This window comes from Protopterus annectens, chromosome 2.part1 (genome assembly GCF_019279795.1).
Source record: "Protopterus annectens isolate FY-2018-M chromosome 2.part1, PAN1.0, whole genome shotgun sequence".
In the NCBI taxonomy this organism is placed as follows: domain Eukaryota; kingdom Metazoa; phylum Chordata; order Ceratodontiformes; family Protopteridae; genus Protopterus; species Protopterus annectens.
This window is the reverse complement of record NC_056729.1, coordinates 1,538,525,856-1,538,814,213: the sequence shown is the minus strand read 5'-3', so window position 1 is coordinate 1,538,814,213 and position 288,358 is coordinate 1,538,525,856. Positions and strand designations below refer to the sequence as shown.

General features: G+C 40.5%; 1 protein-coding gene and 1 non-coding gene across 3 annotated transcripts; both read right to left on the bottom strand.

The window, feature by feature from the left end:
- Window positions 1-81,196: 81,196 nt before the first annotated feature.
- PEX10 (peroxisomal biogenesis factor 10) lies at window positions 81,197-240,817 on the bottom strand. Of its 2 annotated transcripts, none has more exons than XM_044062995.1 (7): window positions 240,740-240,817; window positions 234,813-234,941; window positions 215,387-215,467; window positions 200,130-200,536; window positions 150,261-150,436; window positions 125,542-125,677; window positions 81,197-81,487 (listed from the first exon to the last, which is right to left on the bottom strand). In XM_044062995.1, the coding sequence occupies exons 2-7, from the start codon at window positions 234,922-234,924 to the stop codon at window positions 81,419-81,421; spliced, it is 981 nt and encodes a 326-aa protein (XP_043918930.1). In that variant the 5' UTR covers window positions 234,925-234,941; window positions 240,740-240,817; the 3' UTR covers window positions 81,197-81,418. The 2 variants fall into 2 exon arrangements, with proteins under 2 accessions (XP_043918930.1, XP_043918928.1); XM_044062993.1 differs by lacking the exon at window positions 240,740-240,817 and adding an exon at window positions 240,177-240,602.
- A 6,895-nt stretch (window positions 240,818-247,712) lies between these two features.
- TRNAL-CAA lies at window positions 247,713-247,821 on the bottom strand. The gene is made up of 2 exons: window positions 247,784-247,821; window positions 247,713-247,758 (listed from the first exon to the last, which is right to left on the bottom strand). It is a non-coding gene; the product is annotated as a tRNA-Leu (tRNA).
- Between the last annotated feature and the right edge of the window lie 40,537 nt (window positions 247,822-288,358).

Here is a 288,358-nt window from a genome sequence, read left to right as displayed (position 1 = left end):
GATCTTTGGAGACATTTGTTTTGGCTTTTGCAACTTTCCACCTGGCTGGTAACTTTCCCTCTGCCTTCCCAAGAGCTTGAGAGAATCAGTGTTGGTGCTTTTGGCTCCACCTCTTTGCCCATCAATTCTGACAAGCCTATTAAGTTGATCTTACAGCTGGAAGTCTGACACTCCAGCAGGAACCCAGGAACACCAGAGACCCTTCCAAGATGGTGCAGCTAACTGTCTCCCTGAGAATCAGTTTCAGATCATCAGTTTGGCAGTAGATGCCAATTGGCAGTGGTTAGAGTGGTAAAAGAGCTGGCCACAAAAAGTTTAGAGGAAGTTCCTTAATAGAGAGTTTTGGGTGATGGCAAGTGAGACAGCTGAATGGGTAGGGCCAATGGGAAGGGGTGTGGCCAACTAGAAATGGCCAGGGCTATGCTAAAAACCACAAAAAAAGGACTTTAATTAAATATGCTGCCCTGGGTGCCAAACCATTATTATGAGAGTCCAATCAAGGCAAAATGAAGTGGAGAAGAAAAAAATATTCAATGCATTGGCTACATGACAGCTTACTTAATATCTAGACGGAAAGAAAAAGGTTGTGAGGCATGAAAATAAATTACTTTTTAAATACATTACTGGAATGCCAGTCAAAATCAAGTATAAAAAAACAAGCAGCACTCAACTCAAACCACTTCTCCTTGCACTGCAGTTCTAATTATAATTTATATTCAGAAATCAGCTTTATAAAAGTACCAAGTAACATACTGAAAGTAGCAATCTCTGTGATACCCCCACTTGGGAAAATGTTTCTTATCCAAAAAAGACCTGCTGCCTGAACTATCTACTTGTTTCATGGGGAAAACATGATCAAAGTAAAAAATGAACAGCAAACAAGAAACAAGCTCAAGGTAAATTGCTTAAAGGATTCCTGCACAGTTTATGGACCACACATGATAGACTGACATTCTGTTTAGTTTATGGTAAAACCTGCAAAGATGACTGCAAGTCTCCAAAAAATGTAATGAGCTTCTGAAAATACTGTAATCCTGTCCTTTATTACAAATACTGTCATATGCATTTCAATACCTAAGGCTTATACGTTATCTAGTTACATAAATATTCTCTGCATGGCAACAACAAAAATGCTTTCAATGTTGGCAATTCTTTAACAGTATACTTATTAAACTTACTTGCATCTTACAATCTCAGACAAGCTTACCTGATGATCATTAAAGCATTGCTACTTAAACACAAAGCTACAGGCACTGCAACAACATGCATTTTCTGAATAATAATAAGCATAAATATTCAGTATAAAAAAATGACAGAAAACCAGAACATTCTGCAAAATCAAGGACAGATAAAAAGTCACTGATGGGGGGATACTCTGCACACTTACACTGCATAACTGCTCATTGCCTTGCTTGGACACATCCAGAGTCACTACATGGGGGAGTGGGGTGCAACAAGTATGTCACAATTTGAAATGTCTCTGGCAAACTGTGACAGGCCTGACACATTTGTCATACCTGTCAACCTCAGAGCAAGAAATCTGGACAAAGCCATAAACAGAAGTGGGACAAAGGCCCCAAAATAAAGACAAATTTTAAATATTGCTCTTATAAACTTAGAAAGATAATAGAATAGTAGGTCTTGCATTAGTATGAATTTTCTGAAGGCTATGAACTCTGAAACTCAAATGTCTGTAATTATTTTCTAACTTCAAGTCTTTAATGATTTGCCACTAATTTGCTAGAAAACCACAATTTTGTAATAAACGGACCAAAAATGTAATCCAAAAATATAAAATAGCCACACAATACAGCTAGGAACCAATATTTACACACATGCACATACACACAGAGAGATCTGAACATCACTAATTTAGAACTTTGCTTTGCCATCTTAACACTCAAGACAGTTTTAATCTATTAATTTCTATAATAATGTAAGCAAGCCACCAAGTACAACTAAGAATTATATTATTGCAACAAAGCCAACATTAAAAAAAATCTTATTCTACAACTTTTTTGTATCCCCCTTTACCTTCACTAACCTGCTATTTACCAAGTACAGCTAATAATTATTGTAACAAAGCCAACAATAAAAAAAAAACTTATTCTACAACTTTTTTGTGTCCCCTTCACCTTCACTAACCTACTATTTACCAAGTACAACAACTAAGAATTAATAAAGCCAACAATAAAAGAACAATTTTTTCTACAAGTTACTTTTTTTTGTATCCCCTTCACTAACCTGCTATTTACCAAGTGCAACTACTAAAAATTAATAAAGCCAACAACAAAAAAAATCTTATTCTACAAGTTACAACTTTTTTGTATCCCCCTTCACCTTCACTAACCTGTTATTTACCAAATACTTTACAACAACGAAGAATTAATAAAGCCAAAAAAAAATCTTATTCTACAAGTTACATGTTACATCCACCTTCACTAACCTGCTATTTCAGTTCCTTTCCTCCTTCTGTTCTTTGAAGTGCTGCCTCTTCTTTCTTCTACACCAGCCAGGTCAAGGTGCACTGCTCAGCTGCCTGTGTACACTGTCCTCCAAGACTCCTCACTCCTCCAATTAAATGAACTCCAGGCCTCCAAAAAAACAAAAGTATACTGCTGCTGTTTCTTGGCTTGCTCTCTTTTTCCCAGCATGCAAAGTGTGGGAAGAGAGCAAGAGCCGAGAACCAATCAGTACCCATCCAGCCAGCCACATCACGTATGTGACTGGGTAGGTGGCAGTCCGAGCCCCTTCATTTTGCTATGGTTAAAAAACACATAGACTTATGTGCATGTGTATAGTAAACCTTCATTTATTAATCTGGACTGGTTTAACTGCAGTCTGGATTGACAGAAACTATTTTTTTTTAAAAAAACAGAATTCGCCGAGCACGCATGTGCAGTTCGAGTTCCGGGACTTAGCGAGTCAGTCGGACTCACATGCATCTAAGGTAGCCTGTACTCAAGCCAGTGAAGCCACTAAGCCAGTCAGTATTTTTTTAAATAAATTTTTTTAAATTATTTTTCTTTACTTTTAGCTGGAGGAGGTGCAGTCCTGCAGTCCAATAGCATGAGCCACCACTGTCAGGAATACAGATAATAGGCAAGAGGGGGATGGAATTTATTGGAGAAACCTGGCAAAGAAACCACGGTATTGGGAGCAAATAACTAGAAAGGGAAAGGTAATAGAATGGGAAGAGCCCAAGAATTTATTTGGACTGCAAGTCAGAGATTGCCTTACCTATCAAGGACTGGTATCAGAGTATAGGCAAAGAGAAAGAAATGGGGGGGAGGCTCCTAAATGAAAGACTAGCACTGGTAGAGCTTTTAATAGAATCTAGAACAGAAGCTGCCATTAAAAAAGGAATAGTTAGTAAAGCATATAAAATACTGCACGATAATTATAAGAATCAATCAGAGGAGCTTAGAAAGGATTGGGAAGACAGACTGGATAAGCAATTCACAAAGAGATAATGGGGGAATATATGTATATCTCCCAAATATGCAACAAAGTCAAGAAGATTTAGGATTTTTCCCTGGAAGTGTTACATAGGAATTTTTATACACCAAGTAGACTCCAAAGAATTTTTCCTTAGGTGAATAGCAAATGTTGGAGGTTTGACAGGCAAGACAGCTGGGGACTAATTTTTGGGAGTGTACTGAGCTGGCAGACCTTTGGGATTTCCTGCAGACCACTGTGTCAGAAATGCTGGATGAGCAGATTGGACTGACTTGGGAGATGATTTTTTTGAGTTTGCTGTAGAATTATAATTGCCTAGACATAGTCAAGCATTGCTGAGTCTAATTATGGTAGCTGACAAAAAAGCAATTACTTGAAAATGGAAATCAAAGTCTAGACCAACTTAACTAGAAGTAGTGAATATAGTAACAGAGATAAAACAACTGTAATTGGGATCTTTAGAAAAGAGAAAGAGCAAACTACATAGAAAAAAATGGAAATTGTTGGAACAATACATGCAGAGCAGGAACGAGGTTTAAGAGGCAAGATTTGAATGAGCCATATAATGCTTAACTGACAATGACTGGATGGTTTATAAGTGATATATAATGTTTACAACTACAGTTGTTTCAATGGTGTCTGTGATGTAAACTGTTTGCAACTAAAGTGATATTTTGTGTGTTTTTCATTTATATAAATGTAATATTGCCTTTGTCATATGTGTAAATTTAATAAAGATATTTGAAAAAAAAAAGACTGTTCAAGTCACTTGGTCTCCCTTAGAGGCCAACTTGCATATCAGTGTCTTGGAGCTAAGGGCAGTGCTTTTGCTATTGCAGGCCTTTCAAACTGCTCTCACCTCAGGAACAATTGCAATTTAAACAGGCAATATGTTGATAGTTTGGTACATCAACAAGCGGGGGGAACCAAGTCTTACCCTCTTCGTTGAGAAGCTCTCAGAGTTTGGCAGTGGGCAATCTCTTCCAACTGCTTTCTGATAGCAATGCATATTCTGGGCAGTTCCAATGTGATAGCAGACAAACTGAGCAGATACCTTCTTCTGCCTCATGAGTGGTGTTTCAGTCCCAAAGTGGCGGAAAATATTTTTCTTTGATGGGGCCAGCCTTACTGCGACCTACTTGCATCACCTCAGAACAACAAGTGCAGCAGCTACTTTGCCCTGTTCCCCCATCTGGGGGAGTCACCAAGAGATGCTCTCCTGCACAATTGGCCCTCTGGACTTCTATATGCCTTTCCCCCAATTCCATTAATTCCCCAATTTCTAAAGAAGGCGATCAAGTTAAAGAGCAAGGTAATCATTATTGCTCCCTTCTGGCCTCGACAGATTTGGTTCTCCTTCCTTTGGCCTTATCTGATTCAGCGACCGTGAACTCTGGACCCAAAGTCAGATCTCCTATCCCATCCAGAGGGATTAGTTCACCTGACCGTTCAAAACCTCAAGCTCACGGCTTGGTTTCTCCAATTCCATTGAATGTCAGGCGTAATAAACTTCCCCCAGTTCATAGAATTATTTTAGCTTCCCATAAGCTTTCCACCAGGAAACTCTATAAAAGCAAATGGAAACATTTCTCTTGCTGGACTCATGATAATAACATTGACGCCTTCTCTGCTCCTATCAATAGAGTCTTGGCATTTTTAGCTTTGTTTTTTGAAGCAGGGGGATCTTCATCTACTATCAAAGTGCAACTAGTGGCTATTTCAAATTTTCATAATGGGTTTGAAGAATATTCATTAATTTCTCATAAACTTTGCAAAGCATTTTTAAAAGGAACCTTGATGTTAAAACCTCAGCGCAAGGATCCATCTACACCTTGGGACCTAAACTTGATGTTACAGTCAATAATGCATTCCCCCTTTGAGTCTGCTGCCAACCGTGATTTGAAATTCTTATCTTGGAAGACTATATTTCTTGTAGCAATTACCTGTGCCAGAAGGATTTCAGAGATTCAGGCACTATCTCACAAACCACTATATTTGATATTTCATAAAGACTGGGTTTTCTTTGACATCAAACTCATCCTTTTTACCAAAGGTGATCTGGAAAACAAATATCAACCAGGCAATTGATTTACCAGTATTTTTTCCTAATTTTAAGGTCAAATACTGTCTACATTTATTAGACGTTCATATACAACTGTGTGTCTATCTTCATAGAACAAAAGACATAAGAAAGTCTGACCAGCTGTTTGTTTCATTTTCAAGTACAAGAATAGGCAAGCCAGTCACCAAGGTCACCTTATGTAGATGGCTGAAAGACTGTATTTCCTTCATTTACAAAAAGAGAAACGTTGACTTACTGGGGCCTGTTAAGGCACACTCTACTACAGCACTGGCTGCTTCATCAGTTTTTCATTCTAAGGCTTCCATGGACGATATTTGTGCAGCAGTGACATGGGCTACCCCTCATACCTTTATTACTCATTACAAATTGGATTTGGTCTCTAGGTGAACAGCATCATTTGGTTCTATGCTGCTCAGGAATATTCTTCCATGAGTCCTCCCAAGATCTAAGGTAGCTGGGGACTCTGTCCCATATGTCAAGGATAAAATGAAGATTGACAACATCAGATAAAGAAGTTATGTACTTACCATAATGTTCCATCTGTGTTGTCCATCTTCATTTATCCTTGACTCCCCCCCTGCCAATCAGGTTTTTGGTGGAACAAATAATGGCCCTAGTTATACATTTTTTCATATCTGACACCAAATATGGTCTCTATAAAGAGGGTTTTAGGATTGTGCTTTCTGTTCCTTTTTTGTATCTGCAAACTCGATCTAAGGTAATTTGGAAAGGAGCATTCTGGGTAGGACTTAAGCTCGAGAGTTTTTGGTTCTCTCGGGCTGTGGTAATGGCTGAGTTGGTTCCAGTGCTCGGAACCAAACCCATATGTCAAGGATAAGATGGACAACACAGATAAAACGTTATGGTAAGTACATAACTTATTTTTTCTACCTACAGAGAACAAAATAACCAGAAACTATAATGGTCTCCGGGTCTATATTACAAGCTTGAAACCTTAAAAGAGCGAACGCTCTTTTATCGAGCTGTAAACATCAACACCATTAAAGAGAGAAGACACGGCCCAGGGAAAAAAATCACTGGGCTGTTTTCAGGACTTTGCCATTTCCTCCACTGTGGTGTGATCTCGGAGTTGGTATATTTAAGTAGGGGGGTGTAGGGGCAAAGCTCCACACTTTATTTTGTGTTTGCATTTGGGAAAAATTGTTGTTCCTTCTCTTTGCTCTTTATTGGTGTCAATGTTTTCAGCTTTATAAAAGACCGTTTGCTCTTTTAAGCTTTCGAGCTTGTAAGATAGACCCTGGTCTCCTGGCTGCTAAACTATCCTTCATACCATGAATATATTTCCTTTATTAGATATGTCTCAACACAGCGATGCCCTTAGTTAATCTGAAGAGTTAGCAAAAAGCACTGCATTATGGGATAAAGGAGGAGCTTGAACTAGCCAGAGTTCTCATTGCTGTGGAGATGAGGCAACTTCGGCAACCTGTCCATCAGTTCCAATATCCAGAGATTAACTAAGTCTAACATTCTGGTGAGTACATAACTTGCATTTAAACTTCAAATGGACTCTCTTATTTCAAGTCAGGGACAAGACAGAAGAAATTAAACACAGAGCCCTGAGAAAAAAGGTGCGGAATCTTTGCAGCCTCTCTTCCATTGTTAGTAAGCACTATATGAAATGTGGCCATGATGCAGTAGATGCATCATGCAGGGCAACAGCAGTTGGGTCTGTTATGTGGAAAAGTGATTGGCTGTGAAAGCACAGCTTCTCACTTCCATATTATACAATAATCTGTTTGGACTCTGGTTGAAGAGGTAAAAACAACGAAAAGATCCTCCAAAGAACAATTTATTCCAAAATTAATTTTCCTCTGACGTCTCGGCCTGAGCCTTCAAGGAGTACAAAGAACTAAAACTCTGTTCACATATATATACATAATCACTAATTAGGTCAATTAATACAATTAATAGTAAAAACATCATTATTCAATTAACAAGCATTCTCCAATTAAAATCTTCATTAAGACCTTCAGGAAATAGTGTTCTAAACTTCAAAATAAAAATAGCTTCTTTTTGTTGCAACAAATATTTTGTATTTAAGCTATTATACTTATAAATTGGTATTTGTTCTAAAATAGTTGCACATAAATCATCAGGACTGCTGTTATGACACTGTAGAAAATGTGTTGCTACAGGACTTTCTACTTTTTTGTTAACAATATCTCTGACATGTTCTAAGAGCCTGATTTTAAAGGCTCTTTTTGTCTCTCCAATATAGAACTTTTTACACGGACAACTTAGGGCATAAATCACTCTTTCTGTGTGGCAATTAAAGGAGTGTTTTACTTGAAAGGCAATATTATTAATATGTTCAAAAAAAGGAACTATAAACTTACAAGCTTTGCATTTGCCACATTTCACTGTACCTCTGCTTGTAAGATTATACTGTACAGTCTCACTTGGAAAGTTGAACCTACTTTTTACCAACATATCTTTAATACTTTTGCCCCTACAGTACGAAAACTTTAAATCAGCATTTAGCCAAGTTTTAACATTATTCAACGAACATAAATAATTCCAAAATTGGGAGACTATTTTGACAAATTCACCAGAAAAACAACTATATTTGGTGACAAAATACATAACTTCTTTGTCTTCTGGACTATTATTAAAAATTCTTAAATTGTTATGCATCATATATTTATATTTGTCATCATTATTTCTAAAAAGTTTTTCATAAGCTTCCCTTAATAAAGCTTCACTATAACCTCTATGTAAAAATGAATTCGATAACAATTCTAATTCCCCATAAAATATATTTTTGTTGTTGCATAATCTATGAATCCGCAACATTTCACTATATGGAAGTGAATTAATAGTATGGGGGGGATGACCACTGGAACTATGTACATATTGCACAATACCCGTAAATTTCCTATTTACTGAGGTAATTAGTTCTTTACCATTCAAAATTTCTAGTTTAGCATCAAGGAAGGGAATACAAGTATTTATTTGTAAGCCATCAAATTCCAAGAAAAATCTATTAGAATTTAAATCAGTAAAAAATTGATGTGCCAAACCATGGTCTCCTTCCACTAAAAAAATTAAATCATCCACATATCGATAATACTTGATTACATGTTGGTGAAAAAATTTGTGTCTATATATATACTCAAATTCAAACAGCCCCATGGCTAAATTTGCATACATGGGGGCAAATGCAGCCCCCATGGCAGTCCCCTGTTTTTGACGATATAATTCATTATGAAATTCAAAAAAGTTGTTAGTTAAACAAAATTCAGTCAGCTCCACAATATATTCAGTGACAGGAGAATTACCTAAGAAAAACCTGACAGCTTCTATGCCAAACTTATGGCTAATGCTTGTATATAAGCTCTTGACATCGATGGTTACCCAATACATGTTTTGATTCCATTTTACATTTCTTATCTTGTCTAAAAAATCAAAAACATCCACCAAAAAAGAGGGTAATGCCATTACATAAGAAGAAAAGTAATGATGTAAAAATATACCCAAGTTGTGCAGGAAATATCTGCGACCTGAGACAATGGGTCTGCCAGATGGTTTCGATAAATTTTTGTGTATTTTAGGCAAGCAATAAAAGTAAGCCATGTCACAATCATCCACTTGAAATTTGTTCTTAACATCACTAGTAACAAAGTAACCTAATCTTAAACCTTTGGATATCAGAGCTTTATATTCCATAATAGCAAAATTATAACTCTCAATATTTGTTTTTTCATATGTATTAATATCATGGAGATGTTCCATACACATGTGAAAATAATCCTTCGGATCAAGGACTACCAACTTGTTACCTTTGTCAGCAGGTTTGAAAATTATATCATTTCTCTTGCTAAGTAAACATAAAGTCTGCCATTCTTTAAACGTCATATTATATTTAATATTGCTTTTGTTACGTATAAAAGAATTATATGTTGTATCAATAGTATGGTTAACCATTTTCACAAAATTAGAAACTTCATAATGTAGAACATGAGGTGTAAAATGACTGCTAGAAGGTATTTTCTCAGTATCTAATTTAGAGTAGGCATTGACTGACTCATCAGATGTACATGAATAGAAGCTGTCTAACGATGCACTAGAACTACTGTCAGAATTATCCTGAACCTGACTGACATTTTGACTAAAAAAATGTTTAAGATGTAGTTTTCTACCAAATCTATATACATCCGTCTTTAAATCATGTAACCCTGGCACCACCGTGGGGATGAATTTTAAACCAAGATTCAAAACTGAAATTTCCTCATCATTAAATGAATATTTAGATAAGTTTACAACATAGTCACTATGATGATTTTGAACTGGGTTACCATTTACCTCTCTTATGGCCACCCTGTCCGTTCTGTTCATATGCTGTGTATTGGGTAAATTCCCGTTGGCGTTTTTGTCCTTGCAAGTTCCTAGATGACTGAAACGTTTCGTTACGAAAAGTCTGTCGAAAACCTGCTGGTTGCTGAGCGGTCGGTAAACCGGGAAATTCTGAGTCTTCATATTCTTCTTCTCCCGAGGTAAATCCCCCTTCAGAAGCGGATGCTGACGAGTTTGGATGACGTTGATGGCTGGAATCAGCCTGGAATCTCACTCGTTTACGTCCCTTGTTCCGATTGGCTCTCGAGATGAAAGCCTTGTTCATCTCGTAATCACGCAGGTCTCTGACAAGCTTGCCTTTTTTACGTTCTATCAAATTGAGTTCAAACTCCTTTAATTTGTCTTGAGTTTGAACTAAAAAGTCATTTAAGGTGGAAACAGGAACGCATTTTGAAATATCATGACAAATTTTCTTTATATCTGTGCATAATTCAGTTTGTTTCAGTTGATCCCGCTCCACCAGGATGTGGAGCCATTCTGTGACACAATTATGCGCTGTGGCAACCCATCGTTTATGAAAGGAAACATCAGTTTCTATAGTTAGATCAAAGGGTGTTGTAGGATCTTTGTACACCCTTAAACCTCTCGGAGTGGTTTCTGTGTCAATATATCTTTGCAGTCCACAAATGTTAAAAAACGTTGATGTTTCCTTCCACATTTTCTTTTCCAAATTTTCAAATAATAATTTATGTTCAGCATTTGATGGTAAAGGAAGTTTCTTACCCACAGAAGAGAAGGGATTAGGAAAACGTTTTTTACGATCATGTTCCCATTGTTCCCAAATGGGTAGTTTTTTTTCGGTTGAGTTTCTAGTTAAAGGCAGACGCTCACCTCTCTCAGTTGAATTGGTGAGGAAGTTGTCCAAAGATAACTGGCTGCCATCCATGGTTTCACGAAATATTCGTGGCAGTTGTAGTTGAGGATCCGTAGACATGTATAAAACAACCAGGAACACACCAAGAAGAAAAAACAACGAAAAGATCCTCCAAAGAACAATTTATTCCAAAATTAATTTTCCTCTGATGTCTCGGCCTGAGCCTTCAAGGAGTACAAAGAACTAAAACTCTGTTCACATATATATACATAATCACTAATTAGGTCAATTAATACAATTAATAGTAAAAACATCATTATTCAATTAACAAGCATTCTCCAATTAAAATCTTCATTAAGACCTTCAGGAAATAGCGTTCTAAACTTCAAAATAAAAATAGCTTCTTTTTGTTGCAACAAATATTTTGTATTTAAGCTATTATACTTATAAATTGGTATTTGTTCTAAAATAGTTGCACATAAATCATCAGGACTGCTGTTGTGACACTGTAGAAAATGTGTTGCTACAGGACTTTCTACTTTTTTGTTAACAATATCTCTGACATGTTCTAAGAGCCTTATTTTAAAGGCTCTTTTTGTCTCTCCAATATAGAACTTTTTACACGGACAACTTAGGGCATAAATCACTCTTTCTGTGTGGCAATTGAAAGAGTGTTTTACTTGAAAAGCAATATTATTAATGTGTTCAAAAAAAGGAACTATAAACTTACAAGCTTTGCATTTGCCACATTTCACTGTACCTCTGCTTGCAAGATTATGCTGTACAGTCTCACTTGGAAAGTTGAACCTACTTTTTACCAACATATCTTTAATACTTTTGCCCCTGCAGTACGAAAACTTTAAATCAGCATTTAAGCACTATATGAAATGTGGCCATGATGCAGTAGATGCATCATGCAGGGCAACAGCAGTTGGGTCTGTTATGTGGAAAAGTGATTGGCTGTGAAAGCACAGCTTCTCACTTCCATATTATACAATAAGCTGTTTGGACTCTGGTTGAAGAGGTGCCTGAAAAGCTGGAGGAAAAGCAGAAAACTGGACAACAGTCAATGAAATATTTCCATTTCTGGCCACAACAGTAGAAAGTATCCCACAGAAATATGATCCTGTCACCACAGACAAGACAAAGACAAACAGACAAAGGGAAAGAGAGGGCAATTTAGGAAAAAAAATCTGATGAAGCAGTACAACCTGTGAAAGTGTTCATAACTTTGTGAATAAAGATATTTGAAGAACTGGAGCAGTCTGCCATTTTTGGGTTCACTTGTGTACTTGGAATTGTTTGCTTGTTTATTTTATGTAAGCCTGAAACTTGGAGAATCATGGTGGTTTGTGTTTTTACTACTTAGGAAAAAATGGCAAGTTTAGGGGGTCCTCTGTGCAATGACTCTACAAGGGAAGAGCTATGATTTGAGAAATCTCTTCTCTTTCCTTCACCGAACACAACTCCGTTGCCTATACCTCCCCACTAAAAATAGTGGTCATTGGGGTCTGTGTCTCAAAGAATAGGAGAAAATCACTCAGGATGCCTGTGTTCAAACTATGTTGAAATGAATACAGGTTATAGTTAATTAAAAAGATTCTCAGGCATTCCCAAAGTTCCCAGAAAAGAAAGGCATAATCAAGTGTGTACTTCAGAAACTCCTAAGGCATAGAGTCATAGATGTCTGCACACTGAGTAACAGCTTAACTCTAGCTCTCTGTGTGAAAACAGAAACTCAACAGAGAAAGCCAGTAGATATTTGTGTTTATGGGTAAATTTCAGTAACTGGCTAGTAAGTGCATTGCCTGGGTGCCAGGAAAAAAAGAAATACAGAACACCTGGAAAAAATCAGCCACAAAAAGTGAGGAAAACCCTGACTGAAGAAAGGTCTGGAGCTGTTCAGCAAAAAGCAATGCAACCTCTAGACATAACTTTCAGTAATCTACAGGAAGATATAAGACAACTGCACACAGACATGGTTAAAATAAACAAAACATTGATGGAGTATATCAACACAAACAACAAAAGGCTGGAAAAATGGATGAAACTATAAACAGGTATTCAGATGAGGTGATAAAGCTGCAAAAATCAGAGGTTGAAATGTGGAAAAGGCTGGCTGACTATGGTAATGCTCAGGAAGAGATGTGTCAAAAGTAATAGGATTAAAGGACACAGCATGTAGGGAAAACCTGAGATTTTCAGCTATACCAGAAATGCTGGAAGGAACAGACTGCATTAATTTTATGAAAGCACAAATAAGCAACTAGACTGGTATTCCACAGCAGGAGTTGTTAGTTGAAAGGACATATCATGTGTATGCTCCAAACCTGGCTGTGAGAAAGCAACCTAGACCTTTAATAATAAAAAATGCAATGCTATCAGCAGGAGTTGATTCTGACAAAACTGTGGCAGAAGGACAAATTACTAAAAGTGGGAGACAACAGAGTGTTTCTGGAGAATGATTACTCCTTGTACACCAGGCAGAAGTGGAGTAAATTCATTGCACTATTCGGGGGATGTTAGTACACAGGTGTGAGATTCAAATTGCTGTACCCAGCTGTCTTTAAGGTATTCTTCCATGGAGGGACAAAATAATTTTTTGATGAAGTATGCGCTAAGGAGGAAATACAAAAGTTTGTCCAACCAAAAGTGAACTGTGAAACAGAAGGAGATTCTGCTTCTTGTTCTTCTGGTAATAAAGACCACAGAGAGACTATACCTGTGACACCTTTTCCACTGTTTCAAGGGAAATGTTGGAGAGAAGGAAGGGTGCACAAGAGTTCAACAGAAGAATTAAGAGTACATTAAAATGAAGCAGAGACAGGATTTGGGAGATGAAGATGAACAGTAATAAAACCAGTAACTTAACATGAAATTAATATTTGTGAAATATGACAGAACAAGAAAATCTGGAAATATTGGACATTTTCTGAATTTGTTGGACTTGTGAGGGACTCTAAAGTTAATGCCCTACTTCATGTTATTAATGTTCAGAAAAATGCTTTGTGGGGGGGGGGTAGAAAGTTAACTGTAAGTAAACAAATTTTTTTAATAATGATATATTTGTGATGCATGGTTTACTTTGCATGCTATTCAGTAAAGTTTTCTCAGTTATTTTTAAGTGTAATGGGGATTATAAATAAGTGCTGCTGTTCTTTTTTCCCTTTATTTTTCCTTCTCTTTTTCTTCTTGTTCAGTTTTAAGAAATGTAGGCACTGAAATGTTAAAAAGCCTAGTTAAAACAGCATGTCAAAAGAAAAAATAATGTTTTTCTCATTCTTGCATGGGGGAATGACTGGCGTAAGGACCTTAGACTGATTTAGTAACAAGTTTTAAGAGAAAGCAAGCAGATGAAATAATACTAAGCATTATGAGTTTTTCCTAGCAAATGAATATATGCTTAGTGGCAATTCTGTATCTGACCATAATGTCTCCATGTCAACAGTCTGATAAGGAGAAATTGACTCTCTGGATCTCTTGTCTCCATGGAGAAAATCTGATAAAGAGAAATTGGTTACTGCACCATGCGTCTTAACATGGATAACCTTTGTTTTAGGTTAACTCATGGTCTATGAGTGTAGCTGTCAGTTTGGGACATTTGTTCCTATTAGGAGGGTAACGTTCCAATATTTGAGGATGTACACAGTTTTGTGTGTTAATATTAAATTAATAGATTTTTTATGGGGCTATTGTTTGAGGGCTTTCAAAAAACAAAAAGTTTTGTAAGATGTGACATAGGTTCAAATGGATATGACAAGCAACAACTATATAAAAGATCAGCCTGCCAAACAGTGTATTATGCAACACAAAAGCTGGAATTAGTCATTTAACAAAAAAAAGGTGTTATACATAAAATATGGGAATAATAACTTTTTAATTCAATGATGCTTTCTGTGATGTCTTTAAATGTCAATGGTCTTACAGATAAATATAAAAAATAAAGAACAGTGAAGAACAGTGCATTATATTAAAAATGTAGAGTCAAATAGTTGTGTTATAGGAGACAGACTTGGAAAGAACTGAACATGTGAATTTGATAAAGAAACGTTTTCAGGATGGTTATTAAGTGGAATATCTGGGGCAAATGAAAAAAGGAGTACTTATATTAATTGCAAGAATAGTATTAGAAGAGGATAAAAGAGATAATGATGGCAGATTTGTACTGCCAAGGGAGGAGGATTACACTGGCATGTATTTATATTTCACCTAAAACTACTATAATGGAGCTTAAGAACATTCTGGGAGAAATAATCAGTTATCAGAAAAGAATATTATTCATAGGCGGGGACTGGAATTTGATTTGTAGCAGTGAAGGTGTGTCTGGGGGCCAGAAGGGAAAGTATAACAAAGGAGGGTAGATTTTTGAAAACAATTATCAAAATATTTGGCATGGAAGATGTGAATTCAGTAATAAAAGTTTGGAATGAATTTACATATTATTCCTCAAAATATAAAAACTGGGCTAGACTAGACAGAATTTACATTTCACATGAACATATGCATTTAATTGAAGGTCTTGATATGCACCCAATAATTATTTCAGATCATGTGCCAATAATAACTAAAATAAAAACACAGGGTAAGGAAATATAAATGAGACACTGGGACATTCCCATCTATCTGTTGAAAAGAGAGGAATTTAAGGAATGTTTAGTGAAGATTATTCAGGAGTGATTCAAGAGGACAGAAATTACTTTTGAAAATACAGCTAGTGAGAAGGATAAAATGAAGGTGGAGTTTAAAAACATGGTGGAAATAAAAGGGAAATAAAAGAAAGGGAGCTATGGTTAAGAAGTAACAAGAATTATTTAGAGGGACTGACAAATGTTAAAGTATTGCAGAACAGGGGGAATCTCACAGAATAAGAAAAGGATCAACTGCAGAATGCTAAGCAGAAAATAAAGAATTACCTAATAATATAAACAAGCTTAGAAAGATTGCTGTTAAGCAACTGTTTTTTGACAATAACACTAGAGCACAAAAACTTTTAGCACAATGACTCAGGCCACCAAAAGTAGAAAGGGCTGTTGCCAGGCTTTGGGAGCATATAACAAGGAAGGTAACAAAATATCCTGTAGCGGTATTTGAAATATTTCAGAAATTCTATGAAACTCTGTATAAAGCAGAGAAATGTGGAAATCAAGAAAATACACAAATGGAAATTTTTATGGAAGAATTAAATATGGCAAGGTTAGAAGTAGCTGAAGCTCAAATTCTAACAGTTAGGATATGAGGAGATGATATAAAAATTGTGATGTATAACCAATCTACAGGAAAGTGCCCAGGAATAGATGGTATTCCTGTGGAAGTTTGAAAGCTAAGAGGGAAAACTGATAAAGTTCTGGAAGGTTTTCTTTAACAGTATTTTAAGAGGAAGAGAAGTACAAACATCCTGGAAGAAAACAGTGGTATCTATAATACTTAAAGAGGGTAAAGATCTGTCACATCCAGCTTCATACAGGCCAATTTCAATACTAAACCATGATTATAAAGTGTTTGTGTCTATAATGGTTAAAAGAATGGCAAAAGTAATGCCAAAATTGATAGATATGGATCAGCATGGTTTTGTGGAAGGCAGGCAAACATTTGACAATATTAACAGAGCACTGATGATCCAAAAGGAAGCAGAATGCAAGAAAATGCCATTGTTGTTGGGTCTTAATGCAGAGAATACATTTGACAGAGTAAGTTGGGATTTTATGAGCAGGGCAATGGAAGCATTTGCAATTCCTGAACACATTATAAGGCTGATTAGAAGGATATATGAGGGATTGGAGGCAAAAATTAAAGTGGGTGGGGTACTCTCTGATAATTTCTGCCTGAGTAGAGGAACCAGACAGGGGTGTCTTCTTTCCCCTTTATTTGCATTATATTTAGAACCACTGGCAATGAAAATAAGGGACTCCGAAAACAGCCACAGTTGAAAGGTTTAAACATATTTAATAATAAATAATAAAAACACAAGCCAATACTTCTTACTACACAGAGCTAGTCAAGAGTTCAGAGATCACAGAGAAATACTTAAAATAATACAGTAGAAAAGTTCTGACATCACAGAAAAACAAACTAGTCTAATCTTCCTATTTCCTAGCTTTATCTAAGAGAAAGCACAGTTCTAAAATCCTACTTATATATAGACACAGGCAGAGTGGTGAGTTGGATGCTCTCAAGACAAATTTTCTCATGCTCTCATTCTGTCTGCCCTTAAATTGATAACACAGTACCACTGATTCATTTCAGATTACATCATTTCTTTCTGGTTCCCAGGCTGACAGATTCTCAAAGGCTAATAGCCCTTGATCTTGCAGCTGGTCAGGAAGCCAGAACAATAAAAGAATTTATACATGCAAATTCTAGCAATTAATTCTAGTCTCAAGGCAATAGCCAGAATTCCTTCATTCAGACATATCGGCTCCATGTTTTGAATTGACTTATTAGCTTTGTTACAGCAGACTGCACTTTTGTTACATTTTTGCAGTTCTACATTTAACACCATTTTTTCTCATTTAAGAGAACAAGCCTGTGGCTTATATTAATATTTACAAATGACAGAATTATCTATAAAATTCTATCTGGCTAGGCTGGCAGGCTTTACTTATCATCACACATCCCCCCCCCCCCCGGAGAACTCAAGCTAATTTTTCAAGTGACCCTTGAGAAACATTGCTTGAGAGGGTTAGGTCTGAGTATATGTTACCCCATTCCCTGTCTTGAGAGCCCATTTGCATTGGCATTGCTAATCCCACTGTGGTGCTGCACTGATGTATCATATCCTTGCAACCCTAGGCTCCATCTTAGCAACTTGGCATTTTGCTGGCTGGCTTTGTTTTACCATGTTAGGGGGTTGTGATCTGTCACTACCATAAATTTTCCTCCATATAGATAAGGCTGAAGTTTCTGCAGTGCCCACAATATGGCTAGGCATTCCTTTTCTACAGCTGCATAGCATACCTCCCTGGGTTGGAGCCTATGACTGAGATAAACCACTTGGTGCTCTTCTCCCTCTGAAGAAATCTGGCTAAGCACAGCCCCCACCCCATGGTTTGAAGTATCCATCTGAACAACAAATGATTTGCTGTAATCTGGACTGGCTAACACAAGGGGCCTCCCAAAGCTTCTTTAAGCTTCTGGAATGCTTGCGCACATGCTGGGGTCCACACTACCTTATCTGACCTGTTCTTCCTTGTCAGGTCTGTGAGGGGAGCAACTATGGTACTATAACTGGGGACTAATTTTCTGTAGTACCCTGCTCTCCCTAAGAATGCCCTCACCTGCCTTTTGGTAACAGGTGCAGTATATACCTGAATGGCTTCTACTTTGGCAGGTTCTGGCCTGATCTTACCACTCTCCACTCTATGTCCCAGGTAGAAGACCTCTACCATACCCACCTGACATTTGCTGGGCTTAATGGTCAACCCTACCCTCTGTAGTCTGTCCAGCACCTCCCTGACATGTTGAAGGTGCTCTTTCCAGGAATGGGTGTAGATGGCAATATCATCCAGGTAAGCAAGGGCAAACACTCCTGCTCCTGCTAGGATATGATCTACCAGCCTCTGAAAAGTCACTGGGGCATATTTCATCCCAAAGGGCATCTTTCTGAACTCATACAAGCTGAAAGGAGTCACAAAGGCTGACTTCTCTCTAGCACAGGGAGTCAAGGGCACCTGCCAGCAACCCTTGGCAAAAATCAATGGTTGTAAGATACTTAGCCTCACCCAGCTGCTCTAGGGCCTCATCTGTCCTAGGCAAAGGGTAAGCATCTGACTCTGTGTGACTATTTAATTTCCTGTAGTCCACACAGAACCTGGTGCTGCGATCCTTCTTTGACACCAGCACCACTGGGAAGGCTGAGGGACTGTTGGTCTCTTGAATTACCCCTAGTTCCAACATTTCCTGTATCTCCTCCTGCAAAGTCTGTTTGACTCTCTCAGACACCCTATAAAGGGCCTGCCTAATAGGCCTTTGGGGTCTTGTATCCACCTGGTGCTGCACCAGGTGGGTGCACCCTGGTTTCCCAGTGAACATGTCCCCAAACTCGTGTAACACTGCTTAGATTTCTCGAACCTGGGTAGGAGATAGCTGCTGGGACATTGCTACCCCTTCCACTGAGGTGTCAGTCCAAGCCTCACTGAGGAGATCAGTCACCAGATCTCCCTCAGACTCCTAAAATCCACTGCAAATACTCAGCACAAGGGCCTCCCTATCATGGTAAGGTTTCATCATGTTAACATGGTACAGTTTGTGCCCCTGCATTCTGCCTAGCAGTTCCACCATGTAGTTAACATCACTTACCTTTCTCACCACCTTCTAGTGTCCTGCCCAAGCTGCTTGCAGCTTGTTGTGTCTGACAGAAATGAGAACCATTACCTGCTGCCCCACAGCATACTCTCTAGCTCGAGCATTCCTGTCATACCACATCTTTTTCTGTAGTTGGGCTTCTACCAGGTTCTCCTGGGCCAAGCCTGTGATTTCCCTGAGCCTTGTCCTGAGGTTTAGGACATATGCCACAACAGACTCCTTGTAAGATTCACAGTCACCCTCTCACTCATCACAAATTAAATCTAGAGGTCCCCTCACCCTATGCCCATACAATAACTCAAAGGGTGGAAACCCTGTGGATTCCTTGGGACCTCTCTGTAAGCAAACAACAGATGGGGCAAATATTTGTCCCACTCCCTCTTAAACTGGTCTGCAAATGCCCGTAGCATGGTCTTGATTGTAGAGTTTAACTTCTCAACAAGACCATTAGTCTGGGGATGGTAGGGGGTGGTCTTCATGTGCTTCACCCCCACAGTAGTTCCACAGACAAGCCAGCTGGTCTGACATGAAATTGGCACCTCTGTCAGTCAGTATTTCTTTTGGGAAACCTACCCTGCTGAAAATCTCTAACAAAGCATTTGCCACCTTTTCTGCCTCAATGGAGGACAGAGCCACTGACTCAGGCTATTCTGTAGTATAATCCACTACCACTATGATATACATTTTCCCTGTGGAACTTGGGGTACTCAGAGGCCCCACAATATCCATAGCTACCCTCTGAAATGGCTCCTGAATCACAGGCAAAGGCATCAAAGGAGCTCTCACCTTGTGTCCTGCCTTGCCTACCTTTTGGCACTGCTCACAGGTTCTGCAGTACCCTGTTACATCTCTGGAGATTCCAGGCCAATAGAAGCTCTGCATAATATGCCTCTTTGTATGTTTGATGCCCATATCACCTGCAAAGGGAATATCATGGGCTACGGCTAGAAGCGCCAGACTGTAGGCTCTAGGCACTACCAACTGCTGCATCCTCTCACTTTCTAGCCCTCCCCCAGGGGTCCACTCTCTATACAGTAACTCTTTGTCCCAGTATACAGATTCCCCCTTCCCTTGAGAATCATGTGCCTCACTAGCTACCTGCCTCAGGCCTTGCAATGTAGGGTCTGAGAGCTGAGCCTGTCTCAGCTCTCTCTTTGTAACCCTTCCCAGCTCCCCTTCCACAGGAAGTCTGGTATCCTTTGACAGTGGTGCCTCACTGACAGCCTGGGTACTACTACTCATCTCTACCTTTGCAATCCCTTTGTCCAAGGGAACATCAGTACCCACAAGCAGCTGTGACTCACCTTCAGATTCACTGCTACAGAGTAGCTCCCTCCCTGAAGTAACCACCTCACCAGTCCTGGCTGCAAGTATGCAGTCTGTCTGGGTCTCCCCTATGCTACCAGACCCACATGCTTGTCTCCTAGCCTGACTGAGTGTAACTGCATAAACACATGGTACTGCCTCATCCAAATCCTTCCCTATCAGGACATCTGCAGGATGGTAGTTCAGTACCCTGGTTGTCTCAAAACAACCTACTATTGGCATTTTGTCTTTCCCACTTACTGGCTCTCTCATCTTTTGTTCCCCACCTTGCCTCTGTAGACATCTGTATGCTAAATGGCCCCACTGGTTGCATTCAAAACATTTAACCCTAGGTCCTGAACATATACCTGGACTAGTGGCTTCCCCTGCTACTGGCAGATTCTCTTGGGGCTGTCTGTGCTGCCCACCATGGGTTCCTTTAGACCCATGAGCAGTACTGGGGGTCTCTTTCCTGTCCAGGGATGCCTTGCTTGCTAAGTATAGGTCTCCCTTCTTCCCCAACTCATCTGAAGTAGCACATTGTCTATGAGCTAACCAGATACTCATGTCCTCAGGCAAAGTGCTAAGGGCTTGTTCCCTCACCAAAAGGTCTGCCAGCCCTTCAAAAGTGGTGACCTGACATCCACTCACCCACCTATGAAAATAAGTGCTCAGTTCAGCAACATACTCACACACACTTTCATCTGCCTTGCGTCTATGCTCACAAAGCTTTTTCCTATTCATTTCAGGTGTTAGCTTAAAACATTCTAATAAGTGATTTTTAACAGTAGTATAATCAGAATATTCACAATCAGCAAATTTAGACAACACAGCTACAGCTTTACCATGGAGTAAGGGGCCACAAACCATACCCAGAGCCTTTGGTCAACATCATACTGTTTACATACCCTCTCAAACATATGAATGAAACTATCAAAATTATCCCCCTCTTTAAACTGTGGAAGAAATTTACTGACCTTTTGTGCTTCTGGGGTCCAGTTACTCCCTTTCCCATTACCTCCATGACTCTGGCAAAGAGTCAGCATCTCCTTCTCATGCTGCCTCTGCCTCTCCTTTTCCTCAGCTTCCAGGCGTAACAGTTTCTCATTCTCCTCAGCCTGCAAACGTCACAGTTTCTCCTTGTCCTCACTCTCTAGATGCCTCAGCCTCTCAGCTGCTTCTATTTCCAAATGCCTGGCCTCCAACTCAAGTCTCTGTAGCTCCAGATGGATTTTTAAATCCTCTGCAGAAAGGTTGAGCTGTCCATTATCTGAGTGTGGTACGTCTCCACTGCCAGTCTGATCATCCTCCTGGTTGCTGTTTTCAGATGCAGCTGTGACTATGGCTGCAATCAGTTCTGCCTTAGTCAGGATTCCATGCAGCAGTCCCCTAGCCTGGCACATCTCAGCCAGCTGGCTCCTTGTCAGCTTTCCATACTCCTCTGCTGACATGCTGCTTGCTCTCTCTGACTAACTAAGCCAAGAAAATAAAACAATTGTGATCTGAACTCTGAGTATTCACTGCGTGGTTGATTTAGAGTACAAAACACCTTCAGTGATCACTGTACACAAGCTACAGGAATTCACTCTACCCACACCACTACAAGCCAATTAGTATTTGCCAACCAATTAATATGTGGTGTGGATATCCCAACACTGCCAACAATTAATATGTAACACCCGTGCACTGGCCCAGCAATCAGGGAACCTCAATCCTCACCACTAACACCAGTGAGGGGCATCCATATAGGGAAAGGATAATAAATACACAGACACAGCAAAGTACAATTTCCCTTAAGAGCACAGAGAGATCACAGTCAGTCTTGTGCTGGTTTCTCCCTTTCTCTCCAGGTCCCCAATAAGACTCCCCACTGGCACAGCTATAGGGTCCAGATCTCAGCCTAGTGGGCAAGCTAAAACCTCCAGCACTCTCTCTGTCCAACCAGTGCTTCATGTTCCTGCCCAAGTAGCTGACACACACACTGTGAGATAAGAGTTTCTACAATCACACAGACACTCCTGGGAAAGGCTGGCACAGGTTCTGCAGCTGTGCCCCTTTTACCCAGACTATATGGTAGAAATCACTGCCACCACCCAGCTAATATTTATCAGCTACTCAAAGGCCATTATTGAAAGGGTGTCCAATTATACTGTGCAATATTATTATCCAAATGGTAAGTGCAACCAAACAGTCAAGACGTATTTGGAGTGACTTGGTTCAGTATTCCTATATACGTGCAATGTACTCTTAGAGCTTAAATTATCTCTACACAAAACAGCCACAGTTAAAAGGTTTAAAAATATTTAATAATAAATAATAAAAACACAAGACAATACTTCTTATTATACAGTGCTAAGCAAGAGTTCAGAGATCAGAGAAATAATTAAAATAATACAGTAGAAAAGTTCTGACATCACAGAAAGACAAACTAGTCTAATCTTCCTATTTCCTAGATATATCTAAGAGAAAACACAGTTCTAAAATCCTACTTATATATAGACACAGGCAGAGTGGTGAGTTGGATGTTCTCAAGACAAATGCTCTCATGCTGTCTGTCCTTAAATAAATAACACAGTACCACTAATTCATTTCAAATTACATAATTTCTTTCTATTTCCCAGGCTAACAGATCCTCAGAAGCTAATAGCCCTTTATCTTGCAGCTGGCCAGGAAGCCAGAACAATAAAAGAATTTATACATGCAAATTCTAGCAATTAACTCTGGTCTCAAGAAAATAGCCAAAATTCCTTCATCCAGACATATCGGCTCCAAGTTTTGACATCAAAGAATTAATTTATTAGCTTTGTTACAGCAGAGTGCACTGTTGTCTCATTTTTGCAGTTCCACATTTAACACCATTTTCCCATTTAAGAGAATAAGCCTGCGGCTTATATTAATATTTACAAATGTCAGAATTATCTACAAAATTCTATCTGGCTAGGCTGGCGGCCTTTACCTATCTTCAGACATAGCACAAGCAGAAAACTTTAATTCAAATTGGAAAGGGATGATGATGAAATGGGGGGGGGGGTCAAGAAACAAAGAGGGACTGGAATTTTGGATGTAGGCCTTTAAGGAGAGTAACAGTCATTCAGAATATTATATCTATAAAGTAGCAAAAAGTATCATAGGAACTAAGCCAACATGAGAATGGAGAAAGGAGATTCTGCCGATAAAGATGACTGGAATGAGGGGTATAGACAATAGGCAAGAGGGGGCTGGATTTTGTTGGAGAAAACTGGCAAAGGAACCAAGGTATTGGGACCAAATTAACTACAGAGGAAAAGTTGATAGAATGGGAAGATGCCAGGAATTTATTTGGACTGCAAGTCAGAGATTGTCTTCCCTATCAAGGACTGATATCAGAGTATAGGCAAAGAGAAAGAACTGGGGGGTCCTAAACAAAAGAGCAGCACTGATAGAGTTTTTAATAGAATCTAGAACAGAAGCTGCCATTAAAAAGAGGAATAATTAGAAAGCATATAAAATATTGCATGATAACTTTAAGAATCAAAGGAATCAGAGGAGGTTAGAAAGGATTGGAAAGAGAGATTGGATAAGCAATTCACAAAGAAACAATGGGAGGATATATATATGTCTCTTGAACATGCAACAAGATCTAGATTTATGATTTTTGCTTGGAAATGTTTACATAGATATTTTTATACCAGAAGTAGATTCCACAGAGAATTTTTCCTCAGGTAGACAGCAGATATTGGAGGCATAATGTGGAAGAGAGAGGTAATTGGGAAGATATTTTCTGGGGGTGCAGTGAGTTGGCAGATTTTAAGGATTCCCTGCTGGACGCACTTTTGGAGTGGGATGCTGGGTGAGCAGATTGGTGTGACGAGAGAGATGATTTTTCTGAGCTATGATATGTCATCAGAATTGCCTAGACATAGTAAGGTCTTGTTGTGTCTAATTTGGTGGCTGCCAAAAAAGCAATTACTAGAAAATGGAAATAGAAATCTAAACCAACTATACTAGAAGTAGAGAATATACTAACAGAGATAAAACAACTGGAGTTGAGATCTTTAGAAAAAGGTAGGAGCAAACTGCATAGGAAAACATGGGAATTCTGGGAACAATACATTCAGCGGAGGAATGAGGTTTAAAAGAAGGCAGGACATAAATGAGCTGTATAATGTTTGACTGAAAATTATTGGGTAGATTATAAGAGATGTATAATGTTTGAGACTGGGAGTGTGTCAGTATGGTTTGTGATGTAAAATGCTTGCAACTAGGACTGTGTCAGTGTAGTTTGTTGTAATTTATATAAATGTATGATTGCCTATGTTGTGATGAGTTAATAAAGATGTTTCTTGTTTTTAAAAAAAGGGCAGGAATTGAATAATATATGTAATGCTGCTTAGGTTATACAATATATAGCAATATATTTGAAGTATAATGTTTGTAAATATAAACTTCTTAATAGAGTTTGATTACTTTTATATTAATGTAAATTTACCTGTGTCACAAGTAATAATTCAGTAATGGTATAGAGCCATAGAGAGAGTACCAGGCCAGGAAGAAGACAGATGATTCTATTTGGGATGTTTCTAGTATCAAGAAAAGAAGGCCCAGTTAGGCCTGTCAAGGACAGACAAATACCTGTAAGTGTTAAATTTCAGAATGCTAACCTTATGAATCTTACCTCCTTTTTTCTTTCCTCAGACATATATTGTCACCACAGATTTGAAAGTTGTCTACTTCTACATATCCATATGCAAAAAACAACAAAAAGCAAAGGCAGTATCTGAGATTCAAAAGGAGTGCTAATTACCAATTTTCTTCCTTCCTCTTTTGTTTTATCTCCTGCATCCTGAATATTTATAACATGCCTGGCTCCATTAATTGTATACTGCTGAGCAAATTGCATTCATATTTACCGTTACTTAGACAACTGTCTAATTCAGTCACCTGCTGAAAAGGAAATGCTGACTGCTCTGCTGTTCACCATGGCCTGTTTCTAGACTCTGGGACTCCCCAAATCAAAGTTACTGTCCTCTCCATGAGCTTAGTTTCTGGTAGCCACATAATTAAAATGTCATAAGGTGAATACATGAGCTGAACATCAAGTCAAGAGGTACAGTTAAAGCCAGGTGCAGATACTGTGGCATTTGTCACAGATTTCTCATATGTAGCTTGGGTAAATAGAATTTAACTGATCTGGGACAAGACTTAGAGGAAAAAAAATCATTAACACTAAACAGAGGATAGTTGTAGTTTTAGCAAGAAAATCTTTCTGAGAGGCGTGGAAGCCAGAAACACTTATATACTTAACAGACAATGCAATAGTCACATGGTACTGCATGCAGCAAAATGGATCCCTCCTTTATCTCTTATGCAGACCAGCCATGGGATCATGGCATCTGGCCCAGGAGTCATGGGTGACCCTCAGGGGATCTTATATTTCATCCTAGGAAAACATCCTGGCAGAACAGAAGCAAACTATCATGAATGGATAATGAACAAAAACATGTTTCTGGATGTGAACAACAATTGGAGTGTCCTAGAAGTAGACCTTTTTACTTTTCCAGAAAACAGTTAAACATTTTTGCACCAGGATACCAACCACAGAAGACTGGGCAACATATGCCTTCTGAATTAGTTGGGTAGCAGGTCTGTTCTATAAACTCTTACTACCATCCCTGTCCAGAGAGTAATCCAGAAGACAGAGGAGGACAGGCCAAAAGCTATTTGTAACACTGTTTTGGTCAGGGTAGCACTGGGTTTGTTTCTTACCAAGCATGGTAAAGATGGAGCCAGTCCCACTGTCTCAGCATGTGACCCTTATCTCGCAAAGCAAGAGTTCACTCACACCTCATCCTGAAGTTCCTAAGGTTGTGACAGCAAGGATGATTTAGCACACATCTCTTATAGGTATGTATTTACCACTAATGTGTTTGGTATTATGAGGGAGGTTTGAAAACTTAACATAAGAAATGTATACTCACTCAACAAAATGAAAAAAATTCTCCATTTGGTATGAGAGGCCCTGGACCCTAACTAACTTAACATCATTGAAAGTGAATGTATCTGTATCTCTTCCTGCCTGAACCCCCCCCCCCCCTTAGTTCTTGTCAGTAAAACAATTCTTTATAGGGATACTACACCTAAGAAGAAAATCTCCCCTCCATATTATCTAAATTGCATGTCAAAAAAGTTAACTTTGCAATCACACAAGCCAGCACCTGCAGCACCCCTTAAATACTTGATTTGAAAGACTGTCTTCTTACTGGCTGTTACATCTGTCTTAATATCTGAATTAAAGGTGCTTATATGCAGGCAGACCTTTCTCATTTTCCACATGGACAGGTAACCCTACACACCAATTCAACCTTTGTGCATAAGCTGAAAAAAAGTCTCTCTAAATCAGACAGTTAACCTCCCAATGTTCTTCCTATTGTAAAGAACAATGCAAAACAATGAGTACCAAAGTCACACAGAACAACTAATCAGTAAAAAAAAAAAAATAAAAATCTAGCGAAGCTAGACTTTTCACTGTGTGATACCTTGAAACCTTTTGCTTTAGAGGCATCATGAAATATATGCAAATAACCCCATAAGGACAACAGGTATTTCAGCTATATGACAATTCTGAATGTCCATGACTTTTTCTTTTTAAGTCTGTTATGGAGAAATTCACACTAATATAGCTAAACCCCACAAACAAAAGATATGCATGTTTTTGACTTTTTACCTCATCAGCACAGCATAAGTTGAATGTTTGACCAACATTTGGAAACACAAGGTTGTCGTACCCAACTGATATCCATTATCATTAGGGTGACTACAAAATATCCCAACTAACAATCCAAAACAATGAATGCCAGGGTCACACAGAATAACTAATCAGTAAAAAAAAAAAAAAAAAGGAAAAATTTAGCCAAGATAGACTTTTCACTGTGTGATACCTTGAAACCTCTTGCATTAGAGGCATCATGGGATATATGCAAATAAACCCATAAGGACATCAGGTGTTTCAGCTATATGGCAATTTTGAATGTCTGAATGTCCATGACTTTTTCTTTTTACGTGTGTTATAGACAATTCAGGCCAATCAAGGCAAATCCCACTAGCTAGAACTCATGAGTTCATTCATGGCATCCATTTATTTACCTTGAGCATACACTTGCGTTTAACTTTTAGCATCCATTTTTTTACCTCGAACATACACTTACTGAGTTTAACTTTTGTCATTACAATTTCTACTGTTGACTGGATTTGTTTGAAACAGATGAAGACAAATTTCAAAGCTGTTAATCTTTCTGTAGTTACCTTAATTTTCATCTGCATTTGTATTTTGGGGAGACTTTTAATGCTGTTTTGACATTGCCTTTAATGACAGTTTTTCAGTAGTAACAAGTTTGTGCTTTTTACTGCAGTTTAGACTGTGAACTGTGTACATATCTCACTGGTGCTGGCTTTAATACTTTTGTTAACTGGGTAAGGCAACTGGATACAGCTGTCACTTTTATGGTTAATCCAGGAGCACTGATTGAACAATTGGTTTGTTCACTCACACAGTAGGCAAATGGAAATGGAAGGAATCAGTTCATTAATAGCTCAGAGCCCTAATCCATGGTGCTAACTGCCAGACTGCCCAAAACAATAAGCTGACCTGTCTTGAAAACTCAACTGTTTCTTTCAGCTTTTTCAGGAGTAGCAGAGGATGGTTTTCAACTACACAGTTTCACCTCTTCTTTATGAAAATAAGCCATATGAATGATGGAAAACTAAGGTTATGATCTGGACTCTAGCTGCTGATCTATAAAAATGAAGGCCCAAATGGAAAACTAAGGTTATGATCTGGATTCTAGCTGCTGAGCTATAAAAATGAAGGCACTTCCTTGCAGTTGCGATGTTGCTTCCTAAAAGTTATTGCACTGGCAGTTTTAGAACAGAATATGAAAACAGATGAAGGAATTTAATAGTGACATGAAGTTATGCAATAGAAATAGGATTTATGAGGCATAATGTAATTTCACGGCCACAGAGTCCCCAATAAGTGCTCGTTCACCACAAAATCGGTATTGTAAAGTAATGAATCCAACAATCCAACAGGCACTTCACGGATATAAAATATTTTATTTGCAATACGATAAAAAATAAAAACTGTTTGTTAAGCGCTTTCACCCATCCTAGTGGGCTTCTTCAGAACACTCCATTAATTACAAAGACGCCTTAAATAACTTGTTTGGCGCCAAAATGTGTTCAAACATTTAAAGGCATACTGCCCTTGAAACCAACTATCATCTGAGCTATTTACATTCCTTACTTTTCAAACAGACCTTCTAATACAATACTTTTCTATTTTTATATGAGTGTATAATTGCATATGATATCAGCAACATATATTAATTTTTATATTAGGTTGATATAGGACAATATATCCAAGATATACACAAATTTTATAAACAAAGAACGTATAAAGCGCTTAACAAACAGTTTTCATTTTGTATCATATTGCAAATAAAATATTTTATATCCGTGAAGTGCCTGTTGGATTGTTGGATTCGTTACTTTACAATATCGATTTTGTGGTGAACGAGCACTTATTGGGGACTCTGTGGCCGTAAGCTTCATAGTTATTCTTTGAAATCATAATGTAATTTCAATTACATTTCATTTTACTAATTTTTGAGCAGGTAAACCCACTGGATGCAACTGTCCCTTTTCAGGAGTGATTAGATTACTGTCTGATAATCCCCTGTCTGTGGAATAGACTCCCTCTCCATGTCAAGCAGAGTAACTCACTAGCCTTCTTTAAGAGGAACCTGGATGACTGGATGGGAAACAAGAAAATACACCCCTGGGATCTCAGCTGTGGCCCCGATAGAGAGGGGGGAAACAGGTGCTGACTTTGTGGGAACATGGGCAAAATTCTTGGTAAGGCTTATAAGAACCTCCAGGCCAATAGCCTAGTAACATCCTATGAACCTATGATTAAGTAACTTGCTCAATGTCACATAGCAGGTAGATGAATGTCGAAGGAATTAACCCCTGTGACTTATGCACAGGAAGAAGCTCCTTACTAGCATAGCACTTCTACTCCTCTGCACTACCAGACCAGTTAACAGAGACTGTACAGTTTCTGTGACAGATTACATAACTAATATTGTGCAAAGATGTAGTCATATGCTTGACAATAATGCAGTGTTTCCAAATGCAGTGTTTGTTTTCAGGCTGTTAGATACTGCAAGCTTAAATGTTACAAAAAAGCATTAATAGCATCTTATAAACTTACTTTTGCATCAAAAAAGTCAACCTTAAAATACAGTTTCAGGGAAAAGGCATCAGCTACTGAGGTAGGTATTAACATAAGTCAGGATATAGCATATCATAGAGCAGAAACAATGTGGGAAGTCAATTAGATGAAATAGCTTTGAGAGATTACTACTACTACCAGGTATAAATCAGCTAGGTAAGCAGGAGGTCCAAATGTGCATTGTCAGAGCACCTGTCACTGGTTAAAGACTGTCCAAACAGGCAGCCAAGTTAAATAAAGGAGTAAGGCAAAATATCTGAAGATTATAACAGAACACAGCATGCCTTCATTCACAAGGGAACCAGATTCAGATGCAGAGATTTTTGGAGTGGAATCATTTGAGTCAGCTGTACTTAATACTACATGGATGTGCACCATTTGATGAGAAAATGGTTAAGAAAACTATGTCAGTAAACTGAGTCAGAGTTGGAAGACAAGGGTGTTAAAAATTGATAACATCTATTAGTAGGACTTTCAGGTTTGGATACAGTGAAGTCATGCATTTCACCAGAAGACAGAAAAGAGCATAATGGGTATACTAAAGTAAACAGGTGCCACTATTTTTTCCTTCTTTTCCCTTTCAACCTTGTTTAGTTTTAAGAACTGTAGACACTGCAATGTAAAAAAAAAGTTTGTTCAAAAAGAGTATGATACAAGAAAAAAACTATGTGCTTTTTCTCATTCTTGCATAGGGGAATGACTGGGTTAAGACTCTTGGCTTTCTCTAGTAACAAGTTTTAATTGAAAGCAAATAAATAAAAAATAACATTGAATATAATAAAGCACACCTCTAGCAAATACAAACAGAATACTTCTTTCTTTTAATGGCTTTCTTTCAATGGCTAGGAGATAATGTTTTCTGGAAGCATTCAAGTGATTTCTCATTCTGTGAGAGCAATAAAGATAAGACAAAACCAGACAGCACTTAGTAGAAGCACAGGCTGTACCACAAGTCTTATCATGGATAACCTTCATTTTAGGTTAACCCAAGTTTGTGAGTGTGGCAGTAGGCTGGGGCAATTGTTCCTATTAGGAAGGTAAAACTTTAATATTTGAAGATGCACATAGCTTTATATGTTAACATTAAGTTAATATTATTTTTGTAGTGTATTGGGTTTTTTTTTTTTGGGCTTTCAGTAAAACAAAATGCTTTGTAAGATGTGACATAAGCTCCAATGGATACGACAAGAAACTTGGGGAGAATGACGTCCCCGCAAATGATCACATTCATAATAATGTCCTAAGCACACAATCAGTCATGAGGGACTCTGGCACGCAGGTTGATAGCAAACTGACTTTTGACCACCATATTGCTTCCATTGTACGGAAGGCTTTCTACATGGCCCACCTCATTAGTAAGGGTATCTCATCCAGGGACAAGGTGGTCATAACATCCCTATATTTCTCCCTTATAAGACCCATTATTGACTACAATGCCCCCTTTGGCATGTACCTCACAATGCACATGCAGCAGCTGGAGAGACCACAGCGGTTCCTCACCAGGAGAATCCAGGGCCTCAAACATCTACCCTACACAGATAGGCTAAAGGCCTTGTCCCTCTACTCAGTCTCCTGCAGAATCCTCAGAGGTGACCTCTGCCTGGCATACAAAGCAATCCTAGACCCTTCCTTGATAGGACTGCTGCATATCCGCAAGTCAAGATTCATTCAAGTAACCCACATGCGCAACCTAAACCTAGTTTGTGACATCAATAGGACTTGTTGGCAGGCCAGATTTGTGTCCCAGAGACTCCCCCCTTTTTGTGGAATAGACTCCCTCTCCACATCAAGCAGAATGCCTCATTAACCCTTTTTAAGCGTAACCTGGACAACTGGAAGGGGAACAGATAATACACCCCTGGGATTCCACCTGTGTCCCTGCTGGACAGTGGCATAGGGTGCTGACTTGTTGGAACATGAGCTAAATTCTTGGCTTGGCTTGTAAGGGCCACAGGGCCAATAGCCTAGTAATGTTCTCTGATCCTATGATTCTATGATTCTATGGTCCTATGAACCTAGACAACTGTATAAAAGGTCAACCTGCCAAAAATTATTTTGCGCACATGTAACACAAAAGCTGGAACTAGATACTTAACAAAAAAGCTGTTACAAATAAAAGGTGGGAATAATAACTTTGTAACATAATGACCTTTTCAATATTATATTTAAATGTTAATGGTCTCACAATACATACAAAAAATAAAGAGCAGTGAACTATATTAAACAATGTAGAGTGCAAATAGTTATGTCTACAGGAGACACATTTAGAAAAAAATGAACGTGTGAATTTGATAAAGAAAGGTTTTCAGGATGGTTATTCAGCAGAATACCTGGGACAGAGGAAAATAGGAGTACTAACATTAATTTCAAGAGGAACTCCAGTAGTAATAGAAGAGAATAAAGATATAATAATGGTACATATGTAGTACTAATGGGCTACTAGCAAGGGAAGAGGATTACACTGACGTATTTATATTCCATCTAAAACTGCTACAATGAAGAATAAGAAAATTCTGGGAGAAATGATCAGTTTTCAGCAGGGAATATTACTTATAGGTGGGGACTGGAATTTGGTTTGTAGCAGGGAAGATGCATCTGGGGGGGGCACAGAAATGAAAATATAACAAAAAGAGGGTAGATTTTTGAAGAAATTCATGAAAATATTTGGTATGGAAGATGTGAATTCAGTAGTAGGAATTTGGAGTGAATTTACATATTATTCCCCAGGATACAAAAACTAGACTAGACTAGACAGAACTAACATTTCACAGGAACATGTGCATTTAATTAAATGTTTTGATACACACTGAATAACTATTTCGGATCATGGACCAATAATAAATAAAATAAAAAAAAACTTTTAGTGCAATGACTCAAGCAACAGAAAGCAGAAAGGGATGTTGGCAAGCTTAGGGAGTCTATAACAAGGAAGATAAGAGATCCTGTAGAGGTAATAGAAACATTTCAAAAGTTTTCTGAAAGTCTGTATAAAGCAGAGAAATATAGAGATCAAGAAAAAGTACAAATGAGAATGTTTATTGAATAATTAAATATGCCAAGGTAGGAGGTAGATGAGGCTCGATTACTAATAGGATAGGAGGAGATGAGATAAAAATGGTGATGTATAACCAATCAGCAGGAAAGTCCCCAGGAATAGATGATATTCTTGTGGAAGTTTGGAAGCTAGGAGGGAAAAAACTGATAAAGATCTGGAAGGTTTTGTTTAACAGTATTTTAAGAGGAGGAGAAGCACCAACCTATTGGAAGAAAGCAGTGGTGGGTGTAATACCTAAAGAGGGTAAGGACCCATCAGATCCAGCTTCATACAGACCCATGTCAATCCCAAATCATGATTACAAATTGTTTATGTATATAATGGCTAAAATAATAGCAAAGGTGATGCCAAAATTGATAGACATGAATCAAACATGAAAATGCACTCATTGCAAGCATTCTTAACCCTGGAAGATGCTGACATTTGTGCAGTCACAGAAACCTGGTTCAAAGCTGCGAAGCACACCCCAGCCTTACCTGGTTACTCATCCTATCATACATTCAGACCCCAAACTGTGGGCAGCAAAGCCAAAGGAGGTGGAGTTTTAATGTATATTATAAGACACACACACCTCCAAGCTGGTCAAACAGTATGACGCACAGGAGACACAACACGTGCAGTTAACTATTGACAATACCCCTATTCAAATCATAGCTAGCTACAGGCCCCCAAATTTGACTCAGGATGCCCACTCCACCTATCTGGACCTCTTTGACTCTATCAAGATTCAACCCTTTAACCTGATCCTGGGCGATAACTACCCAACCATACACTGGAAAAACTACTCATGCCAGAATGCAAATGCCCAGAGATTCCTTGATTTATCAATGCAAATGCCTTGGAGCAGCTAGTCGATACCCCCACATGAGGTGATAATATCTTGGACTTGGTATTAACCAACATGAGTAACCACTGCAGCACCCCTACAGTATCATCCTCCCTGGTAAGATCCGACCATAAAGCCGTCACTTTCGAAGTCAGCATCTCCCCTGACCTCCCTCTAGCTAGGGTCAAACAAAAACAACTTCTCCAAAGCTGATTACAACCTCCTGAGGGATGGTATAAACAGATTCACAACCCCCTCCCCTTTGTTGGAACTGGCACCAATGTCCAAATCTACACCAAAGTACTATACGAGCACTTATATAGATGCATGGAATCAGGAATACCTAACAGGACAAAATCATCCTCTGCAAGGAAGAGTAAACCTGTTTGGTGGACATCTGCAATAAATAAACTATATAACAAAAGGAAAAAATTGCTGTGCAGGACCAAGAACCAGCAGGTGCCCAATTGGAAGCAATATCTCCTTAGCTGGAACAAGCAAATAAGAACACTAGTGAAATCCTCCAAAGCCAACTTTGAGTCCAAATTGGCCACATCTACTAGAGACAAAAAAAAGGCCTTATTCACATATGTCTGCAATCTCAAAGGAAGCACCCAGATCTATTCAGAACTGGTGGTCAAGGACACCACATACACAAATGTTGTAGATATAGCCAACCTACTGGCTGACAGATTCAGTGAAATCCTCACCCCTCTGTCCCCCCATTAATAAATCAGGACATTCCCAGTACCTGCCCCCATCCCCTTATCTCTAGGGAACAGGTCATCGCTGCCCACTCAAAGGCAAAAAAATACAGCCTCCATGGGACCCAATAACATCCCAGGCTGAGTCCTACATGAACTCAGGCATGAACTTGCAGCACCATTAGGCACCCTATTCAACCAAACCTTGAGTACCAGCTTTGTCCCAGGCGAGTGGAGGATAGCCACTGTTATCCCTTTGCACAAAAGTGGAGCATCCACCAATCTGGGAAATTATAGACCCATCAGCCTAACTAGCCCAACCTGCAAGGCCATGGAATGGCTTACCATGGTTTCATTAACAAGGACATTGGCAACCTCCAAACACAGTTTGGCTTTGTCAAGGGGAGGTCATGTCTATTAAATCTGGTTGACTTCTTTGAGACAGTCACCAAAGCCATGGACAAAGGGAAGACAGTGCACACCACCTACCTTGACCTGGCCAAGGCCTTCGACACTATTCCCCACTTGGACATAGTAGACAAAGTCTCTCAACTAGGTATCAATCCATATGTTATCAGATGAGTAGCAAACTGGATCACTGATAGAACCCACCTAGTCAAAATAGGGAACCCACCTCAAGCATTAGACCTATAACAAGTGGCATACCCCAGGGATCTGTCTTGGGGCCTCTGTTATTTGAGATATACTTTTCTGAAGTGCAGGCCAAAGCCAGTGGGCTATGGCTGACAAAGTTTGCAGATGACTGCAAGCTGAGTTGGGTCATCAATTCCCCAAGTGATGTGGACGTCCTCCAAGAGGATCTCACCCAAACAAATGACTGGTGCCAGAAACATGGCCTTAAGCTGAATGCCAAAAAATGCATCATCATCTCCTTTGGGGAGAGTGATATCCTCACATATTATCACATTAATAACAATGTCCTAAGCATGCAATCAGTCATGAGAGATTTGGGCACCCAGGTTGATAGCAACCTGACTTTTGATCACCATGTTGCTTCCGTTGTATGGAAAGTTTTCTATATGGTGGACCTCATAAGTAAGGGTATCTCATCCAAGGACAAGGAGGTCATGACATCCCTGTATTCTTCCCTTATAAGGCCAATTATTGAGTACAATGCCCCCTTTGGCATGTACCTCACAAAACACATGCAGCAGCTGGAGAGACCACAGAGGTTCCTCACCAGAAGAAATCAAGGCATCAAACATCTACCCTACACAGATAGGCTAAAAGCCCTGTCCCTCTACTCAGTTTCATAAAGACTCCTCAGAGATGACCTCTGTCTGGTATGCAAAGCAATCTCAGACCATGCCTTGATGGGACTACTGCATATCTGCAAGTCAAGCTCCACTCGAGTAACCTGCATGCGCGACCTCAACCTGATCTGTGACATCAATAGGACTTGTTGGTGGGACAGATTTGTGTCCCAGAGACTTCCCATCAGTGGAATAGACTCCCTCTCCATGTCAAGCAGAGTACCTCATTGTTCCTTTTCAAGTGCAACTTGGATAACTGGATGGGAAACAGAAAATACACCCATGGGATTCCACCCTTGTCCTTGCTGGACATGGGCTTTGGGTGCTGACTTGTCTAAACACGGGATAAATTCTTGGCTAGGCTTATAAGGGTCTCAGGCCCAACAGCCTAGTAACTTCCTATGATCCTATGGTCCTATGAATGTGGTTTTGTGGAGGGGAGGCAAACATCTGACAACATTAACAGAACATTGATGATCCAGAGGGAAGCTGAGTGTAAGAAAATACCACTGCTGTTGGTGGGTCTTGATGCAGAGAAAGCATTTGACAGAGTAAGCAGGCCATTTATGAGTAGGGCAGTGTAAGCATTTGCATTCACTGATAAAATTATAAGGTTGATTTGGAGGATATATGAGGGATCAGTGGTGGAAATTAAAGTGGTGGGTTCTCTGATAATTTCTGATTGAGCAGAGGAAACAAGCAGGGGTGTTCTCTTTCCACTTTGTTACTTGCACTATATTTATAACCTCTGGCAAAGAAAATAAGAGACTTGATATGATAGTCATGAAAAGCTGGCTCTATTTGCAGATGATATTATTTTATACTTGATAAAATCAGAAAAGGACATTTCAGTGTTGTGGAAAATTTTGAGGCAGTTTCATATCTTTTGGGATACAAAATTAATGAAGGTAAAACAAAGGCAATAGCTGCAAATTATGTGCCAACAGATGAATTGGTTCACCAATATTCATATTTAGGGGGACACGACAAAATTAAGTACTTAGGAGTATGGATTAAAAATGATTCTGGTATGGCAGCTAAATATATGTGGGAAAAATAATACAAAAACTGAAAAATTGGAAGCTCTGTTATATGGATATGGATAGCAAGATACAAGCAGTTAAAGTGTTTTTAGTCCTGTTAGTTTTATACATAGGTCAGGCATATGTTTTATCAACTAGAGAAGTTGTGGATAGCAATTAATAAAAAGCTGAAGGATTTTATTTGGGAGGGGAAGACAACAAGAGTCAAGTGGAATAAGTTCTAACTGAACAAGGCAGTTTGGGATTACCTGCTTTGAAGGGATATTTCAGAGCTACAGTTATGGCTCCTATACATAGCTAAAGCAGAAATCTACAATTTAAAGTGGAAAGGGATGATGATGAAACAGGAGAGAAGCTTAAGAAGCAAGGAAAGGCTAGGATTTTTGATGCATATCCTTATGGAGAATAACAATAACCATGCAGAATGTTATATGATAATTTAAAACATATTTCTTGTTTAAAAAAAGACATAAAAGAGTATAAGCAGAACAAGTTTTGTGAATTTGAAACAGTAGTAGGTGTTCATCACTAGATCACTGTTGCAGTAGTCAAAGCTATGTGGGACATACCCTGCTAAGACCTGGATGACTGGGAGGACATATCTTGCCAAGGACTGGATGACCAGCAAGCTTCCTAAGCTTTATAGCACCTTTCATGTGCCTCAAACATTGCAAAGCACAAGGAGAGTGGTATAAAGTTAGTGATCGGGGCTGCAGACTGTCAGAACTTTTCTTGCTCTGTTAAAGAACTCTGCTACAGCTTTGAGAGATCTATGATTGGCTAATTCTGCTTCAAAGTTGAGCAGATAAGTACCCCATTGGGGAATACAGTCTATTTGTCTAAAGAAAAGTTTATCAAACCAAGACTCAGGATTACAACGAGGCAACCAGGCCTTTGGCTGAAAAATTCAAACAGCATATATTCTTCAAACAGAAGGATTTATCCAAGTAACAAGTCCAGTCTGTGTAAAATTCACAACTCACAGTTCATTTATTTGAGTGACATAAAAACGGTAAGCGCTTTGTCTAGATAGCTTCCTCAGACCTCCAAGAACAAACACACCTTTCCTTTCCTAATATACTAACTTCAAATATTTCAAAATGTGTCATTACCAATCAGAACACTTCTTACATGGTCATGTGTCTAATTTAAATATTTATACAAAAATGCAAAAATAAAAGTAAAGGTAAAAATGTAGAAGTAAAATGATAAAAGCACAGTAACAACTTGCTCAATATAAAATGTATAAAAGTTAAACAGCACAAATATAATGCATATAACATGCACTAATTTATACAGAAATAAAATAATAAATGCACAGCAACAGCTTGCTCAAAACACAATTCAAGAATACATTTCAAGAACACAATTCAAGAATATAGTTCAAAATATATAAGGGTTATGCAGCACAGCTATAACACATATAACCTGCACTAATTTATAATATAGCCATAATACAACCATAGAAGTCAGAAATCAAATATTTTGAGCTTCTGACTTCACTTTTTCATCTTCCTATTCTTTAGGTAAGGTTTAATAGAGGCTCTTTCATTGAGTCCTCTTCCTTTGTCTGCTCTAAAGGCTATTATTCATCGTGCCTCTCTATTTTCAGTAAAAATTCTGATGTCACCTTCTCTAATACTTAACCTCTATAACTCTGAATTTAAATTTTTGTGTCTCCCCTTCTTGCATAACATGCTTGGACAGAGCATTATGCTCACTTTTAGTATGAATATTATAAAGATGTTCCCTTACACCATCTTTAAAAACTCTGTCGGTTTTACCAACATAGAATGAGTGGCAACATTGGCAATCTGCTAAGTAGATCACATGGTTGAAAGCAGGCTGTCTTCTGGCAGAACAAACTCTCTAACCTTCTACCTAACACCCTTGGAGTACCACAAGGCTCTATACTAGGGCCCTTGCTGTTCTCCATCTTCATTAACGACCTTTATACTGTCATCCCAAAAGTCAGCTGTATCCAATATGCTGATGACTCTACTCTGATTTGCTCAGCCACATCTCCAATAAAGTTATGGTCAGCTACCCAGACCACCTTTAATACAATAGAAAACTGGCTTTCTGAACATCGTCTGATCCTAAATCCCCAAAAAACTAAAATGCTGTTATTTTCACCAACACGTAGGTCTACCGCTTTCACCTTTACCATAAATTCAAATGATGGCACAATAATCTCCCCTGACCCCTCTACAAAACTATTAGGTGTCATCACAGACAATAATCTAAAATTCAACCTACATGTTAACCAAACTATCAAAACCATCAATAAAAAACTAGGGTCACTTTAAAGAATAAAAGCCTTCATAACCCCTCCAGCTAAAATTGCCATAGCTCACTCTCACCTTCTTTCAACCCTTCTGTATGCATCCCCTCTACTCTCGAATTTGAACAAGACTGTCATTAACAAACTCTCAATTTGCTACAATCACATTGCCAGGTTTGCCACTGGGCTGCCTTTTAGGACACATCATTGCATCAATCTAAATCAGCTTGGGTGGCTTGAACTACCCAGCCTAATCCAGTATAACCAACTGATTATGGCCTATAAAATCCTCTATAATCCAGACAATACTCCTGCACTTAAAAATATTATCCCCCCCTATAACAATCCTAGACTGCTTCGATCTTCTAACAAACTACTAATTCAGACTAGCAAAATTAATAACACAGCCGGTGACTTGTTTCTTTGCAAACTCTGTAAGTAGATCCTGGAACTCTCTTCCAGCTGATATTACCTTACTTTCCACCTTAGGTCAATTTAAAACTAGACTCAAACAACATTTGTCACTTAACTGGCTATGTCAATGTATCAAGCCTGGCTAACTCTCTCTAGAATGTGTAAAAATCTGTTAACCAGTTTACTGTGTAATTTAATTTAATCCTGACTTGTGCTCAGGATTAACTCTAACCTGTGGAACTTGTTTAACTTGCTTACTTATGTAATCTCTGTAAACAGTCTGTTTGTAATATGTAATGCTGGTATTATGTAATGCTGTATCTGCTTACCCTTGAAGCTTTTCTCCCCGGGCCTCCGCTGAAAATGGACATGCATCCAGTCGGACTATCCCGGTCAACAAATGTAAAATAAAATAAAATAAAAATAAATGAGAAGTCAAGCAAGTAGCTGCTGAAGTAAATATGAATTCTTGACCTGTATCTGGATGTACAAATGTATTACTGGTACTAATATATGAACAAAAATTACATTTACCACAGGGCCGAGTAATGTATTCTTTATCTTTATGTGTTTCTGCATTTTTTCCATGACAAAGCAGTCTTTTTAAATTCTTCTTATTTTTATACAAGAAACTGGATTTTGTGCCTAGCAGACTATTTATATCAGAGTCCACTGTAAGTATGGACCAATTCTTCATAAACACTTCTCTCAACTCTTTTTTATCACGTGTATAAAACAAACGAATTTTCAATTGTTTATTTACTGAGGTATTGACAGACTCTAGTGTTTTTCTGTTGCGGTCCATAGTATGGTTGGGCCCTACTATCCCTAAGACAAGTGACATCACTTACATTTCTCTTAATTTCATTGGTGTGATAGGCCCTCTTTGTCAACCTCTTTTCTAAGCCAACAATTTCATTCTTGAAGCCTTCTCTTGTGGGGTTCAGCCTTGAGGCTCTCATCCCTTGTCCTTTTATTAAGTTTCTAAAGACAATCTGAATTATAGAGAGAGGGAAGCACTCAAAAGGCTACAAAGTATCTCAGAAATCACTATCAGACCGGCTGATAAAGGCGGTCCAATTGTCATTTTAGACATGAAACAATATATTGCACTCATGAGAGAAATGCTAAGTGATGAAACGTTTTACAAGTTAGTACCTACACAGTATGTTCATCAAGTGATGGACTCTATTTCTGCCACTTTACTGGATGATTTAAGAAATTGTGTTATTAATGGAGAACTTTATAAATATTTAAGAGTGGAGAATCCTTTGATCCCAATAATACAGGGCTTACCTAAAGTATACAAACATAGCAAAAAACCTCCAATGAGACCTATAGTGGCAGGTGCAGGATGGGCTACAAAGCCACTCTCTTTGTAGAAAAACATCTACGCCCAGTCATTGATAAAAATAAAATAGTTTTAAGAGACACTAAACAATTTCTCATTGATTTATATGAAAATACGAATTTAGAGAGAACTCAAGGAGAAACCATCTTTGTCACATTAGATGTCCAATCACTATTTACTATCATACCAAATGAGTTGGGCATACAATATATACATGAATATCTGGTTATGAATAGTGACTATAGTTTGATACAAATAGATCTTATATGTCATTTCCTCAAGATTATACTCCAGAATAACATCTTCACCTATGACGGGGACATGTATGTCCAGTGTGATGGCGTAGCTATGGGCACGTCAAGGTGTGGTGTGCAAGGAAAGAAGTTGTACATAGGGCTTTGGTCTTGACTACAGCTTCTTCTTTGCTTCAGTCTCTGGTGAGTGATTTTGGCCAAGGCCATATCAGGTTCCTCAGACCACTAATCAGTTTATCTTGGCCCTGCTGGTGCTATTCCTCAGGCAGCATCTAAGGACTGAGAGGCAGCTCCCCTGCAACTGTTAGTCTGTTCCCTTCAGGCAAGGGAGAACTACTCTTCAGCATCATAGGCAGGAGTGGATGTTGTTCCTTTATAGGTTTATAGGGTCATAGTACAATACTAGGCTACTGGCCTGGAGGCCCTCATAAGTATAGCTAAGAATTTCACCCATGTTCCTACAGAGTCAGCACCTGTTTTCCCTGTCCAGCAGCAACACAAGTGGGATCTCAGGGTTATATTTTCTGTTTTCCATCCAGTCGTCCAGGTTCCTTTTAAAGAGGGCTAGTGAGGTACTCTGCTTGACATGGAGAGGAATTCTATTCCACAGATGGGGGAGTCATTGGGACACAAATCTATCCCGCCAACAAGTTCTATTAATGTCACAGACCAGGTTGAGACCTTGCGTGCAGGTTGCACAAGTGGAGTTTGACTTACGGATATGCAGCAACTCCATCAAGGCTGAGTCTGGGAAGGCCTTGTATGTCAGACACAGGTCACCTCTGAGCAGTCTGTATGGGACTGAGTAGAGGGACAGGGCTTTTAGCCTATCTGTACAGGATAGGTGTTTGAGACCCTGGATTTTCCTGGTCAGGAACCTCTGTGGTCTCTCCAACTGCTGCATGTGCTTGGCAAAAAAGGGGGCATTGTACTCAATAATGGGTCTGATAAGGGAGGAGTACAGAGATGTTATGACCTCCTTGTCCCTGGATGAGATTGTTCCTGTAATCCTCCCTTATCAGTCCTTTGCAGAGACTCTCAGGGGAAAAGACTGTTCTTATGGGTGCTCTTTTTATGGGGGGGGGGGGGTATCCCAGGAAATGGAAACATATAATTGATGTACCTGTCACATAGGGCAGACAAGGAGGATTGGTTGGGTTTTACTAATCCTTTCAGTCTTTGCATTCTGAGTCTTCAATTCAATTAAAAAGGAAAATACTTTCCCATATACTGATTGTCAGAGGTACAGGGATTAGACTTCAGCTGTGTTTCTAAGTTTCTACACCATAGAATGGGTAGTCTGAATCTAAGAAAAGATTTTCTTCAGGTTTTCTACCTGAAGAGTTATCTTTTTCTGATACTATTGCTAGAATGAAGGAGTTATTTCAGTGGAAACAGAAATAACAGTCTGCAAATATATTACGATTTGATACAGGTGGGTTTTCCTCAACCTACAGCTGTTCCACCAGCTTTAGAGAAGGCTTTCCTTGTAGCCAGCTGTTTGCCTGACAGCCACTTACCCAAGTCTGACAAACTATATACAGTTTCAAAGACCACCAAATTTCTTTTTGCAAACTGTAGATCAGATCCTGCAGTATTTTATCTGACAAACCCCTCTTCTGTCAAACACCTAGCAGCTAACCCAATTCATACTGATAAAGATAGGCTTGGGAAGAAAGTTTATGCTTTTTTTTCACATTAGCCTTCATAATAGTGAATTGTAGGGCTCACACGTCTGAGTTTTTGCTTGCTTCCTTTGAAAACATGGGAAAGCTAACTGATGATTATCCTTCTTCAGAAAGTGACATCTTCACATTCTTTAATATCTTCTGTATCTCAGGTAACCAAACATTCCCTAAAATGTTCTTATGACACTGCTGATTCTGCTTCTAGTGATGAAAAGATTTGCCTGATAGCAAAGCTGAACTCCTGGATAAAGATGCAGTATTTGACCCTTCTTCTGCTGAGTTCCTTAAAAAGAGTTGATGAAAGGAGAAAGTTAATTCAGGGGGTTACCAAAAGTGTTCACCCCTCCATTCTAGAATCTTTCCTTTCCGTTCAGGTTCCTTTTATAGATAACAATACCAGCAAGGCACAGGCAAAAAAAATTTGAAAGCAGTGTCAGGAAGGCTCAAAAAAAGAAGGGACTGTTCTCCCAAAACCAAGTATAATCAAAAAAAAAAAAACAGACTGACTATATATATATATATATATATATATATATATATATATATATATATGTGTGTGTGTGTGTGTGTATAAATACTGAATGATGGAATTTGCCCTTTCTCCACAGTTGTGCGATCTTGGAGTTGGTATATATAGTTAGCAAGGGTGTGGGGGGCACAGCCCTCCACATGAGGGGTGCAGGGTGCTTGACCCCTGTATTAAAAATGTGTTCAGTATTTTGAATTTTCAGTCTTTTGGTTTGTCAGTCTTTTGAAGTAGACCCATACGTATATATACCGTCATGTTTTTCTCTGAATCCACTCCGTCATTCCAGTAAAGCTTTCCCAAAGTCCAGGTCTTCACCTCCCTTCCTGGCACCAGAAAACTCCAGACATATGAGTTCGAAGAAACTTTCTAAAAGGCTAAAACTGGCAGTGTTATTCTATTCATCCTTTTCAAGGGATTCCTCTGCATCCAATAAAACCTCTCTGTTCCCTTCTATCCTAGATAAAATATCTCAGAGAGTTATACAACTTGTTCGCCCAGATGAAGCAAAGAAATGGGATTTATTCAAGAAACTTTTCATTGCCAATGGAGGTAGGAAGGGACCTGTCCTACACCTTGCTTTCTAAACCTTCATGGCAAAATCTCCAAATTCAAAATGTTATCTCTGCAGTCTCTGTTATCACTCTTTATACAGCTCAGTTTTCTAGCAGCTATGGATTTAAAAGATGCCTACCATCACATTTCAATTCTCAAATATTATGATGTTTTCTACATCAACCACAAGTAATAAAATAGTATAGCTACACAATTTAACAAATACTTTACTGATTTCATAATATCATACTCTAAGGACAACAGCATCGCTTCTCTAACCATACCTTTAGCACCCAATAAAGCCAATGATACCTTCTCCTTTAAGCCTGTTCAAAGCAATACCATAAAAAATTGTTCAGCAAACTTTAAACATTCATCCTTAGCAGCTGGCAACTTACAACAAACATAAAAAACTTATACCTGCAAGTTGCAGGACATTCACATTTTCCATATTTAGACAACTGCATTATTTACGCAGATTTGTTTGCAACATGTCAAGAATCTCTCTTTTGGGTATAAACAAACAAAAATATTTTTATCAGTCTAGAATTTCAAGTGAACATAGAGAAATCTTCTCTCATTCCTTCTCACAGGTAGAGTTTCTAAGATGTCTCCTAGATACATTCCTCATTAATGCACTTCTTCCTCAGGACAAAGTGGAATTTAACAAGGAACTTTGGCATCTGCCAGGGAAATATCTTAGGATTTCCTAGGTTTTATGGCTCTACAATTCTAAAAATTCCTTTGGCAAGGCTTTGCATCAGAAAACTTCAGTAGTTTCTGAAACCAGTTTGGATTCAGCACTAGCATACCCTATCATTTCAGATCCCAATGTTGGGGTTTGTAAAGAGGGAGTTACTCTGGTGGGTGACTCACATGTCTCTCAGCCTAGGTCTTCCTTCATCCCATCCAGACCCTACTCAGTCTGTAACCACATGTGCCTCAAGTTTTGCCTGTGAGCTGTAAAATTCACAGTCTGTGGAACAAGTAGGACACATTAAACACATCAGAGTCAAATAAATGGCACTAATAAATGCTCTTCAATTTCTAAACCATCTTTGGATTTCAGGCCTTTTACTAGCAATCACAGACAACAGCACAGTGATGTGGCACATAAACAAACAAGGAACCATATCTTGCCCCTTAACAAAACAGCTGTGGTAGACAGAGAACTAGCAACTCAGTACAATCTGATCCACCAGGCTACTTGCATTCTGTCACAACAAAATGTTATTGAGGGCAAGCTGAACAGAACTAGGACAGACCCACATGAATGGAAGTTCCACCCAGGGGTCTTCCAGGAACTGATACAACTGTGGGGAATGCCTCAAGTAAGCTATTTGCCTCCATTAACAACAGACCTTTAAAGAAATATCCTTGCATGTCTCCTGGCACAATGTCCTGGAAGACAAATGCCTCTTCATTCCCATGGATGAGGATGTACCTCTATGCATTTCTACCCTTTCCAATGATAACCAGGGTTCTTCTAAAGATTCAGAAGGACTTTCTAAAGATAATACTGGCAACTCCTTTTTTGGCATAGGCAACACGGTTCTCATTTCTGAAAATGGCCAATGGTAATAACCACATACTTCCAAACACAAAATCTTCCTCACAGGATGGGCTTACAAAAGACAAGGGTTGTTTCCAGAGCCAGATCCAGCACTAGGCAAACTAGGCAGTTGCAAAGAGCATGCTGGGAGCTCCACAATATTTAATTTTAAATTAAAACCATTTCTCTTTAAGGACACACAGTACATGTGTCTTTAATATGACACATGCACAACGTGCAAAATTTAAGCAGACAGAACTTCTACAAGTGCAAATTGAACCATAGAATGAACTTCTGCTTGGCTATATATTGTAACTTCTCCATTCTCAAATACACATTGGACTGCTTACTACCAGCGCACATGTTGGACAGGAAAACTGCTTTCCTTTACACATGAAGTAATGCCATCAAGGTGGTAGAAAAGTGGTCCTTTAGAAAGTACCAAGTACTACAAGGTGGGTATGTGAGTGTGCCTGTGTGAAATGCCCTAGTTAGGAATGACAGGTTAGTTAATTAGCTTTCTCAGGCTGAAATTCTGTACTTTGGCAACAACAGCCAAACAGCCTTAATACACCAACTACCAGACTTGGATAATTGTTATCTTTTATTGGTTCATACATTTTTTGTTTCACTGCTTAATGGAAAAAATCTTCAAAAAAAACTACAGGGATGCATTTTCAAGGAATGTGAGTTTCAGTGCATTTTCAAGGAATGTGAGCTTCAAATGAAGAGAGGTTTATTGTTGCTCATGCTGTCTGTTTTCAATATGCAACTCTTTTGTTTCGCAAATGTCTGACAGTGTTTGTACTACAGAATTTCAAAAACAGTATTAGTAGCACAACATGTAGCTACTTGCCTTTGGTGCAGACGGCTGAGGGTTCTACTGCCACAACATACAAATGGGTTGCTGATATTGCACTGCCCTTTAAGGGAGGACTGTTGCACTCCTAAGCATGGTGTCCTTTGGCTGAGATGTTAAACCAAGACCCTATCTGTCCTTATTAATGATAAGTGCTGGGAGATCTTTTACATCCACCTGAGCTATCAAAAAGAGTAGTGGGGGTTTCCCCAATGCCATGGCCAAGTGTTTCCCCTACTAGTATAAATACTACCAAGGGTATCCCCTGGAAAGATGTTACTATCCTACTGGGACTAACCTGGTCAACAGAGGATATTTAAATTAAAAGTTTTAAATTAAATGCAAATCTCTGCTTTCATTTCAAAAGTAAAGAAAATAATATGCATGTTATAAAAAAACACAAGTTCAGTCCCAGCAAGACAGCAAAAAATAAAACTTACAAATTGAAATAAAAATAAAGCTTCAGTCAGATGAAGTGGTTACCAACCACGAAAGCACTTACCTTGTGTGATTAAACTTTATTTTTATTTCCATTTGGAAGTTTTATTTTTTGCTGCCTTGCTGGGACTGAACTTGTGTTTTTATACTTGGTTATTTTTGTATTTGTCCCATATCTTGGTCATTGGTTGTTTGCTTATTTAAAATAATAAGCATGTTGACAGTTCTGAGTAGTGTTTATGGTAACAGAGGAAGACAGACAAATAATGGGATACTAGATTGGCTACAGTGTTGGGGGGGGGGATGCTCCACTCCCCTTCCTAGGGCCCCATTTGACCACAATCCGACTAAGAATACACTCCAACCTTGAATTCTTTTTTAACTCACTGCCTGAATGATATAATTTTAATATGTTTTAGACACCTGCATTCTGAGGACTTGCAGCAGGTATTAAATGAGGCTAAGAAACCTGCAACTAGAAAATCATATTTTACTACGTGGAAAAGATTTTCTTGCTGGTCCCAAAGCAAGAACCAGAACCCTTTTAAGGCCTAGATGCCTTTGATTCTGCAATATTTTGTAAGTTATCCTCTGGCCTTTCTTTTACTCTATCAAGATTCACCTCTTGGCAATCTCTGCTTGTCTGCCCCTGGATCCTCCGTTTCACCCTGAAACAGTTTTTTTACACATCCATCCAAATAGGAGGCATGTGGTTCAATCTTCTTGTCTTAATTTTGTACAGCAGAAATATAATTTTTCTTCCTTTTGAATCTGATCATGAGGTTTATCTGAAGTTCTTGTCTAGGAAACCAGTTTTACAATTTACTATGACTTCTGCAAGAAGAGTCTCTGAGTTACATGCTCTTATGCTGATTCAGTCCTTTCTCATCTTTCACAAATATGGGGTAGTGCTGCAGTTCAGTGCTGTAGAACAAATCCTTCCTATATGCATAAGATGATTTCAGAGTTTACTTTTAGCCAGGCTATTCATCTGCCTGTTTTCTATCCAGTACCAAAAAATAGGGGAAATGAATTCTACACATGTTGGATGCCCCACAGGCAACTCAGATGCTACATTGATGGGACAAAATCCTTTAGGAATGCTCAACTGTTTATTTTCTGTGAAGGTAAAGGAAAGGTACAATTAGTGTCAAAACAATTTCTAAGTGGTTGTCTCATGCTACCGCTTTTGTTGCTCACACCATAACAAGACACTTCCAGACAAGGTCACTCTGCTAAGGCTTTAGATACTTCTATGGCTTTCTAGGAAGGGTGGACTATAGTTAAACATACTAGAGGCAGCAGCTAAGTCATTTGTGCACACTTATACTAAGTGCTACACACCAGATTCTTTCTCTAGATTGAGAGCAGGTTTTACTAGGGGTTCATATTACATTATCAAAAAATAACATAATCAAATGCTCAAAACATCAAAACGGCCGCATATCGAAGCTTTTATTGTGGGGGGGCTGTTCCCCCCCACACCCACTGCTAAATATATTCCAACCTCGAGATCGCACTACGGTGAGGAAAGGACAAATATCCCAATCTTGACTGTACTGTGATCCCACAATGCGATCTTCGAAATGCAGCCATTTCGAAGTTTTGAGCATTCGATTACATTATCTTTCGATAACGTAATCGGAACCCTTTTACAAGTACTATCCAGGAGCTCCCTGACTCTGATCTTTTTCCTCCATGATTTCATTCTAAGATCTGGTGTTTGTCCTATCTAGTTTAGGCTGCTGCAACAGTGATCTAATGGTGGACGTAGTACAGTTGTGTAAGTAAACATACCATAACAGTAATTGTTCAAATAGATCAATATTGCAATAGGAAGGCCCTCCTTTCTTGTTGGTTTTATTCCTGGGTGAAGATATTTTCCTTTCCCTTTCTCCTCTCACAAACACAGTTGGCAGGGCTCTAGCATCCTTTGCTCTAAGGCAAGACAGCTCTGACAGTTTGGCAACCTAACTACTGACTTTTTATGTCAACAATGTTCAGTGACAATTGAGACTTCAGTACTGTAGTTAGAGATATGGCAGAGACCTTCAGTGTTAAAATAATGACAATAGCAGCATATAGTCTTTGGAGAAGTAGACTCCTAGAAAGCCACAATATTAGAAATAATATGAAAAAAATGACTGAGAAACAGTAATAGATTATATGCTAAAAGAAAAAAATTACTATGCATAATGTCTATGGCCACAATCCATATCCTCTTGTATTTGGTTAAAACCAAGTCTCCCTTCTGATTAATAAATTGCCCACTCCAGAAGTGACACTAAGCTTGACAGTGGGAGAGCAAATTCCAGCATTAAGTGTCAAGGAGAGTATTTGCTGAGGCTGTTTTCAGAAACAGTTCACAGGGCACTACAGAAACTGTGTTGTACCACAAGTGAAAGGATAAAAATGGGAAACTACAAAGGTGCTGTTGTACGAAGTGGAAAAGTCACGAAGACATCACTGATCATGACATGATGCAGTTTTTGTATGTGTAAGAATGTATTAGGTTGCATAAAGTCTTCAATAAAATGGAGGAAGAATGTGACAATTCTAAGGAGAATGATGAGATGAGACTCTTAAGGAGAAAATACATCACAGAACTCAGAAAAGAGAAATGAAAATGAGATGGAGAATTCCAAAGCGAATAAGGAAGAATATGGTACTAATAAAGTGAACCAGCCCAGGAGCCTTAAATAAGTAAAACCACAAAATTTGTGTATAGAGAAAAAGAGGTGAAAGAGAAATCTTAGGGTGGGCTGGTAAAATATAGGAAGACACAAAACTGATATAACTTCATCGTTTTTTATCTGTCATATGTTGCAAGCATGAAAGGGTATATTGACATGTCATGTACAGAAGATAGTCACATTGAATTAAGAACTGTATCAGACACAACCCTCCAGAATCGCATATGGAATGTGTCCTTCTGACTGAGAAAATGTATCAGTTGAATCAGCAAAACAAGACACAACAGAAAGCTGTAAAGATGGTTTTGAAGAAGTTGATAAGGTTGCCCGAAAAAGCATCACTACTAGATGTGTGCACTCTTGAAGAAACTCTAAAAGGAATAAAACCTAAAGCATGCCTTGTGACAAGATTTTGAAGAACTTTACATAAAATAACTTCCAAAAGATTCAGCATCGTGTGCCTCAGTATCTTGTCGTAGCCTCTGGACCATATTTTGTCAAAAGCACTAGCATTCACTCCACTGCCTTTTTTTGTATGTCCCCCTCCTCAGGTAAGATATGTGCAGCGGTTGTGGGAACTCATACAAGTATGTTTTACGGACTGGCATTATTCTGAATTTAGTTAGAGAATCTCAGAGGCTGACTCTTCTGGTCAAAATGGAAAGATAACATCACTGGAATTCTGGCATATCATGTAGTTGACTATTTGCAAAGCTCTGCCACTTTTGCTACTCCAGACATAAAAGCTGATGTTGACTGTGAAGAACAAGACCACTTTTATATGGGACTGACTTGGCTACTGTTGATGGAATGGTGTTAGGACACACAGAGATTTGTTTTAAAAACATTCCTTCATTGTGTAATCATCAAGGACAGTTCACCTGGAAACCCCAATTGAAATGAACATACTAAAGATGAAAACAAGATAGTCTGTGGGTTGTCAAACAGTGTAGGCTAGACATTAATTTTGATGCTTGCTGTTAGACATACAATATAGAATATTCCAGTGTCGAGACCATTCATGAAATAGTAAAAAACAATAGGAAAATATGTTCTGTAAAACTACATACTTGTCATGTAGACAATCAGAAATAATTAGAGTAGTTATGCAGTACACTTAATATGAGAAACTCACTGTGAGATAGCTTTGAAGTTGTACTCTATGCTCTTCTGGACTTGTAGGTAGTAACGCAAGGTATGACACACTTCTGATAACCTGTATGGCAGATAATTATTCTTTGTTTGAAGCATAACTACAAATCTTGTCACAGAAAAAAATGCCTGAAAATCTTTGGAATAAAATAACTCATTCAAATTAGCAGAACTCACACTTATCTTGTTAGGTATAAAAAGGCATCTAGCATAATGCTTTAATAAGATGAGTGCTTCTTTCTACCCTTGACATGCTGACTACTGAATCTGTGTGCAAAATGTTTTTTTTTTTTCCCATTATGGGAGTTGTGGTTACTTCTCATCTGTGACTTTTGTGGGATACTTTTATTGCAGCATCAACATTGCACTTGCCTTATGACAATAGTGTCTGCATCTGTGGCAATGAGTATGTGCTTTTGCAGTAATTTAGACTATGAACTTGTGTAAGCATTTCTGTGTTGTCTTTGTAGTGTGGATGCTCAAAAATATAATATAATAATCCTTGAAAACTCAATTTATTTGTTCAACTATTTCAGAAGCCTCAACCTTACAAAAATCGAATATGTCTTGGGTCCTACATTGGGTGCTGTCTCCTCTTCCATGACATCAGGTCGTCAGGGGTATAAAACATGCAGCCAACGCCATTACATCAGTTTTTCTTGCCCCAGATGTCAGGTGCCCCCCTAATGGGAAGCAATTAAATCTGTAAATATACAAGGTTATGCCTCCAACAAAAAAGCAAATACACCAAAAAGCTTTTAAGCATTGTAAAGGAAAGAAGAGGTATAGCCAAAAGAAGTCAGGGGGCTGGAGGGAGGGTAACCAGGACTGCAACAGTGAATACACTCAAACATCTACATTTATGGTAAGTGTACACATCTCTACTATGTTCTTTGTGTTTCACTGTTGCAGTCATCGCATTTGGGTAGATTCCCAAAGCTAAGGATGGGAGGAGGAATTTAGATAGCATTAGGAGCAGCTATAAGGCCCTGCAAGACTGCAGTGGCAAAGCCAGCTCTGGATTTAGAGAAAATTGTCAAATGGTAATGCTTGGTGAAAGTATGTACAGAACTCCAGGTAGCAGCTTCTAGGATGTCCCTGGTAGGTACTCCTCTGAGAAAGGCTGTAGAGATAGATGCAGCCCTGGTTGAGTGGGGTCTGATCCCCTATGGGATAGATTTTCCATGGTGCTTATAGCAAAAATTAATGCAATGGCCTATCCGTTTAGAGATGGTTTGCTTAGAAATAGCCTTCCCCTCTGTCCCTGCAGCAAATGTCACCAGCAGTTGTTCAGATTTCCTCTCAGGTTTAGTCCTGTCCAAGTAGAATCTAAGTTGTCTGTGCACATCTAAGGAGTGCAGTACCCGTTCCCATTTGTTCTGTGGATTAGGAAAGAAGGTTGGCAAATGAATGGACTGATTAAGGGCCACATTGGATACCACCTTTGGCATGAAAGAGGGATTAGTCCTGAGGGACACCCTGTCCGCATGAAAGATGATGAAAGGCTCCACTGCCACAAGGACCTGTAATTCAGATACCCTTCTTGCTGAAGTGATTGCTAAAAGGAAAGCTGTTTTCCAAGAAAGGAATTTTAAATCTGCAGTAGCAGCTGGCTCGAAAGGAGGAAGGGTGAGTTTCTTCCAATACAAACTTAAGGTCCCAGGCTGGAGTTGGAGCTCTCCTGGGTGGTCTTAAATTTTTGGCCCCTCTGAGGAACTGCTTGAGCAGTGGATGAGAGAAGAGGGAAGGTTCTGTATTATAATGAGCTGAAATGGCTGAGGCGTGAATTTTTATTGAGGAAAAAGACAGGCCCTTGAGAAGCATCTCAGTTAAGTATTGTAAAATCTGAGGTAAATTGAGCACTGCTGTGCTCATCCCTTGAGATTGGTTCCAGGCACAGAATCTTTTCCATTTTTCAGCATAAGATTTTCTAGTACTAGGTTTCCTTGCCTCTAAAATGATATCCATCACTGGTTTACTGAGAGATGGTAAAGGAGAGATTAGGTAATTAGCCAGGCTGCTAGGTTCAGTGTTTGAAGCTGAAGGTGCAGAATCTGGTTCTCCTGCTGAGACAGCAGGGTAGGAGTCTGAGGCTGGTGCCATGGAGCCAACAGTGACACACTGCATAGGAGGGGGTGTACCAGTGTCGGCGTGGCCAGTCTGGTGCAATCAAAATCATCCTTGGTTTGTCTTGTTTGATCTATAGTAGTGCTTTGGAGAGCAGAAGCAAAGGAGGAAAGGCATAAACTGTTATGTTTTTCCAGCTGAAGGACAGAGCATCTACTTTCGAAGCTTGTCTGTGGGAAGTCCTTGTGCAAGATTTTTCCAATTGATAGTTCTGGGGGGAGGCAAACTGGTCTACATCTGGGCTCCCCCGTTTGCTTGTCAACATGTTGAAAATCCAAGGTTCCAGTTTCCACTTGTGTGGGTCCATGAGATTTCTGCTTAGTCCATCTGCCAGTGTATTTAGTTTCCCTGGCAGGAATTGAGCTTGTAGATGCACTTGATAGCTCAAGGCTGTGTTCCACAATGCCATGGCTAGTCTGCAGAGGGAGTAAGGATGTGTACCCCCCCCCCCCGCTTATGTACCACATAACAATGGTGTTGTCCGCCTTTACCATTCATTGTCCTGGAAGAATGTGGTCCCTGAAGGCTGTCAGAGCATTCTGTACAGCTAACATTTCTTTTAGATTGATGTGCAGGTGCATTTGACTTGGGTTCCATTTTCCCTGAATGCACTTCCCTGCCAGGTGCGCCCCCCCATGCATAGTCTGATGCATCTGTTGTTAGGGTTTGGGTGGCAGGGGGTAGTGTGAATGGTAGTCCCTTGTTTTGGTGGCAGGCCTCTGCCTACCAAAGGAACTCTAGGCGTAGGCAAGGTATGATGGAAATCATTGCTTCTAGATCCTGAGAGTGTTGACACCATAGGCTTTTTAGATACCATTGTAGTTTCCTCATATGTAGTCTTGCATATGGAATTAGAAGAATGCAGGAGGCCATGAACCCCAAGGCTTGTAGTATTTGCCTTGCAGATAGCAGGTTTTTGTGGCCACTTGTTTGAAGTAGGCTGTCAAGTGAATTTGTTTCTCTGGCGTTTGGAAAGCCATCTGGGAAGTTGTATTCAAGCTTGCTCCCAGGAATATAATTTGTTTACAGGGTACCAGGTGTGATTTCTTTTCGTTTATGGTGTACCCCAGACAAGTTAGCACCCTTTGTAAAAAGCCAGATGATTCAAAAGTATGTCCTGGTTTTCTGCCTGAATTAGACAATCATCCAGATATGGGTATATTTGAATATTTCTTCGCCTGCAAAATGCAATGACTGGAGCTAGGCGCTTTGTGAATATCCTGAGCACAGTAGTTAAGCCAAAGTGCAGTGCGAAGAACTGATAGTGAGTCTAGCCTGCTTTGAAGCATAGGTATCTTCTGCAAGATTCCCTGATTGGGATGTGCAGGTATACTTCCTTTTGAAGAATCAGCATCTTGAATTTTGGAATCACCAAAATGGTGTTTAGTGTAGACAGGTCCAGGATAAGACGCCATGAATTGTCTTTTCTGGGTACCAGGAAAAGTCTTGAGTAGAAACCTTGTCCCTTTTCCTCTTCTGGTACCAATTGAATAGCCCCTATGCTTAAGAGAGAGAGTACTTGCTTTTGGGCCTCTGCCCACTGATTTGGAGGTAGATCTGGCCAACCGCTTGTAGTTGGTAACGTGTGGAAGTGAAATTTGTATCCTTGGGACACTGTATTTAAAACCCATTTGTCCTGGGTAATGAGTCCCCAGTTCTTTGCATGAAGTGCAATCTTTCCCCCCAAAGGGGCAGTCAGTTGAGAAGTGCTTGGAAGTTTTAAAAAGAAGACAATGAGACAGTTCACCATAGGGGGGAGTTTTATTACTCCCACATTTGGAAGTGGAGGCCCTCCATTGCTTAGTCCTGTGTGTCCCCTGGGACTGAAGCCTGGATGCTCTGCTGGATCTGGGTTTGGACTGAAAAGGTCTGGAAAAGGCATGAAAGGACTAGTTCTTAGAAGGCCAATGCCTACTAAATCTCGGAGGTTGTACTAGTAAAAAAGTCTTTAATGGTTTACATAGATTTTGCTTTTTCTTCCATCTTTTTAAGAACTTCTTCTGCCTTGTTCCCAAACAGGCTGTTCAGAGTTAAGGGAGCATACAGTAATTTCTAACATAATCTGGCAAGGATTGCTCCTTAAACCAAGCATGCCTTCTAAGTACAGACCCAGTTACAGCAGCCCTGCAAGATGCCTCTAGTGAATCAAAACCATATTGCAACGTATGCTTACCACCTTGTTCAGCAGAATGCATTAAATCCTGTAAAGCCTTATTTTCAGCACAATCAGGAATCAACATAATTTTCTGTTTAAATAATCCAATAAAATGCTGCTGCTACTTTAACATATGAAAGTGGCAATTCAAGGCCCTAATGGCCAAAGTTGCAGAAGTGTATAACTTCTTACCCCATCTATCCAGTGCCCTGGAGTCTCTGTCAGAGGAGGTAGGATTTTTGGTAGTAGTAGCTTTAATGCCCTTGGGTCTCTGAAATGGTTTCAGAATCCACAGTAGGAGTTTTGAAAAGGAACTTGTGAGAGTCAGGAACCCTGTAATATCTATCAGGTTTACTGGGAGGAGGAGGTAAAGATTCAGGGGCCATGCTAGATTCCTAAAAAGGCATCATCAACAATGTCCAGTACAGGAGGTATAGCTAAAGGCCTGTGTTGGTGCAGGAGTAAGAAATCCCTAAGCCTTTTTTTTAGAATCAGAGAAATCCCAACTTTCCCAATGAAAATGCTCCCTGAGAGTATGCAAGGTTTCACCAAAAGAGAAATCCTCTGGGGGGTGGGGGGTGGGGGGATAGAGTCCTCAGCATCAGAATCCTCATAGGTAGATAAGGGTAAATCCTGGTCATCAGAGGAAACAGAAGTTTCAGAATCATGGTCAGAAGTATCATAAGCAAACTCAGTCCTACATCTCTTAGATGGGGAAGGTTGGCTTCCCCTGAATAAAGTAATAGTCCTCAGTCATTCTTATTTGTTTTTTAGGCTTAGAGGCCTGACCATGCAGCCTGGACGTCTGTTTTCTAGGCATGGTTCGAGTTTTAGGCCTTGAAGAAGAAGATGGCATCGGTTTAATATGCAAGTACATAGGCCTGAATACACCCTCAGAAGCCGGTGCCTGCCCAGCGGCTCCGGACCCATCCAAGGTAGAGGCATCCACAGGTTCCACAGATGAAGCATCTTGCTGCATAGCGGACTCTAAATGGGTCTCAGTAGAGACCAGCGAATCTGAAGTAGTGGGTATCAGGGGCTGCGAATGCCCCTCACTGAGCACCGGTGCTTCGGCGGCCTATCTCTGCCTTTATCTTTGTGTTTTTTTGGAATGTCGGTAGCCGGATGGCTTACTGAAGACATATTGGGATAATTAAACCGAGCACCAAAATATTTAGAAGCGAAAATATACCGGCGATGGATAGTTCATGGTTTAAATAAGGCAAAAAACCAACAGTGAGGTACATCGTGGTCAGGGCCTAGGCAAGGAATACAGTACGAAAGAAAATCTTTATGAGGCATATGCTTTCCACATAAAATGCAATAATTTACTTTTATTGACATCGGTTTAGAGCAAGAAAAAGTTTCCCCAATGGGGTACTTAGCTTTTAGTTGAAGACTTCGGTTCTGAAACTCAAACACAAAAATTTCAAGAGTCGACCGACCAGCACTTCTGAACTGCTTCTACTTCGGGCACCGCACGGCAAGAAAGACTGATGCAATGACATCAGCTGCATGTTTTATAACCCTGATGACCTGATGTCATGGAAGAGGAGACAGCAACTGATGTAGGACCCAAGACTTTGTTAATCAGGCTGACTGAGGGCTACTGTAAGTAGATAACAAAAATGTGATGACTGCAACAGTGAAACACGAAGAACATCCTTTTGTAATGAGGTGTGCCACATAGAAGGATTTCCTGACTACTGTGTTGATGTGATTATCAAAGGAGAGACTACTGTCCACCTGTGTCCCAAGGTCTCTTACCGCACTTTCGGTGTTAAGTAGACTACCACCTATGTGGTAGCTCATGGTTACACAGTTTTTACCAAAGGAGATGACAATGCACTTTTTGGCATTGAGCCTGAAGCCTTGGCTTTGACACCAGGCATCTATCTCAGTGAGACCCTTTTGTAGGATGTCCGCATCATTAGGAGTTTCGATTATGGCTCCTAGTTTGCAGTCATCTGCGAACTTCATTAGCCAAAGACATTCTGAGTTAGCCTGTACTTCAGAAAAGTAGATACCAAACAGGAGAGGACCCAGGACTGAACCCTGTGGTACTCCACTTGTCACTGGTCTGAAGTCAGACTTGGAGTCTGCTTCTTTCACAGTGTGGGTTCTGTCAGTGAGCCAGTTGGCAACCCATCTTGTGACATAGGGATGTATACCTAGTTTACTGAGTTTATCTATAACTCCAGAGTGGGGGATGGTGTCAAAAGCCTTGCCGAGATCTAGATAGGCTGTGTGAACCACCTTACCCTCGTATACAGCTTTGGTGACTGCTTCAAAGAAGCCTATCAGGTTTAGGAGACATGTTCTGCCTTTTACAAACCCGAACTGGGTGGGGTCCAGAATTTGGAGATTACCAATGTCTTTGTTTATAAGTTCCATAGCTTGCAGACCAGGCTCGTTAGGCTAATGAGGCGGTAGTTCCCGGCATCTGTGGTGACACCCCCTTTGTGGAGTGGGATAACCGTCGCTGTGTGCCATTCAGAGGGCACAAAGCCTGAGGTGAGGCTAAGATTGAACATGGTGCTTAGGTGGGGTGCTAGTTCATTCTGTAGTTTGTGTAGAACACAGTCTGGGATGTTGTCAGGTCCTATGGATGCTGTGTTTTTGGCTTTGGAGTGTGTGGTTTGTACCTGTGCAGCCATGATTACAGAAACTTTGCATTCGTCCGGTATAGAGATGGGCTTTTTAGGGGGTGAGAGAGTGGTAAAGTTAGCACTGAACCTATCTGCCAGGATGTTGGCAATATCAGTTGGTTCTGTATATTTAGTGCCATGTGCTGTAACTCAGGGCAGATCTGAGTGTTGCCATTGAGATTCTTGACATAGCTATAGAATGCTTTGTGGTTGTTTTTAGAATCAGTGGTGATTTTGTTTTCGTAACTAGCTTTTGAAGATTTTATGAGGGATCGCAGCTTCTTACTGAGGCTGACCAGGGAGTTCCTCCAATCATGGGATTTTACTCTTTTTTTGCAACAGTTTCTTGGGTTATCCTGCCAGGGGTAGCCCTCAGTTGGCCCAAATACCAGAGGCTTAGTATTTCTGCGTCGGTTGCTGTCGCTTCAGGACTGACGTCAAGTCGTCAGTAGTATAAAAACAGGCAGCCAATGCCATTACATCAGTTTTTCTTGCCCCAAGCCCCCAAATAGGGAGCTAAGTTATGGTGGAAAAACACCACCAGTAAAAAGTAAATACCAATAGTCCTGTAAAGAGTGAGGAAGAGAGACAGAGACAAGGGCCCTGAAGGGTGGGAAACCAGGACTGCAACAGTGAATACTCTCAAACATCTAAATTTATAGTAAGTGTACACAACTGTACTATGTTCTTTGTGTTTCACTGTTGCAGTCATCACAACTGGGATGATTCCCAAAGCTGAAGAAATGGGTGGAGGCAGTCAAGAAGAGTTGGGGCTGGCTAGTATGCCCTGCAGGACTGTGGTTGCAAAGCCCGCCCTGGATTTGGAAAAGATAGGCAGGTGGTAAGGCTTAGTGAAGGTGTAAACAGAACTCCAGGTTGGAGCTTCCAGAATATCCCTGGTAGGGACTCCTCTGAGAAAGGCTGTAGAGGTTGAAGTTGCCCTAGTGGAATGTGTTCTGGCCCCCAGAGGGGGTGGTTTCCCATGGTGTTTGTAACAGAAATGGATACAGTCTGCTATCCATATCGAGATGGTTTGCTTTGATATGGCCTTGCCCTCTGCCCCTGGGGCAAAGCTGACTAGTAACTGGTCAGATTTCCAAAAGGGCTTAGTCCTATCAATGTAGAATCTGAGCTGTCTGTGCACTTCTATAGAGTGCAGGATCCTTTCCCCCTTATTTTGAGGATTAGGGAAAAAGGTGGGCAAATGGATAGATTGGTTGAGAGCCACATTGGACACCACTTTATGCATGAAAATTGGGTTAGTCCTGAGGGAGACCCTGTCAGCATGAAAAATAATGAAGGGTTCCACAGCCATAAGTGCTTGTAGCTCAGACACTCTTCTAGCTGAAGTGATGGCCAGAAGCAAGGCTGTTTTCCAAGAGAGGAATTTTAACTCTGCTGATGCTGCAGGCTCAAACAGGAGTAGTGTGATCTTTTCCAACACAAAGTTAAAGTCCCAAGCAGGGGCAGGGGCTCTTCTTGGTGGCCTTGTTAGCCCCTCTCAGGAACTGCTTAATGAGAGGGTGTGAGAAGAGAGTTGGCTCAATGCTGTAATGAGCAGAGATGGCAGTGGCATGGATCTTAATGGAAGAGAAGGATAGGCCCCTGTGGAGTAGGTCTGCTAGGTAATCCACGATGAGAGGTAAGGAGGGCTGTGCTGGATCCGCTCCTTTAGTGTGGATCCAGGAACAATACCTTTTCCACTTGTCAGCATAGGATTTTCTTGTACTGGGTCATCTGGCTTCATGTATAACATCCAGTACCTACTTGCTTAGACTGTCCACTGGCGGAAAAGTCATAGTATAAGCCAGGCTGCAAGGTTCAGGGTCTGCAATTGTGGATGCAAGAACTGTACCTCCTGCTGAGTCAGGAGATTTGGTGTCTGTGGGGATTTTCCATGGAGGCAATGGTGACAGACTGTGCAGTAGTGGGTATCAGTGTTGGCATGGCCAGTCTGGGGCAATCAGGATTGCCCTTAGTCTTTCCTCCCTTATCTTGAATAATACTCTTGTAAGAAGAGGTAGAGGGGAAAATGCATAGACTGAGAGGTTTGCCCACTGCAAGGATAGGGCATCCACTTTCCAGGCCTTGCTATGAGGTTCCCTGGTGCAGAATTTGCTGAGCTGGTGGTTGTAGGGGAAGGCAAATAGGTCCACCTTTGAGGTACCCCATGTCTGGGTCACAAGGCTGAAGGTGTTGTGGTTTAATTGCCACTTGTGTGGGTCTAGGAGATTTCTGCTTAAGCTGTCTGCCAGAAAGTTTTGGTTGCCTGTCAGGAATTGAGTTTGCAGGTGAATATGCATGGCTGAGGCCTTGTTCAACGGGGTCATGGCTAGCCTGCAGAGTGTGTTACCCCCTGCTTGTTGATATACCATATCACTGTGGTGTTGTCGGTTTTGATTAGTAGAGACCCCGGAGAGAACAGGGATCTGAAAGCGGTCAGACCATGCTGAACAGCTAGCATCTCTTTTTGATTGATGTGCAGATGAATTTGGTTTGTGCTCCAGTGGCCCTGAATGCACCTGCTGTCCAGACGTGCCCCCAGGCATAGTCTGATGCGTTTGTGGTTAGGGTCTGGTCGGCATGGGGTTGTGTAAAGGGAAGCCCCTTGTTGTGGTTGCATGCTGCTGCCCACCAAAGGAACTCTTTCCTTAGACAAGGTATGATAGGAATGATAGTTTCCAGGTTCTGAGAATGTTGGCACCAAAGACTTTTTAAGTACCATTGAAGTTTTCTCATATGCAGTCTAGCATATGGAATTAGAATGCAGGAGGCCAGGAACCCTAGAGCTTACAGGATTTTCCTTGTGGATAACTGGGTTCTGGTGGCCATTTGAGAGAAGTAGCCTGTCAGATAGGCTTGTTTTTCTGGAGTAAGGAATGCCATCTGGGATGCTGTGTCCAAGCTTGCTCCCAGGAATAAATTTTTTTGATTGGGGACTAGTTTGGATTTCGTTTTGTTGATAATGTACCCCAGGGAGGTTAGAAGGTCCTTTACAAATGTCAGGTGCTGCAACAGCTTTTCCTGACTGTCTGCCTGAATCAGGCAATCATCTAAGTAGGGGTACATTTGAATATTTCTCTGTCTGCAGTAGGCAATGGCTGAAGCCAGACATTTTGTGAAAACTCTGGGAGCAGTGGATAAGCCAAAGGGAAGTGCAGAGAACTGATAATGCATAGATCCTGTCCTGAAACGTAGATATTTCCTGCAGGAGTCCCTGATTGGGATGTGCAGATAGGTCTCCTTTAGGTCTAGGATAGCTAACCAGGCATCTTTGGACAGCACAGGGAGAAGCTGCTGTAGGGTGAGCATTTTGAATTTTGGTACCACCAGGAAGGCGTTTAGAATGGATAGATCTAAGATTGGGCACCAGGTGCCCTCTTTTCTGGATACCAGGAAAAGTCTGGAATAAAAACCATGGCCTATCTGTTCTGCTAGAACAGGCTGAATTGCCCTTATGGAGAGCAGGGACTGAACTTGGTTTTGTGACTCTGCCCACTTGTTTGGAAGGTCTGGGAACCCTTTTGTGGTTGGCAGCATGTGGAAATAAAATCTGTATCCCTGGGATACTATGTTGAGGACCCATTGATTGTTGGTGAAGGAGGTCCAGTTTTTTGCATGGTGGGCAAGTTTTCCTCCTAGGGGCACGAGCAGTTGCGGGGAGGTGAGGGGAGGAATTGAGAAGTCATTGTGAATTCTTTCCATAAGGGGGTGGCTTAGCGCTCCCTGTTTTAGAAGTGGGGGCATTCCATTGCTTAGCTCTCTGCATACACTGAGACTGTAGTCTGGGGGGGGTCTGTTTCCCCTATGTCTAGTTTGAGGTGGCCTTGAGGGGCCTGGAAAGAACCAATGTTTTGAAGGGCAATGCCTACTGAATCTTGGGGGCTGCAGTTGCAAAAAATCTTTGACTGTCTGCATAGACTTAGCCTTTTCTTCCATCTTTTTTAAAAGCTCTTCTGCTTTGGTGCCAAACAGATTGTCTTTGTTCAGAGGTGCGTCCAATAATTTTGATTTGACATGGTCTGGCAAGATCTGTTCCTTAAGCCAGGCATACATTCTAAGTACAGAACCTGTCACTGCTGCCTGCAAGATGCTTCTAGGGTGTCAAACCTACATTGCAGGGTATGCTTGCTAACTTGTCTTGCAGAATGCATAAGCTCCTGTAATTTTCTGCACAGTCAGGGAAGGTAGATCATTTTTGCTTAATAAGTTCCATAGTATATTGCTGGAATTTCAGCATGTGGAACTGACAATTTAATGCTCTAATGGCAAGAGATGCAGAGGTGTATACTTTTTTACCCCATCTGTCTAAAGCTCGGGAATCCCTGTCTGAGGGGGTGGGATTCTTAGCTGTAGTTGCTTTTATTCCTTTAGGTCCCTGGGAGATGACCTCTGGGTCAGCAGTAGGATTTTTGAAGAGAAATTTGTGCGAGTCAGGGACTCTGTAGTACCTGTCAGGCTTCCTGGGAGTAGGGGGTAAAGTATCAGGAGTTAGACTGGATTCCATAAGAACATCATCCACAACATCCAGAACAGGAGGGATAGCTAAGGGTCTGTTCTGTGGTAATTCTAAAATTTCCAGAGTCTCTTTTTGGACTGAGGATAATCCTGGCATTCCCAATGGAAATGCTCTCTCAAAGTATGTAGGGTTTCACCAAAAGAAAAATCCTCTGGAGGGGAGGCAGAAGGAATGGATTCCTCTGCATCTAAATCCTCATAGGCAAACAAGGGCATGTTTTCATAAACATAAACCTCAGAGTCGTCAGACTCTTGGCTTCCCCTAATCAGCATGATAAGGTTTTCCACCATTTTAAGCATCTGAGATTGTGACAAGGAAGCAGGCGTTTGAGTTTGGGTCATTGGTTTTTTAGGCATAGCTTGTACTCTTGGCCTTAGAAACTCAGTAGTTTTAGAAAGAACTGAAGATGCAAAAGAAGTTGCTGGTTTGTGTCGAATATCGGTAGAACAAAGAACTTCCTCAGAAGCTGGTGCCTGCACAGCGGCTCTGGACCCATCCAAGGTAGAGACATCCGCAGGTTCCGTAGTCAAAGAAGAGTCTTGTTGCATACCGGACTCCAAACGGGTCTTGGTAGCGGCCTGTGAATCCATCGAAGTGGCATCAGGGGCTGCGAAAGTGCCTCACTGAGTACCGGCGAGCTGGCGACTAGCTTAATGGAAGCATCAACGGCAGTTTTGAACCTGTGTGGTCCATCTCTTGTCTTTATCCTTATGTTTTTTCATAAGATCGGTAGTCAGATGGCTTACCAAAGCCATTTCGGAATAAGATCAAGATCGAAAGTATTTAGCTACAATAAGGGTCCAACGACGAATAGTTTGGGCATTGAACAAAGCAAAAAAATGGCAGCGAGGTACGTCGTGGTCTTGGCCTTAACAGGTGACGCAGTAAGAATGGAAATCTCAGTGTGGCATTTGCTTTCCACAGGCGAGACAATTGTTAACTTTTTCTTACATTGGTTAGAGCAAGAAAAAAGGATCCCCAACGGGGTACTTAGCTTTAGAAGACTTCAACTTCAATTTCGGAAATGAAAAACTCAGGTAGCAGCCGACTGGCACTTGTGCGAACTGCTTCTGCTTCGGGCTCCTTGGCAAGAAAGACTGATGTAATGGTGTCTGCTGCCTGTTTTTATACCACTGACAACCTGAAGTGACAGCAACTGACGCAGAAATACTAAGTCTCTGGTATTCGGGCCGGCTGAGGGCTACCCCTGGCAGGATAACCCAATTGTGATGACTGCAACAGTGAAACACAAAGAACATGGCATGTTTCCTTCAAGAACTATTTAAAAAAATGAGGTCCATGTACTTGTACCATATGTCTGCCATGTCTTCTAGTGTTCCGTCAATCTCTTGTGCATGTCCCCCTTAGAGGAAGGAGAAGCACTTCAGACAGAATGATGTTAGAGAATCACGAGAGAGGTCTTCATGCCCTGAGGTCCCTATTCAGCTTAAGGATGTCAACCACATTGAGGTGATCTTGTTGCCCCCTGCTCTGATATCTGTATCACTAAAGGCCCTGTAAAGGCTTGCATAACTTAAAATCCATGCATGTTCTCCTGTTTCAAGAGCGTTCTGCAAGAAGCCAGTCCAAATGCCCCTCTCCAGGTGTCTGTCTTGAGTGCCCATTTTATTATTTTTAGGGAAGGGATACCCCCAATTGGAAGAGTGTCAGGGACAACCCTCCACAGATCCAGGCCTCTGAGTTCACCCCAAGTTCAAAAGGACTTCCTCAAATATAGGATTTCCGCTACTCTGAGCTCCCTGCAGTTGTCTGGATCTCTCATTTCCAACCCCTTATTAGTAGTAGTTCAGCCTACTCCAGGTCTTCTTATAATTCATGCTATTTTGATCTTCTGGATCTGGTGAACCCCAGCCTGCTGGCTATGCTTCCAATCCTTAAGGAATGCTTTACTTTCTGCCTTTCTAGAACCATATTCCCAGCAAGCATGACCACTTCTTTGGGATTCAGGAGCCCTAAAAATTGTTAATCAAGAACAGCACAGCTTATCCAGCAGTGGTGTCTCTGGATACAGGGAAGGATCCAAACTGTGGTTCCAGCCCTTGCTAATCTTCCCAATGACTAGCAAAGTACGGTTACTGACTACTTCAAGAAGGGATTATTTATGGCTGCCACCCTAACCTTCAGCTGTCAATCCCACATTAAATACCAAGGGTGAGCTCCTCAGCCACCTGTGGACAAAAGTAAAGGAGATGACCATCACCCAGAAGGCAAAAGTACTTGAACTCTGAGATTGTGCACATAAGTTGATGCATTTATCTGCTATTGCTGCTCAGTTCTAGGCATTCTTATGTTTAATTTTATGTTCCCCAGGTTCCTGGATCCCAAATATATGATACACTGGTTGCATTTGGAGTGGAACTGCACTTTTCATACATTTTCTATAGATATCTGGATCACTGAAAAACTCTTAATTTATGCCTGTTTGTTTTGAGCCTGACATGGGAAGCACATGGCACAGGTGGATGCTAGTATGGTAACTAAATCCAAACAAAAAAGGTGCTTTTTGGACGCATTAAGAGTGGTGTGGAATTATTAACACTGCAAGAAATTACAAAAAAAGTCCATAAAAAGTATTAGCAAGGACAAGACTAAACTACTGGTTAACAGTGAAAGGATGGAACATATGCAATCTGTTTCTCAAGGGCAGAAGGATATGCTTAAATGTCACTACAGCCAAAAAGAACTGTTTCATACAAGCTGAAAACTGATACTGAAAACAGTGACTGACTTAATTTACACTTAGCTGGCCTAACAGGAGTCAAAGGCCACATTGCGGGTGCTGCGAAGAGCACTTCTGGCTAACATCACAAATTAAACAATATTAATTTCATGAACTTTAATCATACTTTGACTTAGGAATGGGGTCCTTTCCCTGTCATGGTATTAGAAAAGTGCAGTTTTGTACCTACCATAAATGTAGATGTTCGAGTGTATACCCTGCTGCAGTCATCACACTTGGGTTATCCTGCCGTCAGGCGGTCCCGCAGTCAGCCCGAATTCCAAAGTCTTGGTCCGGGGTCGGTTGCTGTCGCTTCTTCCCTGACGTCAGTGCGCCAGGGGTATATAAGAGGCATCCAACGCCATTTTCTTCAGTTTTTCTTGCCCCAGATGTCAGGTGCCCCCAGTAGGAAGGCAAAATATATATATATAATAAAACAATACCCTTAGGCACAAGCAAATACACCACAGAGGTAGCATAGGATACAGTGGTAGAGATATGTTCAGCTAGTTCAGAGGGGATGGAGGGAGGGTAACCTGGACTGCAGCAGGGTACATTATGTCCGGCAGAAGGGTATTTTGGCCTTTAGCTTGGTTCCAGGTGCAAAAGCTTTTCCATTTGTCTGAGTAGGCTTTCCTGGTACTGGGCCTCCTGGCCTCCAGAATAACATCCATAACAGCTTGTGAAAGAGGAGCTGGCTGGTTGCTTAGGAGATTTGCCATGCAGCCAAATTTAAGGTTTTGAGCTGGCTGTGCAGAATCTGACTGTCTTGCTGTGTGAGCAGATGAGAAATTTGTAGTAAAATCCATGGCCTTGCTCCTGTGTAAGTACCAGTTGAATGGCTCTCATGTCCATGAGCTGTAATTTGTTTTTGTGCCTCTGCCCATTGATTTTGTGGCAGGTTTGGCATGCCTTTTATCCTTGGCAAGGTGTGGAAATGGAATCTGTATCCTTGTGAGATAATGTCTAGGACCCATTTGTCCTTTGTGACGATGAGCCAGTTGTCTGCAAAAAGTGCTAATTTTCCTCCCAAGGGAGCTGCCAAGAGAGTTTTGCTAGGCAGTTTGAGGTTTAAGTCATTGTGTTTGCCTTCTAGTAGTTTGGGACCTGTCTTCTCCTCCCTTCTGTGTTGCAGTGCCCCATTGGCGAGGTTTGTAAGGGATTTGTGCTTGTCCTCTGCCCCTTGGGTGCCTGTATTTACCCCTCTGTGGTCTGTCAGAAGCTGGAAAGGACCAATTTTTTGTTGGCCAATTTCTGCTGAAGCGTGGGGGCTGTACCTGTAAGAAATCTTTGACCGTCTGCATAGATTCTGCCTTATCCTCCATTTTCTTTAAAACCTCTTCTGCTTTAACTCCAAATAAGACATCCTGCTGTAAGGGTGCATCTAGTAACTTTGCTTTAACATGATCAGGCAGAGTTTGTTCCTTTAACCAAGCATGCCTACGTATAACAGACCCAGTAACAGCTGCTCTACAGGAAGCTTCCAAGGAATCAAATCCACATTGTAAAGTATGTTTGCCCACCTGCTCAGCTGCATGCAACAGATCCTGCATTTCCTTGAATTCAGACTGAGGGTGCGTGCTCATCTTTTGTTTTATTTGAGACATTAGGAATTGCTGGTATTTAAGCATGTGAAATTGACAATTTAGTGCTCTCATAACCAGAGTAGCTGAGGTGTAAACCTTCTTCCCTCATATCATGCGTTCCGGCCCCAAAACCTGGACAATACCAAGAAAGGAGGAGGGGTATCCATATTCATCAAGGACACCCACACCTCAAGATTGGTGGCATTGCACGATGCATCGGAAACCATCCAGGTGCAATTAACCATAGGCAAGACTGCTCTGCAATTTGTAGCATGTTACAGGCCACCCTCGCAAACTCAGGAACCTATTATGGCCTTCCTGAAAACACTGGAGGGGATAAATGTATCTCCGAACACCATCATACTAGGTGACTTCAACTACCCTAATATAGACTGGGAACACTACTCAAGCCCAAACACTCTAGCCCAAAAGTTCCTGGAATTCATAAACTCAAATGCCATGGAACAACTAGTCACCATCCCCACAAGAGGAGAAAACATACTTGATCTCATCATCACGAACATGGGAGCACAATGTTCAACGCCGGAAGTATACCCCTCACTGGTGAGATCTGATCACAAACTAATCTCGCTGGAGGTCCTCATCCCGCCCCACCTGAAATGAAAAAGACCACAGTAAAGAACTTCTCGAAGCCGACTTCACACTTCTAAAGACTAGTGTGGTCTCCTTTAAGGCCCCTGAGCGGCGGTTAACATTACTCAAACCGCTGAATCACTTACAAATGCCTTCTACCAGCACCTGCAGGCTGCATGGATCAGGCAATCCCAAGCAAAACAAAGACTCTTTGTACCAAAGGCAAGCGTCCAGTCTGGTGGACCCCAGCCATAAACAAACTCTACAACAAAAGGAGAAAGCTACTACAAGATAGAGCAAAATCCTTAAAAGGTAAGACACCGCTGATCACTATAAGTAAAAGCTAAGAGCTCTCATAAAATCATCCAAAGCTAATTTTGAGAAAAATAGCTAAGGACTCTAAAGACAACCATAAGGCATTCTTTAGCTATGTCAGAAACCTAGGAGGAAACTCCCAGATATGCTCAGAATTAGTTCAAAATGATGTGAAGATTACTGATCCTACAGACATTGCCAACATACTGGCTGAAAGGTTCAGTGCAAACTTCTCCCCTCCCCTAAAGGAGAGATATCTATACCAAATGATTGTAGCCCCCAAACATCTCTAACGCCCAGGTGAGAATTGCTCTCTCCAAGGCAAAGAACACAGCATCCATGGGACCTGATGGTGTCCCCGGCTGTGTGCTCCATGAACTCAACGAGGAATTAAACCCACAGTTAGGACAGCTGTTTAATCTTAGTCTCACCTCCGGATACGCACCCAGGAGTGGCGCAGTGACTGTGGTCCCACTCCACAAAGGCGGTGCCTCCACCGACCCTGGAAATTACCGTCCCATTAGCTTGACAAGCCTTATCTGCAAAGCCATGGAGAGGATCATAATGGATCTCATAAATAAAGACATAGGAACCTGCAGACTTTGGATCCAACCCAGTTTGGCTTTGTCAAAGGCAGATCATGCCTTCTAAACTTGGTTGACTTTTTCAAACAGTCACCAAGGCCATTGACGAGGAAAGGCAGTCCATACAGCCTACCTAGACCTGGCGAAGGCTTTTGATACAATACCTCACTCGGGTATCATTGAAAACTCATCAACTTAAATGTAAACCCATACATTACAAGATGGGTTGCAAACTGGCTGAGTGACAGAACCCACAGGGTCAGAGTTGCTGGCGCCATGTCAGACTCAAAGCCTGTCACAAGTGGTGTCCCACAGGGCTCAGTCCTGGGCCCACACTTGTTTGGCATCTACTTCTCTGAAGTACAAGCAAACACAGGAGGGTTATGGCTGACAAAGTTTGCAGATGACTGCAAACTGGGCGCCGTAGTTGAAAACACATCCGACACAGATATCCTTCAGAAGGGTCTCACAGAAACGGATAACTGGTGCCAGAGCCATGGCCTAAAGTTAAATGCCAAGAAATGAATAGTCATACCCTTCGGGAAAAATAAGGTTACCCATAGCTACCATATAGGTGGCAATCCCCTGAACACAGAAGTTATTAGGGACCTGGGAACCCAGGTTGACAGTAGCCTTTCATTCGACACTCATATTGCTAAAGTAGTTAGGAAGACCTTCTACATTGCCCACCTTATCATGAAGGGATTCACATCTAGATCAAGGGAAGTCATAGTCTCCCTATACTCATCACTCATCAGACCAATGATCGAGTACAATGCCCCATTCGGAATGTATCTGACCCGACACTTGCAGCAGTTGGAGAGGCCACAAAAGTTCCTCACCAAAAGGATAAAGGGTCTCAAAAATCTGTCTTATGCTGCCCGATTGAAAGAACTCCAGTTATATTCAGTTGCTTACCGCTTGCTCAGAGGTGACCTATGCCTGACATACAAGGCCATGTCAAACCCAGATTTGATGAACATGCTTCATTTCAAACAATCTAGATCCCTCAGAGCCACAAGGGCGGGAGACTTAAACCTCGACACGGTTATTAATAGGACATGCTGGAGGGATAGATTCATCACCCAAAGACTCCCTATGCTGTGGAACAAAACCCCGGTTTATGTGAGGCAGAGCACCTCGCTGGCCTTGTTCAAGAGGAATCTTGACCAATGGATGGGAGATCGCAGATACACCCCAGGGGTTACCTCAGTGTCACTGCTCGACAGAGGCACAGCAAAATAATGGGCATAGTTTCTCCAAACTAAAGGGGTGGCGTAAGCCACAAAACTATGGGCTAGGCTTATAAATGCCCTCGGGCAGATAGCCTAGTATGAACCTATGAACCACCTATCTAGTGCTCTGGAGTCCCTTTCAGAGGGTACAGGATTTTTGGCCATAGAAGCCTTAGCCCCTCTAGGACCCTGGGAGATTGTCTCTGGATCAGCAACAGGGCTCTTGAAAAGGAATTTGTGTGAGACAGGCACTCTATAGTATCTATCTGGTTTGGCTGGAGCAGGAGGCAGAGAATCTGGATTTAGACTAGATTCTAAATAAACATCATCTGCAATGTCTAAAACTGGGGGGATAGCAAGTGGTCTGTGCTGGGGGAGTAAAAGAAACTCTCGGAGCCTTTTCTTTGAGTCAGAGTAGTCCTGACCTTCCCAGTGGAAATGTTCCCTCATGGTATGTAAGGTTTCACCAACGGAATAGTCTTCAGGGGGAGAAGCTGAGGGAATGGAATCTTCAGCATCAGAATCTTCATAAGGGGGAAAGGAGTAATCCTGTTCCTCAGAGGAGCCTGAGGAAATAGACACTTGATCAGAGGAGGCATAATCCTTCTCTTGTCTAGGCCTTTTGTCGGGGGCGGGGTTGGGAACCCCTGATTAAAGAAATCAAATCTTCAGCCATTTTAAGCATCTGTTTCTTAGGCATGGGGCCTTGAACTGGAGACTGAAGTGCAGTCTTTTTTGGTTTTATAGGGGTCTTAAGCTTAGCATAAGATTTTATGGTGAGAGTAGTCGGTCTGAAGACACCTTCTGAAACCGAAGGTGTTTCTACAGCACCGGCTTCTCTTTCTGCAATGTCGTCAGTAGGGCCTAAAGAAAATGGCTACGTCGGCCTATAACTCTCTGCTAGAGAATCCGAAGCAGAGGCCTCGGAGTCTGGCTTGGATCTAGGCTGCCTGTCTTTATCTTTGTGTTTTTTATGCACGCCGGTAGTCGGTTGCTCCGACGGCATAGTGTAATTAAATTTCCTACCGAAGCAGTGTCGTGCGAAATCAAAGCCTCACTTTATAGTTCGCTTATTGAACCTAGCACAAAACCGACAACCAGTGATGTCATGGTCTGGGCCTAGGCAAGGTATACAATAAGAATGAAAGTCCTTATGAGGTATTTGCTTCCCACAAGAAATGCAATTGTTAACTTTTTCTGACATCGGACTAAGGCAAGAAAAGGTTCCCCAATGGGGTACTTAGCTTTGAAGACTTCGGACTGAAACTCGATTCGAAAATCTCAGGTGTCAGCCGACCGGCACTTGCGAACTGCTTCTGCTTCGGGCATCGCGCGGCAAGAAAGACTGAAGAAAATGGCGTTGGATGCCTCTTATATACCCCTGGCGCACTGACGTCAGGGAAGAAGGGTCAGCAACTGACGCCGGGCCAAGACTTTGGAATTCGGGCTGACGGCAGGATAACCCAAGTGTGATGACTGCAGCAGAGTAACACGATGAACATCCCAAAAGACTTGGGAGAAATTAAACAGAAAGATAAAAGCATGGATCCCACTGCATCTATCAGGAAAGAGCTAGGACTACTTGTGAAACCTGTTCCACCAGAGGTCAAAGTAACTGACCAGATTAATATCAAGGTTCCCATTAACCTTTTTAGACACTTCATGATATTATGAATTATGTTCTCTTTAAGCATCTCTTTTACATCACAAGGTTTACTATTGGAATTTTGAATCAGCTTCGGTCAACAGTTTAAAATGACCCGAAATGCTGAATTCGAAATTCCACAATGCAAACCAAAGCGAAAATGAATACATCGACCACCGTGGCTCAATGTATTTGACATAGCAGGAGGTGTCATCACTCACTCACCTCCTGCTATGCACATTAACGTACCATTGAACTTTGCAGTCAACAGTATGTTAATTCTACTAGCAAAAATCTGGGTGAGCAAATTTGCATATGTCTGAAGAAAATAGGTTCTGTAATTACAAATGTTTCTGACCAGTGCAATATGCATGGAGTCACCCCCCACATCCCCTGTACATTAAATATACCAACTCAGAGATCGCTCTACAGTGAGGAAATTAACCAATTCCCTTTTCTTCACTGAACCGTGACCTCCCAACCTCCCTGCACAATGTCAAACCCAAATTATTGACCTACACTACCCGTTCACTGTAGTGTAGTTGATGGATTTTGGATTGACATTCTGCCAACCTGGAAACTGCAAGTCGACCACATGCCAGTCGACTGATGCATTTTTTAAGTTCTGATAGTAAACCGCATCACAATTTACATAATAACATAGGTATATATATATTAATAGAAAAGAAAAACAAACATAATGACATCTTCATTATTTTCATGCAGTATATGTTATTTTTAAAGAACTGCCATTCACTCCATGACATAAATTGACACATTTCTGCCTTCCCTTAAAACTCATTAACCACTATTTCCATGCATTGTTTCCACAAATTCCATTTACTTGTATGGAATTTGCTCTTTCCCTTTTCGAAGGATTCCTCCTATAGTTCTATCCACTTTAAAATACTCAGTACAGTGGGTATAAAAATGTACACAACCCTGTTAAAATGCCATTTTTTTATATAAAAAATGAGACCACAATAAATAATTTCAAAACTTATCCCACCTTTAATATGACCTATAACCTGTACAATTCAATTAAAAAACAAATCTGCTAGGGGAAAAATATAAAAAATAAAAAACGTACAATAAACTGGTTGCGTAAGTGTGCATACCCTTAAACTAATACTTTGTTGAAGCACATTTTGATTTAATTACAACATTCAGTCTTCTTGGGTACACAGCTGCCATCAGTTAGAGAGACTCTGATTAACCCCAAATAAAGTTTAGCTGTCCTAGTAGGATTTTCCTGACATTTACGTTTTTTATTTTTTTAATTTTTCCCCTAACAGATTTGTTTTTCAATTGAGTTGTACAGGTTATAGGTCACATTAATAGTGGGAAAAGTTTTGAAATGATTTATTGTGGTCTCATTTTTTTATATTACAAAGACCTAGCATTTTAACAGGAGTGTGTACACTTTTTATATCCACTGTATGTCAGTTACAGTTGGTTTAGATTTTGATTTCCATTTTCTATTAATTGATTTTTTTGCCAGCTAATAGCATTGAAGTTAGTAAGGCCTTACTATGACTAGGCAATTTGGATCCTCTGTACCAGCTCAAAAGAATAATTTCATTACTTAAAACCATATGCTCTCCCAACATTTCTGAGAAGTACTCTGTAAGGAATTTTTAATATCTGCCAACTCAATGCACTCCCCCAAAAACATGTTAGCAGTCACTTTGCTATGTCTCATCTCACCTCCAGCATTTGCTGTCTACTTGAAAAATATATGAAATCTGTTGACGGTAGAAAAATACAAACACTTCAAAGAAAAAAAATCCTAAACCTTCTGGACTTTGTTACATACTTAGTAGCCATACGTACATACATCATCCAATTGTTCCTTTATAAACTGCCTTTCCAGTATCTTTTCCCAATCTTTTCTAACATCCTCTTGATTTCCATAGTTATCACGAAAAATATTTTATGAGTATGCCACATTATCCATTATTTTAGCAGCTGCTTCTGTGCTAGACTCAAGCAGAGCTGGCACTTCTTTTTGCTTGTTCTCAGATATCAGTCCCTGGTAGGCAAGACCGTCTGTAAACCTTCAGTCCAAACTTCTGCTTGGTCTCATCCCTCTCTATTACCTTTCCCTATCTTGGCATTTGCTCCCAATAATTTGGTTACTTTGTGAGTTTTCACCAGTAACTTTCAACCCCCTCTTGCTTATTTTCTATACCATCTACTTGCAGTCATCCCTACTGGCAAAATCTCCTTTCTCCTTCACCGTGTTGGTTTAGTTCTTAGAATGCTTTCTGTTATTTTATGAATATAATGTTCTGTAAAGTTATTATTGTCCTTAACTTGTATCCAAAATCATAATTTCTCATATTTTCTTGAACTTCCACTATTTCATTACACTTTGATTCATAACCTTCTGCTTGTGTTACTTATGTGAGCCTTAACTGTCTAACTCTAAAGTATCACTTCAGATCAGGTAATTCGTATCCACTATTTTAAGGGGAGGATCAATTTATTCAACTTAACATCTGCCCTCCTCAATAAATTATGTGAACTCTATTAATTACAATCCACAACACCTCCTCTGGTTGATAAAAATATATCTGTATATAAAACTAAAGGAAATATAAGCTTTTCACTGCTTGTATCTTACTATCCATATTCATAATTAAGAGATTCCAGTTTCTCAGTTTTTATATTATCTTTTCAAATAACCTTAGCTGCCATAACAGTACATTTTCAATGCATATACCTAAATATTTCATCTCATCATGTCCTCATAAATATGCGTATTGCTGAACAAATTTATGTATGGGTACACAGTTTACTGCTATAGCCTTTGTTTTATCTTCATTAGTTGTACATCCTGAAAAGACATGAAACTCTCGCGAAATGTCCCACAATACCAAACTGTCCTTTTCTGGATCTTTCAAATACAAAATAATAATCTGCAAATAAAGCTAACATTTGTGGTTACCATACAATTTTTATCCTTGAATTTGTGAATCCCTTATTTTCTCTGCCAATGTTTCTAAATCCAAAGGAAATAACAAAGGGAAAATGTGACACCTCTGCCTTGCTCCTATGTTTAAACATAGCTTGTTAAAGAGAAATCCATTCACTTAAATTCTTGCCTCTGCCCCTTCATATATCCTCCTAAATAACCCTATTATTCTGTCAGGAAATGCAAATAATACCATTGCCCTGCTCTTGAAAGCCCATCTGACACTACTGAATGTTTTCTCTGCATCAACAGTGATGTTTTATTACACTCAGGATCATTGTTGTTTGATTAATGTTGTAAAATATTTGCCTCTACCCTCCACAAAATCAAATTGATCTATTTATCTATCAATAAATCAGTTTTGGAAACACATTTGTCATGCTCTTAGCTGGTATAGACAAACTTTATAAATAAGGTTTAAAATTGAAATGGGTCTCTCTGAAGCTGTGATTGAAGGGCTTTGCTGGCACTCCCCTCCTCCCTTTAAAATACCACAAAAAAAGCTTCCAGATCTTTATTCCTTTACTTCCAACTTCCAGACTTCCACAGGAATATGGTGTGTTCCTGGAGAACATCCTGCTAAATTATACATTACCATTTTTAATTCATATTTTTCTAGCACAGCTAATAATTGTTGAACCTCTTCTTCGTCTAACATTGGCATAATTAAGTCTTCCATAAATATTTTCATTTGTGCATTTTTTGGTTTGCACATTACTTTGCTTTATACAGATTTTTCACAAATTTTCTAATATCTATTTATAGGATCTCTGGGGGTCCCCTTCAAACCATCTAAAACCCATAACATCGAATTTCATAACATCAAGACCAGAACATCTAAAACCCATAACACTGAATTTCATAACATCTAACAACACATCACATGAAAATAACATCCCCTCCACATATAATGACATATAATAACACCAAACTACCAAAAACACTTTTTACTACGTTTCTGCGAAGGGGGGGGGGGGCTTGATACAGTGGGGTTAGGAAATTAACTTTTTCCCACTGTAGTGCGATCTTGGAGTTGGTATATTTAATTTACGGGGGTGGGGGGCAGAGCCCCCCACATGGGGTAGGGGGGGGCTTGCCCCCCTGCAGAAATGTAGTAAAAAGTGTGTTTGGTAGTTTGGTGTTGTTATATGTGGAGGGGGTATTATTTTCTTGTGATTTGCAGTGTTAGATGTTATGAAATTCGATGTTATGGGTTTTAGATGTTCTGGTCTCAATGTTATAGGTTTTAGATGTTCGGGTCTCAATGTTATGAAATTAGATGTTATGGGTTTTAGATATTTCAAAGTAGACCTGATCTCTGGTTATTTTTCTTGTCATAGGCAACCTTAGTTTGGCAACAACCCTTTCTACTATCTGTTGCCTAAATTGGTGCGCTCTGGAGTTACCCAAAAATTAGTTTTATAGCAACCTTTCCAAACTCATGGGTATTTACCTCGGATGCCTGTCTTTTTCTTTGTCTTTGCATTTTTTATGAATTCCAGTTGCTGGTTGTTCCGATGTCATTATGTAGTTAAACCTTGGGCCAAAGTAATGTAAAGCAAAATCAAACCGATGCTTAATAGTGCGTTGGTTGAATCTAGCACAAAACCGACAACTAGCAATGTCGTGGTCAGGGACTAGGGCAAGGGATACAGTAAGAGTGAAAATCCTTATGAGGTATTTGCTTCCCACAAGAAATACAATTGTTAACTTTTACTGACATTGGTCTGGAGCAAGAAAAAGTTTCCCCAACGGGGTACTTAGCTTTATCGGTTCTGAAATTCAATTTCGAAAATCTCAGGAGTCGGCCGACCGGCACTTGCAAACTGCTTTTGCTTCGGGCACCGTGCGGCAAGAAAGACTTTAGAAAATGGCGTCGGCTGCATCTTATATACCCCTGGTGCACTGACATCAGGGAAGAGGCGACAGCAACAGACGCCAGGCCAGGACTTTGGAATTCAGGCCGATTGTGGGTAGCCTGCCAGGAGGATAACCCAAGTGTAATGACTGCAACAGTGAAACACGATGAACATCCTTAGTTTGGCAACAACCCTTTCTACTATCTGTTGCCTAAATTGGTGTGCTCTGGAGTTACCCAAAAATTAGTTTTATAGCAACCTTTCTAAACTCATGGGTATTATCAAAATACTGCCTTGTTTCCCTTTAAACACTGAGTTGCTCCTCTTATTGCTCTGTGAGATTTCCCCTTATTCTTTAACATTTTAATGTTTGTCAATTCCTCTAAATAATTAATTTCACTTCTTTATCTCTTTCTCTCTTACTTCTACAATTTTTAAACTTTATACTCATTTTATCACAGTAACTATCTATTCCTTTTGAAGGAATGTGCATCTGTTCTAATAATTCTCAAATCACATGCCATTCCTTATATTGCTCTCTTTTTAACAGTTAAGTAGGAAAGCAACAGTGTCAGATTTTTACTTCACTATCCTGCATCTTTATCTCAGTTTTCTATGATGCATGATCTGAAGCACTTAATGGAGGTGTGTCAGATTTCTCAATTAAATACAGTTTTCTGTGAAATATAATTTCTAGCCAGTCTACCCCAGTTATTGTACTTTGGGGAATAAGATGTAAATTCCACCATGAGCTCCTACTACTACTGAATTCACATCTTCCAAGCCAAATATGCTCATATTTTTCTTTAGAAATCTACCCTCTGTTGTTATATTTCCATTTTAGGTTATATTGATGCATCCTCACTATTGCAAGTCAAGTTTCTGTCTCCACATATAAATAATATTCCCTGCTGAAAACTGATTACCTTGCCCAATATTCTCTTAAGCTCCATAATAGTAGTTTTAGGTGCAATATCAGTACATGTTAGAGTAATCTGTCACCCCCGCTAATAACCCCTTACTACCTGAAACATATTATTATTGTTTTTTCCCTTCTCTGTCACTACTGGAGCCTGTCTAGCAATCAGTATTATTGCTTTTCTTTGTCCCTAATATTTTGCTGAACTGCCTGTGCTAAAATCCTTTGTCAAAATTCATATGCTCCTCTCTATCCAAATGTGTCTCCTGCAACACTATTTTTATCCTATACTTCTATTCTTTGCTCTTTGTTCATATATATAAGCCCATTTATCTTCCATGACAATATGGATAAAGTACCTTTTATGACCAAAAGCTATTACTTCCACATACTATACACGACAGTTCTTTTGAATGTGTACTTCCAACCTTTAGCTTACGTGCACTCACTAATGTTTGGAGTCTGAACTCTTATGAAGTTGCTTATCACTTCCTTTTGAACCTATATCACATTTCACTTCAATGAAAACACTCAAAGACTAAATATATTTTCAGAAGGCCTGTCCTCTTTTAACTTTCAACAAACACACACCACACACAACTATACACATTTAAAAAAAATAAGTTTCTCTCTCCAGATACGAGCAGTCACCCTAAATCAATGGCTGCACCCACAGGCATTACCAATTCTAAGATTAAGGTTTACCACACTAAGTGCATATTACAGCCTAAGTTTACTCTTACACCAATTGCTGTTTTATTATCTCTATTCCTCTCTCAGTTTTCATGCTTTTAGGAAACATTAACTTTTAGCCCTAAAAAAAGTGCACTGGTTACCTTTAAATAAACTGAGCACTGTTATAATAATTGTTATAATTATAATATCTGTTATATAATTAATGCATTAAATAAGTATTAAGGCTGTTGGGGAGGCAGCTACTTATACAACTTATTCACTGCACACATTTTCAAACTTTTTTTAATGAACTGCTTATCAATGTACATTCAAATGTTAATTACACTTTGCCTCATACAATTCTCTCAGCACAATGTTCAGAAGTCTTGTGACTAATTGCTTTCAGTTGCAGACAGGTCATCTCTGTGAGGAAAACTAGTAACTTTGGCAGATGCATGAAAGGATCTTTGTAAATTTTACTCAGAACAGACTTCTGATTAATTGTTTGCATCTATTGGCTTATCTCCCACTGAGAACATTTTAATGGAAAAATAACTAATGACTTTGTAAATACAAGAATACTGTTATTCCATGCCTTTCATTGTTTTGTCTTCTTTTTCAAACCTGTTTAACAAACCTTATCTGTTGCTAAAACCAATGATATTAATGTAAATATATATCCTTGTAAACAGAAGGGATCTTATTTTCTTAATTATACACATGTTCTTCAATGTCCAGCACTTTTCTTATCAAGCTCAAAGTCTGGTTAGGGCTTCAAAGAGTTTTCCACCTGTCTGAGTAGGAACACTGACTATATTACCCAACTAATTTTTATATCTTTCTTAAAGGCAGATAATATTTCTATTTTTTTTCTAATATGTAGTGGTAAAGCATTCCATCATAAACCTGCCCATCCACATACATGTTGTTATTCCTGGTTTCTAATGAGTTCCTTTTATGATGGATCCCAGTAGTAGCCCCATATCATCATATCATTGTGCATATATTTAAAGATCACAACAGGTATCTCCTTACAAATCTGCAATTAAAGGTGAACAGTGCCAGTTTCCCCACAAGTGCTTGACACAATTGGCCTGGTAAAACATCTGTGCATCCTTTCTAATCTAAGTATGAATGATTACTGCCACAGACTGAAAACAATATATTTAATTGTTGGTCTATTTACTGATTTACCCTGCTATTATATGGAAGATATTTTTGAAGTTACAGTAACACCTCCTAATAACTCATTACATTTTGACCAAAACACAAGTCAGAGTTAATGCCAAAGTCCCGGGTTGACTTCCTCCGTGTATTTTTTTTTTTTTTTTTTTTTGAGTATATGGGTAACCCAGATTTGAACTACCAAAATGATTTCCTTTTACATTAAATTTCATATGACATGATCTTGTCCAAGCTGTCCAAACAAACAGCAATGCATATTGTACTGGTCAGAAACATCTGTAACTACAGAACCTATTTTTGAGACATCTGCAAATTTGCTCACCTAGATCTTGCTAGATAAAGGGAAACTAAACGTAAATCTGGAAAATAACAGGGCTCAGGACAACCCTTGTAGAACATACATTGTCCTCACTTAATAGCAGAAGTAGATGTGCCAAATTTAACTCAACACTTTGTCACTCATCCAATTACTAACCCATCTCACTATATGGTAACTTATTTTCTTTTAAGCCACTTATCTCAAGCTCTTATTATGCTGGGTGTTATCAAGGACCCTTACTAAATCTAGATAAACCATATATACTTGAAGCCTTGTGTCCAATGCTTCCCATATTGACTGACAAAAACTGAATACATTTTTGTGACAGGGTCGACTAGCTGGTGTAAATCATACTCAGCTGCAGAAGGGCCAAAAACAGTGTATTTGCCTAATGGAGAACTTAAAATCTCAGATTTGACATCACCAGGAATATTTTGAAAATGAAGTCAAGCAAGTCTCTTCAAAACTGATCTATTAGCAGCAGCTCTGGAGGAAGAATTAGCATCATCATAATCAAATTTTAAAATGTGTTTAGAAACTTGAGAAACAGTTATCACAGAAGCAATTAATAAGTAATTTACCTTAAAAGAAGGAAGGTTAATTATCAACTTCTACATGCGTTCAAAAGTCAATAGTAAAAAGTTTAAGATATGAGCTTGTGAATTTAACATCCTAAATGTTAAGAGTACTAGAAGAATAAATTTTCCTCCCAAACATATCCATTGCTTCCTAGTCTTTGTCAGAAGGAATGGGTTTAGTAGTAGTAACCTGTTTAATGGCTGAAGATTTAGAAATAGAAATTACTGCTGCGTCTGCTTTAACATTACAAAACAAGTACAGGTACTTGTGTGTCTGGGATACTTTGTATAACCTGTCAGATCTAATGGGAGCAGGAGTTTGACCATCAAGAAGACAGAATGCTTTCAGAAAAACATTCTCTAAAGCAGGCAATACAGGTGAGATAGGTGCATACAGCTGTTACAATCATAATATATTTTCTGTGCCATATGAATCTCATTCTGGTGTCATTGAAACACCTCTTTCAAGAAAGTTGGATAAAATGTCAGTGAAAGAAATTTCTTCAGCAGGGATGTTTGAAGTTATGCTTTCCTCAGAACAAGACTGGTCAGTCTTATTAGAATCTCAGGAAGTATACCCTTCCCTGCAATGAATGCTCTTCTGACTAAAAAAAAAATCTGTAAGAAGACAACATAACTCTTCTTTTTTAATACTTGAAGAATCTGGGGGAGAGAAAAAGATGTAATCAGTTCCTTGCCAAATACAGTAAATATGCCCTGTCCATGGAAAAAGAAACAGGAGATTGTTTTTTTTTTTCTCACTAAGCATACTCTCCCTGTATAAAGCCACCCCTTAGGTACACTGACCTCCGCATCTACAACTCTAACTTGGCCAAATGAAGACCTTTCACTTGCCCTTCCCCAGATACCAACAACAGTGGTTCTTCCTTGCCCACCAAGGGCATCCCAACAGCAGAAGATGTGGCTACCCTCTGTTTTTTGGTGGCTTGAAAGTACATCAACAGGACCAGAGGAGAAAGATGGGTGGCCTGATAAATAACAGCTTTAGCAGTCTCAAACACCAGTGGGTGAGGAAAGCTAGGAGCTGGACCTACCCTTGAAGCTGCCTTACTAAGTTTTGTCTTTTTGTATGCTGTACAACTGAAGTGATAGACTGCTGCTTAACCAGTAAGCTGGAAAGATCGTCTGAAATGCAGTTCATAGATTAGTACTAGGCTAACTGCTCTTGTTGGCCATTTTAAGCCTAGCCAATTATTCCATGTGAGAATAAAACCCTGCACCTTGTGGCTGTAAGGTAAACACCTTAACCATTACACCAACCTCCAGTTCCTGAAGCCTTGAAGAGTTGTTAGTGTGAATGGCACAGAACAAGTAGTTCTGAGGTATGTAAACTACTGAAAGTCTCCCAGAAGCACAGCATTCTGTCACTTTCAGTAACAAGTAAGTTTTTAGTTAAAAATTAAACTTTTTCTAGCAAAGTGTTTATACAAGCACCAGCATGACAGGTCTATCAAAGTAAAATGACCGTTCCAATCACTCTATTTTCAATCAAAATGGGAAGGTTTTCAACAATGGGGACTTGTCCAACAGACAATATTATGAGGCCTGCAGAAGAGCTCACTTCAGCAGCAAAACGGCTCTAAAGTATTTTGACTGTAAAATTTCTTTTACATGGAGCTCATGTTTTCTGGAGTTGAAACACTTTGGAGGGCACCAAAAGCTTTAGGAAGCTGGCCAGTGCAGAATGTAGCAGTCAAATAGCTTACACTACTGCAACAGTGATCCTTATATTTACCATCTGGATATGATTTTTACTTGCATTATAGGAGACTGTATCTGTCTATCCTACCTGACAGTCACCATTTCTGAAATAAGCAATCTAGGAGAGTAGTAAAACTTTACTACTGTGTTATCTAGGTAAGCATATGAACAAGCACTTCTTTCCAAGGTAGACACAACAGCACTGTATATATGACTTGCTAATAGTGAGACAGTATGCAACCTGAAACAACTGAGGCCTTAACCATACTGCTAGACTCAGTCAACAGAAAAGCACTCTTGTCAAAATATTTGTTCTGGGTTACACAGTATGTGAGTGAAAAAAGATGGAATCAAACTGAAAAGTACAGGATGAAGACAGCAGCTCTCTTAGCTATTTTTGTCAGACTACCAATACAAATAAAAATTACATCCATTCCCAGGGCCCCACATTATTTTACATCTACCTGTACTCTGACTCAGATATACAGCTATAGACCTCTACTTTACATACCTGGGTTACCAGACAGTTTAGAGTAACAGACAGAAAAAAACATATTTATTCTTTTTTAGATAGGCACAAATCAGACTCCAAATTCTAAAAAATTATTACGATGGGGAGCACCAAGATGTGACAAGGACAACCTTTAAATATGATAAATCAAAGCAAGGATTGAAGACTGTATGCCTTTTTGTTGCAGTCTGACACTGCTGAAAGTGCCCAAACAATTCATAATACAGCCAACTGAAATGTAGGCTTCAAATTATCTGTAGTGCCTTAAGTAAACCAGTCTGTGAAGCTGAAATTTTTCTCTGCAGAGAGGGCATTCTGCCTGAAAAAGGAAGAAGAAAAAAATTGTTTAAAACGCAAAAATGGACTTTAGTGTGAAGAGAAAATGAAAATACATTTTAGTATATTTAAATAACTTAACCATGAGGCTATTCTTCTAAAATAGACAAAAAATATGCAAATTCATATTGTGCTTACATAAACAGGTTGAAAATGCATTTAAATATAAGAATACAATTTAAAATTGAACAACATCGTGATGAGTCAAGAAGTCTAAGTAGAAGAAATGTATGAAATTCACTTGTATTCTGTTATAATTTGTAACAGGATTATGAGCGGGTCTCCGATCACAGCCGGCTTATTTTTTAACATTTGTTAGCCATGAAAGTCAGACTTGGAACAAAGCCAATTTTCAGCAGAGGCCCAGGAAGAAATGCTCCAGATGCATGTCTTTGAAATGTGGGAGGAAACCGGAGCACCTGGAAGAAACAAACACGAATGCAGGGAGGACATGAAGACTCCACACAGAAGGCACTCCAGCTGAGAATCGAACTGGAGAACCTCTTGTTGTGAGGTGACCAAGCTACCACTGCATCATTATTAAAATGATACAGTCTACACTGGACTGACCTGCTCAACCTACTATTAATAGGAATTCCATGATTAAACTGACAGTGTCTTGAGCATGGGGGAAGGTCTATGGGTGGGGGCAAAAAAAAAATCCCTCTTCGACAGCAGTATGATGCTATATTCTGACACCTTGATCTCCCCATCAGCCATGATTATCAGCTACGTTTCAATGGAACATAACTGAGGTCAAGGAGATCAAGGAAGCATGCCATAAACCATGAACAGCTGATGGTCAGCTGTGGAGGAGGAGTATTAAAATGGCAACAAAAATCATCTCAGATGAGATGTGCATCAGACAGAAAATACATCAATATAACAAAATCGTTCAGTTCTTTGATAGTAATAAAACTGAGAGATTAACATGTCTCCCAGATATATGACCAAAATGTTACTCTCCATTCTATGTAGTTTCCAACCTCCCAAGTACTTCCCTCCTGGTCCCTCAGTACTGACCAGTCAAGCTCTTCATTCTCTTATTATAACAACACTGACAACTGTTAAAACTCCTAATACCAACCATCAAGTCAAAAATACATCATTACTTGTAAACATTCCTACACAATCTACGTGTTCTGCCTCTCACCTAAACTACTCTTCCTGTTGACTCAGGAAATAATCAATTCCCAGTTCCCTGATGCCAATTACCTCTGACTTAGAAACTGTCATTCTCCCAGCTTTTTGAAACAGAGGGAAAAAGCCCAGACTGAACCAGATGACACAAGTTCAGTTAGCTGTTTGGATGCAGGAAGGACCTAGTAGGGGAAGTTTCCCAGGGTGGGACTGAGTGGCAGAAAGCGGGAACACCTACTATGGAGAAAGGGATTAGTGCTCCAGTGGCTGTTCTAACAAAATGCAGTAGAGGCTTGCAGGTGATAACAGAAACAGCTGGAGATGTGTGCTAGGATTAACAAGCCAGTGATGGCAAGTCTCATTAACATGTGGATGGGAGCAGTCACATTTAGGAAAGTCATAGTAGGCTCTTACAGTGATGTGGTTGCCCATGTCAGCCATTGACAGTGGCACTAGGGCTTATACAGGAAAAAGTATCTGATGGATACCTGAATGACAGATGATGTTTGGACCCAGGTGCAACTTGCTCTGTTTGCCCACTATACTTGGGATCATTATGCTCTCCTACCCTACCCCCCCCCAATTTCCACCCATCCCCTCTTACTCTAAATTTAAATACTAAAGCCACTCCTCACAACACCCACAACTCACACCCACAACTAAAGTAATTCAATCACTTACTCATAACTTAATTTCCATCCAACTCACATCAACACACTAGTTAACCTCTAAATCCCAAGCCTTCACTTGTGTCATAAATATTGACCTTCACCCATGCCTCTAACTCACTTCTCTCACTCAACACACAAACTGTTCCTACAATATATGCTCATGGTAATATATCCCTTTATGCACTCTTACAATTAACTCAGTATCATTCCATTACCCCCATACACCAAGCATTACACACAATCCACTCACCGTCACAGAACCTAACCTATTACTTATACTACACAACCCCCACTATCTTCAACGTAAGGATCCCCCAATTCTACAAACACAGATATAAGCTCTGCAACTCCATATTTCAAACACTTAGCATCAAACTAAAATACAGACTCAAAACCCTGCCACATCAACATCATCTCTCAAATCTACTTATACTCAGTGAAGACATCCAAACCAATCCCAGTCTAAGTCACCGACATGAACTACCCTGTACAAAGCCAACCATCACAAAAATAAAAAGCTCACTCCTCTTTCACAACATAAATCTAAGAAGCATTAACAATAAACTCACTCACCTACATGCTCTCCTAGCCTTAAACTTCCTAGGCATACTAGAAGCCACAGAAACCTGTTTAAAGCCCATACCTAAAGACAGTGAAATACTAACCCAAGGATTTAACACTCTCAGACAAGATCTGTACCAGTCCAATAGAAGCACTTCTATTGGACTGATGCAGTTCCTTTCTGGAGATGGTCTTCACTTTACTGGATTTATTGTGGTTCTGAAGTGGATTTTATTTCCAGGTGATTCTCCCATTTATTTGGTGTTTGTTGGTTATCCTCAGACAAGACCAAGAAAATAAAAAGGAGGAGGAATAGTAGTAATAATATATCCTGATACTCTATACCTATCTCCCTGCCCCATACCCATTCCAAAATTTAATAATGCTGAATTAACAGTCACCTAACTAAAACTCGACAACCATAAATCCCTATGTATCATAGCCATCTACATACCTCTTGCTAATAACATCAGCACCACTGAAGACATTCTCACCTGCCCCACTGCTATACTACTTCCATTATCAAAAATTCTCGAAAAATGCATCATGCTCACTGAAACACATCCTAGATGATAATCTCCTCACTCTCATACAACACTGTTTCTGCCCCAGCGATAGTACCACCACAGCCCTCCTCACTTTCGCCAACACTACTAATGTCTATAGAAACAATGAGAACATACTATCCTCCATATTTCTACAGCTATCAAAGGCTTTTGACACTGTTTCTCATCAGAAACTACTAACAGAACTTACATCTTTTGGTCTATCCACCTGTACTTCTCAACTTCTTTGCGCAAGAAATCTGTTCAAAGCCTGATATAATGGGTGGGGGAGGCCCAAAAATAGGGGCACATTTTAAATATTTTTCTTATAAACTTAGAATGTTGACAGAACAACAAGATTTATGTTAGCATTCATTTTTCTGAAGGATAAGAAGTCTGAATCTCAAATGCATGTCATTAATTAGTGACTTTAATCATTAGCTCATCCCAGTGATCTGTCAAAAAAACAACTTTTATGAAGAGCAGACCAAAATATGAGGCAAAAATCTGGACATTCTGCAAAAACCTGTACAGTTGAGAGGTATAATCTGCCTCTTTCATATCCTGGTTTCACAGCTTCCTTACTGACAACAAACAGTAAAATGGCAAACAGAATTCTCATCATTTCCACCTGTCACTCAGGCATCCACAGATGGACCAATACTAACATTTTCAACAAACTACATACTTCAACCAAACATGCGTCCTTACTTCTGTATGCAGACGAGTCTACCCTCATCTGCTATGCCCCAACCTTAAACAAACAACTCACCCAAGAATCCTTCTCTATTTTAGAATCCTGGCTATTGAACTCTAACCTAATTCTAAGAAAGCAATGATCTTCTCCTGTGGCAAACAAACTAAATGACTTTTCAATCATGTCAGCCAACAATACACAAACAGAAATTGTCCCACATACAAAATTACTTGGCATCGCCATCGATAGCAACCTAAAATATCACCAACATGATGGGAATGGACCCAATTCCTACATCAAAGTATGATTCAAAGTTCATGAAATTAATACTGAGTCAGTCTTTGATGTTAGCCAGAAGTGCTCTTCGCAGCACCTGCAATGTGCCCAGTAATGACTCCTACTGCAATTCATACAGAGTTACATGTATTGATAACATATTGAAGCACGACTGTAAATTCTTTTTTATAAGACCCACTGCTCCAACTACTATTGGAATAGTGTGGGTATCTTTCTTCCACATTACCCTAGTTTCTACCTGAAAATCCTGGTATTTTATGACTTTGTGTTTCTCTGTATGAAAGACACTGTAGTCACTGGGTATAGCAATTTCAATGGTTGATGCTACTTTTGTCTTCTTTTCATGGACTACTATATCAGCTTTTCTCACATCTACTTTCTGAACTGCTGTTAATGCGAGTTCCCACGTGATATAAGCTTCATCATTTTCTATAATGCTTTGTGGCTTGTTTCCGGTGCTTTTCAGCTACTTTAATATTATAATGTTTACACAATCCCCAATGCAACAGTCTTAGCCACATTCTTTTGCCTTTCAGTATACAGTCCTTCTCCCATTAGTATATTACAACCAGCAACAAGATTTCCAAATGTTTCCAATTCTGTTTTACAAAACCTACATTTTTCTGTTTCTCCCACATATTCAATGGACTTTGTAAACCAACATGTACGTAGTCCACTATCTTGGGCAACCAATATTAACCTTTTGTATTTTGGATTAAATTCACCTCTCCTTAACCATTCATGTGTTCGATCCTGATCAACATAAGGTTGTTCCAAGAGTTTTCTATACTATCAACTGTACTTACGCATTTTCCACATTTCTTGCCTTCTCATTTGATACTTCACCTTATATTTTCTCTTTTGTTTTGTTACATTAAGTTGATGCCTGATTTTTTTATCTACTTATGGTTTGATCCCCATTCCCTCTTGACACCGATATGTTTCTGCTAAACTAATCTGGGAAGTCATCTTAGACTAACTCTCTATGTTTCAAAATGTTCACTATATTTAGGTCTTGTGAAGTCAGCAGATATGCATGTAGTCCCATGACAGCAGATCTATACATGTATCAAGGAGGCCCATACCTCCTTCAGAATGGGGAATATATATTCTTGGTATACACTGATTTTTATAAATCATTTGATGAGCATGAAGCATCCTTGTTTTCCTGTCCAACCGATCCAACACTTTTAGGGGCCAGTCCATCACTCCAAAACTGTAAGTTAGGACAGGAAGATCAAATTAGTTTATAGCTTGGACTTTACTAATAGATGTCAAAGCGGTTTTCAGTATTAATTTTAGACTTCTAAAATATTCCTAAGTTTTATTTGCATTTGTTTATGTTTTATTGTTCTTTTATATCACATTCCTGTCCCAAACTGATGTTTTCTTGGTGTTGCAGCTTTCCTGCATTAAAGACTGTAATCAAGACAAAAAGACAGTCATATCATCTGAAAAAGTTTTGACCACTTGCAGTTATGCTTTCAATTCCTCATCTGATGACAATAGAGTTTTAAATCATACACAAAAAGAAGATAAGTCTTTACAGTTCATTATTTTCTGGGAGCCAAATTGTAGCCATGACCTAATCTGTTAAGTAGACAGCTTAACGAATTAAAGGCAAGACAAAAGAGCAGCACTGACACACAGTTACTCCTGGAATATCTTCCGTCAAATTTTTATCCCAGGAATAACAATTTGTTCTTTATCATGGCTTAACTGCAAAGTGGTTTGCCACTGTTTCATGGTTGCTGTAATGCAATTGATCAGTGTAGGGTGTATATCATACATTTTTCAGCATTCTTATCTATGAATGCGGGATACTGTCAAATGCTTTTCTGTAGTCTAGCCATGCCATACTTAGATTCTTCCCATTTTTACAGTTCTCCATTATGACTTTATTTAACAACAAATGATCATTTGTTCCATATGACTTTCTTTTGTTACCCTTTTGTTCTATTACCATGACTGAGTTTTCTTCTAAATGACTATAAACTGTTAGCATCAATTCTAGTGCATAATTTACACATTGTTATTGGTCTATAGTTTTTAGGATATCTTGCATAGGTTCATAGATTATAGGTTCATAGATTAGTACTAAGCTAACTGCCCTTGCGAGCCATTTTTTTAAGCCTAGCCAATTATCCCTTGTGAGACTCAAACCCTGCACCTTGTGTTTGTAAGGCAAACACCTTAACCATTAGGCCACCCTGCAGATTCGCTCTTAAGTATGAGGATTGTTTTTCCTGTTGTTAACCAGACTGGTGTCTGTTCGGAGTGTGCATATACAGAGTGCCTACTCACGGCTAAATCTTCATATAAAGATGTTAATACTGTTAGCTAGATGTTGCATACTGCATCTAGGCCTGGGGTTTCCCAATTAGGAGCTTTTCTTAACTTTGTTTCAATCTCTCTGGCCATTACTTCATTCCGTTAAAATATTTTGTACATTTGAACTTCTTATTCTTTCTTTTATTTTCTAATATCCATTTAGCACCTTTGTCATGTTCCACAGGATCTTAGCCTAGTCGGCCCTGGGGCCTATACAAGCCCAGCCAACAAGGTACCCTGGCTTTTGCCACCCAAGAAAATTATTTTCCTGTGCCACTGTCGAGCAGAGCCATAGAGGTGATCCCCGGGGTGAATTTCCTATTTCCCATCCAATCATCAAGATTTTTCTTGAAGAGTGCTAATGAGGAGCTTTGTTTGATATAGACAGGTAGTTTATTCCAGAGTATGGGAAGTCTCTGGGACAGGAATCTATCCCACCGGCATGTTCTGTTAATTGTGGTGACAAGGTTTAGGTCCCTAGCGCGTGTAGCTCGGAGGGATTGGGATTTTTTTAAGTGGAGCATGTCCAACAGCTCTGGGTTTGACATAGCTTTGTATGTTAGGCAGAGATCACCTCTGAGTAGGCAATATGCTACAGAGTAAAGCTGGAGTTTTTTTTAGACGGTCTGCGTAGGGCATCTGTTTGGGGCTGGTAATCCTCTTTGTGAGGTATTTCTGCGGCCTTTCCAGTTGTTGTAGATGTCTTGTGAGGTACATACCAAAAGGGGCATTGTACTCTATTAAAGGGTCTAATGAGTGACGAGTAGAGGGGAACAATGACCTCTTTTTTTTCTGGATGAGAAACCTTTTGTGATGAGGTGTGCCACATAGAAGGATTTCCTGACTACTGTGGCGATGTGATTATCAAAGGAGAGACTACTGTCCACCTGTGTCCCAAGGTCTCATCACACTTTCGGTGTTAAGTATACTACCGCCTATGTTGTAGTTCATGGGTAGAGACTTTTTACCAAAGGGGAGGACAATGCACTTTTTGGCACTGAGCTTGAGGCCATGGCTTTGACACCAGGCATCTGTCCACATCGTTAGGAGTTTCGCTTATGGCTCCTAGTTTGCAGTCATCTGCGAACTTCGTTAGCCAAAGAACTTCTGTGTTAGCCTGTACTTCAGAGAAGTAGATACAAAACAGGAAAGGACCCAGGACTAAACCCTGTGGCACTCCACTTGTCACTGGTCTGAAGTCGGATTTGGAGTCTGCTACTTTCACAGTGTGGGTTCTGTCAGTGAGCCAGTTGGCAATCCATCTTGTGACATAGGGATTTATACCTAGTTTAGTGAGTTTATCTATAATTCCAGAGTGGGGGATGGTGTCGAAAGCCTTGGCAAGATCTAGATAGGCTGTGTGAACCACCTTACCCTTGTCTACGGCTTTGGTGACTGCTTCAAAGACGTCCATCAGGTTTAGGAGACATGATCTGCCTTTTACAAACCCGAACTGGGTGGGGTCCAGAGTTTGGAGATTACCAATGTCTTTGTTTATAAGTTCCATGATGATACGTTCCATGGCCTTGCAGACCAGGCTCGTCAGGCTAATGGGGTGGTAGTTCCTGGGGTCCGTGGTGGCTCCCTCCTTGTGGAGTGGGATAATCTTTGCGATGCACCATTCAGCAGGCACAAAGCCTGTGGTGAGGCTATGATTGAATATGGTACTTAGGTGGGGTGCCATTTCGTTCTGTAGTTCGTGTAGAATGCAGCCTGGGATTTTGCCTGGTCCCATGGATGCTGTGTTCTTGACTTTGGAGAGTGTGGTTTTTACCTGTACAGCCGTGATTACAGGAACTTTGCATTCTTTCGGTATAGAGATGGGCTCTTTAGGGGGTGAGAGGGGGTAAAGTTAGCACTAAACCTATCTGCCAGGATGATGGCAATATCAGTTGGGTCTGTATATTTAGTGCCACTGTGCTGTAACTCAGAACAGATCTGAGTGTTGCCATTGAGATTCTTGACGTAGCTATAGAATGCTTTTATGGTTGTCTTTAGAATCAGTGGCGATTTTGTTTTCGTAACTAGCTTTGGAGGATTTTATCAGGGATCACAGCTTCTTACGGAGGCTGACCAGGGAGTTCCTCCACTCATGGGATTTTACTTTCTTTTACAACAGTTTCTTCCTTCTGTTGTACAGTTTGTTTATGGCAGGGGACCACCAGATTGGCTTCCTTTTTTTGGAGGATAGCGTCTTGGTTCTGTTTGGGATAGCACAATCCATGCACTCATGCAAGTACTTATAAAGTGCAATTGTGTAGGATTCAGTAGTTGTAACTGTATTGTCCATCTGCATGGGTGTCATGAAGTTCACCACTTCTGTCTTAGAAGCATGAAGTTGGCTTTGGAGAAAATTTTTACCCTGGTTTCCTTAATGGGGGGTGGGGGCAGGATGTGGATATCTAGGGTAATTAGCTTATGGTCGGATCGGACCAATGAGACTGACTTCAGGTTTGGAACACCGGTCACTCATGCTGGTAATGACTAGATCTGGGATACTGTTGCCCCTGGTGGGGGTGTGGATAAGTTGATCCAGGGCATTGGAGTTTATGAATTCCAGAAAGCGTTGAGTAAAGGAGTTGTTACAGGAGTAGTTTTCCCAGTTAATGGTGGGTTAGTTGAAATCGCCCATTATTAGGGTGCTTGGTTGAACCCTAATATTTTCCAGTACATCAAGAAAAGAAAAGTGAGAATCCTAGGGCATGGTGGGTGATCTGTAGCAAGCTACAATTTGGATTGCAGTTTTGCCCAGAGTTAGTTGCACTTGATAACCTCGGCTGCATTATGCTGAGCAACTAGCCTGGAAGTGTGGATATCCTTAATGAATATGGACACACCTCTGCCTTTGGTGTTCCAGTCCAGGTTAGATGGCCGAAAAGTGTAGTATGAGTTATAGCCTGGTAGTGCAGGGGCCCTCTATGGAGCCTTGAATCAGGTCTCAGTCACTGCACAGATATCGATGTTCTCCATTTTAAGGAGTGCCTCGAGTGACTGCATTTTGAGATTTAGACTTCTATAGCATTGAGTAGCATCACTCTCAGTTTTTGCTTGCCTGTTCCTGTTATGGTGGTGAATTTGTCATTTGAACCTTGCCTAAAAAAGGCACTATAGGGGCGGCAAGAACCTTAGCCAGTATCTGAAATCCCAGGGGTAACAGGTGCAGGCCATCTCTGGCAAAGCATCGTAGTCTGTCGACCATGTCATCCCAGGCAGACAGATACTGGATCCCTTTAGACTGGCACCAGAAGCTTAGCCAATTGTTGAAGTCAATCATTTTGTCCTTGTACTGCGGCATCATTCTGGGTGATGGCAGAATGCTACTCAGGGCTAGGGTCATACCTGCCTGGGCTACAAGACTGGAGAGCCCTTCCATGTCTCTTTTCATGTAGTTCAGGGAGGTACATCTCAGGTCGTTCACACCAACATGGACAATGACAGAGTCATATTTGTACTTGTTGGGGAGTGACCTGAGTGAGTGGGTTATGTGGCGGATCCTGGCACCTGACAGGCAGCTGACAGTAACCTTCTCCTTGTTTAGCCTGGTGAGTGGGACATCAGTGTGCCTGACTATAGAGTCACCTATGACTAGTGTGTTGGGTACGTTGTTTTACCTTATTGGCTGTGGTTGAGTGGTACACTGAGTCTGCGGGCTATGTGTCATTTGGGTTGTGTTGGGGGGTGGAGGTTGCTTGCATTTCTGCTTTGGAGGTCTCTGTTGCTAGAGCAGATTATTATTGAGAGCCTCTGCGAATGTTTTTGTGTTTCTATGTGTGGATTTTGGTGGTGTAGATTTAATGAGACTATGTGATGAGTGTGGCGTGGTGCAAGTGTTTACCTTCTCCTCTCGACTGTCAAGTTCAGTCTTGATTGGAGAGAGCTTTGCCTCCAGTTTGGCTAGATAAGTGCATCTCTCACAGGTTGTAGTGTTGGGTGGTAGGAGGAGAGGGTTGTCTGTGTACATGAGGCAATTTCTACATTGCCCCAAGATGCCCAGATTAATCAGATAGATAGGAGAAAACACTGGGAGCTGACCCTTGGACATGTCTGAATAAAAAAAAAATTTCCTCTAGATAAGTGAGGGAAGTGAGTACAAGAGCTGTTTTTCTCAAAACAAATGAGGAAAGTAAGTACCCAAACTGTTTTCCCCTAGGTAATGAGAAAGGTTGAGTGCTGTAGTAATTAGTAGGCTATTTAGTGCTTACAAGTTCTGAACAAGTGCTGATCACGAATAAGCAAATTCAAGTGCTAAAACTAAGAATCTGTATCTGGACTAAACTAGTTACAGGAAAGGGGGAAAACAAGTGCAAATGTGGGCTTTTAAATCAGAAAGTTGAGAGAGATGGAAAAACTGCCCAAACGGCCAATAACTACAATTTCTGGGCCAGAACCACTCCTTATGTGGAAGATAGGTTACCTAGTGCTTACCACTCCCACTGATAAGCTAGAAGGCTTCCCTCCAACACAGAAAGCTTGGGGGGGGGGGCTCAGAAGCTTACATACAGTTCTGGATGCAGCAAATCTGAATCTGGACTACACTAGTTACAGGAAATGTATTTTTTTATATATACAGAAAAGAAGCTAAAACAGCAGTCAAAACAATTTAAATGTAGTGCAAGCTAGCACACTTGAGTATGTAGCAATGTTAGACCAAACAGTTTAAAAATGCAATTAAATTAAAAATGACTAAAAATGCAGAAGGAGTCTATTAGGTATAATGAGGTAAAGAGATGGGACTGGGGGGAATGTCCCAGATCAAATAGTACAGTTTTGTACCTACCATAAATGTAGATGTTCGAAGATCCACATTGCTGCAGTCCTTACACTTGGGTATAGCGCTGTCCTCGGTCGGCCCGAATACCAAAGTATATGGCTGACGCCGGTCATGGCGCATTAAACTGACGCCAGGACGTCAGGGTATAAATGCGCATGACCGGCGTCATATCCTCAGTCTTTTCTTGCCCCAGATGTCAGAAGACCCTAAACAGGGTAAAATCAAAAAATTACCAAACACTAAACACCCCCACACCCAAACTATGTACAACTTCTAACAATTATCTAATAAAGTACTAACCTAACCACACAACCACCCCTAAACACAGAGGGACGGAGGGCGGTAAATTGGACTGCAGCAATGTGGATCTTGAACATCTACATTTATTGTAGGTACAAAACTGTACTATGTTCTTCATCTCACATTGCTGCAGTCCTTACATTTGGGTAGATTCCCAAAGCAGAGGTAAGGGAGGATGGCAAATCAAATAGAAGCAGGAGCTGTCAAAATGCCCTGAAGAATAGCAGTGGCAAACCCAGCCCTAGATTTAGAGTAGAGAGGAAGGTGGTAGTGCTTAGAGAAAGTATGTACTGAACTCCAAGTAGCTGCCTCCAAAATGTCCTTAGTTGACACCCCTTAGAAAGGCTGTAGAGGTGGCAGTAGCCCTAGTGGAATGAGGTCTGATCCCTGTTGGGATCTGCTTGCCATGCTGAGAATAACAAAAGGAAATGCAAAACCCAATCCATTTAGAAAGAGTTTGCTTTGACACAGGCTTGCCCTGAGTACCTAAAGCAAAAGAAACAAACAACTGTTGCGACTGCCTGAAAGCCTTAGTCCTATCTAAGTAGTAGCGTAACTGTCTGTGCACGTCCAAAGTATGCAAGATCTTTTCCCCCTTGTTTTGGGGGTCTGCATAAAAGTAGGTAAATGAATAGACTGGTTTAAAGACACACTTGAGACCACCTTAGGCATAAAGGAAGGGTTAGTGCGTAAAGATACCCTATCCTTATGGAAGATCAAGAAAGGCTCAACAGCCATAAGGGCCTGCAATTCAGAAACCCTTCTTGCAGAGGTAATGGCCAACAAAAAAGCAGTCTTCCATGACAAATATTTTAACTCAGCCCGTAGCTGCAGGCTCAAAAGGTGGCAGAGTGAGCTTTTCCAACACGTAATTGAGGTCCCAAGCTGGAGTAGGAGCTCTTCGTGGAGGTCTTATGTTCTTTGCTCCTCTGAGAAATTGCTTGAACAAGGAATGAGAAAACAAAGGTGGATCACAGTCATAGTGAGCTGAAATTGCTGCAGCATGAATTTTAATGGAAGAGAAGGACAAACCCTTGTCCAATAGTTCAGTAAGATATAGAAGAGCCACACTTAAATCAGGCTCAGAAACATCCACACCCTTTGCTGCACTCCAAAGCAAAAATCTCTTCCACTTGTCCGCATACACTTTCCTTGTACTAGGTCTCCTAGCTTCCATAATCACATTCAAAACTTGTTGAGGAAGTTGAGCCCTGCTATGAGCTAAAACAGGATATGCCATGCTGTGAGATGAAGAGAGTGAAGCTTGACATTGAGTAAATGACCGTCCTTTTGAGACAACAGTTGAGGAATTAAAGGCAGGGGCCACGGTGGTTTCCTTATTAAATTTCTCAGTAGTGGGTACCAATGCTGTCTGGGCCAATCTGGAGCTATCAGGATCATTCTTGGTTTGTCCTGGCTTACCTTTAGCAGAACCTTTAGAAGTAGAGGAAGTGGTGGAAAGGCATATACATGAAGATTTTTCCAACTGAAAGAAAGAGCATCCGCTTTCCAAGCTGCCTGGTGTATCCTTTTTGTGCAAAACTTTGGCAGCTGGTGGTTTAGAGGAGAAGCGAACAGATCTATGTCTGGTGTTCCCCATGACACTGTTAATTGCTGAAATACCTGAGGATCCAGTTTCCACTCGTGGGGATCCATGATTTGCCTGCTTAACACATCTGCTAAGGAGTTCTGCACCCGGCAGAAACCTTGCCTGAAGATCCAGTTGTAGACTGAGAGCCGTTCCATAGAATCATTGCTTGTCTGCATAGAGGTAAGAATGTGTACCCCTTGCTTGTTGATGTACCACATGACAGTTGTGTTGTCTGTTAGAATCAACACCTGTCCCGAAGAAGTAATTCCTTGAAAGCTGTTAATGCAAACTGGACTGCTAACATCTCCTTTAGGTTGATATGTAGATGTTGTAGTCTGGCAGGCCACTTGTCCTGTATCCATTTTCCATTGAGATGAGCCCCCAAGCTTTGTCTGAGGCATCTGTTGTTAGAATCTGACTTGCCTCCGCCGGGTCACAGAAAGTCCCTTGTTTAGGTGACATTGCTGAGCCCACCACAAGAATTCCTTTTGGATGCAAGGTATTATTGGAATGACAGTGTCCAGATCGTGGCAGTGCTGTGTCCATAGATTCTTGAGATACCATTGTAGCTTCCTCATATGCAGTTTGGCATTGGGAAGCACCAGAATACAAGATGCCATGAACCCTAAGGCTTGAAGGACTGTCCTTGCAGTCAGCCGGACTGATGTGATAGTTGTTGGAAGTAAAGGGAAAGATTCTTTTGTTTGTCCGGGGTTAAGAAGGCCATCTGGGCTGCTGTATTCAGTCTCACACCCAGAAAGCACATGTCCTGAGAGGGTACTAGACTGGACTTTGTTTCGTTCACAGAATACCCTAGGCATCTTAGCACTGTTATCACATACTTTAAATGCTGTAGAAGTTCGTCCTTGCCCTGAGCCAGAATCAGGCAATCGTCCAAATAAGGGTAGATCTGTATTCCTTTCCGTCTGAAGAAAGCTATCACTGGAGCCAGGACCTTTGTGAATACTCTGGGTGCAGTGGATAAGCCAAAGGGCAATGCAGAGAATTGATAGTGTGAATCTCCAGCTCGAAACGCAGATACTTCCTGCAGCTTAGAGTGATAGGGACATGAAGGTAAGCCTCTTGGAGATCCAAAGTTACCATCCAGTGATCCTTGCCCAGGAGGGGTAAAAGCTGTTGCAATGTCAGCATCTTGAACTTGGGGATGTCCAGAAAGGTGTTGAGGATAGACAAATCCAGAATTGGTCTCCACGTGTTCCCCTTTTTGGTACTAGGAATAGGGGAGAGTAAAATCCTAGGCCCCTTTCTGCCATAGGCACGCGTTGTATGGCCCCTATCTGTGTCAATATGGATATTTGTCTGTGAGCTTCCAATTTGTGTTGGGGCGGAATATCTGGCATGCCCTTGAACGGTGGTAAGGTATGGAAATAAAACCTGTAACCGTGGTGAATGATATCCAATACCCATCTGTCTTGGGTAATTAAACTCCAGTTCTCTTTGAAAAGTGTCAGTCTTCCTCCCAAAGGTGCTGCAGACGTGGAGGTTCTGGCAGTTGAAAAGGTAGGTCATTGTGTCTGTCTACGAAAGGGCTGACCCCTGCCCTCCCCTGAAGACTGTGCAGGTGAGCCCCTGTCCTGGATCTAAAGGAACCCTGAGCTCTGCCCTAGCAGGCCTAGACCTACCCTAGACTGGGAATCATAAGAAGGGTATGTCCACGCCTTGCTTGGCCAGTTTCTGCTAAACTTTGGTGGTTGAACCTGTAAAAAATCTTTAACAGTGTGCATAGATTTAGCTTTGTCCTCCATTTTCTTTAAAACTGCTTCAACAGGCGAACCAAACAACACATCAGATTGTAAAGGGCATCCAAGATCCTTGACTTAACATGCTCAGCTAAATTCTGATCCCGTAACCAGGCGTGCCTGCGAAGGACAGTACCAGTGGCAGCCACCCTGGAAGAGGCCTGTACAGCATCAAAACCACATTGTAAGGAATGCTTACCCACCTGTTCAGACACATGTACCAGATCTTGTAACTCCTTACATTCAATACCTTCTGCCAGAGCATCTACCTTAGACTTTAACTGTGAAAGGAGATAGATTTGATATCTCAGCATGTGGAATTGACAATTTAAAGCCCTCATGGCTAAAGTTGAAGAAGTATACACTTTCTTACCCCATCTGTCTAAAGCTCTTGCCTCTTTGTCCTGAGGAACTGGATTTTTAGCCACAGAAGCCTTAACCCCTTAGGCCCTGAGTAACTGTCTCTGGATCTGCCCTAGGGCTTTTAAAAGATACTTGTGAGCTTCAGGCACCCTATAGTATCTGTCTGGTTTAACAGGAGCGGGAGGTAAAGAATCAGGGTTAGGGAAGCCTCTGCAAAAACATCTTCCACCACAGAAAGAACAGGGGTATAGCTAAAGGCCTATGCTGAGGTAGAAACAAAATTCCCTAAGTCTTTTCCTGGAATCAGAGAAATCCTGACCTTCCCATTTAAAATGCTCCCTCATGGAATGGAGAGTCTCTGAGAATGAAAAATCCTCAGGAGGAGAAGCAGAAGGGTGGAGTCATCCACATCAGAGTCAGAATAATGAGAAAACTCCTGTAAATCCTCAGCCGAAGACTCAGAAATATCAGAATCCTGTTCAAAATTCCCAAATTCAGGATCCACCCTAGGCCTTTTGTCAGGAGGGCATAGAACCCTAATCATAGTAATTAAATCTTCAGCCATCTTAAGCATATGTCTCTTGGGCACAGGGCCTGAAGTACTAGGAGGAGCACATGCTACAGCTGAACCTGGCCTACTCTTGGAAGAAGCCTTTGTAACAGTCGGTGAAGGCCTAACCACCTTAGGCAGAGAGGGAGAACAGCTATCTGAGAAGCCCCTTCAGCCTGGCCTACCTCCTGTGAAGACACATCCTGTAACAACAAAGTCTCCCCTGGGACTCTAGGGAAACTTCTGTTTGGGCCTCTGGCACAACCGCCCTCTAAAGAACCGACGTCCGGTCGGCTGGTGCCTCTAACCTAGGCCTAGGTGTTTTGTCCTTGCGCTTCTTCGAGTAGCGGGCCGGAGCATCCGGCGGCATTTTGTAATTGCACCGCTCCGAAGACTAACCTAGCGCAGTCTAATCTCCTCTTTATGGTGCGTTTGTTAAATCTAGCGCAAGAGGAACACCCAACAACGTCGTGCTCAGGCCCTAAACACGGTATACACAAGCTGTGGTAGTCCCTATGTGGTATCTGTTTCCCGCAAGAAATACAGTTATTTACTTTTTCTGACATCCGGTAAAATACTGAGGCAAGAAAAAACCAAAATATTCCCCAACGGGGTACTTAGCCAACTTGGATTCGGTCTGAAACTCCGGTTTCGGAAAATCTCAGGACGCCAACCTGCACTCGCAAATTTGCTTCTGCATCGGACCACGCGGCAAAAAAGACTGGGGATATGACGTCGGTCATGCGCATTTATACCCTGACGTCCTGGCGTCAGTTTAATGCGCCATGACCGGCGTCAGCCATATACTTTGGTATTCGGGCCGACCGAGGACAGCGCTATACCCAAGTGTAAGGACTGCAGCAATGTGAGATGAAGAACATCTACAGTGGGGACGGGCAATTGCAAAAGCCTCCAAATTTAAACAACACAGAAATAGGGAGGGTTTGGGAAAACCAACACCTTCAGCAGAGATCTGAAAAACTATACAGTGAAGCAAAAATAATAGTGCACAACTCTGAAGTCAGCCAGCAATGATATAAAATTAGTCAAACAACAATTACCAGTACACAACTCTGAAGTGCCAGAAAAATATACCCAGCTCTGTTTATCTCCAGATAGTTTGAAGAGCACTCTGTCAGGACACAGGAAGGCTCCAGCAATGATATGCTCTTCATAAGATATTTCTCCAAAATGTTACCTATTTCTTCTTGTTTTGGTTCAATTCCTATCACTTTGTTTTCCAATTCTCTATAAAACTTTTTTGGTTATCAATGAATTGCTTATTTTGTACTTTTCCTTTATATTTGTCTGGACATATTCTAAGTTTTTCTGCCTGTATGGTGCTGCGGTAGTATTGTCGCCTCACAGTAAGACGCTGTCTGATTCGATTCTCAGCTAGAGCGTCTTCGGCATGGAGACATGCGTGAATGGGCGTACCTTCGTTGAATGTTGTGCGTCAGGGCTGGTAACTCGGCACGTAAAAATCAACTACCAATCATTAGCAGACCGGAGTTCCACTGTGGCGACCCCTAACCGGGAAAAGCCGAAAGACACAACATTTGCAATAGTGCATGACAGATCCTGATCTGTTCTGATACTGTGCATTGATTTTATAATGTCTATCTTTCTGAGTAGTTTTTTTTTTTTACCTGTTCCCTCTTCTATACTCTTCGAACAGTGACACTTCTTGTCTTAATTGTTTTATGGTTTTCTCTATTCAATACTTCCATGATGGCATTTAAATTCTCACCTTCCTTTCCCTTACTACCCTGTGTTTTGGCAGTAAGACCATTCTGTTATTAATTTAAATGCACAGTAATATATCTTATTTACTTCTGTTATATTGTATGAATCTCTATGAACAGTCCTAATTACTGTGTTCATTTGTTTTATCAAACTTCTAACTTTCTGGGTTTTACTGTTTTTCTCTAATCTCTTTCATTGATTTTAATATGTCTGTCCATCTCTATTAAATCAAAGCAACTCTTCTCTTACATCATTTTCTTCTAAACTGAGGGCACATTCTTTGTTCTCCATTTCCTGTGGGCATTCTATAGAAAGTTCTAGAGCATCTTCCTGTGCCACATTCTCTTCAGTTTCATCCTGTGTCATCCATTGCTCTTTCATATGGGAACTCACTGACTTATCACTCCACATTGACTGCATCAGTGATGCCACAGTTCTCCGCTCCTTCCCTGCTGTGCAACTCCAACTGAACCTTTGTAATGGTTTCCTATGGGAGGCTCCAAAGTGTCTTCATATGGCAACTGGTCAGATGTTTTCTGCTCCACTGGTTTTTCGTTAATTTGGGGATTCATATGCATTGCCAAAAGAAAAGATCCGTAAGACAGCACTCACTCCCAAACTCTCACTGCCTCTCAGCATAGGGGATAGTCCCTGGTTTCCCCCTGCTTGTTGATGTACCAGGCAACCAACATACTGTCTTGTCTTAATGGCAATCATCCCTGGAGGGGCAACAACTTGAAATCTTTGCAACGATAATAGGACTGCTCTCATTTCCAGGACACTGATGTGAAGATTACCCTCCAACTGGGACCAAATGCCTTGGACCATCCTTTCCAAGTAGTGCCCACCCCCCCCCCCAGTTGGGAGATGTTCCTAGTTACTTTGACCTGTGAGTGGTGGAAGGAGAAAAGGGCAGCCCTGCGAAACTTCTCTTGCAATGATCCACCGGGTAATGTGTACTTTGCAAATGTGTACTTTGCAAATTCTTGTAATTCATACGCATCCACTGTAGTACTCTCATGTAATAATCTTGCTAGGGGGGTATTAGAGTTATGGAAGTGGCCATAGGTCCCAGGAGTTGTAAAACCAACCTTGCCAGCAGGGAAGGAAGAGAGAGTATGTCAGATCCTCTCCCTATAAAGCATATATTCTCGAGTGATGTATGCTTGTGATTTGGGTCACTGTGTTCAGATGAGCACCAATGAGCTTCAGGACTTCAGCTGGGGAGAGTTGAGACTTGGCACAGTTCACTGTAATGCCCAGTTGAAGACATAATCGGAGCAGGTAGTCCCTGGCTTGAATCAGTAGAGTTCGTGGGAGCAGACAGGAACTAATCATTGAGGTACAGAAAAGTACAGTTTTGTACCTACCATAAATGTAGATGTCCGAATTGGATAGCATCTGCAGTCATAACAACTGGGTTGTCCTGTCGTCAGGCAGCCCTTCAGTCGGCCGGATTCCAAAGTCCGGGTCCGGCTTCGGCTGATGTCGCACTTCACCCGACGTCATCTCTGTTGGTCTTCGGGTATATAAGCATCAGCCGACGCCATTTTCTTCAGTGTTTCTTGCCCCAGATGCCAGAAGCCCTCTAGAAGGCTAAAAATTTTTTGGATAGATGCCAATGTTTCCAAAAGATAGAGGTAAACACAAAAATAAGCATGTATGTACATAAATACAAACAAATACACCATGAAAGAAGTCCCCCCACTAGCTAGCTATTAGAAGGGTAAACACCCTAGGAGTACCACAGAGGGGAAGGAGGGTGGGTAATCCTGACTGCAGATGCTATCCAATTCGGACATCTACATTTATGGTAGGTACAAAACTGTACTATGTCCTTCATGGATGCATCTGCAGTCATAACAACTGGGTAGAATACCATAGCCAACTAGGGGAGGAGGATAAAGGTAGATTATGGTGTGTTTAGGATCCCTTGCAGAACAGCAGTGGCAAACCCTGCTCGGGATCTGGAATATAGAGGTAAATTATAATGCTTGGCAAATGTATGCACGGAGGTCCAAGTAGCCGCCTCAATAATGTCTTTGGTAGCCACTCCTCGTAAGAAGGCTGTGGTAGTGGCTGTTGCCCTTGTAGAATGAGGTCTTATGTTCTGTGGAATTTGCTTTCCATGGAAGGAGTAACAGAATCGTATGCAATTTCCTATCCATTTGGAGATTGTCTGTTTGGAAATAGCTTTTCCTTCCCTTCCTGTTGCATAGGCTACGAAAAGTTGGTCAGTCTTTCTGCTATTTTTGTTCTGTCCAAGTAGTAGCGTAGCTGTCTATGTACATCCAAGGTATGCAGTATTCTTTCCCTCTGTTTTGTGGGTTGGGAAAGAAGGTAGGTAGGTGGATTGCCTGGTTTAAGGACACTCTGGATACCACCTTAGGCATAAATGTAGGATTAGTCCTCATGGACACTCTATCTTGGTGGAAGATTAGAAAGGGTTGCACTGCCATTAAGGCCTGTAGTTCTGAAACCCTCCTTGCTGAAGTAATTGCCAGTAGGAAAGCAGTTTTCCATGACAGGTGTTGCAGGTCTGCTGTTGCTGCTGGTTCAAAAGGAGATAGAGTCAATTTTTCTAGCACAAAGTTCAAGTCCCAGGCTGGTAATGGTGGTTTCCTAGGAGGTTTTACATTCTTGATTCCTCTGAGGAACTGCCTGAGCAAAGGGTGTGAAAAACAGGTGGATCAAAGCTGTATTCTGCTGAAATAGCTGATGCATGAATCTTGATGGAGGAATAGGACAGGCCTGAATGAAGTAGTTCGCCAGATACTCCAGAATGTTGGGCATATCTATGTTTGATACATCTTTACCTCTTTCTGAGCTCCAAATGACAAACCTTTTCCATTTCCCAGCATAGTTTCTTCTTGTTGAAGGTCTGCGTGCTTCAAGAATAATGTCTTTAACTCTTTGTGAAAGCTGTGGATTAGCAGCTGCTATGTGATGTTCCATGCAGTCAGTTGCAACGTTTTAGGTTTGGATGCATGGTGCTGAAGTAGTTCTGAGTTAGCAACAAAGGCATCAGGGTATTGGCCACATATTGTTCGAGACATGCTCCTCAGCAGTGGGTACCAATGTTGTCTTGGCCAGTTTGGAGCTATCAGGATTATCCTTGGACGTTCCTCCTTGATTTTTAGTAATACTTTGTGTATCAAGGGAAGAGGTGGGAATGCATATGCTGTTAGTCCTTTCCAGCTGAAGGAGAGCGAGTCCACTTTCCATGCTAGTGGGTGGAATGTCCTTGTGCAGAATTTTTGAGCTGGTGATTGAGAGGTGATGCGAATAGATCTATCTGAGGCATTCCCCATTTCTTCGAGATGGTCTTGAAGATGTCCGGTGCAGCTGCCATTCGTGGACATCCGATGTAGTCCTGCTTAACATATCTGCTAGAGAGTTTTCTTTTCCTGGTACAAATATTGCCTGTAACTGGATGTTGTAGCTGAGTGCCAGGGACCACAGCTCCAAAGTCATTCTGCATAGGGGTAGGAATGAGTGCCTCCTGTTTGTTGATGTACCACATGACTGTGGTGTTGTCTGTCCTTATCATCAACTGGCCTTCCTTGAGAAATGGTCTGAACTTTTGGATTGCCAGTTTTACTGCCAGCATTTCTTTTAGGTTGATGTGCAGGTGAAGTTGGTCCTGTGTCCACAATCCTTGCACGCATTTGTCCAGCATATGTGCCCCATCCCAGGTCTGAAGCATCTGTTGTGATGGTCTGGCTTGCTTGACCTTTGCGAAAGGGCAGGCCTGGGTTTGACTGGCATGCGTGAGCCCACCATAGGAACTCCTGTTTTAAGCATGGTATTAGTGGAATTTCCGTTTCTAGGCTGTGTCTGTGTTGGGACCAAAAATTCTTTAGGTACCACTGAAGCTTTCTCATATGTAGTCTGGCAAATGGAATCAAGATTATGCATGATGCCATGAAACCCAAGGCCTGCAGTACCTTTCTTGCTGTTAACTTGTTCAGATTTGTTAGTGCCAAGAAGTAAAGAGGGAGTTCTTTTGTTTTTCTGTAGTTAGGAATGCCATTTGCCTTACTGTGTCCAATTCCGCTCCCAGGAAAGTCCTTGTCTGGGATGGTATCAGCCTTGACTTTTGTAAATTGACTGTGTATCCCAGTGCTTGAAGCAAGTAAATGACCCTTTGTAAATCTGTTGTCAGCTTGCTTTTGTTGTCCCCTTGTATCAGACAGTCGTCCAGGTATGGATAAATTTGAATTCCTGTAGTCTGCAATGGGCGATTACTGATGCCAGGCATTTTGTGAATACTCTGGGCGCAGTAGATAAGCCAAAGGGCAATGCTGAGAATTGATAGTGCTCTGATCCTGCAAGAAATCTGAGGTATCTTCTGCAGATAGGTCGAATGGGGACGTGCAGGTATGCCTCCTTGAGATCTAGAGTTACCAGCCAACACTCCTTGCCCAGCATGGGAAGAAGTTGCTGTAGGGTCAGCATTTTGAACTTTGGGACAATGATGTAAGTATTTAGGGTAGACAGGTCTAGAATTGGTCTCCAACTTTTTCCTTTCTTGGAACTAGGAATAGTCTGGAGTAGAACCCTTTCCTTGCTCTGCTGTTGGCACTTTTTCCACAGCTCTCATGTTTGCTAATTCCATTATCTGCTGTAGAGCCTCTGTTTTTTGATTTGGAGGTAGGTTTGGCATTCCTCTTTTGACTGGTAAAGTGTGGAAGTGGAACCGGTAACCTTGATCTATGGTTAAGTAAAATCCACTTGTCCTTTGTTATGTGGTGCCAGTTTTTTTTGAAAATAAGGTTAGCTTTCCGCCTAGAGGAGCTGCTATTTGTTCCCTGGTAGGCGGGTTTAGGTTTAAGTCACTGTGGCTGTGTTGATGTAGAGGCAGGTGTTGATTCTGTGCCTCTGTTGTTACCTTGCCACTGTCATCCTCTGTAGGCACCTCCTCTGGATTGGTTTCTGCCTCTGGAACGTCTATTCCTGCCCCTTTGAGGTCTTGTGGAGTCAGGAAAGGACCAATTTTTGGCAGGCCAGTTCCTGCTAAACCTTGGGGTTGAACCTGCAAGAATTCTTTAACTGTCTGGACTGATTTTGCCTTTTCTTCCATTTTCTTCATAACCTGCTGGGCAGGTGTACCAAACAAACTTGATTTATCCAGAGGAGCATCAAGCAATTTAGATTTAACATGATCCGGTAAAGCTTGCTCCTTTAGCCATGCATGCCTTCTAATTACTGTGCCAGTCATGGCTGATCTAAATGAAGCCTCCAGTGCATCATAGCCACATTTTAAAGAATGGTTACTAACCTGCTGTATGTTATTTACCATTTCTAATACATAATTCTTATCAAGAGATTCATCAGTGGTTAGCTTTTTAGTTAACTGATCAAGCATAAACTCTTGGTATTGTATCATGTGAAACTGACAATTTAAAGCTCTAGCTGAAAGAGTGGCTGAAGTGTAAACTTTTTTACCCCATCTGTCTAATGACCTTGCTTCCCTTTCAGAAGGAACAGGGTTTTTAGCTATAGTCGCGGCTACTGCCTTGGGACCCTGGGATATAGTTTCGGGGCTGCAAGAGGGGCCTTGTAGAGGTGGTGATGAGTATCTGGCACCCTGTAAAATCTGTCTGGTTTGGCAGGGGCTGGGGGTAAAGAATCTGGAGCTGAGCAGGCATCATTGAAAGCATCATCCACCACAGAGAAAACAGGAGGGATAGCTAAGGGCCTGTGCTGTGGTAGGTGCAAAAAGGTCCTAAGTCTTTTCCTGGAGTCTGAAAAATCCTGTTGCTGCCATTGGAACTGTTCTCGCATGGCATGCAAGGTTTCCCCAAAGGAGAATTCTTCTGGAGGGGAAGCAGCTGGAATGGATTCTTCAGCATCAGAATCTTCAAAATTGGAGAAAGGAGTCTCTGGCTGGTCAGTTATGTCTGATTCATCAGCAGAATCATCAGAGGACACTGGCTCAGGGGGCTCTGCCCTAGGTCTCTTTTCTGGGGGCTGAGAGGCCCTGTCTGGGTGAGAATGAGATCCTCTAATTAATGAAATTAAATCTTCTGCCAAGGTAAGCATTTGAGAACTGGCAGAGGACCTGGTGGAAGGGGGTTTAAGAGGCACTGTTTTAGTAGTCTTGGCTGCTTTAGCCCTGGCGAAGGCCTTAATGGACATGGCTGCTGGAGGCCTAGCAGCACCACGTGCTGGGGTAGAGACATCCAAGGGAATGGTGTCTGATAAGTCAGTGGTAAGCACCGTAGTGGGTAAAATTTCTGAGGCCGATTCAAGAGTGTTAGCAGGGACCTCAGTTGTAGTGATAGTTTCAGGTGTAGTTTGATCAGTTTTCTCGGTTTCGGCCGAAACCGAGACACTCGCGGTTTGCTTAACCATGGTTTCGGCCGAAACCGCGGACCGCGAGTGTCGGTCTTTTTCTTTGCGTTTTTGGCAGAATGCGAAGTCGGAGGGTCCGACGGCATAATGTACGCAAAGTCAGAACCGAAAAACTGTTCTGCAAACTCTGACCGGCGCCTAAGCGTTGTCGGTTGAAAGAAGCACAGGACGAACAAGCTGCTACGTCGTGGGCTGGGCCTAAACAGGGCAGGCAGTAAGAGTGGAAATCTTTATGAGGTATTTGTTTCCCACAAGTTAAACAATTATTAACTTTTTCTGACATCGGCTGAGGCAAGAAAGAGTCCCCAACGGGGTACTTAGCTTTAGAAGTCTTCGAAGTAGTATTCGGTAGAAGTAATCTCTGGATCCGACCGACCGGCACTTGCGAACAGCTTCTGCTTCGGGCGCCACGCGGCAAGAAAGACTGAAGAAAATGGCGTCGGCTGATGCTTATATACCCGAAGACCAACAGAGATGACGTCGGGTGAAGTGCGACATCAGCCGAAGCCGGACCCGGACTTTGGAATCCGGCCGACTGAAGGGCTGCCTGACGACAGGACAACCCAGTTGTTATGACTGCAGATGCATCCATGAAGGACATCCCCAGAATGCCAGCAGTCTCAGGTGAGCTGCAAACACTGCAATGCACTAGGTGAACACACTGAGATAACATACTTGATCTTATCCTCACCAACACAGTACCTATCTGCCTCCACCCATTTTCAACCCCTCACTAGTCAAATCAGATCACCTCATCACTTCACTTATATTATTCACCAAACAGTCCAACTACAGGTCAGCTTCCAACCTAACCATCTTTAGAGAGACTTTTTCAAGGCCAACTTCTTTGCACAGGCTGATGATTTGAGATGTTTCTGCAGTTCCCCAGCCCTTCAAGGACCTATTACCAATACCACTTCATACATGCAGAGCTTTTACACTCATCTCAACACTTACATAAAGGTTCATGCTCCTGCTCAATACAAATACAACACCAAGTTTAGAAACAAACATCTCTAGTTGAACTTAACTATAAACAAATTCTACAACAAAAGGAAAAAAATGAACAGTTCTAAAGAAAAGAACAAATTATCAGTGTGGTAAAATCTACCTCACAGTGTTAAAGAACTGAAGAGTAAGATCAGATCCTACAAAGGTAATTATGAAGTAAAATTGTTAAATCAGAAAAGGACAACCAAATGGCTTCTTTAATAATGTAAGGAATCTCAGAAATGATATCCAGCACTGCACCAAGCTCATCTCTAATGGCATCACACATTCAAACACACAGGATATATCTTATACTTCTGTATACAAATTAATCTCCAAATTCTCCCCCCAGTCAGTCACCTCCAAATTGTTCAATATAAAGTATTTGGTCCATAACCCCTCTGCCACAACTATTTATGCACAAACACTAATAGTACTCTCCAGGATGAAAAGCACCAGCACTAGAGGCTAAACAACATACCAAGCTGTTATCAAACCTTCTCCTGAAATTATTAAACTGCAGTCTCTCTAGTGGATGTATACCAGAAGTCTGTAGAATGGCTGTAGTAGTGTCTCCCCACAAGGAAGGCTCCACCATGGAGCCTGGCAACCACTAACCTCTTATATCAGCTTCACCAGCATAATCTGCAAGGTGATGAAACATGTCATCACAGACTTCATAGACAGGGACATACAATCTCTAGACTCAAACCACTTTGGCTTTGTACAAGATAAGAGCATGCTTATAAAACCTAGCTGACTACTTTGAGAGAGTCACAGAAGCAGCAGACATGGGTAGCGCCATCCACATAGCTTACCTCAAGTTAGCCAAGGCTTTTGACATCATACCCCAACTCTAGCATCAATGATAAACTGGTCAAACTCAGTATAAAGTCATATGTAACCAGCTGGATTGTCAAGTGGCTTACCGACCGAATAAACTCTATTAGAGTTGGTGGCACATTATCCTCCAAGACAGGACACTTGTCACCAGTGAATTACCACAGAACTTTGTTCTGGGACCTCTTCTACTTGACATTTACTTTTCTGAATTAAAATCCAGAACTAAAACTCTTGAGATGGTCAAGTTCACCAATGACTGCAAGCTTGGGGCCATCATGAACTCCTCTGAAGACACTTGTATCTTCCTTGTGGTGTCAAGGTCGTGGTCTAAAGCTGAGAGCCAAAATTTACATATTTGAGGAAACGGGAACTCTCACAGACTTGTACATAAACAACATCCCCCCTTAGAAGAAACTAGAGATAAATTAGAGACCTGGACACCTTTATGGATAATGAACATGCCTTTGACAACGACAGATCCACTGTGGACAGGAACACCTTCTACCTTTACCCAACTGATTGCTAAGGGCATCTCTTCTCTATCAGAAGTTGTTGTCATTTCTCTTTACTCATTTGCCATCAGGCCCAGACGACAATACAGAGAGACCTTGGCATGTACCCTTCCAAGCATACAACCCAATTAAAAAAAAAACATTGGTTCTTCACCCCTAAAAATCTTTATATGACTTCGTTACCCAGAGTGCCTAAAATCCTGTCTCTCTTCTTTGTTACCTACAGACTCCTATGTAGCAAACTATGCCTGGCCTAGAAAGCTGTAGACAACTCAATCCAGTATGATCTACTGCATATCTGCAAGACTGGTAGCAGCACAAGTACAAGACCAAGAGATCTAAATCTACAATGCAGCATAAAAAGGACTTGCTGCCATGACAAATATCTCCTCCAAAGCATTTCCCATCTCTGGAACAAACTCCTACTTTGTGTAAAGCAAAGCGGGCCCCCTCACAATCTTCAAATTTAACTTAGATGAATGGAAGGGAAACCACAAACTTACAGGCCTCAGGGATGGGGAAGAAATTAGGTGGGATTTACCAGAGGTAGTACAGTAGCTAGTATTCAAATGTCTACTGCCTAACAGCAACCTATGATCCTATGAATACAGATTTCCTATCCTTGAAGATCACCATGGTCTTTAATATGGCCTCAGAGGGGGGAAAAAGAATTTCCTGGATGTATGTTCTCAAAAAGGTACAGTCGTATGAGTAAACGTACACAAGAATAGATGTTCAAAATCACTGCTGCAGTAACCTAAGCTATATAGGAAGTATCCTTTCAAGGATCGGACATCCATCCAGCTTCCAAAGCTTTAGGACACCATTTACATTCCTATACACACAGTAGAGCTCAAGAGTGAACCAGTATAAAAGTAGATGTATAGATGCCTATAGTCAGAGCTTTCTTGCCCCAGAAACAAGAGAAGTTACAGCCCTCTCCACAAAGAATGTACTAAGAGAAGCGGGAAAGATAAAGACCCCCACCTTGGCAATAAACCTAACAAGTGGGAAAACAGGGAGGGTGTTTATACTGCAACAGTGATCTATTTCAACAGATTCTGTTGTGGTAAGTTTACTTACACAACTATATTATGTTGACCATTAAGTCACTGTTGGAGTAGCCTAAGCTACACGGGATGAATACCAAAACTTAGCAAAGAGGGAGATGGATCAGAGTTCAGGAGTTCTTGAAGAAGAATCCTACCAAACCCTGCCCTAGCCCTAGATAAACAGTCAGTTTTCTAGTCTTTGGTAAAACTGTACAGACATCCAAGTTGCTGCCTCTAGAATGTTTTAGTACACCCTTTTCCAAAAGGCAGCAGAAGGAGCCATAATCCTGCTAGACTGGGCTGTGACTTTGCCTGGAAGTAACTTGCCGTGACTGGAACAACAACACTGAATGGTAGAGATAGCCATTTGAAATACGTTGTTTTGATACTGGCCATCCCCTTTTCCTTACCTTTGTAAGAAATGAACAATTGTTAGAATTTCTAAAGTCTTTATTTCTGTCAATGTAGTATCTGAATTATCTTTACTAGAATATGTAGTATTTTCTCTCCCTTATTTTTTTTAGTTCTTAAAGGAATACAGGGACATTAATAGTTTGATTCAAAGTGAACTCTGAAATCACTTTTTGCCTTGTTCTCAAGGTTATCCAATCTTTATGAAAGGTGAGATAGGGCTGAGTCACCATAAATGCTTGCAACACGGATACACTTCTGGCTGAAGACAGATCAATGAGTAACACTGTTTTCCATGTTAAGAAGTTTAAATCAGCTTTATGAGTTGGTTCAAAAGTGAAAAGTGCAATTTTTTCCAGTATAAAGTTGCGATCCTAAGGAGGAGTCAACTGTTTCTTAATTGGATGCACATATAACACTCCTTTCAAAATCTTTTTTACTTGAGATAAAGAAAAAAGATATATCCACACATAAGCAGAAATGGACTAAAGAAGGAACAGTAAGAAAGGCCAGAGTTTTATAACTCACACAAATACTGCAGAAACAATGGGGTTGAATCTTAAAAGGCTCTTGGTTCATTCTATGGCACCAATTACAAAATCGTTTCCACTTGGCCAAACATTATTTTCTAGTATGCACATCCTCAAAAATAAATAAATAAATAAATCAAAGGAAAAAATGTGTCTTAAAGGTAATAAAATCCCATCATCAAGGCTGTAAGTTAAAGAATTTGTAAGTCAGTGTGTATCAGAGAGGCCCTGTCCTGTGTTAGCAAGTCCCTCCTGTGAGGAAGTTTGTGATAATTGTCCTTGACCATTTTCAAAAGAAGGGAGTACCACAGCCGCCTGGGCCAAAATGTCCTACCAGTACTATTGTTTGGGCAGTACGTTTAGATCTTTAAAAGACGTCTGGTTATCAGAGGAATGGCAAAAGGAACATTCCCATCCAAGGGAACAAAAAAGTGTCAGTCCTCCAGATCATGAAGCAGAACTGCTTTAACTGTCTCCTGTGAATGGAGGCAAACAGATCTGCTGGAGGAGTTCCCCACAGGTGGATAAGTCCCTAGATGTAGCTTCTGTTCGTGGTGGTCTGCCCTGGTCCTGCTCAGCTTACCTGACACAAAATTGTGTTCTGACATAATGTACAGTAGCCTGTAGAGACAGGTTCCCTCTTGTTAGGTACAGTGGATATAAAAAGTTTCCACACCCCTATTAAAATGCCAGGTTTTTGTGATATAAAAAATGAGACCACATAAATCATTTCAAAATACCTATAACCTGTCCAATTCAATTGAAAAACAAACAAATCTGTTAGGGGAAAACATATAAAAAAAATAAAAAAACATACAATAAGCTGGTTGCGTAAGTGCACACCCCCTAAACTAATACTTTGTTGAAGCACTTTTTGATTTAATTACAACATTCAGTTTTCTTGGGTCTTGGACCTATGCGGTTTGTCTCTGTCTTTATCCTTACGTTTTTTTCAGAAGATTGGTAGTTGGATGGCTTATCGAAGCCATTTCGGAATACGGAAAATAACAGTGAAAGAATTTGGCAACAAAGATAGCCCAATGACGAATAGTTTGGGTGTTTAACAAGGCACAAAACCAACAGCGAGGGACGTCGTGGTCTGGGCCTAAACAGGTGACGCAGTAAGAATGAAAATCTCTGTGGCGTATTTGCTTTCCACAGGCAAGACAACTGTTAACTTTTTCTGACATCGGTTAGAGCAAGAAAAAAGGATCCCCAATGGGGTACTTAGCTTTAGAAGACTTCAGGCTTGAAACTCGAAAAACGAAAATTTCAGGTAGCGGCTGACCGGCACTTGCGAACTGCTTCTGAATCGGGCTCCCACCTGGCAAGAAAAGCTGATGTAATGGCGTCGGCTGCATGTTTTATACCCCTGATGACCTGGAAGACGCGACAGCATCCAGCGAAGAAATCCCAAGACTCTGGTATTCAGGCCAACTGAGGGCTACCTGCAGGCAGATAACGCAAGTGTGATGACTGCAACAGTGAAACATGAAGAACATCCTTTAGCTTTCTCAAGTACTCCACCATCACTTCCAAATACCTGAAGCTGTTGACCTGTTCTACTACCTTCTCTTCTATCTCACTTCTCAGCTTCTTGTGATTTTACCCATTTGCTTCCATTACAACTGTCTTAACTGTATTCAGTTTCATCCCATGGGCCCTCAATTTTGCATTCCATTCCCCTATCCTTTGCTGAAGTTCTTGCTCAAAGTCTGTCTGTAATGCTCCAGTATCTGCATACAGCAACTTTGTTGATCTGTCCCCTCTGACCTGTTTGCTAATGACGTCCATCACCAATATGAACAGCAGTGGGCTCAGAGATGAATCCTAATGCACACCCACTCTCACTGGGAACCCCTTTATGAGACCAAACACTGTTCATACTTGAGTCATTGGGCCCTTGTACATAGCCTGTACTAATTCTACCAATTTTCAGGGGCTTTTAACAGGACTGTCCAAATTAGCTTTTATAGGACATTGTCATACGCGTTTTCCAAGTCTAGGAATGCCCAGTTGGACTCTTTCCTCATTTCTAGCTTCTTCTCAAGCATCTGTTTTCACTGCAAATGTTGGGTCAGTTGTGCTGCATCCTGATTTGATCTGAACTGCTCATCTCCCAACTTGGTCTGTACTACCTTGCACATTTGTTTGTCAAACAACCTCTCCAGAACTTTCATGCAGTGTGACAGGAGTAGGATACCTCTGTACTCCCCACAGTTGTAAATGTCCCCTTTGCTCTTGAACACTAGCACTAGTATGCTTATTCTCCAGTCATGTGGGATGCACCTTTATCTCCATATTGCTATACGAGTACCCTCAGGAGCCATTTCTCCCCTATTTCACTCAACATCTCAATCATATCGGCTATGACCTCATCTGAGATTCTTCTTTCCCTCACTTCATTTTCTTCAGTTCTGTTCTTACTTCTTGTAGGGTGGGCTCCTCCTCTTGTTTCACTGTAGGCTGTGCCTCAGGCAGTACTGCTTCTGCAGAGTTTTGCTCATTCAGAAGCTGATGAAAGTACTCCTTCTACCTGCCTTTGATTTACAGTGGGCTGGTGAACAGTTTGTTACTGGCATCCCTTATGAAGGGTGTCTGGCTATCTTCTTTAGTTTCAGCGGAGTGCCTCCAATGCCTTGTTTTTTGTTACAGCAACTCCTCTCTTTGCCTCTTTGTTAGCCAACCAGTATTCCTTCTTTGCCTGGTCTTTTTCTATCTCCCACCTTTTCCTGCACTTCTTTCTTTTCATGACTTCCTGGAGTTCTGGATTTCATCACCAGCTTTTCTTATGTATCTTATTTCCATACCTGGTTTGGCCACATACCTGTTCTGCAGTTCTAAGCTGCATGTTGGACACTCTTGTATGTAATCTTATGACTGTCTCTCTTACTGAACCATGTGTTGGCCCATCATCAAACCATTTGCCAGACAGAATTCTAGAATGGCCTCTCCTTCTTTATCCCTACTGCCCCACCCACGTGGACCCAAGCAGTCCTCATATCCTGTTCTATTAGTCCCAATATGTGTATTCAGGTCACCCATTATCAACACCAGTTCACATTGTCCTGCTTTATCTAGTAGGTCTTGCAACTGATGTCAAAATACACTCTTCTTCACTATCACAACCCAGCTGCAGGGCATAGGCTGAGATTAGGAATACTGCCCTGTCCTTACACTGGAGTCTGATTGCCATGACTATCACTAATTCTGATGGCATCCTTTGCGATCTTCTGAAGCCTCTCCCTCACCATAATTCTCACATCATTTCTAGTTTGTCATCCTACTTTGTAGTAGACCCTGGATCCCAAGCCAAGTGGCTTTGCTGCACTACCCTTTCATCTTGGATGACCTGGATATATAGGATGTTCAGACTCCTCCTTACCATCATGTCATCTCTTTTCCAAGCTGCACCCTGTCAGTGAACCTACATTGAGCATAGCAATTCTTACTTCATGTTTATGACAGGTTTTGACACAGAATTAAAAGATTCTCATGGTGGGGAAATGGAGGTGACTGCAGTGGTCAAAGACAATCAGTTTTTTGAACTGCCCTTGGACATGGGACGGTACTCCTTTTCTTTTTGGAACCACCCTGCTTCTTAAAAGTTTGTTTACCTAATGTCTGCTGCAATTGCTTGGAGGGCTTTCTATAAAAGGACCCCGGACTAGAAGGTGCATTTCCATTGCATTTAGGGACTGGGGACTGAAACATCCTTGTATTCATTTTCCCATTAAATAAAATCTCTTGAGAACCTCAGCACAGGAAGGTTCAAACAAAACCTTTCTATCCCGAGGAACATTCAAAAATTTTGCTTTGGCATTCTCTGGTGAATTGTGTGTGTATATCCAAGCAAATCTCCATATAACTGATCCAGAAGCAGAAGTTCTGGAAACAGCATGAGCAGTATCTTAAGAGCATCTAACAGAATGCTTTGCAACCTGTGACACTGAGGAAAGTAAAGAGCTAATGGATGCCTTAGTCTCAAAGAAGGAAGGTAAACAATTAAGTTTTTCATATTCAAAAGAAGCTAAGAGAAACTTTGATATATGTGACTTACAATTAACTGTATAAAAAGCTAAGATGGAAGAAGTGTAAACTTCTTCCAAATCTATCAAAGGCTCTGTTCATCCTTATCTGCAGGTATGGGGTTAGAAGCTATAAAATGTTTAGAATACGTTGGTTATGATTGAAAAAAAAACTGAAGGATCTGTCCTGGATTTCTAAACAGAAACTTCTGAGACTGAGGAAATTATAGTTGTGTAAGCAAGCCCACTATAACAGCAGATGTTCAAATTATCATTGTTACAGTAGTGTTAGCCATATGGATATCTTTATGGGGTATAACCCACATAGTTATGGCTACTGCAGCAGTGATAAGATAATGAAAATCATGCCTGTAGAAGCAAAGGTTTTAAATAAGCCTTTAGCAAAAGAAAAACATTCTTTAACATCATTCTATGAAGAAGTTCAAGGAGGTTATGTATGCCTAAGTTTGTGTGTCCTGTTTCTTGGAGTCTGTAAGAAAGAGTGCTCAGGCATACAGTCATCTCCTCAACTATCTAATTCCTCAAAGCAGCTCCATAAAGTTTGGATGCCCGCCCTTTCCTCCAGTTCCAGTAAAACTGGCTCTTCCTTGACTAAAGAGGATGCATGAATGGGCTTGGAGGATGTGCCTGTCTCTCAGCTCTTAATTTTGCAAGCGAGCTCCAAAGGACATATGGGTGCTCAGAATGTACCCTAAAGCTTTGGAAGTGGGCTGGATGTTTAAACTTTGGCAAGACACATCCCATATAGGTTTGTAGGCACATACTACAATAACCAACAGGGCCTTTATAAGCTTAGCCAAACTACTTAACCCAGTTGTGTCCCTATGTGTCACTGACATATATTAGGAGGGGGTATGTTAGGAAATTTCTAAAGGTTATGGTGAGGGGTATTTTAGTTTGGACATGGTTACTGTCTGCCTCTGTCTAGCAGACACAAAGTAAATTTCTGATTTTCCATCCATTGGTCAAGGTTATGGTTAACTAGGGTTAGGGATGGACTCTGCTTCACATGGATGTAAAGCTTGTTAGAGAGTATGTGGATCCTCTGTGACACACGTCTCACCTACATGTCCTATTTATGTTGCTAGCAAAACTTAAATCATTGGACCTAGTGGTTCTGATACTGTTCATTTTGCAGATGTGCAAAAGGTCCATCAGAACTGCATTCAATGATGCCTTGTACTTCAGGCATAGATTGCCTTTTAGTAACCTGTAGGACACCAAGTACAGAGATGGGGCTTCAAGGCAATCCATAAAGGATAATGTGTTTATACCCTGGATTAAACTGGTAAGGAACCTTTGTGGATGTTCCAACTGTTGCATATGTCTGGTCAGGTACATGCCAAAGTGATGCATCTGATAAGAGTTGAATAAAGTCGCGCTATGAATTCCTTGGACTTGAATGCCATGTCCTTTCTTATAAGATGGGCGACATTAAATGATTTCCTTACTACCTTGACCACATATTGGTCAAAGGCCAGATCACTACATATGTTCCAAGATCCATGGCTACCACGTCAACTCTTAGGGGTGTCTTATGAAAGGATTAATTAGCTTGGGGGTCAGTTTTCCCAAAAGTCACTATGATGCATTACTTGGTGTTGAGTTTGCATAGCTTCAGCTACTGCAGCAGTGAGCTAATGATAATGAACATCAGAATTTCCTAGGCTTTTCCTCCTGTTTACATTGAAATTCCCCATATACTTCATTTCAATGTGAGATGTTATACATAAATTAAAGTCCTTCTTGACACAAGTTCTTCCTTTCTTAACCCTTTGGGAAAATTTACTTTAAAATTATTCTAGGAAACCAGGTTTTATAAACTGTCAAAATTTCCAGTCCTTTTTGGTACAGCAATCTTTCTCTGTACCTTTTCTCACTCAGCTCTCAAAATGCAATAAGTTGAACTAATCAGTGGATCAACGGGTAGCACACTCACCTCTGGTGCAGAAGACTGTGTGCTCTATTCCCACACCAAGTAGTTGGACAGTTTCCCAATACTGACACTGCAGTGCAGCACAATTGGGCTGCTGCATACCTGAGTGTGACATTCTTTGGATAAGATGTTAAACAAACTCCCAATTTGTTTGAGTTGGTGGTACCACAGGGGGACGTAAAAGATTCCATGGCAGTTATCAAAAAGAATAGGGGGTCTTTTATTTATATGCAAAAATAACTTATTTTCAAAATATTTACATATGTACATATATATATATATATATATATATACACACACACACACACATAAAATCGCCAAATCTGTTTACACATATTCATAATTTCCTTTACAATCTGCTAAACGTTCATCCCTATTAGACCCTCACTCCTTTTTCCATAACCATCTGATTTTACTTAATATTGTTGCTAAAATCTATTTACTGTTGAACAATTTCATTTATTCTTTCATTCCATGTAATATAAAATAACATTGTATCTATTCTAACATTCTTTACGTCTATACTTATAACCACCATATTTAATCATATCTATGTTTATTTTATCCACTTATTTATATCTTCAAAACATCTTTACAGTTTTCCCCATAACTTTTACATTTCAAAACTGCATTACATCATTTCTTTTTCTTGATAATGTAAACATATTCTATCACTTTTTTTTTATACAGCATATTTCCTTTTACTGGCAGTTTATCCATTGCCAGTCTCGACAAAAAATCTTGACATTTTACTATCGGATTACTCCATTTGCTTCTTATTTTTGTACCTTTAATTTTTTCATCCGTTAGATTTTCCCATGGTTTTACATAGTAATATTTTATCATTACATTCTTATACCACACTTTATATCTTTTTCTATATCAGCAACTTTTACTTTCCACAAAAATTTTTCCTTGATAACATTTTATTTCTTCATTTATACACTTTTTTCACGATACACCAAATTTATTATGCTTATATATTAATACAGTTTTACTACTAATCTATCATCTTTTTCATTTATCCACTTTAACACTTTGTACAAATTTAATGAAGAAGCGTATACCATTGGGTTTATTAACCCTTAACCTCCTCCTTTATTTACAAACCAAACTCCTCTTTTTTTTACCAGGTTTCATCTAAAACCCCATACAATGAAAAAAAATACTTGCAATAATTCCTTTTCAAATACTGTTGGCAACATAAATACACTTGCTAAGTATTCTATTTTTCCCATCAGTACTAAATTTAATAGGCCTCTTTTCTGAATGACAATTTATATATTCTCCAGAAAAGATGTGTTTACTTTATTTCTTCTACTGTTTTTCCCACTGAATTCTACTTGTATCTTTATTCCCAAATTTTATACCCAACACAGAAACCTTTAATTTTTTCTTTATTTAAAGCCATCCCTATTATTTCTAGACACTCATTTCTGCAAATTACTACTCCTTTTATCCAAATTTAGTTTTTTTGCAATTATAATGCAATCTGCATATGTTAACTTCTTGACCCATCAGGTGTTATATATGCCACCTCCTTCATTTTGTAACTTATTTCACATACTATCACGTTCATAACTAATGTAAAGAGTATACACCTCACTAGACTCATTTGTACCTCTTGGCTTAACCAGCCATTTACAAATATTTTTACTTTATTACTACTATATACTGACATATATAACTTCTTAACTTTCTCAATTATTCTTTCATTATTACCCATAGTATTTCATGTCCACTTGTGTCAAATGCCTTATTAAGATCTCCTATCATAATTTTCACTTCTTTTCTGTTCATATCGTATACAATTTCTCTAGCATTAATTCTTGACAGCCCTTCCCCTTTATACCATATATGCTATCTTCCATAAGATTTTCCATTTTAGTTTCAAATCTCTTTTGTACTATTTTCATAAAGATCCTGTATCATTATTATTCAGTACTATTGAGCTCCATTTTTTCTCAATTCTCTTCAATCTTCCTTCTTCCACATGAATTTAAGTATTTCACTACATAAAACCCTCATTTAAACATTTATTCACAATCTTTAAGAAATAATTTTTGTCAATCCCTTAAATTTTTATGCATTTCATACCCTATTCCATCTGGGCCTGCAGCCAACTATATACTTACTTGTCCTAATATTTTATCTAGCTCATTAAAAGAAATCTTCTTTTCCAACTCTTTATTCCTTTTTATGTTAACTTTTTTACTTTCCAAGTTTTTCACTACCTTCGTTTTATCTTTAAACATTTCTTAAACATACTGTACTATACTATTCATAATTTTTTCCTGAATTCTTTCTATTTCTTCCTCTCATTACAATTCCATCTTCTTTACTAATCTAACTCAATACTACTCTTCTTTTTCCTTGTATAAAATATCTTTGCTTATATAACAATTCTTGTATTTTTTCTTATAATTCTTCTTCTGTGACAAACACTTTCCATCATTATATTCTAAATCTTCCAATGCATCATTATATATTCTTTTATATTTTTTCTCTCTCTACTTTTCTCACATCATATTGTCACTGTAAAAACATTTTTTATATTTTTTCCTTAAATATCAACCATTCAGACTATATTTTTTAATAAAATACTTTCATGGTAACATGATCTTTCCATGACTGTATTACTAATATCTTTCCTTCTTCATTCCATGCTTTCTCATTTTACCCTTTAGAAATACTTTGCCTATATTGATATATTCCTTACTTTCTTTTATCTCTAGCATATTGCAAAATGATCAGAAAATCTTGTTTCAACTACCTCCCTTTCTCCTATAACTAAACCTTCTGATATTATCAAATCTATTTCAGTTTTATACATACCCCTTTTGTAAGTCCATGAATTTTTTATCCCAATGTTTTAACTTACCACAGCTTATAACCCTTCTAACATTTTTCTTATATAATTTCCTTTCTTTTTCCACTTGCCTCTTAAATAACAATTAAAGTCTCCTGTTGTTATAATATTCATATTTATCATTACATAGTTTAAAATCTGATGAAATAAGTGTTTCCTTTCTTTACAGTTAATATTAAGTATATGATGGCATAATTCTATATACTTGTTCTTTCCAATTTAAATCTACAATGGTTAAGCTTCCCATGTTACATCTAATATCTTTACTGTATAATACAGCTATTCTAAGATATGTATCATTCCCAATTTCTAGACGATCTTTCCACCCATAGTTTCTCTGTTTGCAATCATTCTTTAGTTGCTAAAAATATTCTAATATAATTATATCTGCACCACTACAAAATTCCTATTATTCTTAATACTATTTACATTTACGGAAAGCACCCTAAAATGTTAATTTTCCCTTTTACTTAGATTCATGGTTTATTGAGTTCATAGCTAACTACTATGATAGATTTCTTTATAGGTCAGTCTAAGCCTAACCATTTTTTTCCCAAAGATAAGAATCAAACACCATACCTTGTGTCTGTGAGCCAAACACCTTAACTATTATACCAAGCCACAATCTTTACCTGTATATATTTTGTACTTACCCCTTTACAATTTCTTTATGCCTTTTACCAATATAATTTTGTTTTTCCCTTTTACTTCCCAGTTTATGTCTTCATCACTTATTTTAGATCCTTCTTCTATGTCTTTTTTATTATTTTTTCTCATCTCATTTTTTCTATTTCTACAACTTCTACAATTTCTTCTTTGTTGATTTTCTTCTCTTTCTTTTTTCTTACTGTTATTTTCATTTTTGCAGTCCATTCATAAATGTTCAATTTTATTACAGTTATAACATTTCAATTCACATTTTTGTATCATGTCCCATTTCCCCACAAATATAAAATTTTTGTCACAGTTACTTATCAAATGTTCTTTTCCATAAAAGAAACATGTTTTGGGTTGTCTCCAGTATTTTATAAAACCCATCTTCCTCTCCACACTTATGCTTGGTATATGTATAATTTTTTTTCTCTTTCTATTTTTAACACAATATTACAATCCCAGCCACCAGTCCATAACCCCCTTTTGCATATAAATTTGCAATGTCTAGTGCTTCTTTACATAAAGCTTTCAAATGTCCTTTCAAAGTTTCTCTTTCCAACTCTATTCAAAACTGTACATGACTCTTCTCATTTGTTTGCCAGTTAAATCCTTTTATCACAAATATTCCGTGGGTTACACACTTTCCTTTTTTTCATATTCTCTAAGAATTTAAGAATTTTTTTCATTGAAAAAACAGTCTCAAATATAATGCCACAAAATGTCTATTTGCTAACAAGAATAAATGCTCTTACCTCATATGTGCTTTTACAGTCAAAGGAGCCATTAAAATGTCCCAAACTTTATACCTGTCCATTTCTTTGTCTTCTTTACTTTGAATCCTTACCATGTACTTCCGTTCTTCACTTTTTCTGCCACACCACTTTTGCCTTTCTTTACTTTTTCTCCATACGTTTTCTTTTCCATCTCACCACTATTCTTCAGGATTGCCTCTGCATCCCCCTTCTGTATTTTCTCTATAATGTCTCCCCAGGAAATACCTCCATCGTTTTCTGGCTCACTCTGCACCATCATTGCTTTAAAAGTAAATCATCCTTCAACCTCCCGACTGGAGTGTTGTAATTATACATAATTTGCTGACTCATCTCCATCAAAAAGGTTTCTTTGAAACATTTCCTCCAAATCCTGCAGACATTCTCCAATCTCAATACTTGCTTTCTCCTTCATTTCATTCACTACTCGATAATCTCCTACTCTATCCATCTGCCTCCCTGTTTCTCTGGGCTGCCTCTTCTACTGGAATGGAAACAGGAAGTGCTCCTCCAAAATGGTTCCCACTCACAACAATGTTGAGTAGGGGATGTGCCCCAGTCTCCTTTCCACATTTCTCTTAGTGTGCACTCCACCTCGAGTCTCCCTTGAAAAGAGGCCATTGGCCTAGTGAGACTAACCCAGAGAAATGTAAATCTAACATAGTTCTCTGCCTAGTGTGTAGACTGTTTACTGACATTTCTTTACCAGGAAAATTTGACTGGGTCACAAGAATCCATTTTCAGTGGAGGCATGGGGAGAAAGCTCCATTTAACAGAGAAAATGTAAAAAATTCAAAGATATTACATAAAAAAAAGTTGAAAATTATACATTTAAACAATAATCAATATTGTAAGGCATAGAGATATACCAAAAATGTTACAAAGAGAGCAATAAGAAAAAGCAAAGTAAGACACTACATACAATTCTGGAGGGTGTCCTTTTGACAATTCACCATATTAATAAGTAAGAATCATGTGTTTAGTTAAATGTAACTATAAAGGTGGAGAAGAATTAGGATAGATTAGCATAAATGGGGAGGAGGTTATAGGAAGTGGTACAGACGGTAAGACAGACAGGTGAAGTTGAGGAAGTAGTGATGGATAGAGAAACTGTACAGATAGGGGTGGAAAAAAGTAGACTAGATTGATGTTCATCCAGGAGTACTGCATAAGCACAGCCATGAGCTGGGTTGGTGGTTTTTCAGAAGGTGTTTGAAGGAAGGATAAGTTACAGTTCTAATAGCCTGTGGAACAGAATTCCAATTTTTAGATACAGAATAGCAGTAAAGGCTATTTCCAATTGCATTTAGAGGTTTATAGATGGTGAAAAGTTGCTTATCATTTGAACAAAGGGGTCTGTTTCAGTGAAAGGAAGGAAGGAAGAACAGAGCTTGGTGCGGGACAGGCATGAAGTTTATAAATGTTACTGGGAGCAGAAGCTAAGTCCAGAAGCTAACTTTACAAAGTCCAGGTAGTAGTGTAGTTCAAGCCAGTTGAAACTTTTAAGGGCCTTGAAGTTAATGTACATAGTATTGTTAACTGGCAGCAACTTTAGCAACTCTGTTGTAGCATATTTCAAGTTTAGTTTTAACTGATACCTGCAGGTTTGTAAGGATAGGGGCACCATGTAAAAGTGAAGAAGGATGCAAGTGGTTGCTATGGTGGTTTTAGCAGAGTTAGTAGGAAAGTTTTTATGTCTAAAACATGCTAAGTTTATGGTGATTTTTTAATATTATTTTGAATGTGGAGTTCAAATACGAGGTTGTCACTGTCACATCAAGCAGTTTTTGCATGGGATACAGTTTCTATTTCTGTATTGTTAAGAAAGAAGATTTTGAATCTAGATTTGTTCTTCAGAAGTGCTTTGATGTGGAATAGGAGTAGTTTTGTTTTTTGGAGGTTGAGTAATAACTGGACATCATGAAGCTAGTTTTCAACACAGGTGAAGGCTTCTTGTATGATTTCAAGATGATGTGCTAGAGTGCCAGATCAGCATATTAGTGTCAAATCATCAGCATACTGTACAAGTGATCCTTGTCTAGAAGAGGTATACAGGTCATTAATGAAAATATTAAACAGAGGTGAACCAAGAATTGAGCCTTGTGGTACACATCTGCTTCGGGCGCCACGCGGCAAGAAAGACTGAGGAAAATGGCGTCGGCTGATGCCTTTATACCCGAAGAACTGCAGCTATGACGTCGGGTGAAGTGCGACACCAGCCGAAGCCAGACCCAGACTTTGGAATCCGGCCGACCGAAGGGCTGCCTGACGACAGGACAACCCATTTGTAAGGACTGCAGATGCATCCTTGAAGGACATCAGCTTGTTGCAAAAGACTGCTACAATTAACAGTGGACATTTAGGAAAGCTCTAAATGCATCTCTTATTGTAAACATCATTCTGGATTTCATCTCCCAGACCCCTGCTTGTAAATGCCCCCTGCTTACACTCATCAAGGGTACCAGATTCAGTATGCATGGCTAGGCTTAAAAAGACCCTAGTGGTCATTAGCTTAGTATACACCTATAAAACTATGACTGATTCCACTTTTATTTAATTGTTCTTCATGCTTTTTCTTATATCATCATAACTCTGAAACTCTTAGTGCCAAAAATTCTGAAGCCAAAAATAACGGTGGGGGACAAAGGCCCAAAATAGGGTCAGATTTTAAATATTGCTCTTATAAACTTCAAAATACCACTTCAGTTCATATGTTGGTTAGCACCTCAACAGTTAGCACATTTGCTTTTGGTGCAGAAGACTGTTCTATTCCCATACTAGGTACTTGGATTAGTTTTCCAATACTGACACTGTAGTGTCAGCATAAGTGGGGGTGGCTGCACTCCTGTGTGTGCCATTCTTTGGATAAGACTTTAAATCAAGGCCCATTCTGCCTTGTTCTGCCTAGAGTAACATTTTTGTGTTAACATGCATATCCTGAAGTATATGAAGTCAGATACTCAAATGCCTGCCATTATTTAGTGACTTCAGTCCTCAAGGATTTGACAGAAAATCATAAATTTTATGAGTAACAGACAAAAAATAGGAGGCAAAAATTTGGACAGCTGACAGATATGGCTTCTCCAGAAGTCATGAAACTTCAGTGACATATTGGGACTTTGTGTACATTTTGGTCCCTTCTGAATCATAGTGTAGCGCTGGGGTTCTGAAATCCTTTATCAAAAACAGAGGTTACTCCTTTTTACTTTTGTATCGTCCTGGTATCATTTTACCTCCCCACTACATACACTGGTCTGAATAATTTTCTGCACATCACCTTCTCTCTAAAAAACATGTTCACATCTAAAGCCAGCATTACTACTAGCTTCCACAGGTTTTTTACCATCCTATGTGGGAGTTTCCTGCTGTTCAACATAATGCAACTCTCTCACTCTGTTATACTCTCCCTAGCTGTTCCTCCCGTTTCCCCCACTTCTTTTGCTATTCTTCTCAAACCAACCTAAAATTGTTTTCTGATACAACTTCAGACCTGTCTTCTTCCTAAAATGTAGCAAAATTGAATTTAATTATGAAAATTAAAAAGAACCAAGAATCAAAATATTTGTTCAAAAAAATCATTTAGGTAACTACTAAATAAATAACTTAAGTGGTTTCCATTCTAAATACATTTTCACGGACATGAAACAACAGTTTTTCAAAGTGTTCGTTAGTTTTGTTATGATATCATGAAACTTGTGATGTACCTCAAAACAGAGAATGAAGGTAAACTACACTCAGCCTTACAAATGTAGCCAACAGTTAAGGCAAATAAAAGTTATTCTTGTAGAGGGGCACATCTGGATCAGTTATATTCCCCACAGCCTTTGTGGTCCCCAGAAAGAGTGGACTATTAACTTGGGAAGCATGGTTCCTCTGCACGATGTTTAGGTAGCTCAAATCCATACGTGGCGAGTGAACACAGGCAAAGCAAATACACAGCAGAAAGGTCCCAACCAAAATGTATTTTAATACAATTATTAACTTCACATATTACACAGGTGATATACGAGTACACATGCAGTTATATAACAGAAAAAGAAAACATTACAAATAGTTATCTCTTTCATTCACACTACACAGTTTCTTTTTTTAGAATTACTATTCAGTTTAACATTACAGACTACACGTCCTGCCTTCCCTGAATTCACTCTTCCTACCGAACATTATCCTGCATGCATTGCTCCCACAGATTCCATTATTACAATGTAGTTTTCTCCTTCCCTTTTCTAAAGATACCACCTCCAATTCTTTCATCTCCTCAACATCATTCAACAATTCTGTTATGGTTGGTTTAGATTTTGATTTCTATCTTCCAGTAATTGCTTTTTTGGGGCATACAACAGCATTAAACTTAGTAGGGCTTTGCTATATCTAAGTAATTTAGTTTCTATAACCCAGCTCAAAAGAATCAATTCCTTACTTACAATAACCTGCTCATTCAACATTTCTAACAAATTAAAATTTACCAACTCATTGCATCCTCCCCCCCAAAAAATTCCTAAGTTCCCCTCTTTTTCCCATCATACCTCCAGCAACTGCTGTCTACCTGTCGAAAAATTCTCTGAAGTCAAACGGGGGTATATAAATACCTAAGCAAACACTGATTTGCAAAAATCCTAAACCTTCCAAATTTTGTTGCATACTTAGGAACCATACAAGTATCCTCAAATTGTTTCTTAGTATATCCCATTTTCCATCCTCATTTCCCAGTCTAGTCTAATCTTTTCTGATTGTGTCTTATAGTTATACATTATTTTATATGTCTTGCCAATTATTTCTTTGACTGCAGCTTTTACTCTAGACTCAATTATAAACTCAACCAGAACTGGTCTTTCATTTAACACTCCCCTGTCCTTTTCTCTTTACCTATGCTCTACTACCAATAGTAAGGCAGTCTCAATCTCGCAGTCCAAACTTCTACTAGACCTTATCCCACTGTATGACTCTTGCATCCCTCATTATTTGCTCCCAGTACCTTGGTTCATTTACTAATTTTGTCCAATAAATTCCAGACCCAAATGTGCCTATGTTATGTTCCCCTACTTGCAGTTATCCCTATTGGTAAAAACCTCCTTTCTCCATTCCTGAGCTGGCTTAGATGTCAAAGTATGTTCTGCTGCTTTGCAAATACACTACTCTGTATGGCTGCCATTGTTCTCCTTAAGGGCCTGCATCCAAAATCCTACTCTCTCTCTCTCTCATTTTGTGAACCCTGCCTCCGCATTTTAATATCGCCTAAACTTTGATGGCACAACCAGCTGATGCAAAGAGGACTCAAGAGAGAATATCTGACGGAAAGGAGCATTTACCAGAACCAGCAGCTTTACCATTAATTAGGGTCTATCACACTTGTCTGATTCTTTCAAGTCCTCCTTTTATTCCTTTGGGGGTAATATGTCACACCATACATATAACACTAGGTAAGTATACTGATGAATTCACATATGGAAGGTATTTCAATTCCAAAATATCTTCAGAACTCCAGATCACTTTATATGGCTGTACAAATCACAAATGTCACAGTTGTTCAATGAATAGTATGTAAAAACATTTAGACAGTTTATATTAGTGTTTCAATGGCTAAGTAAATAAAAACGTGAAATGCAGCACAGCAGAATCCAGTAGTATCTAGCACACACATTTTAATAAGAAAGTCATACTGAGTTACAAGGAAACTGCCATGGCTTGCAGTAAAAAAGAAAAAAATGTAGTATCTTAAAACAACCAGACATTAAACTTACTTTGGTGTTACACCACTCAGTAATGCACTCCCAACAGAACAGGTGGCCACAAGGTGTTGCTGTTGAATGCCTACGTTCTTCCAAACATAAAATACACTTGGAATTATGACTGACTGAGAGACCTTGTGTCTGTCTCCTTGTTAAAATAAAGAAATGGAGATTAATTATGGGCTTTTATGTCCATCAAAAACAGTAAAATTACATTAGAATGAATACATGGCTGTAGAACATTTTAATGCAGGATAGAACATTTAAGAAATACAAGTTATGTACTTATCATAAAGATAGATCCGTGTTGTCTCATTTTCATCCACTTCAACAATTGTGTTGTCGGATCCAACATTGGAGCCTTCTCCCAGAACTTTAGACCTAAGACTCTGACTTCTCCTTTACCCACAACTTCCTCCTTCTGTCTTAATTACTTCAGACAGAGTTTGCCGTTTCTAATCATATAGAAACTATACTGATAAGAAAAAAATCCTCATGAAATAAAATAACTTATTAAGCATGCTAAGCTAGAAAAGGTGAACTCAGACAGGGTCTTAGTCAAGGTCTGTCCACCACTAGATGATTGTAGATGGAAATTTGAAAGGAGAAAGGAGGGAGGGATGTTGAACTGAATGAAAATGAGACAACACAGATTTACATAACTTCTGTATCCGAGGTTATCTGTTTTCATCCGATTCAACATTTGGGACAGATTCCCAAGCAGCCTAAAAAGAATCTAGGTGGTATCAACGAAGGACATTTCTGGGAATGGTAGAGCCAAAGGATGCAGTAGCTCTGGACTGCACATATAACTTGTAATGAGATCTAAAAGCATGAACCTGTTGACCAAGTTGCCGCTGCACAAATGTCATCAATGGGAACTCTTCAAGAATGCTGGAGAGGCAGCAATTGTTCTAGTGGAATGAGCTTTTGGTTTTGACTGTAGAGACCATCCTCAGGTTTTACAAACAAAGGAAATACAGTCTGCCTGTCACTTAGAAAGTGTAACTTTTGACACATGATGATATAATGTTGTTTTGGAAAAGCAGACAAATAATTGATCTGATTTTCTAATATCTTTGGTTGGTGTAAGTAAAATCTAAGCTGTGAATATCTAAAATATAAAGTATATGTTCTCTTGCAAGAGTAAATGTAAAAAAGTACTGGCAGATCAATGGATTGATTCAGGTTTGCTTCGGATAATACAGGTGGAGTTTGTTCTCAATGACACTCTACCTTTGTGTATGATGAGAAACAGCTTCTTGCCTGAAAGCACTTGTAATTCTGAAACTTGTCTAGCAGAGGTAATGTCAATCAAAAAGATAAGTTTTCCAAGAAGAAAACTTCAAGTCAGTTGATGCTGCAGGCTCAAAAGGTTTCTGAGTCAATAACTGGCCTAATAATGTGACATCCAGTGGATGAACTGGTTCTTGAATGGGAGGCCTCAGTAAAAAGATTCCTTTGAGGAAATAGAGATATCATAGGAGAAGCATATGGCCTATGTGAAAATTTGAAATGGCAGTCATTTGAACTTTGACAGTAGAAAAACTGGAACCCTGGTGAAAAAGGTCAGAAAGAAATTCCAGTAACGATGGGAGAGGAGCAGGAAAGGGTCCAGTCCTTTTGATGACGTTCGAACAGAAAATCTTCTCCATTTACTTTTATAAGTTTTTTGTTGATTACTTTTGAGAAGAAGGAATTATGTGAACTACTGAAGATAACAGCCTGGCATCTTTGACTATCATTAAAAATGGAGAAACCTTGCAGTTAGCTGTAGGGTTTGTAGGTCTGGTAAAGGTATCCCGGATGGGTGACTTGGAAGATCCAGCAACCAGACAGGATGTAGCAAATGAGGCCAAAGGAAGGGGATACAATCCTTCCATGGCCAGAATGGGGCAATGAAGATCACCTTGGTCGTGCACCTTAGACCCCAGGGCAAAGAGGTCACAGCAAGGTTGGCCTCAATAGCTGAAAATTTCCATTGCCACGGTTTGTTTGAAAAAACACTTGTGAGGCAATAGGATACACCTGCTCAACTTATCCGCTAGTACATCTGACATCCTGGGAATGTGTTTTTCTACAAGGAAGTGATGGGAAAACATCAGCCACTGCCAAACTCATGCAGCCTGCTGGCAAAGGGGATACGAGTGTGTTCCCCCTTGTTTGTTGATGTACCATACCACGGACATATTGTCCGTCTGGGGGAAATCACACCATTGGGTAGGCAGTCCTGGAAAGCCTGCAATGTTAGGTTAGGAGAATTGCTCTCATCTCCAAGACATTGATGTAAAGTTTGATCTCTGCAGGAGACCATGTCTCTTGAACTGCCTTCCACTCAAAGTTCCACCCCAACACCCTAGAAGGGAAGTGTCCATGGTTACTGTGGCCTTGTGAACAAAAGGTTCAACTTCTGACACTAATGGAGAGGTTATCCACAGACTTGTATGACTTCTGCTTACTTGAGTGAGACAGATTCTGGCAAGTAGGGAATGGAGGCTCTGTGATCACTGGCCCAACAGAGTTCATTGTAACACTCGCATGTGGTATTTTGCTAGTGGTACTAAAGTGATGGAAGAGGACGTCAGGCCTAACAGAAGTAGAATCAATCTTGCTTGTGGATATGGATGCTAAATAACCTGAACAGCTACTAATCTTAATGATAGAACTTGATGTGGAAAGTTTGGCAATCTGTTGAATTGTATTGATCTGACATCCTATGAAATCTATTTGTTGAGTAGTTGGCAGTTTGGTCTTTCCTTTAATGACAGTTATTCTAAACTGATCTATAGGTGAAGCAGGCAAGCTTGGTGCTTTAGTAGCAGTAGATCCTCAGAGGCAGTAGTTAGGAGCTAATCATCCAGCTGTAGGAAAACTTGGATCTCCTGCAGTCGCAGATGATCTGCTACAACTGCCATAATCTTGGTGAACACCTGGGGCTATGGTGAGACTGAATGGCAGTGCTTTGAATTGTTAATGATTGGCTTCCAGCCAGAAATGGGGAAATCTCCTGAATTGCCTTTGAATCTTTATACGGTAACAGGCATCTTGGATGTGTGCACAGCACAGCCAATCATCCTTCCTCAGTTGAGGTAGTATGGATTGTACAGTGACCATCTGGAATTTTGTCTGTTTGATAAATTGACTGAAGTAACTTAGGTCCAATATTGGTCTGAAGTCTCCTGTCTTCTTTGGAACTAAAAAGAACCTGGAACAGACTCTGCATTCTAACTGGTCTGGGGGGCACGTAGTGGATGACTCTTTCTCCAGCAACTTTGAAACTTCTGTTGTTGCAAATTCCAAATGATCAGGGGGAGTATCAGGAATCTTTACTCCTTTGTTTGGTGGATACAAAAAGGGTATGGTATAGCTTCTGTTGATTATCCTCAACACTCATGAGTGAGAATTAATGATTTGCTAGGCTTGTGGGTGCAAGGTTAAGCACCACCAACTGCCTCCAGAGTGTGGTAGTTGGGTAACCCTTCAGGGATGCTGGTAGGGTTTCTCAGTGAAGGGACCATGAAAACCCTGATTCTGCAGCCTGCTTCTGGGGCTATACCCATTCAAATTGCCTCCCCTTCTGCCCTGGGGGGGGGGGGGCATCTATCCCCAGGAATGCTGTGGTGAAAACCCTTTCAGCTCCTGAACTACATTTTCTTACCTCCTCTTTGATTCCTGAGATAGAATCTTTGTGGAGTGTAAAAACATATTCCTAAGGCAGACTGGATCTTACCATCATGTTCACTGTTGGTAAGCGTCTCTTTTACCTTGGGTCTAAATAATGTGGAACCATGGAAAGGGTCATTAAAGAAGTACACCTTGAAGCTTTCCAAAAAGTTGCAAAGCCACATCCAAGCAAGGCGATGCATGGTAATGCCTGCATCAGCTGCTTTTGCAGTGCCAACTGTTGCATTTGATAGCAGGCACACAGCAGCAACAGATGTGGATTATCAGGTAGACATTTGGGCATTCACTGCCTTTTGGACATCTGATAAATTACCCGAAAAACACTTAGACATCTCCTTGACCAAGTCCCCTTGGAAACAAGTCAAGTGAACAAGGTAATTCAGCACACTGAGTGTAAAGGTCACTGAAGCACAAGTCTGTTTCCCTACTGTTAGGAGGATGGAGAGAAGGACTCTCCACAGACAGTTCTTTCTTTGCAGTTGCTGCTACTACCATGGCATCTACTGCAGGTCCTTTATAGGTTCATAGGTAGGTACTAGGCTATCGGCCCGAGGGCCTATGTAAGCCTAGCCAACAAGGTTCCCTTGCTTACGCCACCCAAGAAAGTTATTTTCCTGTGCCACTGTCGAGCAGAGACACAGAAGTGATCACCAGGGTGTATTTCCTATTTCCCATCCACTCATCAAGATTTTGCTTGAAGAGTGCTAATGAAGAACTTTGCTTGACATAGATGGGTAGCCTGCTCCAGAAAATGGAAGTCTCTGGGACAGGAATCTATCCCTCCAGCACATCCTGTTTATTGTGGTGACAAGGTTTAGGTCCCTAGAGCATGTAGCTCGGAAGGATTGGGATTTCTTTAGGTGTAGCATGTTCAACAGCTCTGGGTTTGACATAGCTTTATATGTTAGGCAGAGATCACCTCGGAGTAGACGATACGCTACGGAGTAAAGCTGGAGTTTTTTGAGACTGTCAGTGTAGGGCATCTGTTTGAGGCCAGTAATCTTCTTTATGAGGTACTTCTGTGGCCTTTCCAGCTGCTGCAGATGTCTTGTTAGGTGCATCCCAGAAGGGGCGTTGTACTCTATAATGGGTCTAATGAGTGTCGAGTAGAGGGGAACGATGACCTCTTTTTTCCTGGATGAGAACCCTTTTATGATGAGGTGTTCCATGTAGAAGGACTTCCTGACTACTGTGGTGGTGTGACTATCAAAGGACAGACTACTGTCCACCTGGGTCCCAAGGTCTCATCACATATTCGGTGTTAAGTAGACTGCTCTCTATGTAGTAGTTCATGGATACAGAGTTTTTACCAAAGGGGATGACAATGCACTTTTTGGCACTGAGCTTGAGGCCATGGCTCTGACACCAGGCATCTATCTCAGTGAGGCCCTTCTGTAGGATTTCCACATCATCTGGGGACTCTACTATGGTTTCTAGTTTGCAGTCATCTGCGAACTTCGTTAGCCAGAGGCCTTTTGTGTGCTTTCTATCTTTTGGGGCTGCTAATATTCATATGTTTTTTAGGGATGGCTCTGTAATGTCAGGGTCCTACCATAACCTCTGTACCAAAAGACCTATAAGCGCATCAGGAGGGGGAACCACCTAGGATGCCAATGAGGCAGATCCAAATGCTTCAAAGAACACTGACTCATCCAGAAAAGGAGTTTCAGTGGACCATTCCACCTTTGGCTTGATCAATTCTAGGATGTCCCCAAATGTGACATCTTCTAGAGGGGCTCCGGAGAAGTCTTCTTCCTCACACAAATCAGTGTTCTTAATGACAGACTCAGGAGAGGAGTCTATGTGCTTCTGTTTGAATTTCTGCTTTCTTGGAACATGTCCCTGGAGCTCTGGTGGACACAGATCATAACTGGAGTGGGAGCTCGAGTGAGTATTGAGCTCTGTCAAAGCCCATAGGTTCTGACTATCCCATTGACCCAAATGAGAGGTATAAGGTATAGGTTTCCACTATAATTGGGAGGGATCTGAACTCTGCATGCACCTGTCTTTTACGACCAGCCAAAGCCCATTCCACAGCCTCAAAAGCCAACTACACCACTGCAGCCAAGGAAGTACTTCCTCTGTCAACAGAAATGTTAAGTTTTCCCATACCAGTGGAGATTGGCTCTCAGGAGGATTACAGACCCATGCTGTCAAATGCAGAGGCACTGAGGGGGAAAAATGGCTCAGAGAATTTAAAGGTTGACTCCACTGTCGGGTGCTCTGAAACCGATGCTTCTGCTCTGGAACTTGTTCCAACCTAATAACAGCGGAGTCGAAAGAGTAAGGGACATAGCCAAAGCCGAAATCTCTAGGAATGTCAAATCAGACTAAAGTGCACTGGGAGGGTTAAGGACCTATGGGAGCTGCATCCATACAGTGGGCCAGTATTGGAACAAAGTGCGATGGGATTGATAGGCCTGTTCCTGGACTTCCCTTGGGGGATGGTACTGGTAGCATTCCCAGATGGATTTTTATCCTCAAAAAATTTCTCATCATTCTGATGACATCCATTTCTGAGACTTCTGGTGGATTTTCTCAACCTCGATGTTGATACTACCAATGCAGGTCTAGATGGTAGTTTATGTTGCAGGATTGGTGAATGCAGCCAAGGTCTCACAGACCTCAGAGAAAAGGTAACTCTAGGGGAGGGGAGTTAGGACCAGACTGATGGGTGGATCTGACTGCCTTGAGGGTCTTGGCATTGGACCCAATAAGCTGGATGGATCGGGAGACCATTTTCTTGATTCTTCTATTCCCTTCTGATCTTCAGTCCTTTTTTCTACAGACTTCTTTTGGTGTTTTTCTTTAGAGCTGTCCTTATCATTCTCCTTCCTCTTTTCATTTCTTGAAGCAGATGGAGGTCTTGCTTCAGAAGACATAGTGAAGACCCTATCTGTGGGGGAAGCAAACCCTTGATTATTTGTCTTTCCTTCCTACCCTGAATGGCTCTAGACCCAACAGCAGCACACATGTCACAAATTGCCTGAAGAAGAGAGCCACTTAAACAAAAAACAAAAAGGGTCTTGAGGGATTTTTTGATCACAGGCTGAAATTTTTTTAAAGCCTGATGGCTTGTCTGACATCAGAAAAAAATGTATACACACTATTTGAAAAGTCATATATCAGTACATACATACATATATTTATCTATGTACAACTATCTAAAACAACACGTTTAATATAAAAAGACTACCCTGTCAACAATCTTACTGCAAAAAACTCAAGCACAAATGTTAATACTATTCTAAATTATGAAGAAATACTACAAAAATTTAGAAATATGCTGATCGTCTCAAGCCTAAATATGAAAAAAAAAAATACCTAACAACCTAATCTAACACTAAGCTACACTGTAAAACACACTAAAGAAATTTAAAGGGATGAAAAATCTTCACTTATTGTGACCAAAAAACGAGCTCTAGGAAACACGTCAAGATGGAAAAGACAACAAACAAGAACTGAGATAATTTACACAGGATGAGGGTATTGTGGTAAGGGAGTAATGACAGTCTTGTATCCAAAGCTCAGGGAGAACGTGCCAAGGTCGGATCCAACAACCCAAACACTGAAAGGTAAAAATTAAAAAATGCACCAAGATAACACACAGCAAATGTTTAATCACAGCAAAGTACAAAGTGGTAAGCGCTTTCACAACCGAAGTTGCTTCATCAGACACCACAGTAAAAAATGCACAGGTTTAAATAGAGATTCTAAAATGCCAATTAATCAATAAAAATCACACAATGATTAAGTAGCAGTGAAAAACAATTAAGCCTCATGCTCAAACTAAAAAAAGCATTGCTTAAAAACATTGTACAAGAAGGAATCAAATACTATACATGAGAAAGCACTTAAAAAACTTATAAAATCATTATAAAACATGGAAAAATACTAGGCAAGAAAAAGTTAAATAGAATACTTGGAAACTAATAGTTAAATACATTAGACTAATTTTCAAAGAACTTAGCTAATATTAATGCTTGAGATGTCTAGCCTTTAAAAAAAAAACACTGAATCGGACAAAAAAAAAGACATTGGAAATGCAGTTTCTCACAGACTGTTTTGTAAATCATTTAAGTTTTACTCTGTTACATATATTCATCCTCTGCAAATTACCTAAACCCTACTGCCATTACAACAGGTTTGCTTATATTTGTTCATTATTTTATTTTTGTATTTATAAACTTGCAACCCACTAGGGAAGTGCCTCTTTCAGGGCTGACTTAAGAATTCTGATTTGGTTAAATGGCTTGCTGACCATTATACATTACTTCAAGTGCGGACATAAACAATTCCAGAGCTTTAAGGCAAACCATATGACTGAATTGTTAGCTTAACTCTTTATGGTCCACTCTGAAATAACTTGTGAAAGTTTCCTGATGTAATAAATATTTTATGAACTGCTCAACGGGAGGGTCACAGGATTACATAATTTCAAAAAATACAATGCAGAGATCATTAACAGAACAGGACACAATTTTACTGCAGACTCCAACCATTCAGGCTTCTCTCCATGCTCCCCCCCTTTGGTTTGAACTGCGATTGGCAGTGCACTAGGATCTCAGGTGACTGCTTTGATGGCTTTCCCACCAAGTACAGGGCATGCATACTGGAGGCCGAAGTTTTGCATAACAGTTGGTATCTCAGTGTCCAGTTACCTCCATCTCAAAATCCTCTCTTCAGGAGGTCAAGGAAGTGCATTTGCAAGAGCAGTCATGCAGACTAACCAGCAGAGTTTCCCACCCTGGAGTCATATAGCCTAACCAGTCAGAGCGCATCCAAGAGGAAGTCATCCAGTCCTTTAAATTAACTTCATAGGTGGTCCACCCAAATGATAGGATGGAGAAAACCTAGATAATTGGTTGGGTGCTGTCAATTTTATTCTGGGACTGACTGGCCACTCCCTCCTTGAGAAGGGATATAAAGACTGAGGGTGGGTACTGGCAAGGAGTACAATGTCAGACTAAATGACCCATGAAACTTGCATGAAACCTATAAATCAACTAAAATCCTGAGAATTTCCTCCTGACTGCTGGTAAGGGAGGATCTGTTCATCCAGATCATAGATTTCAGTAAGCATTTGACATGTTTCTTCATTTTACAGGGATACAATCAACCATTCCAACCAGTGAAAAAGAAAACACCAGTAAGGCAGGCAGGAATCTGAATTTCACCTGGAGATGCAGGAAGTAGGAAGAAAAGGGTTGTATAACCAGCATGTAGATCTTTGGTGAGACTGCAGTTTTAATGTTAAACATAATTGTAAAATCATAACTTTGGATGCATGATTGAAAATTCAGTGTGTTCAACAGTCAGAAGTGCAAGCACAAATGTACACTTTTAAATAAAGCAGCAAGCCTCAAACCTTGCTGCAAAATTAAAAAGAGTTTCTTTGTAGAATAATGAAGCACTGCTGGACTCCACAATGTGAGCTGCTACTTATAACTTAGAGTAAGGGGAGTTCGCCAAGTTACTGCAGTCTCAAAAGAATTAGTATACAGCGGACTTACAAGATCGCTGCACACTGATCAACAGGTTAATTTCAGCTCTTTCAGTGTGAAAAAAGAAACTGAGGAATAAGAGCCAGTGATAAATGTCAGCTTCAGTAAAATTCAGTTACTGGCTAGCAGGTACACTGATTGGATGTTAGCAAAGAAGAAATTTAGAGAACCTGAAAGAAAATCAAACCAGAAAAGGTGAAGAGAAAACACTGGCTGGAAAGAATCCTGCAGCTGTTCAGCAAAAAGAACTTCAAGCTTCAGCTTTGGTACAAGAGATGATTTCCAGTAATTTAAAGGAAAAATAAATCAAATGTATCCAGAGGTGATTAAAAAAAACAAAACACAGAAGGAGTAGGTCAACTTAAAACACAAAATGCTGGAAACATTGAAGCTTTAACTAGCTATTTAGATGAACTGATAAAACTGCAAAACTCAGAGGATGAAATGAAGGAAAGGCTCTCTGAGTATGAAACATCTCAAGAAGAGTGGTTTCAAAAATGGAAAAGTTAGAAGACATCTCACACAGAAAACCTGAGATTTTCTGTTGTACCAGAGAAACTGAAAGGAACAAGCTGCGTTAAGTTTATGAAAGCACAAATAAGCAACTGGACCAGTATTCCACAGCAGGACATTTGTTAATGTAAAGGGCACATCAAGTGCATGCTCCAAACCTGCCAATCAGTAAGCAGAAAAGACCTGTATTAGTAAAGATACAGTCATACGAGCAAAAAGAGTTAATCCTGACAAAACTGTCGCAGAAGGGCAAAGTACTAAAAACTGCAGACAGCAGAGTGTTAGTGGAAAATGATTATTCATTATACATAAGGCAGAAAAGAAGCAAATTTATCCCAACAATCAGGAAAAAATGAGAGGCACGTGTAAAAATTCAAGCTGTTGTATCCAGCTGTCTTCAGAATATTTTTTCCTGGAGGATCAAAGACATTTTATGCAGACTACATTAGGGAGGAAATAAAGTTTATCCAACAAAAAGTGAGCCAGCAAACAGAAGGGGGTCCCTGCTTTTCATTCTTCTGACAACAAAACTCATACAGAGACTTTGCCAGTGAAACCTTTTCCAATGTTTTAAAGGAAATATTTGAGAGACAGGATTTGGCTAGAAGAATCAGGAGTACCTTGGACTTGAACCAAAGTTTGCTATTGGAAGATGGATATAAACAGGAAGACCAGCAACAGTGAAATTAGACGAGAGACTATAAAACATCAACCATATTTAAGAAATATGACTTTGCAAGAAAAAGTGGCAGAGAAAGACTATACTTTCATGGACTCTGTTAAACTTGTGGGTGGGCTGTAAAGCACTTTATATCATTAATGTTTTCAAGGACACTAAAAGGGGAAAAAGTAACCAAGGTAAAAAACATCCTTAGTATTTGTATAAAACATGTCATGATATAAACTGCATATTATAAGTAGTAAAGCTGTTCTGTGTAATGTGCATAGTCAGGGATAATTTAAATGTGGGTGGGGTCTTTTCAGTCACTGTTGTGTATGTTAAAGATATTAAAGTAAATAAGTACTTTTTTAGTTGTAAGAAATATAGGCTTTACAGTATAACAATAGAAGAAAGGCTGGACAAAGACAAGTTTAATGTTATGCTGTTATCTTGGGCTGCTGGTGTGAGCTGTAAAAGTGCACTGATTGTATTACATGTAGAATTAAGATATTTTCTCTTATTTTTATAAGGGTAAATGTCTAGATTAATCACCTTGGCTTAAAGTACAAAAATGTGCTTTTGTAAGCGGGTAGGACTGCAAAATAAGATAAAATAATGAAAGGTATGAAAAATACTAAGTTTCTTATATTTGCAAAGAGATTATCTATTTTCCATTAGCAAATGCTCAGTGAGAGTCAAGAAATCTACACCTGAAGGCAACTGTACATTCTGTTCTAAGTGAAATTTAAAAAAAAAATCATTGCTGACTACTTTTACATGGAGACGAGCTGTCTGCAGGTACAAACAACTTTTTTAAACAACTTTAGTAAATTATCACTTGTGAAATAGGGAAACTTACATTTATATAAAATAAAAACGTATTACACATTTACAAACATTATACATCACATATATTGTTCTATTTGCTTGCCCAGTATCCATATAGAGTATTCTGTGGGGAATTGTTTAAGTCTGCCAACTCATTATACTCAGAGCATGTGCTCCTAGGTGCCTGCTTCTTCTCCATTATACCTCCACCTTTTGCCATCTACCTGAGGAAAAATTCTTTGGAGACAGCTTGCAGTACAAAATACCTATGTAAACACTTCCGAGCAAAAATCCTAAATCTTTTAGACTTTGTTGCATATTTGGGAGCCGTGCATAATCTTCCCATTGCTTTTTTTTTTTTTTGTGAACTGCTTGTCAAATCTCTCTTCCCAATCGTTTCTGACCTCCTCTTATTCCTATAGTTATCATGCAATATTTTATATATCCTACTAATTATTCCTTTTTAACAACAGTTTCTGTTCTAGATTAAAAGAACTCAACCAGTTCAGGTCTTTAATTTAGAATTCCCATATCCTTTTCTCTTTGCCTATACTCTGATATCAATTCTTGATAGCAAAGGCAATATCTAGCCTGTAGTCCAAATGTCTGCTTAGCCTCTTCCCATTCTATTACCTTTTCCTCCCTAATTATCTGTTCCCAATACCTCCCTTTGACAAAGCCAAATTGGTTCTGGTCCAGTGTCTGGAGAGTTCCTATGTTGTTATTGATCAGGGCCATGATAATTCTCTCCATGGCCTTGCAGATAACACTGGTCAAGCTTATGGGTCTGTAGTTCCCTAGGTCAGTTGTATAGTCCTTCATTCCTCTGGGACAAAGTCCATCCGGAGGCTGTGGTTAAAGTGGGTTTCTAGTGGCTCTGATAGATTCTGTTTTAAGCTATTTAAGAAGCATTCTAGAATGTTGCTAGGACCCTTGGACACTACATTTTTGGCTTTAGCAAGTGCAGTAAGGACCTGTTCCCTCATAATGACCGGTAGGGGGATGGTTGTGGGTACTTCTTTCGGTATGGTAGGAGGGGATGGGGTGGTGAAGTTTGAACTGAACTTGTCAGCCAGCAGGTTTGGTAAAGTTATGTTGCTGTTCATGATTAACTCAGCACATTGCTGACTGCTTCCCTGAGGCTACGGACATAATTAAAATAAGCCTTACTGTTATCTTTCACCTGGGAGGCTAGCTTTGCCTCATAGTTTGTTCTGGCAGATTTGACCAGCTCTCTAACTTGTTTGTTTAGACTTGTGAGTGCCTTTTTGCATTGTTTTGTCTGTTCCTTTTTTGACTTTGTTTAGATTTTTTTTCCTTCTGTTGAATAGCCTATTTAAGCTAGGGGTCCATCACAGTGGCTTATTTTTGCCAGTAATCATAGGTTTGACTCAGACAGGTACTGTCTCCTCTATGCAGCTATGAATGTGGTTGCACGGTGCTTTTGTGTACAGCTCAGAGGTGACCTCAGTGAATCCAGGTTTTTGTCACAAAGTTTGAGGTAACTGGTCTTAGCAAAGCTCTTAACAGGTTTGGAGTTTGACAGGAGTTCTAGGTTAGTTTTAATACTAAAGGAGATCATTTTGTGGTCAAATCCTAGGGAGGAGTTAGTGCACGGGAGGGAACAGCATGTTCATGAGTGCTAGTTCTGGGATATTTGTACCTCTAGTTGGGGAGCTAACTCGTTTGCTCTAGGGTGTTTGCGTTAATGAAGTCGAAAAATCTCTGAGCAAGTGAATTATGGGTTATATAAGTCTCCTGGTTTATGGAGGAGTAGTTGAAGTTACTCATAAGTATTTTGTTAGGCTGAATGTTAAGAGAGTCCATTAGGTTTTGGTAGGAGGTGTGGTATTCCAGACTCATGCTAGGGGATATGTAGCTAGCAAGGATGTGACAGGGGGCTGCACCTATAGTTAGTTGGACATGGAGCAGCTCAAGCGAGTCATTTTGTTGGACCAGTCTAGCAGTGCACTTCTTTATGAACAGTGAGACACCTTCTCCCTTTGTTTTATCCTGAGCTGAGGGGGGGTCTAAATGTATGAAAGGCATTGCAATCTTTGATAGCTGGTTTACAGGATTGCATTTTTTATTGTGCTGCACTAATTTTTTTCCTACTGCATCGTTTAAGAAATGTTGGCATCTGTACCTCCACTACTCAGATGCAGCACTGGTTAAATTAATCATAGCATGTCTGCCCCCGCTGTTTATCCCTAAAATACCATTGTGCACTATTTACTGTATCTATCACACTATTTACTGCATGCAGCAGACTGCACCCATAACAATTATCCACTAATATGTCCTCAGTATAAATCATGATGCACTTATAATAATGATTATTGTATTCTTTGTTGTATATGCCATGTTCTTGCTGAGAGAGGTGCTGCAGCAAGTTCTGATCCTAACAAACTGGTTTAGCTTCAGAACTTATTAGTGAGTACTGTTGCTTGTATCATCACTTTGGCTGAGTAGTCACATTACCTTTAGACAACTTAAGTTACAAGTACTCTGTGACCTAATTCTGCAATAAAACATTACAGTCTTCAAACTTTACTAAGCATACTTCTACTTTGGTGAATATGGGATCACAGCTAGCTCTAACACCTTCTGTAGCCATTATGATAGCACTTCTTGCTTTGAGGCAGTAAGATACTGTCTCCTACTTACCAAAAACACAACTCCTACCATAATGCAAATTAGTTTGTGTGAGGTCTTAATCTGTAGGCCTTCCTGTCACAATGTAACTCATTCAGTAAGTACCACACTCACATTTCTATAGCACAAAGCACTTCCACTACACTACACTTATGTCAAGGTGCTCAGGATTCTTTAAGAATTTGAACTAAGAAATATCATTCTCCAAGTCACATCTCCACATTATCAACACAATTCTGTAGTTATTACAAACATATCTCTGAGCTACAAGGATGCATGCCACAAATTCTTAGGTCTACAATGGATGCATCCACTCTAGGAAATATTTGGTTAATTGCTGATTCTGTTCTGAGGCATACTGACTCTAACCTCTCAAGGGTGGGCAAGAGCAGCATGACAGCTCTCTTTTTGGAGCCAGGATTTGTGATGGCTACTTGGTACATCCACCCTGACAAACACAACTACAACCTGATGATAATCTACATGGGGTAAATACACAAGGATATGATCAACCTTGCTGTGCCTGCAGCAGATGCAGAAATGACACTGATTTTAAAGGGTATCTTGTCATCACCTAGAATGATGCCAGAATTCAAAGAGAAGATAATTGGCTTTGATAAATGATTTAGTAGCTGGTGCCACTCTGAAGCGATTCTGAATGTGCTTGCTTGGGAAGAGATGGCTGACATACCCTCAAGCTTTGGCAGGGATGGTCTACAACTTTCTTACAAAGGTGTTTGCATTCTGGCTAGTATTTGTTGACCCCCCCCCCTTTATAATTTCTTTTGTAGAATCCACCTACTTAACATTCCCACCTAGAAAATTCCAATTCAGACAAGAGAACAATGTTTTTAATCAGTGCCAAAAATCTTAACAAAAAGATACCGGGGACTGAGCCTCTCCTACAACTCAAACAAAAACATGTGTGTGTAGAATAAGAAGGGTTTCCGTACAGTGAAAACATCCTCTCTATTCCTTGATTTAAGACTTAGCACCTATAATGCATACAGACCTAAAAGCAACTGTAGGCACAGAGTCAGGCTGTGTTAGAGACCTCTCCCACACATCAAAGTAGATTCTTCATAACCACAATTCTGAAATTTTCAAAAGGAAAAAGAGCTACCACTTCTTCACCAGCCACAGATCTTACTCCATGTCCCCCTCTGATGATCACAACTACCTTAATTCCGTAACTGATATCTCTGTAAATCCAAATGCATTTATTCTAGGCTATTTTGATTGCCCATCTATACTACAAATATGTCACGAACTTCCATAACTACAAACATGCAAAGTAACTTGAGCAGTTGGTAAACATACCAACTAGAGGCCACAGTATTTTGGACCACAGGGATCACTTCAATGGCTCTGTTGGACAGAGGCATAGGAAACTAATCTAAGGGGGCGGCGAAAGCCAATACATTCTGGCTATGCTTATAAATGCCTTCGGGCAGATAGCCTACTACCTACCTATCTATCTTTATTAAAGTTGTCGCCTCTTGTACAGCTCCACGGATATTATTCTTCATTGTTAAGTCAGACCTCAAATTGGTGAATTTCACTTGTAAGGCTGGAGGTATTCCCCCCAAAGGAATACATCAGTGTTCAAAATAATTTCCACTACATTCCTACAAAGACTGACCTTATAACTAACACTAAAACCTATATCTCAGACTTCTGCTGGGTAGAGAAAGCAGTGCCTACCCATACCAAACATGGAGAGAAATTAAAAAACAAAATGACATGGTAAAATTGTCATATAAAAAAACTCTACCACAAAAGGAAGACCATGCAAAGTACTTACACCAGACTACATACTCCTCATTTTAACAGGGTAGTGAAACATGCTATTTCTTTGCCCTGCCCTCTGACCATCATACTCTGTCAATCAGCCCATTCATTACTTTCACTGGGTAACAGCCAACAGAGAAGGTTTGTCATTGAAGCAGTCATTAGAAGTGGTTCAAGGTTTTTAGTTTTTCTCCCTGTTCCTAGCCTTGTGAGGGGATGGTGAGTAGGTTACCTACAAAAGGCATCACCTCACTTCCATACAAGCCTTCTCCGAATCTTTCATAGTCTCCCAACACAGGGAACACGAATGGGTTCCCCTTGCTTTCTGACATACTGCACTACTACCAAGCCCTCTCTGTGGATGGCAACTGTATCTGGATGGACCGAGTCTTAGAATGCCTGCAAAGTGAGGACTGTCATCATTTTCAAAATATTTATGTACATCAAGGCCTGGCTATGACCAACTTCCCTGGACTGTCTGTTCTTGGAAATGCAGCCCCACCCTACAGCAAAAGCATCCCTAAGTAGCCGACATCGGTGGGGGGGGGGGTCAGAAAAAGTCAGTATAGGGACAAACTGTCATTGTAAATCCACCTTCAAAGAAGCTTCATGTAATTCAGTGAAATTTTTATCTGGAAACCCATAGGACCTTATTCCTCCCTGTCCTTTGCCTTCCACCTTACCTCCATGCCTATTTCTCCCTCTTTATCCACTTATGCTCCTCTACATCTCTGTTACAATTTCTACTTTTCTTTCTGTACCTGTATGATTTCTATTACTCCAACTGTACTATAAGGGATTAGATACTCCACAGAGTTTTAGCTGAACTGACAATGAAGAATGTATTTTCTCAAATGGATTTTTATGCTCTGTATTGTACCAGGTGTATTTACTAATCATTTACGATCTTAAGGTCTACTATTCTAACTTGTCTACTGTTACTCCTGGTAACTATTATGTTTGTAGCCAACTATGTTATGTAACTTTGTTATGATGTATGTTTATGTGGAGCTTTTCTCCCCGGGTCTCCACTGAAAAAGGGCATCGGCCCAGTTGGACTAACCCAGTCAACAAATGTCAAATAAATAAATAAATAAAATCTTGAAGATGATATCACTGAATCCCCAAAGTCTCTCACAGGTGTGGGTTACCATGCAAACTGAGAAGGCCTTTAAAACCTACAGCCCTGAGTAAAGACATGCTGGTACAATCTGATACTGAAGAATGTCGGCTACACACTGTTGGGATAAGATCCTGTCCTTAGGGACAAAGATTCATCAAGATGGAGTGCCCATGGTGCAACTGCTGAAAGTTATGATATGCCTTGGCACCGAGGCTTGACAGTGTTCAATAATATGCCCAAGTACTTCAACAGAGACAAAAGAGAGTTCCTAGCTAAAAGAAGATCCTACACAGTTACAATTGCCAGAAGCCAACTGTCCAAGCACAGAAAAGCCTTGGTTCTCTGAAGGCTGATATGAGCTGCCATGACCATCCCAGGGAAAGAAATAACAAATGAAGAGTATAAAAATGGTACTGATTGACTCCCATCTGAAAGTACAGGAACCACCACAATTCCCATGCTATTTTTATGTGCAGACGGATGTCTTGGAGGTCCAAAAAGCACATCCAGTATTCTTTTCTGCAGAGAGAAGAATCAGCTGTGCTGAGGATGTGAGTTCTAGTAGTTGCTCAACATCCTTTGCTTTTCTGGAAACTAAAAATAACCTGGCAGGACTTCCTGGATGGCTTTTTTTAAAAAAGGTTTAATGCCTCACTTCTGGCTACAGCTCTTTGCTGGAGTGCAGTGTTGGGGAGGACTAGGTTTGGGCAGTGACTGAAGAGTGGTTTTGTAGTTACTGTATGATAATGGAGTTTGTCATGAGGTAAGTATCAACATATGTTATACTGAAATTACGTTCTCAAAACGTTAAGAATTTATATACTGCTACAGTTATTTGTTCAAAGTGTCACGGAATATGATAGAAAAAACAAAACCCTTGCTACGAAGCAGCAAGTTACTGGTGAATGAAAACAGTCTCTGATCTGGGGAAAATTATAATGCTGCCTGTTTGTATAAGGAGACTATGAGGATGGGTAGAGTGTTGGGTCGTGGGTCAGAAGTAGCAGAGACAGAAGGTGAAGGGTGAGACAAAAATGGACTGCTTTTCCAGCTTTATATGTTATACTATAATGCTGCTTGGTTACAAGTACCTCCACAAAACTGAAGTTGAATTTTCTTTAATTAGAGAAAGAAAGTGGAAATCTGGATTGGGAAACACATACCAGTAGTTTGTCCTAAATACGTACAATAACGTACAATAAGGGTAATGAGTGAGGGTAGGAAGCAAAAGTGATGAAGGCCGAGGTATTTTTTTTAAAGTTAACCATTTGGAATGGCGAGTCCCAAAAAGTGGCGATCAAATGACCAAACATCCGGACTTACTTATACCAAATCAGAAACTGTAACAGGAATAAAGCATGCATCCTGGAGTAAAACCTCTTCAGTCACTATAAACAGTACAGACTGCTACATGGTACCATAAAGAGGGGCTTTACTAACAAAACAAGAGGTTTTACATTAAAAAAAATGACTTTTCATGTTCTTAAAAACAATGTTTAATCTCCATCCATTTGAATAACACAAATAGTATTGACCAATCACCCATCTCAGATATATTAAATAGCATATTTAAGTAAATGTAAATTAAAACATACATACCAGCATACATGAGCTACCTCTTAAAATCGGTCTTGAACTGCAACACCCATTTAACCCATACTTGGTTGTAGCATTTAATTTTTTTCAATTATACTCATTAATTTTAGTAAACATTTTTTTACTCCCTCCTCTCAAATTATCCATCATAACCTGCAGCATCATAAATCTAAAATAATTTGATTCCCCATTTTCAGTAATATGTTTCATTACAGTTATGCTTGTCGTTATTCCTGCAGTCATATTAATGATGACAAATCCTCTCTCTAAAATGCCTGTTTTCTCTACATAAAACATGTCACACAGCTCACATCAGACTAAATATTCATTATTACAGTCAGCATAATCACATACCGTATATTTAAATTGTGTATTTGGATGTAGAAAACATTTTACTTTAAGAGGTTCCTGCAATAATTACACTGTCTGCAGGGAACTGTACCTTTTTTCACTACACACTTCTCGTGAGTATTAACTCCTGTAACAGATTTCTTCTAAAATTTATTTTTTTTTAAATAAAAATTTAGGGTATTTACCTACTATGCGATTTATGCCTGATTCAACTACTAAAATTTGCTAATTCCATTTTATTATATCACAGAATGTGTTAACATCTCTAGCACGTGTTAAAGAGAATCCATCCTGAAGTGATGTACCATAAGCAAACCTACTTCTCCCTATGCAGTCTATAGCCCAAAGAATGCATCTTGCCTATTATTTATAGTCTGCTGCAGATTCAGCTCAATCTCCTGTTCAGAATAACCTCCATCTATAAAATCTGCTTTAATTTTTTTTACCAGTACTGTTTATGATGTTGTATTAATTGTTATTTAAATGGAAGGAGAATAAATGTTGTTTATAAGAACATGAAAAAAAGCATTACAGGTTCATACAAGAATATTAAGCTAACTGCCCTGAAGGATCATTTTAAGCCTAGCCAATAACCTGTTGTCAGAATCAAATATACCGTATGTCTATGAAATGAAGATCTTAATTATTATGCCAAACCCATCCCCTCTAAGGTAAGAATCAAACCTGGTAGCTTGTGTTTGTGAGATAAACACCTTAACCATTATGCGAACGCCCCTCTCCTAAAAAAGGACTTGCCCAATGTGGGGAACAAACCGATAACCTTGAGATCAAAAGTCTCATGTTCTACCAACTGAGCTAGCAGAGCTACTGTATTTGAATGTGAAAACAGTTTGGAGGAGGGAAGTTTAAAGGAGAATATTTTAATTTCTCTCTTCGCTCGTATTTTTTATTTTTAGTACATTCACACTCTGCAATTTGAGTACTGACCTTTCAATAGGGAGATAACGTTTACACTTTTGTAATGTGCACTACATTTCATTTTATTTTAGGATTACAGGTGTAGCTATCCAGATTATCAACAGCTAATAATGTGGGAAAGTAAATACTCTCAATGTCAGTGCTAATTTGTATGAAGGGCAGTAGGAGGAGTGGTAAAATGGAGTCAGTGGACTGGGATTTTTTTTTTTTTTTTAGCAGTGGGAACTGTGCAAAATGCAATGAAATGGGCCTAACACAATTCAGCTTTTCTGAAAAGGTATTCATGCTGTACTTTATTTTAGAACTGCAAGTGTGGTATGGAACACACAACTGGGTTTGGCAGTATATATAAGAAAGAGGTTGGGAAGTATGCTGGGTACAAGGGTATGTCTGTGTTAGTTACTTTGCATCTGCAAAGCAGTTTTATTAGTGGTCATTGTGACTACTAATAAAACTGCCATGAAGACTGATATACTCAGTTAAACAAGACTGGCAAGTACAGGACGTTATTGATGGCACACAGCTTACAGAGCATCTGTTGAACATCATTCGACAGAACTTAGTTCTGAGCTAAACCTGTTACTGGTCAACAGGAGTTTTAGTTCAGGACACAGAACAGCCTTTATGTTCACAGATACTTGCGCACAAGCACTAGGTGGTGAAAGTCAAATTGCTAATTGCACATGCAAGCAAGGCAACAAAAATGGTAAGGAAAACAAGGGATAAAAGAAACTATAGATACTTACCAGAAACCCAGAAATGAGCACCTAAAGTAGGAAACAGATGTAGAGAAAGAGGAAATCACAATTAACTATTCCTTATCCCTCCTAGTATCAAGCAGGCATAGCCTTCCCAATAAGCTGAAGAGTGAATTGTTGTTTTAATAGCACAACCCAGTGCAGAAGGAAGAAACTGTTGCAGAAAGGAAGAAAATCCCAGGATGCAAAAAACTTCCTTACCAGCCTCAGTAAGAAGCTGAGATCCCTCATAAAATCCTCCAAAGCTAGTTACGAAAATAAAATTGCCAAAGAATCCAAAGACAACCACAAGGCATTCTATAGTTATGTCAAGAAATGCTCAGATCTGCTCTGAGCTACAACAGGACGGCATTAAATATACTGATCCCAAGGATATTGCCAATATCCTGGGAGATTGATTTAGTGCCAACTTCACCCCCCTCTCACCCCCTAAAGGGCCGATCTCAATACCACAAGATTGCCAAATTCTGGTAATCACGGCCACACAGGTATAAACCGCACTCTCCAAAGCAAAGAATACAGCATCCATGAGACCAGATGACATCCAGGGCGGTGTACTACATGAACTACAAAATGAACTGGCACCTCACCTAAGTGTCATGTTTAATCATAGCCTCACCTCAGGCTTCGTGCCCACTGAGTGGTGCACAGCTACAGTTATCTCACTCCACAAGGGGGATCCACCTTGGATACCGGGAACTACCGTCCCATCAGTCTGACGAGCCTGATCTGCAACAGCATAGAACGCATTATCATGGAACTTATAAACAAAGACAATGGCAACCTTCAAACACTGGACCCCACCCAGTTTGGGTTCATGAAGGGCCGATCTTGTCTCCTGAACCTGACTGACTTCTTCAAATCAGTCTCTAGAGCTGTGGACGAGGGTAAGGCAGTCCACACAGCCTATCTGGACCTTGCCAAGGCCTTCGACACCATCCCCCACTCTGGAATCATAGATAAACTTACTACGCTGGGCATAAATCCCTATGTCACTCGATGGGTTGCCAACTGGCTTACTGACAGAACCCAGACCGTAAAAGTAGCCAACTCCAAATGCAGCACCAGACAAGTGGAGCACCTCAGGGTTCAGTCCTTGGACCGCTCTTGTTTGGCATCTACTTCTCTGAAGTACAGGCCAACACTAAGGGACTCTGGCTAACAAAGTTTGCAGATGACTGCAAACTGGGAGCCATTACTGAATCCCCAAATGATGTGGATATTCTACAAAAGGGCCTTACAGAAACAGATGCTTGGTGCCAGAGCCATGGGCTCAAGCTTAATGCCAAGAAATGTATAGTTATCCCCTCTGGGAAAAACCATGTATCCATGAATTACCACAAAGGTGGCAGTACACTAAACACCGAAAGTGTGATGAGAGACTTAGGGACACAGGTGGACAGTGGTCTCACCTTTGATAACCACATTGCCACAACGGTCAGGAAATCCCTCTATGTGGCACACATCATCACTAAGGGCTTTTCATCCAGAAAAAAGGAGGTCATTGTCCCACTGTACTCATCCCTCATTAGACCCATTATAGAGTACAACACCCCATTTGGTATGTACCTCACAAGACATCTGTGACAGCTGGAAAGGCCACAGAAATACCTCACTAAAAGAATCACAAGCCTAAAGCAGATGCCCTATGCTGACCGTCTAAAAAAAACTCCAACTAAACTCTGTGGCACATCGTCTCCTCAGAGGCGATCTCTGCTTAACATACAAGACCATGTCAAACCCTGAGCTGTTGGACATGCTCCACTTAAAGAAATCACAATCCCTCAGAGCCACATGCTCCAGGGATCTAAACCTTGTCATCACAATGAATAAAACATGCTGGAGGGATAGGTTCCTGACCCAGAGGCTCCCCATACTCTGGAACAGACTGCCCATACATATCAAGCACATTGCCTCCTTGGCCCACTTCAAAAGGAACCTTGACAATTGGATAGGACATAGGAAATTCAACCTGGAAACCACATCAGTCACCCGTGCTAGACAGAGGTCCAGGGAAGTAAATATTGTGGGAAGAAATATCCGGGGAATTGTTTGGCTAGGTTTGTATAGGCCCTAGGGCCGATAGACTACTACCAACTTATGAACTTAAACTATATATATATATATATATATATATATATATATATATATATATATATATATATATATAATATATGTGTATGTGTATATATGTGTGTGTATATATATATATATATATATATATATATATATATATATATATATATAAAATATATATCCCTCTGAGGCCTAACATTCAACTTACTACTCCCATACTATTGATGTTTTAATGCTATGTCCTTTTTCCATACATAATTCATTAACATCACATGTCAAGCACTGGATGAAACATTATTTTTTTTTTATTTTATTTATTTGACATTTGTTGACAGGATAGTCCGTCTGGGACAAAGCCATTTTTTAGCGGAGGCCCAGCGAGAAAAGCTCCAACAGTATAAATATAACAGAGATGCACGTTACAATAAGTATATAATATAATAAGAATAGCAGTATATGAGACAACAATAAAGAACGCTAGACTTGTATGCAATATAGTTAAGCAGATAAACATACTGAATACACAGGCATGTAGAAAATGGAACTAATTATATTGATCAGTTACAAACAGTAGACAACAGGAGGAGTGGATATTAGTAGCAGGTTAAGAGATAGTACAGTGGAGATCAGGAACAGAGAGGAGAAGTAGAAGAGGAGAGTCAGGTGCTTATTAGGTAGAAGAAGCAGGTTAATTGGATAAAGAAAACAGAGTAAAAGAAGGTAATTAGAGCAGGGAAGAAAAGAGGAATAAATAAGAGGAGGAGAGATGGAGAAACAACTGGATTCAGGTGGGCTGGTTACAGTGACATATCTGAGTGTGGTTTAGGTATTCCTTGAGCGATCTCTTGAATTTGTAGACCTGAGGTATGCTTCTCAGTGTCATGGGAAGTATATTCCATTGAATGGCGGGTGAGTAGCTGTATAGGTTCTGTCCTACATTTTGTTTAGGTTTATGAGTCTGTAACAAAAATTTATCAGACCTCCTTAGTGGTCGGGGAGGGATATAAAGTGAGACTAGTGAGGAAATACTAGGGCAGAAAGAGGGTTTCTTGATGGAGTGGATGATGAGTATTTAAGAAACTTTGAGTTGATTAGGAAACTCTAATCAACTGAATGACCTGAGGTCATGACAGTGGTGAGATCTGGATGGCAGATTAGCAACAAATCTAGCTACTGTATTATAGGTTGTTTCAAGTTTAGTGAGAAGAGAAGACTTAAGGTGTGTAAAGATTTGTGAGCTGTAGAAAAGGTAGGGAAGAAGGTAATAATTAGCTAGTGAGATTCTGGAGTCAGGGGTTAGGAACCTTTTGTTTCTATGTAGGAGGCCAAGCATTTGGTGGGTCTTCCTAACACAGAGATGTATGTGAAGGTCAAATTTCAGTTGGTCATCTATGATTACTCCAAGGAGCTTAGTCTGGTTGTCAGGGGTAATGTTAGTGTTACTAAATGAAAAGATGGTAAAAGATGATTTAATGTGGTAGAGGGATTTTGGGAGGAATAATATGAGTTTTGTCTTTTTGTGATTGAGTAATAGTTGGCTATTAGTAGGCCAAGTTTCTGTATGTTTGAATGATGTTTGCATGAGGGTGAGTAGTTCTGTTGGATTGTCGGCTACAGATATAATAGTAATATCATCAGCATACCGTATGAGGGAAGATTGGGGATACAGTCTGTGTAGTTAATTCGTGAAGATGTTAAAAAGGAGAGGTCCAACAATAGAGCCTTGTGGGACGTCAGTTTTGATGGGGAGAAAAGGAGAAAGAGCAAAGAGCCATTTGACAGCTTGCTGCCTATCAGACAGGCAGCTGTTAAACCAGGATAAAGTTGCTGAGGAAAGGTTGACTTGGGATAATTCTGAGAGGAGGATAGGGTGGGAGACAGTATCAAGGCATTTGACAGATCTAAGAAAAGACAGGACACAAGTTTATTATTATCTCCGGCAGGGGAAATAGTATTGGTAAAGGAAATTAGAACAGTAGAGGTGCTATGGTGTTGGCGGAAGCCATGTTGAGTAGGGGTGATACGATTCCCTTGAGTGAGGTGTGTCATAAGTTGTTTGTTTATGCAGTATTCAAGCATTTTTGAGAGGGGAGAAAGTATGGCAATAGTTCAAAAGTTAGAAAGTTCTGTGGAATTTCCACCTTTGTGGATGGGTATAGTAAAATTTTTTTTCCAAAGAGTAGGAACAGTTGATTCAGTGATTGGGTGGTTAATGAGAATGGAAACATTTGGTAGATAACAGAATACTATACCTCATGTAGGAAAGGTTACGGTGCTTCTTCCATTCCTGCCTTGCTCGATGTTTCTGCCGGATGCTATTAACCTGTACAGCAACAGTCAAGAGCAACTGCAAGACAGACACTGTTCCCAACAGGCGATAACTTGCTCGTACACCATGATCATCTCCAAGCACCCCACGTACTTGAAGCTACAAAAATGAGAAAAGAATAATTCAAAGTGATAGGACAAATACATGATGTTGACAAGTAATTGATGGTACTGCAAAATTCTAATTTTTTTGTCAAAACATTGTTGCATAATACTGTGCAAAGAATACAAAATAGTGCAAACAGTAATGAATTATAAAGGCCCATTGCAGCAATGAAATTAGCCTGAGACAAAAAAATTGAAGTTAAAAGATGTGTACACTTAAAACTACTATTCACAAGCAGATAAAGACATTATGACAGTACATCACTTGGGATGTTAACAAATGTCACAAACTGTAGTCGGTACAGCAGTAATGCACAAATCATATGTAGTAATTTTTATACTAAATTATGTAATCACATGTTACACGTATACATACAGACAGACACATTGAATTTTCAATATCTTAGAAAATTGAAGTCAAATAATTAGGGTCAAAGAAAAAAAATGAAAGATGAAAAGAGGACATTATTAAAGCAACTGCAATGTGAAATGTCTATTCATGCACATGGAATTTAAAGGAATAATGGCAACATTGCTAACCAGACTATTCTAAAATGCTGGGGATTTTAAAAAATCCTATTCAGCTGTAGAAAGTGCAAAAGTAGTCTTTTGAAAGTCGAAGAGCTTAGGCCACTTTAATAGAGGGGAGCAGTCACCTTATTTTTAGCTTGCTAAAGGTGGTCATTACCTGCAAGTAGCAGTTTAAATATAAGTGAGGCCAGGACTGGGGATATTCTTAGCCATCTGACAATCATCAATGTCAGGCAATGACAATGTCTGCTCTTTGCAGGCATGATGCTGATTCTAAACATTTCAGCTTCAATTTTTGCTGATGGTTACTATGGAATCACTTCAATCGACTGAATGTTTTGGTACAAACACTATTCATATGAGTAAAATTAAGTAAAAAAACACTAGCAATAAAAGAAAAAAGCACGACTTTCACGCAACTGGGTAAGCACCCTTGCACCCCTCCAATTTATATATACCATCTACACAAATGCACCACAATGAAGAAAAATGCAGTCTCAATGTTATTGCTTTTGGCAATATTTATTCATAATAAAGGCATTCTGCAGATCGACTGGCTCCCATTAGTATTATTAACAAAGACAGAGTGTAATCAGGGGTAGGCATATTCTGCTTTAGATATCTGAAGATTATCTGTAAATGAAGAATGAGATCTAGACTTATTAAGCTGGAAATTCTGTAATTCTGTTAATGTTAAACGGCCCTGAGCAACTATATTAAACAACAAGCACTATGACTTATACAGGCAGGAAGTTTGTCAGTGTGTGCAAGACTGAATGTGAATGTGGGGGGATTTGGGGTAGGGGGTCAGAAGAACCAGACCTGAAGGAGAGTGAGCCTTGGACCATAACAGAAAAGGAAGTGAAACATACATACATACATACATGTACTGAAATCCACTTATCAGTATAATGCAAGATGTAGATCACGAACAATTCATAATACATCAACATATGCATGAATCATAAAAATAGAAATCAAAAACAAGTGACCAGATGAATAATGTCCAATTTGTTTTAATAGTAACGAAGATAGAGTCAAGCACTTTCATTTCCTGAAGGCTTCATCAAAATATTCTGATTAAAATGTTTAGCAAACTGTAGTGCGGAAAGCTAGACTGATAACTGACATGGGACAGTTGTCAGCTTTATACAGAGAAAGTACTAAATTCCTTTGGGGAGGACATCTTCCAGTTCTGGAGGGGGAAGGACACTGAGCTCTGGAAGTCTGGCTAGATATCTGGTCATGCATGACTGAAGTCTTGAGTAGTAAGGACTGCAGCAACAGTGATCTATATGAAGAAGGTACAGATGGGTAAGTAAAATTACCATAATAGTAGATGTTTGAAAGCTCACTGCTGCAGCAGCCTAAGCTATATGGACTATATCCTGTTAAGGATATAACAGCGTATCAGCCCTCAAAGCTTCAGGGTACCTTGCATGCACCTAAACCATTAGATACCTAGAGCTGAGATGAATATAAGATAGGTTTTGACGCCAAGTTCTTCAGAGCTTTCATGTCAACTCAGACAAGGAGGCTAAGCCTTGAGGACTATGTGAGGAAAAGGAAAAACACATGCCCACACCCTAGCATAAAAAACACACCAAAAAAAAAACAGAGGTGATGAAAAGAGCATCTACAGCAGCAGTGATCATTCGGACATCTATTGTTATTCTAAGTTTACTTACACTACTGTACTATGCTCTTCATATTGATCACTGCCACAATTGCGTAAGATATATGGGTAGATTGTCATTGTTTAGAACATCTAGGAAGTGGAAGGGAAAGTGTCCAGTAGCCCCTCAAATACGGTCCTAGCAAAGCTTGACCTAGACCTGGAAAAGGAATCTAGCTTGCATTGCTTTGTAAAAGTACACAGTAGACCAAGTTGCTGCTTCTAGACTACTTCTAGCATTCAGTCCTTTCCAAAAAGCCATAGATGAAGCCAAGGCCCTGGTAGAGTGTGCTGTGACCCTGCCTGGGATACTTTTGTTCTGATGGGAGTAACAAACGGTAATAGCCTGAAACATCCATTTGGAAACAGTCTGCTTTGACAAAGGATGTCTCTTCTTCTTACCTTCACAAGAAATAAACAACTGATTGGAAATTTTGAAAGATTTTTTTCTGTCAAGATAGTACCAGAGTTGCCCGTGTACATCCAAGGTATGAAGTATCCCTTTCTCCCTCAGTTTGGTTTAAGGAAAGAACACAGGGGGATGGATAGTCTGGCTTAAAATAAACTCCGATACCACCTTTAGGCATAAAAGCAGGATTAGTTCTCAAAGAAAGCCTGTCTCTAAGGAATATGACAAAGGTAGACCCACTCATACCTCTCAACTGTACAGATTTTCTCAGAATGCCCTGATTTCTGCCTCATATTTTTGGCCCGTTTCTCATAAAATTAAAGTTTTCTGGCAAACCATTGGCAAATCATTGAGGGTTGAAGTCAGAAAATAATGACAGCCATTTGAGTTTCAGACGTCATGTCCTTCATAAAATTCAGACTAATGCAAAATGTGCTATTCTATCAACTTTCTAAGTCTATAATAGAAATATTTAAAAAGTGTCCCTATTTTTGGACCTTTGTCCCCCCATTATTTATGGCTTTGTCCAGATTTCTTGCTCTAAGAGGTTGAGAGGTATGCCCGTCATAAGAGCTCGGAACTTAGCTACTGCTCTGATCTATGCAAGAAGAATCAAACTGTTTTTCATGTTATGGATTTCAAGTTAGCCAGATGAGCTGGTTCAAATGGAGCAAGTGTTAGCTTTTCCAACACAAAATTAAGATCCCAAGGAAAATCCATCAGATTTCTTGGAGGTCTCTTACTGTAATACCACTTTCAAAAACATTTTGACATGAGAGTGCATTGAAAGAGGAGGATCCATGGGCAAACACTCTGAAGTGGCTGACAAACGAACCTTGAGGTAAGTAACTCGCACAAATACTGTAAAACAAAAGTAACACCAACCCTGAATGGGTGCTGGCTGTGTTGCTGGTACCGACTAGAAAACCTTTTCCATTTGCTTATATATATATGATTTTCTAGTATCAGGCTTTCTTGATTCCATTAACATATGCTCCACATACTCAGTAAACAGGTACCTAAAAGGTATTAAGACCTTATCATCTAGGCAGTTAGCTGAAGCTGTTTGGGGTTGTAACTTATCAAACAACCTTGTTCTTGTGGGAGTAGATCCAGTCTGTGAAGAAGCTTGAGGTAATTGCCCCAGCCAATTCCAAAAGAAGGGAGAACCACTATTGAGAGGACAAGAAGGGATTCACCACAATAATCCTGAGGATTCAGAAGGAATCCATCAAGAAGTACCCTGAATATCAGTGGAAAGGGTGGAAATGCATACAGGAATGTTCCGGTCCAATGAAATACAAGGCACCTGTCATCCAGGTCTTGCATGGAGTCCTGGAGCAAAATTTTGCCAGCTGATTATTCAGAGCGGAGGCAAAAAGGTCTAAATGAGGAACTCCCCATTGATAGACCAAATCTTGGAAGACCGCTCCATTCTAGTTTTCATTCATGGTAGGGTCTGTCTTTGTCCTTCTCAGCTTGTCTGTTGCACAACTTTGCTCTGATGGAATACATGTTGCCTGTAAAGGCAGACTGCACTTTAAGGCTATATCCATTACTAACATGGGTAGTCTGCACAGTGGGTAAGATCTGGTTGCTTGTTTATGTACCACATAAAAATGGTATTGCGTGTAACAACTTGAAGTGGCTCAAAATCATATAACTAGAATTTGAAAAGAGAGCAGACTTCAGACACCACTGTATCTTTTTCATGTGGAGTCTTGCTAGAGTTATGATCAGAATCATAGATACCAAGAGAGCAAAAATCCTAAGGTACTTCCTCACAGTGATCAAAGTCTGAGTGGAAAGCCCCCAGAATAGTCCTAAATATAGATCTATTTTTTTCTTGCGGAAGAAAAGCTCTGTGGACTGAGGTGTCTAGTGGACACCACAGAAGCACAATCTGGTGTGCTGGAGTCAAAAGACTTAAATGTTCTCTTGGAATCACAGTCTGTGTTGGAAATCTCTCACCTAACTTAGTAATTGCTGATAATTTGAAAAAGGCTCCGCAAAGATAAGCAAGTTATCTAAATATGGAAAAAATGTGGATACCCCGTAGCCTGCAATGGGCTAGGACAGCAGCTAGTTATTTTGTAACAGTTTTGGAGCAGTGGTTAGCTCAAAGCATAAAGCAGAGAACTGATATGTGATCCAAACACATAAAAACCTTAAGAAATGTCTGAAATCTGGATCAAATGGATCATCAAAGCATCTATTACATCTAAGGTTATTACAAAACTCAAAAACAGGAAGAAGGGGTAATACGTTTTGAAGTGACAGCATTTTGAACTTGGGCACCATCACATTCTGATTTAGATAAAAAAAGATCCCAAACTGGTCTCCAGGCGTTTTCTTTTTTCGGCACCAAAAACATTCTTGAATAAAATCCTTTTTCCAACTAGGAAGGGGAAACTGTTTCTATTACCCCCTGTGGCAGCATATACTATAAAACAAAAGGAAACAGATGGGTTTGGTCTAGTGAAGGTGGAAAAATTCCAATGTAAAGGAGGACTTTCTTTCCACGGTCTTCTGTAACTCTGCTGAATTCAGCTTCAAAAAACATGTCTGAAACAATCTGTTGCCAAAGACAGAAAAAAGAAGTTATGTTCTTACCATAACGTTCCATGTGAGTTGTTCATCTTGCCTTTGATCTTACACGTGGGTACAGAGCTAATCCATCGGCTCCGAGTCGGCCGCTTTCCAAGCTCTAGATCTCTGAGAAGCTCAAGACACAGTCCCTATCCCATGATGCTCTGCTGCCAAACCCCAGATCTAGTCTGCCGCTGCAACGAATCTCACGCTCTTCGCAAAAAGCTCGGGCCAGTACCTTTTTTTCTTGTCTTTTGACAGAAAATTGTCAATACTTGTGATAGTTTTTGCTATATAGTAGCAGTAGTCTAAATATTTCCTGTTTGGTTTTTTTTGAGATACTTAGCGTGTGCTTTGTGTGTTTTCTTACGAGCGGTTGCTCCTAGGCCTTTGGCCATTTCTTTAGTTGCATTTCTTGACAGGGCTCTGTCAGTTATTATACCTTTTTTTTTTGCTAATACTTGTTTTCTGTAAAATAGAGTTAGTGAATGTTCAGGGATCTGAACGTTTTGTGTGATTGTTAGTGTTCTTAATATCTGTAAAGTTCTGGGATCTGAACCTTTAGCAATTGTGCTGTTTACTCGTTTTTTTACATATGTCAGAGAAACAGAGATCAGGGTTCAAGCGGTGTGGCTGTGGACATTAAGTCCATCACTGACCACCACACCATGCGTTTATTGCTTAGGGCCTTTACACCTGCAAGAGGACTGTTCCATCTGCCACTCTTTTAGTGGCAGAGTTATGCAGGAAAGGCTTAGAAAGCTTATTGATAGAGGCCTCTTAAAGTCAGACTTCCTAGAGGCTTTAGATAAATCTGAACAGACCTCCAAATCTTCGAAGGGGGTCGAAGTCTTCCAAGGTGTCATTGGAGCCCAAGTCATTGGCTCTGAGCACCTCTGGGAAGCTTCGGTTGCCAGCTCCTCAGCCATCGGAGCTGAGCACCGAACCTTTGTCTCGGAGCCAAGTCCTGAGGTTGGAACCGGTACCGGAGGTTTTAACGTCTCCGATCCTTTGGTCAGTGGAGTCTTCAGCTCCTTCAACCCGTTCTTCCAGGACCTTCTCGGATGTCGATGTGGATCGTGTGGTGCAGAGACTCTTGGAGAACCCGGCCTTGGCCAAATTGCTTTTGGCTTCATCTCATCTGGGATCGAAGCCAGACACCCCCCGTCACGATTTCTGCTCCTCCTCCAAGACCACTCGAGCCTTCGGAGCCAGAAGGTGAGGACCTGATAGTTGTGGAACCCTCGGAGCCAAGGCCTATTCCGGTGCCCTCGGCCCCGTTGACCTTGCCATCTTCGGTTCCGATCGAAGGGTCTCTGAGCCGACACTCTCTTGCTGGTTCCGGGGGAGAGAGTCAAACCGAGGCTTCGGTACCGACTCTTCCTCTCGGGGCCTCGGCATAGTTGAGCTCGGCTCCATCCTCTAGTTCGGAGCCTGTGGCCTCGGCCCCGAGGAGACTGCCATCTTTTTCGGAACTGGTGGACTCCTTGGGCTGAGACACCGGTGCCATCAAAGCCATGAGGAAGGTCATGTCTGCTAAGACTTTTACCTCTTCAGATCCTTCCTCTTCCTCCCCTAAAGGGCCCTGTTCTGTCTCAGCATCAAAGGTTTCTACCAAGCGTCAAGACCCAGAGCCTCAAGTAACCTCATCGGGCGACCCCTGCTCTATGCAGACTTCACCAGATGCCCCCACTGATGAAGTCTCTAGGAAGAGACTGTGCAAGAGGAGGCACATGGATTCCCCTCAGGAATCCTTGACATCAGACACTGACTTAGAGGAATCAGAAGGGTCCCCACGGTCCCCCTCAGAGGATGTCTCATTTGCAGACATCCTAGAAATACTTAAGCAGAGGGGTGACTGGCAGTCCCTTACTCCTACTGAGGATCAGTCGCTGCTCCTGAAGGCCTTTGGGTCTCAACCTCCCACCTCCTGGGTTACTCCGCCTTTCGACGAATTAATGGACTTGATCGCTCAAAACGTGTGGGATTCTACTGATTACATGGAACCGGTCCCTCAGAGGCCCAACAAATTTATCACCTCCCCTCAGGATAAGTCCTTTCTTACAAAGGGAGTCCCCGTTGAAGCCAGGGTGGTGGTGGCAGCCACCAAGAAAGAGATGTCAGAGACCTCTTCTTCTGTCTATCCTCCTAATAAAGATTCCAGGACGATGGACAGATATGGGAAACGCATCTTTAGTTCTGCGACATTTGCAATGAGATCGCTTAACTATTTAACCCACTTTACCCGTCTTCAACGAGATCTCCTCAAAGAGCTTGGAGATACTCTACAGGACAACACAGATTATGCTGTCTCCGAGAAAGTGATGGCACAGCTTAACACCCTTAATTCTATTGAAAACTCGTCCATGCGGCTCATTTCTTATGCAGCCGAGGGATCGAGCAGGGCAGCAGGTTCAGCGATAGCTCTGCGGAGACAATCCTGGATGTGCTTATGCTCCTTTGCAGAAGCCTTCATCAAGTCTTTCTTTGTTAATACCCCATCTGATGGCTCTTCCTTGTTTGGGCCTAAAGTCAAGGAGACACTCACTAGGTGTGTGCAGGAAGGAAAGGCTATCTGCCGTAGGAGTCCGTTTTTCCACTCCCACTAGACCATACCCCAAAGGGCAGAAAGGTGGAAAAATGTGGTTCCGGAAGTCCCAAGGAGCTTTCCAGAACACAAGTGGTGAATCCCCCCTCCAGGGGCAGAGGAGGGAGGTATAATGGTAGACGCCCCCCAGGTGGCAGAGGGGGTCCGCAGAACCAGGGTGACAGGGAGCAGTTCCTTGGCAAGCCCTATCAGCGCTCCTGAGAGAGGCCCGACCGTCCTGCTCTAGAGGCAGTCGGGGGTCACTTAGCTTTATACCTAGACGCCTGGCTAGGAATTACATCAGATTCCTGGGTAAAAAACATAATTGTGTATAAAAAGAGAAACGGCTTCAGGTAAAACATAGGTGCACAAAACCAGAACTATATATAACCAAAAATACACCGAAGTACCACACAATAGCGTTTTTATTACACAAAAAATAAGAACAGTGATGAGCGCTTTCACAAAACTAATTGCTTCATCAGACAAGAAAATAAAACACTCCATTGCTTATATACAGATGGAACCATTGACTCAATCACTGATGTCATAGGTCAATTAAGGCATTAAAGCTATAAAACTTATAAATGTATAAATGTAGAAAAGGCTACATATAGAGAAAACTGCATATAAAAGACACATATAAAAAACTGCATGTAAATGCATATAAAAACTGCATACAAAAACTATATACAAAACTGTTGGTAAAAGACCTAAGCAATAGATATAAACTCCATAAATACTATAGCTATGAAAAATTAAAGGATAAAAATCTAGATCTAGTTATAAAATCTATCTACAATATGTATAGGTTCATAGGTTTATACTAGGCTATCTGCCCTAAGGCATTTATAAGCCTAGCCCAAAGTTTTGTGGCTTACGCCACCCCTTATATGAAAAAATATGGTGCCCATTAGTTTGTTGTGCCTCTGTCCAGCAGTGACACAGAGATGATTCCCGGGGTAAACCTACGATCTCCCATCCACAGGCCAAGACCTCTCTTGAACAGAGCCAGCGAGGTGCTCTGCCTCACATGGACTGGGATTTTATTCCACAGCATAGGGAGTCTCTGAGTGATAAATCTATCCCTCCAGCACGTCCTAATTATATCCGTGCTAAGGTTTAAGTCGCTTGATCTAGTGGTTTTGGTGGATTTGGATTTTTTGAGGTGGAGCATGTCCATTAATTCCGGGTTGGACATGGCCTTGTATGTCAGGCACATGTCACCTCTGAGCAGACGGTATGCGACTGAATAGAGCTTGAGTTTCTTCAATCTGGCAGCATATGACAGATTTTGGAGTCCCTTTATCCTTTTGGTGAGGAACTTTTGAGGTCTCTCCAATTGCTGCAGAGCCCAAACACTCTAGCCCAAAGGTTCCTGGAGTTCATAAACTCAAATGCCATGGAACAACTAGTCACCATCCCCACAAGAGGAGAAAACATACTTGATCTCATCATCACAAACATGGGATCACAATGTTCAACACCGGAAGTATACCCCTCACTGGTGAGATCAGATCATAAACTAATCTCGCCGGAGGTCCTCATCCCGCCCCCACCTGAAATAAAAAAGACCACAGTGAAAAACTTCTCAAAAGCCGACTTCACACTTCTAAAAACTAGTGTGGTCTCCTTTAAGGCCCCTGAGCCAGTGGTAAACATTACTCAAACCGCTGAATCACTTACAAATGCCTTCTACCAGCACCTACAGGACTGCATGGATCAGGCAATCCCAAACAAAAAGAAGACTCTTTGTACCAAAGGCAAGCGTCCAGTCTGGTGGACCCCAGCCATAAACAAGCTCTACAACAAAAGGAGGAAGCTACTACAAGATAGAGCAAAATCCTTGAAAGGTAAGACACCTTTGATCATTATAAGTAAAAACTAAGAGCTCTCATAAAATCATCCAAGGCAAATTTTGAGAGAAAAATCGCCAAGGACTCAAAGACAATCATAAGGCCTTCTTTAGCTATGTTAGAAACCTAGGAGGAAACTCCCAGATATGCTCAGAATTAGTTCAAAATGATGTGAAGATTACTGAACCTACACACATTGCCAACATACTGGCTGGCAGGTTCAGTGCAAACTCCCCAAAAGGAGAGATATCTATACCAGAGGAATGTAGCCTCCCAAACATCTCCAACGCCCAGGTGAGAACTGCTCTCTCCAAGGCAAAAAACACAGCATCCATGGGACCGGATGGTGTCCCCGGCTGTGTGCTCCACGAACTCAATGAGGAATTAAACCCGCAGTTAGGACAGCTGTTTAATCTTAGTCTCACCTCAGGATACGTACCCAAGGAGTGGCGCACGGCGACTGTGGTCCCACTTCACAAGGGCGGTGCCTCCACCAACCCTGGAAATTACCGTCCCATTAGCTTGACAAGCCTTATCTGCAAAGCCATGGAGAGGATCATAATGGAACTCATAAATAAAGACATAGGGAACTTGCAGACTTGGATCCAACCCAGTTTGGCTTTGTCAAAGGCAGATCATGCCTTTTAAACTTGGTTGACTTTTTCGAGACAGTCACCAAGGCCATTGATGAGGGAAAGGCAGTCCATACAGCCTACCTAGACCTGGCAAAGGCCTTCGACACAATACCCCACTCAGGTATCATCGAAAAACTCATCAGCTTGAATGTAAACCCATACATCACAAGATCAGGGGAACAATGACCTCACTAGATCTGGATGTGAATCCCTTCATGATCAGGTGGGCAATGTAGAAGGTCTTTCTAACCACTTTAGCAACGTGAGTGTCAAAAGAAAGGCCACTGTCAACCTGGGTCCCCAGGTCCCTGATAACCTCTTCTGTGCTTAGTGGATTGCCGCCTATATGGTAGCTTGGGGTTACCTTGTTTTTCTCGAAGGGTATGACTATACATTTTTTGGCGTTTAACTTCAGGCCATGGCTCTGGCACCAGCTATCTGTTTCCGTGAGTCCCTTCTGAAGGATATCCGTGTCCGATGCATTTTCCACTATGGCGCCCAGTTTGCAGTCGTCTGCAAACTTTGTCAGCCAAAGTCCTCCCATGTTGACCTGTACTTCTGAGAAGTAGATGCCGAACAATAGAGGGCCAAGGACCGAGCCCTGTGGGACACCACTTGTGACCGGCTTGGAGTCTGACATAGCGCCAGCAACTCTAACCCTGTGGGTTCTGTCCTTAAGCCAGTTTGCAACCCATCTTGTGACATATGGGTTTACATTTATGTTGGTAAGTTTTTCTACAATACCTGAGTGGGGTATTGTGTCGAAGCCTTTGCAAGGTCAAGGTAGGCTGTATGGACTGCCTTTCCCTCATCAATGGCCTTGGTGACTATTTCGAAGTCGTCGACCAAGTTCAAAAGGCATGATCTGCCCTTGACGAAGCCAAACTGGGTTGGGTCCAATGTCTGCAAGTCCCCTATATCTTTGTTTATGAGCTCCATTATGATCCTCTCCATAGCTTTGCAGACTAGACTTGTTAAGCTTATGGGGCGGTAATTACCAGGGTCCATAGAGGCACCGCCTTTGTGAAGTGGGACCACAGTTGCCGTATGCCACTCCTTGGGCACGTATCCTGTGGTAAGGCTGAGATTAAACAGCTGCCTTATGTGCGGGTTTAATTCCTCATTTAGCTCGTGTAGCACACAGCCGGGGACACCATCCGGTCCCATTGATGCTGTGTTTTTAGCTTTAGAGAGAGCAGCTTTCACCTGCGCATTTGAGATGTCTGGGAGGCTACACTCTGCTGGGATAGTTATCTCTCCTTTAGGGTGAAGTTTGCACTGAACCTGTCTGCCAGTATGTTGGCAATGTCTGTGGGTTCAGTGATTTTTGTATCATTTTGGACTAATTCTGAGCATATCTGGGAGTTTCCACCCAGGTTCCTAACATAGCTGAAAAGGCCTTATGATTGTCCTTTGAATCCATGGCAATTTTTCTCTCAAAATTGGCCTTAGTTGATTTTATGAGTGCTCGTATTTTTTTACTAATAATGATCAGGGGTGACTTCCCTTTTATGGATTTTGTTCTATCATGTAATAGCTTTCTCCTCTTACTGTAAAATTTGTTAATGGCTGGGGTCCACCAGACTGGACGTTTGCCCTTTGTGGAAAGAGTCTTGGTTTTATTTGTGATTGCCTGATCCATGCAGTCCTGGAGGTGTTCATAGAAGGCATTTGTAAGGGCTTCCGCAGCTTGGGTTGTGGTTTCCACAGGCTCAGGGGCCTTGAAGGATACCACACCAGTCTTGAGTAGTGTGAAGTTTGCTTTAGAGAAGTTCTTCACTGTGGTCTTTTTTGTTTGGGGTGGGGGCAGGATGTGGATTTCCAGTGAGATTAGTTTATGATCAGATCTCACCAATGAGGGATATACTTCCGGTGTGGAGCATTTTGTCCCCATGTTTGTGATAATGAGATCTAGTATATTTTCTCCTCTCGTGGGAACAGTGACTAGCTGTTCCATGGCATTTGAATTTATGAACTCCAGGAACCGTTGGGCTAGAAAGTTAGGGCTTGAGTAATGTTCCCAGTCTATATTCGGGTAGTTGAAGTCACCCAATATGATGGTGTTTGGAGATACATTTATACCCTCCAGTATCTTCAGGAAGGCTGTGTGGGGTTCCTGAATTTGAGAGGGTGGCCTGTAGCATGCTACAATTTGTAGAGCAGTTTTGCCTATGGTTAGTTGCACCTGGATGTAGGTATGTATAACTAAAAGTGGTCTATGTCTCTAAAATATGAAAAAATAAGGTGTAATAGGTGTATGAGATGCCTAAAATTAAACATGTTTGAGGCGTCTTGCTTTCAAGAAAGGAACCAAGGAAGTAGAGCCATTAAGGCCTGGATATTTATCTGCATTCAATTTAATGATCCATCTCTATTCACAGCTTTCAGTAAAATTTTCTATATCCCCTCCTCTAATGTTTTTGTGTATGCGCTGTAGCACAAAAAACTTAAAAGAATGTGAATTATCTGTATTAATAATATGCTGGGCAAGTGCATTAGTGGGTTTCTTATTTTTGACATCACGAAGATGTTCTAGAATTCTGTCTTTAAGAAATCTATTTGTTTTACCTACATAAAACACCGGACATTTCTGACAAAAACAATAGTAAACAACATCAGTGCTCTTGCAATCAGCATAAGTATTAAGCTGTAACTGAAAATGCTTGGTGGGGTGGACATACGTATTTACACTGTAAATATAGGGGCAGGCACTGCATGACCTGCAAGGAAAAGTGCCCTGACGTGAAGAAGGGATGGCTTTCTTAGGCATATCCTTGTTATATAACTGCTTCTTGAGTGACATATTGTTCTTGAAACTGAATAGTGGATCTTTACAGGTAATAACCTGCAACTGTGGTACCTCTTGTAATAAGTGCCAATGTTTCTTAATTACGTCAACATATTGGTTGATGTCACTCGCAAATTGCAACACTACTCTAAATTCATTATGTGGCCTAGAGTTTATGTTAGATGGATTATTACATGGAACTACCTCGTTGTTGTTAAAATAAGGTCTACATTTAGTTGATCTCATATGCCATGCATCAGATATAGTTTTATCAATTTCATCAGGTTGGTATCCTCTAGCTATAAACTCAAATTTTAAATTATTTAATGCTAGTAATGCCTCCTCATCATCATCATGTAATCTTAATGTCCTATAAATTTGCCCTTTTAATACATTTCTCGGGATGTGTCTGGGATGCATACTAGTTTTGTGTAGGTATGTGTTCTTTCTGGTTGGTTTGTGGAAGATGCTACTCTTGAAGCAGTTAAATTCAGCTTTAGCTAGATGTACATCAAGAAAATCAATCTCAGCTGCAGATAGCTGGTATGTGAATTTTAAAAAGTCAGTGGTGGTATGCAGATAATCAACAAAGGATGCAAAATCCGAACCATTGCCATTCCATAAAATAAAAACATCATCCACAAAACGTACCATAACACTTGATGTAAGAAAGTTACAGCTTTATAAATATCCAGGCCTTAATAGCTCTACTTCCTTGGTTCCTTTCTTGAAAGCAAGACGCCTCAAACATGTTTAATTTTAGGCACCTCATACACCTATTACACCTTATTTTTTCATATTTTAGAGACATAGACCACTTTTAGTTATACATACATATTGTAGATAGATTTTATAACTAGATCTAGATTTTTATCCTTTAATTTTTCATAGCTATAGTATTTATGGAGTTTATATCTATTACCTAGGTCTTTTACCAACAGTTTTGTATATAGATTTTGTATAAAGTTTTTGTATGCAGTTTTTATATGCATTTACATGCAGTTTTTTATATGTGTCTTTTATATGCAGTTTTCTCTATATGTAGCCTTTTCTACATTTATACATTTATAGGTTTTATAGCTTTAATGCCTTAATTGACCTATGACATCAGTGACTGAGTCAATGGTTCCATCTGTATATAAGCAATGGAGTGTTTTATTTTCTTGTCTGATGAAGCAATTAGTTTTGCGAAAGCGCTCACCACTGTTCTTATTTTTTGTGTAATAAAGACGCTATTGTGTGGTACCTCGGTGTACTTTTGGTTATATATAAAAAGCGTAATTACCAGAGGTTACATCATTCCCTTTTCAGAATCCCTTTGGGGTATGGTCTAGTGGGAGTGGAAAAATGGACTCCTAAGGCAGATAGAGTCTTTCCTTCCTGCTCACACCTAGCAAGTGTCTCCTTGACTTTAGGCCCAAACAAGGAAGAGCCATCAAATGGGGTATTAACAAAGGAAGACTTGAAGGCTTCCGCAAAGGAGAATAAACGCATCCAGGATCGTCTCTGCAGAGCTATCTCTGAACCTGCTGCCCAGCTCGATCCCTTGGCTGCATAAGAAATGAGCCACATGGACGAGTTTACAATGGAATTAAGGGTGTTAAGCTGTGCCATCACTTTCTCGGAGACAGCATCATCTGTATTGCCCTGTAGAGCATCTCCAAGCTCTTTGAGGAGATCTCGTTGAAGACAGGTAAAGTGGGTTAAATAGTTAAGCAATCTCATTGCAAATGTCGCAGAACTAAAGATGCGTTTCCCATATCTGTCCATCGTCCTGGAATCTTTATTAGGACAGAAGAAGAGATCTCTGACATCTCTTTCGTGGTGGCCGTCGCCACCACCATGGCATCAACGGGGACTCCCTTTGTAAGAAAGGACTTATCCTGAGGTGATAAATTTGTTGGGCCTCTGAGGGACTGGTTCCATGGAATCAGGAGACTCACACTCCTTTCGAGCGATCAAGTCCATTAATTCGTCGAAAGGCGGAGTAACCCAGGAGGTGGAAGGTTGAGACCCAAAGGCCTTCAGGAGCACCGACTGATCCTCAGTAGGGGTAAGGGACTGCCAGTCACCCCCCTGCTTAAGTATACTAGGATGTCTGCAAATGAGACATCCTCTGAGGGGGACCGTGGGGACCCTTCTGATTCCTCCAAGTCGGTGTCCGATGTCAAGGATTCCTGTGGGGAGTCTAAGTGCCTCCTCTTGCACAGTCTCTTCCTAGGGACTTCATCAGTGGGGGCGTCTGGTGAAGTCTCCGTAGAGCAGGGGTCGCCCGATGGGGTTACCTGAGGCTTTGGGTCTAGACACTTGGCAGGAACCTGTGATGCACAGACAGAACGGGGCCCTTTAGGGGAGGAAGAAGAAGGATATGAAGAGATAAATGGTAGCAGACATGACCTTCCTCATGGCGTTGAAGGCACCGGTGTCTCGGCCCAAGGAGTCCGCCGATTCCGATGAAGACGGCAGTCTCCTCGGGGCCGAGATCATGGGCTCCGAACAAGAGGACAGAGCCGAGCTCAACTGCTCCGAGGCCCCGAGAGGAAGAGTTGGAACCAAAGCCTCGGTTCGACTCTCTCCCCCAGAACCAGCGAGAGAGTGTCGGCTCCGAGACCCTTCGATCGGAACCGAAGATGTCACGGTCGATGGGGCCGAGGGCACCGGAATAGGCCTCAGCTCCGAGGGTTCCACAAATATCAGGTCCTCACCTTCCGGCTCCGAAGGCTCGAGTGGTCACGGAGGAGGAGCAGAAATCGTGACGGGGGAGGGGGGTGTTCAGGCTTCGATGCCAGATGAGATGAAGCCAAAAGCAATTTTGCCAAGGCCAGGTTCTCCAAGAGTCTCTGCACCACACGGTCCACATCGACATTCGAGAGGGTCCTGGAAGAACGGGTCAAAGGAGACGAAGAATCCACTGACCGAAGGATCGGAGACTTTAAAACCTCCAGTACCGGTTCCAACCTCGGGACTTGGCTCCGGGACAAAGGTTCGGTGCTCAGCTCCGAGGGCTGAGGAGCCGGTGACCGAATCTTCCCCGAGGTGCTCGGAGCCAATGACTTGGGTTCCGATGACACCTTGGAAGACTTCAGATTTGGAGGTCTGTTCAGATATATCTAAAGCCTCTAGGAAGTCTGACTTTAAGAGGCCTCTATCAATAAGCTTCCTACACCTTTCCAGCATAACTCTGCCACTAAAAGAGTGGCAGATGAACAGTCCTCTTGCACGTGTAAAGGCCCTAAGCAATAAACGCATGAAGTGTGGTGGTCGGTGATGGACATCTTCTGTCCACAGCCACACCGCTTGAACCCTGATCTCTGTTTCTCTGACATATGTAAACAAATGAGTAAACAGCACAATTGCTAAAGGTTCAGATCCCTGAAATTTACAGATATTAAGAACACTAACAATCACACAAAACGTTCAGATCCCTGAACACTCACTAACTCTATTTCACAAAAAACAACAAGTATTAGCAAAAAAAGTAGAATAACTGACAGAGCCTTGTCAAGAAATGCAACTAAAGAAACGGCCAAAGGCCAAGGAGCAACCTCTCCTAAGAAAACACACAAAGCACACACTAAGTATCTCAAAAAAAACAAACCGGAAATATTTAGACTACTATTACTATATATCAAAAACTATCACAAGTATTGACAATTTTCTGTCAAAAGACAAGAAAAAAAGGTACTGGCTCGAGCTTCTTGTGAAGAGTGTGACATCCATTGCAGCAGCAAACTAGATCTGGGGTTTGGCAGCAGAGCATCATGAGATAGGGACAGTGTCTCGAGCTTCTCAGAGATCTAGAGTTTGGAAAGCGGTAGACTCAGAGCCGATGGATCGTCTCCGTACCCACGTGTAAGAACAAATGGCGAGATTGAACACCTTCACATCCAGATATTAAGACTTTCTGGAAGGAATAAGGGACTACCAGTGTGGGACAGGCAAACTAGGTCCCTCATACTGTTATTCTGCCTTACTAAAATGTCCTTTGTTCTGAGGGGTAGAGTCCTGCTTTCTTTTTGGATCCTCCCTGCCATTTTTTAAATGTCTGCTTACCAGCATTTTTCATTTTGCCAAAACTGAATGAGAGAGCAGAAAACCCTTCGGAAAGTTTTGAGGAGGGATGAAAAATCTGAGATATTCCCTGTACCAGCTTACCTTTCATATCTCAAATTCCAAAAAGTAAATCTCTGTCCAAAGGGGAATTTAATTTTTTACATCTTTTGGGTGGTTCTGAGAATGCAGCCAGCTGAACTTTCTCAACACAATACCAATGACAACATCCCAATGGATGTAGTATCTTTAAACACACTTTAAACAATGAGTACTGACCTGAGAGATAGCAGAAACTAAACCACACAAAGCATATACTTCCTCACAAGGGGAATAACAGATGAAACAGACCTCATACTTTCACAGTTAGTAAGAATAAAGTTTAACATGAGACTGACAATTCATAACTTCAAAAATTAAAGCTGTGGAATCATATTTTTTTTCATAGGTGTACACTAGGCTAATGACTACAAGGATTTTTATAAGCCTAGACACGCAACATGAGTGCGTCCCACAAGTTATGTGCTTTGGACATTTATAAAGGGGTAATTGTTGGTTACAATAAGATTTACTGATTGCCCCAAACTTCTTAATTGTTTTACCACCTTTGTCAGAAGAGAAAGGATTAGAATTAAAATGTCTGGCAGCAGCTGGATTAACTAAAGCTATAGATTTTGGACAATTCTGGGATGAGTGCATACAAATTTGAAAGACTGAGGAACTTTGTACATTCTATCCTTTTTCTTAGGTGCAGTAGGCTGGCAGTCACGGAAATCGCATGCTGTGATCAACACATCCTCCAATGTTGACAGCCACTGAGAGTGAGGGGTAGGGGTGGGTGAAGGTCCTGAGAATTTCAGCTGTAATAACGCAATATTTTCTGAGGGACTGAGAATCCTTACTATTCTCAGAAATGAAAACACACTAAGATTCTGGAAATAGTGTTACAGAAAGAGAATCTCTCAACAAAGAGATTCTGACACCATGCTCTCCTCTGAGTCTGAATCAGAAATCCAAGGAGAAAAACCTGCGTCTGTCCCATTACATTCATCTACAGATTCAATTTTTGAATTAATTCAGGAGAAGAGAAATACCTTTTTATTTTACCAGAAACCACCTTATAAGAATTGTCAATAGCCTGTGAAGTCCCTGGGCCAGACCTAATCCGTCACTCCTGTTCAGTGGAACTGGTGCAGGAGATGTTAAATGATAAATTGTCTGTTTATGAATAGGAAATTTGGGGCAAACAGGTTTATTACTAGCAGCAACAACTTCCCCAAGGATGGACACAACATTCTGGCTAAACTGGGGCACCTTCCTTGATACTTCTCCATGGACCAACATGAATGGCTCTTCCTTGCCAAATCAGGGGACCACAACAACCGCAGAAGACATGGCTAACCCAAGCCCATAAAATGGTTGCATGGACAACATCAGAGGGATATGAGAAAAAGATGAGTGGTCTCAGGAACCAGCTTTAGCCACAACAGAGTTATCCACTTGTGACTGAGGCAAATTATTGGTCTGCTGTGGTGGCAAAGGCTGTCTGGATTAACTTTTTCATTTTATGGTTGGAAAGAGGCCTGACCATGGGGTCAGTAGTTTATTACAAGGTCAAGCCAAAATGGTGCTTCTTTCCTAGGGAAGATAAGCAGCAGAAACCGGTAAAATATAAAAAGTATAAAAGTAACTTTTCCCCGTTAAAATGCAGTAAACGGCACTCTAATACACTGTAACAGCCCCAAAAAAGTAATTTAACATAGCTTCTCCACAGAAAAGACAGTTTTAGAATGTTCAAAACAACTTTTTAAACTGTCAGACACAAAAATGCACACCCGTTTAAAAGTACAGTAAAGTCACATGATAGTCAACAAAAACACATATTCCTAGCTTAAAACACACTTTCCTAACCGATAAATATAATACATGGAAGTTTCTTCCCCAAAGTAAACTTATCTTCCCTATCAATGGAACAGCACAATCTAACAGTCGATCCTAGACAGCCCCCAGAGGAGCACTCCCTTCAGCAGCAGGAAGGCTCTGAAGGGCTTGGTGCCCAAACAGGTCTTATAGTCAGCTCTGCTTGAGCTGTCTGTTTGGGTGTGGGAAAGGTGCTCTGAAGCTTTGGAAGCCAACCACCTATTATATTCTTCACATGCTATTAGCCATATACAGATTAAGCTACTGCAGCAGTGATCAATATGCAGAACATCTGACTACAACTGCTTCCTTATCCCTTGCTTTACTCTATTTTATTAAAATAATAATTATAAAAAAAATGTATATTATACCGTGGACCATATCATTCAGCAAATTGGTAGCTGGATCTCTCACCATGACAACATTTCTTATATCACCTAATGAACAAAGCCCAACCATTGGAAAATCCAAAAAGAGAAATTCAAAGGATGTCCCACAAAAAAAAAAAAAAAAAGAAGTTATGTACTCACCATAATGTTCTATCTGAGTAGGTAACTTCCTTTGTCAGAAACCTGTGGGTATCGGATCCGACCTGGATCAGATCCGGCAGCTTTCCTAGCTAGAGATCCGAGCTCCAAGCTCCTCCCCCTTACCCATAATACCCTGAGACCTCCTTCCAATCCTCGGATCGCATTTGCCCACATATATAACCTCACAACAACAAACAACAACCTGAAGAATCCTAAACTAAGGATTAGCAAAGGACCTGATAAACCATCCTAGGGTCCATAAAAATCAAAGAACCAGGTTAGGGGGAAGGAGGGAGTGTTGGTTGCTGACAAATGAAGTTACCTACTCAGATGGAACGTTATGGTGAGTACATAACTTCTTTATCTGAAGTAGTTAACTTCATTTGGCCATCAACCTGTGGGACAGAGTCCCCAGCTACCAAAAAACTTGAGAGGTCCTCAAGGAAGGATATTCTGGAGCATTGCAGAGCCAAAAGCCGCCCTTCCTCTGGACACTAAATCCAATTTACAGTAAGAGATAAAAGTATGAGAGGATGCCCAAGTAGCCGCAGAGCAAATGTCATCCAAGGGAACTCTAGACCAGAATGCAGCAGATGTAGCCATAGAGCGAGTAGAATGAGCATGAACCCCTATAGGCTCTGGTAGGCCAGATAGTTTGTATGTGAGCAGAATGCAATTAGAAATCCATCTGGCCAGAGTCACCTTCGAAACTGGCTTACACAAGAAGGGTTTTGCAAAGGAAACAAAGAGCTGATCAGACTTGCAGAAGGCAGCTGTTCTGTGTAAATAAAAGCGTAACTGTCTATGAACATCTAACAAATGAAGTTTGTACTCCCCTTTGCTTTGATAGTTAGGGAAAAAACAGGGAGATTAATGGACTGATTGATGTTCGCCTCGGAGGTCACTTTGGGTAGGAAAGATGGGTTAGTCCCGAGAGAGACCCTGTCCTTATGGAATATGAGGTAAAGGGGCTTAACACAGAGGGCCTGAAGCTCAGACACCCTTCTAGCTGAGGTAATAGCTACCAAAAAGGCAGTTTTCCAGAACAAGAATTTCAAATTGACAGAAGCTGCAGGTTCAAAAGGTGGTCCAGTCAGAGCCTGAAGGACCAAAGTTAGATCCCATGGTGGGGCGGAATTCTTAATATGAGGTCTCAAGAGAAACGTACTTTTCAGAAAGGTTTTACAAATCTTGGTGGAAGCGAGGTGATTGAGATTGTCTCCAATGTGAAAATGGGAGATGGCAGCCATTTGAACCTTTACAGTAGAAGAACTGGCCCCTTGCTGAAAAATATGAGATAGAAAATCGAGCACTACTGGGATGGGAGCAGTGAACGGGTCCAAATTCCTATGAGATGCCCAAATGGAGAACCACTTCCATTTACTATTGTAAACCTTCCTGGTAGAAGGCTTATGCGCCGCTACCAGGATAGATCTAACAGCAGACGAGATACCGGGAGTCCTACCAGCTAATGGAACTGGATCAACCAAGCTGAGAGCTTGAGATCGACCAGATTCAGGGGTTTCAATCCCAAAGGATGAGTTATCAGATCTGGGATGGGATCCAAGATCCAGAGAGGAGCTAAAAGATGAGACCATAGGCACGGGAACCAGGCTTGATGAGGCCAGAATGGGCTATGAGGATAATCTTGTTCCCCAACAGACGAGCTTTCTGTAAGAATTTTGCCATCAACGGAAGAGGAGGATAAGCATAAAGAAGACCGGGTGGCCAAGCATGAACTAGAGCGTCTCTGGGGGTTTCCCCCGGAGGGGGAATTAGAGCGAAAAACTCGCTGCACTTCACATTGGAAGGCGATGCGAAGAGATCACAGCAAGGCTGACCCCACTTGCGGAAGATTTGTTTCGCTACTAAACGATTCAGAGACCACTCATAGGGCGAGAGGATAGTTCGACTCAGTTTGTCCGCTAGGATGTTGGACCGACCTGGAATATGCATTGCTAACAGAAAACGGTTGGTGGATATCGCCCAATCCCAAACTCTCATGGCTTCTTGGCAAAGAGGGTAAGACCTGGTTCCCCCCTGTTTGATGATGTACCAGACCACTGACATGTCTGACTGAATTGCAATAGTCCCTGGAGGGAGAAAGGCATGAAGGACTTGCAACACTAGAAGTACCGCCCTCATCTCCAGAACATTTATATGCAGAATGGTCTCTGCCTGAGTCCACATACCTTGGACAGTTCTGCCCGCGTAATGCCCCCCCACCCAAGGCGAGAAGTGTCCGTGGTCACCATGGCTTGGGGTTGCGGCATAACAAACGGTCGTCCTTCCCGAAGCTCCTGAGATTGGAGCCACCACATGAGCAAATTTCTGCAAACTCTGCTGACAGGAATCGCTAAGTCCAATGGGTGGTGAAGGATGGACCACTGAACCTGCAAAGTCCACTGGAGAGCCCTCATGTGCAAGCGAGCTAAGGGCGTGAGATTGATTGCTGCTACCATGGACCCTAAAGCTCTCAGGCCTAACTTCACTGATGGGGCAGGTGACTGAAGAAGGGCTAAAATGTGTAAGGTCAAACTGCGAAATCTGTCTGATGTCAAGAAGGCCTTGGTCTGAAGCGTGTCTATTTTGGCCCCTATGAACTCCAGGACTTCAACTGGTTGAAGGGATGACTTCTTGAAGTTTATGGTGATCCCCAAATGGGACGCTAGTAGCAGGAAGCAATCCCTGGCTAAGCAGAGTAGATGCCTGGTGGGGGCGGTAAGGAGCCAGTCGTCTAGGTAAGGAAAAGCCTGTATTCCCTGAAGTCTACAACTGTCATGACCTTGGTGAACACCCTGGGGGCTGTGGTGAGGCCGAAGGGTAGGACCCTGAACTGGTAATGACTGGCCCCTAGCCGAAAGCAGAGGAACCTACTGGATCGCCTGTCCATGAGAATGTGATAGTACGCATCCTTGAGGTCTATGGAGTACATCCAGTCCTTCTCTTGCAAAAGGGGCAGGATGGATTGAAGCGTGACATCCGGAATTTCTCCTTGGCAATGAAGAAGTTCATTGTTGAAAGGTTGGGAATTGGCCTTAAGTCCCCCGTTTTCTTTGGCACCAAAAAGAACCTGGAGTAATTGCCTAATCCAGACTGGCCTGGGGGGACGTGCTGGATGGCTCTTTTTCTAGCAGCTTTTTTACCTCTAAAGCTGTAGTCTCCCTCTGGCTGGTTGGTACATCGGGGAGGAGCCTCGACTGAAGAGGTAGGTTTATGAAAGGGATTGAGTAACCTCTGGACATTATTCGAAGCACCCAGCGATCTGCTGTGATGGACTCCCATTGAGCCAGGTGCTTCGAAAAATGCCCCCTGACTGCCTCCAGAGAGGAGCAGTCGGGCAACCCCTCAGGGCTGCTGCGTGGGTCTGTCAGAAAAAGGTTCCCGAGATCCAAAATTTTTTGGCCCCCCTCTGCCTCTGGGCCAGCGTCCACCTTGTCCCCCTCTGCCTCTGAAGGACGAAGGGTCCGAAGCATAATGGGGCTGCTGAGACTTCCGGAACCACATCTTCTTTTGTCCTCTTTGGTTCCTGGTAAAGGACCTTTGAGGAGCCGAGAAGTGGATTCAGACGGCAGACAGAGTCTTCCCGTCTTTCTTGCTCTGAACCAATGTGTCGCGGACAGTCTTCCCAAACAGGGTAGAACCGAAGGGTGCATTCGCGAAGGATGCCTTGAAAGGTTCCGAAAAGTCACAAAGTCGGAGCCAGGCGTGACGCCTTAAGGCAATGACGGACCCGCTGGCTCTAGCGGCCCCTTCCATGGCATGGGAAAGTAGCCGCATAGACGTGTTTGAAACAGATTTCAGAGTGGCCATGCGAGCTGAGAAAGTCCGTTTGTCCTCAGCCAACATGGACTCAGGGGGAGACTCAGCGTATTCTTTCACCAGATCCTGCTGAAGTCTAATAACATGGGCCAAATAATTCAGCGCCCTTATGGAAAAGGTAGCTGAAGCAAACATCCGCTTCCCGATACGATCCATCGTCCGAGACTCCTTATCAGGAGGATGGACCGAGGAACTATCCTGGGCAAGTTCCTTCTTGGTGGCTGCCGCCACCACCATGGCATCTACCGGGGAACCCTTAATCCAAGCCGATCTATCCACAGGGGGACTAAGAATCCTATCTGGCCTCCTGGGGATTGGCTCTACAATGTCCGGTTCCTTCCACACCCTGGTAGTGATGAGGTCAACCAGGGGATCGGCCGGAGGGGACACCCAAGAGGTAGACGGGCCTGTGAATGCCTCCAGGAACACTGACTCATCCAAGGAAGGTTTTTGGGCTGACCACCCCCCTTTTGGCAAAGCATTTACATAATGTCTCCAAAGGAGATGTCTTCGGGGGGGGGTGACCTGGGGGAACCTTCCCCTTCCTCCAAATTGGTGTCCTCCGTGAGGGACTCAGGGGAGTCCAAGTGCCTCCTCTTAAACTTACATTTGTGAGGGACCTCCTCGGTGGGGTTGTCTGAAGAGGGCTCACCAACAGGGTCATGTTCCGCCAGTGGAACGGGCTGGGGCGTCAACGCAGGCTGTCCCTGGGACTGGACGATGGAAGACAAGCCCAGCTGCAAGAAAGTGGGGGCGGATCCCGAAGAAAGAGTAGGGGGTCTCAAACCTCTCGATAGAACCCTCTCTACCACGTCGAAAGCCGAGGGTGAACCAATATCTCTGGGCTCCATGGTTAACAACCTCATATCCGGCGTGGGGATCGGCATCGAAGCCGAAGTGCTCGGACCCAAGAGGGAAGTGTGCTCTGACCGAAATGTAGCCAAAGACACACTGGCCCCCTTGGATCCGACACACAGCTCTCGGTCCCGAGAGCTTGGATCCAAAAAGGAATCCGACAAACTCGAGGGCATGGCCGGCGTCAAGGTAGCGATAACCATCGGCATCGACTCCCTGACTCCGAGACTCCTCGGATCTGAAGGCTCCAAAACCCGACAGTGGATCAGAGAAGGAGCTATCGGGGCAAAAAGTGGGGCTGAACTCCCCCCCTGGAGGGGGGGGGGACAGCAACACTCCCATCTGCAGTTGGGTTTGGAGAAAGTGACGCATCATCTGGTCCATATCAGTGTCAGAGAGGCTACGGGTCGACCTTGAAGAGGCTGCCGAAGCTGGCTGGTAGGGCAGCCGCGACGACCTTGAAGATGGTTGGGCCTCCTCCTCTGGCTCCAGGGAGAAGCATGGAGAACGAAGCTGAGGAGAGGAAGGCCCAGAGACCTTCTGGGGTGAAGAGAGCAGTTTGGCCAGCAGGGCCGACGGGGCTGAGTCGGCCCGCCACTTGTGGCTTCTATGCCTCTCTTTTTCTCTCTCTCTCTCTCTCTCTTATTTTTTGAGTCCCTCTCTCCCTAGGAAGAAGTGGGAGGTTGAGTCCCAGCCAGGGTAGGGGGGACAGAAGGCTGAGCAGCCGCGGCTGTAGCCACCGAGGGAGAGGCGGAAGAAGCCGACTCTGCAGGTAGACCTGGCAGACTCAGTTTTTTCCTCCTATCCCTCAGGGCCCGGGGATTAAAGGCTGTGCAAATCTGGCAGCCCGAGGTCAAATGTGGTACCCCCAGGCAGAGGACGCACTGAATGTGGCCATCAGCTGGGGATAGCTTATGGCCACACTCAGTGCACTTAGAAAAGATAGCCTTTGGGGCCTTGGCCATGATTTTTAAACAAAAACACACACATGCCCACACAAGCACCTAAGGGAAAGGAGGGGCCTACCAGGAATTAAACTACGAGGGAACGAGGGAGTAAACTCAGGGGTTTAAACTATAAAATTAAACTAATCACACACACTAACACTAAGATCATTTTTTATCAAAAAACCACTTACTAATCGCCTGAACACTAGGAGCTCGAAAACTCGTGCTTGACAAAGCCGTGGCAAACGAGATCTGAGGATTGGAAGGAGGTTGCAGGGTATTATGGGTAAGGGGAGGAGCTTGGAGCTCGGATCTCTAGCTTGGAAAGCTGCCGGCCCGGATCCAGGTCGGATCCGATACCCACAGGTTGATGACCAAATGAAGTTAACTACTTCAGATATGTTGTTACATGCAAAGGTAGTTATTAGCTGGTGTAAAAAATACAGTAGCGTTCCCAGGGTGGGGTGAGTGTGATCGGTCAATCGCTCTTTAATGCATACCAGCTTTTAAAATCCAGAATTGCATGCGCTGTAGCACTCCAAGATAAAAATGTATAAAGTTGCTAGAATAATTGGTTTTGTACTGGCATGCTTCTGAAGGATATGAAGTCATTATTTAGTGACTTCAACCCTCAAAATGATTTTCCAGAAAACCACAAACTTTATAATGAAAAGACCAAAAATATGAGATAAAAATAAGGACATTCTGCAAAAATCTGGCCAGTTGAGAGAGATGGTTGGAGGCAGTGGGCGGGTCTAGGGGTGCATCTGCCCAGGGCCTGGTATGGAACATGCTTCCTGGACCATGCCTCATTAGTCAGCCAGCTTTCGTGAATGCCACCATGCAAACTGAAGTAGCTCACCAAGCAAGTGAACTATCACAAGCGTAGCTGTGGTTCTCTGGTCTAGTCTGCTTTTCCATGCACTTTTTTTTGGATGTTCGAACCCACAGTCTGGCAGGGTATAAAATGCCAGAGTACCTTTCAACAATGGGGACAATACTAGAAGACGGCAGGGAAGCCTCACTGAATTGCCACATATCACCTTCCAGGCAAGATCTGTACAATAAGAGAGAGAGAGGAAGAAAGAAAAAAACTGAGGCTGGATATGGAACATAGACTGCAATGATAATCACAATCAGTAGTATTTATATTTTTGGCTACTGTGGTGGGGCATGGACTGGCATCTTGTTTTGCCATTGTAATTACTCATCCACCACTTCAAGATCCAGTCCTTTTATCAGTGAATAGGAGGTAGTTTTGTAAGTAGTAAGCAGGAAGCCAAGATATACATTTTAGCCAAGATTCGGTGATGACTAATATTTTAGGCTTGTACTATGTTATCTACATTTCAAGCAGTGATCACTTATTTCTTACGATGCAGATGTTCATGCAAGCAACAGAGGGAAATCTGGATCTAGCAGAAGTCATCACAGTCAATGTTTCCAGACAGGAGGAGGAAGGCTGAAATGACTGAAGTAATATGTTTTGGTGATTAGTAAAGATCTTTGAGTGGGACAGTTTTATGGAGTAGAGCAACTGAATTTAAGAAAGATTTTTTGAGAGAGGAAGAGCAAGGAGCTTGATGTGTGTTCACCATTCATGATAGGAGACTTGGACATACTGATTGTGAGCGGAAATATTTTTTGACTACAGTGAGCAATGGATTTATAATGTTAGGTGTGAAGAAAAGGAAGGAGAGAAAAAATATTTGGTAAATTAGTAGTTTAATATCTGTATGCTATGGAACTGATGCAGAGTATGCAAAGTAGAGGTAAACGGTGACAGTGGTGGTGTTGCACATGAGTTTAAAGAGGGGGCACTGGAACTTTATAATTTAAAAGGGCTGGAAGTGTTCAAGTAAGGGCCCTAAACAGTATATAGTAAAAGTACTGTGCTGACAATGGGTTGGGAGGGTGGCCTAATGGTTAAGGTGTTTGCCTTGCAAACACAAGATGCAAGGTTTATGTCTCACAAGGGATAATTGGCTAAGCTTAAAATGGCTTGCAAGGGCAGTTAGCTTAGCAAGAATCTATGAGTTGGTATGGAGAGGGGTTATGAAAAGATGATTATAAAGTTAAGTACAAAGGGGTGGCTGAGGAATTGGGGGGCAGAAGGGGAGCAATGCAGAACACCCCCCATTGCAGCAAGAGACTATTAGTCTGCATATGCAATGCAAGTTAAAATGCTTCATTTATTTTTATTTACCAAAGATGTTTTAGGTATTGTTGGTATTATGTTAGCTAGGCAAGAAAAAATGCAAAGTTAAGGACTGGCTAAGGCAGGTGCACTCTGCTGATATGTTACAGCTCCCAAGGAATCCCTGACTGGACAATAACAGAGGGTACAAATGGCTGACGCTGTGTGAGTAAATGTGGGAACTAACCTAGAGGCAATGATGATTTGACCATTGATTTTGTAATTATAATTTATGTGCTTCCTGGATCCTGTGACATATGGGTTTGTACCTAACTTCTAATTCTTTCCATGGCTTTGCATACAATACTAATGAGACTTATGGGTCTGTAGATGACTGCTAGGTGTACCTTGTAAAACAGTACAGACATTAAGAGGCTAGTAACTCACACCAGTAAGTCTCTGATGGGCCCCTGGTTATTAGCTAGGCATCAAATAGAAAATCTTTTCCACAACTAATAAGGATTTTCTAGCAGCAGAATTTATTGCCTCTTAGTACCTGCTGCACCTCTTCTAAAAAAGAGGTGCCTAAAAGGTCATAGAATTGAGTCATCCAGGCAGATATTTGAATATGTGTTACAAAGGGGATGTATCAAATTACCTCTGTCTTCTGCGAGTAGATCCAGATTGTGCAGAAGCTTGTGGTAATTGTCCTTGGCCAATTCCATAGAAAGGGAGAACTAGTGTCGTTCTGGGCCAAAAGGGTGTCACCACAATGATCTTTAGGGAATCCTTGTGAATCTTCATAATTACCCTGGATATCAGTAGAAAGGCATAAAGGAACCTTCCCACCACAAGAAAGAGAATTAATCTGTTTTCCTGGCTCATTTGCAAGGAGTCCTGTAGTAGACTTTGTTCAGTTGTCTGCTTTATAAGTAGTCAAACAGATATATCAGAGGTGCTTCCCACAACTAGATCAATTCCTAGAAGACCCCCTCATTCAATTTCCATTTCTGAAACTCTGTTTCAGTCTTGCTCAGCTTTTCTGCCACTAAATTTTGTTCTGACGGAATGTGAGGTGCTTGGAAAGTTAAGGAGTGCTGTAGGGATACCTTCCAAGCCAGCATAGCCAGTCTAAACAAAGGGTATGATCTGGTGCCCTGCTGCTTGTTTAGGTTCATAGATTAGTACTAAGCTAACTGCCCCTGTCATCCATTTTAAGCCTAACCAACCACCCTATGTGAGAAGCAAACCCTGCACCTTGTGTCTATAAGGTAAACAACTTAACCTGCCAACATCCCACCTGGTGCTGTCTGTAATCACCTGAAGAGGTCCTGAGGACCACAGATGATGAATTAATTTTAAGGCATGGATCACAGTCAACATCTGTTTGACATTTATGTATTTTGGTTAGTCTGAGGAATTCCACAGGCCTTGTACCTTTACCCCCTTAGAAACTGCTCCCAAGCAAAATCTGAGGCATTTGTAGTTACACTTTGACTTGGAACCCGAGAAAAGGGGACACCTGAATATAGAACCATTTGTTGTCTCTACAGTGCAGTTCCTTTTTGACAGTCCCTAAAACTGGAATGTGAAATTCTAGAGGATGAATATATTTGGTCCACATGTTCTTTACACACCACTGCTTTTTTCTCATATGTAACCTGATGAGAGGAATCATGAGAACCATCTAAACCATGAACCCTAGAATCATGAGAAATTTTCTTGCAGAAGTCTGAAACTGATTGCAGAAGTTCAGGAAAGTTTTCAGATAACAATCCACATTATTCAGAGTCAAAAAAGCTTTTTTTTTTTTGCTGAGAAGTGTCTAAAAGACAATCCAGTAAGATAATCCTGTGTGATGGGGTTAAGAAGAATTTCTAAACAATAAACCGGTATCCTAAACTGGTCAGAAGCAAAGAAACCCATTCTAAGGACTTTTGGCACCTGGAAAAAGACTCTTCAAAGATAAATCCTCTATATAAGAAAATATATGAATGCCATTGAGTTTGCAGTGAGCTATGGCTGGAGCAATACACTTTTTAACACCCTAAGAGCTGCAGAGGGTACTGCAAACCCAGACATGGAGACTCTGAGAAATTTCCTGAAACCTGTGACCATGGGAGTGTGATCATATGCATCCATTAGATCTAATGTTACCATAAAACTCCCTTGAGGGCTCAGGGTAAGATTCTGAAGGATCATTATCTTGAATTTTGGAATTTTCACATAGATTTATAAAGAAAAGAAAAGATCTAAATCTGGTCACCAAGAAGGCTCTTTTTTTGGTACCAGAAGCATTCTGGAATAGAAGTCTTTGCCTCCTAGATATAAAGGAACTGGTTTTGATTCCTAGGATGAGTAAATTCTGAAAAAACCTGAGGAAATAATATCCTGTTTGGTTCAGAGGAACTCTCCTGAAAGAAGGCATTTGTAAACATTGCCAGTTCTATCCCAGCTGAACTCCTTTTACACCCAAGAACCTGAAACAATCTGTTGCCAAAGGGGAATGTACATGGCCCGATTTCTGGTACTGATTTTGGGAGGTCAGGGCTGGAGGGATGGAGAAGGGAGAAAGAATGTGAGCATTCTAAAAAGGTCCTTGTTTAATGTTATTCCCCTCTTGCCATCTTTTTTTTTTGTTTATGTTTCCTGTTTTGCTAATGAAGGCAGGGATTGTTTTTTCAAATTTTTAAAAGGAAATGATGATTTGGGAGATTTATAAGAGGGGGGGGGTCTGAAAAATCTTAGAAACTCCCAGTATTAAAATTCCCTCTCATCAAATTGTTTAGGACCCAAGTAGTAGATGGGCTAAACAATCCAATCTTATCTAATGCTCAGTTTAAAATTTCAGACTTTATCTCATCAGCAAACTTCTGATGATGTACCGAGACATATCTCAATTCAGGGGAACATCTACCTGTTTCTATAAAAACATCTCATTCATCCTAGCTATTGTCTAAAAAAAGAAAATTAATGGGGGTTGTGAGGACTAAGTTTCGCCTGAATCTGAGAATTGGCTTGGAAATCTGCAGGAGAAGAAGCCATGACTCCATCTATGTCAGGATCGTCTGACTCATTTTCCTCAATAATTTCTCTGCTGACAGGATTTTCCTGTAAGGCCTTCTGACCACCAGGATTAACTAACTGCCTAGCTATGGTAAGAAAATAATCTTTAATGGATACCATGTCTTTAGGTGAACAGTGTTTAACCTTTCATTTCTTTCCTTTACATGACAAACTTTGGATGAAGACTGACTCAGAGAAGGCACTTCTGCCCTATCTAGAGGTGTCTCTCCCCAGCTACCCTGAGCAAAATCTCCTGAAGGTGTCTCCCTGATCCAGAAAAGATGGTTCTCCCATGCCCAAATTGGACACTAGAACACCAATGATGACGTGGATGACTCAGGAAGCCAGAGAGGTGAGTAAGTGGTCTATGGAGTGACAGAAGGCCACTACAGATTCACCCACTATTAGCTGAGGTGTAGGCTGAGTCCAATGTGTTAGCATGGGTTCTGTAGTAAGTTGTTTCTTCTTTCTGGGTACAGCAAGATATGTAACAGCAGGAGTGGGGTAAGTACCCACACTGCAACCAAGGACAAGGTTTTGTAGGGTAGTACTCATTGCTGGAACAAGTTGGATGGAAAGTAAGTTATTAAAACATGTTCACAAGCAGCACACTTACACTCAAGTACATAGTAGCCTTATTTTAGGATCAAATTCCCTCTGAATCATCGCTGTTCTAATATTGTCAAATGTCGGTCTCCCTTATTCAACCACACTGATCCAGGTCTGTCAATGCTGGCAGCACTTATGATACTTTTTTTTGCTAATATAGACTTTATAACCATGAAAGGTCTGTGGGTGTTACTTACTCTTATTACAATACTGCTATTTTCTCCAGGATGCTGGCACTCGTACTCCTTTCAATCCATTATTAAACACCTACCAAGTCTCTATCAATTTCTTCCCTCCACATTTTCAAACTTTCACAGAAATGCCACCTGTTCCTGGGGATTCCCTTGCAAATTTTGCAAACTGACAATCTATCATCTATTTGTTTTTTATTTCCTCTCTGTCTGTCCTGGCTATCAAGCCTTTTTTTTCTCTAGCCCTAGAGAATCTAAGGCTTCCGTAAATATTTCCGGTGACATCGTATACAGATTTCTCCATTCCTTAGCCTTACATAAATGTATATAAAATTTCCAAACTTTTTCTGTTATCTTTCTAGAATCTCTTCATATTTTTCTTGACATGCAGTACCAGAGTTTTACTACCTCTCTTTCCACTTCTTGCTGTCATTAAGCTAACAATTTCTGTACTCTGGGATTACTGTCAAGAAAAGATGTTTAACAGCAATTTTCTAAACTCGTGATAATTATTTAAATAGTTGTTTATTCTTCCCTATCACTCTGCACCTGTTCCTTCTCCTGTTCTAAAAAGTCTCCTTTTTCATTCTGCGGTTATTTAGATTTTGCAAGCACTTCAAAATACCTCCTATCTCCCTTCTCATTAGTTTGTCTATATTTTCCAAGGTAAGAATGGCTTGCAGGGAGTGCAGCTTTTTTTAAGACTCCTGGCTTTGAGCAGTAAAACCTAGAGTTTTAGTTGAACTGATTTTGCTATGGCGGTAGGTTTGTCAATTTGGAATTGGCTAAAAAAGGATCTATGGAGGAGGATAAAGTTTTAGTCAGTATTCAAAAGCCTAGACGGGACAGGTGCAGACCATCCTTGGCAAAAGAATGTGGTCTGTTAACCATATCTTCCCATACCAACAAATATTGGATCGCCATAGAATGACTGCTCACAAACACTTTTTACATGATGACAGCGCAAGAGGGGTTCGAATGACAACTGGAGCATGGAGTTTAATGAAAACGAATATGAGATATTGTATGGTGGCACAGCAATCTGTATGTGGAGTATGGAGATGAGCAATGTAGTTAAAATTCTTGTTACTGAAGTAGCAAAACAGTTTGGAAATTTTGGTACCTGGTGCTTTGAATAATCAAGAACAGTAGGACGTATTTTGAGGTGAGACTGTTAGGATACTAACACAATATGTTACTGTACACTGGTCAGGCTGCAGTTTAAGAACTGCATGCAGTTTTGGGGTCCTTTCAGGAAGCGGAGCATAAAGTCAGTGGAAGTGGTGCATAGAAAGGTAACAAGTATGGCAAAGAAGTTAGATAAAAATTCTGTGGAAAATTTTAATTTTTTAGATGCTGAAAGAGAATGTATGTTTTTGTTCAACACCAGGATAAACTGTATCCCTAAATGTGAACGTTTTCATACCTCACACCTCCTTACTCACCCTTCTTTAATCACTTCCTTACTTCTACCAATTTCTCTCCCATGACTTTCGCTCTAAATATACCATAAAAAGAAACTATGTTCTTACCATAACGTTTCATCTGTGTTGTTCATCTTCATTCATTCTTTACTGATGAGTGTTGCATTTGTCCTCGGAATCGAGTTGGCCTTGTAACAAGCTTGTGCCAGCCAAAAAAACTCTTGAGCTAAGCTTTACCCATAGTGCTCCTCTCCCTGTTACCTCAGATAGAGTTTGCCCATGACAAAGAAAGCAGAGGCTTTTTCTGAGCAGGTCCCCTAAAGCGAAATGTAGACCAAATCCGAACCTCCAGGAGCCCCTTGGAGGGGGAAGGAGAGTGGGATGTAATGAATGAATGAAGATGAACAACACAGATGGAACGTTATGGTAAGAACTTAACTTCTTTATCTGATGTTGTTCATCTTCATTCATTCATTACTGACACAGACCCGCTTGGATGACTCTTTTTTAGGTTCATAGGTAGGTACTAGGCTATCTGCCCGAAGGCATTTATAAGCCTGGCCAGAATGTGTTGGCTTTCGCAACCCCCTTAGATTAGTTCCCTGTGCCTCTGTCCAGCACAGCCACTGAAGTGATCCCCGCAGTAAACTTCGTCTCCCATCCACTCGTCGAGGTTTCTCTTGAAGAGTGTTAGCGAGGAGCTCTGCCTAATGTAGATTGGAATCTTGTTCCAAAGCATGGGAAGTTCCTGGGACAGGAATCTATCCCTCCAGCACGTCCTATTTATTGTTGTGGTGAGGTTTAGATCCCCAGAGCGTGTGGCTGGAGGGAATAAGGTTTTCTTTAGGTGGAGCATGTCCATCAATTCTGGGTTGGACATGGCCTTGTATGTCAGGCAGAGATCACCTCTGAGTAGGCGGTATGCAACCGAGTACAGCTGAAGTTTCTTCAGTCGAACTGCATAGGGCATCTGTTTGAGGCCAGTGATCCTCTTGGTGAGGTACTTCTGTGGTCTTTCCAGCTGTTGCAGGTGTCTTGTAAGGTACATCCCAAATGGGGCTATGTACTCTATGATGGGTCTGATGAGTGATGAGTAGAGGGGCACAATGACCTCTTTTGATCTGGACGTGAACCCTTTGTGATTAGGTGGGCCACATAGAAGGTTCATAGGTAGGTACTAGGCTATTGGCCCTAGGGCCTATACAAGCCTAGCCAAAAAGGTACCCTGGCTTTCACCACCCAAGAAAATTATTTTCCTGTGTCCCTGTCAAGCAGAACCACAGAAGTGATCCCCAGGGTGAATTTCCTATTACCCATCCAATCATCAAGATTTTTCTTGAAGAGTGCTAATGAGCGGCTCTGTTTGACATAGATAGGTAGTCTGTTCCAGAGTATGGGAAGTCTCTGGGACAGGAATCTATCCCTCCAGCATGTTCTGTTTATTGTGGTGACAAGGTTTAGGTCCCTAGGATTTTCTAACCACTTTGGCAATGTGATTATCAAAGGAGAGATTACTATCTACTTGGGTCCCCAGATCCTTTATTATGTTTTCCATATTTAGGGGACTACCACCTATGTGGTAGTTTATGGGTAACTTTGTTTTTTCCAAAGGGGATGACTATGCACTTTTTGGCATTTAGCTTGAGACCACGATTTTGACACCAGGTATCCGTCTCAGTGAGACCCTTTTGGAGAATGTCTGTGTGAGCCGAAGAGTCAATTATAGCCCCTAGTTTGCAGTCGTCTGCGAACTTGGTCAGCCATTGTCCTCCTGTGCTTGCCAGTACCTCTGAGAAGTATATGCCAAACAGGAGGGGTCCTAGGATTGAGCCCTGGGGAACGCCACTTGTAACCGGTTTAGAATCGGACCTAGCTCCCGCAACTCTCACCATGTGGGTTCTGTCAGTGAGCCAGTTGGCAACCCATCTTGTGACGTACGGGTTTATGTGTTCAGGTTGGTGAGCTTGTCTATAACACCAGAATGGGGAATGGTGTCAAAGGCCTTTGCGAGGTCTAGGTAGGCTGTGTGTACCACCTTCCCCTCGTCTATAGCCTTGGTAACTGTCTCAAAGAAGTCCACCAGGTTTAGGAGGCATAATCTGACCTTAAAGCTGAGCTGGGTAGGGTCCAGTGTTTGGAGGTTCGCAATGTCTCTGTTAATGAGTTCCATGATGATGTGCTTCATAGCCTTGCAGACCAAGCTAGTCAGGCTTATAGGGCGATAGTTCCCGGGGTCTGTTGTGGCTCCACCTTTTGAAACAGCTTTTGTATTTCTTGAGCTGCTGCTTCCCTTTGACAGGGTGGAACGTTGGGAATGTGCCTTAATGGCTTTGGGCAAATATTGAAAGGTATGTGGTAACCTCTGGGGATTATAGTCTGCACCCTCAAATCTGTGGTTATTGTTTGCCAGGCAGGGTGGTGCAGAGAGAAACATCTCCTGACTGCTTCCAGAGGAAAGCAATTGAGCTGCTCTTCAGGAGAGCTGGCAGGGCTGTGCAGAGAAATAATCCCTGGACCCCTGGTTATGCGGACCCCCTCTGCCTCTGTAAGGGGTGTCTTCCAGATGGGTTACCCCCTCTGCCCTGAGGGGGGGGGGGTAAATTCGCCATATGTGTCATGGAAATGACCCTGGGAATTCTTGTGCCACATTTTTCCACTCCTCTGATTCCTAGAGTAGGATCGTTGGGGGTGGAAAAACATATGCCCATGACAGACAGGGTCTTGCCATCCTTTTAACACCTAGCTAATGTGTCTTTCACTTTCAGGCCAAAGAGGGAAGAAGCTTCCACAGGAGTGTTAAGAAAGGAAGACTTAAAAGGGTCTGCAAAGTCACAAAGGCGCATCCAGGTATGATGTCTCATGACAACGCCTAAACCCGCAGCTCTAGCTGCCCCTTCTGTAGTGTGAGAGATCAACCGCATGGACGAGTTGGATATAGATACCAGGGTTGCAAGCTGTGAGGTAACTTTGTCATGTACCTAGTCAGAAACTGCTCCTGCCAAAGTTCCACAGAGTTCCGGCATTAGGTCTCTCTGGAGCCTGGTAAAGTGTGCCAAGTAATTCAAGGACCAAATGGCAAAGGTCGATGAGGCAAACACTCACTTCCCTAACATGTCCATCGCCTGAAACTCCCTGTTTGGGGGGTGGACAGTATGGCTCTCCTCAGCAAACTCTTTCTTAGTGGCCACCACCACAGCATCTACTGGTAGGCCTTTGGACCAATGTGGACCTTCTTCTGGCGGGGATAACATTTTGTTTGGTCTCAGGGGGATTGGTTAAACAGTATCAGGACTCTTCCATGCACGCTGCATGATGAGTTGGACTAGTTCGTCTGCAGGCGGGGTCACCCAGGAAGTAGAGGGTCGAGCACGAAAAGCCTGCAAGAATACGGACTCTTCAGAGGAGGAGTTGGTGGGTTTCCAGCCTCCCCGCTGTTTTAAGATTTCCAGTATGTCTCCACAGGAGATCTCCACAGGGGGCAACCATGAGGACACCTCCCCTTCATCACAGTCCACATCTTCGGTGTGGGACTCTTCAGGGGAGTCCACATGCTTCCTCTTGCATGATCTCTTACGTGGTATCTCTTCAGTGGGGGCTTCTGAAGAGGACTTCAAGGAGAGGGTGTCCTGTGGTAGGGTATCTTTAGGCTCTTGTGCTCGAGCTCCCGATATGGTGGGCTGTGCTAGCTGCGGTTCAGAGGGAGGATATAGATAGTACTCTGATGCCAAGGTTTGCCTACAGAGGCAAGGGCCCTCTCCATCACTTGGAAAGCTGCACCGCCTGAAGAGGAGTGGGAGCCTGGAATCGAGAAGGACAACCTCGGAAGCGGGGTCACACTCCGCTCCGATGAACCCACTTCCAAGGAAGGAGCCTCAAGAAGACTTGGTGATACCAAGACTCCCGGAACCATAGTAGACAGCGCCATATTAAGGGTCACAGTGCCAACAGCACAGTCACGATCCCGAGGATGGCTCGGCTCCGAATGAGTCGATGACCAAAGGGTCGGCTCCGGAACCATGGTGAGGCTCACCAGTGGAACCGAAGGGGTGGGAACTGAAATAGGCATTGGTGTCGGGTGCTTCGATACCCGCAAGGAGGTCAAAGGAGGAGAATATGCAGGAGTCCATGGAGGAAAAACTCCCAACTCCAGATGGGAGGCAAGTTTTGGAAGGTGTTGAAATCCCTCTGGCCATCAATACCTGATCTACGAATTCCGAGACACTCCTGGAGGAGTGGGTTGATATCCCAGACAGTGAATCGGGCCGTTCCAAGAAAGGGCTATATTGTTGCCCAAAGAATGGATCTGCCATAGGAGAGTATTGGGTCCAAGCAGTAGTTTCTCCTTTCGACACTGTGGTCTCAGGACCAGTAAGATGCATGGGAATGGGAGGGGGGGGGTGACCAGCATGAGGTAAACTATTTTTGGTGTCAAAAAGGAGATCGGAGTTGAAGTGGTAATCATAGGCATGGTCAGAGTGCAGTAGTCTTTATCTGTGCCAAGTGTGGCACCGAGGTAGGTAGTTTTAGTTCTGGAGCCAAGGACTGCACCGTTCAGGGGGGTTGAGACCCTAGTGCCGAAGTTGATGATGTCAATTTCGGAATTTTGGTCTTCAGTTCCGAAGGCTTTGAGTCAGTGCCATGGGATGAAGACAGAACCGAATGGCTCTTACGTTTTTGTTCTTTCTTGGGAGGGGGTGAACCCTCTGACCCAGAAATAGCCTCTGCAAAGGGGGGTTTTTAATAGACCCTTGAGTATCAGTTTGTTCTTCCTCTCGTTAATTGTGTGAGAACTAAAAACCTTACAAATTTCGCAAGGAGGATGTATAGATATGTGCGGAATACTCAAGACAGTAGACGCAAGAGGTATAGGCATTAGAATTCGCCATTTTGTGACCACACTGGTCACACTGTTTAAATCCAGTTGCTCCTTTCTTTTGCAATACAGCGGATAAGGACAATCCAAAAAATAACATACTCTAAACAGATTAATATACACTCTGAAAAATAACCAACATAGAAAGAAGGAAAGGTCTAAACACTCTCTCTTTTTTATAAACAGATAAAGGAGGGAAAGAAGAAAAAAAAGGGAGGGGAAATACCAGCAATGGTATTAGGGAGTTACCTCAGAGGGTAGAAGGAAAGGCCCGTACCAGCGATGGTACTAAAAATACCCAAAAATTGGTAAGAAAAGAGAAAGGGAGGCACTAAAGCAGATATATAAACTAGCGAATAACAAGTAAAGTAGTATATATAATAAATTTTAGTATTAAAGAACTATCAAAGGAAGTTTTAATAGAAAACCTCTAATCACTCAGCTGAGTGCTGGCTTGACATGTCTTGATAACTACATGGCAAACGAGATCTGAAGTAAGAGGGAGAGGGGGACTATGGGAAAAGCTTAGCTCGAGAGTTTTTTCGCTGGCTCGAGCTTGTTATAAGGCCGACTCGATTCCGAGCACAGAACTGACACCCATCAGTAAGGAATGAATGAAGATTAACAACATCAAATGCCTGCTTTTCTTTCACGTCATATAACAATTCCTGTTTGTATTATTGTAACTTACCTTTCATGTCTCTATAAACTGGCTAAAATTGCTCTAAATATTAATCGTCATATAACTTGTATCTATTTTTAACCAGTATTTTCATATTATGCCTAATTGGGTACCATTATTTAAAAAGTAGTTGTTTTGTATTATGTTTAAAGAATATAAAATTATTGTTCTAAAATGTTTTGTAATACTTTGAAGCTTTTTTCCTTGGTCGTCCGCTGAAAATGGGCTCCTACTCAGTTGAACTTTCCTAGTAATCAAATGTCAATAATAATTTGTCCCAGGTGTTAGCTAACCTTTCTAGGAAGTTTATGCCCTAGCAGCTCTCAAATGTTAACTATTTACATTTTTTAAATTCTTCTCATTTCAATAAGTACTTAAGAAAGTGGCAGTCTCTCTTTTACTCTATTTCCTTTCATCTGTATCCCAACCTATCCATAATCGGTTACAGTTGTTGAATGAGTCTTAGTATTTTTAATCAAATGATTGTGCTCCTGTAACATACAGATTCTATCTAAACTGTCTCAGTTGCTGTATCACTGAGAATAATATGAAACGACTATTTAGGCATCTACTGTAAAAATTATCCTCCATACCAAATCCTTTGATACGTTGCCTTAAAAATCTACCCTCTTTAATTATTCTTGCCACTCTAAGCCCACTCAGCATAAGATAAACCCCTCTCCTTGCTAACAATGCCTTACTGCACACAGCTACCATTAGTATATTTTGTGTCTACCATTACTGGAGTCCCTCTCCCTACCAATATAATTACTCTCCTCTTCTTTTGTCCTTGATATTATGTATGTACTCTGAAACCCTTGCCTTATCAAGTTTGCATGTTTGTTACTATCAAAGTACATTTCCTGTTGCATTACTATTTGCAATGGGGTTGGGAGGGTGGCCTAATGGTTAAGGTGTTTGCCTTACAAACACAAGGTACAGGGTTTGAGTCTCACAGGGGATAATTGGCTAGGCTTAAAATGGCTGCCAAGGGCAATTAGCCTAGTACTAATCTGTGAACCTATGAACCCTACATTTCTTAAAGAAGGTCATTAGCCTTTGTCTTGTATTTGTCCCAGTAAAACCATTTATATTCCATGTTAACAATGACAGTGCAGCCATTCTAACAAGTGAACATTACTATCAAAAATAATGCAAAGGATATTCCAGCTCACAACTTCTATAAACACGATGCTAGTTGTCATGTACTACTTTGATATGTACAAACAAATTGTTAACTCTCTTTAGAGCTTAAATTACCTTTTTTGCAAATATTGCAATTCATAACACACACCTCTTCTCTTTCTAACACACACAAGAAAACTTCCAGCTAGGAGCTAAAGTTCCAGTTCTAAGGCAGTTTATATTGGCCTTACCTGTCCAAAATATATGGTTATTCATGCTAAAGTGCATAATTTTGTTTGCAGTTATTCTAAAGCTAATGTTTCTGCTGTTGTCAAATGTCCATTTCCCTCCCCAGTATAGAAAACCAATTGCCTTCCGTTTAATGAAATATTAATTTATAACTTGCTCTATGAAAAAAGTCCTAATCCACCTTCAACTAATAAACTAAGGTTATAGTCGTTTATTCACCACTTTATCATACTGTAGTCACTGGGCCAATGTTTGTATTTAGAAACTAATAATTTCTTTCCTTTCTTAATAAGGCACATGACATTAACCTCATCTACTTATATCATCTCTCTCAAGGAGACAGTGAAAAGGTCACTTAGAAAATACTGACTTACTCAATTTCTGATTGATGTCTGCCTTAACTTAGGTGCAGCTACTCGCAGATGCCTTCTAAACTCACCATTTATCTCGGTTTCATAAATTTCTCTCACTGTATGCTTCTTAGCTTAGAAAAAACAGACTTCTACATACATATACATGTAATAATCTATTACCGTATCCGTAGATTTACTAAACTATAACTCTGATATCTTTAATACAAGTTATTCAACTTGTATCACCAAATCACAGTCCAGCTGCTACAGTACCACACAGTTTCATTTACACAGCACCTTTCTAGCCTTTCCTATTGATATAAAATTTAAATCTCACTTGCTGTGCATTTAAATTACCTTCTTATGCATTTACTGCTTATGTTTATGGAACAAACATTCAAGGTACCATTCCCAAACATACAGGACTATTACAATACTTACTAGATACTAATCCATTATATTTTTTTACACAAATATGCAATTTAAGCCAGAAAACCTTTTCAAAAATGCAAATCCCTCTCCTTAGTCATTTTTTGTCTTTCATTCTGTTTTCCTCAAGCAGTTTTCTCACAAATTGAATACAGTCAACATAGTTCAAACTGTTGCTTCTCATGTCTCAACACTCCAAACATTTAGCCATAATAAAATACCCTGCAGTTCTACTACTTTTTTATACAAAGTGTACCTTATCTCCCATCTTTCCCTTGATCTTCATCCTCTCTCTGCACCAGGATCTGGTCCAAATCCAAGTTTCTCTTCTGGTCAAATCATAGGTTTCTTTGTGCTCTTCAGATTTCTTTCTTGGAAACAGTGGTAATGGCTTTGTTAGAATGGTCTCTCGCTCTCTCTCTGAAAACCTGAATCCTCTTCAGTTTGCTGGCTTGTATTTTGTTACAGAAACATTTTTTTTATCTTCTCCAACATATGCTCTACTTCCATGTGTGTTTTCAACCCAAGAAAAACCACCCTGAAAGATGGCTGTATATAAAATCTTGAATCTCAGTCCATCCTCGAGACATCCTCTGACTGCTGGGATGAAGCTGCTTGTTTTGTGCCATGTGTACAAGCTGGGATGAAGCTGCTTGTTTTGTGCCTTGTGTACAATGAACAGTCATTTTCCACAAAATGTCTGATGTCATCAGTTTCATCATCTTTCTCCTTTGCCACATTTTACTAATGGAACATCTGCTGCTGGTATGTTTGCATCCTCATCAAAACAGGGTCTTTGCCTGTTTTCTTTTGGCAAGATTTGAGCTATATACATAAGTTTTTCAGTCAACAGTTCTTACTTTGGAACATCAGACCAGGTACTTATTTCTGTTCTCATAAATCAATACAGTCTTCTTCTTCTTTCGTCTTTTTCCCGGTTAGGGGTCGCCATAGTGGATCACCTGTCTGCTCATGATTGGCAGTGGAGTTTTACGGTGTTGAGTTGCCAGCCCGGCACCCAACCTTCCACAGAAGGTGCACACACACACCTGGGGCCAATTTAGAGTGTCCAATCCACCTACAGCATGTCTTTGGGATGTGGGAGGAAACCGGAGCACCCAGAAGAAACCCACGCAGCCACAGGGAGGACATGCAGACTCTGCACAGAAGGCACCCCAGCCGAGGATCGAACCAGAGAACATCAGAAAATCTTGCTGTGAGGTGGCAACGCTAACCGCTGTACCACCGTGGCCGCCCATACACTACGAAAACAAATACTAGTTCAAAACTTGTCTAAGCTATGTAAAGCTACAAATTGTTGCAGCAATTCCACAATTGAAACTTTGACGTCATAGTGACTCAAACACTAAATCTGTTCTTAAAAAAGTTCAACCACAGAGCAATACAAAAGCATGTGGTTTCAAATAATCAGTTGTAATAGTGCTCCATCAAAATGCTGCTATCTAGGAGCACTCTCTACTACTTCAATAATACTTCCAGACGTACCTTACTCCAGGTGTTCTAAAAACAGTGTGTGTGTGTGCACATACATATACATAAAGCCGTGTATGCATGTATATGTACAAGGTGCACTTTATAAATATATAAAGATTATAAAAATACATGTATTGCACGCACACACACACACACAAAGTTAAGCTACACACAATGACGGACAAAACCAACAAATACTAACCTAATCTGTACAGCAGGAAACATTTAAGGATAAAATTTCTGCTCTTCTCTTGCTACTGTACGATCCTTACCAGCTGGGAGAGCACACAAAACTATTACTGCTATAAATAGCCAATACTGCAAATAACTATGAAAAATATACTTTATGAAAAATATTTACGTGTTTTGACATTGGTATCTCTGTATGTTCCATTCAGTATTGCCAGTTCCATCAACTGCATTTTCTTCAAGTTATCTTCTCCTTCTGCTGCAGGCATCAATACAGTCTACTCCCACCAATTTCTCCAGACTGGAAAAGAACGGCAGATTCTCAGTGTTCTGTCTTCAAGTTCTACTATGTTCTCTAATAGTTCCTCCAGGGAAGCCATATTTTCTGCTATTCTTTCCTTAATATTAATCCAAGATTTATGGAAATTAATCAGTATGTCAGACATTTTATCAGTTGACTTTATATTTCTTGTAAAGCCCCACTTATTTTGAAGAATTCTGAATGTGTTTGGTTTATTTTTAATTCTAGGTGTTTGGAAGCCATCTCCTTCGGTGAGCTTACAAACTGGTCTACTTCCTTTTGATCAGCACAATGTTACTCTCAACCAAAAATTTTACGTCTCTTTTTTCATAGACCTTCCCTTAGATTTTCCATTTTTATTTTTTTTTTTACAACCAGCCACTGTAATCGCTGAGCATAAACCAAATTAATCCAAAATCAATAAAACTTTTATTGGCTTTTTGATGAATATTGTTTTTCACATAGGGACAGCACTAATTTATATGCTGCCCAATTGACTGCCATCTCAAAGCTGTGGTGGAAATACATTGGTCTTGTGAATAAGGTTGCATTTCAGATGGAATTTACTCTCGCTCTGACCTGCTGATACAAAATTGGAAATTTCCCAGCAATCACTGCATAGATCTTTACAATTATGTTTTCTTATAAAAATTTCCAAAAAATTCCAAACTAAGAAAAATATTCTGCAATAAAATATCACTAACCTTTAAATTAAGGGCATCAGATAAGTGGTTTGTTTTTAAAAGTTATAAGCCATTTTTTTAGGTATTCAAAATCTTTGTCATTTGCCTTGGGGTAAGAGGGGCATCAAACACAGAGTTCTTACAGAATCAGAAGATGATCTCTAATTTCACTGCAAAGCTAATCTTTTAGATTAACTAATAGGAAGATTGACAACAAGGTTGGACTGATAGCATCCTCAACCACAACTGCAATGCTGAACTAATTTCTCTGAATCAATGTAAAGAATTTGGCACTGACCTCCACTATGGGGGTGATAGTATCATTCTTGTACATCACACCAGGTTGAACTAGACATGCTTGTAGACATTTACTGAAGTCTGGGACTAACTCAGCCTCAAAATCAAGAGTACTGGACAACCATGCTCATGACTTTGCAAACAATGCAGAATTTAACAATGAAGATAGATCCTGAAGAGAGTCAAACATTTACTTCCCTTGCTTCACTCAAGCAGCATCCCCACAATAACTATTAGGTAATAAATGCCAACTCTTTGTTCTTGTGAAGGAACAGTCTCTTACTGAAATCACACCACTGACTTAACTATCTTAACCCCTTAGCTATGGGTAATAAGTTCAGTTGGCACACATGAACAAGGACAGAAACACAGCTGGAGAGGTAAGTTGGCTTTCTCACAGATATTTTTTTTTGTTGTTGTTGTTAAAACTGCAAAAATGAATGCAACCTTGGGATAAGTATCTTTTTTCATACATTCTCCCTAAATGTGCAACCTGAAAGTTGAGTACATTATGGCAGTTCAGCAGCAGTGAACCCATTATACAGCTCTTAAGGTCACTGCTTGACTTTTTTTTAAATGGATGACTGATTTACTCCTTCAGAGTCTCTACTACATCACAGTTATACTGAATAACATTACAAATGCACTGAAGCAATGCCAATAAAAATAAAATACAGCAGGTACATTTTTTACAACCTGACATTTTTGACTAAAATGGTACCCTATTACAAGCTACATTATCAATGGTTTCCTTGCATACTGCATATGTTATGCCATATACTGTGCCTTTTTCTGGATTCATATTTTAGAATATGAATGAGGCTGAGAGCTGCAGTCACAGATGGTGAAGGCAAACGTTTGTGGTTGGGGAACACAAGTTACTTATGCAGAAACCCCAGCATGGACATGTCAATGTTATGTCACTTATCTGAGTGTTCCTTCCTTCTCAAATAGTAACAGGTCACAACTATCTAATCTACGACTCGTTGCTATGTGAGGTAGGTATATACCATCAGTTGCAACCAGTGTTAATGCATACCTATTGTCTCTCTTCAAAGCACAGTCATATACAATAAATGCTTCAAACTTCAGTAACCATTTTCTGTTGAGGGCACCTAGGTATTAAAAAGAAAGCTGGGAGGAGTACAGATATGTTCATGAGCAGGGCTACATAGCACACATTGCCTACTGTGATGCATGATATTTTGATTTTATTTTATCAAATAGTGACTGAAATATGTGCTTGGAGTGCTAATAGCAAGCAGCACAGTAGACAACAGCCAAACATCTGATGGGTACACAGTCATAATGCACTCATTTTTAGGTGGGAGATGATAGGCTGTGTGTGTGTGAAAGTAAGAGAAAATCACTGTTAAAAATGTATCACTGTGGCTTGTCAGGGTGTGTGTGCTGGGGGAGGTCAATGCATCTACCCAGCATCAACAACTGGAAATATATAACTGTACAATCATTACTTCTTTCACTTTACTCACAGTCAAACATCCAAGTAAACAGAACATGGTTATTTTTCAGATGGCAGGTGGGACGGCAAAGTATTTGCAAAAATAAAGGGTGGACACTAGATCAATGCAAGACACTCATTGATATGTTTTGCCAAGGAGGGGCAATGTATCTGAAAGCAACAAGAAAAATATATTATGTCTTTCACTAAGAATCATGGTCAAACATTCATGGTGTCAACAGTTAAAACTAAGTTATTTATTTTTGGTGGGGGGTGGATAGGCAGACTATGAAAGTATAAATTACTTGATCAGACCAGCAGGTTGAAAATACAGTACTATGGTATATATTCTTTCACTCTGAACACAGTAAACCAGACAGGGCGCAAGCAGTCAAAGTGTGATAGTTTTGGGGGAGGGAGATGGGGAAGCAGTCTGCATTGAAAACAAAGGGCTATTACTTGATTAGTATCAAATGATAATCATCATTATGACTTGTTAGGGAAGGGATGTGCATCAACAAGCTGTAACACATTGTGATGGGTATTATTTCTTTTAATTTGATCAAAATTAAACATCAGAGGTCTATGGAATCAGATAATGAGTATCTCCGAAGAATGAGGAGGCAGGCTGTGTGTAAGACAAGAAATATTACATTTATTTGATCACAAACTTTCAGTGATATGGTTTGCTGGTAAGGAGCAGTGCATATATCTCACAGCAACAAGCTGAAATGATGTGCTTAGGCCATTACTTTTCACTTTCATCACAGATGTACAATGCCATAAGATGGTCAATCTCTGGTGATGGGAAGGCAGTCTGTGCATAAAAATTATTCAGCACTACTGTCACTTTATCATAGTTAAACAGTTACTGATCTGGCTTGTCAGGGGCACTGTGTTTGTGTGTACGCATGCAGATATCTGTGTATGAAAAGCAATCACCCCACATTTATTTGTGGACAACTTATGCAATACATGCACAATTAAAGGAAGCATAGCCAATTAGAAGATGCTATTCTATGAGTGCCTGCTGAAAAAAGGATTATAAATGGGATCACTGGAAAAGTTGAACTTCAACTGCAATTGAGGGAAAAATATACACTACATTAGTAGATCTATACAGTGGATATAAAAAGTGTACACACCCCTGTTAAAATGCCAGGTTTTTGTGATATAAAAAATTAGACCACAATAAATAATTTCAATATTATTCCCACCTTTAATGTGACCTATAATCTGTACAGTTCAATTGAAAAAACAAACAAATCTTTTAGGGGGGAAAAAAAAAGTACAATAAGCTGGTTGTATAAGTGTGCACACCCTTAAACTAATACTTTATTGAAGCACCTTTAGATTTAATTACAACAGTCAGTCTTCTTGGGTAGGAGTCTATCAGCACGGCACATCTTGACTTGGCAATATTTGCCCACTCTTCCTTGCAAAAGCGTTTCAAATCTGTCAGATTGCAAGGGCATCTCTTGTACACAGCCCTCTTCAGGTCACCCCACAGATTTTTCTATTGGATTTAGGTCTGGGCTTTGGCTGGCCCGTTCCAAAACTTTAATTTTCTTCTGGTGAATCCACTCTTTTGTTGATTTGGAAGTATGCTTGGGGTCACTGTCGTGTTGAAAGGTGAAATTCCTCTTCATCTTTATAGCAGATGCTTGAAGGTTTTGGGCCAAAAGTGACTGACATTTGGAACTCTTCATAATTCCCTCCATCTTGACTAAAGCCCCAGTTCCAGCTGAAGAAAAGCTTTGCCTATCCTGTCTTAATCCTTTTAAGTAGGTCAGTCCAGGAACTCAATATTTCCTCTGTCTGGAGAAAGTCACACATTATCCCTCTGCATAAAGGAGGAAATTCAATAGACATTTCTAACTTTAGACCTATGAGCAATCTTGTTCCCACTCCCCAAAATAAAACAATTGTTAAACTACCTTCTGCAGGATGAAAGCCTATCACCAACGCAACATGACTTCTGTCCTTCCCATAATACTTACACAGCACTTCTAACCTACACAGATACTGTCAATAAAGCTAAAGATAATGGCAAACTAATCTCCTCCTTATTTCTAGACTTGTCTAAAGCCTTTGACACAATTTATCACAGCAAACTTCTACTTCAAATATCCTCACTAGGTTTCTCTCAGTCCACCCTTATATGGTTCAAATGTTACCTTTCCAACAAGTATCAGTAAAATGGGACTCCACCCTCTCTCCATACCTCTGAGTCAATGCTGGTGTATCACAAGGCGCTAGCCTTGCTCCCCTCCTCCTTATCATTCTCACCAACACCCTCCACACAATCACACATCAGGACTCCCTAATATAGTATGCAGATGACTCCACTCTCATTCCCACATCTGATAACATTGTACACCTCCTAAAAGGACTTTGGAAGCTTTAACAGCCACTGAAATATGGCTTTGTAACTCGCAACTCATGCTCAACCCTAAAAAAAAACTACACTACTCCCCCCCCCAATCCCTCTCTTGTGGAAAAAAAATGTAAAGTCCCCTCTCCCAATAATACACCCATTGAAGTCATGTTTCATAGCAAATTATTAAGGATGATAGTGATATTTTTAAATTCGACCTACATAACACAATGTCATCAAAAACTAGGGATGCTTCACAGAGCCAAAAACCTTCTCACCAATACAACTAAAACTACACTTGCCACTACTTATCTCCTCATCACACTTCTTTATGGTGCTCCCATCCTCACTAACCTCCAGGCATCAAAAAATCAAAACATGAACAATGCTTTAACAAAGTTTCAGAACCCAGCACTACTTTATAGCACTAAAAAGATTACATTGTTTAAAACTACCCCATCAACTAACATATACACACCTATAAATGTATCCAGTATCCATCTGTTTGCCCGGCCCTAAATACCATTCGACACAACTATGTACCCAGTCAGTCATTACGATCCAGTGACCAAAAACTCCTATCTGTCCACAAACCTATCAAATCTGCTGGGCACTGCCTATATGTTTACCATGACGGTAAGGCCTAGAACTCTCTCTCTCTCTCTGTCCATCATGGCAACACCCTCCCTCCCCATCCTTCAAAACCATTCTGAAAGACTTCCTAGCCAAAAGCTAGCTCTGTTCTTGCTCAAAACCAAGATGAACTATATCCCTAAATGTGAACTAGTACCTATTCATACCTTACTATCCCTTTCTCAACTTTTTTTTTTTATTTAACATTTGTTTACCGAGAAAGTCAGACTGGGACAGAGCCCATTTTCAGCACAGGCCTGGGGAGAAACGCTCCAGATGCATGTCTTTGTAATGTGGGAGGAAACCGTAGCACCCACAGGAAACCCACACAAAAGCAGGGAGGACATGCAGACACCACACAGAAGGTACCCCAGCCGAGAATCAAACCGGAGAACCTCTTGCTGTGTGGCAACAATGTTAACTGCTGCACCACTGCATCGCTTTACTTCTATTTCTCTCCCCTGGTTTTCTCTTTAAATATACCATATGCCTGTTTTTCTCTCACTTAATATTGCAATTCCTGTTTGTATGGTACTAACTTACCTTACCTATCACAACAAAGACATTATAAACATTTTTCATAGGAATTGGAATATTCTTATGACTGACCCTGATGTGGGCACAGCTAGTGCATGAGAGGCCTCATTTTTATTACAAGAACTCCTTATCTCTCAAACAGATGTTGTGTTACCCTAGGAGTTCCTGTAGTTTTAATAAGTAACATTTATCCTTTGGCACATATCCCCGTGGAAGATGTAATTTCTGCCCTTTTACTGCTGGCTATAATAGCTTTTTACATCCCTGCTCAGGACAACTGTTCAAATTTAAAGCTACAGCAAACTGTAACATCTAACATTGTTTACCTGGCTCACTGCACTACATGTGCTGCATTTTGCATAGGAAAGATGAACAGACATCTTTGTGACAGAATCAGAGACCACCTATAATGCATTAGGAGGTCTACTGAGACCAACGTGTTAGCTAAGCATATTACACAAGCAGGTACTGTTCACACGTATATGATTATGGCTATTGACTCTACTGTTCCCACAGAGAGACTAGGTGATGTTACTAATAAAACAGACAAAGCAGAGCTGAAATGGATTCTTACTGTTGTGGTCAGATTGTGAACCTGGCCTGAATGAACATGTTTCTATTAAACCTATTTTAAAGTCTCGAAGATTACAGAAAATATAACTGATTTTAAATTTTTTTCTTTTATTTTATACATTTAGATGTTTTTTGTGTATATTGCTCTATAAATGCTTTGGCTTTTAGTTAGACATAATGCAGTCCATTCACTTACACTGCAGCACTTTTATTGGTTAGTTTGATCTATGTCTGCTTATGTCATATTATTTAAACATCAGAGTGTGTTGTGTGTTTTACTAAAGATCTGAAGAAGCTATATGTGAAACCGCTCATCTGTTTTTATTTTTTATATTAAAGGTTTGTTTTCCATACAGTTTCCAGCTCTTTGTGTTTGGATTTTGGATTACTTATTCCTATGCTGCCTATTTGGAAATGTGCAACTTTTGCTGCTGCTCTGCTTGCCTGTGTTGGAAAGTCAGCCTGTTTGATTTTTCTTGGTACATTTTTTGCTTGCTGACTCCATTTATTCCCTGTTGAGTTCTTCTTGGATGAAATAAAATTCTGTTAATGACTACTATTGAATAAGTAGGACTAAATTTAGAAAACAGTACTGAACATGAAAACACAAAGACTAACAATCCAATTTATTTCTGAAGGTACTAAATAATAATAAAATAAAATAAATAAATAAGGATACGAGATTCAAGTATGTTTTGGAAAATGTGTCTGTACAAGACAACAATTCTAAAACTGCTTAGCCGTTTCTCATTTGAGTTAATGTAGCCAACCAGCATCAAAACAGGTAAGAAGCAACTGACTAAAACTTACATGACTGATGCCACAGACCCTTTTGGCAAGGTGGTAAAAAACTCCATTGAGGTAAAATAAAGCAATGTGCAGCCGGTGCAGGAGAGTGATGGCATGTCTTGCTATAACAGATGCCTGCAGAAGAGACTTCTTTTGTTGTTCAGTCAAGGAGCAAACCTGCCTCCGTATCCAGTCTCGGAAAAAAGATCGCCCCTGCAACCATGAAGCATGGTTATTAGGAAGCCCTCTAGTTCCACTGTCCTCCACCTGTATTTCATGCTCCAGGTGCATTAACCCCTTGTCAACCAAATAAGGCACAAAACTATGAAGACAGATCAAAACCATCCGTCGAAGCACTGAAGGGACTCTCTGTTTCGATGGCTCTACCTGGATTATGTTAACATATTCTTCACCCAGTGTCTGATAGCCTAATGGGAAAAAATAGTTAGTATCCAAATGTCCTAAATAAAGCAAGCAAAGCACAGACAACATTCTAATACTTCATAAAAAGGAAGGCTCTGGTTTAGCTAAGATGCCCGAAGTGGGTAGAAAAACAACACAATACAGTAGACATGAATACAATGCATAACACCTGCATGGTAAGATCTAAGGAAATTGGAAAATGGCATTAAAAAGAAATTATCATGATACTGTTCTGTATACAATGTGCAAAACTGGCAATTCTGTTTTAGTTTTTGCATACTACTGATGCAGATCTTTGTACAGTTGCTGCTGCTCATGGCCAGAGTTGGGCCTGAAAGGGTTACTGACCAGCCCACTCACTTGGTCAACAAATTAATAAATATCACCACGACTGCATACAATAGTTGCCATCTGTCTGGTTCTCTCTCTCTCTCTGCCTTTATGGGCCTCCTTGAATTTGATTACATGTATAGATCTGCAATCGTGGGACTGCACACATCTGCTGACCTCACAAGACCCAAACGTAGTGAAAGTTTTGAAACATGAGGAGAATAAATCTAAGATGATTTCCCTGCTTAGTTTACGAGAGGCATATCAGCATCAAGCAGGAATGGAAATCAAACCAGAAGTTCATAAAAATCAGGCAGCAACTTAATGTGCCAAAAAACAAAAAGAATATAAGGTGACGGACCAGATGAGAAGGCAAGAAATGTGGAAAACGCATAAATATAGTTGCAAGTATAGAAAACGTCTGGGAGAACCTCATGTTGATCACGATCGAACGCAGAAATGGTTAATATGAGGCAAATTCAAACCAAAACATGAAAGGTTTATGTTGGCGGCCCAAGATAGTGGGCTACGTACACATTGAATATGTGGGAGAAACAGACAAATATAGGTTTTTGTAAAACAGAACAGAAAACAGTCACACACCTTATTGCTGTTTGCGACATACTAATGGCAGAAGGCTTGTATACTAAAAGGCATAATAATGTGGCAAGACTGTCGCACTGGGGATTGTGCAAACATTAGAATACTGACGTAGCTGAAAAACACTGGAAACATGAGCCACAAAGATTCATAGAAAATGATTAAGTCTACATCACATGGGATCACTCATTACCAACAGTTCAAAAGATAGATGCAAGAAAACCAGATATAGTGGTCCATGAAAAGAAGACAAAAGTAGCATTGATCATTGAAATTGCTACACCCAGTGATTACAGTGTCTTGCATACAGAGAGACACAAAGTCATAATTTGCAGGCAGAAATGAGAGCAATGTGGAAGAAAGACACCCAGACAATTCCAATAGTAGTAGGAGCAATTGGGTCTTATAAAAAAGAATCTACAATCATATTTAGATATGCTACCAATACATGTAACTCCATACGAATTGCAGTAGTCATTACTGGACACATGGCGGGTGCTGTAAAGAGCACTTCTGGCTGACAAGAAAGATTGAAACAATACTAATTTCATGAACTTTAATTGAACTTTGACTTAGGAATGGGGTCCATTCCCGTCATCATATTGGAAACCTAAAAGACTTGGAGAAATTAAAGCAAGAGTCCAAATGGAGAGATAATTAGGTGGTTCAAATGAAGAGATGATAATCAGTAAGCAAAGGAGATTAGTATTGCTGAAAATGAATTCATTCTCAAGTCTTAATGAGTACCTTCACAAGGTGGAACCTGTTTTTCACAAAATCTCAACAAGACAACACTGATATATAGACTGCATTTTTATTTTTTTTTTAAATTTATTTATCATTTGTTGACCGGGAAAAGTCCGACTAGGTTCCACAGAGCCTGTTTTCAATGGAGGCCCGGGGAGAAATGCTCCAGATGCATGTCTTTAGAATGTAGGAGGAAACCGGAGTACCCGGAGGAAACCCATGCAAACACAGGGAGAACATGCAAACTCCACACAGAAGGCACCCAAGCCAAGAAAAGAACCAGATAACCTCTTGCTATGAGGTGACAATGTTAACCACTGTGCCGCCCCTATAGCTGCATTATAGCTGCTGCATTTCATATAGCATATATCATGGACAGAATTAGGTTAAAAAATAATAAAGATAGCTGGGTGCACAAGACCCAGGATAAAAAAGTGCCCAATCCTGGTAGGTGCACTGGTGCCAGGACTAGGAAAAAATGACAGTGCAGAATTCTCAAGACAAGGAAAGATTCCTACAATGGGGCTAGGCCAGGCTCAGGGGAAGGATAACACCCCCCCCCCGTTGTAGAAGGAAGTAGTAGTCCACAAAAATCACAACTGATAGGCCAAAAAAACAGCCATAAGGATGACAGCGTGGACTACAGAGGATAAAGAAAGAAATTATGTACTGTTATTATTACGCAAGAAGCCCAGAATTTCCAGAAAGAAGATATACAAAAAGAATAGGAGAGAAATTAGAGGAAAGAAAGATACTCGCACAAGAAAAACTGTCAGAGGCTTCAAATAAAAATTTGTGTTCAGTAATACAACAGATTTATGAAAAACATTATACAGACCAAGAATCCTTGGGCCGTTTGCAAAAAGAAGTGACTGAGGAAGTGCGAAAATATAAAGAACAAAATCTAGGGATTTTTGAAAGGTATAATCTATTAAAAATATATATATATTCAAAGAGAAATACAGGCAAAGGCATGCAGACATGGAAAATTTCAAAATACAAAAATAAGATCTTAAAGCGGGAACGTAGAACAGAAGATTAGTAAAGTAGAAGTTAAAAAAAATAAAAGGTGAAGTTATGGAATACCTGTGAAGTGAAGGATTTAGTGTAGAAAGTCTAACATAAGTTATATCACAGCATGATGGAAGGAGTCCCCCAAGTAAGGAGAAACAGAAAGAGCAGGAGACATCCAAAGAAGAAACATGGACATGGGAAAGAAAAAGATTTAAAATGGTGCAATATTTACGCAAAGGAGAAAGTAAAACTAATCAATACAAAAAGAGCAGTACCAAAGATATTTGAAGAGAAATACAGGGAAAGGCATTCAGATATGGAAATTTTACACTACAAAAAAAAAAAAACAACAAAAAAACCCCAGAGGAAATGCAGAATAGATAATTGGTAATGGAGAAGTTAAAGAAATAGAAATTGAGGTTATGGATTACCTGCAAAGTTAAGGATTTAGTGAAGAAAATCTAACTCTAATAACATCACAGCAGGATAGAGCAATGGATCACCAAATTAAGGAGAAACCAGTGGAGCAGGAAACATCTGATCAGTTGCCATATGAAAATATTTTGGAGCCTTCCATAAGAAACCACTACAAAAGTTCAGTTGAAGTTGTACAGCAAGGGAAGGAAACTGTGGCAACTATAACACAGTCAATGTTGTGGAGTGATAGACCAGTAAGTTCCCATATGAAACAGAAATGGATGACACAGGATGAAACTGAAGAGAGTGTGTCACAGGAAGATGCTCTGGAACTTTCTGCAGAATGCCTGCAGGAAATGGAGAACAAAGGATGTGCCCTCACTTTAGAAGAAAATGATCTAAGAGAAGAATTGCTTGATTTAATAGAGATGGACAGATATACTAAGATCAATGAAAGAAACAGACTGCAGAAAGTCAATAAACCCCCAAAAGTTAGAAGTTTGATAAAATGAACACAGTAATTAGGACTGTTCATAGAAATTCATGTGATATAACAGAAGTAAATACAATATATTACTGTGCAACTAATTAATGACAGATGACGTCTTAGCACAAAAACACAGGGCAATACAGGATAGGAGATGGCGACATCAAATGTCATCATGGAAGTATTATTGAACAGAGAAAACTATAAAGCAATTAAGACAATGTGATAAAAGCAATGCACAATATCAGAACAGATCAGGATCTATCATGCGCTATAACAAACAATAAACTAAAAATATCAGCACTGGCAGAAAAACTTTGAAGATATGCAGATAAATATAAAGAAAAAGTACAAAATAAACAATTTATTGATGACCCGAAAAAGTTTTATACAGAAATGGGAAAGAGACAAAGGTAATTGAAACACTGCCAAAATAAAGAAGAAATAGATACATTTTCGAGAAAAACCTATGAAGATCCTCTGGAAAATTAACTAAGACGCTGAATGGACACAAGAATTAAAAGAAAGAATAAGTTCAGATGTATAGGATATGAAATGGAATGAAGTAACAGCCAGAGAGATTGAAATAAATTTAATAAAAGCTCCTAACTGGAAAACCATATGGCAGATGCAGTATCTAACTTCTGGATAAAAGTATTAAAATCTTTACAAGAAGATTTAGCCAGGAGTAACAGCTATTTAACTGCACATCCCGAACAGACACCAATCTGGTTTACAACAGGAAAGACAATACTCCTACATAAGAGCAAACCTAAAAGTTACCCTAAAAACTACAGACCAATAACTTGCCTTTCGATCACGTATAAATGATACACTGGAATTGATGCTGACAGAGTTTATATTCATTTAGAAGCAAACTCAATCAGGGGAACAGAACAAAACAGTAACAAAAGAAAGTCAAATGGGACAAAGGATCATTTGTTGTTAAATAAAGTCATAGAAAGTTCAGAGCATCTTCCTGTGCCACACTCTCTTCAGTTTCATCCTGTTTCACTCTGATGGATCTCCTGCATATCCACAAAAAAACAGCACCAGAATTACCCATTAAGACAAACCTTGCCTGTGATATAAACAGGACCTGCTGCAGAGATAGGTATGTATCCCAGATACTACCCCATCTATAGAACAGGCTCATCATCCATGTGAAGCAGAGCTCCTCCGTAGCCCAATTCAAGTGCAACTTGGACAACTGGATGGGAGACCGGAAATTCATCCCTGGTTTGGCACCTATGTTTCTAATGGACAGAGGTAACCTGTAAGTGGTTCATCTCCCAGGTCCATGCTTACACTTGGCAAGGGTATCAGAACTTGTCAGAGATTTGGGATGCATGGCTAGGCTTAAAAAGGTCCTTGTAGTTGTTAGCTTAGTAAACACCTATGAACCTATAATGGAGAAATGAAAAAAGGAAAAGTATCTAAGAATGGCATGCACAGACTATAAAAAAGCATTTGAGAGTACCCCATATTCATGGATAAAAAAATGCTTAAAAATGTAAAATACACCCTACACTGATCGTACATTACAGCGACCATGAAACAATGGCAAACTACTTTGCAGTTAAGTCATGATAAAGGACAAATTATTATTCCAGGGATAACAATTCAAAGGGAGACAGTCCAGGGTGGTTGTCACCACTGTTCTTTTTTTCTTGTCCTTAACCCATTAAGCTGTCTACTTAACAGATTAGCTCATGGCTACAATTTGGCTCCCAAAAAACAACAAAGTGTAAAGACTTCTCATCTTCTTTTTGTGGATGATTTAAAAGTATATAACTCATCAGATGAGGAACTGAAAGCACAACTGCAAGTGGTCAAAACTTTTTCAGATGATATAAGAATGTCATTTAGTCTTGATAAATGTGCAAAGCAAACTTTAAAGCAGGAAAGCTGCAGCACCAAAAAGTATCAGTCTGGGGCAGAATGTGACATAAAAGAACTTGACCAAAAGGGAGTGTATAAATATTTGGCAACTGATGAAGGATCAACAATAAAACATGATCAAATGCAAATAAAACTTAAAAAGGAATACTTTAGAAGAATAAGATTAATACTAAAAATAGTACTGACATCTAGGAACAAAGTCCAAGCTATAAACCAATTTGCTCTTCCTGTTCTAACTTACAGTTTTGGAGTGACTGACTGTCCCCAAAAGGTAAGGAAAACAAGGAGGATGCTTCATGCTTATCAGATGATTTATAAAAAAATCAGTATTTACCAAGACTATAATACTCATTCTGAAGGAGGTATGGGCCTTGGGCCTCCTTAAAATTGATTACATGTACAGATATGCATCTGGAGCGTTTCTTCCTGGGCCTCCGCTGAAAATGGGCTCTGTCCCAGTCAGACTTTCCCAGTAAACAGATGTTAAATAAAATAAATAACTAGATCTGCAATCATAGGACTGCATACATATCTGCGGACCTCACAAGACCCAAACATAGTGAAAGCTTTAAAACATGAGGAGAATAAGTTTAAGATGACTTCCCTGCTTAGTTTAGCAGAAGCATATCAATGTCAAGTGGGAATGGAAATCAAACCAGAATTAGATAAAAATCAGGCAACAACTTAATGTGCCAAAAGCAAAAGAAAGAATATAAGGTGAAGGATCAGATGAGAAAGCAAGAAATGTGGAAATACAGTTTTGAAAACTCTTAGGTTCATAGGTAGGTACTAGGCTATCTGCCCGACAGCATTTATAAGCCTAGCCAGAGTGTGTCGGCTTTTGCCGCCCCACTGATTAATTAACTGAGCCTCTGTCAAGCACAGCCAATGAAGTGATCCCAGGGGTGAATTTTCTCTTACCCATCTACTCGTCAAGGTTTCTCTTGAAGAGTGTTAGTGAGGGGCTCTGCCTAATGTAGTTAGGAATTTTGTTCAAAAGCATGGGGAGTCTCTGTGACAGGAGTCTATCCCTCCAGCATGTTCTATTTATTATTGTGGTGAGGTTTAGTTCACTAGAGCGAGTGGCTTGCAGTGACTTGGATTTCTTTAGGTGGAGCATGTCCATCAATTCTGAGTTGGACATGGCTTTGTAAGTCAGGCAGAGATCACCTCTGAGTAAGTAATATACCACTGAATACAGCTGGAGTTTTTCCAGTCGAACCTGCATAGGACATATGTTTGAGACCAGTAATCCTCTTGGTGAGGTACTTTTGTGGTCTTTCCAGTTGTTGGAAGTGTCTTGTGCGGTACATCCCAAACAGGGCATTGTACTCTATGATGGGTCTGATGAGTGACGAGTAGAGGGCACTATAACCTCTTTATTTCTAGATGCGAACCCTTTAGTAATTAGATGGGCTACATAAGAAGGATTTCCTAACTAGTTTGGCAATATGATTGTCAAAGGAGAGATTACTATCTACCTGGGTCCCCAGATCTCTTATTACCTCTTCTGTATTAAGGGGGCTGCCACCTATGTGGTAATTCATTGGTGTTTTGTTTTTCCCAAGCGGGATGACTATGCATTTTTTGGCATTTAGCTTGAGGCCATGACTTTGACACCAGGTGTCTGTCTCAGTAAGGCCTTTTTGAAGGATGTCCGTGTCAGCCGGAGAGTCAATTATGGCTCCCAGTTTGCAGTCATTGGCGAACTTGGTTAGCCATAGTCCTCCTGTGTTTGCCTGCACTTCTGAGAAATATATGCCGAACAGTAGGGGCCCCAGAACCGAGCCTTGCGGGACACCACTTGTGACTGCTTTGAGTTGGACCTGGAGCCCGCTATTCTTACCGTGTGAGTTCTGTCTGTAAGCCAGTTGGCAACCCATCTTGTGACGTTGGGGTTTATGTTCAATCTGGTGAGTTTTTCTATAATACCTGAGTGAGGAATGGTGTTGAACGCCTTGGCGAGATCAAGGTAGGCTGTGTGAACCACCTTTCCCTCGTCTATGGCCTCAGTGACCGTCTCGAAGAAGTCAACCAGGTTTAGTAGGCATGATCTGCTCTTAACAAAGCTGAACTGGGTCGGGTCAAGTGTTTGGAGGTTCCCACCGTCTTTGTTAATGAGTTCCATGATGATGCGCTCCATAGCCTTGCAGACCAGGCTAGTCAGGCTTATGGGGTGATAGTTACCAGGGTCAGTTGTGGCCCCTCCTTTGTGGAGCAGAATAACCGTTGTTGTGCGCCATTCTATGGGCACGTAGCCTGTGGAGAGGCTGAGGTTGAACAGCATGTTTAGGTGGTGGGTTAGTTTGTTCTGTAGTTCATGCAAGACGCAGCCTGGGACACCATCTGGCCCCATTAATGTTTTGTTTTTGGCTTTTGAAAGGGCTGTTTTCACCTGTGCTTCTGTGATTTCCGGGACACTACACTTTTCCAGTATTGTTGTGGGCCCTTTTGAAGGTGAGAGGGAGGTGAAGTTTGCACTGGATCTATCTGCCAGGATGTTGGCAATATCAGTAGGTTCAGTATATTTTGTGCTATTTTGCACTAGCTCAGGGAATATCTGCGAGTTGCCACTTAGATTCTTGACATAGCTAAAGAAGGCTTTGTGTTTATCTTTCGAATCCTTGGCTATTTTTTCTTTCGAAGTTAGCCTTGGATGATTTTATGAGGGACCTTAGTTTCTTACTGATACTGATCAGGGATGTCTTTCCTTCTTGGGATTTGCTTTCTTTATGAACTAGTTTCCGGAACAGCCTTACGTTGATCAGGATCAAATGCAAGAAAGTACAGTTGTGTACACTTACCATAAATGTAGATGTTCGAGTGTATTCACTGTTGCAGTCATTACATTTGGGTTATCTGCTTGCAGGTAGCCCTCAGTTGGCCTGATTAACAAAGTCTTGGGTCCTGCATCGGTTGCTGTCCCTTCTTCTATGACATCAGGTCATCAGGGGTATAAAACATGCAGCTGACGCCATTACATCAGTTTTTCTTGCCCCAGATGTCAGGTGCCCCCCTAATGGGAAGCAATTAAATATAAAAGCACAATGATATACCTCCAACAAAAAAGCAAATACACCAAAAAGGCTTTTAAGCATAGTAAAGGAAAGTAGAGGTATAGCCAAAAGAAGTTAGAGGGCTGGAGGGAGGGTAACCAGGACTGCAACAGTGAATACACTTGAACATCTACATTTATGGTAAGTGCACACAACTGTACTATGTTCTTTGTGTTTCACTGTTGTAGTCATTACATTTGGGTAGATTCCCAAAGCTATGGTTGGGAGGAGGAATTTAGATAGCATTAGGGCCAGCTATAAGGCCCTACAAGACTGCAGTGGCAAAGCCAGCTCTGGATTTAGAGAACACTGGCAAATTATAATGCTTGGTGAAAGTATGTATAGAACTCCAGGTAGCAGCTTCTAGGATGTCCCTGGTAGGGACACCTCTGCGAAAGGCTGTAGAGGTAGATACAGCCCTGGTGGAGTGAGGTCTGATCCCCGGGGGGGGGGGGGGGGGATAGGTTTTCCATGGTACTTACAGCAGAAATTAATGCAATGTCTTATCCATTTAGAAATGGTTTGCTTTGAAATAGCCTACCCAGCAGCAAATGCCACCAGCAGTTGTTTAGATTGCCTTCGAGGTTTATTCCTGTCCAAGTAGAATCTAAGTTGTTTGTGCACATCTAAGGAATGCAGTATCCGTTTCCCTTTATTCTGTGGATTGGGAAAGAAGGTTGGCAAATGAATGGACTGATTAAGAGCCACACTGGATACCACCTTGGGCATGAAGGATGGATTGGTTCTGAGGGACACCCTGTCCGCATGAAAGATGATGAAAGGCTCCACTGCCATAAAGGCCTGTAATTCAGATACCCGTCTAGCTGAAGTGATTGCTAAAAGGAAAGCTGTTTTCCAAGAAAGAAATTTTAAGTCTGCAGTAGCAGCTGGCTCGAAAGGAGGTAGAGTGAGTTTCTCCAAGACAAAGTTAAGGTCCCAGGCTGGGGTTGGAGCTCTCCTGGGTGGTCTCAAATTTCTGGCCCCACTGAGGAACTGCTTGAGCAATGGATGAGAGAAGAGGGGAGGATCTGTGTTATAATGAGCTGAAATGGCTGAGGCGTGGATTTTAATGGAGGAAAAAGACAGGCCCTTGTGAAGCATCTCAGTTAAGTATTGTAAATTCTGAGGTAAATTGGCCGCTGTTCTGCTCATCCCTTGAGACTGGTTCCAGGCACAGAATCTTTTCCATTTTTCAGTATAAGATTTTCTAGAACTAGGCCTCCTTGCCTCTAAAATTATATCCATCACAGGTTTGCTGAGGGATAGTAAAGCAGAGATTAAGAAATTAGCCAGGCTGCAAGGTTCAGTGTTAGAAGCTGAGGGTGCAGAATCTGGTTTTCCTGCTGAGACAGCAGGGAAAGAGTCTGAGGCAGGTGCCATGGAGATAACCATGACACACTGCGCAGGAGGGGGTACCAGTGTTGGCGTGGCCAGTCTGGAGCAATCAAAATCATCCTTGGTTTGTCCTGTTTGATTTTTAGTAGTACTTTGGAGAGCAGAGGCAGAGGGGGGAAGGCATAGACTGATAGGTTTTTCCAGCTGAAGGACAGAACATCCACTTTCCAGGCTTGTTTGTGGGGAGTCCTTGTGCAACAATTGGTAGTTCTGGGGAGAGGAAAACAAGTCTATATCTAGGCTCCCCCATTTGCTTGTCAACATGTTGAAAATCCTTGGTTCCAGTTTCCACTTGTGTGGGTCCATGAGGTTTCTGCTTAGTCCATCTGCTAGTGTATTTAATTTTCCTGGCAGGATCTGAGCTTGTAGGTGCACTTGGTAGCTTAAGGCTGTGTTCCACAATGCCATGGCTAGTCTGCAGAGGGGGTAAGAATGTGTACCCTCCTGCATGTTTATGTACCACATAACAGTCCATCTTTACCATTAGTTGTCCTGGAAGAATGTGGTCCTTGAAGGCTGTCGGAGCATTCTGTACAGCTAACATTTTTTTTTTATTGATATGCAGGTGCATTTGACTTGGTTTCCATTTGCCCTGAATGCACTTCCCCCTGCCAGGTGAGCCCCCCATGCATGGTCTGATGCTTCCGTTGCTAGGGTTTGGGCGGCAGGGGGTGGTGTGAAAGGTAGTCCCTTGTTTTGGTGGCAGGCCTCTGTCCACCAAAGGAACTCTAGGCGTAGGCAAGGTATGATAGGAATCATTGTTTCTAGGTCTTGAGAATGTTGACACCATAGGCTTTTTAGATACCACTGTAGTTTCCTCATATGCAGTCTTGCATATGGAATTAGAAGACTGCAGGAGGCCATGAACCCCAAGGCTTGCAGTATTTGTCTTGCAGAAAGCAGGGTTTTTGTGGCCACTTGTCTGAAGTAGGTTGTCAAATGAATTTGTTTATCTGGCGTGAGGTAAGCCATCTGGGAAGTTGTATTCAAGCTTGCTCCCAGGAATATAATTTATTGACAGGGTACCAGGTGTGATTTCTTTTCGTTTATGGTGTACCCCAGACAAGTTAGAATCCTTTGTACAAAGGCCAGATGATTCAAAAGTATGTCCTGGCTTTCTGCCTGAATTAGACAATCATCCAGGTATGGGTATATTTGAATATTTCTTTGCCTGCAAAATGCAATAACTGGAGTCAGGCACTTTGTGAATACCCTGGGTGCAGTAGATAAGCCAAAGGGCAGTGCAGAGAACTGAGAGTGTGTGTAGCCTGCTTTGAAGCGTAGGTATCTTCTGCAAGATTCCCTGATTGGGATGTGCAGGTATGCTTCTTTTAAATCTAGTGTTGCCAAGCAGGCATCTTTGCCTAGCATAGGAAGTAATTGGTGAAGAATCAGCATCTTGAATTTTGGAATCGCTAAAAAGGTGTTTAGAGTAGACAGGTCCGGGATAGGATGCCATGTATTGTCTTTCCTGGGTACCAGGAAAAGTCTCGAGTAGAAACCTTGTCCCTTTTTCTCTTCTGGTACCAGATGAATAGCTCCCATGCTTAGGAGAGAAAGTACTTGTTTTTGGGCCTCTGCCCACTGATTTGGGGGTAGGTCCGGCCACCCGTTTGGTGTTGGCAACGTATGAAAGTGAAATCTGTATCCCTGGGACACTATATTTAAAACCCATTTGTCCAGGGTAATGAGTTCCCAATTCTTTGCATGAAGAGCAATCTTTCCCCCCAAAAGGGGCAGTCAGTTGCTAAGTGCTTGGAAATTTTAAAAGGAAGTCATTGAGACAGTTTACCATAGGGGGGAGTCTTATTCCCAGATTTGGAAGTGGAGGCCCCCCACTGCTTAGTTCTGTGTGTTCCCTGGGACTGAAACCTGGGGTTTTTGCTGTGTTTGGGTTTGGCTTGAGAAGACCTAGAAAGGGCTGGAAAGGACCAATTCTTAGATGGCCAGTGCCTACTAAATCTAGGAGGCTGAACTTGTAAAAAATCTTTAACAGTTTGCATATATTTAGCCTTGTTGCCAAACAGGCGGTCCTGATTTAAAGAAGCTTCCAACAATTTAGCTTTAACATGATCAGGCAAACATTGCTCCTTATGCCAAGCATACCTTCTGAGCACAGACCCAGTAACAGCAGCCCTGCAAGAGGCCTCTAATGAATCAAAACCACACTGCAAAGTATGTTTTCCAACATGTTCAGCAGAATGCATTAAATCCTGTAATTCTTTATTTTCCACACAGTCAGAAATCAACATAATTTTCAGTTTAAGCAGTCCAATAACATGTTGCTGATACTTTAACATATGATATGAAACTGGCAGTTTAAAGCCCTAATGGCAGGTTGCAGAAGTGTAAACCTTCTTACCCCATCTATCCAGCACCCTGGAGTCTCTATCAGAAGGGGTAGGATTTTTAGCAGTAGAAGCCTTAATGCCCTTGGGCCCCTGTGAAATAGTCTCTGGATCTGTAATAGGATTTTTAAAAAGGAGCTTGTGGGACTCAGGGACCCTATCTGTCAGGTTTTCTGGGAGCAGGAGGCAGGGAATCAGGGCCCAAACTAGATTCCAAAAAAGCATCAACAACAATGTCTAGTACAGGAGGAATAGCTAAAGGCCTATGGTGAGGTAGGAAAAGGAAATCTCTAAGCCTCTTTTTTGAATCAGAAAAATCCTGGCTTTCCCACTGGAAATGCTCCCTTAGAGTATGTAAGGTTTCCCCAAAAGAAAAATCCTCAGGAGGGGGAGCAGAGGGAATGGAGTCCTCTGCATCAGAATCTTCATAAGTAGAGAAGGGCAAATCCAGATCATCAGAAGAATCAGAAAAAACAGAATCCTGATCAGAAGATTCATAATCAGCTTCAGTCCTAGGCCTCTTAGAAGGGGGGGGGGTTGGCTACCCCTGATTAGAGTTATTAGATCTTCAGCCATTCTTAACATTTGTTTTTTAGGCATAGAGGCCTGAGCATGTGGCCAGGATGTTTTTTTAGGCATGGATCGAGATTTAGGCCTAAGTAAAGAAGGAGGCGTCAGTTTAATATTCAGGTCCATAGGCCTAAATACACCCTCAGAAGCTGGTGCCTGCACAGTGGCTCTGGACCCATCCAAGGTAGAGACATCCGCGGGTTCCATAGTTGAAGCATCTTGCTGCATACCGGACTCCGAATGGGTCTCAGTAAAGGCCTGCAAATCAGAAGTAGCGGGTATCAGGGGCTGCAAAAGCACCTCACTGAGTACCGGTGAACTGGCGATTGGCTTAGGGGAAGCGTCGTCGGCAGTTTTGGATCTCGGCAGCCTATCTTTGTCTTTGTGTTTTTTCGGAATCCCGGAAGTCGGATGGCTAACCGACGACATTTCTGGATAAGTAACAGAGAACCGAAATATTTAGAGGCGAAAATATACAGACGACGGATAGTGCACTGATTAAATAAAGCACAAAACCGACAGCAAGGTACGTCATGGTCAGGGCCTAGGCAAGGAATACAGTACGAATGAAAATCTTTATGAGGTATTTGCTTTCCACAAGTAATGCAATTATTAACTTTTACTGACATCGGTAAGGAGCAAGAAAAAGTTTCCTCAACAGGGTACTTAGCTTTAGTTGAAGACTTCGGTTCTGAAACTCGAAAACGAAAATTTCAGGAGTCGGCCGACCGGCACTTGTGAACTACTTCTGTTTCGGGCACCACAAGGCAAGAAAGACTGATGTAATGGTGTCGGCTGCATGTTTTATACCTGACGACCTGATGTCATGGAAGAAGGGACAGCAACTGACGCTGGACCCAAGACTTTATTAATCAGGCTGAATGAGGGCTACCTGCAAGCAGATAACCCAAATGTAAAGACTGCAACAGTGAAACATGAAGAAACACGAAGAACATCAGTTCAAGAGAGATGAATTTAAATCAAAAGACGAAAGGACAATATTGGTGGCCCAAGATAGTGGACTACATACATGTTGGTTTACAAAGTCCATTGAACATGTAGGAAAACAGACAGATGTAGATTTTGTAAAACAGACGTGGAAACAGTCGCACATCTTGTTGCTGGTTGTGATATACTAATGGCAGAAGGACTGTATACTGAAAGGCTTAATAATGTGTCAAGACTGTTGCATTGGGGATTGTGCAAACATTATAATATTGAAGTAGTTGAAAAACATTGGAAACATCAGCCACAAAGCATTATTGAAAATGATGATATTTATATCACATTGGTCACCCATTACCAACAGTTCAAACAATAGATGTGAGAAAACCAGATATGGTAGTCCAAGAAAATTTGAAAATAAGACAGAAGTAGCATTGATCATTGAAACTACACCCAGTGACTACAATATGTACAGAGAGACACAAAATGGCAGAAACGAGGGCAATGTGGAAGAAGGATACCTAAACAGTTCCAATAGTATTAGGAGCAAAAGGTCTTATAAAAAAGAATTTGCAAGCGTATTAGATATGTTACCAATACGTATAAACTCCATATGAATTGCAGGAGAAGTCATTACTGGGCACATTGTGGGAGCTGCGAAGAGCACATCTGGCTATCAAAGACTGACACAATACTAATTTCATGAACTTTAATCATACTTTGACTCAGGAATGGGGTCCTTTCCATCATGGTATTAGAAACCCAAAAGATTTAGAGAAATTAATAAGGAAGAAAAAAATGTTTGGGTGTGGGAAGGGAGAAGGAAGGTGGTCAGCAGTATAGACAAGCACCAAGAAACGCAAAACAGTCACATATTTCATAAAATGAGATGGTTAGAACACATACCTCTATTTTATTCACTCGTCTACCGGACTGCATGCCTAGTAAAAATTTCAGATAATATTGTAATAAACTATAACAACATTTCATAGCTAGACAGGCAGATGTTTTGCCTACTGACACTAAAATATGACTCAATGTTACCTGACAAAGTGGTAAGGCAAAAGTACATCAGGTCAGCAAGAACTTCCACCTCCTTCCTCCACTCCAGCCATTTCCTTGCACCTAGTACAGCAGAGACAAAAATCAGCGTTGTGTATATAGTACCAAAAATATGGATAAAGTATAAAGAACTGCATTCAGTCTTTAAATTGTAATATAAATATGAAGACAACTGACATACTTTTTGAAAACAAACAGCTTTTATAAAAGTGTCAGACATAAAAACACACTGGAGGATTTCTTTTTTGGTACTGATTTTAATGAAAATGACTGCCTACCCAAAGACTTGCAATCAGTCTACATTTTCAACACAGCAATGTAGCTCACCAAATTGTCATTCCTTAAACTCCAGAAATGCTTAATGTTGTTATTGCTTGCTGTAGCTTCCATACATAAGCTAGCCATGCTCGTAACAACACTGCTCCAAAGAGAATATTTTTAAATAAAATAGGGGAATGCAACCTGCATGCTTATTATAGTATTCATTTAATCTCTCTCTGATTACTTGCTGAATCTAATTCAGCACCACAAACAAAATGAAGCCTATCCCAGTACTTAACAGGTGCAAAAAAGAGACACATATCCTGGATGAGGAAGCAGCCCTCTATAGGGTGCATGTTTGTATGCACGTGCGCGCGTATACACACACACACACACACACACACACACACACACACACACACACACACACACACACACACACACACACACACACACTCTGCATGCACATTTATGAGCAACACAGAATAAATACAATTCACCTACAGCATGTCTTTGGAATATGAGAGGAAACTGAACCATATCCCAAAACCCATATGGACACAGGAAAGACACACAAGCTCCTCAAAGAAAGCATTAAAGCCAAGAATGAAAATGGGACCCAAGTGATGACGGACAGCAACATTAACTACTCCACTAAACACAAAGCAAAATACTGTCAGTCACCACCACTCAAGAAAATAACAAAAGTATTTTTTTTAGTTGCAGTGTCCTGAAAGTATGCAAGAAATGAAGATTCCTTCACTTAATTTTGTGTGTGTGTGTGTATACACATATATGTATGAAATGCATCACGCAACTACCACCCAGTTACTGCCTTCTCTATTCTGCAACTTCCAACATCTGTGCCCTACATCATCTTAAAAAAAAAAAAAAAAAAAACAACTTGGTGGACTTAAAATGAATAACCCAATCAGAAAGTTCACTATATCACTTACCAACCACCCTTGCACTAAAAAGATCATGTTCAGCTAAAATGCACTTTCCCTTACTGTTCTTAACCTCATTCATAAATCAAAGTCTTTCAACATTATTGCTTTTTCTCCTCAATTTTATTTCTTTGCAAATTACTCCCACTGTCTTATAAACCCTTTTCTCTGCAACTGTATTCCCTTGCAAGCTATTCCCACTATCTTACAGACTTGTGTCACACCTATTCTCTCTCTCTTATCTAAAAAATTAAATTTTCTCTCATAATTTTTATCCAACTCATTTGCCATATTGGTTACCTTCCTATGCACCACCTCCACTGACTTTGTGCTCCAACTTTTTGAAAGGACCTTGAACTGCATGCAGTTCTTAAGCATAAACCTGACCAGTGTACAGTAAAATGGAATTATCTTAGTATCCTACCAGTCTCACCTCAGAATACGTCCTACTGTTCTTGATGATTCAGAACACCAGGTTCCAAAACTTCCAAATTATTTTTATACGTAGTATTAAGAATTGTAACCACTTCACCCATCTATGTACTCCACATACAGACTGCTGTGTCACCATACAATATCTCATATTCATTTTCTTAAACTTCATGTTCCAGTTATCAGTCCAACCCTTTCTTTCTCTCTCTCTCTCAACATCTAAAAATATTTGTCAGCAGGGGATTCAATATTTATCAGCATGGGAAAACATGGTTAACAGACCATGTTGCTTTGCCAAGGATGGTATGAACCTGTCCCCTGTAGGCATTTGAATACTGGCTAAAACTTTATCCTATCCCACAGAGCCTTTTTTAGGCAATGACAAATTGACAAACCTACAGACATACCAAAATCAACTCAACTATACCTCAAGGTGTTATTGCTCAATGCTAAGAACTTAAAGAGAAAACTAGCTTCCAAGCCATTCTCACCCAGAATACAGACATCTGTGCAGTTACTGGGACATGGTTTAAATCCGCCGAAAGTACCACAGCAGTGCAAGGTTTCAGTGTCTTTCCACACTTTTAGACCAAGAGATACATCTCCACCTTTAGTCCCTGTGTATCAATATGCATCAATAACAAAACATACATCTGGGGTGGTTAAGCAGATCACTACAGATAAAATCCTGTGCCATATCCTAGCAAGCTATAGGTCACCCTTTCTGTCCCACAAAACTCATAGCACAGTCTTAGACCTCTGGTTTGGTTAAACAGCATGACATCCTGGAGTTTCTCCACTTGCAGGTCACTCTAGATAAAATCCTGTACCATATGCTAGCAAGCTAGAGGTCACCCTTTATATCCCACAAAACTCATATTGTGTACGTAGACCTAGTGGAGACATTTAACATCCACCTAACAGCTTACTCATAGTGGATTTTAATTACTCTTCCGTAGACTGGGAATAATGCATGTCCCCAAATTTGCAGGCTCAGAGATTGCTGGATTTCCTAAATGCAAACACCTTTGACCAGTTAGTGCATACGCCCACTACAGGTTCCAAAATACTGGACCTCCTATTAACAAATATGGAAGAATGCTACCCCCCCCCCATGTCACATCCTCCCTGGTAGGGTCCGACAATAAAGCGGTCTCCTTCAAAATCAAAATTAATTCAGTAATCCCAGTAGACCCAGCAACACTATTCAAAGACAAATCAACTTTTATAAAGAGATAGTGTATCAAAATTCAATGCCCTCCAAACCAAGAAACACAGCAGCCCAATACACAATTGTTCACAGAAACTCTGTACAACCATGTCAATGGCTGCATATAGGCTGTTGTACCTACCAGAAGTAAACAAAAACTAACTCCAAAAACAAGCCACTTGGTGGCATCCCAAATTAAACAAGTTATACAACAAAAGGAAAAAAAAAATATCATGACTAAAATCAGGAAGTGTAATGCAATAAAGATAAGAACTCGCTCATCAATCTAAACAGGCAATCAAGAAGTCTAAATAAGCCCAACAAATCCAGTTTTGATATTAAGATAGCTTCCTAGGTAAAACACAACCAAAACAGAGAAACATATCATGGATAAAGAAGCCTTCATTCAGCTATGTAAGAAATCTAAAAGGCAGCACATAGCAGTGTGCTGAACTTGTGGTTAATGCTGCCACATTTACTGAGCTGGGCGATATAGCAAATCAGATGGCTGACATAGGTTCATAGGTAGGTACTAGGCTATTGGCCCTAGGGCCTATATAAGCCTAGCCAAACGGTACCCTGGCTTTTGCCACCCAAGAAAATTATTTTCCTGTGCCCCTGTCAAGCAGAGCCACAGAAGTGATCCCCAGGGTGAATTTCCTATCTCCCATCCAATCATCAAGATTTGGTATAGATAGGTAGTTTGTTCCAGAGTATGGTAAGTCTCTGGGACAGGAATCTATCCCTCCAGCATGTTGTGTTTATTGTGGTGACAAGGTTTAGGTCCCTAGATCGTGTAGCTTAGAGGGATTGGGATTTCTTTAAGTGGAGCATGTCCAACAGCTCTGGGTTTGACATAGCTTTGTATGTTAGGCAGAGATCGCCTCTGAGTAGGTGATATGCGACAGAGTAAAGCTGGAGTTTTTTGAGACGGTCAGCATAGGGCATCTGTTTGAGGCTGGTAATCCTCTTTGTGAGGTATTTCTGTGGCCTTTCCAGTTGTTGTAGATGTCTTGTGAGGTACATACCAAAAGGGGTGTTATACTCTACAATGGGTCTAATGACTGATGAGTAGAGGGGAACAATTATCCTACTGATTTCTCAAAAACAGAAATTGTCTGAGGAACAGATCAAACATAAGAGGCAAACCTCTGGGCATTCTGCAGACATCTAGACAATTGAGAGGTATGTCAGAGACATATCATTGTCAGACATCAGGTTCACACTGAAAATGCATGTCCAGACAAACCCTACTAATCTAGCAATCTTCTGTCTGTATAACAGCAATACTTACTATCAATCTGGACCCATTTTTGGAACTTTGTCCCCCATTTTGTTGTGCTGTCTTCACATTTCTTGTTCTTAGAGATACTTCCCCCTACCTTCCTTGAAGCTGTAGCCCCCACACCTCCATAACGTCCTCCTCACAGGCAAGGAAAAGGGGCAAGTCCAACATGAAGGGCATAATTATAGCACTGCATTGCTATGGCATTGGTTAATGGAAAGACAACACAGCTGCTTCGGATGCAAGTAGCAAGTGGGAGACACCAATTGGTGCACAGGTCATCACCTGTTCATGAGCATTGCCTACAAAAAGAAGCCTGCTGCCTATGGAAAACAAGTCTGAACTTGTCTACACAGAGACAGACTGCGACTACACAAACCTAAACATTAGCATTATTTTGCGGAAACACTTCAGCACTATAACAGGTATGTCAATCAATTAAGCATGTAATGGAATGCAAAAGGAGGGATGCAATAATGTGACATAGGAAGTTAAACACAAGGTCACAGTAAGACTTGCTGGACTCGTATGTATCTATGGCCATTCCTGCTGGCCTGTCTGCAGTGACACAGATCACAGCTCTGGCCCCTGAGTTACCCCAGCAAAGGTCAACTCACGTATGACTACTACTGGAGCGTCTGTTGTCCAATACTGACTGTGACACTGCTAGGCCAGCTACCTGGAATGTTGTAAATATTCACGTCACCTGTGACAAATTCAGTTCCAACTTTATTCCTGAATCACCCCAAGAAATACCTGCAAACATAACCCTTCCAGCTATAAATAAAGTGCATGTCAAGGCTGTGCTAACTAAGGCCAAGAACATAGCCTCAATAGGCCCCAATAATATCCCGGGATGCCTCCTGAATAATCTAAAATATAACCTATCAGGGCCACTGGAGTTACTATTTAACTACAGTTTCAAAACAGTCCATGCTACGAGAATGAAGGACTACAATGGTCATCCTTCTTCATAAGGATGGACCATCAACAGATCTCAGAAACTGCAGGCCCATTAGTCTGACTAGTCTTATATGCAAAGCAATGGAAATAATTATCATGGACATGATCAACAAAAGCACAGGAGATCTTCAGACACTGGATCCATCCCAGTCTGGCTTTGTCAAAAGAAGAAACTCACTGGTTTAAAAAAATCAAAACTATGACAATAAACAAAAACGGACTTCGTACAAGCAAACCTTCAGTCTTTATTACACCAATAATCCACCAGATTGAGCGCTTTCATCTGCCCTAAGCAGATTTCATCAGAATACTTCATTTACAGTGCCTCACAGTTTTATACTATTCTTAATAACATAATTGTTCAATAATCACTAATGAAATCAATCTTTCAATAATCACATACAAATAAAAATAAAACAATTAGTTTCAATGACTTGTCTAAGCCAATTTTAACCCTTTTGTACATTACTATTTCTTTTGTCAAAAAATTGTATTAAAGTGCTGCTGTGCATGTTGATGAATTAACATGTTTTGATTAAAATAACTTGTTTAAATAATATGATATAAATTGTGCAACGCATTTTAATAAAAATCAAAATAAACATAATTAAATTTCAGTTAAAATAATCCACCCCAAAGGTGTTCTTTATATATTAACTATACTTTAAATAACTGTGGTACTTTTGCTGTTATGTTTAAAATTAATAGTGAATGAATGAATAAATATTTAACAATATGAGGGGTCAATTAAAAAGAATATTTTAAAATGAGTGTTTGAAAATTACCAATTCATCTCCAAAAAAATTAAATAATAATCAAAATTATAATATATATATTGAACATTAAAATCTAATAAAATGTTATATAAATATATATATAAATAATTATGTGTGTATACATATTTCAAAATATAAATCTTTAAAAATATCCTAAAATTATTGTTGTATATATGTATACATTCATATAAAATGACAATTAATATTTATGTTATATTCATAAAAGTGGAAAAGTATTATATTCTTTATTATACTATTGTTACATGTATACCAATCTTATAATTATACTTGTTACAAATCTGGGATGACAAGTTTATTTATAGTTTATTTATTTTTTCGATAATGGATGTTTAAAGTGTAAAATTTTCCTATTGTAATTTCTTCTTGCAATTTTTTCTTGTTTTTTTCATTTTTCCCTTGGTTCAATTAATTATAAGATTGGTATACATGCAACAATAGTATAATAAAGAATATAATACTTTTCCACTTTTATGAATATAACATAAATATCAATTGTCATTTTATATGAATGTACACATATATACAACAATAATTTTAGGATATTTTTAAAGATTTACATTTTGGAATATGTATACACACATAATTATTTATATATATATATATTTATATAACATTTTATTAGATTTTAATGTTCAATATATATATTATAATTTTGATTATTATTTAATTTTTTTGGAGATAAATTGGTAATTTTCAAACACTCATTTTAAAATATTCTTTTTAATTGACCCCTCATATTGTTAAATATTTATTCATTCATTCACTATTAATTTTAAACATAACAGCAAAAGTACCACAGTTATTTAAAGTATAGTTAATATATAAAGAACACCTTTGGGGTGGATTATTTTAACTGAAATTTAATTATGTTTATTTTGATTTTTATTAAAATGCGTTGCACAATTTATATCATATTATTTAAACAAGTTATTTTAATCAAAACATGTTAATTCATCAACATGCACAGCAGCACTTTAATAGAATTTTCTGACAAAAGAAATAGTAATGTACAAAAGGGTTAAAATTGGCTTAGACAAGTCATTGAAACTAATTGTTTTATTTTTATTTGTATGTGATTATTGAAAGATTGATTTAATTAGTGATTATTGAACAATTATGTTATTAAGAATAGTATAAAACTGTGAGGCACTGTAAATGAAGTATTCTGATGAAATCTGCTTAGGGCAGATGAAAGCGCTCAATCTGGTGGATTATTGGTGTAATAAAGACTGAAGGTTTGCTTGTACGAAGTCCGTTTTTGTTTTTTGTCAAAAGAAGCACATGCTTACTGATTCTGCTGGATTTCTTTGAAAAGGTCACTAAGGCAATGGATAAGAGGAAAACCATGCATACTGCGTACCTAGATCTGGCTAAGGCAGTTGATAAGATACCCCACTCTTGTATTGTCAACAAACTTGCAGAACTAGGTATAATCCCATTTATATCATTCTGGATAGCTAGCTGTCTTACTGATAGAGCATAAAAGGTAGGAATCAATGAGGCCACCTCCTCAAATAGGTTGGTCACCAGTGGAGTCCCCAGGGCTCTGTGCTAGGACTATTCCTCTTTAGCATCTGCTTCCCTCTTTGGTATGTGCTTCTTAGATGTAAAAGCCAATGTCAAAGGCCTCTGGCTAACCAAGTTCACAGATGATTACAAACTGGGAGCAATCAGTGAATCAGCCTAAGATGAGAATACTCTTCAAAAAGGTCTAATACACACAAAAAGTTGGTTCCAAAGCCATAGCTTAAAACTGAATACCAAGAAATGCATTATAGTACTTTTTGGGAAGTCTGCCACCCCAGGTAACTACATCATCAATAACACAAAAAGTTGATTCACTAGTCAGGGACCTGGGAACTCATGTAGACAGTAACCTATCATTCGACCAACATATGTCCAAGGTAGTAAGAAAATCCTTCTATGTTTTTTAATGTATAAGCAAGGGCATGTTATCTAGGTCCAGAGAGGTCATCATACCACTGTACTTGGCTCTCATCACACCCATCACAGAGAGTGTAATATCCCCTTCGGTATGTATCTGACCAGACACATTAAGCAACTGGAACTTTATTAGTATCAATCCCTTTTCCTGGCCTCTCTTCCTGCTAGCACTCTCTCTTTCTCTCCTCATTTTTCCTCTCCACATTTTTTTCCTTCTACAGTTTCTTCTTCAACAAGTTCACCAATTCCCCCCAACCTCCTGACATCCTCTCTCGTGTATTTTTTCTTCCTTTTCCCCTTCTTTTTCATTATTTACTGTAAGCTCTTGACAATCCATCCAAAAGTACCCTCCCCCCTTTTTTTTAATACAACCTGCATTCAGGCACAAACCATCTTGCTGTATGTCTTTTCTTCCCACACTGGTTACACTGTACTTTGCCACAGTCATTAATTAAATGACAAAAGTCTCCACAAAAGAAACATGATTTAGGTTGGCCAGTATACTGTAATGTCCCTTTATGACCAGCACAAGAATAACACTTGGCAACTGTTTCACCTTTTTTTTTTTTTTTTTGCACATTTCAAAACAGCTTCCAGCCTCCCCTCTACTCCATTCCATAGGTTTCTCTCATCTATACTTTTCACAATATTATCAACAGTTTTATGCAGACCCTGCATGATGTTTTTATCATCTTCATCCAGTTCATTAGTTCTAAACTGCAAATTAACATGTTTTAAACATTTAAGTTACTACTAGAAAACAACTTCATTTTTTTACACAGTTTCAGAAATGTCATTATCAATCCATCAGTTTCAAATGTTAAGTCACAAAACAAGTGTGTCTCAATACGTATAAAATACAGAATTTCTTAAGCTTTAAAACCCAGAACAGTTACCGATTTGTCCCACACATTACATCTATCACAGTCATTCTTTGTTTATTCCCACAGTTGATCTTCTCTTCTTTTCACAGTTTTATTTAGAGTTTGTTGCTGCTCTCTTTTTTTTTTTTTGCCTGTTGTCATTGCTGCATATATTTTAGTTAATGCATTATCTGCTGCCACAAAACCAGAGTCCTCAGTTTGTTGCAGCTTTTCTCTCTTATTTTCTGTCACCTCTGCTGCCAAACCACCTGGTTCCTTTGTCACATTACCATCCTCAGCACTTTGAAAAAATGATCTGTCATCTATTCCCATGAAACAGCAGAACTGTCCCGTGGATCATCCTGCTCAATTATTTTTAAAAGAATATCATCTGCAAGCTCTCCTGGCACCAGTTATGTTATCTCCACCACTTCATTTGACTTGCTTGCTTTCTTCTCCATGGAGACAGCTAGCTGCTGCTCATTTGTAACATCCACCAAACAAGAATCTTTGCTTACATTCTAAATCTCATTATCAAACAAATTCTTCTCTAAATTCTCAAGCTCCACCACCAAACTCTCCAGAGCTGTTTTCTCCTCATCCATGCTGCTTCTTCCCTTAGACTTCTTCCTTGCTGCTGTAGGAGCTCTCTGGTGCCCATCTAGCAGCTCCAAAGAGTAAGGGAAGTTCCAAAGTGTACTGGCCATATTTCCCCTAGTAGTGTAAATACCACCTTGGGTTCCCTGTGAAAAGAGAGGCTAATAGCCTAGGGACTAACCTGGACAACAAAAGATAATAAAATAAAATAAATCAGACAAATGCTGTAGAGTATTACTAGCCTCTATACGTACGTGTGTGTGTGTGTGTGTGTGTGTGTGTGTGTGTGTGTGTGTGTGTGTGTGTGTATGATAAGAGCATATGTAAAGAAGTGAGCACTAGAAGGCCCTGAAACACAGAGACAGTGGTAAAAAGGGGTGTGGAGAGCTAGGCCAAAGATCATACTTACTGAGGTGTTCAGTGTGAAGCCTTGTCTTGGGTGCACATGGTGAAGTCCCAAGACAAAACTGAACATTTCCTGTAGGCTCTTATGGCAAGACTGTACTTAAGAAATTGTTCTGAGATTCATAACAGTGTGCCTTTTGGCACCAGTGCTGTGACTTGACATCATACCCCTGGTGGTCATTCACACTGGCTGGGAGTGTTGGGATTCAAACCCTATCAATCTGCCATTACCTCACCTTCATGCTGGTGAGCATTGATGGGATTCAAACCCCATCTGATAGTCATTTTCACATTACGGTCAAAGAAAATATGAAAATATTAATTAATCATGTTTTACTTGTGATTCGGTAGGTTTCTGCACGTGAAATTGTTGTTTACAGTTGATGCAACACCCTGACCTAATGTAGGAAATGGGAAAAGTGGAAGGATGATGAACTTCGATGTTATACATTTAAACACTCATTATATACTTTGTCATGAAGTCTGACATGTATATGGAGACAGTAGTGCTCAGTATTAAATACCATAACTCTGAATCTAAATGATCTTTGTGCTGTCTCATTACAGACAGTTTGTTGTATCTCCTATTTAGAATCATGTGCTTCATCAGTAATTTCTATTTTATTAAACTTTCTAGCTACACACAAAACCTCAACAGGAGTTTTGTTTATCCTGTTATGAGCTTTCATATGAATCTAAATGAACCTAATCAATGTTGCTTGATTGTTGAGATATTAACAGAAATATGAAAACTATAATACTGGCATAATTATGTACATAAAAATCATATATTTCCTTAGCTGTTCTAAACAAGGTTAAGTGTCACTGGCAGTTATTGGGCACATCAGACAAGTTTTAGGGAGATATATTTTAAAAGACTGTATATGCCATGGTTCAACAGTTATTACTCTAACTATGATTATACAAAAGTTGATGTCAAGAGGCATCACTAGGCTGGTCATAGAGAAAAATGCTTGGAAGTGTCACTAGGGTTTAACAAGTTAAAAAGGCCAGTTGACATGGTTTCTACATCTACTGAGAATGCTTCATGGACGTCAGCCTCATGAGGTGTAACAAGAAAAAAACACTGGGAGGAGTGCCAGGGTGTACACCATGATATGATGGAGATAATCTATTTCTCAAGGTACCTGCAAATAAAGGCTTGAGAATCTCACAGCGTAAACTGGACACTATTCTGTTAAGACAAAGAAGTATGGTTTGCCCTGCTCAGCTTGCTACATCATGATCCTCAAAAGTACAAGCAGCTTAGACAGTGGGTAGCTGGATGGATGAACAATGGCATAAGCAGGGCTTGTTCATAGGTGATTACTAGGCTAATGACTCCAGGTGGCCTTTTTAAGTCTAGCCATGCTTCCCAAAGTGAGACACAAAGCCTGTAGCTTGTGTCTGGAAAGTGAACACCTTAACTGTTATACCAACTCCTCAACAAAGACAACACAAGCATGAGATCCTGTAGAATATTGTTTAAATGCTAACACTGAATAATTTGTAGGTTATTTTTTTATTTTATAATTTGTTGACTGGGTTAATCCAACTAGGCTAGTAGCCTCTTTTCAGGGGAGGCCAAGGTGGTATTTATACTACCAGGGGAAATCTGGCCGGGGTATCAGGGAACTTCTCAATACGCTGTGGGATCTTTTTTGATAGGTGCTGTGAGATCTTTTACATCCACCTGAGCTGCCATAAACTTAAGCAGACTGTGTTTAATGTCTTATCCAAAAGACAGCACACTTGGGAGTACAGCATCCCCCTTATTCTGCACTACCACGTCAGCATCAGACTTCCTGGTGTGGGAATTGAACCCACAGACTTTTGCACCAAAGGTGTGTGCGCTACCTGTTCTGCCACTGACACTGTTGTTTTCTTACTTACTGTATTATTTATATTAATATTTCTATTTTAAACTAGAAGATAAATATAGATATAAATTGTATATTACTCAACTATAATGATCAATAAAGTAGTGTTTTACTAGGTTATTTGAATGTTTTTTTAAGTAACTCCATCCCTTCTTGAAGGCCTAGTGCTGAGGGCCCAAAGACTTTTTAGATCTTGCATTTTCCCCCTTTGTCTGATTAAAATTTGCTAGCACAAATGGTCTTTCAGAGCTTTTGTGCCTTTAGTCATTTAGCATTTATATTTTCCCCTGGAGATTTCTAGGGCCCCTAATCCTCTGAATCTTACTTCCCTGTAATGCCCTTCCTGTTGGGGTTTGCTCACATATAAAACAGCACATAAAATTTATGATAAAGTAGATGGAAGCAAAAACAGCCCCCCGTAAAGTAGTGCATGCCACCCAGAAAAAACATGTCCTTTTGAGCATTAGTGTACTTACATTTCTTTTTTATCTTAATGATGTGTTATATGCAGAACGACTGTTCAAATTTGCGCTAGTTTAAACTGAGATTTATTTCAGCTCCCCCTTCAAAAAGGGCCGATTTACATAATTTGTTTTATTTTCTCAGAATTCCGAATCAGTCTGATCCTACAGTGGAATGGGTTTAAATGCTTGTTTTATACTCAGTTTTATTATTGTTTTCATTATTATTTAAATATGAAAATATACATCTTTCAAAGGAAATATCATTTGCGAACAATAACTGAACAACTAACATAACTAAAAATAAACATGAGCAGCATATACAGACCAGCTAGGATATCATAACACATGATTTTAATCACTACTATCCTGCAGATTTGTTCTTAAATCATTTACAAGGTTATGTGCGTGTGTGTAATACAAAACCATGTTTATGATGATGTAACATGCCTGTTTATGTTGAGGATCACTATTTAAAATGTTTGCCAGGAATATTTCAAAATATTAAAAGAAATGAACCGTTAATCGATCACTCTTCCTCACATCAATTAAATGCAGTGCAATCACTGTTTTATATGGCATTGCCCCAAGATGCCGGACTTTACAACTTTCAGATTGCATTAAAAAGGTTAATACATTTTTATTAGTTGCTCTTTATTTATTTTTTTCATTTGGAGGTTATGTTGGCTTCCCCACAGTAGACCATCAGCTACAACCAGCTCCACTTCTCTTTCCTTAAGGTCTACCACATGAACTTCCTCCCTCAGACTAACTCCATTCATATTCAGGGCCTGTAAGAAGAAGTCTCTGGATGCCTCATACCTCTGCCACATTGCTCCTCCCTTTTTTTTCCCTTAAGGCCTAACCCCCACCCCCTGCATGCAGATATACTGTCCAAAGGATTGACAGGCAAATAGGTTCATGGTGCAACATCCATGCCTCTGGGTGCAAGTCAGCCAAAGCCCTGCCAGCTCCTTAAACACAATATCCCTCAAGTGTGTCTCCAGGCTTCACTACAGATCAACATTGGATGTGTGCCAGAGCCAATATCTCTTCCTTATCCCTCTATGGATCAGTAAACATGGGCCAATCAAACCCATGACCCTGTCCGCCTTCTCCTGTACCTGAGCTAGTAGTTAATGGTGGGTCACCAGAGTTACAGTTAGGGCTCCATCCCTCTGTGCCAGACTTGGCTGACCTTTTGTGAAACTACAAGAAACTTGTCTGGTAAACATTCCAGTGCACATAAGGCAATGGATTTTACAGCTTATGTGAAACACAAACAATAAACATCACACCTGATCATCAATGCTTTCAATTCGCTGGATTAGCAGTTATATTAGGTCATTATGTAAACTTTTGAAATGTTCAGCAGCAGAATCAAAGCCGCTCCAACTGTCAAGTTTCTAAGGGCTGAACAAGATACGAATATTTAATCAAAGTTGCAGTTTCACTCCAAAACAGACAAAACCATTGATTACAATGCTTGCTATTTGCCTTACAAAGTCACAAAAGCTGTGTTTAGTCAAACATGAGTTTGGAAGCATACCTCTGCAAACCACTATGGTTCAACACTGCCAGCATATGAGCAGTATAATGGAGATTGCCAGGCGAAGTCATCTAGTATATAATATTAGAGTCAGATACCATTTATAGCAGAACTATACTAACTCAAATGCCCTAATTTTGCACAGCTGTACTGTGCCCTAGTGAAGTGCTGGAATGGTGCAGCTATGCAGACACTGTAGGGATCAATTAAATTGTCTAAACGGTAATCCTTTTTCATATATTTTATGATGGAAATTGTCAAGACATCACTAAAAATTAGACTGACAACTGATATTTCTAAATCACATCCAAGTTTAATGTTAAGTAAAGACTTTTTCATGCTATTCCAACTGTAAAACTGTTACAGGAGAAAAAAAAATGGCACAATCACAACTAAAAGCCATGATGTAGTGAATTATAATATAAGCCTACGGGTCTAGGACTACTCACTGAAAGCACATTTCACTGAAAGTCAAATGACTGTGCACAAATCACTGAAAGCACAATTCACTTAAAACACAATTCACTGAAAGTTATATATGGCCTTTTCCCCACTGTAGTGTGACCCTGAAGTTAGAATATATAGTATGGGGGGTGTGGGGGGCATAGCCCCCCCACATAATTTGGATATATATTAAGTTTAGAAAAGAGTAGTTTATTGCAATTGCAAGTATCCATGTGTATAGTTCAAAATATTTAAAATAGGTGGGGGGCTATGCCCCCCACAACTCCCCAATATGGGGGGAGGTGCCCCCCCCATACACACCATTACTACATATTCTAACTCCAGGGTCGCACTACAGTGAGGAAAAGGCCATATATAACTTTCAGTGAAATGTGTTTCAGTGAATTGTGCACAGTCAAATGTGGTTCAGTGAAATGTGCTTTCAGTGAACAGTCCTAGACTCAAGCCTACACCCAGCCTACTCTGTGATTAATGTACAAATATTTATCATATGAAACAAATGAAATGTCTGTTCATACATTAAGGAGTGTCCCAAAAGTTCTTGTCATGTGCTCTTGCTATGACCAGGCAGAAAAAAAATTAAAATGTTTCTGTGGTTTCTCTTTCTAGCTTGTCACATTTGCAAGCAGAAGTAGAAAAAATGTTCCGTTTCATCCACCCTGTCCTTCTGCATGTATTAACCTGTCAGCACAAATATTGTGTATGCTAAAAAACTACACTGTTGTCATGTTCCTTGCTCTTTCGAAATTCATATAGAACATTTAATTACACAATCAAGGATGTCGAGAGTATTGCAGAATCACCCTGTGTCAGCCTGACGTGAAACCTACATATTCATACAAAATTTAAAACTCTGTCATCAATATCTAACATTTTATACAAAAGCTGGGCTTCTGTCCCTTGGAGCGACTACCGAACAGAAGAAGCAACATGTGCCCAATGTTTGCCTTTCTCTAGGCAACTGTACAATAAAATCTAGTGTCAATATTAGGTCTGTGCAGTGCTAACAAAAGTATACACAATTAGTCAGCTGTGTGAATACTAATATACGGATGAAACATGACTCAGAAGTAGCTATTCATGGATATGAGAATTTCAGATGGGAATGGTTTGGAATGGCATACAGTGACGTAGGTGTTTTCAGTACATTCAGGTAACAACTGGACTTTGTTTAAATAAGTGAATGATAGATTAGGGATTCTGTCAATGTTTCTCTTAAAGATAAGTTAATATGGAAATTGATATGGATGAAGTGGTGGTGAGTGTACCCAAAGGTGAGAGACTGGTGACTGGAGCAGATTTCAATGGGCATGTTGGTGAAGGGAACAGAGGGGATGAGGAAGTGATGGGTAGGTATGGTGTTAAGGAGAGGAATGCAGAAGGTCAGATGGTAGAGGATTTTGCAAAAAGGATGGACATGGCTGTGGTGAATACATATTTTAGTAACAGGAAGGAGCATAGAGTAACATACAAGAGTGGAGGAAGACGCACACAGGTGGATTATATCCTATGCAGGAGGGCCAATCTGAAGGAGATTGTTGACTGTAAAGTGGTGACAGGGGAAAGTGTAGTTAGGCAGCATAAAACGGTGGTCTGTAGGATGACGTTGGTGATCAAAAAAAGGAGGAAGTGTGTTACAGCAGTGCCAAGGATCAAATGGTGGAAGTTGAAAAAGGGTGATTGTGAGGTGGAGTTCGGGGAAGAATTGAGACAGGCACTTGGTGGCAGTGAAGAGTTACAGAATAGCTGGGTACCTACAGCAGAGCTGGTAAGGGAGACTGCTAGAAAGGTGTTTGGTGTGACATCTGGACAGAGGAAGGAGGACAAGGAGGCCTGGTGGTGGAATGTGGAAGTACAAGAAAGTATACAGAGGAAGAGGTTGGCGAAGAAGAAGTGGGATTGTCAGAGAGATGAAGAAAGTAGACAGGAGTATAAGGAGAAGAGGTGCATGGCAAAGAAAGAGATGGCAAAGGCTAAGGATAAGGCATATGGAGAGTTGTATGAGAGGGTGGACACTAAGGAGGGAGAAAAGGACCTGTACCAATGGGTCAGACAGGGGGACCCTGCAGGGAAAGATGTGCAGCAGGTAAGGGTGATAAAGGATAATGAGGGAAATGCATTCATAAGCGAGGAGTGTGTGTTGAGCAGATGGAAAGAGTACTTTGAGGGGTTGATGAATGAAGAGAATGAGAGAGAGAGAGAGAGAGAGAGAGAAAAGGTTGGATGAGGTGGTCATAGTGAATCAGGAAGTGCAACTGATTAGCAAGGAGGAAGTAAGGACAGCTATGAAGAGGATGAAGAATGGAAAGGCTGTTGGTCCAGATGACATACCAGTGAAGCATGGAGGTGCTTAGAAGAAATGGCAGTGGACTTTTAAACCAAATTGTTTAATGAAATCTTGGAAAGTGAGAGGATGCCTGAAGTGTGAAGAAAAATATTTTGGTACTGATTTTTAAGAATAAGGGTGATGTGCAGAGCTGTAGTAATTACAGAGGGATAAAACTGATCAGTCACAGCATGAAGTTATAGGAAAGAGTAGTGGAAGCTAGGTTAAGAAGGGAGGTGATAATTAGTGATCAGCAGGTTTCATGTTGGGAAAGAGCACTACAGATGCGATGTTTGCTCTGAGAGTGTTGATGGAGAAGTACAGAGAAGGTCAGGAGGAGTTGCATTATGTCTTTGTGGACTTAGAGAAAGCATATGACAAGGTGCCTAGAAGAGGAGCTGTGGTATTGTATGAGGAAGTCTGGAGTGGCAGAGAAGTATGTAAGAGTGGTACAAGATATGTACGAGGGTAGTGGGACAGTGGTGAGGTCTGCGGTGGGAGTGACTGATACGTTTAAGGTGGAGGTGGTATTACATCAAGGATCAGCTCTGAGCCATTTCTTATTTGCAATGGTGATGGACAGGTTGACAGACGAGATCAGACAGGAGTACTATGATGTTTGCAGATGATTTTGTGATCTATAGTGAGAGTAGGAACCAGGTTGAGGAGACCCTGGAGAGGTGGAGATATGCTCTAGAGAGGAGAGGAATGATGGTCAGCAGGACTAAGACAGAATATATGTGTGTGAATGAGAGGGAGGACAGAGGAATGGCTATGATGTAGGGAGTAGAGCTGGCGAAGGTGGATGATTTTAAATACTTGGGATCAACCGTTCAGAGTAATGGTGAGTGTGGAACAGTGGTGAAGAAGAGAGTACAGGCAGGGTGGAGTGGGTGGAGAAGAGTGTCAGGAGTGATTTGTGACAGACAGGTACCAGTCAGAGTGAAAGGGAAGGTCTACAAGAGGGTAGTGAGACTAGCTTTGTTATATGGGTTGGAGATGGTAGCATTGACAAAAAGGCAGGTGTCACAGCTGGACATGGCAGAGTTAAGATTTTAAGATATGCACTGGGTGTGACGACGATGAAGAGGATTAGGAATGAGTATATTAGAGGTCAGCTAAGGTTGGACGGTTTGGAGAAATAGCCAGAGAGGCAAGAGTGCGCTGGTTTGGACATGTGCCGAGGAGGGATGCTGGGTATATTGGGAAAAGGATGCTACGGATGGAGCTGCCAGGTAAGAGGAAAAAAAGGAAAGCCTAAGATAAGGTTTATGGATGGGGTGAGAGAGGACATGCAGGTGGTTGGCGTGACAGAGCAAGATGCAGAGGACAGGAAGAAATGGAAACAGATGATCCACTGTGGCGACCCCTAATGGGAACAGCTGAAAGAAAAAGATGATGATGGCTTTTGCAAGTTTTTTTCACTGTACATTTTTGCCTCTGTGCCTGCCAACCATGGATCCTCTTTCTACTGTTCTTGAGCCCACCTGTTCACCTATACCAGATGTCCCCAGCGAATAGGCAGCAGCCATCCAGAACAGCTGTCCTCAAAACAGCCATAGAGGCAGTTTGTGCCCTCAGTGCTATTCCAGCAAGCAGACTGTTTCATGTGTGGTCATAAACCCAGGTCTATTATCATGACCTTGAAACTGCATAATGCTGAAATCCTATTCATCGACACGTATATGTCGAATCCCAGTTAAGCGAACAGCCAGATCTTAGAGTTTTTTCCTAGGGAAAAAAAAATGGTTGGCTGCTGCTGTGGATTTGCCCTTTTCTCCACTGTAGTGTAATCTCGGAGTTAGTATATTTAGTTGGGGGTGGGGGGCACAGTCCCCCCCCCACTTTGTTATGTTTGTACTGGTGTGTTGTGTTCAGTTGGCCTACTGATTTTTTTCCCTGGGAAACAAATCTGTGATCTGGCCATTCGGTTATCTGGGAGTTCGACATATATTTGTCGATGAAAAGGGTTCGGTGTTATGCGGTTTTGAGGTCATGATATAGACCCCATAAACCCACCTACTGGTAGCTGACTTGAGCACCTGCATCACAGTGGGCCATTCTAGATCATTCACATGTGCATTCATGCTTCCAATCACACACTAATGAGGGTTATCATCACTGGCTTGGAATCAACAAGCTCGTGTCCTCAGTCTTGCCAATTCAATGCCATGCAAGCCTCTGCCTACATGGTGGTGATCAGCCAAGCAGAAACTACCTCTCCTCCTCACCTGGGTGGGTGAGTCAATGACAGCCAAGTCAAGAATTCATTGATCTGTGTCACAGATCCAGATATTTCTGTGTGTGTTCTCTCACTTAGTAATTAATGCTCTCCAAGTCCATGAGCTAAACTAGATTTTAGAGGGAAGATACAAATGACTACCCAAAACATTCGGGATAATAACAAATAATGCTTTTTGATTCACTATGGACATTTTGTTAAACTATTTTTATGATGATGTTATTGTTCTATTTCAAAATTAGGAATGCAACAAGTTTGTTTTTAATAATATAAAAAAGATTCATCAAGTGTAACAGCTTGTTTTAAGAGTATCCTAGGAGTGCCGATCTCCTTAACCATTTTCCACAAAGTGATATAGTACAAAAATAGGATTCATTAAGTGTCAAATGTTTATATCTAAGTTTGGTAACACACACTCACCTGACAATAAAACTGAGAAACAGATAAGATGCAGTTTTCTGTGGGAGAGGGGGACTTTGTACCCTGCATTTCCCCATTTCTAAATAACTAGGAGGTTGCACCACAAGAAACAGGCAGTGTCAAAAGCAAAGGATGACTTGCAATTAACCACACACGGTTAAAACAGTTGCATTCCCTAGTCTAAAGACAATGCCACACACAAGACTGAAGGCTAAATCTCAAAGCTCTCTCAAACAAACAAAAAGCTATAATGGCTAATACACCGAGAAGGTATGCAATGTTTTATTTCTGTGTAACTATAAACACCAACCTACATTTGGCAAAGCAGGAATCACAGAATAACTATACACACTGCTTTTACCTGCAAAACTCTGACAAATTTCATTGGCATTACTTCGGAGGCAGCTTTGATAAAATTCATCTTTCTGATTAGCACGGATCAAATGTGGCTGATATGCAGATACCAATGGCATGATGACGACACAATAACCTAAAAAAATATAAAACAGACAGTTTATAAAGGGATTTTGTGAGCCTTAACGGATGTGCCTTGGGTGGTCCCTACAGCATTTTCCTGTCCAACAGAAACAAAGATATAAGCATGTTAACAATCATAATAATTCATTAAGGAAGTTTTTAAAATATACCTCCTGGCCACTTATATTAAGCCTCAAACTAGTTTCTGCACTTTTTTATGTTTTTTTTTGCACCCCATGTTTGCCAATTATCAATCTTTCCCCACCTGGATTTGAGCCGATTCATTCCTCTGTACAGATACGTTAAGATTAAAATGGTTTATAACCTTACATATAATTAAGCAGGTGCAACAGCTTACATATATTATATACACAAGAAAATATAAGAAATAATCATGTTATGATTTTGTTACAATTCTAAAGAACTTAGCATAAACTGAACTTTACATCTTTACATATATTAAACATACAAGAATGAAGAAATAATCATGTTAGGATTGATAGTGAAGAGAAGATATAATCATGTTAATTTTGGAAACCATAATGAGGTGAGCAATGGTAGAGGGGACATGCAAGAAAAATTATACTGTTAGGAAAAAAATGAACACAACAACATGTACCAACTCTTTTGCTCAACGTTTTCTGGAATTCATAAATTCCAACGCCTTGGATCAACTTATCCACACCCCCACCAGGGGCAGCAATATCCTAGACCTGGTCATTACCAACATGGGTGAACGGTGTTCCACACCAGAGGTCAATTCCTCGTTGGTCAGATCCGACCACAAGATAATCACCCTAGACATCCACATCCCGCCCCCACCTCCCATTAGGGAAACCACTGTAAAAAATTTCTCCAAAGCCAACTTTCTGCTTTTTAAAACAGAAGTGGCAAACTTCATGACACCCATGCAGACGGACAATAGATGTACGACTGCTGAATCCTACAAAAATGTACTTTATAAGCACGTACATGAGTGCATGGCTCGTGCTATCCCTAACAGAACTAAGATGCTGTCCTCCAAAAAAAAAAAGGAAGCCAATCTGGTGGTCCCCTGCCATAAACAAACACTACAACAGAAGAAAGAAACTGTTGCAAAAAAGAGTAAACTCCCATGATCGGAGGAACTCCCTGGTCAGCCTCAGTAAAAAACTGAGACCCTTCATAACATCCTCCAAACCTAGTTACAAAAACAAAATCGCCACTGATTCTAGACAACCACAAAGCATTCTATAGCTATGTCAAGAATCTTAATGGCAACACTCGGATCTGCTCTAAGTTACAGCACAATGGTACTAAATACACAGAACCAACTGACTTTACCAACATCCTGGCAGGTAGTTTCAGTGCTAACTTTACCCCCCCTCTCTTCCCCTAAAGGGCCTATCTCTATACTGAAGGAATGCAAAGTTCCTGTAATCACGGCTGCACAGGTAAAAACCACTATCTCCAAAGCCAAGAACACAGCATCCATAGGACCTGACAACATCCCAGGCTGTGTTCTACACGAACTACAGAACGAACTGGCACACCGCCTAAGTAACATGTTCAATCATAGCCTCACCTCAGGCTTTGTGCCCTCTGAATGGCAGACAGCGACAGTTATCCCACTCCACAAAGTGGGAGCCAACATGGACCCCAGGAACTACTGCCTCATTAGCCTGACGAGCCTGGTCTGCAAGGCCATGGAAATTATAAACAAAGATATTGGTAATCTCCAAACTCTGGACCCCACCCAGTCTGGATTTGTAAAAGGCAGATCATGTCTCCTATACCTGACAGACTGAGGATAAGGTGGTTCACACAGCCTATCTACATCTCGCCAAGGATTTTGACACCAACCCCCACTCTGGAACTATAGATAAACTCACTAAACTAGGTATAAATCCCTATGTCACAAGATGGGTTGCCAACTGGCTCACTGACAGAACCCACACTGTGAAAGTAGCAAACTCCAAATCCGACTTCAGACCAGTGACAAGTGGAGTACCACAGGGTTCAGTCTTGTGTCCTCTCCTGTTTGCTATCTACTTCCCTGAAGTACAGGCTAACACAGAAGGTATTTGGCTAACAATGTTCGCAGATGACTGCAAACTAGGAGCCAGGAGCCATAACCAAAACTCCTAACAATGTGGACATCCTACAAAATGGTTCACTGAGACAGATGCCTGGTGTCAAAGCCATGTCCTCAAGCTCAATGCCAAAAAGTGCATTATCCCTTTTTGTAAAAACTCAATACCCATTGACTACCACATAGACAATAGTGTACATAACACCGAAAGTGTAATAAGAGACTGTGGGACACAGGTGGACAGTAGTCTCTCCTTTGATAATCACATCGCCACAGTAGTCAGGAAATCCTTTTACGTGGCACACCTCATCACAAAAGGTTTCTCATCCAGGAAAAAAGAGGTCATTGTTCCCCTCTACTCGTCACTCATTAGACCAATTATAGAGTACAATGCCCCTTTTGGTATGTACCTCACAAGACATCTACAACAACTGGAAAGGCCGCAAAAATACCTCACAAAGAGGATTACTGGCCTCAAACAGATGCCCTACGCAGACTCTCTCAAATAACTACAGCTTTCCTCCGTCACATATCGCCTACTCAGAGGCAATCTCTGCCTAACATACAAAGCTATGTCAAACCCAGAGCTGTTGGACATGCTCTACTTAAAGAAATGTCAATCCATCCGAGCTACCCACTCTAGGGACCTAAACCTTGTCACCACAATAAACAAAACATGCTGGAGGGATAGATTCCTGTCCCAGAGACTTCCCATACTCTGGAACAAACTATCTATCTATATCAAACAAAGCTCCTCATTAGCACCCTTCAAGAAAAATCTTGATGATTGGATGAGAGATAGGAAATTCGCCCTGGGGATCACTTCTGTGGCTCTGCTCGACAGGGCACAGGAAAATAATTTTCTTGGGTGGCGAAAGCCAGGGTATCTTTTTGGCTAGGCTTATATAGGCCCTAGAGCAAATAGCCTTGTACCTACCTATAAACAACTATCTACACAGTTCAAAACATATATATGATGGGGGTGATGTAGGATTATGGAGACTAAAATCTGTGTAGCGGAAAATATATTTGAGCAAACACAAAAAAGGTTGTTAATTTGTTTAGAAGGCTAGATAGTTATGATAGAAGGTAAGCAGAATAGAGAAGACGAGGAAAGCTAATAGATATAAATTTGTTAAAGAGAAGTATAGATAAAAAAAAAGGATGAGAAAAAAGGGCAAGTGGGGTGGTGACGAGGGAGTTGTGTATAGTGAGTGATTTGAGACTATGTTACTGGTGTGCATGAGCATAGCCAGTCATGAGAGTTGTTTAAGGCGCAGTTTAAAACTAGCTGGGTTTGTGGTTTGTTTTATATGGAGTGGGATGGCATTCCACTTTTTTGTTACATAGTTTGAACAGAGTCATCTGCTGAGTTTTTATATTTGGTAATTAACAGCTGTTATTGAGAAGTAACACATATTACACTAATATGCAGTTATGAGCTGTAGTGACATCAGTATTGCTCAGAAAAGCCCTATAGCAGAACTCTCTCCTTTTTTGATGTCAGTCTAACTACACCAAGCCCAAATAAGATGTAAATTACAAAAACACGTGCCTTTTGAAAGTCTAAAACTCTTACCTGGTATCCTCAGAAAACTTAACTGCAATTAGGGCAAATATATACTAACTTTGAAAATGCAGTATGTCAGAGTAATGGAAGGTATATGGGGTCAACTATCTGTAGTGGATGTGTAGGCACAGGGTTGCAAAGGGTGTACAGCTTCACCCCGCTGCAAAAGCACTTTAAGGATGTAACTGTGAGTTCTGGACAACCACAAGTATAAGGATTCTCAGTATCAGCTCTTGCACTTCCAGCAGGGATCCACAAAACCCAGAAATGCAGAGGAGCACAGTGTAGTTCAGAATATTTCTGAACTGTTGTGGTAATTCCTGAATACTAGTGTGACCACATTAGTTCATAATGTACACTGGTTTCTCTAGAACTTGGACAATGCACACAGTGCTATACTGTACACCATAAGTATACTACCATTTTAAACACAGCAACAATTATGCTGGGCATGCTTACTCAACTCAGTAGTGTCTCCTGAGCACCAAATGCACTCTTCCATAAGGAGGGCTCACTGGGTGCCATTTTGTGTTCTCTCATAATGGGTTGCAACTTCATCCCCCACCCCAACTTCAAACCCCTCCTCTCCCTCCAACAATGCCCTTTCATTTCTAAGCAGTAAGAGCAAAAAGACTAGAGATGTTAAAAGATGCTGTTTTTAAGAACATGAACTATATGTATTGTCAAAAACAAAGGTTGGCTGTTTCAAATTCACCATGTATACCAAGATGAGTCCTAGCTTCAAATTTATACTTATGTTTGCTCGTTTACCGGGTTAAAGCACTGACCAACAATGGCCAATCATTTCAAACTCAACCCAGGATGTACAACAAGAACAGACAGAATGAGTATACAATAATAACTAATGCAACACATAATGGATATAACATACAAGTACACAATAACAATTAATACAAGGTTATAGTATTTGCAAGACAAGTACATCACACAGTACAGTTAACATTACACTTCTAGCAAATAAACTAAATAAAACTAAACTAAAAAGCAGTGAGCTTAAGAGAAGATGACTATTAACATGTACACACACAGTAAATGAGTTACGTGTTAAAAGTCAGATCAGGAAGAAAGGTTTTGTAGTGCAGTGTAGTTGTGTCTCAGTGTAGGTCAAGTGATATGACCCACACAGACATCTGCACGCGTTTTGTTGATTAAAAAATAAATCTCGCTTAGGTTTGCTGGGATGGACTGCCACAGTTTAGGTGCAAGTACAGTCTGGAGTTCTGCTTACAAACTTGGCAAGGGAATATTTTTTCCACTCTTTCAGAACAGTTCTGAACTCTGCAAACAAACACACAGCTTCAAGAAGCTCCTCTAAAGAATTTTCCAACTCTCCCTTTAAGTAAACTGTCACAGATTTCTTTTTATTCTGCAACAATAAAGTGTTACTCCATAACAGTAAAATGATGCTGTAAGTAATCTGCAAACTCATTATCCAACATATTTTTTACCAATGCTGTAAACATTCCAAGTCAATTAGAAATGGTCTGCCCGATCTCATATATTACACCCCACAAATCCTTATTTTAATAAGCTAGATCTCCATGTAGTTCGTAAGGCCTGTGTGTACGTATTTAAATGACACCTACATGCATATATCAACCTCTTCTCACTGGAGAGTTTGGAAAGTGCTTTTAGGTCCTTTAGTCCAATTGTCCAAGTGACACATATAAAGCTTGATTAAATAGTTTTCCCTCTGCTGCCTGCACTTGATTCTGCTGTCTTTCCTCACAACAATTTGGCTCTGACTTTTTTTTTTTACTTCTTCTTTGAATTTACTTCAGCTTTTGACACGTAATATGGCCCACAGCAACAAAGCTTTGTTACACTACGCTACTGCTTTCTGATGAGCAACCACGGACATACAAGACCTGAAAAATCGCACTTCAAGATAGCGTGCAAGTGTGCTTCTTGACGATTGTTTACATTAGTACACGCCATTTTACTTCCTACAATCACACCAGGGGCGGTGCTTGCTGCTGTGCAGTAGCCATACTGCAATTGGTGAAAACAAAGTAACATCCATAGCGATAGCAGCACGTGTATTCATTGCTACTCGTAGGTTGGCCTTTTCGTCAATATAGTGCAATCTGGTTGGTATATTTAATTTGGGGGGGGGGGGGGTCTTCAAAAAAATAAAAATAAATAATACCTGTAGTCTTTCTGCGTACTACGACACGCCCGTTTCATCAGTCAGTCACAGAGGTTACGCCCACTTTTGCGCGACAGGCCTGCAAGGTATTTCTCTAATACGTACAGAGCCATTTTATTTTGTGCATTGCTTCGTACGGAAATTGGTAGTCCTGACTGCATAATGGCAATTGTGCTTACATTTGATTCTATGCTTCTGTGTCAGTGAATGAATTACCAACCAAAGAAAGCTACCGGCCTGGAGAACGCAAAAAGTCACGCCTTCAACAGACAACACAGAAGGAGTAACATTTCTTTAAGTACATATTTTCAAGTTAAATTAGTATTTTTACGTAAAAATGCCAACAAGTTGGCCCTTAAGCAGTAATGGAAGGCTACTGTTGTTTGGTTTCGTGTCCTTGCACATGGGCATCAACAATTGAAACAATGAGTGGACTCGGGAGGTGTATTTATTTATTTTATTTGCAATTGGTTTACCAGGATAGTCCATTGGGCCAAAGGAACCCGGTTTCAATGGAGTCCTGGGGAGAAAAGCTACAAAAACAAATAGCAAGGTTACAATAAGGTATTTGGTTACAATTATACAATTACTATGGACTAGTAAAAAAATGAAGGAAACCTAGAAATACAGCAGACTAGTGAACAAATATATACAAATATTACAGTCTTGTATAGCTGAAAATAAAAAAAATTACAATATAGAAACTGAGAATCTTTTACTACATAGGGTAGGTTACACTTGAGGTATCTTTCATGCATTCAGGATGAATAGCTTAATACAAGCAAGAGAAAGATATATGAGCTGACATAGAATTTTTACAATATGGAAACTGAGAAGCATTTTCATCTTAGGGTATGTTACACTTGAGAGGTACCTTTCAAGTATTCAGAAAAAATAGCTTAATACAAGCAAGAGCAAGATCTATGAGTTTAGGAGAGTAAATGGAAATTCCCATTATGAATAGGGGAGGAGAAGTGGAAATTCCCAGTATGAATAGGGAGGGAGATTATGTGGGGTGGTAGCAGGAGCATTCCCACTGGGAAATCGGGTGTGAGTGAAGGGATTTTTTGAATGAGAAGTGATTTGTGATAGTACGAATGGATGGGGGTAAGGAGTTCCAGAGACGAGCAAGACTGTAGGATAAGAGATTTTTTTTCCAGGGGGACAAATCCAATTAGAATACTAAGATCTAACAACCAAAACCTATCGGGGAGGTGCATTTTAAAGGTAGAGGAAAGGGAGGGGCAGAGGGAAGGATTGAAGATGAGCTTGTGTGCAAGAGTCAGTTTTAATGTAGGTGAGGTGATTGGGTAGTTCTAACCATTTTAGTTTGTGGAGAGCCGAACAGTGGTGTGAGATGGACTTATAGGAGGTTGCAAACTTGGCAATTATGTTATAGCAAGAGGAGAGTTGTGTTTTGAGTGAAGACTGTAGGTTAGTTAGGAGTGGGGCTCCATAGAGGAGGGAGGGGATGAAAAATGTGGTAGGGTGAATTTGGTGGAGGGTGTTAAGATAATGATTCTGTCGGTAGAGCATGCCAAGTTTTTGGTGTTTTTTTTTTTTTATATTTAATTGAAGGTGGGAGTTGAATTTAAGCTGACTGTCAATTTGGATCCCAAGTAATTTGGCCCCAGATACCAGTTTGAGTAATAGAGAAATTACTAGTAATAGAGAAATTACTTGGATTGAAAGAGGTAGCTTTAGAGGGGGTGAATACCATTAATTTGGTTTTGGAGGCATTGAGTACAAGGTGATGTGTTTTCATCCATTGTTCGGTGGTTGAGAATGCATCTTGAGTAAGCTTTAGAAGTGTGGGGATGGAGGTAGCAGAACAAGTAATAGTTGAATCATCTGCATATCAGATAATTTTTGTTAAAGGGATGGAGTTGTGGAAATCATTTATGAATATATTTAAAAGAAGGGGACCCAGTATAGATCCCTGGGGAACACCAGTTGGGGTGTTGATGAAAGGGGAGGTGGCTTTTTTCCATCTTACTGCTTGATATCTATTGGATAAGTAGCCAGTGAACCAGTTCCGAGAGGAGGGTGACAAGCTTGGTGAGTTTAGTTAGTAGTAGATTGTGGGAGATAGTATTGAAGGCCTTAGAGATGTCTAGTAGGAGAGTAGAGACAATGTGGCCAGAGACCCGGGCTTTGTTCACAGCTTCCAGGAAGGAGAGAAGGGTGGTCATAGTACTGTGACTGGGTCTGAAACCATGTTGTGTTGGAGTTAGTAGGTTATTGTCTAAGAGGTGTGGTAGGAGTTGTAGATGGATACACTTTTAAGTTTAGAGATAGGATAGCGATGGGATGGAAATTTGTGATATTGTTGTTGCTGCCGCCTTTATGCAATGGTACAACAAAACCCTTTTTCCAGATTTGGGGTACTGAGCTTTCTTGAATGGAACGGTTGATTAGAATGCTGATGGGGTAGGCAATGGCTTTGGCAGCTATACTGAGAAAGTAAGAAGGAATGTTATCAGGGGCATTAGAGCATGGTTTTAGTTTCTGAAGTAGTTTTTATGGTGGATGTGGGTATAGGTTTTAGTGAGATTGGTGGAGAAAGTGGGGGAATTTGAGGATGTTGATGGAGAGGAGATAAGGTGAGAAGCAGTGGTAACGGGCGAAAAGTTGGTAGGGGAGGATGGGGGTGTAGTGAGGGGTATTGTGGGGTTAGAAGATGAAAAAGATGAGGTTAGTTTGGAGATAGAATCAATGAAGAAGGTGTTGAATTGAGTGGCCAAGTCTATGTCTGGAGCGTTAGGTTCCGGGCTGGGGTTATCTGGTTTGCTGGGATTAAGGAGGGTGGAGATACATTTCCAAAATTTTTGAGGGTTTGTTTTATTGTTTTGGAGTATGGAGAAGTAATTCTGTCCATCGGAAATTATAAGCTTTTTTACTTTGTTTCTGAGTATTTTGTATTAATTTTGGGCTAGGGGAGTCCTATGTTTCTGATATGATGACCATGCTTTATCTCTAAGGTGCATAGTTGCTAGTGTGTTTTTTGTTAACCAAGGGGCAGTTTTGTTTTTTATTCTTTTTGTTTTTATGGGGGCATGTTGCTCTAAGAGGTTTAAAAAAGTTGAGTTGAAGTGGGCGACTGCTTGGTTCCAGGGGTAGAGTTTTTAGGGTGTTTCAGCTGATTGCTTTTAGAGAGTTGGAAAAGGTAGTGGGGTTGACTTTTTTTGGCAGCAATTAGGGGTGAGGCAAGTCTGTGTGTGAATGTGGGCAAGTGGTCACTAAGGGTGCCACTATTTGAGAAGTAATGAGGGTGGGAGACTAATATCCAGTCTAGGGTACTACCACTGGAGAGGTTTTTTGAGGGCCGAGTTATGGAGTTGATCAGCTGAGAAAAGTTGTAAAGGTTAATGTTAAGTGGGTTTGTGGGAGACTGTATTGCGGACCAATTGATATTCATGTCACCTGTAAGTATAGTTTCGTTGTTAATGTAATTGGAAAGCCAGGAGAGGATGTCCTCTAGTGTAGAAATATTGTCGCCTGGGGGGATGTAGATGGAGGCTATGGATATGTGTTTATGTTTGTTTACTTGAAGTAATGCCAGGAGTAGTTCTGCATTATTGAATTGGGGAGTTTGTTATAAGGGGTAACTGATAAGGAGGATAAGTGTAGAAGGGCTACTCCACCTCCTTTTTTGTTGGTTCTGTCTTTTCTGATTACAGAGTAGTTGGATGGAATTTTTTTGGAATCTTTTATATGGGGTTTTAACCAAGTTTCAGAGATGGACAAAATGTCTGGTTTGTTATATGTAAGCCAGGCATGCAGATTAGGGATTCTGTTAACTATACTTTGGGCATTTAAGGAGGTGAGTAGTATGGCTTTATCTGTTGAAGTGGATGGGCCTGGGTTGGGGTGCATGTCTCCTAATAATAGAATAGAAGTGAGATATAGCATTAGGTTGGAGAGATACTTTGTCTGCTTAGAGTCAGGGTTGAGCTTTGGTAGATTTATGAGGGATGATTTAGTTTCTGTAGGGATAGGATATTTGTGAGGAGTAATACGTTTATAAGAGAAGAGAAGATGATATTTTATGGGGTATAGGCATGGAGATATTGGGAAGTGTGAATATAAGACAGGTGGGCTAAGATGGTTTGTAGTATGAAAGGATGGAGTGTGGTTGTAGTTACTTGGCTGGGTGAAGTAGTAGGTATAGGATATGGTGATGAGCAGTAGTAGATGAATAGAGAAGAATAGGGCTTTTGAGAGCATAGTGAGATAGGTTACGGAGAGTAGGTATGTAGTGGCTGGCTAGTTTACTAGGATAAGAGAGTTGTAAATTTTGGGAGGAGACAGAGGGGAGGTACGGTAGAGTATTGGCAAATGTAGGGAGGAGTAAGAAGTAGGTGTGGAAGGGAGGAGGTGACTAGTTGGGGTGGGGTGAAGGGTGTGGCTAAAGGATATAAGTGTAGAAGTGCTGGGACGGGTGGGAATTGGGGGCAGGGTAGGGGATCAAAGTGAGCCCGCAGGGCAAACGGAGCGGGTGTAGCTTCAAATAAAAAATTACATTCTTCATAAAAAGTAACTGAATGTGTTTCTGTTTATAAAATAAATTGGAAAAGAACCATGAATACTTAAGTGTCTGCCAACTAAAAACAACCTGAATGACTTATTAAGGTAGGGAAAGAAAAAAAATTATGGATAATGTCTGCATTCCAGATATACTCAAACTTCAGGGTACTGTTATTTTAAAGGGACAGCCCCAGTGTTTAAAATTAGGGTCCGAGTTAAGCTGACAGAAGTCATGCCCACTTTGACACATCATTTTCATTCCCACCCACAGTGTTGTCTTGTCTTATATCCTATAAATCCACAGTTCCAGTGTTTCAGCTCCCAGGATAAACTAATCTTTGGATTTGTGTTCCTCCCCGATTTACATTGGATTGGGAAACTACGCCCCCAGATCCTGGCTCATATTTAAAATTAAGAAAGCTGTGCCAGGAAAAGGGACATTAGTGTAGACTAACTTATTTACATTTTGCATCACAAATGCTACTACAGATGTACAAACAGCTTGCTCATAAAAAATGGTGCATTTGTCTAATAGTATTCAGAAATCAGCACATATCAAACTAGAACCTGAAAAATATCCTAGACCTGGTCATTACCAACATGGGCAACCGGTGTTCCACACCAGAGCTCAATTCCTCGTTGGTTAGATCCGACCACAAGATAATCACCCTAGACATCCACATCCTGCCCCCACCCCCATTAGGGAAACTACCGTAAAAAATTTCTCCAAAGTCAACTTCACACTTCTTAAGACAAGTGGCAAACTTCACGACACCCATGCAGGCAGACAATAGACGTACGACTGCTGAATCCTACAAAAATGCACTTTATAAGCACTTACACGAGTGCATGGATCATGCTATCCCTAACAGAACCAAAATGCTATCCTCTAAAAAAAGGAAGCCAATCTGGTGGTCCCCTGCCATAAACAAACTCCACAACATGAGAAAGAAACTGTTGCAAAAAAGAGTAAAATCCCATGATTGAAGGAACTCCCTGATCAACCTCAGTAAGAAGCTGAGATCCCTCATAAAATCTTCCAAAGCTAGTTACGAAAACAAAATTGCCACTGATTCTAAAGACAACCACAAAGCATTCTATAGCTATGTCAAGAATCTCAATGGCAACACTCAGAGCTACTTCAAGTCCAGCACAATGGCACTTAATGCAGAACCAACTGCTACTGCCAACATCCTGGCAGATAGTTTCAGTGCTAACTTTACCCCTCTCTCACCCCCTAAAGGGCCCATATATATACCGGAAGAATGCAAAGTTCCTGTAATCACGGCTGCACAGGTAAAAACCACACTCTCCAAGCCAAGAACACAGCATCCATGGGACCTGACAACATCCCAGGTTGCATTCTACATGAACTACAGAATGAACTGGCAACCCACCTTGTTCAATCATAGCCTCACCTCCGGCTTTGTGCCCACTGAATGGTGCACAGCGACGGTTATCCCACTCCACAAAGGGGGAGCCACCACGGACCCTTGGAACTATCACCCCATTAGCCTAACAACCCTGATCTGCAAGGCAATGGAACGTATCATCATGGAACTTATAAACAAAGACATTGGTAATCTCCAAACTCTGGAACCCAGCCAGTTTGGGTTTGTAAAAGGCAGATCATGTCTCCTAAACCTGATAAGACTTTTTTGAAGCAGTCACCAAAACCATAGATGAGGGTAATGTGGTTCACACAGCCTATCTAGATCTCGCCAAGGCTTTTGACACTCCCCCCCCCTCTGGAATTATAGATAAACTCACTAAACTAGGTATAAATCCCTATGTCACAAGATGGGTTGCCAACTGGCTCACTGACAGAACCCACACTGTGAAAGTAGTAGACTCCAAATCCGACTTCGGACCTGTGACAAGTGGAGTACCACAGGGTTCAGTCCCGGGTCCTCTCCTGTTTGCTATCTATTTTTCTGAAGTACAGGCTAACACAGAAGGTCTTTGGCTAACAAAGTTTGCAGTTGACTGCAAAGTACGAGCCATAATCAAAACACCTAACAATGTCGACATCCTACAAAAGGGCCTCACTGAGACAGATGCCTGGTGTCAAAGCCATGGCCTCAAGCTCAATGCCAAAAAGTGCAGTGTCATCTCCTTTGGTAAAAACTCTGTACCCATGAACTACCACATAGGCAGCAATCTACTTAACACCGAATGTGTGATAATAGAACTTGGGACCCAGGTGGACAGTAGTCTCTCCTTTGATAGTCACATCGCCACAGTAGTCAGGAAGTCCTTCTACGTGGCGCACCTCATCATAAAAGGGTTCTCATCCAGGAAAAAAGAGGCCATTGTTCTCCTCTACTCAACACTCATTAACATTCAGTCAGAGGCTGTTGCTAACCCCTTGAGGGCATTTAACCTCCTTACGTCCACACTGCAGGTTGACTCATTTCACAGTCTCAGGCAGTAAGCAAAACACATCTGTCAGAAGTGGGATTTGAACCCACACCTCCATAGGGAGACCAGAATCCCCATGGTGGAAGGAGTTTAATCCTTGAGTCTGGCACCTTAGACCACTCGGCCATCCTAACACATTAGACTCATTATAGAGTACAATGCCCCTTTTGGAATGTACCTCAAAAGACATCTGCAGCAGCTGGAAAGGCCACAGAAGTACCCCACAAAGAGGATTACTGGCCTCAAACAAATGCCCTACACTGGCCGCCTCAAAAAACTCCAGCTTTACTCCGTAGCATATCGCCTACTCCAAGGTGATCGCTGCCTAACATATAAAGCTATGTCAAACCCAGAGCTGTTGGACATGCTACACCTAAAGAAATCCCAATCCCTCCGAGCTACACGCTCTAGGGACCTAAACCTTGTCACCACAGTAAACAGGACATGCTGGAGGGATAGATTCCTATCCCAGAGACTTCCCATACTCTGGAACTGGCTACCCATCTATGTCAAGCAAAGTTCTTCATTAGCACTCTTCAAGAAAAATCTTGATGAGTGGATGGGAAATAGGAAATACACCCCGGGGATCACTTCTGTGTCTCTGCTCGACAGTGGCACAGGAAAATAACTTTCTTGGGTGGCGTAAGCCAGGGAACCTTGTTGGCTAGGCTTACGTAGGCCCTTGGGCCGATAGTCTAGTACCTACCTATGAACCTATGTCTTCTTTATATAGACTTTCATAGAATTTCCAAAATATTTCTAATACTTCTACAGGATCCCTTATCATTCTTGTTATATGCTCCCTAGGCATAACCATTGTGATTTTAGGAAGATTTTAGTCACTTTTTAAACAGCGGGGTGGATGAGAGGGATGTTAGTTCACTTGGAAGCTTGTTCCAAGTGTTACCAACAGAGTTAGTGAACAGGTAATCCTGACTTGTTGTTGGATTTTAAGGTAGATACTAGTACCCTATTTGCAGATCTTAGTGTTGTTAGGTTTTTGGGGTCTATATTAGAACAACTGAAGTTTCAGAACTTCGAATGTTCTAATATCGACACCTAATAAGCAAAAGCTGAAAATAGTGAAGTTTTAGATAACCAAATTCTTTCCTAGGGAAAGAATTTGGTTGTCCATTCCTTTTGCTTCACTATTTTCAGCTCTGCGGTGGAAAGTTACGGGTTCAGGTAAGTGTGCGATTGTGTGGACGTGAGGGTTAGGGTGGGGTAGGTGAGTTAGTGTTAGGGCGCGGGTCAGGTAAGTGTGCGAATGTGTGGATGCAAGGGTTAGGGTGGGATAGGTGAGTTAGGGTTAGGGAGCGGGTGAGGTGTGTGTGTGATAGTGACGGACCTTAGGGTTAGGGTTTGGGTTAAGGTAAGTTGGTAGATAGTGGTGTATGTACAGTTTAGTGTAGGTTTAGATGTAAGATTGTAGGTGTATGTGTGTGGATTGCTGTTTGTTTGGTGTGTTTGTGTTGTTTGTATGTGCTTTGGAACAGCAATTTTTTTCCCCTAGGAAAATATTCGATGTTCTAATTTTTCGGTCTTATCGGTTTTCGATTAGTAGGTGTCGATATTAGAACATTTGAAGTTCTGAAACTTTGATGTTCTAATATAGACCCAGGTTTTTGTATTGGCTAATAAGGTTACAGAGAATGGGAGTATTTGTAGGATGATGCAGAATCTTATGAATGATTGTAAGTTGCTGTATAAGAAGCTGACTTTGCAGTTCCAGCCATCCTAATAGTTTGAGATTCTGGCAGTGATGGGTTCTATATGGGGATCCAGTGGCAAATCTGACTACATTATTATAAGATGTTGCCAGTTTGCAGATATTGCTTTTGGAGATGTTTGTATAGATTGGGGAGATATAGAGAAGGGTGGAGATTAGGTGTGTTTGGGCGATAGTAGACCTAGCTGAAGCTGTGAGAAAGGTTTTGAGTCTATAAAGGAAACTATGTTTTCTATTACCTGATCTAATAGTTAGGTTAATTTGTTTGTCAAAGTTCAGATTATTATCAGTAGTCACACCTAGCAGTTTGGTGGTCAAGTCGGGAGATATTTTAGTACCATTGTTGGATGTGACTGTAAAGTTAATAGCAGGGGACTTTAAAGTGAGAGAGAACAATAATAATTTGTTTTTTTGGGGGGTTAAGGAGGAGACAGCATTGATGGAACCAGTTTTCGACTAAGTTAAATACTGTTTGGGTCTTGGTTTGAAGCTCTGCAGGTGACGAGGCACTACATATTAATGTTGAGTTGTCGGCCTATTGTTTACAGGTGGCCTGTGGAATGGATGTTTTCAGATCATTAATGAAAATAGTAAAGAGGAGAAGTCCCAGAATGGAACGATGTGGGACACCAAGAGAGATAGGGAGTTGAGTGGATAGTTTTGTGTCCCAGAGTACTGCTTGGTGTCTATTTCCTAAGTAGGACTTAAACCACTGAACTGTTTGGGTGTCATATGAGAAAGATCTTAGGATATCTGACAATAGTTGATGATTCACCATGTCAAATGCTTTAGAGACGTCAATAAAGAGGGCTGAGGACAGCAAGTTGTTTTTACGGTTTTTATTAATGCAGTCTGAAAAGGATAGGAGTGCTGTTGTAGTACTATGGAATGGCCTAAAGCCATGCTGGCAGTCCACTAGTAGGTAGTTTTGGAGGAGATGATCAAGTAATTGATGATGAATACATCTCTCCATAATTTTTGCTAATGGGGAAAGTAGGGCTATGGGGCAGATTTTAGCGAGTCCATTTGAGTTACCTCCCTTATGGGGTGGAATAATGTGTGAGACTTTCCATAGATAGGGGATGGAGCATTCTGTTATGGTTCTGTTAATTAATATAGAAATTGGGTAGGCAAGTACTCCAGCTGCCATTTTTAGGTATTCAGCTGGTAGGAGGTCAGCTGATGGAGTGCAGGGTTTAAGTTTGAAAAGTAGGTTGCGTATAAGGGATGTTGGGACAGGTTGGAGGTGTTAATGTGTGGGATAAGTTGGTTGGCAGGGGTGACTCAGCAATGGTAACAGGTGGTATGGGGGGTAAGGTATTGGCTAATGATTGGACTGTTCCAGAGAAATATTTGTTAAAAATATCATCAATTTGGCTGGGAGAGTTTTGAGTCAAATTAGTGGGGGTAGGTGTTTTGGAGTATCCAGGGTGGAGCAATTTATTCCTGACCAGAAGTTTTGTGAGTTTTGATGTTGGGTCTATTGGAATGTGAGGTAATAGTTTTTTTTTTTATCAAGGAATATTAATTTTTTGTGACATTTCTAAGCTGTCTAAAGTTTAGATGGTCAGTAGAGTTTTTAGTATGTCTCCATTTGGTCCAGGTTTTATTTCTCAGTCTCATTTTGTGCCTTGTCTCATTTGTGAGCCAAGGAGTAGGTTTGTTCCTAATTCTAACAGTGCGAGAGAGAGCATGGTGTTCCAGAATTTGTAAGAATTTATTGTTAAAGTATGAGACTGCTTTATCAAGAGGTAGGGATTTTAGGGGCGACCAGTTACAAGCTTTAAGCTCAGCTTGAAAGTTAACTGCGTTTAGATTTTTCTTGTTTCGTGTGGTTCTACAGTTAATTTGGTTGGTAATTGAGGTATTTTGTCTGGATATAAAGGTCAGAGGCTGTTCACTAATATCATCAGGGAGTAAGCCTGTTTTGTATAATTGGGGATTACTGTTCACTAATATCCAATCTAAGGTGGTTTGTTTGTTGCTAGGTTTATGGGTTCTGGTAGGGGAGGTGATGGTTTGATGAAATCCATAAGGATTGATGTGGGTAGTTGGATTTCCAGAAGTACATTTCCAGTCAATATTAAAATCCCCAAGGAGTATGGTTTCTTGTGGGAAGGAGGTGGAGAGAGCCAACTAATGGTTTTTAAAAGAGTATTTATGTTATTACCAGGGGGATGTATGAGCAAATAATGTATATGGATTTATTAGCATTAACTTGGAACTTGGATATTAAGATCTCAGCATTATTAGGTGAGGGTGGTTGAGTATCTAGTGAGGTCACCTGCAATTCAGATTTGAACAATATTGCTACCCCACCACCCTTTTTATTTAGATGGTCTAGTCTCAGGATGTTGTAGCCAGGTGGGATTATATCATTGTCTTTAGTAACTGGTTTGAGCCAGGTTTCTGATAGACATAGGATGTCAAAGGAATGTAAATCTAGTAGGGCATGCAGCTGGGTGATTTTATTGTTAATGCTACGTATATTCAGGTGAGCTATGGGAAGTGTGTTTGGGGTTTTAGTGGGGGTACGTCATGTGGAGGGATGGGTAGATTGGGAATTGCATGTGGATATGCTAGGGCCTAGGTTTGGATGAATGTCGCCATGTAGTAGTAGGTGCTGTTGGGGATTCTGTGAGAGTTTCTCAAGTTTACATAAGATGGGGTCAGTTTTTCTGGTTTGGAAATGTTTAATATGGGTTAGTCTATGGAAATGTGGTAGAAGGTAGGATAAAGAGGATGTTATATTACTATGAGTTTGAGAGGCTGGCAAAGAGAAAGGGGTTGTTTGTTTTAAGGGGCTGTTAAGTTTAGTAAGGATTAGGTGTTCATAGCAGGAGAGGCTGTGGGATAGTAGGAGTGTAGTAAGGACTGTGGACATGAAGAGTACGTTAAGATGTCTTTGTAAGCTAGAGATAGCTATAGTAGGATGGGATAGGATAGGATAGATAGGAGGTGTAGGATGAGTAAAATAAAGTGATTAGTGATTCTGGAAGGACAAGATTAGGGTGTGTCTATGTAAAGAGAATGATTAGGTAATTAGGGAAATTATGTAAATTCGGAGTAATGTGATAAGTGTGTAATGAGATTAAGTGAGCTGTTGGTTGATATGGGGTAGAGGTGTGGCTAAGGAGGTATAAGGATAGGTGTTGTAGGGGTGGGTGAGATTTGGGGGTAGGGTAGGGGAGCAGAGTGAGCCCGCAGGGCGAACGGAGCGGGCAGCAGCAATAAGGTAGGTACAGCAGAAAAAAGTATCAGCTGTCTTTAAAGATTTGGCTTAATAAAGTAGAAATGAGAGTGAAATAGTGAGAAAAGGTGAGTTATCTTATCTAAGATATGTGGCTAATTATTGTGGAAGGACTTTCTGACCACAGTGGCAATGTGGTGGCCAAAAGAGAGGTTGCTGTCAACCTGTGTTCCCAGATCTCTTGTAGCACCTTCTGTGTTTAGTGAACTACAATCAGTGTGGTAATTCATGGGAACTGGGTTTTTCCCAAAGGGGATGACGACTCATTTTTTGGCATTGAGCTTAAGGCCATGGTTCTGACACCAGTCATTGGTCTCAGTGAGGCCTTTCTGTAGGATGTCAGCATCACTTGGGGAGTTAATAATGGCTCCCAACTTGTAATCGTCTGTAAACTTTGTCAATCAGACTCCCTTTGTGTTGGCCTGGACTTCTGAGAAGTAGATACCAAACAGGAGAGGACCCAAGGCCAATCCCTGTGGGACTCCACTCGTGACTGGTCAGCAGTCTGACTTGGAGTCAGCTACTTTCACACTGTGGGTTCTACTATCTGTGACCCAGTTTGCAACCCACCTAGTGATATAGGGGTTGATGCCTAGCTTAGTGAGTTTTTCTATGATTCCTGAGTGAAGAATGGTATCAAAGACCTTGGCCAGATTAAGGTAGGCTGTATGAACCACCTTGTCTTCATCCACAGCTCTGGTGACTGACTCAAAGAAATTGACCAGGTTGAGCAGGTATGATCTACCCTTCACAAAACCAAACTGTGTGGGATCCAGAGTTTGAGATTCCCTATATCCTTGTTTATTCGGTCCATGATGATGCTTTCCATAGTTTTGCATATCAGACTTGTCAGGCTAATGGGACAATAGTTCCCAGGGTCTGTAGTTGCTCCTCTTTTGTGGAGAGGGATGACTATAGCAGTGTGCCATTCGGTAGGGACAAAGCCTGAGGTGAGGCTGTGATTGAACAGGGAACGCAGGTGAGGTGCCAGTTCACTCTGTAGTTCATGTAGAACACAGCCAGGGTTATTGTCAGATCCCATGGAAGCTGTATTCTTGGCCTTGGACAGTGCTGTTTTAACCTGTGCAGCAGTAATACTGGGTGCCTGGCAATCTACTGGTATTGTGATTGGTCCTTTGGGGGGGAGAGGGGTAAAGTTGGCACTGAATCTGTCGGCCAGTATACTGGCAATGTCTGTTGGCTTGGTATAGGAGGTATCATTGTGCAGTAGCTTAGAGCAAGTCTAGGTATTGCCATGGAGATTCTTTACTTAACTATAGAAGACCTTGTGATTGTCTTTACTATCTGCTGCAATTCTGTTTTCATAGCTAGCTTTAGAGGATTTGATGAGGGATCTCAACTTTTTGTTGAGGCTGATAAGGGAGTTTTTCCAGTCTTGGGACTTTACCTTATTCCACATCAGTTTCCTCCTTCTGTTGCAGAGTTTGTTTATGGCAGGGAACCACCTGATTGGCTTCCTTTTTTTGGAGAAGAGCATATTGGTTCTTTTGGGTATGGCAAGATCCATTCATTTGTGTACGTGTTCGTACAGTACATTGGTGTATGATTTGGCGGTCATGCAACTATTCTCCATTTGCATGGGTGCCGTGAAGTTAGCCACCTTTCTACTTTCTGTTGCCTGAGTTGTTGTGCTAAAATGTTTTGTGCTTTAGAGTTCTTATCAAAAACATTTGCTTAACAGCAGTCTTTCTAAACTCATGCATATTATTGAGGTAATCTCTTATTTTCTGCAGTTGCTTCTCTTCTTGTTGTTTGAGATTCCCCATATTTTGCAATACATTTGTCAGTCCCTGTAAATTTTTCTTGTTATTCCTTAACCATATCTCCCTTACTTTTATTTCCCCTCTATTTTTAAACTCACTTTAATTTTATCCAGTCCTTAGCTATAGCTCTAGAAGAAATTTCTATCTTCTCTAATACCTACTAAATAACTTCCACCACCCATTCCTTAAAGTCCTCTCTTTTCAACAGATAATGTGGTAAAGCACCAGTGTCTCATTCTTATTTCATTAACATGTGTTTTTTTTCAGTTATTATTGGCACATGATCTGAAATAGTTATTGGGTACATATCAAGACCCTCATTTAAATGCACATGTTCCTGTGAAATGTAAATTTTGTCTAGCCTAGCCCTGTTTTTGTATCTTGGGGAATAATATGTAAATTCACTCCAAACTCCTAGTACTGAATTCACATCTCCCATGGCAAGTATTTTCAAAAATTTCTTTAGAAATCTACCCTCCTTTGTTATATTTTCCCTTCTGGGCCACCCAGACACACCTTCACTATTGCAAATCAAATTCCAGTCCCACCTATATTCCTTCTGAAAGCTGATTATTTCTTCCAGAATTTTATTAAGCTCCTTTATAGCAGTTTTTGGTAGAATATAAATACATGCCAGTGTAATCAATCTCCCTTGCAAATCTACCATCATTGTCTTTTTATCCTTTCTATTGCTATTGGAGCTCCTCTTGCAATTAATATAAGTACTATTCTCTTCTTTTGTCCCAGATATTTTTCTGAATAACCATCCTGAAAACCTTTCTTTAGCAAATTCATATGTTCATTTCTTTCCAAGTGTGTCTCCTTTAGCATAGCTATTTGTACTCTACATTTTTAATATAATTCACTACCCTTTCTTTTTTGTATTTATCTGTGAGACCATTAATGTTTAAAGACATTGTAGAAAGCATCATATTCTTGAGAGATTATTATTCCTAACTTTTATATATAACAACCTTTTTAAATGTCTGGTTTCAGCTTTTGTGCTATATGCATGTACTGTTTGCAGGTTAATCTTTTATACAGTTGTTTCTTTTCATCTCCATTTGAGCACATGTCAGATCTTACAGAAATTTCTGTTTTATTGAAAAACCCCAAACAAAACTACACATCCATACTCAATACCCCCTGAAAACAAGCTAACTTAATAATAACACACAAAAATATGTACATCTTCAAATATTGAAATTTTACCCTCATATAGGAACAAATGTTCCAAACTGACAGCCATGCACACAGTCTTGGGCTAACCTAAAAGAAAGGTTATCCATGCTAAGATGCATTGTGGTTCTTTTAGGTGTTATCTATTTTTTTTTCTTATCTTTATAGCTCTCAGCTGGGAAAACACTTGAATGCTTTCAGAAAACATTTTCTTCAAGCCATTTCTTTTTATAAGATTGTCTGCTAGAGACATGACAACCAGACACAAAACTATTTACTAGAAAAAAAAGCCTTATAATATTCAATACTCTTTGTTATTTACTTGCTTTCTCTTAAAATGTGTTACTAGAGTAAGCTAATGGCCTTAACCCAAGTATTCTCCTATGCAAGAATGAGAAAAAGCACACGAATATTTCTTTTGTCATACTCTTTCGACCATATCTTTTTTACATCACAATGTCTACATTTCTTAAAACTAAACAAGGAGAAAGAGAGAAGAAGGTAGAAAGAAACAAAAAGAAAAAAGGAGCACCTATTCACATTAGTATCCCCATTACACTTAAAATTAACTGAAAAAAAACTTTATTTTATAACATGCAAAGAAAACCATGCACCATTTAAATATACTATTAAGAAAAAAATGTTTTTACTTACAGTTAACTTTCTCCTCCTTCTTACCCTCTCATAAATATTTTTCCAAACATTAATGGCATGTATTAGGGCATACACTTTAGAGTCCCCTACAAGTTTAACAATGTCCAAAAAGGCCAATATTTCCAGATTTTCTTATTCTGTCATGTTTCACAAATGTAATTATTGCTCTGTAATTCCACATTTGTCTGTTTCAAGGTTACTGATTTTATTCTCCAAACTTTCATAACATGAATTAGGGTATATACTTTAGAGTCCCCTACAGGTTTAAGAAAGTCCAATATTTCCAGATTTACTGGTTCTGTTTTTTCTATTCCTGTCATCTCCATCTCCCAAACCATTTCTCTGCTTCATTTCCAATGTAGTCTCGATTCTTCTAGTCAGCTCCTATGCATTTTTCCCTCTCAAGCGTTTTCCATTAAAACACTGGGAAAGGTTTCACTGGCATAGTCTCTATGTGGTCTTTATTATCCAGAAGAACAAGAAGCAGACTCTATTTCTGTTTCACATCTCACTTTTTGTTGGACAGACTTTTGTATTTCTTCCTTAGCTTGTACATCATCAAAAAATGATTTTGCTCCTCCAGGGAAAATATTTTAAAGATAGCTGGATACAGCAGTTTGAATCTTAGGCCTGTCTCTCGAAATTCTTTGAATAATGGGATAAATGTATTCCTCTTTTGCCTGGTGAACGAGTATTCATCCTCCACAAACACTTTGCTGTCATCCACTTTTAGTATTTTGTCCTTCTGGCACAGTTTTGTCAAAATCAACTCCTTCTGCAAATAAGATTGCATCTTTTCCATTAAAGGTCTGTGTTGTTTTCTCGTAGCCTGGTTTGGAGCATACACATGATGTGCCCTTTCAATTAACATATATTTTTGTGGAATACTAGTCCAGTTGCTTGTTTATCCAAAACAAAAGCACGTATCACATGGAGGTGCAGCAGTTGCTTATTTGTGTGTTCTGTTCCTTCCAGCTTTTTGTGTACAGCAGAATATATCAGGTTTTCTCTATGGCTCTGTCCTGTAATTCTGTTATTTTTTGAAACATCTCTTCTTGTGCAGTCTCATATTCTGCCAGCCTTTTCTTCATTTAGGTTCATAGGTTCATACTAGGCTATCTGCCCTAGGGCATTTATAAGCCTAGCCAGAGTGTGTTTGGCTTTCGCCACTCATTTTAAATTAATTTTGCTATGCCCTTTTTCGAGGTTAGTATACTGTGGCTCTGTCTAACAGTGACACAGAAGTGATACCCGGGGTAAACCTACGATCCCCCATCCACTCATCAAGATTCCTCTTGAAGAGAGTCAGTGAGGGACTCTACCTAACCTGGACTGGGATTTTATTCCAGAGTGAAGGGAGCCTCTGGGTTATGAATCTGTCCCTCCAGCATGTCCTATTTATTTCAGTGCTGAGGTTCAAGTCTCTCGAGCGCGTAGCTCGATGGGATTTGGATTTTCTGAGGTGGAGCATGTCCATTAATTCCGGGTTGGACATGGCTTTATACGTCAGGCACACATCGCCTCTGAGCAGGCGGTATGCCACTGAGTAGAGCTGGAGTTTCTTTAACCGGGCAGCATATGGCATCTGCTTGAGCCCTTTGATCCTCTTGGTGAGGTACTTTTGGGGTCTTTCCAGTTGTTGCAGGTGTCTGGTAAGGTACATCCCAAAAGGGGCATTGTACTCAATTATGGGCCTGATGAGGGATGAGTAAAGAGGCACGATGACCTCCCCTGATCTAGATGTGAATCCCTTCATGATTAAGTGGGCTATATAAAATGTTTTTCTAACCACTTTGGCCACGTGGTTGTCAAATGAGAGATTGCTATCAACTTGGGTCCCCAGGTCCCTAATTACTTCTTCTGTACTTAATGGATTACCACCTATGTGGTAATTTGTGGGCACTTTGTTTTTGCCAAAGGGGATGACTATACACTTTTTGGCATTTAGCTTGAGGCCATGGCTCTGGCACCAGTTGTCTTTTTCTATGATGCCCTTTTGGAGGATGCTTGTGTCGGCTGGAGAGTCGATTATGGCGCCCAGTTTGCAGTCATCTGCGAGCTTGGTCAGCCACAGTCCTTCCGTGTTGGCTTGTACCTCCGAGAAATATATACCGAACAGGAGAGGTCCCAGGACTGAGCATCGTGGGATGCCAGTTGTAATTGGTTTGGAGTCTGACATGGCTCCAGCAATTCTAACCATGTGGGTTCTGTCCTTGAGCCAGTTTGCAACCCATCTAATGACATAGGGGTTTATATTTAAGCTGGTGAGCTTATCTATAATGTCCGAGTGGGGTATTGTATCGAAGGCTTTTGCGAGGTCCAGGTAGGCTGTGTGGACCACCTTCCCCTCGTCAATGGCCTTGGTGACTGTTTCAAAGAAATCGACCAGGTTTAAGAGGCAGGATCTGCCCTTAACAAAGCCGAACTGTGTAGGATCCTGTGTCTGTAGGTCCCCAATATCTTTTTTTATGAGGTCCATGATGATCCTTTCCATAGCTTTGCAGACCAAGCTAGTCAGGCTTATGGGGCGATAGTTTCCAGGATCCATTGAGGCACCACCTTTGTGGAGAGGGACCACTGTTGCTGTACGCCACTCTTTGGGTACATATCCTGTGATAAGGCTGAGATTGAACAGTAGATTTATGTTTGGGTTTAGCTCTTCTTGGAGTTCATGTAGCACGCAGCCTGGGACACCGTCTGGTCCCATTGATGCTGTGTTTTTTGCTTTGGAGAGGGCGGCTCTTACCTGAGCATCTGAGATGTCAGGGGGGCAGCACTCTGCTGGGATAGATATTTGCCCTTTTGGTGGGGAGGGGGGGGGGAGAAGTTTGCGGTGAACCTGTCAGCTAGGATGTTGGCAATGTCTGTGGGTTCGGTGTATTTTTTGTCATTTTGGACTAATTCTGAGCATATCTGGGATTTCCCACCCAGGTTCCTAACATAACTAAAGAAAGCCTTGTGATTATCCTTAGTGTCCTGTGCAATTTTTCTCTCGAAGCTGGCCTTAGACGATTTTATGAGTGCCGGTAGTTTTTTGCTAACACTGATCAGAGATGCCTTCCCTTTTTGGGATTTTGTTCTATCATGTAGTAGCTTCCTCCTTCTATTGTATAGTTTGTTTATGGCTGGGGTCCACCAGACAGGAAGTCTGCCTTTGGAGGATTGGGTCTTGGTTTTATTTGGGATTGCATGATCCATGCATTCCTGAAGGTGTTCATAGAATGTGTTTATAAAGGGTTCTGCGGTCTGGGCCATATTTTCCACAGGCCCAGGGGCTTTGAAGGATTCCACCTCGGTTTTGAGGAGTGTGAAATTTGCTATAGAGAAGTTTTTCACTGTGGTTTTCTGGGCAGGGGGTGGGGTCGGGATGTGAATATCCAGTGAGATTAGTTTATGGTCTGATCTTACCAGTGAGGGATACACTTCTGGTCTGGAGCATAGAGTCCCCATGTTGGTGATGATCAGGTCCAGTATGTTTTCCCCTCTTGTGGGAGTGGTAACAAGTTGTTCCATAGCATTTGAGTTTATAAATTCTAAGAACCTTTGAGTTAGGGTGTTGGAGCTAGAGTAATGCTCCCAGTCAATGTTTGGGTAGTTGAAGTCACCCAATATAATGGTGTTTGGAGAGACCTTCATATTTTCCAGTGTTCTCAGGAAGGCCGAGTGGGGTTCCTGGGTTTGGGAGGGTGGTCTGTAGCAGGCTATAAACTGGAAGGCAGTTTTACCCACTGTTAGTTGCACATGGGTAGTCTCTGATGCTTCGTGCTGTGCCACCAACCTGGAGGTGTGGGTATCTTTGACGAATATTGATACTCCCCCTCCTTTTCTGGTTCGGTCCAAGTTTTGGGGCCGAAAAGCATGGTATGAGGTATAACCTGGTAGTGCTGGGGTGCTCTCGGGAGCCTTGAACCAGGTTTCTGTTACTGCACAGATATCGATGTTCTCCATGCTAAGGAGAGTTTCAAGTGCATGCATCTTGAGGTTTAGACTTCTGGCATTGAGTAGCATTACTCTTAGTTTCTTATCCCTTGTGATACCTATGGAGGTGAGTTTGTCTTTTGAGCCTTGCCTAAAAAAGGCACTATGGGGGTAGCAAGAGTATTTGCCAATATCCGAAAGCCCAGGGGTGACAGGTGCAAGCCGTCCCTAGCGAAGCATCGTGGCCTGTCGAGCATGTCATCCCAGGCTGACAGGCATTGGATCCCCTTTGAATGACACCAATACTTAAGCCAATTGTTGAAATTGATCATCTTGTCTTCATATTGTGGCATCATTCTTGGTGAGGGTAAGATGCTACTCAAGGTTAGGGTCATACTGGCCTGGGCCACATGCTCAGAGAGCTCCTCTATGTCTCTTTTCATGTAGTCCAGGGAGGTACGTCTCAGGTCATTCACACCAGCATGGACAATGACTGAGTCATATTTGTACTTGCCTTGGAGTGACCTGAGTGCTTGTGTTATGTGGCGGATCCTAGCGCCCGACAGGCAGCTCACCGTGACCTTCTCCTTGTTCAGTCTGGTGAGTGGGACGTCAGTGTGCCTGACGGTAGAGTCACCTATTACAAGTGTATCAGGTGTGTTGTTTAGCCTTAAGGGCTGTGACTGTTCGGCACACTGGCTTTGTGAGCTATGTGTTGCACGTGTTTTGTTATGGGGTAGCGGTTGCTTGGGTGTCTGCTTTGTGGGTCTCTGCTGCTTAGGCAGATTTTTATTTAGAGCCTCCGAGTATGCTTTTGTGTGTTTATGTGTTTGGTTTGCTGTCGTGGTAGGTCTATGTGAGACTGGAATTGTAGTGAGTGTGGTTTCCTTCTCCTCCTGACAGGTTTCGCCAATACTGAGTTGAGAGAGCTTAGCCTCCAGTTTGGCTATATGGTTGCATCTCTCACATGTGTTGGAATTTGTTGGGAGGAGGAGAGGGTTGTCTGTGTACATGAGACAGTTGTAACATTGCCTCAAGATTCCCAGATTCACCAGCTGGACCGGAGAGGAGATAGACAACTGACCTTTGGACACGCTAGAATAGTATTGGGAATTCCTTTATAATTGAAAAAAAAGACCAATGGGAAACAAGGTACTCAAGGGGAGTTTGTGAGGGTGTAGTGCTTTTAATTTTTTAGTGCTGACTTATATAATTGCTTTAGTGAGCAAGTGCCAGGTAACTTAAATGCAATGTGTTACAGGTAACTTAAATGCAAAAATGACAAACAGTAACTTTCTTTCAAGTGAAACAAGGAAATAAGTACAGTAAGCAATGCAGATGTCACTAGGGATCCACAGAAGCGCTGAAAAGTCGCGTTTTAGGTGGAATTAGCGTTTCAGGGAAATAACAAGCAAACAAGCATACAAACAAAGCTAGATTCAGCAGGCCTTGATCTAGTCTATGCTACAGCAAACAAGGTGTACCAATTCCAGTAAGAAACAGTTCAAATATGCAGGCACTATAAGCCTTTAACCAGAAATTCCCAGCTCAGAAGGGCAGAGTCCAGTCTCTCCTCCCACAAGAGTGCAGACCACGAACCTTCTTAATGTAAAATAACTGGCCTGAAGCACAAGTGCTTAAACCAGAACTAATACACTTTTAGAATAACAGACACTGAGCCCTCAATCAGCAGTTCCCAACTTAGAAGGATGTAAGCTACCTGTCCTGCCACCACAGTGCAGGCCACAAACCTTCCTAATGTAAAACAACTGGTCTGAGCCCAAGTGCTTAATCCAAAAGACTTAGAATTATAGCTACACTTTAATGAAGTTACTACCAAGCTGTAATAAATACAATTGAATACTTTAAAGAATGCCTGGATTAGTACTCAAGTTATACAAAGAAAGCTAGATTCAGCAGGCCTGGATCTAGTCTATGCTACAGCAAACAAGGTGTACCAATGTAGTAAGAAACAGTTCAATTTCATCCTCTGAGTTTTGCAGTTTTATCGCCTTATCTAAATATCTGTTTAAACCTTCTTCCATTATTTTCCAGCCTTTTATTGTTTGAGTTGATATACTCCATCAGTGTTTAATTTATTTTAGCCAGGTGTGTCTTTAGTTGCCTTTTACTTTCCTCTAAGTTGCTGGAAGTCATGTCTGGAGCTTGCACTGCTTTTTGCTGAACAGCAACAGTGCTTTTCCCACTCCGTGTTTTTTGTCACCTTTTGTAGCTGATTTTCCTTCAGGTCCTCTGTATTTATTTTTTTCCTAGCATCTAGGCAGTGCACTTACTAGCCAGGTACTGAAAATTACCTAGAAATCTAAGTCAACTGGCTTTTTCTGGAAAGTTTCTGTTTTCACACTGAGTAAGCTAGAATTAAACTGTTACTTGATGTGCAGCCATTGTGGACATCCATGTATATGTGGTCTTGAGTTTACTTAGATGTCTCCTACTATGACACATTATATTATGTAAGATGTTTTTAAGTTTGTGAAACAGATTTTGTTTACTGTGTGTGGTACACACAGGTAATTTCTTTTTTTATGTAGTAAATAAAAGTTGGATCTACCTGCCACTATTATGTGTAGATAAGTCATTTTTATGGGTTTACCTACACATTTTCACCATACTAGTTGTCAAGAGGTTTAAGTGTGCTAATTTAATGTTATAGTAAGTTTTGCCACAGTGTTGTATTGTGCAAGACAGTGGTGCACCTTTTGGTATTTTTCCCCTTTTCTTCACTGTGGTGCAACTGTGAGTTGGTATATATAATTTTGGGTCATGTGGGGGCTTGTACCCCACATCAGGGGTTGCCCTAACCTCACAACATTTTTGTTGTGTTTTTTTAAGTTTTTTGGCTCACCATTTTCAGTATTCAAGTTTCAAAAAAGGTGAGCTGAAAAAACAATAGCTGAAATCCCACAGGTAAAACTTTTTTTGGGATAAAATATATGGATGTAGTTGCTGCTGTTTTGGGATTACAATTATTGGACAGTCTGGCTTGCAAACTTGTAGTGTTGATTTTTTCCTGTATGCATTAAGTGCATTTTGCTTACTGGATTATTTACACATAAGTGGGCCAAGAATTGGCTGGACCTGCTGCACAAATATTTTGACTGACTACATCACAGATCACCCAGGTTTGATTAGCAGCCCAGGTATCAGAATAACCAACCAAGAAGGGATTTTATTTATTTTATTTTATTTGACATTTGTTTACTGGGATGGTCCGACTTGGTCAAAAAGAACCCATTTTCAGAGGAGGCACTGGGAGAAAAGCTCCAGTTACAGACTTTAATGCACAAGTAGTATAACAGTACAGTAAACAATACAGTGAAATATGAAATAAAGTTTTGCAGATTCCTGGAACAGATGACTCAATATTTTAAAAACAAAAAGAAGACAATGTATGTATACATATGGTCATAGTATACAGTACATATTATAGAATACATATTATCCAAAACATAGCCTTAGGATATTAGCACAGTACATTCACTGATTTTGTAAGTTGTGATTAGTAATTAGTAGTGTTAGATATACATTTGTGTGGATAGACAGAGAAAAGCAAAGTTGCAGAAAAGCAGTGAGGAGTTGTAAAAAATGGGAATATTTGAAGACTGTTAGCTTATCTAGGTGGTGTTTGTTGGAGTTAAAGAAGAGGAGGACAGAAACCTTGTTGGGAGGGTGAGTAGATGGGGTGAAAGGAGGGGAGATTAGTCAGGAGGAGAGCATGGGCACAGTCAAGAGTTGTTTAAATGCTGTTTTAGGGAAGTTTTGAAAGCTTTTAGATCTGGATTATTTCTAGTAGATAGTGGGAGTGAGTTCCACACTTTGGCAACAGAGTGAGAGTGCAGGCTTTTTCCTGGTAGTTTGGAGGCTTTGGCGATGGTGAGAAGTTTCTTATCTTCAGACCTAAGGGCTCTGTTGGGGTTTTCAGCTTGATTGTGTTTTTCGGAGCTGGTCAGGCAGGGGGTTATGGATTATGTTGTGTAGCATTATGAGTTGAATATAGAGGAGGTGATTGGCGAATTCTAGCCAGTTTAGCATTTGTAATGGCCTACAATGATGTGTGTAGTTTTTGAGTTGGTGGCAAACTTTGCCACTTTGTTGTAGCACTGCTCCATTTTGGATCTAATGGAGATCTATAGATTAGAGAGAACAGAGGTACTGTATAGTAGGGAGGGTAGAAGGAACATTTTGGCAAGAGGAATCTTGGTTGATGAGTTCAGGGAGTTTTTGTTTCTATAGAGAATGCCTAGTTTCTAGTGGGTTTGATTTGTTTTCTTGGATGTGGAGGTCAAACTTTAATTGATCATGTATAATAGCACCTAGAAGTTTAGTGTGGTGGACTATTTCAGTAATGGTATTGTGACTTCTCCATGCTTGACCAATAATCAAGGAGCCTGAATTCATACCACTGACACTGGAGAGGGATGTTCACTTGGAATACACATGGATACACTCAATATTACCAGATGCAGACCTCTGTGCATCAAGCACGATTTCCCTTAAGAACACACAGGGAACACATTCAGCCTGGGGTCTAGGTGTCTGTCTGTCTCCCTCCAGGTCCCCAATAAGACTCCCCACTGATACAACTGTAGGATTAGGTCTTCAGCTGAGTGTAGCACCCTCTCTGTAAAACCAGTGCTTCATGTCCCTGTCCTAAGTAGCTGACACACACACTGTTTGAGATTTAATTTTAACACACACACACACACACACACACACACACACACACACACACACACACACACACACACACACACACACACACACGCCTGGGAAAGGCTGGCACAGATTACCTGCTCTACCAGCTTTGCTCAGATTATAAGGTATTTTCACTGCCACAAGTCAGTTACTATAGGCTGTTAAAAGGGTATCCAATTGTACTGAGTGAAGTTAATATTAGGAAAAAAAATATTTATTTATTTAACATTTGTTAACTGGGAAAGTCTGACTTGGAACAAAGCCAATTTTGAGCAGAGGCCCAGGAAGAAACGCTCCAGATGCATGTCTTTGTAACGTGGGAGGAAACTGACACGAATGCAGGGAGGACATGCAGACTCCGCACAGAAGGCACCCCAGCCGAGAATCGAACCGGAGAACCTCTTGCTGTCAGGCGACAATGCTACCGCTGCACCACTGTGCCGTCCACTACTTTATTAAAAATACGATTGCCATTGCCCAAACTTACTTAATCTCCACATTACTGTGCACAGCTCCCACACTCACAAATCTAAAAAAATCTGAGCTAGCAAAACTTGAATCCTGGTATAACAAAATTGCCATATATGCCACTGATTCTAAAGACAGCCACAAAGCATTCTATAGCTATGTCAATAATCTCAGTGGCAAAACTCAGATCTGCTTTGATTTACAGCACAATGGCACTAAATATACAGAACCGACTGATATTGCCAACATCCTGGCAGATAGGTTCAGTGCTAACTCCACCCCTTTCTCACCCCCTAAAGGGTCCATCTGTATACCAGAAGAATGCAAAGTTCCTGTAATCATGGCTGCACAGGTAAAAACACACTCTCCAAAGCCAAGAACACAGCATCCATGGAACCTGACAACATCCCAGGCTGCGTTTTACACGAACTACAGAACAAACTTTAACCCCACCTATAAGTACCATGTTCAGTCATAGCTTCACCTTAGGCTTTGTGCACACTGAATGGCGCATAGCAATGGTTATCCCATTCCACAAAGGGGGAGCCACCACGGACCCCGGGAATTACCGCCCCATTAGCCTGACGAGCTTGGTCTGCAAGGCTATGGAACGTATCATCATGGAACATACAAACAATGACATTGGTAATCTCCAAACTCTGGACCCTACCAAGTTCAGGTTTGTAAAAGGCAGATCATGTCTCCTAAACCTGATCGACTTCTTTGAAGTGGTCACCAAAGCCGTAGATGAGGGTAAGGTGGTTCATACAGCCAAGGCTTTTGACACCATCCCTCACACTGAAATTATAGATAAACTCACTAAACTAGGTATAAATGCCTATGTCACAAGATGGGTTGCCAGCTGGCTCAGTGACAGAACCCACACTGTGAAAGTAGCAGACTCTAAATCCAACTTCAGACCAGTGACAAGTGGATTACCACAGGCTTCAGTCCTGGGTCCTCTCCTGTTTGGTATCTACTTCTCTGAAGTACAGGCTAACACAGAAGGCTTTTGGCTAACAAAGTTTGCAGATGACTGAAAACTAGGAGCCATAATCACAACTCCTAACAATGTGGACATCATACAAAAGGGCCTCACTGAGACAGATGCCTGGTGTCAAAGCCATGGCCTCAAGCTCAATGCCAAAAAGTGCACTTTCATCCCTTTTGGTAAAAACTCTGTACCCATGAACTACCACATAGGCAGTAGTCTACTTAACACTGAAAGTGTGATAAGAGACCTTGGGACACAGGTGGACAGTAGTCTCTCCTTTGATAATCACATCACCACATAAGTCAGGAAATCCTTCTACGTGGTACACCTCATCACAAAAAGTTTCTCATCCAGGAAAAAAGAGGTAATTGTTCCCCTGTACTCATCACTCATTAGACCCATTATAGAGTACAATGCCCCTTTTGGTATGTACCTCACAAGACATCTACAACAACTGGAAAGGCCACAGAAATACCTTACAAAGAGGATTACCAGCCTCAAACAGATGCCATACGCAGACCATCTCAAAAAACTCCAGCTTTACTCCGTCTCTTATCTCCTACTCAGAGGCGATCTCTGCCTAACATATAAAGCTATATCAAACCCAGAGCTGTTGGACATGCTCCATTTAAAGAAATCCCAATCCCTCCAAGCTACACGCTCTAGGGACCTAAACCTTGTCACCACAATAAACAGAACATGCTGAAGAGATAGATTCCTGTCCCAGAAACTTCCCATACTCTGGAACAAACTACCTATCTATATCAAACAACGCTCCTCATTATCACTCTTCAAGAAAAATCTTGATGGTTGGATGGGAGATAGGAAATTCACCCCGGGGATCACTTCTGTGGCTCTGCTCGACAGGGGCACAGGAAAATCATTTTCTTGGGTGGTGAAAGCCAGGGTACCGTTTGTCTAGGCTTATATAGGCCCCAGGGGCCAATACCCTAGTACCTACCTATGAACCTTACCTGCTAGAACTCACCATTGTACAGCACTCAAGCAACTCAACTGGCTAGAGCTCCCCCATCTCTTCACTACATCCAGTTAACCATGGCCCATAATATCCTCTATGAACCTGAGAAAACACCTGCCGTGCAATTATTACTTCAACCATATGCCACTAACAGAACCTTACACTCCACTAAAAAACACCACATAAAAATCAATGCATCCAAAAATCAAGCAGGAGATTCCCTCTTCTCAAATTATATAGGAAAAATCTGGAATGATCTACCCAAAAACATTGCAACCATTACATCACTAGCCCAGTTTAAAACAACACTAAAAACTCACTTATTTAACAAATGGCTGTGTCCTTCCTCTACTGCTGACTAACATCTCTCTCTGACCTTGGTACTACATTGCTTTACTTACAAACTACAACTCCCTCTGTGTATTCTATAGGAAATTCTGACTACACCACCTCCCTCTGTCTATTCTAATTACACATGCCTCAATGCATACTAACATTTCACAGTACTATTACACTTTTGAGATGAGGATATATGTTGATCTGTCATTGTAATATATTTGAGAAATATTTGAAATTGTGGAATGTCACTTGGTTTCTCTATCTTTTTACACAAGAACATATAATGTTGTAATGCCCTTTATACTTATCTGTTTAATTTTGTGATTATTTATCAATTCTTAAAACTTATTGTGTATTATCTAACTTAGTCTAAGCTAGTATTTTATTTGTTGTACTATGTATACTACTGAACTAGTTATTTCTGTAGGTCCAATGTGGAGCTTTTCTCCCTGGGCCTCTGCTGAAAAAAGGACATGTGCCCAGTCAGACTTTCCCGGTAAACAAATGTAAAATCAAAAGAAACAAAATAAATACTAATACAAATGGTAATGTTGACCAAATAGCAAGGCTTTCAGGAGTGGCCAAAGATATCACCAAGTAAATGTATGCAAAGACTCTCAAAACTTAAATATTTTCTAAAAAGAACCAGCCACAATGAAAAGTTTAAATATATTTAACAATAAATAAAAGAACAATAAAATACTAGGTTCATAGGTTCATAGATTAATACTAGGCTAACTGCCCTTGTGAGCTATTTTAAGCCTAGCCAATTATCCCTTGTGAGACTCAAACCCTGCACCTTGTGTTTTTAACGCAAACACCTTAACCATTAGGCCTACCTTCCCAACCCTAAATAGCTATTTACAGTAAACACCATAGTTTCAGTCACAGGGAATATTAAAAATAACACAGATGGAAAGTTTCACACAGTTATAGAAAAACAGTATTTAGCTAATCTTACTATCAATCCCTGATTGACTAAAATAATTACTGTTCCCTAGTTGTTTAGTTACTTACTACCGCAAGGCAATATGATGTGGGTGAAGTTCTTTCTAGTCAGGTTTCCAAGAACAGACTGCCCCCTGAGACTTCAGTCTCCTCTAATGTAAAACATTATTTTTGTACAGAATGAGATCACATACATCTGGTCTTCTGACTTTTGGTTCCACTACTATCATAAACACTAGAAGCTGCCAGGATTTTAGCACATATGTGTTAATAATGCACACACAACATCATTGCTCAGATGTTGTGTAGCTACTGGAAGTCATAAAACCATTCCACTCTTCCTACAGGAGCTGGAACATATTCTCTAGCAAAGACAATATGTCTCTGACTCCATTCAAAACTGTTGGATAACATCTTTATGGCTTAACCCAGAAAGTAATTTAATTTCAAGAATATTTTTCAAAGTCAGATAGATTAAGATTAACCTCTTCACTTCCAGTACATGCTGTTACAATGTATATATTTAAACAGTTACAATAATGCATGTACATCTCTTTCCCTTCTAGCAGGACATACTGTTGATACACTTTAACACAAGCAAACCTCACAAATGCATTTCAGCACAAGCATCTGTACAAATCAGTTTGATACACAAATTATTTACAAAATTCCAGCTAGCTGGGCTGGCATATGTTACAAATCCACTGCCCTGTTTCTCCTGGCATGACTGTCAGTACCTCCTGTCATCACAGGTCTTATCAATTGAGTATAGTTTGAATTGATTTTTGTTAGTAGAGCATTTGTTTTGGCAAGAAGAGGAGAAGTCTATTTGATTTAAGGATTCAAATGCAGAAAATTTTTGTTGTGTCATGTTAAGAAGTTGGGATAGTGTAGAGACTTCCCATACTCTGGAACAAACTACCTATCTATAACACACAAACCTCCTCATTAGCACTCAAAAAAAATCTTGATGATTGGATGGGAGATAGGAAATTCACCCCGTGGATCACTTCTGTGGCTCTGCTTGACAGGGGCACAGGAAAATAATTTTCTTGGGTGGCAAAAGCCAGGGTACCATTTGGCTAAGCTTATATAGGCCCTAGGGCCAATAGCCTAGTACCTACCTATGAATCTATGAGAGGTGCAGATAATAGTGGAGTTGTCTGCATATTGTGTGAGTGTTCCACTGGATGAAGCAGTGCATAGATTGTTGTGAATATATTGAACAGCAGGGGACCTAGGATAGAACCTTGTGAGACTCATGTGGGGTTATGTAGAAAGGGGGAGAGTTCATTTAACCATTTTACAGCTTGTTGTCGTTCATGTAAGTAACTGTGAAACCACTGTAGAGTGGAAGAGGTAAGTCCTAAATTAGAGAACTTGTCTAGGAGTGTGAGATGGTCTTCTATAAGTTATAGAGACCAAAAAATTTAGCAGGTACAAAGTTAATAGTGTCTCTAGCTCTGTTTACAGTTTTGGTGAAATATAGGAGGGGTGTGGATGTGCTGTGTCCTGGTTGGAAGCCATGTTGGGTATGAGTAAGAAGGTTGTTATTTAATAAGTATTTCATTAGTTGTTGATTCATACATTTTTCTAATATTTTGGAGATGGGGATAGAATGGCTATCAGTTTAACATTTGTCAGCTCAGTAGAGTTTCCCCTTTTGTGTATAGGAATGAAGTGGGACATTTTTCAGATGTCTGGCACTAAGGTCTCTGTGATAGATCTATTGTGCAATATGGTGATAGGATATGCAGAGTAGGTGGCATCCAATTTGAGGTGTTTGGGAGGGAGGTTGTCTGCAGAGGTAGAGCTGGGTTTAATTGTACTCAGTAGCCTTTTTATGAGGCTTGTAGGTATGGGCTGTAAGGAGAAAGAAGTTGAGCTGTCAGAGAGAGTAGTTGAGGAAGAGGAGGGGTGACTGAAGTTGGGGGTTTTTGAGATTGGATCGGCTATGGATTATATAAAGTGAATGTTAAAATCTTAAGCTATTTGAGAGGGGGGAGCATTAATTGAGAGGCAGGGTCTTTTTGTTCCAGGGCTTAGTAGGGTTGAGATAGACTACCAGAATTTTTTGTGTTAGTTTTGTGCTCTTGTTGTAGGGGGGTGTAGTATATTTATTTATCTTTGACTACCTCTTTTTTTACTTGGTGACATAGTTGTTTGAGTAATATTAGATCTCGTTCTTCTTTGTTTGACTTCCAAAGATCCCAGACTACATCCCTTATTTTTATTAAAGTTTTACATGTCCTGGTTAGCCAGGGGGAAGAATTTTTTTCTAACTCCTTTAGTGTGTTCTGGAGCCAAATTTCAAGTATTTGTAGGAAACTAGAGTTGAAATAATGCACAGCGTCATCTATAGGGAGATGTTTTAGTGGTGACCAATTTATTTTATGGAGTAGTTCATTGAATTTCTCTTTGGTGAAATTAGCTAGGTTATGTACATATTTTAATGTGAGTGTTTTAGGTACTTCTGCAATAGCTCTAATGGCAAAAGTGGGTAGGTGGTCACTTAGGGAGTGTGGAAATGTGCCAGTAGATGGATAATTTGTAGGATGTGACACCAAAAGCCAGTCTAAGGTAGATTGTTAAGTGTAGTCATTGTTGTATCTGGTTGGGCAGTTAATGAGTTGAGAGAAACCATAGAGGTTGACATTATTTGTGTGAGGAGAGCGATTGCCAGTCTATGTTTATGTCACCTAATATAACAGTCTTTTGATTAATCGTTTGCGTGGTCCAGGATAATTTGTTTTCTAAAATGGGTATATTTTGTCCTGATAGAATATAGAACACAGTGATGCAGATACATTTGGTACTATTGAGAGTTAGGGAGGATATGAGTATTTCAGCATTAGAGAAGGCAGGGGTGTTGTTAGTATGTGGTATAATTTTAAGGGTGTTAGGGTAAAGTAGACCTATACTATCACCTTTCTTAGGGTGTCCATCTAATCTAGTAGTGCTGTAGTGGGGAGTTAACACTTCAGAGTCTTTAATGTTAGATTTTAGCCAGGTTTTGGTTAGGGCTAGGATATCTGGTCTGTAGTAATCTATCAAAGCATAAAGGGGGATATTTTATTACTTGGGCTTCTGAGCTTAAGGGTCATAAAATTTAGATTCTAGTTACTTGCTCTTGTGTCTTGGTTAGTATTAGGACCCAGATTATGGTGAATGTCTCCACATTGTAGCAATGTAAAGATTAGCTAGGAGAATAGCGTGTTGAGCTGTTTTGAGGAAGTAGATGTAATAGGTATGATGTAAGATTTATGGTGGTCAGTGTTTAGGAGTTTTGGTGCAGAGTAATAGGATAGGTTGAAGATAAATACATGTGGAAAGACAGTTGCAAAGCTGTTGAGATGTGAGTGGTAGTTGGCAGTCAAAGTATTTGAGGAGCAGTAATTTATTGGAGTTAGGGGTGGTAGTGATGTTGCATGTGTAAGAACAGTTAGTACAGATGTTAGACCAGATTGCCGAAACATTTTGGTTAATATGACAAGATTCTGAGGCATTTGTGGGGAGGGAGAGGGAATGTGTATTGTTTGCGGGGTGTGGATAATAGTCGCTTAAATACGTTTAGATGTGTGCAACTGGGGTTGAATGTTTAAATGGTTAGGTTGGGATCTGATTGGTGTTTAGGGTAAAATAGGCAGGTGGTGTAATTAGATGTTAGGAAAGAGGGGTGGACCTAATGTAAGTGGAAGTGTGGGAGTAGTGGGGGTGGGTGGAGAATGGGGATAGGGTAGGAGAGCAGAGTGAGCCCTAGGGGTTATACCTTGATTGCACAGCTGACCATGTATCAACAGAAACAATCTGTAAGTAAAACAGCAGCTAAAAATAACATTTTGCATTTGTAAAAATAGCGACATAACGTAATTTCTAGTGAATAGAGCAGGGGATGGGGATACTGAACAGACTAAGCAAGGTGCATAAGAAGCCAAAACTCCACAGCAGTACAGAAAATAAAGCCAGTAAAGGTCATTACATCTATAGGCAAAGACAAAGCCAAGCCAAACAAATATGGTATAAAGTTTAATACAAAATATCCACACCAAATAAGCACTTACGTTTCACACATGATGATATGGCAAATGTTCTTTGATGCCTGTGAAAACCCTCTTTTAAATGACCACCTTTCTATAGTTCCTGCCTTGAAACTGAAAGCAAACATTTTATAACATCTTTGTTGTCATGTTTAGGAGATTCTATACACTTTTGTAAATAATTGTGTACATACATTTTTGCGAATATTTGTAATTATTTTTACCAAATTGTGTTGTGCATATGTGTGTGTATATATGTTAAACAAGAGTATACACGTTTCTGTGATATTTCTTTAAATTTTCAAATGTTGTGTAATTAAATTACAGCCACTCATATTCAGGTTTTGATTATTTTAACAGTTTGTGACAATACACCATTCTGATGAAGTTTCTGTGGGTGAAACGAAAGCACTTATTTGGTGTGGGTATTTTGTATTAAACATTATATCATATTTGTTTGGCTTGTCTTTGCGTACAGGTGTATGGACGTTTACTGGCTTTCTTTTCTGCACTGCTGTGGAGTTTTGGCATTTGTATTATTTACAGCATTTCCTGTGGTTACTAGTAGAGGTGCATAAGATAACTATGGGATAAATTCTACAGAGGACTGCAATTAATGGGCTAGCATGGAAGTAATGAAAAGGGGCAAAACCAGACTTCTGTGGTCTAGACCAGGAGTAGGTGAGGTGAACAGATTACTCAACACTAGAAAAAATATCGGGACAGAAAGAATTAAAACAGTAGTTATAGTAAGTGGTGAGGTCTTTGCAGATAATTTGTCACAGGTTAGGGTGCAAGAAAAGACCAGTATTATTACATTAAAATTATAGATAAACGAGATATGCAACACCGTACCAGACACACACAGTGTGGCAGGGAGAAGGCAAAGAAGGGGGGAATAGTTACGTATGCTCTGGTGATGTGCAAGGATACCGTTTAGGGCAGCAGATTATTAAGCAAAAGAAATGCTAGGTTTTAAACTTGTATTAGTTAACAAGTGACACTGTTTGAGCCTCAAGAATTCGAATTGTGATGATTCTGCAATATATTTAGTCTGGTACGGGATGCTTGGGTTTACTCACTGCTGTTTCAGGGCTTAAAATCTAGAAGTAAGGAGAGGAGAGAGGTGAGGTAAAAGGATGAGAACAGATATTTATTATTATCATAGGTTACTTAGTAAACTGACTAGGTTAATATGGGAGGTTTAAGTATACACCAGTGGTCTGTGAGAGAGAGAGAGAGAGAGAGAGAGGAGAGAGGAGATGGAAGTAGAAATAAGGTTAATATGGAAAAAAGAAACACAAAGCTGAAATAGATTTTGAAGGCAAAGAAAATGCAGTTGCAGATTTTAGTAAACACCACTGGATTGTGAGAGAGAGAGAGGTAATGAAAGTAGATAGAAGGTTAATAGGACAGAGAAAAACAATGCTGAAACGGAATAAAAAGGGAGAGAAATGTAGTTGCTGAAACAGTGGCTGTGCTATGCACAAAAAGTTGTTATTTTTCAGAGCAAATGCAAATGCGCAATATTCCTAGTACTCAAGATCTTTCGTGTACAGGTAGCTAAAACCCATATAATAGTATAAACATGCATTAGGCACTATTAAAATGCTGGTAATAGTATTAAGATTCAGTAACGCTGTTAATAGCATAAACGGTCATTTGCATTACTAAAACACTGGTTAGGCCATTAAGAATTTGATGCTTAGTGTGTAGAATATCATAGGTATAGGTTCCAGTATGAACAAACAAGGAATAAAGTTTAGCAATATATAAATAAGCAGCTATTTGTACCTTATCCTAAAAATAACAAGTGAGGCAGTCAGAGTATTTCTACAGTTGCTTAGACAACCAACTAGATTGTGGTATATGTGTGTGCAAGTACAATAACAACAGCAACCAGGATAAGAGCAATATGTATAATAATAAAAGTTTCTTTTAGTCTACCTACATAATATGTAGGAAAACCAGTTCATAATTGCTTTACAGTGAGATGAACAGTACATGTTAGCATTCTGCACACATCTACAGTTGTTTTAACAGTTAGGTAAATACTAAATGGCCTTGTATGCAGTAGAAACATAACAGCGATCAGGGCAGGAGCAGTCTGTGTTATAACAGAGCCACTTGTTAGCTGCCTATAGAATATCTAGTAAAACCAATCCTCAAAAATGCAATTAGAGTTAGACTGAATGAGTGGAAATATCTTAATATTGTTTACCTGTATGATCAGCACATTTGTACATAGAGTGAGTTTTCAAAGCTGAACACTTGGCACAATATTGCAATATTTTGTGAAGTAAAATCCTCAAACAGGGTCGCACACCACCTTCAACCCATGCTGTGTAGGGTAGATGAGAGAGTGAAAGAAAGATGGCATGGAGTACCAGCATTGATTTTAAACAGTGCAAGGGATCATGGGAGGTTGAGAGACTAGTGATTAACCCTTTGCTATCGTGAAATTCAGCTGGCTAAAACACTTCTATATGCGTGGACCTGGATCGCACAGCTGGCTGTGTATCAACAGAAACAATCAGTAAGTAGACCTGCAGGTAGATGGAAGTGAGCTTCTAATACTGACTTGCCCATCCTTGTCAGAAGACATTTGACACCTGGAGCAGAAATTATTTTTTAACACTCCCACCCACTGTGGAGATTTTTTTCTAACACCTCCTCCTATATGGCAATTATTTTTAGTTACAATCATGAAATGAAACAAAATAATGGCCAACAATGAGCAAGCTAGGAGCAGTCATCAAATACCCAAAAAACTCAGTCATCTTACAGGAGGGCATGTCCCGAACAAGTAATTAGTGCCAGAATCATGAACTAAAGCTAATGTCAAACCTTTAGAAAGTTGAGTGCGACATTGACAACACACCCCTAAGAGCTGACTCAGTAGTTTGAGATTTGGGAACTTATGTGGACAGTTGACCCCAAATTCTAATAGGAACACATCAAGATGAAACAAACTTAGGGACATTCTACAACATCAGGAACAGTTTCAATTTGCTTTTCAAATACAGCACCTAGAGAAAGAGAGAGAGACAGAGAGAGAGAGAGAAGAGTAAATATTGAACCATATTTCATGCAAATGCACACTAATCATGTAGACTGTAAGCTAAGCAGACAATATGAGTGTAACTTGCACACCAAACATATTAGGCAAATACAAGAACATTCTATAAAACTGGGGATAGTTTCAAATGTGTTTCCTACAATATTCCAATTTATTTCACACAAGTGCACACTAGCCGTTAATACCTAACTTTAAACTGAGCACCAGTTATTTCAACACAGCTAGCCACCCTCTTCCAAGAAAAAAGCAAAAATATTCCACTTTTTTTGCACAAATGTACACTAGCCAGCCCTTAATACCAGACTTTAAGCTGAGCAAATGAAGAGGATAAGTTCTAAAGCAGAGCTAGTCACCCTCACCCAAAAAATTAAATTTATTTCACACAAATGCACACTAGCCAGCCTTTAAAAATAATACAAAAAGGACAAAGTTACTACCAACTCCCCCATAAGCATAAATATTCAGGTTTATTCACAGAAATGCACATTGAGTGAAATTTAAACTGATCAAGTGAAGAGGACAAGTTGCATTCATTGACAGCACAGATGGCCAACCCTTCTCCTAAAAAACAATAAAAATATTCCAATTTATTAACACAGGTATTCACTTGCCAGCCTTAATGGCAGAATTTAAGCTGAGCGAATGAAAGGGCAAGTTACTTTAATCTAAAGCCCAACTAGCTACTCCTCCATCCCACCAAAACAAAAAGAGGGCAGAGGAATACAGTGAAAAAAGAATATAAATATCCAATTTCAAAATATTTAAAGTAATTTACACACAACCCTCCCCATACACCACACACACACTAGCCAAACTTTAAAGTATTTAAAACAAATGCACCCCCCCACACACACACACGCACTAGCCTAGCCACCACCAAGAAAATCTGATTATATTTACATTAAAAATGCTTACCTTCAGTCCATAGTCCACAATGCCCTGGCTAACTAACTTGCTATGGTTAATCCACTTTGCTGGGTTCAGTTAAACAAAAACAACAACAAAAAATTACTTTTCCACTGCAAAACTATCTACTGCATTGTACTACTGTACAACTAGAAAGCTGCTAATTTTAAAAATAATTGTGGTTCTCTCCAGTCTTGTCTGTAGTTCTTTCCAAGTTTTCTCTAATCTTGTACCACATTTTTATGCATGGACACATGGATGCACGCCAGAGGAAGAAACAAAGAATATACTTCAGAGCCAGATCATGGTTAAATGGGGCCCTAGGCAGAGTATTGGGTCCTGTCCCCCCCCCCCACAGCATATCCACAGCCATTATTACTTGGCTATTTCTCCCCAGTAACTATAAACACTGTTCAAACCTCTCAGTATGCATACTGTTTTCTTCTTTACTTGTACAATGATTTCAGACATTTGGATTTAATTAAAAAAAAAACGTTTATTTCAAATTTTATAGCACAAACACTGATAGACATTTGCTAAACAAATCAATACACTCTCACAATGAAAACAGACTTAGCATTAACAGTAAACTTCTCTGCCCTTGAAACTCACATTCAAGGAACATGTACCTGGCCAGTGCCAGATAAAGTTTACATTTGGGCTGTTTTCAAACCATATGCCCCTTTCACACATGTTTAAGATCATGCATACATGCAAATGTTGTCTGATTCACCTTCCTGATTGTATTAAATTATATTCCTTGTATAATATAGCACCACATCTTAGAGTTTGTTTTAAATTTCTAGTTTTGAACATTTTTCCAGTAAGCAATGTAACAAAAGTATGACCCAATAATGACAAAAATATCCCATTTCAGAACATTTCAACCATAAAAGGCCACATAACTTCTGTCATTATAACCCACCAATATCAGTCAATATGCACAATTTCTGCAGAAGTTGAAGTCAAAGTAAATTTTGTCATTTAAAACTACACATGTGTAGCCTAAACAAAATTTTGTGCATCATCTCAATTTTTGTGATTACAAAGGAAAGTGAAACAACACATACAAGTAGAGGAATAAACATAACTAAGAAATACAATACTACTCCCAATACATGCAAGAAAGAGCAGAGACAGTTTCCACAGGGAAGAAGTATATATTAGAGGTAGTAGATTATTCTACCAGATACCCTGAGGTGGTGGCCCTGTCCTCCATTGAGGCAGAAAAGGTAGCAAATGCTTTGTTAGAGAGTTTCAGTAGGGTAGGTTCCCAAAAGGAATACTGACTTACAGAGTTAACAATTTTATGTCAGATCTGCTGGCTTGTCTGTGGAAGCACTCTGGGATGAAGCACCTAAAGACCACCCCTACCATCCCCAGAATAATGGTCTTGTTGAGAGGTTAAACTCTACTCTAAAGACTATGCTACAGGCATTTGCAGACCAGCTTAAGAGGGAGGGGGACAAATATTTGCCGCATCTGTTGTTTGGTTACAGAGAAGTGCCCCAGGAATCCACAGATTACTCACCTTTTGAATTGCTGTATGGGCATAGGGTGAGGGGACCTCTATAGATTTGATTTGTGATGAGTGGGAGGGTGCGTGTGAATCTCACAAGGAATCTGTTCTGGGATATGTCCTAAACCTCAGGACAAGGCTCAGGGAACTCATGGGCTTGGCCCAGGAGAACCTGTCCGAAGCCCAGAAGCAGAAAAAGGTCTGATATGATAGGAATGCTCGAGCCAAAGAGTATTCTGTGGGGCAGCAGGTTATGGTTCTCATTCCTGTCAGTCACAATAAACTGCAGGCAGCTTGGGAAGGACCCTTAAAAGTGGTAAGGAAGGTCAGATCTGTTAACTACATGGTAGAACTGCTAGGCAGGAGGCAGGGGCAGAAATTGTACCATGTTAACACCATGAAACCTTAACATGATAGGGAGGCCCTGGTACTAAATATTTGCAGTAGCAGGCAGGAGGAGTCTTGAGGGGGATCTATGGCTACAGGCAGCCAGCTAGCAAAATCACAGATTACTAAGGTGGAGCCTAGGGTTGCAGGCACATGATATGTGCAGCACCACAGTGGGGTTAGCAATGTCAATGCAGATGGGCTCTCAAAACAGGGTATGGGTTAATGTATTCTCAGACAGGCTCATCCCTCTCAAGCAATGTTTCTCAAGGGGCACTTGAAATACTAGTTTGAGTCTTCTAAGGGGGGAGAGGTGTGATGAAAGGTGGTACTGCCAGCACAGCTAGCTGGAATTTTGTAAATAATGATATGTCATTTGTGAACATCAAACTGATTTATACAAGATCCTGATATTACAAATATATTAGAACTGTATGTCATGTGTATCCCAAACTGATTTGTACAGATGTTTGTGTTGAAAGGTATTTGTAAAATGGAGAGAACAGAAATGTTCATGCACTATTGTAACTGTTTAAATGCATATGTTTTAATAGAGGAAACTGGAAATCAGGAGGTTAACCTCAGTCCAGCAAACTTTAAAATATATTTGAAATTAAATCACTTTGTAGGTTAGGCCATAAAGATGTTATCTCACCAGTTTCAATGCAACCAGAGACACAAAGTCTGTACTAGGAAGCTTTCTGTATTGTCTTTGGAGTGAACTAAATACTGTTCTTGAAGTGTGGCGTTATGCAATTGTTTTATGACTTCCAGCATCTGCCACAGATCTGAGCAAAAGCTGTTGTGTGTGTATTTTTACAGGTAATTGTTAAATCTTGCCAGCTTCCAGTAATGGGGGTTTGCTTGGGAACTAGAAGCCAGATGGCCAGAAGTGATGTCATTCTGCAAGCTATCCCAGAGGTTGTTGTTGTTGTGTCTTTCGGCTTTTCCCGGTTAGGGGTCACCACAGCGGAACTCCGGTCCGCTAATGATTGGCAGTAGATTTTTATGTGCCGAGTTGCCAGCCCTGACGCACAACCTTCAACGAAGGTACGCACCATTCACCACACAGAAGATGCTCTAGCTGAGAATCGAACAGGACAACGTCTTACTGTGAGGCGACAATGCTACTGCAGCACCACCACTGCAGTCACAAGCTATCCCAGAGGTAATATTTAGTTATTATTTTGAGAAGCCTCTTAGTGAGACTTGGCATTCTATAGTCTGCCTTGGGCCTGACAACAAGAAGGAACATTCACCACATCATGCATCATCTGCCTTGGTCTATTAAGTAATTTATTAGGGAATAGTATAATTCTGTTAGATTCAGCCGGGATATACTGAAATTCAGTTTAGATATTGTTTTTCTTTTTTTGTCTGAGCCTGTCCTTCAATGTTATTTTAAATATTTCCTGTGTTTTGAACTCTGATGTCACTGTGAATATATGCTTAATATTTTCTTGTTCTTTTATTATTTATTATTAAATATATTTAAACCTTTTATTGTACCTGATCTTTGTAGAGATATTTAAGTTTGAGAGTAATTGCAAATTTATTTGGTGGCACTGTGTGGGCCACTCCTAATAGCCTTGCTGTTGATCAAACTACTATTTGCATTAATATTAATTTCACTCAGTATATTGGGCACCCTTTGTTAAGGGCCTTAAAGGAACTGGCGAGGGGTTCTGGTGGCAGTGATAACTACCTTATAGTCTGAGCAAAAGGGTGCATAGCTAGTAAACCTGTGCCAGCCTGTCCCAGGTGTCTGTGTCTGTGTGTGTGTGTGTGTGTGTGTGTGTTAGCTACTTGGACAGGAACATGAAGCACTGGTTGGACAGAGAGTGTTGGAGGACTTGGCTTGGAGCCCTAGCTAAGGACTCAACTCTATAGCTGTGCCAGTGTAGAGGCTCATTGGGGATCTGGAGAAAGAGAGAGGAACCAGCCCACAGATTGAGTGTGTTCCCTGTGTGCTCTTAAGGGAAATTGTGCTTGATTGTGCTTGATGCAGAGAACTGCATCTGGAGATACTGTGTGTTTACCTGTTATCCTGTCAGTGAACATCCCCCACTAGTGCCAGTAGTGAGGATTGATGTTCCTTGACTACTGGCCCAGACGTGGTGGGATAGCCACATCACATATTGGTTGGTACTGGTGGGATATCCACATCACATATTGGTTGGCAGTGGTGGGATGTAATCTGAATAATTCCACATTAATGAGATCTGGAAGGCTGCTGCTAGCAAACAACTTCAATTTCAGTGTATTTCATCCACAAATTCAACGCCTGCTTCCCTTGCCTATGTTACATTAAAAAATGGAAAAGATGGCAAAGTGACAACAGGTTCATAGTTACTAGGCATCTCATCCAAAGGAGGATACACTCAGGACTGCTGCACCCCCACCCTCACCCCCCTGAGCCTATGACTGTGACCTGATGGAAAGGTAAGAAAACTAGGAAGTCCATAATTTTAGTGGCAAGTATAAAGACCTGATGGAACAACCATATGTCATTCAAGCTTTGATGCATGAATTCTGTTGATTTATAATTGTTTACCAAAGTAGTGTACTGACCAGTTCCCCCCCCCAAAAAAAAAACAGGTAGAAATGCAAGCAATAACTAAAAGGCTCAGATTAGTTACACAGAACAAATTATATGTACATTACATTAAACAAGCAGAGTGTAATGTACAATATTTACTTTCATTTCTAAACTGGGTTAACTTTCAAATAATTCTGTAACAGGAGAAGAAAACTTGAAGTGAGATAGGGATAGTGTGTTAGGTGGTATGTCCTGTGTTGAAACAGGAACATTTGGCTTGTACCGAGGTGCTTTTTGAGCTGCATTCTGAATTTGGACTAAGTGTTGATTTTCTTTAGGTTTTCTTTAGGTTGATGGGGATAGCGTGTCATACAGCAAGTGACTGACAGCAGAATGCATGTGCAGTGCTGTGGAGTTTGGCTCTAGGGGTAACGAGAGTAGATGTGGCTTGTGACTCATGTTGTATGAGGAGTTTTCACGAAGTTGGAGAAGTTTGTAGAGGTGGGATCCTAACATTAGGTTAGATCTTTGTAGATAGCCATTTGGTTTTTCTAGGGTAATACGGTGATGTTCATGGAAGGATGACTTTTCTAATTTCTCCAAAGCTTTTGGGTTTCCTATACCATGATGGGAATGGACCCCATTCCTAAGTCAAAGTATGATTAAAGTTCATGAAATTAGTGTTGTTTCAGTCTTTGATGTCAGCCAGAAATGCTCTTCGCAGCACCTACAATGTGCCCAGTAATGACTCCTTCTGCGGAGTTACACATATTGGCAACATGTCTAAATACGATTGTAGATTCTTTTTTATAAGGCCCATTGCTTCTACTGCTGTTGGGACTGTCTGGGTATCTTTCTTCCACATCGCTGTTGTTTCTGCCTGCAAATCCTGATATTTTATGACTTTGTGTCTCTCTGTACGCAAGACACTGTAGTCAGTGAGTGTGGCGATTTTGATGATCAGTGCTACATTCTTGTCTTCTTTTCATGGGCCAATACATCCGGTTTCCTAGCATCTGTATTTTGAACTGTTGGTAATGGATGATCCCATGTGATGTAAACATCATTTTCTGTGATGCTTTGTGGCTCATGTTTCCAGTGTTTTTCAGCCACTTCAGCACCATGATGTTTGCACAATCCCCAGTGCAACAGTCTTGCCACATTATTATGCCTTTCAGCATGCAGTCCTTCTGCCATTAGTATGTCACACCCAGCAATGAGGTGTGCAACTGTTTCCAATTTGGTTTTACAAAACCTACATTTATCTGTTTCTCCGACATGTTCGATGGACTTTGTAAACCAACGTGTACCCAGCACACTATCTTGGGCTTCCTTTGGAATGGGAAATATATAATCTCGGTATGCACTGATTTTGATAAATCATTTGATGAGCACAAAGCATCCTTCTTGTTTTCCTATCTAATCTGTACAACACGTTTTGGGGCCAGTCAATCACTCCAAAACTGTAAGTAAGGACAGGAAAGGCAAATTGGTTTATAGCTTGGATTTTGTCCATAGATGTTAGTGATGTTTTCAGGAGTAATTTAAGTCTTCTAAAGTATTTCTTACTAAGTTTTATTTGCATTTATTCATGTTTTATTGTTGATCCTTTATCAATTCTCAAATATTTATACACTCCCTCTTGATCAAGATTTTTATATTACATTCTTGCACCAAACTGATGTTTTCCTAGTGCTGCAGTTTTCCTGCTTTAAAAGTTGCTTTTGCACAGTTATCAAGACCAAATGACATTCTTATATCATCTGCAAAAGTTTTGACAACTTGCAGTTGTGCCTTCAGTTCCTCATCTGATGAGCTATACAGTTTTAAATCATCGACAAAGAGAAGATGAGAAGTCTTTACACTTTGTTGTTTTGTAGGAGCCAAATTATAGCCATGGCCTAAGCTGTTAAGTAGAGAGCTTAATGGGTTAAGGGCAAGGCACAATAGCAGCTGTGACAGAGTGTCACCCTGGAATATCCCCCTTTGAATTTTTATCCCTGGGATAACAATTTGTCCTTTATCATGGCTTAATTGCAAAGTGCTCTGCCACTGTTTCATGGTCACTGTAATGTAGTTAATCAGTGTAGGGTGTATCTTATACATTTTAAGCACTCTTTTATCTATGAATGTGGGATACTATCAAATGCTTTTCTGTAGTTAATCCATGGCATACTTAGATTCTTCCACTTTTTACAGTTCTCCACTATGACTTTAACAACAAATGATCCTTTGTTCCATATGACTTTCTTTTGCTGCCCTTTTGTCCTACTGCCATAATTGAGTTTTTTTCTAAATGACTATAAACTCTGTCAGCATCAATTCCCATGTATAGTTTATACGTCGTCAGAAGGCAAGTTATTGGTCTGTAATTTTTAGCGTAGCTTGCAGGTTCACTCATAAGAAGGAGCATTGTTTTACCTGTTGTTAGTCAGGCTGGTGTCTGTTCGGGGTGCTCTTATAAATAGCTCTTACTCATGGCTAAATCCTTGTGCAAAAATGTTCATACTTTTAACCAAAAGTTAGGTACTGCATCTGGGCCTGGAGTTTTCCAGTTAGAGGCTTTTCTTAACTTTGTCTCAATCTCTCTAGCTGTTACTTCATCCCATTTCATATCCTGCATCTTTAAACTTCTTATTCTTTTTTTTTACTTCTTCTATCCATTTAGCATCTTTGTTATATTCTACAGGATCTCAGGATCTTCATAGATACTTCTCCAAAATGTATCTACTTCCTCTTTTTTGGCAGTCTTTCAATTCCTTTTACCTTATTTCCCAGTTCTCTATAAAACTTGTTTGGGTCATCAATAAATTGCTTATTTTGTACATCTCCTTTATATTTTATCTGTGTATCTTCTAATTTTTTCCGCTTGTGTTGAAATTTTTAGTTTATTTGCGATAGTGCTTTATAGATCCTGGTCTGTTTTAATACTGTGCATTGTTTTAATCACATCTATCTTTCTCAGCATTTTTATTGATCTATTCCCTCTTCTATAATCTTCTAAGAGTGACACTTCTTGTCTTAATTGCTTTATAGTTTTCTCTATTTGATACATTCACTATGGTATTTGATTTTTCCCCTTCCTTTCCCTCACTATCAGTTATTAATTTAGCAGCACAGTGATATATCCTGTTTACTTATATTATATCATATGGATCTCTATGGACAGTTCTAATTACTGCATTCATTTGTTTTATCAGACTTCTGACTTTTGGGGTTTTAGTGACCTTCTGCAGTCTATTACTCTCATTGATCTTAATATATCTATCTATGTCAATTAAATTAAGCAACTCTTCTCTTAGCTCATTTTCTTCCAAACTGAGGTCACATCCCTTGTTTTCCATTTTCTGTGGGCATTCTATAGCATCTTCCTGTGGCACCTTGTCTTCAATTTCATCCTGTGCCATCCGTTGCTCTGTCATATGGGAACTCACTGGCCTATCACTCCTCAACATTGACTGCATTAGAGTTTCCTGTTCCTTTCCTTGCTGTCTAGCTTCAAGTGAATGTTTATACTGATTTCCTTTGGAAGGCCCCAAAATATCTTGATATGGCACCTGACCAATTGCTTCCTGTTCCACTGGTTTCCCCCTTAATTTGGATATCCATTGCTCTATTCTGTTGTGGTGCTTTCTGCATTTAATTTTCTACACTGAATCCTTCACTTTGCAGGTTCTCCATAACCTCAGTTTCTATTTCTTTAATATCGCCTGTACTGATCTCCTTTTCTACTTTTCCTCTTTACTATAAAAATGAAAAGTGATGCGACAAACTGATAAACAAAAAACTGTTGCCAGGAACCAACACTGCACGCAGCCAGGTATGAAGTAAAAATTTAATGAAAAACTGTTCCTATTACACCACAAGAACAAGTTCACATAAAGCGCTTTTCATTTGGAAAATGCCCAAACTTCTTCAGATGCTAAACACAATACACTGAATTGGTTTCCAAATGAAAGGCGCTTTATGTGAACTTGTTCTTGTGGTGTAATAGGAGCAGTCTTTCATTAAATTTTTACCTCCTACCGGGCTGCGTGCAGTGTTGGTTCCTGGCAACAGTTTTTTGTTCATTACATTTCCTCTTTGTCTTATTATTTTTTGTATTGTAAAGTTTTCCATGTCTGGATTTCTTAGCCTGTATTTCTCTTCAAATATCATTGGTGATGCTGTTTTTGTATTGGTTAGTTTTGCCTTCTCCTTTGCATAAATATTGCACCATATTAAATCTCTCTTTCTTTCCCATGTCCATATTTCCTCTTCAGATGTTTCCTTATCTTCCTGTTTCTCCTTACTTTGGGGACTCACTCCATCATGCTGTGATATAACCTGTATTAGATCTTCTACACCAAATCCTTCATTTCGTAGGCACTCCATAACTTCAACTTCTATTTTTTTAACTTCTGCTTTACTAATCTTTTTTTCTACATTCCATCTTTGTGATATTATTTTTTTATTGTAAAATTTTCCATACCTGGATGCCTTTGCCTGCATTTCTCTTTGAATATCTTTGGGGCTGCCTTCTTTATATTGATTAATTTGGCTTTCTTCTTTGCATAAATATTGCACCATATCAAATCTCTCTTTCTTTCCCATGTCCATATTTCTTATTTATATTGTTCAGATATCTCTAGGTTTTGTTGTTTATATTTTTGCACTTACACATATGCTTCTTTTTCCAAACAGATCAAAGTTTCTTGATCTATATACTGTTTTTCACAAATCTGTTCTATTAATGAACACACATTTTCATTTGAAGCTTCTGACAGTTTTTCTTGCGGAAGTATTTTTCTTTCCTCTAATTTCCCTCTTAATAGTTTTGTATATCTTGTGTCTGGAAATTCTGGGCTTTTTGCATAGTAATAAAAATACATAATTTCTTTCTTATCCTTAATAGTCCACTCTATCGTCTTTATGGCTCTTCTTTGTCCTATCAATTTTTGTGCTTTTTGTGGACTGCTATTTCCTTCTACAATGGGGTGGTGGGGGCATCCCCCCCCGAGCCTGTCCTGGCCCCATTGTAGGAATGTTTCTGTATTTTGAGGATTCTACGCTGTCATTTTTTCCATTCCTGGCAGCAGTGCGCCTATCAGGAGTGCGCACTTTATTATCCTGGGTCTTGTGCAGCCTGCTATCTCTTTTAAATTTTGACCTACTTCTGTCAATGATATATACTATATAAATACAGTCTATATATCAGTGTCAGCTTGGTGAGATTTTGTGAAAACAGGGTCCACCTTGTGAAGGTACTCACCAAGACTTGAGGATGATTTCAATTTGAGCAGTACTCCTCTCCTTTGCATGCTGACTTTTCATCTCTCCATTCGGAACCCCATGACTTTGTTATGGATTGGCAGATGTGGGAAATTGCCTAGAGTGTGGAGATGCTTCTCCTTGGAGTTGGATACAAAAATTGGGGTTCTAGTTGAGATGAGAGACCATCTTTGCTGATGGCTGCTCTGGCTAGTTGAGAGAGAAAATGGGAGATCTTTTTGTTCATAGGTTGGTACCAGGCTATCAGCCCTAGGGCCTATACAAGCCTAGCCATAACAATTCCCTGGATATTTCTTCCCACAGTGTTTACTTCCCTGGACCCCTGTCTAGCAGGGTGACTGACATGATCCCCGGGGTGAATTTCCTATCTCCCATCCAATCGTCAAGGTTCCTTTTGAAGAGGGCCAAGGAGGTGCTCTGCTTGACATGTATGGGCAGTCTATTCCAGAGTATGGGGAGTCTGTAGGTCAGGAACCTATCCCTCCAGCATGTTTTGTTCATTGTGATGACAAGATTTAGAACCCTGGAGCATGTGGCTCTGAGGGATTGGGATTTCTTTCAGTGTAGCATGTCCAACAGCTCAGGGTTTGACATGGCCTTGTATGTTAAGCAAAGATCGCCTCTGAGTAGACAATATGCCACAGAGTACAGCTGGAGTTTTTTTAGATGATCAGCATAGGGCATCTGCTTTAGGCCTGTGATTCTTTTAGTGAGGTATTTTTGCGGCCTTTCCAACTATTGCAGATGTCTTGTGAGGTACATACCATACGGGGCTTTGTACTCTATAATGGGTCTAATGAGGGATGAGTACAGTGAGACAATGACCTCCTTTTTTCTGGATGAAAAGCCCTTAGTGATGAGGTGTGCCATATAGAAGGATTTCATGACTGTTGTGGCGATTTGGTTATCGAAGGTGAGACCACTGTTCACCTGTGTCCCTAAGTCTCTCATCACACTTTCAGTGTTTAGTGTATTGCCACCTGTGTGGTAATTCATGGGTGCATGTTTTTTCCCAAAGTTGATAACTATACATTTCTTGGCATTAAGCTTGAGCCCGTGGCTCTGGCACCAATCATCTGTTTCTGTAAGGCCCTTTTGTAGAATATCCACATCATTTGGGGATTCAATAATGGCTCCCATCTGTGAACTTTGTTAGCCAGAGTCCCTTAGTGTTGGTCTGTACTTCAGAGAAGTAGATGCCAAACAAGAGCGGTCCCAGGACTGAACCCTGAAGTACTCCACTTGTCACTTGTCTGGAGCTGGATTTGGAGTCGGGTACTTTTACAGTCTGGGTTCTGTCAGTAAGCCAGTTGGCAGCCCATCGAGTGATGTAGGGATTTATGCCCAGCTTAGTATGTTTATCTATGATTCCAGAGTTGGGAATGGTGTTGAAGGCCTTGGCGAGGTCCAGACAGGCTGTGTGGACCGCCTTACCCTCATCCACAGCTCTGGAGACTGATTCAAAGAAGTCAGTCAGGTTCAGGAGACAAGATCGGCCCTTCACGAACCCAAACTGGGTGGGATCCAGTGTTTGAAGGTTGCCAATGTCTTTGTTTATAAGTTCCATGATAATGCGTTCCATGCCCTTGCAAATCAGGCTCATCAGACTGATGGGACAATAGTTCCCAGGATCCAAGGTGGATCCCCCCTTGTGGAGTGGGAGAACTGTAGCTGTGTGCCACTCAGTGGGCATGAAGCCTGAGGTGAGGCTATGATTAAACATGACACTTAGGTGAGGTGCCAGTTCATTTTGTAGTTCATGTAGTACACAGCCTGGGATGTCATCTGGTTCCATGGATGCTGTATTCTTAGCTTTGGAGAGTGCGGTTTCTACCTGTGTGGCCGTGATTACTGCAATTTGGCAATCTTTTGGTATTGAGATGGACCCTTTAGGGGGTGAGAGGGGGGTGAAGTTGGCACTAAATCGATCTGCCAGGATATTGGTAATATCCTTGGGATCAGTATATTTAATGCC

Bases quoted from the DNA above. Each gene is read 5' to 3' on its own strand.
- PEX10 (XM_044062995.1), bottom strand. From the start codon at position 234,924: ATGCCATTGGTATCTGCATATCAGCCACATTTGATCCGTGCTAATCAG. The intron at 215,468-234,812 runs GTAAAAGCAGTG...CTGCTGTACTAG, and splicing joins AATTTGTCAGAGTTTTGCAG to GTGCAAGGAAATGGCTGGAG. The intron at 125,678-150,260 runs GTATAGTATTCT...TATTTTAACAAG, and splicing joins CGTAACCTTTCCTACATGAG to GAGACAGACACAAGGTCTCT.